Below are 233,719 nucleotides of genomic sequence, written 5' to 3' on the forward strand. Positions count from 1 at the left end.
CCAATCATGTCATGAGCTACTGTATATAAATATTGTATATAATTGTATGTAAATAATGACCTATATCCTCTCGAACTGTAAATTGTAAATATTATTTTGCTACGACTTTTTAAAATTCTTAATGTAATCATATGTATGTTTTTGTATTCCTTTATAGTTTTTGTTGTCCTGTACAGTATACACGTGAATGACGGTCACCTGATGAAGGCAGAATGCCGAAACGCGCGTAGTGCCAATACTCACCGCTTTTGCCCACTATAATAGACTACTGACCGATTTGTCTTTGTTGGTTTATGTGATATGTGTTTCTATATTTTTCAAGTTTTTTTGTAATTGTGTATACCTTGATCAAATATAATATTAATTTTTATACTGAAATTATCTATCCAAAGAGCCTATATAGGACACTAAAAATACTCAGACAACTATTGTTATAAAATAAAAATAAAATATTCTTAAAAAACAAAAAATATACATCTCTTTGTGATCATAGATATATAAGAATGTGTGAATGTCGTAGCTATACACACGAGTATGTGCATGAGAGGTCTTGGCATTTTTTCAAATATTGTTTGCTATAATTCCTTTTTCAAAACTGCTTTTGCCCTACCTATAGCAAATCTATTTTCGCGTAGGGGTCCCCTGCTTTTCAAAATAGATCTCTAGACCCGATACATGTCCCGGGTTTTTGGATGTCGTCCGAGACATGGCTCGGGTTTCGGGATAACTTCCCTCATCAGTAGAGAAAATAGTTAGGGGTGGAAGAGAAGGCCGCCAAGCAACCGTCAATGGCCTCGATGCCCGAACCGGCACGCAGGTGCGTCGTCCAGGAGCCCGTCGACTCAAAGCTCAAGGGAGCCCATTTGTAGAAACAATCGCAATGGACCGCACACCGCTAGCCCCTCCTCCGGATCGCCCCTAGGCACTTTGGTACATGGAGTTCTTGAGTGGTTCACCCCAGTGGGTGCAAGTAGGTACTTGTTGAACTGATGATCTCTAGACCCGATACATGTCCCAGGTTTTTGGATGTAGCCCGAGACATGGCTCGGGTTTTGGGATAATTTCCCTCATCAGTAGAGAAAATACTTAGGGGTGGAAGAGAAGGCCGCCAAGCAACCGTCAATGGCCTCGATGCCCGAACCGGCAAGCAGGTGCGTCGTCCAGGAGCTCGTCGACTCAAAGCTCCAGGGAGCCCATTTGTAAAAACAATCGCAATGGACCGCACACCGCTAGCCCCTCCTCCGGATCGCCCCTATGGACTCTGGTACATGGAGTTCTTGAGTGGTTCACCCCAGTGGGTGCAAGTAGGTACTTGTTGAACTGATGATCTCTAGACCCGATACATGTACCAGGTTTTTGGATGTCGCCCGAGACATGGCTCGGGTTTCGGGATAACTTCCCTCATCAATAGAGAAAATAGTTAGGGGTGGAAGAGAAGGCCGCCAAGCAACCGTCAATGGCCTCGATGCCTGAACCGGCACGCAGGTGCGTCGTCCAGGAGCCCGTCGACTCAAAGCTCAAGGGAGCCCATTTGTAGAAACAATCGCAATGGACCGCACACCGCTAGCCCCTCCTCCGGATCGCCCCTAGGGACTCTGGTACATGGAGTTCTTGAGTGGTTCACCCCAGTGGGTACAAGTAGGTACTTGTTGAACTGATGATCTCTAGACCCGATACATGTCCCGGATTTTTGGATGTCGCCCGAGACATGGCTCGGGTTTCGGGATAACTTCCCTCATCAGTAGAGAAAATAGTTAGGGGTGGAAGAGAAGGCCGCCAAGCAACCGTCAATGGCCTCGATGCCCGAACCGGCACGCAGGTGCATCGTCCAGGAGCCCATCGACTCAAAGCTCAACAGAGCCCATTTGTAGAACAATCGCAATGGACCGCACACCGCTAGCCCCTCCTCCGGATCGCCCCTATGGACTCTGGTACATGGAGTTCTTGAGTGGTTCACCCCAGTGGGTGCAAGTAGGTACTTGTTGAACTGATGATCTCTAGACCCGATACATGTACCGTGTTTTTGGATGTCGCCCGAGACATGGCTCGGGTTTCGGGAAAACTTCCCTCATCAATAGAGAAAATAGTTAGGGGTGGAAGAGAAGGCCGCCAAGCAACCGTCAATGGCCTCGATGCCCGAACCGGCACGGAGGTGCGTCGTCCAGGAGCCCGTCGACTCAAAGCTCAAGGGAGCCCATTTGTAGAAACAATCGCAATGGACCGCACACCGCTAGCCCCTCCTCCGGATCGCCCCTAGGGACTCTGGTACATGGAGTTCTTGAGTGGTTCACCCCAGTGGGTACAAGTAGGTACTTGTTGAACTGATGATCTCTAGACCCGATACATGTCCCGGATTTTTGGATGTCGCCCGAGACATGGCTCGGGTTTCGGGATAACTTCCCTCATCAGTAGAGAAAATAGTTAGGGGTGGAAGAGAAGGCCGCCAAGCAACCGTCAATGGCCTCGATGCCCGAACCGGCACGCAGGTGCATCGTCCAGGAGCCCATCGACTCAAAGCTCAACAGAGCCCATTTGTAGAACAATCGCAATGGACCGCACACCGCTAGCCCCTCCTCCGGATCGCCCCTAGGGACCCTTGTACATGGAGTTCTTGAGTGGTTCACCCCAGTGGGTGCAAGTAGGTACTTGTTGAACTGATGATCTCTAGACCCGATACATGTACCGTGTTTTTGGATGTCGCCCGAGACATGGCTCGGGTTTCGGGAAAACTTCCCTCATCAATAGAGAAAATAGTTAGGGGTGGAAGAGAAGGCCGCCAAGCAACCGTCAATGGCCTCGATGCCCGAACCGGCACGGAGGTGCGTCGTCCAGGAGCCCGTCGACTCAAAGCTCAAGGGAGCCCATTTGTAGAAACAATCGCAATGGACCGCACACCGCTAGCCCCTCCTCCGGATCGCCCCTAGGGACTCTGGTACATGGAGTTCTTGAGTGGTTCACCCCAGTGGGTACAAGTAGGTACTTGTTGAACTGATGATCTCTAGACCCGATACATGTCCCGGATTTTTGGATGTCGCCCGAGACATGGCTCGGGTTTCGGGATAACTTCCCTCATCAGTAGAGAAAATAGTTAGGGGTGGAAGAGAAGGCCGCCAAGCAACCGTCAATGGCCTCGATGCCCGAACCGGCACGCAGGTGCATCGTCCAGGAGCCCATCGACTCAAAGCTCAACAGAGCCCATTTGTAGAACAATCGCAATGGACCGCACACCGCTAGCCCCTCCTCCGGATCGCCCCTAGGGACCCTTGTACATGGAGTTCTTGAGTGGTTCACCCCAGTGGGTGCAAGTAGGTACTTGTTGAACTGATGATCTCTAGACCCGATACATGTCCCGGGTTTTTGGATGTCGCCCGAGACATGGCTCAGGTTTCAGGATAACTTCCCTCATCAGTAGAGAAAATAGTTAGGGGTGGAAGGGAAGGCCGCCAAGCAACCGTCAATGGCCTTGATGCCCGAACCGGCACGCAGGTGCGTCGTCCAGGAGCCCGTCGACTCAAAGCTCAAGGGAGCCCATTTGTAGAAACAATCGCAATGGACCGCACACCGCTAGCCCCTCCTCCGGATCGCCCCTAGGAACTCTGGTACATGGAGTTCTTGAGTGGTTCACCCCAGTGGGTGCAAGTAGGTACTTGTTGAACTGATGATCTCTAGACCCGATACATGTCCCGGGTTTTTGGATGTCGCCCGAGACATGGCTCGGGTTTCGGGATAACTTCCCTCATCAGTAGTGAAAATAGTTAGGGGTGGAAGAGAAGGCCGCCAAGCAACCGTCAATGGCCTCGATGCCCGAACCGGCACGCAGGTGCGTCTTCCAGGAGCCCGTCGACTCAAAGCTCAAGAGAGCCCATTTGTAGAAACAATCACAATGGACCGCACACCGCTAGCCCCTCCTCCGGATCACCCCTAGGGACTCTGGTACATGGAGTTCTTGAGTGGTTCACCCCAGTCGGTGAAAGTAGGTACTTGTTGAACTGATGATCTCTAGACCCGATACATGTCCCGGGTTTTTGGATGTCGCCCGAGACATGGCTTGGGTTTCGGGATAACTTCCCTCATCAGTAGAGAAAATAGTTAGGGGTGGAAGAGAAGGCCGCAAAGCAACCGTCAATGGCCTCGATGCCCGAACCGGCACGCAGGTGCGTCGTCCAGGAGCCCGTCCACTCAAAGCTCAAGGGAGCCCATTTGTAGAAACAATCGCAATGGACCGCACACCGCTAGCCCCTTCTCCGGATGGCCCCTAGGGACTCTGGTACATGGAGTTCTTGAGTGATTCACCCCAGTGGGTGCAAGTAGGTACTTGTTGAATCGATGATCTCTAGACCCGATACATGTCCCGGGTTTTTGGATGTCGCCCGAGACATGGCTCGGGTTTCGGGAGAACTTCTCTCATCAGTAGAGAAAATAGTTAGGGGTGGAAGAGAAGGCCGCCAAGCAACCGTCAATGGCCTCGATGCCCGAACCGGCACGCAGGTGCGTCGTCCAGGAGCCCATCGACTCAAAGCTCAACGGAGCCCATTTGTAGAACAATCGCAATGGACCGCACACCGCTAGCCCCTCCTCCGGATCGCCCCTAGGGACCCTGGTACATGGAGTTCTTGAGTGGTTCACCCCAGTGGGTGCAAGTAGGTACTTGTTGAACTGATGATCTCTAGACCCGATACATGTCCCGGGTTTTTGGATGTCGCCCGAGACATGGCTCAGGTTTCAGGATAACTTCCTCATCAGTAGAGAAAATAGTTAGGGGTGGAAGAGAAGGCCGCCAAGCAACCGTCAATGGCCTCAATGCCCGAACCGGCACGCAGGTGCGTCGTCCAGGAGCCCGTCGACTCAAAGCTCAAGGGAGTCCATTTGTAGAAACAATCGCAATGGACCGCACACCACTATCCCCTCCTCCCGATCGCCCCTAGGGACTCTGGTACATGGAGTTCTTGAGTGGTTCACCCCAGTGGGTGCAAGAAGGTACTTGTTGAACTGATGATCTCTAGACCCGATACATATTCCGGGTTTTTGGATGTCGCCCGAGACATGGCTCGGGTTTCGGGATAACTTCCCTCATCAGTAGAGAAAATAGAGAGGGGTGGAAGAGAAGGCCACCAAGCAACCGTCAATGGCCTCGATGCCCGAACCGGCACGCAGGTGCGTTGTCCAGGAGCCCGTCGACTCAAAGCTCAAGGGAGCCCATTTGTAGAAACAATCGCAATGGACCGCACACCGCTAGCCCCTCCCCAGGATCGCCCCTAGGGACTCTGGTACATGGAGTTTTTGAGTGGTTCACCCCAGTGGGTGCAAGTAGGTACTTGTTGAACTGATAATCTCTAGACCCGATACATGTCCCGGGTTTTTGGATGTCGCCCGAGACATGGCTCGGGTTTCGGGATAACTTCCCTCATCAGTAGAGAAAATAGTTAGGGGTGGAAGAGAAGGCCGCCAAGCAACCATCAATGGCCTCGATGCCCGAACCGGCACGCAGGTGCGTCGTCCAGGAGCCCGTCGACTCAAAGCTCAAGGGAGCCCATTTGTAGAAACAATCGCAATGGACCGCACACTGCTAGCCCCTCCTCCGGATCGCCCCTAGGGACTCTGGTATATGGAGTTCTTGAGTGGTTCACCCCAGTGGGTGCAAGTAGGTACTTGTTGTACTGATGATCTCTAGACCCGATACATGTCCCGGGTTTTTGGATGTCGCCCGAGACATGGCTCGGGTTTCGGGATCGCTTCCCTCATCAGTAGAGAAAATGGTTAGGGGTAGAAGAGAAGGCCGCCAAGCAACCGTCAATGGCCTCGATGCCCGAACCGGCACGCAGGTGCGTCGTCCAGGAGCCCGTCGACTCAAAGCTCAAGGGAGCCCATTTGTAGAAACAATCGCAATGGACCACACACCGCTAGCCCCTCCTCCGGATCGCCCCTAGTGACTCTGGTACATGGAGTTCTTGAGTGGTTCACCCCAGTGGGTGCAAGTAGGTACTTGTTGAACTGATGATCTCTAGACACGATACATGTCCCGGGTGTTTGGATGTCGCCCGAGACATGCCTCGGGTTTCGGGATAACTTCCCTCATAAGTAGAGAAAATAGTTAGTGGTGGAAGAGAAGGCCGCAAAGCAACCGTCAATGGCTTCGATGCCCGAACTGGCACGCAGGTGCGTCCTCCAGGAGCCCGTTGACTCAAAGCTCAAGGGAGCATATTTGTAGAAACAATCGCAATGGACAGCACACCGCTAGCCCCTCCTCCGAATCGCCCCTAGGGACTCTGGTACATGGTGTTCTTGAGTGGTTCATCCCAGTGGGTGCAAGTAGGTACTTGTTGAACTGATGATCTCTAGACCCGATACATGTCCCGGGTTTTTGGATGTCGCCCGAGACATGGCTCGGGTTTCGGGATAGCTTCCCTCATCAGTAGAGAAAATAGTTAGGGGTGGAAGAGAAGGCCGCCAAGCAACCGTCAATGGCCTCGATGCCTGAACCGGCATGCAGGTGCGTCGTCCAGGAGCCCGTCGACTCAAAGCTCAAGGGAGCCCATTTGTAGAAACAATCGCAATGGACCGCACACCGCTAGCCCCTCCTCCGGATCGCCCCTAGGGACTCTGGTACATGGAGTTCTTGAGTGGTTCACCCCAGTGGGTGCAAGTAGGTACTTGTTGAACTGATGATCTCTGGACCCGATACATGTCCCGGGTTTTTGGATGTCGCCCGAGACATGGCTCGGGTTTCGGGATAGCTTCCCTCATCAGTAGAGAAAATAGTTAGGGGTGGAAGAGAAGGCCGCCAAGCAACCGTCAATGGCCTCGATGCCTGAACCGGCATGCAGGTGCGTCGTCCAGGAGCCCGTCGACTCAAAGCTCAAGGGAGCCCATTTGTAGAAACAATCGCAATGGACCGCGCACCGCTAGCCCCTCCTCCGAATCGCCCCTAGGGACTCTGGTACATGGAGTTCTTGAGTGGTTCATCCCAGTGGGTGCAAGTAGGTACTTGTTGAACTGATGATCTCTAGACCCGATACATGTCCCGGGTTTTTGGATGTCGCCCGAGACATGGCTCGGGTTTCGGGATAACTTCCCTCATCAGTAGAGAAAATAGTTAGGGGTGGAAGAGAAGGCCGCCAAGCAACCGTCAATGGCCTCGATGCCCGAACCGGCACGCAGGTGCGTCGTCCAGGAGCCCGTCGACTCAAAGCTCAAGGGAGCCCATTTGTAGAAACAATCGCAATGGACCGCACACCGCTAGCCCCTCCTCCGTATCGCCCCGAGGTACTCTGGTACATGGAGTTCTTGAGTGGTTCTCCCCAGTGGGTGCAAGTAGGTACTTGTTGAACTGATGATCTCTAGACCCGATACATGTCCCGGGTTTTTGGATGTCGCCCGAGACATGGCTCGGGTTTCGGGATAACTTCCCTCATCAGTAGAGAAAATAGTTAGGGGTGGAAGAGAAGGCCGCCAAGCAACCGTCAATGGCCTCGATGCCCGAACCGGCACGCAGGTGCGTCGTCCAGGAGCCCGTCGACTCAAAGCTCAAGGGAGCCCATTTGTAGAAACAATCGCAATGGACCGCACACCGCTAGCCCCTCCTCCGGATCGCCCCTAGGGACTCTGGTACATGGAGTTCTTGAGTGGTTCACCCCAGTGGGTGCAAGTAGGTACTTGTTGACTGATTATCTCTAGACCCAATACATGTCCCGGGTTTTTGGATGTCGCCCGAGACATGGCTCGGGTTTCGGGATAACTTCCCTCATCAGTAGAGAAAAAAGTAGTGTGCGACCTCATTCGGACATACTATTTATACAGGCTCCCTTGAGCCGGTGGAGGTGACGACCTCGAGATAACGCACCTGCGCGCCTGCTGATGAGCGTTAATGAACGCGAAACACGTGTCCAGGGATAGCAAGCACACCAGTGAACACCCTCAAGATTCAACACTCGGGTAGAAGCGCACCCGCTGATACCGACTACATCGACCATCATGCTCCGGGGTCACACGCTGATGGGACGAGCAGTGTGCGACCTCATTCGGACATACTATTTATACAGGCTCCCTTGAGCCGGTGGGGGTGACGACCTCGAGATAACGCACCTGCGCGCCTTAAGAGGTATCTGGACCTACGAATATTTTTGGCAGCCCACACAGCAACCCCGTGCACACGCCTAATCCCTGCTGATGAGCGTTAATGAACGCAAAACACGTGTCCAGGGATGGCAAGCACACCAGTGAACACCCTCACGATTCAACACTCGGGTAGAAGCGCACCCGCAGATACCGACTACATCGACCATCATGCTCCGGGGTCACACGCTGATGGGCGAGCAGTGTGCGACCTCATTCGGACATACTAACTGTCCACTATTCGGTCGGTTCCTGGTCGGGGAGCATGTGATGTGCAGCCGAAGAGCACTGAGTTGATGTTGCGATGAGCGGAAGGTGTGGTTTTTTTCTTTTTCTTCTAGTAGTCGTCCCCATCCCTCTGCCTCACCAGCCTGTCCTGATACCGGCTGCCACTGCCACTATTAAAAAAAAAATACTTTATATTTGCTCTTCCTAAGATTTCTGCAAAAAATACACAATGTGGTCTAATAGTAATAGTAATTTGCTCCTGGATATCTTGTTCTGGCAACTAGGTCGTGAGGAACACGTCCCCGGTTCGATTTTAGCAGGCTTTCTCTTTTGGTTATTTTGAGGATTATAAAACCCACTAGTTACTTTTCATAACCTACTCTATTTTTACCTATATCTTGTCTTTTCAGTCTGTGAAAACCTTGTCCTTAAGCTGGATGTTCTCCTTACTTAGATCTTAACTCCAAGGCAAAAAGATTTTCTCTAGTAAATGTTTTACATTCTTGGGCTGCGTTTACTGCCATTATACTGACATTTTCTACACACAGAATAGTTATTACAAGATAATGTGTAAGGAGACACAACTACCTCCACTGTGTACAGAATCATTAAATATTGCTAGATTGTTTTATTTACACTCATTGTTTGATCCCGTATAGCAGCACCTTTGCTTAAATCAGAACTTTTCCCTTAAGAATCAAACATCCCAGAAGAATGTGCAAAATATTTACGTTCATTTAGTTGGGAAGCACCCACTGCATAACTTAATGACTTCAATGAGCTCTAAGTGAGAGAGAGAGAGAGGCTCAACAGACTGAGTTAATTGAAAAGTGCTCATGATAGGACTGAGTTATCAAGTGGGGTGAGAGCTCTGCAGAGCTTGTGGGGATATCAGGGTGAAGATAGTTACAAAGGAATGTGTGCTAACTTCCTGCCATCTCTCACAGAGTTTTCCTGATGTTTCGATTAATTTTAAAGACTCTCTAATGCTCAGCATTTATATAGAATAAAAAACGGCATGGTAGGCTACCGCTTTGCAGGTTGTCCCACTGCAAGAGAAGTGGGCATGTCAGAGGACAATCCTTTCTAAACCATTCTGCATTGTCACCCGAGACAATCACACCTGGGCACCCGACGCAAACGATGCAGCCAGAGAACTCCAAACCTGGATCTTCGATTGCGCAGACGAGCTTGCCCCGCTACGCAACCCCGACAGACCACGCCCCAGGAAAGCTACATGGTTCACCACTGCTCTCCAAGAAGCCAGACACACCTGCAGACGCCTGGAGGAAAACTGGAGAAACACCAAGACAACCGAAAACCACACCACCTACAAGGACGCCATGACAGACTACCACAACAAGATCAGAGCCACTAAGAGGAACTTCATCCACAACAAAATCCTGGCCATCTCCACCAACTCCAAGGAACTTTTCTGTGTCATTCAAGAATTCACCAACCCACGTAGCGAAGCCACAGACATCACCCCATCCCAAGACCTCTGTGACAAGCTTGGAACCTATTTCCACCTCAAGCTCAAAAACCTCTACAACAATTTCATCAACCATCCACTAGGTGCCACAAACGGCCCCCCAGAAACACCAGCCAGCCCACCATCTTCAACTGGGCACCGATCATGGCCGAAGACACCGCCTCAACCATGAAAAGCATCCACTCGGGCCCCACCGTCCCCTGCCCCCTCACATCTACCACAGAGCCGCGGCCGCCATTGCACCCGAACTACAATGCACAATCAACACCACCTTCAAAACAGGCACCTTCCCAGATGACAGGAAGTGTGCAGAAGTCAGACCTCTGCTCAAAAAGCCCACAGCTGAACTCACTGACCTCAAGAACCATCGTCCCATCTCGCTCCTCCCCTTCGCAGCCAAAGTTGCAGAGAAAATAGTCAACTGGATACTGACACAATTCATTGTAGAGAACGCCATCCTCAACCCGTCCCAATCATGATTCCGAAGCAACCACAGCACAGAGACCGCCCTACTCGCCCTCATTGACGACATCCGCACCCTCCTGGACCAAGGCCACTCCGCAGCCCTCATCCTACTCGACCTATCAGAGGCCTTCGACCCCGTCTCCCACTGCACACTAGTAGCCAGACTACACGATGTAGGCATACAAGGAACAGCCCTGGACTGAAGAAGCCAAAGGATCAGACTCCCACCCTTCCTCTCTGATCCCACAGAAATCACCTGCGGAGTCCAACAGGGTTCATCCCTGAGCCCCACCCTCTTCAACATCTACATGGCCCCCTTCACAGCCATCGTCCGACAACAAGGCCTCAACATTGTATCCTACGCCGATGACACCCAGCTCATCCTCTCCCTCACCAAAGACCCCACCATTGCCAAACTCAACTGCCAGAAAGGAATGCAAGACGTTGCAGTCTTGATGACCAACAGCTGCTTGAAGCTCAACACCAAGAAGACAGCAGTCTTCATCCTCAGTACCACCCCTTCTGCATGGGACAGCACCTGGTGGCCGACTGCCCTCGGAAGCCCACCTACCGCCTCAGACCACTCCAAGAACCTCGGCATTGTACTCGACCCATGAACTGACAGGTCAACGCCGTCACCTCCAGCTGCTTCAACACCCTACGCATCCTCCGCAAGACCTTCAAGTGGATCCCCCCTGAGTCAAGGAAGACAGACACCCATGCACTCATCACCAGCAGACTGGATTATGGAAACGCACTCTATGCCGGCATCAACAAGTCCCTACTCCGCAAACTCCAGACAATACAGAACACCGCGGCCAGACTCGTCCTCGGCATCCCCTGACATAAACACATCAGTCAACACCTACAAAGTCTCCACTGGCACCCCGTGGAGAAAAGAGTCACTTTCAAAATCCTCACTCACGCCTACAAATGCCTACACAACAACGGACCCAAATACCTCAACGACAGGATAAACTTCCATGTACCCAAAAGAAACCTCAGGTCTTCCAACCTCGCACTGGCCGAACCCCGTGCATCCGCAGAGCCAGAGCAGGCGGAAGATCCTTCTCTCACATTGAAGCCAAGACCTGGAACGAGCTACCGGCAGACATCAGAAGAGCCCCCTCCCTGAACACCTTCAGGAAGACCCTCAAGACCTGGCTTTTTGGCTAAACAGATCTGCGGACCACCCTCAGCGCCGTGAGACCTTCACGGGTGAGTAGCTCGCTTGCAATTCTCTGATTGATTGATAGAGGATTCGCAGGCAGCTGTTCGAGCACAAAGACCTAATGTCAATTATTTGTTGACTTTATGTTGTTTGTTATATTACATTGAAAACTCTCCTGTGTGCATATTGGAGTCACATTCGAGTGTATTTGGGATTAAAAGGTACCCTCAAGAAATGGAGTGACATTTGATAAGATCCTGTTTGAGTGAAGTTTTTGACGTAACAGACTTGGCTGCAATCCCTCTGCTGTTTCTCAGCCCTGCGATTGCTTGCCCTGAGTGCGCAGGTCAGATTGGGCGGCTCTATACAGCCAGCCAATCTGACATGCGCACTTACAGGGGCTGAAGTAATAATGGTGCAATTGCACTAATCATCCCCGCCCCCCCACCCTAACGCTGAAGCAGTGCCAGCCTGTGACATATTATAATATAATTGTATTTATTACCATGCTATTAATGTGTGTATCTGCTGCACTTTCAGCAGGTGAGGTGATGCTCCTCCGCCATAACGGTGCAGCTGCCACTTGAGATTCTTACAAATAGTGCCAGCTGAGTATGTGTTCTTTTGCCAAAGCAAACATACTTCTTCAATCGGCCGATATCCAATAAAATCTGTTTTGGAATGATTCTTGCAAGATTTTGGGATACTTTGTGACTGGTGGTGATGATCATGACCCCTTGTTAATGAAATCTAACTTGTACCTACCTTTTAGTAGGCAGAGAGGTAGCCTTGTCCGTTTTCACTTTTATTTATCCTGTGCTCACCTCCTCAGACAGTTACTCCTCTGATGCATTTCTAATCATCAAGCGGGATTGTCATAGACTTGAGATTTCCTTCGCAGCATGCTATCCCTGCAGTGGTCACTGGTGGGGCACAAATCTGATTAGGCCTTAGATTTACTTAGAATTCTCACACAATGTGGCTTTTGCACTGTAGTAAGAGAGGGCAGGTGTGGCCCTGTCACCTTAGAAAGAGAGTAGACAGGTTAATTAAGGGATTCAAATTACACAGATGGCAATAGTTTTTTTTAATGCTTTTTGTATCCCATCGCAAGATTTTCACTCTAGGTGGTTACTGCATTCTGTCCACACATTATTAAAGTTAAGACCTTCAACTCCCCATTGTACACTGCAATTGGAATTAGGTTTAACTTTGTTATTATCTGTACATAATCTGCAGCACTTAATTACTTTTGCAACTGTGTAAGAGCTGATCAATATACTTTAAAATCATTCAATTATACGGAAGATTGTTTAATCAAACTATGTTACTGTTTTGTCAATGTGAAACAGTATTAACTTGCTTATTAACATAAGTCAATTAAAAAAATACTCCCAATTCTACTCATCTCACATATGCCCCCGCACACGCCCTTTTTGGCTTCACGTCGGGAAACAGAGAAGACCTCCGGCAAAGAGCCCCCCTGCAGGCTCGTTGGGTATTGCAGCGCCGGCCCAAAGAGGAGCTGCCCTATGATGAAGCATGACACCTCTTGGGGTGTGTGAGGGCCCTTGCTCCTTATAAATTCTATCCCACTCCTGTCTCCCTTTCCACACCTGGAGCTTCCCCTCCCCAGCTCAATCCATCGCTCAGCCCTTCCCAGGAACTACATGCTACTTTTCTTATTTGTAACTATTGTCTTGAGAAGTTGATAACTCCTTAGCTGACTTAACTTATACCATAGGACTGCAATAGTCCTGACTGGAAATTAGTATAAAGGATGTCTTTCTCTTTTTTACAACTTAACACTATTGTGACTTTAATTATTGCACTTTCATCGCATTGGCGCTGAGAGTAGGGGGAGGGCGGGAGGTGCTGCACCACCCCCAAATAATCATGGTGTAATTCAGAAGATGAATGACCAATAAGGATGTCTTTAAAAAGTTGTGTTTATCTTGTCACGCCCGCTGTGCATACAAAAATATAGGTCTAATGTCAGGTTATGTCTTATTAAAAATTGCTGCTTGGTCTTTTAACATGACAATTTGTATTCACTTTTCTTTCTCTGGTCGCAATGTTATAGTGTTTTGCAAAATGAACTGTGTGACAATCTAGCCTGGTAAATGTAAATGTATCGTATTTTTCGTATCAAAACTTTTATTCGGTTATCACATAACAGAACCATAAAAAGTACATAAATACACTTGCAATAAATGTTTAAATCGCAATGTTATGAAACAGATAAAAACTGTTAAGCATTTAAAAACATTTAGTAAAAAAATGACTGTTAAAAATAGTGTACAAGGAAGCATGGCATCGTATAATCAGTAGCTCAGACTTTACAGCGAATTTTTAAACACGATTTTAAGAAGCAGGCTACACATTTGGCGGCGTTTTGAGAATCTAGTAACTGCAGGGCTAAGTAAGCAGGCCGACAGGTTCTCAAGCCCATTTCACGAAGAAGGGGAATAATCCAGCGCTTGCGGGGTTGCTCGTAATATCGGCAGAACAAGGTTACGTGCATTGTGGACTGGGATGATATTCCGTCGCAAGGACATTTAATCAAATCATGCGACCAGTTCAGTTCATTGGGGAAAGTAACAAGGCGAAAAAAAGAATTAAAACGAAACCTGGTCAAAACATATTTTTCATGGTTGGTTAAGAAAGAAGTTAAATATGGCTGAATACCACTAGAGGATTGAACCATTAGGATCTGCACATTAGATGGTTTAATTACTTCTTGGGAAAGACGCAAATCTCTGAGGTGGTTTAAACAGAGATTTTTCAGGGCCTTCCTGGTGATGTCTGATATTGTAATAGGCTCAGAGAAGTAAGATGTGCAGTTCAAATCCTTGAGGAGATTGGAAACGTAAAATAGCCAGGGAATTTTGCGCCAATTTGCCAGGGATAAGCAATCAGTTATTAGTGAACGGGTTAGATGGCATTGCGGTTTATTCCAAATACGGTGCCATAAAAGGATCGGCTGGCATCTGATTTTATCTGTCAGGTAGTCGATGCCCAGCTCGATGTGGCAACCGTATATTGGGGCACTTTGAGGAAGTGCCAAAATGTATTTTAAGAACCCGTTTTGAACCTATTGTAAGTTATCTAAAGGAGCGTAGCCCCAGACACCTGCGCCATAAGTTGCTACGCTATGGCATTTGGCGTGATAGATTTTAAGCAACTCGGCTTGGGCAGGTTTGCCCAATTTTCTCATGAAGGAAACAAGAGCTGAAGTTGCTCTCTGATAGAGCAGCTTTTTACTTATCATAGCTTGTTTCCAGGATAATTGGTCGTCCATTAAAATTCCTAAATAGGGATATTCCCTGGTACATTCCAATCTAGCTTGTTCTATAAAAACAGGTTTTGGGTTCTTTGCCTTGGGGCCGATGTGCATAACAAAGGTTTTATTTTTATTTACTTTCAACCCCAGGGAAAGCATAAACTGACAGTATTTATCCAACTGTCTTTGTAACTGCACTAGTGTTCTTGCTAGGATTACAGAGTCGTCCGCATAAAGTAGCGCGGGAATAGGGCGATGATTGATAGATGGAAGGTCCTGGCTCCCTGCTAACATGGCCGATTCTAGCCCGTTGGTGTAAAGATTAAATAAGAAGGGGCCAGGACACAGCCCTGTCTAACTCCTTTGTTTACTGGGAAGGATGGGGATAGTTCGCCGCCAATCCCATATCTCACGCAAGCAGTAGCATTGGAATAGAGTTCGCGGAGAAATTGGATAAGAGGAGGATCTACCCCCAATTCACTGAGAATAGACCACAGCCTAGAATGTATCACGCAGTCAAATGCTGCGCTAAGATCGACATAAACTAGATACAGATTACCCCCTTTTGCCCCTACGTATTTGCCTATAAGAAGGGTTAGATTCAATGCCTGCTCAACAGTACCAAGTCCCTCCTGGAATCCATACTGGAGGTCTGTGAGAATGTTATTCCCAGACGCCCAGTCCTGGAGACGTTCCAAGATCAGTCGGCCAGCGACTTTCCCCAGGGAGTCCAGGAGGGAGATGGGCCTGTAACAGGCTGGGTTATTGCGTTCATCCTTCTTAAAGATTGGGAGCAGGATAGAAGAAAACCAAGAATCTATTAGACCTATCTTAGTGACTGCTGCCATTACCTGGGTGACGAGGGGTGACCAGAGTTCCATATTGCTTACAAAGAAATCTAGTGGAACCTCGTCAGGGCCGGGTGCCTTACCAGTATTGGAAGATGATAATGCGTTCAGAGGTCAATCAGAAATATTTGGTCCCCAATACGTTCGCTTTCCATCTGAGCCACAGTTATAGTGTCAACGGAGGAACCTCCAAATATCCTTGAATAGTGAGCCACCCACTCATCGGCCGTCACTGCCACATCTAGGTGTTGAGAAGCTGTGGCATCTACCAAAAAGGGTGATTTGACTGTGCGCCAAAACAAGGAGCTGTCTTTGCATAGGCAGCTCTCATGCAATTGGGCCCAAAGATTTTTCTTTATTTCCTTTTTGCGATTATGTTGTGCCAATTTGTAAACGCTTCTAAGTTTGGCTATCTCATCAATGTCTCTGTCTTGACTGTGAAGGGCTCTTTTTAGGGCGGATAAGGCTTTACGACAGGTTGAGTTAAACCAACCTTTGGATTCCTGTTCCCGAGGTTTATGGTGACGAAATAATTCTGCCCGTATAATTTTTAAGATCTCCAGAAAACTGGATATGATCAGCTGGGGTGAGGAATCTTCTGCCAGACAGTTATTCATCCATGGAAGGGCTTTAGGAATAACTCTGCCAGTAATTACTTCTGGGTCAACTTTGGACCATTTTACGGAAAAGCCATTTACTTTGTCCATGGACAAAGATTGTTGGTTTAATAAGCTGACCCTAGTAAGATGAGGTAGAGCAGTATTAATTGACAGGATGACACTATTTGGAAAGTGGTCACTGGATATATCAGAACCTGTTTTAAATGAATGCAGTTGACCCTTAAGTATTTGGGAGCATAGAATAAAGTCAATGAGACTTGACAGACCCCTACCGTGAAATGTAGGTTTAAATTCAACGGGTGGATCCACAAGGTCATTTGCATAATCCAGCTCCAAAGAGAAAAGACACTCATTCAGGGTATTACCTAGATACGAATGTGTAAAGTGGGTCAGAGAGCAACCATTTTCATCTTGGAGACCACAGATGCCATTCTTATAATTATTGCACAGAGGAACGTTAAAATCCCCCCCCCCCAATCACATAGCAGGTAAGAGAGGGGTACTTGTTTCGTTGTTCTTTTATAAAAGATGTGATTTCAATTAAAGTTTTGACACATTCAACGGGCTGAAGGTTGTTATAAAAATTAATTAAAAAGTGCAACGTGCACTTATTAAATGAGACCATTATAATTTGAAAGTTCAGGCTGGTAAGGAGGACAGTTACGTTTGTTGATGGTAGATTATTTGAAAAGTAAACTACTAGGCCTCCCTTGGATCTACCATTAGTTGTAGTACTAGCTGGGACATAGTATGTTTTGTAACCCTGGATGTGTATGGGCTCAATGGCCCAGGTTTCCTGTAAGCATACTATTTGGTGTGCATTTACTGTGTCTAACCATGGTTTGTGGTTTATCTTGGAGCGGAGACCTGCTACGTTCCAAAATAGGACAGAAGGCATCCGATTAGGGTTTGCCGGATTACTTGTATTAGAGGGGGCATCAGAAGCTAGGATACCTGGCCGTGGGGGTGAGTGTGGTAATGAGACGATGGAGTGTGATTCAGAATGGTCGTCACAGTTGACAGAATTGTCAAACAATAGATCTGGGTCTGTTGGACTTGGGAGAACTGCTTGCCTGGAAATACCAGGGGGCTCGGTAGATGTTATTACAACTGAGGACATTAATGATTCATAGGCCATTTCTGCAGAAGAGGATGATGATATTGATCTGGATTCTGCCGTTGTAACTAAAATACCGTTTGTAGGATGTAATCCCAAAGAGCGGATGGCTGGTTGCAATAATTTGGGCTCGAGGAGGGAGAGATCTGTACTATCCTGGCTATTAAGGACTGGTGGTCAATCCACCATTTCCAGGCAGTCAAATCTATTTGCTAGTGGAACACCTCTCCATCCCAAAGATGGAGCAACTTCTCTACCTCCGTAGCCTAGCCAGTCAACCCAGTCTCTTCTTCTGTCCCAATTTCCTACTTGAGTCCAGTTCCATTCTGGTCCTTCATTATATCGGGGTATTGGCGGATAGAAGTAAGAAAGTCTTTTAGTATCTATCCCGTCGTTTGTTGCTTGCGTACCCCAGGAGCAAATATGCTCAACTGTGTGTGGGTCGTCAAAATTAACAATGACGCAGTCTCCCTGGATTCTTTTCAGCTCTTTGCCTATCCAAGGGACCCTGCGGACCATTGATACTCTATTGGCTGCGTACGGTGGAAGAGGTCTGTTGACAAATAGCCAGTGCAATACTTTGTTTCTTAGAGACCAGCCTGGTTCTTCCATGTTTGTACTCAGCTCAGGAACCCTGGTCATAATCACCACGTATGAACTTGCTTCTGGTGGTAAGTGAATAGGATGACCATCCCTCCCCCTGGCCCTAGAGATAGTATTTTGTACCCCTGGTGGCTTAGCATTAACAGGCGCCTGAGTTATTTGAGGAGCTGGGATTTTTGTTGTAACAGGACCCTTCTTCGCCACTGTGACAGGGGGCTTTTGTTGTAAGGCTGATATTACGGTGGCCGGTTTTGTGGCTACCGCCCCTTCCTTGTTAATTTTGGAATTAGATTTTTGCACCACAGTTTGACCAGAACCCATACCCTTTTGGGTTTTTGAAACTGTACTCAAGGCTGCTATCTGCTTTTCAATTTTTAGGAGGGTCTGTTCAATGGGTTGCACATAGGATTTGATTAATTCCCCTAATCTAGTCAGCAGTTGGTTATTTATACCACAGATTTTACATCCTCTTCCCATGTTACTGTTGACACTGAGGTTTGCAGCGTTTGTGGAAAGGTTAATTGTTTCAGGGGATGTGGGGTTTAACTCTTGCTGTATCGAAACAGCTTGACTTGGAGACTGAATAGTGGGTAAAACTTTATTGTTAGGTTGTTTCCTGAAATGGATCGGTTTGTGCGATTTTTTTGATTTCTTATGTTTGGGTATCGCTCCCTCCCTTAATCCCCTATTTTGTGCTATAATGGAGTCCTCCCTGTTCGGGCTCGCAAAAAGAACCGGGGTTTTCTCCAATAGCAAAGATGAATGTGAGTCTGAAAACTCTAAAGATGCAGACAGGTCAACAGTACATGGGACGGTGTGTGTTTCGACATGCACTTCCAATAGTGAGCCGGGTTCCAAGGGGCGTAAGGGTGTTTTCGCAACAGCAAGAGAGCCCAACGAGGATCGTTTGGCCTTGGCCAAATCCTGCAAAACCCTTCGTTCCAGCAGGATTATGCCCTGGTCAATTGCCTCGTTAGCCCTGGAAATAAATTGGTCAATTGGGCCAGTTATCTGAGCAGCACCTTGTGCTGTTTTACTTCTGGTACCTCTGGTTGTCATGGTCAGATTGCGAAACTATCAGGGATGGTACAATATAACAACAGATATAAGAATGGTATTAGTCCAATAGTGATAGACAAAATGTGTTCGCAAAGCAAATGTTAATGAGGTGGCCCAGTCCAGTCTTACCCGGTCTTTAACGGGCTTAAACGGGCCCGCCCTTGGCCCGGGCTTCGCCCGGCGTCCCGCTCGCGTCCCTCGAGGCGGGGCTTACACCCTTCTTATGCGAATGTAAATGTAAATCCAGTATTTGTAAAGTGCGAACAGCTACCCGAAGGCATCCCGGCGCTGGGGGTCGTTTTGAAGATTAAGCAAGGTATTGCCTAGAGTCACATGGTACTGGACTGACCTGCCGCCGGTGAAGCCCCAGATTCCAGCATCAGTCGCCCTGGCCGCAGCGCCACACCTCTTCCCAAGGTGGTGTGCAGGCAGTAGGAAAGGAAAGCAAAACACACAAGATGATGGACGGAATGTTGCACAATGGCAAAACATTCACCCCCAGTCACAGATCTGGGTTTAAGCCATCGTTATTTTGCTCACCAAGCCACCCCAGTTCAGACATGGCCATATGCAAATCAGTCTTGACCATGTGCCTCATGGGAACAGTCCAGACCGTACTGCCAAGTCATGTCTTTCCTGGACCGGAATCAAGCATCCTAGGACCGGTTTCTGACTATCAGCCGTCTTCAGCCAGGATAGCTTGACTCCAGTGGCTTAGTGAGCACGGGACCCACGTCTGGACATACCTTTCCCACATAGGGTGAACAGCAAAACACACAAGATGATGGACGGAATGTTGCACAATGGCAAAACATTCACCCCTAGTCACAGATCTGGGTTTAATCTATCGTTATTTTGCTCACCAAGCCATCCCAGTTCAGACATGGCCATATGCAAATCAGTCTTGACCCTGTGCCTCATGGGAACAGTCCAGACCGAATTGCCAAGCCATGTCTTTCCTGGACCGGAATCAGGCATCCTAGGACCGGTTTCTGGCTATCAGCCGTCTTCAGCCAGGATAGCTTGACTCCAGTGGCTTAGTGATGTCTTATTACAAATTGCTGCTTTGGTCTTTTAACATGACAATTTGTATTCACTTTTCTTTCTCTGGTCGCAATGTTATAGTGTTTTGCGAAATGAACTGTGTGACAATCTAGCCTGGTAAATGTAAATGTAAATCCAGTATTTGTAAAGTGTGAACAGCTACCCGAAGGCATCCCGGCGCTGGGGGCCATTTGGAAGATTAAGCAAGGTATTGCCTAGAGTCACATGGTACTGGACTGACCTGCCGCCGGTGAAGCCCAAGATTCCAGCATCAGTCGCCCTGGCCGCAGCGCCACACCTCTTCCCAAGGTGGTGTGCAGGCAGTATGAAAGGAAAGGCTGCAGATTGCCTTTTTTTCTTACACACAACAAAATGTAAATGACTGTAAATTAACTATACAAATATTTCAAAACATCCCACCAGAGGAGCACATTTTTGTAATTCTGACGTGTACTGGAAGCAAAGGCTTTTATATGATCAAACCCAATCAAGACACTGGCCAGTAATGGCCGAATGAAAAAAAATTTCCTCAACCCCACCCATTATTGTGTGTATATTGTATAGTTTTATCAGTAACACTGCAGGTCTGTGCGCATTTAGCGTCCATTTCAGAGGACAATTTGCTGCCGGTAAATAATTTGGCACTACCACATGATGCTGCAGTGATATATTTGTGACCGTGTGCTCCTAAATGCAGCATTATAACTACTGACCACTCTCTTACCAGCCTGCTGTTCATGGACGGGGCTCATTTGCTATACGTGTTCTTTGCCTGACGCTCGGATTGTTTTTGGATCCCTGTGACTTTAGTACTGGAGCATGGACGACAGAACCCCCACTCTGGAAATAGTTCCTTCGCCACTCTTTTCAACTTAGTATGTTTCCGGGCTAAGCCCCAGGAAACGTGCAGGTGAGCTGCGGCGGAATCATGGCTTCCAGTCCTGATCACAGTTTAGGGCCTACAAGATACACCACTTACAAGCTTTTCGGCGCTTCGTGTACCTCGTTTCCCCACTTCATCTCCTCGAGCCCAACCATGCAGTATTTCTGGAAAGGTTGTGGTCTGCCAATGCGGGGCAGTTTTATTTCCGGATGTCCTATTTATGGTTCTGAACCCACCCTGCCAGCCTCCCCGGTTACACGAAGCCGCCCTCGTGGTCTGCGCGAGGGATGAGCGCGGAAACAGCTGTTGCTTCCACGGTTAATTTTCAGATGGCCATGTTTATTTAATTTCCTGTTTGCTTCTGGACGGTAAGCCCAGCCGTGACAGAGCCCTGTACACAGAGCCACCCGCGGCGGCCTCGAGCGCTCCTGGCTGCGCCCAGACATGTCAGAGGTGGGCTGCAGGACCCCCCTTGCGCCCTGGGGCAGGGAGGGTGGCTGGCTGATGTGCCACGTCCAGTCACAGCCCACGTCTCCAGTGTTCACGGGCAGACGCTGGCACATTTAATTCCTTTTAGATGTTTTGGAAAGCGCCCACTCGTCGCACTACTGCCCCTTCGTAGCGCCAATAAGTAGGAAAGAACTCGTGGGAGACGTCGAAGGATGTATTTTGTAAGTGTGTGTCGTTGTGTAAGACCCCCCGCCAATTTTCCCAACTTCTGCCGTGCGTGCCCACTACACAGTGAACTGCAGAGACACGTGTACGCTCCAGGCAAGGACACCCGAGCTGTGTATGGGGGATCCCTGAAGCTATGCAGGCTGACCCAGGCGCTAGCCCCCACCCCTCCCTTTTCTGACATGGTGTATTGCAATTTTTCTATCTCTGCCGTTAATTTTCCTTTAAGGCTTCGTTGAGATTAAATCAGCAAAAGTCAACGAAGGAAAGCTGCCGAGGAGTTAATCCCAGGGCAGGCTGTCCGCGGGAGCGGTGAGCCGGGGAGGGCGTCTTCGTTCCTCGTGTCCGGCCTATGCGGGTCAGAGGCTGCGGTTTGCACGCCCCCACCGCCACCCCACTCTCCCCCATCATGCATACTTCTGCAGAAAGGCGAGAAGCTTTACGTATCAATTGATTTTCAACGAATATAGGAATATTTTTAGGAGGCACCAAGTCGTTTTGCAGTTTTGACGCGAGGAGGGGCTCTCTTGTCTCGTGCTCCGTGGGGCTGGGAGGTGTCGTCTGGCGCGTGGCTGCAGCCAGCCCCGCAGCAGCCGAGCCTGAGCCCCCAGTCTGCTGCTGCCTGTTTCTCTAAGGAGCTTACTCGCTGCGGGCAGATGTTGATGCCGGGCGCTGCGCCAGCTCTCCTCGCTGGAGGGGGCGGGGGCGGAGAACCCCTCCTGTTGCAGTTAGCCAGGGTGCTGATTGGGGAGGGCTGGTGTGTTGAGCAGCTGAGGGTGAAGCTGCTATAAAAGTGAGATGGTGTCTGGTTCCCGGTCGCAGAGCTGGAGCTGCTCAAAACTTTAGTTCCCGGCGCTCCCGCGGGGAAGGCTTCGCGGTGTGATCTTGTGCGCTGGGATGGCCAGGCTCAGGGTGACCTACGAGTACTCGGAGGCGGAGGACAAGAGCATCCGCCTGGGACTGTTCCTCATCCTCAGCGGGGTGGTGTCTCTCTTCATCCTGAGCTTCTGCTGGCTGAGCCCGGCGCTCCAGGACCTGCGGGGCACGGCGGCCAACTGCACGGTGCTGTCGGTGGAGGAGCTGGGCGAAGCCTTCGAGTGCACCTTCACCTGCGGGACGGGCTGCCGGGGCACCGCCCTCTACCCCTGCCTGCAGATCTACGTCAACAACTCGGCGTCCCGCTCCCGGGCTCTGCTGCACCAGGACGAGCAGCAGCTGCTCTCCAACCCCAAGGTAAGGGGATGGGGGTACTGGTGGGACTAACTGAGCGGCACTCCCTCACCCCGTGCCATAAGCTGAGAGAAGGGGAAGTGCAGCTTCCATTTGCACCAGCTTTGTGATCTTCAGCATCGAGACTGCCAACAAAGAAAGACCTGCTGCGCTCTTCACTTTAGGTGCCCCCGGCGTTGTCGGATGTGCTGCCCCTGTCTCACAGGCCTGTGTGAGTTTGTACCACCACCTCCTCCCTGCTACACAGCGCCCAAAAAGAGTGAGTGAGTTATCTGCAACCCCCTGCCTAAGTTCTCTTCCATTGTGCCAAATTCGTGCACTCTGCAACACCCACCCTGTGCCTCTGGCTGTCTGGTCGGCAGCACCCTGGATGGCAAACTGTGTGATCTTCAGCACCAGAGCCACACGCACGTCTCTTCAAGCCCTCAGCATCTACTGCCACGAGAACAAGTGCTTCTGCACTCCATCAGCTCTCGGCGCCACACATCCGGGGAGCGCACCCACTGCCCTTGTACCCCTCCGTGCCCGGGTTCTGCAACCTCTCAACAAATCACATCACCGAGCTCAATTGTCACTCTCCTCCGTATTGTATGGTACAAAGTCCACCCACTGACTCTAGCGGGAGTCAGCGTCCCTTCAACTTCTGACTTGCCCCCTTGAAACACTGTTAGCCCACTGCTTCGCTGCTGGACTGTCACCCACAGCCACCTCGGCCTCCTGCGCTCCAAGAAACTTCAGTTGGCACAAATGCTGACTCTTGCCAGCGCCCAGGCCTCCCCCGCGGTGCGTGAGGGTCGGACTGTGTACCTGCAGGTGCCCGGCTTCTAAACACCGCCCGGTCCCTTTGTCAGGCGCACTCAGGAACCCCGGGCGCTGTCCGCTGCGGGAGTGCTGAAACCAGCGCGGGAAACGCAGCGTATCCGAAGAGCGGCCGGACTCCGCGCCCTGTCACTTTCTGTGGTCGGGGTGCAGCGCACACCCGCGGATCCAGGTACGGGCTGCAGCTCCCCTCGCCCGGTGCAGACCTGCTCTGACTCTTCAGGGTCAGTCGGGGGGCTGCAGTTTAACTGACGTGCGAGAGTAAGGGGAGCGGCACGGCGCAGCTTCCCCCGCTGTCCTGAGGTGAAAAAAAAGTTTAGTTTGACTTTGCGTTTTAGGGGTTAAAGCGTGGCTTCTCTGTAATCGTTCTTAGTTTTGCTGTAAGAGTGGGCCACAAGGAAAAACACGATGCACCCCAGGCCATCGGCTTTAAAGAAGTAGGGTCTGTATCTGCGCGGGGCGGGGTGATTATTCAAACTAGCCCGCGTCCCCCCTTAGCTCAGAACTGTAGGCTGCTGCCACTGTCCCCAGAAAAGCCCCAGTGCTTTAGAGTGGATGCAACTGACAGACCCCCCCCCCCTGCTGCTGTGGGCAGAAAGACTGGGGAGGGGCGAACTTTAGGAGCGCTGGGAAGTAGTCCGGAATGCATGCGTAATATCGGGAGGCTGCCCCCCTCGGGGAAGGCACTGAGGCAGCTGCATCCCCGAAGAGAGGTGTGCTGGCAGGTACAGGACTCCCAGGAGCTAAGCTAGTTTCCGTACCTCACCACAGCCCTCACTTGAACCAACTCCAACGAACTGAGGCTGGGCTGGGCACAGCCAGGGACGACCGCGCCAGCTATGAAGACCTCAGGCAGGGGCGGCTGGTGAGATTTGAAAGTGGTGAGCGTAAACTAATTTGCATATTGCACCGCAGCGCGCGAGCGAGCCCGAACCACCTTGCACCCAAACATACATCATTCATGCATCCACCCACCCACCCATCCTGCATCCATACATCATTCATTCATGCATCCACCCATCCATCCATCATGCATCCACCCATCATGCATGCATCCATCCATCCATACATCATTCATGCATCCACCCATCCATCCACCCACCCTGCATCCATACATCATTCATTCATGCATCCACCCATCCATCATGCATCCACCCATCATGCATGCATCCATGCATCCATCCATACATCGCAAAGGGGTTTTTAGAAAATTAGGACTAGAGGGGCGCGCTGCCTGGGTTAAAACGTTACAAAGTGTGTGAGGAGCAAGAGTGTCGTTGTGTAGTGCGTGAAGAGCAGACGGCAAAACACCCTTAACCGTCCAAACAAGTCAAGAGACAAGGCAAATTAACAAAGATAAGCTCTCGCAACTACATGTGTGTTCATCAAAACAAGGTAAATTGACCAAAAGTTAAAAAGAAGCGCAGAAGCAGGTTCTTTGGTGTAAGTCTTCTTGTCACAGCAAGATGTTTAATTTTCTCCAGACTTGAGAATAATATCAATCGCCGACACGTGTTTCGTCGTGTGCGGTTGAGTCACACGACTCTTCAGGGCTTCCACTCCAATTCCAATGTGAGGTTGGAGTAAGTCTGGGTCTTTAAAAGCTCAGTTTCAAGCAATGGGTATTCTGTATGTATCCATCCATCCATCCATCCCGGCGGTCGTACACGAGAGACGACCGCCGGGAACTAACAGAGGAGGGATTGCCTGCAGCGGCACACCACCGCAGAGGTCACGTACTCGTTTCCTCAATTTGGCGCTATAAAGAATCCCCTCCCGGCTCCCCGCCTTACAGCATAGCGAGACACAGCGCTATACTTTCAAATGGAAATTACCAGTGGGATACGATAATTCTATCCATATACTGCAACTGATTACTTTGTCAAACAGCATCGACTGTTTCATATACATACAGAATACCCATTGCTTGAAACTGAGCTTTTAAAGACCCAGACTTACTCCAACCACACATTGGAATTGGAGTGGAAGCCCTGAAGAGTCGTGTGACTCAACCGCACACGACGAAACACGTGTCGGCGATGGATATTATTCTCAAGTCTGGAGAAAATTAAACATCTTGCTGTGACAAGAAGACTTACACCAAAGAACCTGCTTCTGCGCTTCTTTTTAACCCATCCATCCATCATGCATCATCCATCCATCATGCATGCATGCATCCATCCATACATCATTCATGCATCCACCCATCCACCCACCCATCCTGCATCCATACGTCATTCATTCATGCATCCACCCATCCATCCACCCACCCATCCTGCATCCATACATCATTCATTCATGCATCCACCCATCCATCATGCATCCACCCATCCATCATGCATCCACCCATCATGCATGCATGCATCCATACATCATTCATGCATCCACCCACCTATCCTGCATCCATACATCATTCATGCATCCACCCATCCATCCACCCATCATGCATGCATCCATGCATCCATCCATACATCCTTCATGCATCCACCCATCCATCCACCCACCCATCCTGCATCCATACATCATTCATTCATGCATCCACCCATCCATCCACCCATCATGCATGCATCCATCCATACATCATTCATGCATCCACCCATCCCCCCACCCATCCTGCATCCATACATCATTCATTCATGCATCCACCCATCCATCCGGCATCCATACATCATTCATTCATGCATCCACCCATCCATCCTGCATCCATACATCATTCATTCATGCATCCACCCATCCATCATGCATCCATGCATCCATCCATACATCATTCATGCATCCACCCATCCATCCATCCACCCACCCATCCTGCATCCATACATCATTCATTCATGCATCCACCCATCCATCCACCCATCATGCATGCATCCATCCATACATCATTCATGCATCCACCCATCCACCCACCCATCCTGCATCCATACATCATTCATTCATGCATCCACCCATCCATCCACCCACCCATCCTGCATCCATACATCATTCATTCATGCATCCACCCATCCATCATGCATCCACCCATCATGCATGCATCCATGCATCCATCCATACATCATTCATGCATCCACCCACCCATCCTGCATCCATACATCATTCATTCATGCATCCACCCATCCATCCACCCACCCATCCAACCTGCATCCATCATTCATGCATCCATCCACCCATCATGCATGCATCCATCCATGCACCCACTCTCCCTGTTCAATTTCCTTTGCTGCGGATCTTAGAACCAGAGGTTTTGTTGAGTAACACCCCACCAACAAGTCACTGTCATATACGTAGGCCTAAGCTACTGAAAAAGCATCAGACCTGTACAAAATGTCAGAAACCGCTGTGTAGACCACGTCAAGAGGGTCGAGCACAGGCACGCTTTGTGATTGCTAAGAGGTCGCTTTATTGTCGAGGCAGAACAGTGCTAACTTTTGTGCTCCAAACTTGAGTCCTTACTTTTCCCGACCACTGTTCCATGAAATAAGCCCACACAAGAGGCAGGAGCACCATAGTGCACATTCATTATTTATGTGGCGGTGATGGGGTTCGGCGGGGCCGTATCCTAGCACTCTGATCATACCTGAGTGTGATCGCCGGGTCTCCCTGGCCGAGCGGTTCCTTCGGGACTTGTCGTATTCCTGGGTCCGGTCAGGTCAGAGGTCAAGTCTTCAATCAAACCCCATACAGAGGCCGCAGTACGAGGGAGGGAGAGAGAGCTCTGCCCCCCCAGACAGGGGTTTATGTACCCGGGCTATGTATTGACCAGCCAATCCTGGCGCTGTATGCAGCGCCAGGATTGGCTGGGGGGGCACCATGACTCCTCGCCCTGTCGCCCTGTTATTATTATTATTATTATTATTATTAAGGTTTTTGTAGAGCGCACAGTAACCCTGGGGCATCCCGGCGCTAGAACCTGGTAGTCATGAGGGAGAAGCAGCGGGAGAGAAGGGGGGATCAAGGGAACAGATGTGTTTTCAATGCTTTCCTGAATAGGAGGAGAATTGGTTCGGTTCTCAGTTTCCGGGGGAGACTGTTCCAGTGCTTTGCCGTGTTCACTGAAAAGCGGCGGCCTCCTGTTCGGGCTCTTTTGACTTTATGGACCGTGATGAGGTTCTCATGATTTGACCGGAGAGATCTGGTGGCTTTGTAGGGGATGATACAGTCTTTGAGAATGGGTGGTCCTTTGTTGTGGAGAGTCTTATGTGCCAGGCAGAGGGCCTTGAAGACCACCCTTTCTCTGACTGGAAGCCAGTGAAGCTGCTTCAGGGCTGGCTTGGCCGAAGATCTGGCCGGGGTGTTGGTCAGAAGTCGGGCGGCCACGTTCTGGATTCGCTGAAGGGTGTTAAGTGTGACTTCCGGTGCTCCCAGATAGACTGCGTTGCTGTAGTCCAGCCGAGATAAAATGAGGCCCTGGATCAGCAATTTTTGGGAGGTGAAGGGGAGTAAGGGAAGCACCTTCCTGCATGCCCTGAGGAGTCCAAAGCATATTCCGGCCACTTTTTTTGCCTGAACTCTAAAGGTGAGATCTTTTTCCATCCAAACCCCCAAGCTTTTGACTTCATCTTTGGGGGTAAGGGGATCACCTAAACAGGTAGGCCACATGTTGGGCGGCAGGGAGGGCCCTTTTTGTCCGAGCAGCAGGATTTCGGTCTTAGACCCATTAAGTTTTAGTGCCGAGGAGTTCATCCAGTCGTGGATTTTCGTGAGACACCCGCAAAGATTGGAGGGTTCTTGGTGTGGGTGTGAGAGGGTCACCACCAACTGGGTGTCATCGGCATACTTGATAATCGTCACACCAAACGGAGTGACCACCTCCTCCAAAGGGGACATGTAAACGTTAAATAACGTTGGGCTTAATGAGGAGCCCTGCGGTACTCCGCAGCGGAGGGGAACCGCCGGGGAGCGACTGTCATTCTCCCAGACCTGGAAGGAGCGTTTATTGAGAAATGCCCTGTGCAACCCTGGGGGCTGCGGCCCGCCCCCTGGTCCTCTCTCTAATGGGGAATTCACCGGAAAACGATCTGCGCATGCGCGGGCATGTTTGTGCCCAAAAATACACTTGCGCAGCTGCAGCAGGCCCATCCTCCCCCCCCCCCGCACTCCGGGAAAGTCGGGTGTCTCCCGGTTTCCCGGCCGGCAGATAGCGCGATTTTTTAAAATATTTATATTTGGCTTTTAGTGACGATGCGGTGAGTCCATGGGGCTTAGTGGGGCTACGCCCCTACGCCCCAATGGACGCACCGCGCAGAGTATGATAGACATTCCAACCCAACAGAAATACAACTTCTCATCCTCACAAAAAGTAACAGCATCAGGCAACACTTCAAGTTCACATCTAAAGAGAGGGATCTTGAACGGACACTTTCAAATGACCACAGTGCAAAGTCAAGAAGAAATCAGAAATTTGCACAGGCAGTACTAAAAACGGACATTAAAAACAATATCGGTTTCACCTTAAAATCATTAAAATTGAACCTTGCAAGCATTATGAAACTAAATTTAGATATTTAAAATGCATTGGCTTTTAGCTTGATCTCTAGCTTTATGTGCGAATTCACGTGAACTAGCCGAGCCCATATGTGCCGAGATGAACATTCTTGCGAGGGAAGCCGAGGCACGTTTACAAGCGCTATTATGGATGCCGTAGTTCTCGTTGTATAGCCGCACCCAACAGTTACGTGGATGACTCCACAGACTCCAGGGTCACGTGGCCAGACTGAGTTCACGTGTAACATGGAGTTGAATGGTCATTTAACCACAAGGCAGAAGAAGCTGCCCTGGCGGCCCGCTGCTGCTAGAATCGGCTTCATTATTTTCTGTTGAGTTTACCTTTATCTTCCAGGGTGGCACAGCCCACAGATTCCCAGGTTCTCTTGGCATGCCACTTGGTGGACCCTGAGATGTGCCTACCCAAGGGCGTAGGAGCGGTGGCAGGCCTTCCCTGCTGCCAAACATAAGCGAGCCCAGCCTTAAAGAAAAGATGTAGCATATCACTTTCAGAACTTGTGGGGCTGGTTTAGAGGTTGGTGGGTAGGATTCTCCACCACAGCCATGAAGTAAAATCCCGCCTGTCCAATTACAGGTACCACAGGATATAGTGCTGTTGTTATATAGTGGACAGGATGGCCGCCATGTTTGTGGTGGAGTTACTCTTCCAACTTTAAATCAGACCCTTGGATTGAAATCTGACTTTTTCTACGACTATCCGAATGTACCGAACTGCACTGGACTGCACTCCTGCCAAGCACAGGCACATCTTGGGCATCTTCAGTTACTACAGGGCATAAGAACAATCCTATAGGTTTGTGGTGTATGTCTTGACAAAGGCAAGACAGCTCCAGAGCTTTGTGAAATCAGAGATGACATTTAAGCAAACATTTTCTAAAATTATATACATGCAAAGTATGGAGGCAGCATTGTATGTGAACACTACTATTGCATATATATAACAAAAATCCATCAAAATCGTTTTTGAAAGCGTCCAAACTGAATGAATTTTAAGTACATCAAGACTAAAGATCTGCCTTATTATGTGCTTTATTCGATTGCATGTTCCGATAATGTCGCATGCACCATGATTTCTTTTGACCTTTGATGTAACATTTAGATTGCGTGCAGACACCCCTCACATGAGGTCAGGGGCAGGTCCCAGGCCATTCTCACCCAGAGCCTTTTTAAGTCTGTCTTTGCAGCACAACTGTCTGCATAGCTATTGTGAACACTCTTTTAAAATACACATACGGTGGCTTTGTCTCCAGCAAGGTGAACATCACTCTTTCACGTCATTTAGCTGGCTGTGTGGTGAGCGATTCCGCTTTCTAGGACGACGCAGAAGGGACTATTTTACACTGAAAATTACACTCAGTCATCGCATTGTAACAGTCAGTTATTTATCTCCCGCACGCGTTCTATACAGAAAGAACATCTTTTTTGCTACTTTTGTTTCTAGCACTGCAAAGCCCATAGTTCTAGCTTCAAAGCTGCAAGCAGTGTTTGTGGATCTAGCTCAAGTAAACAGCATTTATGCACGCCTCTGTTTGCATAGTTAAATGGTAAAGCCAGATCTACTAGCTTTGCCATTGCTTGTTATATGCGTATCAATTCGAACTATACATTACATGTTCAAGTGGATATGACCAGTGTAACCTCGCAGCAACCTTAACATTATCAATATCACGAAAAAGCAAAATACAATATTCAAAGTGTATACAAATTCCTTTCTAACGTGGACTAGACACCAGATATAGTTCACCTTTACATCTCGTTAAAACTTGTAGGAGGTTTCTGTCCATGCTGGAACCACACGTTTATATATATCATTTCAATATTCATATCAAAGCAAAGCTAACACTCTGGATCCGATGTTGAGCAGAGTATAGGCTGGATTGAAATAATGTAGAATGTGCGGGCTGAAGAGGTATTGTTTTGACCCAATGCGTAATCAAGAGAGAGAGGATATGCGAAGGAGGCACTACAGGTCCAGAGCAGGCTCTGCCCAGAAAAGCTGGTCAACCCCCTGCCACCTCTCAACCTTGAGGCCAGAACCTGCTAAAACTAGCGTGTTTCTGAGAAGGGAATCCCCCATCTCACACATAGATAAACACTTTAGGGTGTGTAGACACATAGTCTGAATCACACACCCACTAGTCTAATCACACTCACTTTTAATCTAGGTCCTGAAGAAAGCCAGCATAGACATAAGGCACTGGCTGAAACATGTTGACCCATCGGATGTGGGAGGTCGTAACTCGCCTCTAACATCCAACAGCCTTATTTTTAACCGCTGACGGAGGCCCAGGTATTAAAGTCTAATTTACCCTCGGGTACTGGGACCCCCGCCAAGCCGTTTTAACATCACTTTCATAACACTCTTCACTGCACACTCAGCAATATACCTGCTCCGCTGTAGTCAGGCGTCGAAGCACACCCGGTACACGCTAGGTGTTACTGGGTGGGCCCGATGATGAAGCATGCCACCAACTAGGTTGGTGGGTGAGGGCTTTATGAACACACCCACCAGGTGTTCCCACCCCATGACGAAACATACTCGAGTCTTTTAATTGTTGTAATTACTATAAATAATGAGCTAGTCTCTTTTTGATTAAATCATTGTTTTGACCCAACCTGTCTAGATAGGTCTCCGATTAATAGCAATAGGCATCTTATCTATCCCAGGAGATGCCATGATAGAAATGGTATTATTAGACACATGCCCGGTATTAATACTGCCCTGAAGAGGGCCGAGGGGCAAAGCTCATATGTGTTGTGCAGGAAGTTTCTTTACCTGGGTTGAATTAAAAAAAATTGTACAAAGGAGAGTTTTTTAGGAATCCGGCTGAGTGTACACATTTTTCTTCTGTAACGCGGTGAATTGTGGCAACAGAGCATCAGCACCATCAAGGGAGACATGCAGTGCAAACTGTTCAAACTTTTGTTCCTCTTAGCATCCTTTTGTTCTAGCTTTGCACCGCCGGGCCCTCAGCCTTGCCATGGTGTGGGAAAGGCCACACAAGTAGTGATTGTTTGACTGCCTTGAAGATGACGCAGTGTATCTTGAATGTAATGTGGACTTTGAGAGAGACCCTGGTGCACCGTGCTGCCGTCCAGCTGCTGCCTTTCCGCCTTGCCGTGACCCCTTTCTTCACGTTCCACATTTTTAGCTTCTTCTTCTTACCCACTCACCCTGTGACGTCATCTGTGGATTCTCTACATGTTGCACAGACAGCCGTCAATCAGTCAGGGGGCTGTGCTTCTATCTAAAGGCTACATGGGGGTATACAGCATCTCTACTGTGGATCCTTAGGTCGGGTATTCAGATGTGACACAGTCTTGGGTGTGCAGGACCCTGCGACGCAGCAAAAACAAGAGCATTATGGGTCACTGGGCGTGCATGACCCTGCATCCCTCGGCGCAGCAAAAACAAGAGCATTATGGGTCACTGGGCGTGCATGACCCTGCATCCCTCGGCGCAGCAAAAACAAGAGCATTATGGGTTACTGGGCGTGCATGACCCTGCATCCCTCGGTGCAGCAAAAACAAGAGCATTATGGGTCACTGGGCGTGCAGGACCCTGCATCCCTCAGTGCAGCAAAAACAAGAGCATTATGGGTCACTGGGCGTGCATGACCCTGCATCCCTCAGTGCAGCAAAAACAAGAGCATTATGGGTCACTGGGCGTGCATGACCCTGCATCCCTCAGTGCAGCAAAAACAAGAGCATTATGGGTTGCTGGGCGTGCAGGACCCTGCATCCCTCAGTGCAGCAAAAACAAGAGCATTATGAGTCACTGGGCGTGCATGACCCTGCAACGCAGCAAAAACAAGAGCATTATGGGTCACTGAGCGTGCATGACCCTGCATCCCTCGGCGCAGCAAAAACAAGAGCATTATGGGTTACTGGGCGTGCAGGACCCTGCATCCCTCAGTGCAGCAAAAACAAGAGCATTATAAGTCACTGGGCGTGCATGACCCTGCATCCCTCAGTGCAGCAAAAACAAGAGCATTATGGGTCACTGGGCGTGCATGACCCTGCATCCCTCAGTGCAGCAAAAACAAACAAGAGCATTATGGGTTACTGGGCGTGCATGACCCTGCATCACTCAGTGCAGCAAAAACAAGAGCATTATGGGTCACTGGGCGTGCATGACCCTGCATCCCTCAGTGCAGCAAAAACAAGAGCATTATGGGTCACTGGGAGTGCATGACCCTGCATCCCTCGGCGCAGCAAAAACACAAGCATTATGGGTCACTGGGAGTGCATGACCCTGCATCCCTCAGTGCAGCAAAAACAAGAGCATTATGGGTTACTGGGCGTGCATGACCCTGCATCCCTCGGTGCAGCAAAAACAAGAGCATTATGGGTCACTGGGCGTGCATGACCCTGCATCCCTCAGTGCAGCAAAAACAAGAGCATTATGGGTCACTGGGCGTGCATGACCCTGCATCCCTCAGTGCAGCAAAAACAAGAGCATTATGGGTTGCTGGGTGTGCAGGACCCTGCATCCCTCAGTGCAGCAAAAACAAGAGCATTATGAGTCACTGGGCGTGCATGACCCTGCAACGCAGCAAAAACAAGAGCATTATGGGTCACTGGGCGTGCATTACCCTGCATCCCTCGGCGCAGCAAAAACAAGAGCATTATGGGTTACTGGGCGTGCAGGACCCTGCATCCCTCAGTGCAGCAAAAACAAGAGCATTATGGGTCACTGGGCGTGCATGACCCTGCATCCCTCAGTGCAGCAAAAACAAGAGCATTATGGGTCACTGGGCGTGCATGACCCTGCATCCCTCAGTGCAGCAAAAACAAACAAGAGCATTATGGGTTACTGGGCGTGCATGACCCTGCATCCCTCAGTGCAGCAAAAACAAGAGCATTATGGGTCACTGGGCGTGCATGACCCTGCATCCCTCAGTGCAGCAAAAACAAGAGCATTATGGGTCACTGGGAGTGCATGACCCTGCATCCCTCGGCGCAGCAAAAACACAAGCATTATGGGTCACTGGGAGTGCATGACCCTGCATCCCTCAGTGCAGCAAAAACAAGAGCATTATGGGTCACTGGGAGTGCATGACCCTGCAACCCTCAGTGCAGCAAAAACAAGAGCATTATGGGTCACTGGGCGTGCATGACCCTGCACCCCTCAGTGCAGCAAAAACAAGAGCATTTTGGGTCACTGGGCATGCATGACCCTGCATCCCTCAGTGCAGCAAAAACAAGAGAATTATATGTCACTGGGCGTGCATGACCCTGCATCCCTCAGTGCAGCAAAAACAAGAGCATTATGGGTCACTGGGCGTGCATGACCCTACATCCCTCAGTGCAGCAAAAACAAGAGCATTATGGGTCACTGGGAGTGCATGACCCTGCATCCCTCAGTGCAGCAAAAAAAATAGCATTATGGGTCACTGGGCGTGCATGACCCTGCATCCCTCGGCGCAGCAAAAACACAAGCATTATGGGTCACTGGGAGTGCATGACCCTGCATCCCTCAGTGCAGCAAAAACAAGAGCATTATGGGTCACTGGGCGTGCATGACCCTGCATCCCTCAGTGCAGCAAAAACAAGAGCATTATGGGTCACTGGGAGTGCATGACCCTGCATCCCTCGGCGCAGCAAAAACACAAGCATTATGGGTCACTGGGAGTGCATGACCCTGAATCTCTCAGCGCAGCAAAAACAAGAGCATTATGGGTCACTGGGAGTGCATGACCCTGCCTCCCTCGGTGCATCAAAAACAGAAGCATTATGGGTCACTGGGAGTGTATGACCCTGCATCCCTTGGCGCAGTGAAAACAGTAGAATTAATGGTCACTGGGAGTGCATGACCCTGCATCCCTTGGCGCAGTGAAAACAGTAGAATTAATGGTCACTGGGAGTGAATGACCCTGCACCCCTTTGCGCAGTGATAACAAGAGCATTACAGGTCACTGGGCATGCATGACGCTGCATCCCTCAGTGCAGCAAAAACAAGAGCATTATGGGTCACTGGGCGTGTATGACCCTGCACCCCTCAGTGCAGCAAAAACAAGAGCATTATGGGTCACTGGGCGTGCATTACCCTGCATCCCTCGGTGCAGTGAGAACAAGAGCATTTTGGGTCACAGGGAGTGCATGACCCTGCATCTTTTAGCACAGTGCAATCAAGAGCATTATGGGTCACTGGGCGTGCATGACCCTGCATCCCTCGGCGCAGCAAAAACACAAGCATTATGGGTCACTGGGAGTGCATGACCCTGCATCCCTCAGTGCAGCAAAAACAAGAGCATTATGGGTCACTGGGAGTGCATGACCCTGCAACCCTCAGTGCAGCAAAAACAAGAGCATTATGGGTCACTGGGCGTGCATGACCCTGCACCCCTCAGTGCAGCAAAAACAAGAGCATTTTGGGTCACTGGGCATGCATGACCCTGCATCCCTCAGTGCAGCAAAAACAAGAGAATTATATGTCACTGGGCGTGCATGACCCTGCATCCCTCAGTGCAGCAAAAACAAGAGCATTATGGGTCACTGGGCGTGCATGACCCTACATCCCTCAGTGCAGCAAAAACAAGAGCATTATGGGTCACTGGGAGTGCATGACCCTGCATCCCTCAGTGCAGCAAAAAAAATAGCATTATGGGTCACTGGGCGTGCATGACCCTGCATCCCTCGGCGCAGCAAAAACACAAGCATTATGGGTCACTGGGAGTGCATGACCCTGCATCCCTCAGTGCAGCAAAAACAAGAGCATTATGGGTCACTGGGCGTGCATGACCCTGCATCCCTCAGTGCAGCAAAAACAAGAGCATTATGGGTCACTGGGAGTGCATGACCCTGCATCCCTCGGCGCAGCAAAAACACAAGCATTATGGGTCACTGGGAGTGCATGACCCTGAATCTCTCAGCGCAGCAAAAACAAGAGCATTATGGGTCACTGGGAGTGCATGACCCTGCCTCCCTCGGTGCATCAAAAACAGAAGCATTATGGGTCACTGGGAGTGTATGACCCTGCATCCCTTGGCGCAGTGAAAACAGTAGAATTAATGGTCACTGGGAGTGCATGACCCTGCATCCCTTGGCGCAGTGAAAACAGTAGAATTAATGGTCACTGGGAGTGAATGACCCTGCACCCCTTTGCGCAGTGATAACAAGAGCATTACAGGTCACTGGGCATGCATGACGCTGCATCCCTCAGTGCAGCAAAAACAAGAGCATTATGGGTCACTGGGCGTGTATGACCCTGCACCCCTCAGTGCAGCAAAAACAAGAGCATTATGGGTCACTGGGCGTGCATTACCCTGCATCCCTCGGTGCAGTGAGAACAAGAGCATTTTGGGTCACAGGGAGTGCATGACCCTGCATCTTTTAGCACAGTGCAATCAAGAGCATTATGGGTCACTGGGCGTGCATGACCCTGCATCCCTCAGTGCAGCAAAAACAAGAGCATTATGGGTTGCTGGGCGTGCAGGACCCTGCATCCCTCAGTGCAGCAAAAACAAGAGCATTATGAGTCACTGGGCGTGCATGACCCTGCAACGCAGCAAAAACAAGAGCATTATGGGTCACTGGGCGTGCATGACCCTGCATCCCTCGGCGCAGCAAAAACAAGAGCATTATGGGTTACTGGGCGTGCAGGACCCTGCATCCCTCAGTGCAGCAAAAACAAGAGCATTATAAGTCACTGGGCGTGCATGACCCTGCATCCCTCAGTGCAGCAAAAACAAGAGCATTATGGGTCACTGGGCGTGCATGACCCTGCATCCCTCAGTGCAGCAAAAACAAACAAGAGCATTATGGGTTACTGGGCGTGCATGACCCTGCATCACTCAGTGCAGCAAAAACAAGAGCATTATGGGTCACTGGGCGTGCATGACCCTGCATCCCTCAGTGCAGCAAAAACAAGAGCATTATGGGTCACTGGGAGTGCATGACCCTGCATCCCTCGGCGCAACAAAAACACAAGCATTATGGGTCACTGGGAGTGCATGACCCTGCATCCCTCAGTGCAGCAAAAACAAGAGCATTATGGGTTACTGGGCGTGCATGACCCTGCATCCCTCGGTGCAGCAAAAACAAGAGCATTATGGGTCACTGGGCGTGCATGACCCTGCATCCCTCAGTGCAGCAAAAACAAGAGCATTATGGGTCACTGGGCGTGCATGACCCTGCATCCCTCAGTGCAGCAAAAACAAGAGCATTATGGGTTGCTGGGTGTGCAGGACCCTGCATCCCTCAGTGCAGCAAAAACAAGAGCATTATGAGTCACTGGGCGTGCATGACCCTGCAACGCAGCAAAAACAAGAGCATTATGGGTCACTGGGCGTGCATTACCCTGCATCCCTCGGCGCAGCAAAAACAAGAGCATTATGGGTTACTGGGCGTGCAGGACCCTGCATCCCTCAGTGCAGCAAAAACAAGAGCATTATGGGTCACTGGGCGTGCATGACCCTGCATCCCTCAGTGCAGCAAAAACAAGAGCATTATGGGTCACTGGGCGTGCATGACCCTGCATCCCTCAGTGCAGCAAAAACAAACAAGAGCATTATGGGTTACTGGGCGTGCATGACCCTGCATCCCTCAGTGCAGCAAAAACAAGAGCATTATGGGTCACTGGGCGTGCATGACCCTGCATCCCTCAGTGCAGCAAAAACAAGAGCATTATGGGTCACTGGGAGTGCATGACCCTGCATCCCTCGGCGCAGCAAAAACACAAGCATTATGGGTCACTGGGAGTGCATGACCCTGCATCCCTCAGTGCAGCAAAAACAAGAGCATTATGGGTCACTGGGAGTGCATGACCCTGCAACCCTCAGTGCAGCAAAAACAAGAGCATTATGGGTCACTGGGCGTGCATGACCCTGCACCCCTCAGTGCAGCAAAAACAAGAGCATTTTGGGTCACTGGGCATGCATGACCCTGCATCCCTCAGTGCAGCAAAAACAAGAGAATTATATGTCACTGGGCGTGCATGACCCTGCATCCCTCAGTGCAGCAAAAACAAGAGCATTATGGGTCACTGGGCGTGCATGACCCTACATCCCTCAGTGCAGCAAAAACAAGAGCATTATGGGTCACTGGGAGTGCATGACCCTGCATCCCTCAGTGCAGCAAAAAAAATAGCATTATGGGTCACTGGGCGTGCATGACCCTGCATCCCTCGGCGCAGCAAAAACACAAGCATTATGGGTCACTGGGAGTGCATGACCCTGCATCCCTCAGTGCAGCAAAAACAAGAGCATTATGGGTCACTGGGCGTGCATGACCCTGCATCCCTCAGTGCAGCAAAAACAAGAGCATTATGGGTCACTGGGAGTGCATGACCCTGCATCCCTCGGCGCAGCAAAAACACAAGCATTATGGGTCACTGGGAGTGCATGACCCTGAATCTCTCAGCGCAGCAAAAACAAGAGCATTATGGGTCACTGGGAGTGCATGACCCTGCCTCCCTCGGTGCATCAAAAACAGAAGCATTATGGGTCACTGGGAGTGTATGACCCTGCATCCCTTGGCGCAGTGAAAACAGTAGAATTAATGGTCACTGGGAGTGCATGACCCTGCATCCCTTGGCGCAGTGAAAACAGTAGAATTAATGGTCACTGGGAGTGAATGACCCTGCACCCCTTTGCGCAGTGATAACAAGAGCATTACAGGTCACTGGGCATGCATGACGCTGCATCCCTCAGTGCAGCAAAAACAAGAGCATTATGGGTCACTGGGCGTGTATGACCCTGCACCCCTCAGTGCAGCAAAAACAAGAGCATTATGGGTCACTGGGCGTGCATTACCCTGCATCCCTCGGTGCAGTGAGAACAAGAGCATTTTGGGTCACAGGGAGTGCATGACCCTGCATCTTTTAGCACAGTGCAATCAAGAGCATTATGGGTCACTGGGTGTGCATGACTCTGCATTCCTCGATGCAGCAAAAACAAGAGCATTTTAGGTCACTGGGCATGCATGACGCTGCATCCCTCGGTGCAGTGAGAACAAGAGCATTATGGGTCACAGGGAGTGCATTACCCTGCATCCCTCAGTGCAGCAAAAACAAGAGCATTATGGGTCACTGGGCATGCATGACCCTGCATCCCTCAGTGCAGCAAAAACAAGAGCATTATGGGTCACTGGGAGTGCATGACCCTGCATCCCTCGGCGCAGCAAAAACACAAGCATTATGGGTCACTGGGAGTGCATGACCCTGCATCCCTCAGTGCAGCAAAAACAAGAGCATTATGGGTTACTGGGCGTGCATGACCCTGCATCCCTCGGTGCAGCAAAAACAAGAGCATTATGGGTCACTGGGCGTGCATGACCGTGCATCCCTCAGTGCAGCAAAAACAAGAGCATTATGGGTGACTGGGCGTGCATGACCCTGCATCCCTCAGTGCAGCAAAAACAAGAGCATTATGGGTTGCTGGGCGTGCAGGACCCTGCATCCCTCAGTGCAGCAAAAACAAGAGCATTATGAGTCACTGGGCGTGCATGACCCTGCAACGCAGAAAAAACAAGAGCATTATGGGTCACTGGGCGTGCATGACCCTGCATCCCTCGGCGCAGCAAAAACAAGAGCATTATGGGTTACTGGGCGTGCCTGACCCTGCATCCCTCAGTGCAGCAAAAACAAGAGCATTATGGGTCACTGGGCGTGCATGACCCTGCATCCCTCAGTGCAGCAAAAACAAGAGCATTATGGGTCACTGGGCGTGCATGACCCTGCATCCCTCAGTGCAGCAAAAACAAACAAGAGCATTATGGGTTACTGGGCGTGCATGACCCTGCATCCCTCAGTGCAGCAAAAACAAGAGCATTATGGGTCACTGGGCGTGCATGACCCTGCATCCCTCAGTGCAGCAAAAACAAGAGCATTATGGGTCACTGGGAGTGCATGACCCTGCATCCCTCGGCGCAGCAAAAACACAAGCATTATGGGTCACTGGGATTGCATGACCCTGCATCCCTCAGTGCAGCAAAAACAAGAGCATTATGGGTCACTGGGAGTGCATGACCCTGCATCCCTCAGTGCAGCAAAAACAAGAGCATTATGGGTCACTGGGCGTGCATGACCCTGCACCCCTCAGTGCAGCAAAAACAAGAGCATTATGGGTCACTGGGCATGCATGACCCTGCATCTCTCAGTGCAGCAAAAACAAGAGAATTATATGTCACTGGGCGTGCATGACCCTGCATCCCTCAGTGCAGCAAAAACAAGAGCATTATGGGTCACTGGGCGTGCATGACCCTACATCCCTCGGTGCAGCAAAAACACAAGCATTATGGGTCACTGGGAGTGTATGACCCTGCATCCCTCAGTGCAGCAAAAACAAGAGCATTATGGGTCACTGGGAGTGCATGACCCTGCATCCCTCAGTGCAGCAAAAAAAAGAGCATTATGGGTCACTGGACGTGCATGACCCTGCATCCCTCGGCGCAGCAAAAACACAAGCATTATGGGTCACTGGGAGTGCATGACCCTGCATCCCTCAGTGCAGCAAAAACAAGAGCATTATGGGTCACTGGGAGTGCATGACCCTGCATCCCTCAGTGCAGCAAAAACAAGAGCATTATGGGTCACTGGGAGTGCATGACCCTGCATCCCTCGGCGCAGCAAAAACACAAGCATTATGGGTCACTGGGAGTGCATGACCCTGAATCTCTCAGCGCAGCAAAAACAAGAGCATTATGGGTCACTGGGAGTGCATGACCCCGCATCCCTTGGCGCAGTGAAAACAGTAGAATTAATGGTCACTGGGAGTGCATGACCCTGCATCCCTTGGCGCAGTGAAAACAGTAGAATTAATGGTCACTGGGAGTGAATGACCCTGCACCCCTTTGCGCAGTGATAACAAGAGCATTACAGGTCACTGGGCATGCATGACGCTGCATCCCTCAGTGCAGCAAAAACAAGAGCATTATGGGTCACTGGGCGTGCATGACCCTGCACCCCTCAGTGCAGCAAAAACAAGAGCATTATGGGTCACTGGGCATGCATGACCCTGCATCCCTCAGTGCAGCAAAAACAAGAGCATTATGGGTCACTGGGAGTGCATGACCCTGCACCCCTCAGTGCAGCAAAAACAAGAGCATTATGGGTCACTGGGCGTGCATTACCCTGCATCCCTCGGTGCAGTGAGAACAAGAGCATTTTGGGTCACAGGGAGTGCATGACCCTGCATCTTTTAGCACAGTGCAATCAAGAGCATTATGGGTCACTGGGTGTGCATGACTCTGCATCCCTCGATGCAGCAAAAACAAGAGCATTACAGGTCACTGGGCATGCATGACCCTACATCCCTCAGTGCAGCAAAAACAAGAGCATTATGGGTCACTGGGCGTGCATGACCCTGCACCCCTCAGTGCAGCAAAAACAAGAGCATTATGGGTCACTGGGCATGCATGACCCTGCATCCCTCAGTGCAGCAAAAACAAGAGCATTATGGGTCACTGGGAGTGCATGACCCTGCACCCCTCAGTGCAGCAAAAACAAGAGCATTATGGGTCACTGGGCGTGCATTACCCTGCATCCCTCGGTGCAGTGAGAACAAGAGCATTTTGGGTCACAGGGAGTGCATGACCCTGCATCTTTTAGCACAGTGCAATCAAGAGCATTATGGGTCACTGGGTGTGCATGACTCTGCATCCCTCGATGCAGCAAAAACAAGAGCATTACAGGTCACTGGGCATGCATGACCCTGCATCCCTCAGTGCAGTGAGAACAAGAGCATTATGGGTCACAGGGAGTGCATTACCCTGCATCCCTCAGTGCAGCAAAAACAAGAGCATTATGAGTCACTGGGCGTGCATGACCCTGCATCCCTCAGTGCAGCAAAAACAAGAGCATTATGGGTCACTGGGAGTGCATGACGCTGCATCCCTCGGTGCAGTGAGAACAAGAGCATTATGGGTCACAGGGAGTGCATTACCCTGCATCCCTCAGTGCAGCAAAAACAAGAGCATTATGGGTCACTGGGCATGCATGACCCTGCATCCCTCAGTGCAGCAAAAACAAGAGCATTATAGGTCACTGGGCGTGCATGACGCTGCATCCCTCGGCGCAGCAAAAACAAGAGCATTATGGGTCACTGGGAGTGCATTACCCTGCATCCCTCAGTGCAGCAAAAACAAGAGCATTATGAGTCACTGGGCGTGCATGACCCTGCATCCCTAGGTGTAGTGAAAACAAGAGCATTATGGGTCACTGGGAGTGTATGACCCTGCATCCCTCAGTGCAGCGAAAACAAGAGCATTATGAGTCACTGGGCGTGCATGACCCTGCATCCCTAGGTGTAGTGATAACAAGAGCATTACAGGTCACTGGGCATGCATGACGCTGCATCCCTCAGTGCAGCAAAAACAAGAGCATTATGGGTCACTGGGCGTGCATGACCCTGCACCCCTCAGTGCAGCAAAAACAAGAGCATTATGGGTCACTGGGCATGCATGACCCTGCATCCCTCAGTGCAGCAAAAACAAGAGCATTATGGGTCACTGGGAGTGCATGACCCTGCACCCCTCAGTGCAGCAAAAACAAGAGCATTATGGGTCACTGGGCGTGCATTACCCTGCATCCCTCGGTGCAGTGAGAACAAGAGCATTTTGGGTCACAGGGAGTGCATGACCCTGCATCTTTTAGCACAGTGCAATCAAGAGCATTATGGGTCACTGGGTGTGCATGACTCTGCATCCCTCGATGCAGCAAAAACAAGAGCATTACAGGTCACTGGGCATGCATGACGCTGCATCCCTCGGTGCAGTGAGAACAAGAGCATTATGGGTCACAGGGAGTGCATTACCCTGCATCCCTCAGTGCAGCAAAAACAAGAGCATTATGAGTCACTGGGCGTGCATGACCCTGCATCCCTCAGTGCAGCAAAAACAAGAGCATTATGGGTCACTGGGAGTGCATGACGCTGCATCCCTCGGTGCAGTGAGAACAAGAGCATTATGGGTCACAGGGAGTGCATTACCCTGCATCCCTCAGTGCAGCAAAAACAAGAGCATTATGGGTCACTGGGCATGCATGACCCTGCATCCCTCAGTGCAGCAAAAACAAGAGCATTATAGGTCACTGGGCGTGCATGACGCTGCATCCCTCGGCGCAGCAAAAACAAGAGCATTATGGGTCACTGGGAGTGCATTACCCTGCATCCCTCAGTGCAGCAAAAACAAGAGCATTATGAGTCACTGGGCGTGCATGACCCTGCATCCCTAGGTGTAGTGAAAACAAGAGCATTATGGGTCACTGGGAGTGTATGACCCTGCATCCCTCAGTGCAGCGAAAACAAGAGCATTATGAGTCACTGGGCGTGCATGACCCTGCATCCCTAGGTGTAGTGAAAACAAGAGCATTATGGGTCACTCTGCGTGCATGACCCTGCATCCCTCAGTGCAGCGAAAACAAGAGCATTATGGGTCACTGGGCGTGCATGACCCTGCATTGCTCGGGCAGCGAAAACAAGAGCATTATGGGTGACTGTGCGTGCATGACCCTGCATTCCTTGGTGCATCAAAAACAAGAGCATTATGGCATGCATGACCCTGCATTGGTGGTTAGGAATGAGCTACACCCTTGTGAGGTTTTAAACCATTGCACTCTCGTTGTCTGCCCTGAGACCAAAGGGTTTCATCCTTTTTAGTTATGATCAACTAGCTGGAGGTTCACACGCACAATGCAAAAGTATCTTATGTAAATGGAAGGAAGAGGAAAGGGTGTAGTAAAATCCACTCTATTTCCCCCTGTCATTTTTGTAATTATTGGAAGGCGAGCAGGGGCTGTGTTTTAGTATTATATTGCATTCAACAGGTTAAATGCTTATCTCATAATTCAAAAAACGACTTTTATCATTCTAATACTCAGAGGCACTCTCTTTTTAGCCTTGAATGGATCACAGTCCTTGCTGGAGCATCAATGACTTGGACATGTGATTTGCAAGACACTTGGCCCACCGAGCTATCTCACTGTGCTTTTAACAAGTAACCTGCTGATTACACAGTTCTCATCTACAAGTCTTGACCTCAACTATTACCTGTTTATCATGTGCTCTCACTTCTTCGATACCAGGACATGATGCTGGTCAGATCTGAGCTGCATGGTGTGAGCTCTAGTGCAAATTGTAACAGAAGGGGGGAGAGAGAGAGTCAGTGGATTCAGTCTCCCTATACGTATAAATAAACAAAGTGGAATCCACTCAAGGTGATGGTGATCCCTAAAGTGATGGGGAGACACACAGTGTTGTTTAAATGCCCCTCACACACCAACAGGCCCCTTGGTGTCATGCTTCATCATCGGGGCCTTCGCACCCCTCTACGGGATGCGGCGTGCTACGACTCGCGGGTACGCAGGAGCACTTTGAAGTGAACTATGTGTGGGGGTGTGTGTGTATATAACCAAGGTGTGAGTGAGGTGAGGTGAAAAAAGTGGAGAGTTAAAAAATACCTGGCACGTGGGAGAAAACAGGATTTTATTAATCCCCGGCTGGTATTGTTAAAAAGAAGTGCAGAGCGTGGTTAAGTAGATACGAGTTAAGGTATCGAAAACCACTGTGAAAGTGTCAACATGTTTCGGAGGTCACAGCCTCCTTCTTCAGGACAAGGGTTATGCACTTACCCTCCCCTTACTCACATGCAGAATGTAAAAGTGTTTCATTAAAAAAATGCTAAATTACCACAATGTGTAATTACTGCACTGGCCATTCGCCTGCCTGCCTTCCCTCAACGCGGCTCATCGGAGCCGCGTTGAGGGAAGGCAGGCGAATGGCCAGTGCAGTAACCGTCTTTCTGAGCAGGAAGGAGGGATCCCCAATATACGCTTAGGCTCATGAGGTTTTACATTTTAGAACTCTAAGTTCTCTCGCCAACTGGGCGCAACGACATTCACTAACACTAAATAACATTGTTAGGAATATTACACATTGTGGTAATTTAGCATTTTTTTAATGAAACACTTTTACATTCTGCATGTGAGTAAGGGGAGGGTAAGTGCATAACCCTTGTCCTGAAGAAGGAGGCTGTGACCTCCGAAACATGTTGACACTTTCACAGTGGTTTTCGATACCTTAACTCGTATCTACTTAACCACGCTCTGCACTTCTTTTTAACAATACCAGCCGGGGATTAATAAAATCCTGTGTTCTCCCACGTGCCAGGTATTTTTTAACTCTCCACTTTTTTCACCTCACCTCACTCACACCTTGGTTATATACACACACACCCCCACACATAGTTCACTTCAAAGTGCTCCTGCGTACCCGCGAGTCGTAGCACGCCGCATCCCGTAGAGGGGTGCGAAGGCCCCGATGATGAAGCATGACACCAAGGGGCCTGTTGGTGTGTGAGGGGCATTTAAACAACACTGTGTGTCTCCCCATCACTTTAGGGATCACCATCACCTTGAGTGAGCTCTAGTGCTCCAGGATTGTGTCACAAAAGTGGGGCAAACCCGGCGCAAAGTGTCATTTACTTTCTAGTGCAAAGCTTGACTTGCATTGGAAAGTAGCTTTGCTCTACTGTTATAATTGACTTGTCTCTTTCGTTTCCCTGGCTGGGACTACCCTGTTGCTCAGTTACTGTGAGTGGTAGAATGCCTGGTGACATCATGGAATGTTTGGTGCCTGGCTTGTGTGTGAATTGGCAGTTGATGGCAGGCAGGCTGAGCGACAGGCAGGTCACTCCTGGTGGGGTTTACGTTTCCATCTATCTATCTTATCCTGAGGAACTTAACCTGGAACTAAGCTCAATAAACTTATCTTATTTTGTATACCTGGCTCAAGGATCTTCAGTTTACAACATCTACTTTGTGTGAAAGAGATGTTCCATGGTTGCACATAGGCATTTCAATTCAACTATCCATGGGCTTTGATGGAAATCCCTATCTACTAACATTGGTAGGGATTTGCGCCAACAATGTTTATCTTCTCGAAACAAATGAAAAGTTTGAGAAAAGTTTTCAATGTTTCCAACTTGCATGTGTGCTGCAGTGTACAGCACAGCAACAAAATGGAAATGTGCAAAACTGCCCAACTGCGGTATTTTGTGCTGAAAGAGTACCGTGCCTGCACAAGACCTATGCTTGACATCTCTCTCGCTCTCTCTTCAATCTCCCCCTCTCCCCCCCCAAAGTGCACCAAGGCTGGGAGAGAGATAAACATGGATTATCGTAAGAGATGTGGAGCTACTCTGCTGTCTTCCTTTTGCGTAAACCATTGCAACAACTTTAATGAGTTGCATCAAAATTTGGGCCAGGATGTCTCAAAAGTGGGATGGCAGAACATTTCTGGTCAGAAATTAAGCACACTATGAAAGGTGTAGGAGTGTGTCATTACAGAAAGGCCAAGGTAACACAATGGTGCACAGCAAAGCTTTGTAACTGATTGACAAAATCATAATTGTATAATGAGTCTATGGGACCAAGAGTTATGTTTCTTACCTGTTGCTCACGTAAAAAATGCTGAGGTAGCACGACGCTAAACATGTTTTCTATTTATGGTACAGCACAAAAATGATCCAGCGGTGTCGTGTGTGAATTTATACTCGAGGAACAAACTTAAGTTCAAAGTTCTACCTGCAGACATTCGCACAACTGTCAATGGGAAGACGTGTAATTTTGTAGAATTTACATGTCGTAAAATCACATGGCTTTCTCTTATCCCAGGGTTTGTACCTAATTTGTGTGACATTAGTTCATCAGACATGAATCCAGGGGGTGCGTGTACTGTTCCCGCCCCTTGCACCTACTTTGCATGAATTATATGTGATTGGGCTCCATTCGATGCAAAGCCTTTCGGTGCTGCATATTTGCACACAAAAGTTGGTCTACAGTGCTATGTGTACCACTTTGCATTGCACTGTGCCACTTACCATTGCACAATTGCGTAGTAAATCTGTGCAGTGATATACTGCAATGGTGAATCCCACTACCCAAAAACCACTACATAGAAATATTACATTGACATTACCACATCAGAGAATCCCACTGCTGTGAATGCCCTATCTTACATAAGGTAACTTCAACATTTAGTTCAAGGATGGATTGGTATTGTTGCTAGGTTAGTTTATTTATTTATTTTAGTGTATTTAATTTAATATAAATTAATTTAAATAAGTTTAGAGTTGCTGGGGTTATGATTAAAAAAATAGGCCTTGATTATGATGACGTTGCAGATGGGGAACCAATCGACCACAGGTCGGCAGTTCTGACACCGCAATTAGGATGCAACCGCACATGGTGCAGTCACAAACTCCATTTTTCAATGGGCGTTTGTGCGTCTGGCCGAAATCCCATTGAAAAAATGAAAGTTTTTTACACATTCCTGCACCATGTGGCAGGCACCTCATAGTGCCTGCCACATGGTACAGGGATTTGATGGGCGGCACCAGGTGGGAACGGGGCCCTGCTAGGGGCCCCCAAAGACACTTTCCAACAGCTGTTCCATGTCGGAAAGGCTGACATGGAACTGCTGTCAGAAAGTACCATCATAATTCCGATGATGGTAATGCAGTCCTTTAGGGATCGTGAGGCCTTTCCGACTGGTCGGCAGGCTCCTTGAGCCTGTTGGCACCGAATCAGATTCCCCTGCCAGTTTAAAATCTGACCGCCATCATTGTTATACAGCGGGCGGAGTTTAAACCTACAATTTCAGTCGGAAAGCCTCCGACAAGCAGTCGGAGGCTTTCTAACGGACATTGTAATTAGGCCCATAGTGTTTGGATTGGAGTTAGGTTTAGTATGAAGTAACTTATTAAATTAATTTTGATTTAATTTTAATTTGGTTAAAGCTTAAGGCTAACGTTTATTGTAATTAGATGAATACATTTTAATTTAATTATTAATACTTATTTCTATTTAATTTCATTAAGAGTTTGGTTAAGGTTTGCTCTGAGGATTGGTAAATGTCTCCCAAAAAGGTTAATTTAACATACTTTTTAAAATGTAATTTAATTGAATGTTATGATAAGTACTAGGGGTATGTTAAGAAGGCATATTTCATGTAATTACACTAATTTAAATTGAATGTCAATTCATTTAAAATAATTTAATTTCTATTAACCAGACGTTGATTTATTTAAGGGTAAGGTTAGCATTGGAATTTATTTTGCATTCATTATTTCATTACATTTGACTACATGTAGTTTTACGCAGTTGCATTAGCATTGGGGTTTATGCAATTATAAAGCTGTCATATTAGGGTTGAAGTAGTGATACATTACATTACATAGTTTACATGTTCAAACAGTAGGAGTCTTTATGGTGGCTCGAATGTAGCGAATGGTGTAGTAGGTAATAATATTCAACCATTGTCACGCTTTAAGTTCCCACATTCTTCTGTATGTAAGAACACTATACAAATAAAACTTTTAGTGCCACTCAAACTGAATGTTTCAAATAAGTATTAAACAAACGGAGACCTTAGTTCACTTATGTAGCTACTTATTGTTCTCTCCATTAATGGTATCCAGAATGTTGTTTACTTTTCAGCAAACTATCCTCACTTCTACAACTTCCTCGTACGACTCCCCCTTCCCCCCAACCCCCCGCCCAACCCATCTGTCACATCACCTTTTTATTAGAAGGGCTGCCCCAGCTGTTCTCGTTTGGGAGATGGCTAATGGCGGTGTAGAAAAACAAGTTGATTACGAATTTTGCACATAAAAACAAAAAAATACCGCATTCAATTAATTAACTAATTCATCTGAGTATGTGTCTTTGGTTGGTCGTTAGCTCTTGCGTGTGTTAAAAATCTGGGTTTGACTTTGATGGGTGGTACCGCATTCAACTAATTAACTAATTCATCTGAGTATGTGTCTTTGGTTGGTCTTTAGCTCTTGCGTGTGTTGAAAATCTAGGTTTGACTTTGATGGGTGGTACCGCATTCAACTAATTAACTAATTCATCTGAGTATGTGTCTTTGGTTGGTCTTTAGCTCTTGTGTGTGTTGAAAATCTGGGTTTGACTTTGATGGGTGGTGGGAGTGATGCCCATGTGATGGTGAAAGGACATAGAATGATGTCAGCATCTGCTGTTGAGGCAGATGAGCCTACTGAATGCTTTAATTCAGAAACGCTTCATGGCCCCCTATGGTGATTTGTGTTGGCTTGGAGTCATCTTCATTGGTAATGAGGGACTTTATGATATCTTCTGTTAAAATTGATGGAATTTTGGTCAAACTGTTCTAGAGGATAGAGTTCTGCCCTGATGATTGTGGATGAAATGATGCGAGCCAGCACCTTTCCCTTGAAGTGGGGGGTGGATGTTATGTAGGAAGTAAAGTTGTGGTCAGTGTGGAAGTTAATTCACTGATATACATTGGTAGTGGAAGTGAGATCGTGTGCTACTTGACCACTGATTACATCAGTGAACTAGTCCCTTGTTCCACCCTAAGCACTTCAACAGCCTATTTCAATCAATCAATCAAACAAACAAACATTAATAGAGCGCAGCAAATCACATGTGAGGGTCTCCAGGCACTTGAGCTGTTAGCTGCTGCGTGGAGGTTTAATCATTAAAGCCTATTTTCTTCTGAAGGTCTAGAGGGAGGACAGGAAGTGTAAACTGCAGCGGGGGGGGGGTGTTTACCTCCACGTCCCTCTAAGACCTCGGGTATCGAGGACCGTGCTAGAGATGCTGAAGGACAAGTTTTGTGTAGCGGCTGCAAACTGTTGGCTACCCATTTGATGTCTATAATGCTTCTTTCATAGGTTATTAGGTATCAAGGGGAAAGGGAGGAACAGCAGGGCTAGTTCACTTCCCCTGAAATATATGTATTATCAATGGGAACTAGCCTCAAAGGGCATAGGGATAATGTGTTTGTACGGAAGAAAGAAATATTATTTCTTTTGAAAGCCCTCACCCACCAACCTAGTTGGTGGCATGCTCCATCATCGGGCTCCACCCATTGGCACTGAATGTGTACCGGGTTTGCTTCAACGCCTGTTTACAGCGGAGCTGGTTTTGTGGTGAATGAGTGTGCAGTGATAGCGTGTGAGTGTGAATTAAAAACTGTCCTCGGGTCCCAATTCCTATACTAGGTAATTTTATAAGCGGGCCCTTGGCAGTGTTAAAAACAAGGCAATAGATGTGTTGTGGAGTTATCTATGGTTTCCCACATCCTGTGTGGTCAACCTGTTTCAGCTAGGCCTTGGTAATTAGCTGGCTTTCTTCATGACTTATGAATGTGTGAAGTGCTTGTGAAGTGATTTAAAAAAAGGCAGGGTCTGGAATTGAGTGTAAGTGACCCGCTATGTGTTGCACTCGCTACGGTGCAATATGGGTAAGAGGGTGCTTCCCTCTGTGTTTTGTACCTGTAAAAAGAAAGGACATAAAACAATACAAACAAATACATAATGAATGGAAATCAGCATTCCAGAATGCACATGTATCTTGTGTGCTTAAATGCTGTTGTGTCGTTGTAGTAACCATAATGCTAAAATAGTGGCGCGGTACGGACTGTGACGTGGTAGTTGCTCGGCGGTAAAAACTATATGTGAATATAATCAATAGTAGAATCACACCATGCTGCCGAATTGGTACCAATATTTACCTGAATAAAACAAGACCAAAATGACAAAAATCCAATGTGCACAAGTCAAGATATCACTGTAAAAAAGTTCAATGACCATAGCCGCTATGGCCAATAGCGTTGCTTATAAAACATTAGCCTATGCGGACGATGTTGCCATTTTTACAGTCGACATAAGATCTGCTCTTTCTGTAGTGTATGATCTGGCAAAACAGTTTGACTCTGTTTCCGGTTATAAGTTAAATGCCGATAAAACCCTGGTCACACACTCAGACATCTCAATGCCGGAAGATATTCCAACCGTATTGGCAGCAACTTAATTGGGTGTGAAGATCACGGCTGCGGTTGAGCAGATACCGGAGATGAATATATTGCCAATTATAAAAAATACGGATCAAATACTTGCAAGATTAGATCTTTTGTTGCACGGTCGGTGCATTGTTATTAAAATGCTGATTTTCCCCACATTTTTATATTTGTTTCAGACCATACCCCTAGAATTCCCGGCTCCATGTATTTCTAGAGCAGAAAGAGTATGTACAAGATTTTTATGGGGATATCATAAAGCTAGAAGGGCAGCTAAATGGTTAATTCTTCCAAGACTCAGGGGGGGCTGGGGACTACCTTCTTTAATGCTAGATCACTGGGCAGCACTACTACAACAAATAGGGATATTGCTGGTCGGGGCTAAGGCGGTAGTCCCTGAATCAACCAGACCTACTATTTATGAAGTCTTACTTGGGGAGGATGCTCGACATTGTTTAACTAAAGTTATCAAACCAAGATATTATAAGAAAACAAAATTTAAAATCATTCAATCTGGAAAAAAATGTGGCACCGGCTTGGTATGTTGAATATAAATTCTCATACCCCTCTGTTTTCACATGGTCTCCTACCGCCAATTTTTCAGATCCAGATAACTACTAGCTGGGGGGTTCTCGGAATTAATGTTTTGGGGGATTTTTTTGGTGATGGGTAAATTACCTCATTTCTTAAAAGTACAAGAAAAATGTGGGATCCCCACGAGACACTACTTTAAGTTTTCACAGATCAGAAGTTTCTTGGTTAAAACCTTGACACAGGGGAGGGACAAGTTTGGGGAAATACCCCTGGTGGGCATTATAGAGACTAGGTCCCGGATTGGGAAAATCTATCAAATGCTGCTATCCGGTCTTCCTGACAACTTGGCTATCCAGAACGATAGATGGGACAGGAAATTTGGACAGGAGGGCACTGATTTGGAAGTATCTCTCAAGTTGACTAATCAGATTTTAATGACTGGCAGCTTGAGGGCCCAACAATATATGTCGGCCTTTGATTTATATTACACCCCGGGAAAAATCTCTAAGTGTTCTGAGTCACGTGGGAACTCATGTAGCAGATGTGGGGTACTGGCTGCTGATACGATCCACATGTTCTTTGCCTGTCCTAAGGTTGTTAAATATCTACAAGACATTGAATTATTCTTGGGCCAGATTGTTGGCAAGGCGATCTCAATAACATCAGTCCTAGTGATCCTGGGAATAGATCGGACTCAGAACATGGCAGGGTGGACTAGATCGGAAATAGGCTTAGGCTTTATTGCAATGGCCATTTTGAGAGCAGGTATTACATCTCAATGGATTAGCCCAGATCCCCCCATGTATATAAACTGGAGGGCTGGGTTACTTGCTATACATAGCATGGAATCAGCGGTATACAGATTAAAAGGTCGCAGGAGACGCTAAATGGAGAAGAAAATATGGGCGCCAGTAACTAGCTGGATAGGGTGAACAATGTTTGCTTTCGACATATCTGCCAATATGTCTTTTTGATTTTGTTTAGTTAATAGGCAATGTCTGACATCTTCTACAGTTTCTGTTTTTTTTAGTACTGATTTGCCAATTAATACTCTGATGTATGGTTTGCCATAAATATTTCATTTAAAATAAATTAATAAAAAAATTATAAATAAAAAAAAAGTAAAAAATAGTTTAGTCTATAGGAACCTATGGATGCGTCACATTTAGCACAAAGTACCTGGACTGTGTCAAAATCAAAGATGAAAACAGGTGTAGGGTAGAAGCTGGACAAGCCAAGAAATGCGTCAGTTCCTTACTGCAGCGCAGGTGATGCGTCGGTTCCTTACTGTCAGGTGAGGTGATGCGACGGTTCCTTACTGTGAGGAGAGGTGATACATCAATCTCCGGACACACAGCCTCAGTTCCTTACTGCTGGGCAAGATCGAAGAAGAACTTGGCACACAGGGACGATGTGTTGAACATCCAGAAGCTCTGTGTCAATGCAGTGGCTGCGGTACAGGCACTGCTACGATTTCACAGCTGCGAAGCGATTTTTCAGCTGCATGCAGGGCCCGCGTCGGAGTCGGAGTGTGCACCATGGAACGTCGGTGACACGGTGCTTGGGACTCTGGTTGGGGTGATCTTTCAGCCAATCGGCAGGCACTGAGTCGGTTTTTTAGCTGCACAGTGGTGAATGTCCTCTTAGTCCAGAAGTGTTCTGAAGTTATGGTGTCACAGCTCCAATACTAATACCAGTTTCTGACTTTCAAGTAGGCAAACATAAAAGGAAAGTCTCTGTAGGGCACAAGGCCTTGCCTTCGCCTGACCTGGATCTGGACACACTACGGGGGGGGGGTTGGGGTAGAGACAGCTTTGTGTGAGGACAGGCAAGCCCTTTTCAGGCATCAGTAACAACTCCTCCCACCACTCTAGCTCAGGAAGACCCATCAGTCTGGTCATGGGTCATCAGGATATGCAGGCACACCTTAACTCCCTTTGTGTGACTGTATAGAGTGAATGCACAAATAGCCCAACTGTCAGCCTAAACCAGACATGGATTCTACAGCAGGCGCGGTGCGTCCATTGGGGCGTAGGGGCGAAGCCCCACTAAGCCCCATGGACCCACCACGTCGTCACTAGAAGCCAAACACAATTATTTTAAAAAATCGCGCTATCTGCCGGTCGGGAAACCGGGAGACACCCGACCTTCCCGGAGTGCGAAAGGGGGGGTGGGGGGGGAGGGGGAGGATCGGGCTGCTGCAACTGCGCAAGTGTATTTTTGGGCACAAACATGCCCGCGCATGCGCAGATCGTTTTCTTGTTAATTCCCCCTTAGAGAGAGGACCAGGGGGCGGGCCGCAGCCCCTGGGGTTACACAGGGCGACTGGGCGAGGAGTCATGGTGCCCCCCCAGCCAATCCTGGCGCAGGATTGGCTGGTCACTACATAGCCCGGTTACATAACCCCTGACGGATAGCACGGCCGACTTTGGTGCTGGGAAACCAGGTTCGAGCCTCTTATCGAACCATAAAAATGTATACATGACTTACTTTGGTGTTAAATAAATAGATATTTTAAAAAACAAATAAAAATTATGTTCCGACTAAGGTGTGAAATTGGTGTCGAATAAATACATGTTTTTAAAAACAATTAATATTAATCATGTATCATTGGTGCTGGAGTACAAGGTTCGAGACTGGTATTAAACACTGACAAGCTGTGTGCAAGTTATGGTCATAAAAATACATGAATGATGGATGCAGGATGGGTGGATGCATGAATGGATGCAGGATGAATGATAGGTGGATGAATGGATGGGTGGATGCATGAATGAATGATGGATGCAGGATGGGTGGATGGGTAGATGAATGAATGATGGATGCAGGATGGATGCAGGGTGGATGGATGGGTGCATGAATGAATGATGGATGCAGGATGGGTGGATGGATGGATGATGGATGAATGATGGGTGGATGAATGGATGGGTGGATGCATGAATGAATGATGGATGCAGGATGGGTGGATGAATGAATGATGGATGCAGGATGGATGGATGGGTGGATGGATGGATGGGTGCATGAATGAATTATGGATGCAGGATGGATGGGTGGATGGATGGATGGATGGACACATGAATGGATGCAGGATGAATGATGGGTGGATGAATGGATGGGTGGATGCATGAATGAATGATGGATGCAGGATGGGTGGATGAATGAATGATGGATGCAGGATGGGTGGATGGATGGGTGGATGGGTGGACACATGAATGGAAGCAGGATGAATGATGGGTGGATGAATGGATGGGTGGATGCATGAATGAATGATGGATGCAGGATGGGTGCAGGGTGGATGGATGAGTGCATGAATGAATGATGGATGCAGGATGGATGGATGGATGGATGGATGGATGGGTGGATGCATGAATGGATGCAGGAATGGATGATGGATGGCTGGATGGATGGGTGGGTGGGTGGATGGATGGATGCATGAATGATGGATGGATGCTGGATGGGTGGATGGGTGGATGGGTGGATGGATGGATGGGTGGATGAATGAATGATGGATGCAGGATGGATGGGTGGATGGATGGATGGATGGGTGCATGAATGAATGATGGATGCAGGATGGGTGGATGGATGGGTGGACACATGAATGGACGCAGGAATGGATGCAGGATGGATGATGGATGGGTGGATGGATGGGTGGATGGATGGGTGGATGGATGGATGCATGCATGAATGAATGATGGATGGATGGATGCAGGATGGATGGGTGGATGGATGGGTGGATGCATGAATGAATGATGGATGCAGGATGGATGGGTGGATGGATGGATGGGTGGATGCATGAATGAATGATGGATGCAGGATGGATGGATGGGTGAATGCATGAATGAATGATGGATGCTGGATGGATGGGTGGATGCATGAATGATGTATGGATGGATGCAAGGTGGTTCGGGCTCGCTCGCTGCGGTGCAATATGCAAATTAGTTTACGCCTTACCACTTTCAAATGTCACCAGCCGCCCCTGTTCTACAGGCAGGCAGAGGCACAGAACGATAAAACAAGAAAATGCCCACTTTCTAAAAGTGGTACAAAAGGGGGTGGTGATGGACGGAGCATCTGAACCAATCAAACACTCACACCCAGTCAACAGATCTGGGTTTAATCCATCGCCGTTCTTTAGCCCACTCTGCCACCCAAGTTCAGACATGGCCATATGCAAATCAGTCTGACCCTGTGCCTCATAGGAACAGTCCAGCCCGAACTGCCAAGTCATGCCTTCCCTGGACCGGAAACAAGCTTCCGAGGACCGGTTTCTGGCATTTCAGCCGTCTTCAGCCCGGCTTGCTTGAATACCAACCTCTTTTGTACCACTTTCTAAAAGTGGCTTTTTCAAACACACAATTTAAAAACTAAGGGGCATATGTAGGGAATTTTCATTTTGCGATTCTCAAATTGCGATTTTTAGGGAATCGCAATTCGAGAATGGCAAAACTAAATGTAGGTAGGATTAGCACATTTTATTGTGAATCCCACTTATTCCTTATTTGCGAATTGCAAATTGCGATTCGCAAATAAGGAATACCTTCTCATTCATTCCTATGGGTTAGAAGGCCCATACGAAGGAGTGGGAAGGCATTCTCAATTTGCGATTCTCAATTAGAGAATTGCAAATTGAGAATGCAATTTCAGGGTTGTAAGGGTGTCAATAGGACACCCTTTTGCACCCCTGAAATTAACATGTGTGCACATGTGGCCCACATACATGCCCTAAGGGCATGTATGTGACCCACATGACACTTTGAAAAATGCAAAAAGTGAATTTTTTTAAAGAAATCGCAAAATACCACAATGCTAAAGTTGGTGGTATTTTGTGATTCCTTAAGCCAAAAGTCGCACAACTTGGGTGCTTCCTACATTGCATTTAAGGAATCGCAATTTGCGATTCCTTAAATGGAATAGCAAAATAAGGAATCCCACATTTTGCGATTCCTTATTTTGCATGTGGGTTTTTGTGTGCTACAGCGCACACTGCCCTAATTGCGATCGCAAATGCTGAAATTCTGCGAATTTCAGCATTTGCGAGCGCAATTAGGCTTCCTACATATGGCCCTAAGTTCACTAAAAGATATTGTTAGACCCGTGATCCCTGGGTGGCTGAGGTAGGTACCTTAGGCCAAGTAGGGACCCGCATTCCAACATCAGGGAAAGGAAGGTCACCTTCTTAGATAGCCCCACTCACCCCCTCGGTAGCTTGGCACGAGCAGCCAGGCTTATCTTCAAGGGAAGTGTGTAAAGTATTCACAACCACGCTCACAATAATTCAATGATGACACCACAAATTGACTCCACACGAGTTTCATAAATTTAGTATAAACGTTACGTAAAAAGATATACGATAAGACCACACAATATAAAACCAACATATGAGGTTTTGTAATATTTCTCCGGGCTGGTTGTTAGGCCAGCCAGCCCTTGTAAGTTCTGGCGATGTCAATAAGCGCTTCTAAATATTCTCCTGTACTCCTAATACCATGTCATACTGTTTGTAATGCTAGAATCAAGAACATTTGCAATGTAAAAATATAGTAATGCTCAATGTTGCAATCAGATACTACACAATGAAAAGAATGTAATGCGTAACGCAACAATCAGGCACTTTGGAAGATTAAATAATGCAATGCGTTATGCGTTACCAGATATGTCGTTCTGCAAAAATAAGGCAATGCGTATACACTAATCAGGTAATTCATTATGCAGGAATAATGCAATGCGCAATACGCTAATCAGGTAGTTCATTATACAGAAACAAGGCAATGCGTTATACGACAATCAGGTAGTTTGTTATACAGAAATGATGCAATGTGTAATACGTCCGTCAGGTACTCAGTTCTGCAGAAATTGAATACTACGTAGTACACTCAGGCCCGATTGCCGGGCCTCAGGCGGTCTCTCTGCCTCTCCTCCTGACCTGCAGTCAGCCTATCACAGTTGCACCCAACACAGTATGATGTAATCCGAAAGTGCAGCTTCGCACTCCGCCCCTGTACCGCCACTCCCTTGGCAATACGGGTCGCAACAGGATTCGAAGCAGAGGCTTGCGCTGCCAACACAATAGAGAGGCAGAGAGTGTCTCCCTCTGAGCCCAAGCCCCGTCCCGCCCCAGAAGTCGACACTCGTTACCTGAGGGGCGCAAACCCACTCTCCTCTCCTCGTCCAGCGGCTGGGCCTCCAATGCAGCTTTGTGACATGCCTACGGCGACTCGGACCGGAAACTCAGCTCCTCCGGAACTGCCGGTCCAGGCTGCTTCAGTTTTACGAAGATCTCAAGCTGCCACAAAGCACACGCACACAGTGTCGCTGAGTCTTTCCTTTTTTTTTTTAACCACTTGGATGCTAAGGTGTTTTATGGCTTTGAATGTAATTTCCATTGAAGTCAATGGAAACTCCATGACGAGCTGGGCTCGTCATGAGCGTCGAAGGGGTTAAACACTTTATTTTTCAAATAAAGGAGAGTATTCACATTGCATGTAGCATAGCATCAGCAAACACAAAAAGAAAAAGCATAACGTTCCTGACAGTTAAAGCACAATCGTAGACATTATCCAAATCAGTGGAATGGCAATATTACAACCAACACAGGACCCCAGCCCCATCCCCCCACGCGACCCCATCCGCAGTGTCATGCTGAAAGCTCTCCATGTATGACCAACGTGCAGAGCACCGGTATGCTGTTGTGTTAACTGTGTACCCCCTCATGCAGTCATATGTCCATGCACTCTCCTCTCAGCCCACTCCCTCAGACACAATACCACTGTCCACCTGTGAGATGGTAATCTGCTTAGTCATTTCTAGATAGGCCCTGAACGGTCCCCAAATGTCCTTGGGGCGAGACGTCGATGGCATGAGGCTAGCATATTCTTCCGCATTTGTGTTGCAGTTGGTCAGGCTAGACAGCCAATCCTGCAACTTAGGGGCCGTCTTCCTGCCCCAGTGTATGGCCACTTCTTTCTTCGCCAGTAGTAGCTCCAGCTACGCCAAAGTCCTAACTTTCTTGGAAATCTGGATAGTATACCCCACAAGGGCGATTTCAGGGAGGGGGACAAGTGGGATCCCAAATATTTTCCCTAATGTCTCATGAACTGCAGACCAATATGGTCACTGAGTCTTCCTTCACACCTTGTGCACTAACACTGGGCATTCCACACACAGGTCTCAGGCTGCACGAAGATCACGCACACAGCGTCGCTAAAACTCACTTTACTCCGGTGCACACGATAACAGGGCAAATCCTCACGAAGGTCTCCCGGTGCACAACACACCCGCACACAGCGTCGATGAGACTTACTTGGATTCCGGTGCACGAAATAACAAGGCAAATTCTCACGAAGGTCTCACAGTGCACAACGCACCTACACACAGCAGCGATGAGACTCACTTGGATTCCGGTGAACACAATCACTGGACAATCCTCACAACGGGGTTCAGGCTGCACAAACCTCACGCACACAGCGTTGCTGATCCTTGCTTGGATTCCAGGTGACCCCGATCACAGGCCAATCCTCTTGAAGGTCTCACAGTGCACAACACACACGCTCACAGCGTCGATGAGACACACTTGGACTCCAGGCGCCTACGATCACAGGGCAGTTCTTACGAGAGTCTCAGACCACAACAGACATGTTCACACAGCGCCGCTGAGACTCTCCTGGAAACATTTGTGTTCCTGTGTTTCCGAACATGGAGCCAGCTCACCTCAGGCCCTTGGGGACAAGTTGCTTTAGGACACAGCACAAAGCAAAGTCCTTCAAGCGGGGGGACACAGCACAGAGCACAGCCCCTTTAGCCTTTCCTTGGTTAAAACAGCAAACTGCAGGCCAGCCCCAGAACACACAGCAAGGGTCAGTCCTATCCTTCAGAGTATTCAGTTGTTTCTTCCTTGGCAAAGGCCTTCTTGACCACGAAGTAGCTCCAGTCTTGTTCACACTTGATCAAGCCATTCTCCAAAGTTCAGGGGCTTCAGCTCACATAGTTATACCCCTAAATGATTTTGAAGTTTTTGTGTTTCAGGGGGCGCTGATCCTGTTCAAACCAGTTCTGGGTGCCTCCCTGCCAGTGACACCTTTCTTCCTTTGATTAGTGGGGTCTGGATTCTCAATCACTCAGCAGGAGATGAGCCAATTATTTTATAGCAGCAACCCAGGCCTCTTAAGCTCTAGGGGCTTCTCCCTCTCCCCCCTACACTCCAGATGCAGCTCAGCCTGTTGTTGTCTCACCTCCTCCCCTGGGTCAAGACATTCCCCAGATCCTATCGCTTTCAAATCCAGACAGTCAATCCACAGCCAGGCAGAGACACACAGAAATGTTAAGCACAAAAACTCAGCCATTTCTAAAAGAGTGGCTCCTGAACACACAATGCAAAAACCACCTCCATAAAAAGATGTGTCATTATATTGTGAGTTCAGGTATACTAAAACCTCACCTTTCCATCTTAAGCCTTTGGGAAGATAGGCTGGAAAACATATTACACAGCCTTCCCATTCTATCCTATGGGCAAGATGGCCTTTCCACAGTGAAAAACGAAATTGAGATTATTTCACTGTCAGGACATGTCCTACCTTTCACCTGGACTGCACCCTGTCCAGGGGGTACCCTGGACCTATCATAGGAGTACCTGATGTGCATAGAAAGGGATGGGTAGGGTCTGGCAAGTGAGTGCACTTGACAGAATAACATGGCAGTTTAACAACTGCGTGCAGGCTCTGCAATGGCAGACCTGAGTTCCCTTTTTAAGGCTACTTGTGTGAGTGGCAAAAATAGTGCTGCAGGCCCACTAGTAGCAGTTGCATTACCAGCACCAATCATGGACAACCAATTACCATTACACTTTATACAGGGAACACTTGCACTTTGACACTGTTTAGCAGTGGCAAAGTGCCCAAAGCATCTACGTTGGCAACACCATGTCAGAAAAAAGGTCTAGGGGGAAAGCAAAAAGTTTAGGGACTTTAGCCAAAAAGGGCCAAGTCCTTTGTGAGTTCAGGGACCCCAAACTTCAAATCTCTATCTCTTCCCAATTGCAAGTTACACTTGTAAGAGGTTGCAAGGTAGCTCCAATGATAACCCATGGGAGACTTTGTCCTTGCCATAGTAAAAAACGAAATTAGCAGACATGTAAAACACACCAGTACATATCCTACCTTGTAAATACACTGCCCCCTGCCCACGGAGCTACCTTGGGTCTAACTTAGGGGTACCTTGTATGTACTAAAAAGGAAGGTTTGAACCTGGCAAGTGGTTGCACTTGCCATGTCGACATTGCAATTCAAAACTGCACACCCAGACTCTGCCATGGCAGGTCTGAGGCACGTTTGCAGGGTTACTCATGTGGGTGGCATAATCAGTGCTGCAGACTGAAGACGAGCTTCCTCTGAAAAAACACTTAAATCTCTAAAGTTTTGTTCTTGGAACGTAAACGTTCTTAAAACACTTCTTGAGGATCCGAGTGTAACAAGTTTTTTGAACTCCTTTGATATCTTAATATTGCAGGAGACCTGGCAAATGTGTAGTGAACCTATTATTGGTTATTACGAATATCTGAATGTGGCAACTCGTGAGGCCTCTATAGGTCGTCCTAGTGGAGGTCTCTCCATATATGTTTCCTTAAATCTTGATGTAAAACACTTTGAGATAGACCTCCAAGTAAAATGGATTTTGTGTGTTAAATTCATTGCCAAACAATCAATTATCTTTCTAAATGTCTATTTGAGTTCAAAGAAAAAGATAAGGTCCTCACAACTCGATCTATTATGGGAAATGGTGAAATTGTTATATTACGACCATCTGGGCTCGATGATCATTATAACTGGGGATTTCAATATGCACCTTCTCTCATATAAAAAAAAATGGTACCATCATCCATCCTATTAGAATGGTCTAATTGTGAGTTCAGAAAATATAGCTTAAATATTCTCAAAGATGCTGATAATACTCCTACGTTTAGTAAAAGTGTTAGTCCTTCGATAATTGATTACAGCATCATTTCGGAAAAACTTGTGAAGGCAGTCCAAAGTTATCAAGTTGTACCAAGGATCGAGAGTGACCACAACCCTCAAGTTATTACCCTTGCTTTTGCGTTGGATTATCTGCCCGAGTCAAGAATAATCAAAACAGCATCTTCCGCTTTTAATCTAAAAAAGCTTATATGGAATGATAAAATTAAAAAGGATATCTTAGAATTTCTAGCTGGCCTAATTGTTGATTTGCAAGATGCGATATCCGAGGGCAAAAATCCGGTAGATCTTTGGCCTTGTTTATGTACTGGGCTTTTGTCAAATTTTTCTAATTTAAACTCTACAGGTGGTAAGACGTTAACTCAAAGGAACCCAGGATGGTTTTTCCCTCGCGTAAAATATCTTAAAAGAAAACTCAATAAAACCATAAGATTGCTATATAGGAAAGCGAATGGGTCCACTTGTGCTGTGGTAGCTCAATAAATTAGACAATTAAAAAAGATTAACAGGAATGAAATTTGGAACAAGCTCATTATGAAACAATTTGGTCCAAATTACATCATGCCTGCAAATCGAAAGACCCTAGGCTCATCTGGAGTTTAATTAATAATTTAGAAAATGGAAACAATAGAAGCAACAGCGCAAATATTGATGAATCAATTTGGGTGTCTTTTCTAAATAATTCTAAAATGGTTCAATTAGGCCCTCAGTTTGTTCATGACAAAACTATTCTTATGCGTAATAAATGTCCAGAGATAACCGAAATATCTGGGCAAGTTCCTACAAATACCTCGGCTATTGAGCCATGGACAGTTGACAAAGTAAAAAAAGTGGTACATAGGATTCGATTAAATGGTGCGCCTGAGCCCAACGGAATGCCAAATGCCATATTTAAAGCTACCTTGAATGATTGGCCATAGGTTCTTACCCTCCTGTTTAATGATGTACTTAGAACCAGTAAAATTCCAGATTCTTGGCAGGGTAGTATCGTTCAACCAATTTACAAAAGCGGCCCTCAAGATAATCCAGCAAACTATAGATTAATAGCCCTAACTGATGTTGATGCTAAAATATTCGCAACCTGCCTGTTAGAGGAATTGGAATTATGGGCCTTAAAAGAAAAACTGATACCAAATTTACAAACCGGCTTCAGAAAGGGAGAATCAACCTACTCAAATTTAGTTTTATTAACACTATTAGGCAAAAGAGCTAAAATTAGGAAACAAAATCTGTATATATGCTTTATTGATTTAAAAGCAGCCTTCGACTCTGTGCCCCGTGACATATTATGGTCAAAATTAGATGATTGGGGAATATCCGACGCACTTTTAAAAATGATTAAAACTGTTATATTCGGATACCTGGGTCCCGATTAAAGTAGGCGATGGTAGACATACAACCCGACGCCTGGAAACAAACATCGGCTAGAAACAAGGTTGTGTTTTGGCCCCTTGCCTTTTTAATCTTTTTATGTCTGATCTCCCTGCCCATTTTAAAGATATTAATGCTCATTCCCCTTTTGTGATGGGCCAAGAAATTAAATATTTACAATACGCTGATGACACTATTTGATTAAGTCAGACAGTTATTGGCCTTAAAAGATTAATAGACTCTTTTAACGTTTATGTTAAAAGCAATGGTCTAAAAATAAATATTAAAAAAACAAAAATAATGACCATGGGAAAAGGTAAACTAGGTGTTAAAGAATGGAATATTAATGGTATGGTTGTTGACTGTGTAAAAACGTATAAATATTTGGGTATTACATTTGATCACAATTTATCTTTCAGGAAACATTTTAAAAACCTAGAAGCTAAAGGCTCATCCCTTACATTTGCCTTTAGAAAATTGAGGGATAAGTTACTATGCCCAAATCATGACCATTTGATGAAGGCCATGAAAGTGAAGTTAATTCCTTCATTGGACTATGGTTCTGTTATTTTTCGGGGCAAAGATGCGAAACTTTTAGATGATATTGAAATAAGATCATATAAATCGGTCTTTAGAATCCCACAAAACATTAGTCGAGCGAATGTTAGACTGGAATTTGGATTGAAGAAACAGTGTCTCGTTGCCAGAACTTAGAAGATGAAACAAGGTGTAAAATGGTTTTCAAAAAAACAATCAATCAATCAGCAGCCCTTTTGTCTTGTATAACGGACAAAGACGATTTAAGGGGAAAAAAAATCTTTGGACAATAGCAAACTCTTTTACTAATCTGTATCCCCAGCCTTACCTGAAATTTTATTTAAAACCTTATATAAAAAATAAATTTATGCTGTTACGGTTTGGGAGATACCCAACCAAAGATGGAATCCCAAAATGGGAAAAAATTGGCCCTCTAATGTCTGTAGATTATGTGGTAAGAATGAAGAAACTCTACAGCATATTGTAAATTTGTGCCCAAATTGCTTGTTGAACGAAAGATGTTTTTAAAACCGCTTTTTACGGAAATGGGAGTAAGAACCGGCAGAACTGCAATCATTGAATGTCTAAGAGGTATTACAGCTAGATTAGTTCATCAGTTTGTCAAGTATATCCTTATAGCGGAAACAAAATTATGTAAGGAAGACACTGCAACCGATGAAATCCATGTAATGAATGCTATCTAAAATGTCAATGACTCTACAGTAGTAAATGCTTTTAGGGATCACGGGGAAATTTTATAGAAATTTTTAAATTTAATTGTTATAAATGTATCACCTCATTTTATAGATAATATTTGCTGCTAGCATATGATTTTTTAATTTGTTGCCACAAAGTACATCAAATTAGTTTGGGAGATAGTATATTAATTTTATTCTAAGTTTAAAATGGTTTTATCAGAATTCTTTGCTTCCCATCCAAAGTATTTGATATGAAACTAGAGCGCGCATGCACTTTGTTTAACTTTTGCTGCTAAATTGTTCATTGTCAACTCGTTGCACTTTACTTCACTTTTGCTGCTAAATTGTTCATTGTCAATTCGTCCTACTACAGTTGAATTAAGTATGTATATGAGCGTTGGCTAGTCTCTTTTCCACACTGGTTCTGTGTTTTTATCGTTTTTCTTAAATCAGGTTGTAAACAGAATTTGCTCTCTCCTGTTTGTAATGGTTTTAATTAATCAACAAATACACTTTACTTACTTAACTTACTTACAGTGCTGCAAGCCCACTAGTCACATTTGATTTACAGGCCCTGGGCACACATAGTGCACTTTACTAGGGACTTACCAGTAAATCAAATATGCCAATCATAGCCAATTTCAGATGCAATTTACACAGGGATCACTTTCCTTTAGCACTAGTCAGCAGTGGGAAAGTGCTCAGAGTCCTAAAACCAGCAAAACGAAATGCACCACTGTCAAAAACAGGAGATAAGAAGCAAAAAAGACCAGGCAAAAACCCACCAAAGATGCCAGGTCTAGCACACTCTGCCCAAGCAGGAACCACCAACTCTAGTCAGGGTAAGCTGGTTACACACTAAGTAAGTGCTCGCCCTCTGGTAGCTTAGCTCAGAGCACTCAGGCTTATCTAAAGAGGCAATGTGTAAAGTATTGTGCAAAATACATATGGTAACACATTGAAAACAGCACACAAATACCCCCACACAGTGTTAGAAAAATAGATTAGAATTTTATGAGTAATTCAAGACTGAATTGACAAAAATCCTATAACTTCAACCAGAGTAATGCATTTTTAAAGATTATTTAAAGATATAGTGCTTAGAGTTATAAAGCGCCATTCTTTTTTAGTGGTATTGCAAGGGAGTTACAAGCTGACCTGTGAAGAGTGTGCTTTAAAAGGACAGTTGTAAAACAAATTTCCACTACGTACAGTTTGGGTATACTAAAAACTATTTTGAACACATTTAAAAAAAAATCTTAATTCTTTTTGCACATTTTGTAGCAGTCTATCTTATATTGTGTGTAAAGCAATTTTAAAATAATGACATACATATTTAAAGTGCTTCACTAACCAGGACTCAATTCTATGACTCTCTGGTTACAGACACCTGCAGTGAGTGCATTAACTAATAGAGGTTTCATAATATATGATAGTGCGTTTCCCACTGCTTAACTTGACTTGCATTTATTTTTCATTTAAGCTGTGCGATATTTTATATTTAGTTCACTGAAGGTGAAAGACCAAAGAAAGTTACAGAATATGTTATATTTTAGCAATGCCTTCGACCCCGCCCCACCCCAACTCTCACACACCTCACCCCCATGCACACAGCAGCACTGTTCCCATACTTATTTTGATGCACTTCGACCGCTGCTCATAAGACTTAAAGTTTACAACCATCCAATTAAAGTCCAAAACACATTTTCACAATTGTTTGCTGCTCATATGGTAAGGAGCAGAAAGTTAGGAGTAAGCAGCTGCAACGATAGCAAATCAATTTTTATATTTTGTACCACGGCAAAAAGTGTGTGCAACATGGTGTGGTTATATACATGTAACATGTGAGGTAAAACCCATACATGTAACATGGGAGGTAAAACTTGTTCTGCATTAAGGATCAAAAGTGAAAGTTAGAAATAAGCAACAGAGGTTATACCAAATCGTTTTTTATATTTTGCACCACAACAAAAAGTGTATGTAACATGGTGTTGTAAAACTTGTCATGCATTAAGGAAACAGCATTTGTTCTCTCACCGCCCTCGTGCAAACCTGTATAATACGGTGGGAACCGCTTTCTTTGGTTTAACTCTCTGATGCAATAAAGTAACTAACCCAGTGAGGCGAAGAAATAAAAAGCCAGGCTTACACAGCTCTTGGGGTAACTCCCCGGAAGCCGTTTGACTGACCGCTTTAATAAGCCTGGATCTAATTGACGTCAGCTTGTTTTCATTAGGCAGAGTAATCTTTCTCGCAAAGGTTTCCTCGGTTCGTCTTCCTTCTGTCCCGCACCATGAACGTCCTGTCTGCTGCTGCCTGCGGCCTGCTCGTGCACAGGCAGGTTTATGAGGAATTAATACAATTTACAAGAGAAGGCACAACACTGCATGCAGCAGATGTTTGATGACGTTAGTAAATTCTCCAATGCCTGGCTAATTATTTAAATTAAGATTTCACAGAAGCATGCTTTCAGGGTCTCATCTATCTTCCTAAATACATCGACTCAAATGTTTACAGTAAATACCCTTAGTCATTTTACTCATTTCCAATGTATTTGCAATGCCTTAGCCATCAAAGTTATGAGATTTGTGAAAACATTATGATTTGTGGTGCAAACTGATTCATGACAGGAATTAGGCAGTTTGGAATAAAACAAATCCATTCAAGTCTATAATTCAAAGGACACAGCCCGCCCAGTTCTCAATGTGTTTACCTGTGTCCTGTGCAACAAGGCACCGAGTGGTAGTAAGAGGGGAAAAAGATTGAATAACTTGGGTGTTGCCTCTGCTGGGAGGACATAGTAATTGGTGACGCTCCCTTCTGCTGACCTCCCTCTGCCACCCACCCACTATAGCACCACTTCTGAAAAACCTCCAAATGCAAGCACTGGCAATGCCAATACGTCTGGCTTATGAAGAAAGTGCCTTTTGTGTCATTGATGGGTGAGGGACTCCGTAAGTCATCCGACCTGCCCTCCTTACTCTTCTTTGCACTCATGTATCCATTCATCCATGCACAGTCTGATTCTTGCACTCACCCTCTGACACAACCACAATAAATCACACACAAACTCAATAACATATGCAAGGTACATTAAAATAACACAAGTAGAAAAAAGAAAGCCTGCTGCTACAAAATGCTGCAATAACAAAACTAAACAGCCGGTGTTTGTCTTGCAAAGGCTTTGTGAATAGTCTATTCAAGTTCAAACATAGCAGCTACATCTAATATAATCTTTTAAAGTTTAAACATGGCAGCTGCATTTAGAACCAACGTGTTGGCCATCTTGGAATGGTAAAACAATGATACACTATGGGCAACAGCATTTCAAAGGGGCTTCTTGGTTTAGGGTAAGTAGCTTAATGGGATGCAGCAAATTGCATATTACAAAATACAGTTGCCAAAACAATATATAATCACTACTAATAGACCCTACAAAGGATTAAACTAGGGCAAATTGTCTGTCCCCATGGTTTATTCAGGAAGGTCATCAACACCAAATCCCTTGCCTACTACAGTAATCTGTGAGATTTCTTTTAACAAAATACGTTAGTGCAGTGTAATAACAAGTCACACTTAAAAGCCTATTGCCTTTAGCACATGCTTTTCTCAAAAGGTAAATAAGGCCTATTTGTTTGGCATAAGTTTCATTATACACAGATCACTCCCACAGAATCTGACATAATGTTTGTGAGTGAACACATTAAACCTCTAACCTTTACAAGTGGCTTGATGCTATACAGAACCAATGTCTACTGAACAGCGCATAAGCTAGCACCTATCAGGCATACATTTATAAAATTATAAATATGTACAAAATTACAAAACAATATACAATCAATAAGGCCAAACCAGAATCATCACAGTGAAATTCCACTCCCAGACCAGCATCACAACCTTTGCCTACTATGGTAATCTGTGAGATTACATATAACCAAATACCTTTTTATGGCCTGTAACATAAAGCGATAACAATCCACTGTTAGAGGCCTATAACCCTTACCATATGCTTTTCACAATAAATAAGCCTGACCTATGTCCTTCGTAATAACATTTCATAATAGATAATATACCAATAGACCTATTGTATAACATTTCCCGTCAGACCAATTAAACCTATAGTTGTACTGAGTGTGAGTTTTCCACAAAGCTCCAAGGAATATTGTAGTGCATACCTTCAATCCTCACAAATTGTTCTGGTAGATCAAAATTTATGGTAATCTGGGAATATCCATGTCACAAAATACCTGCCTACAGGCTTTAGCACAGTGTAAAAACAATGCATCCTTAAAAGCCTTTTGTCTTTAACGCATACTTTTCACAATAAGCAAGTCAGGCCTACTGGCTGTGTCATAAAGTTTCATAATACATCAAATTTATGAAATCTGGCATTACTTATCTGAATAAACCAATGAATCCATAATCATTTATTGTTAACTTTACATTTTACCCAACACCGACATAATAAGTGGCCTATTTAAGTTCACATAAACTGGCACTGATCATGCACACAGTTATGAAATTACAAACATGTAGAAAAACACAGTATGCAAAACAATATAAAGCCTCTCTCAAACCTCACAAAAATCATCACAGTGAGAACCCCCAGGTGTTCTCGGAGTGGGTGGCCAGTGCCAAACCCTTGCCGTCTACATAAATCTGTGAGATTCCATGTACCATGCCAAATAAATACCTGTATATTTTCGGTAACACCATGTGATAACAACAAACTGTTAAAGGCATTCTGGCATTAACATATGCTTTTCACAATTAATAGGGTAGACCAACTGTCTTTGTCATAATGTTTCATATAAGTGCACTAAAACCATTGCTGGGAACCTGTGAGATTCCATTTAACTAAATGCCTACCTAGAGGTTTGAAAATAGAGTGATAACAATCCACACTTTAATGCCCATCTTCTTGATCATATGCTTTTCACAATAAGTATGTAAGACCTAGTACCTTTATCATAACATTTCATATTAAACAAGCCAGACCGATAGCAATGATGATTGGCTTGTTGCCATAATCAACTCGGTCCTGCTGTATTGAGTATAAACTTTGCCACAAGCCAAAAAGTGAAATACAAGCAGTCTTTTTAGTGGAAGCACACATCTTTGGCCAACTCAGTACATGTGCTCAGGGGAACCAATATTTGGGTGGAGCCTAAGCCCGTCTCTATGTAAGATTCTGAAAACTCTTTTTTTGTTAATCACATACGGTCAGATGACACACTTCACACACCTTCGGTCCACATGGGTGCAGGAGTACAAGTTTTGATTAGACAGAATTTGTGTGTTTCCACAACGAAGTGCTTGCACTCCACACAACTGTGATCATGTTGTTAATTTATCCAGGTGCTTGAGCTTCATTTTTCAGGGGCACACACATAACATTACAATGATATTAGAGTATCATTGATAACTGATTAATTAATTTTGTTTTTCTCTGGCCACAGAGCAGATGGGAGGAAGGAAGTTATTAACCGAAATGCATTTTGGGGTCTATCTTGGCAGTGCACTGTCATTTGACTTTTTAATGTAAAACAATATTATTCTACAGTTCTTTGATTCCACCATGCAACATTCCTTTAAAACCAGTCCTATTGGCTTTGGCAATAATTGTTTAGGTTCCACTGGAGCAGGAGAGGGATGGTGAATCACGGCGAGGGCTTGTTTTGGAGTGAAGATACAATTAACTATGGATAACTAGAATTCACTGTATTCAATAATTAAAAATTGCCCACAAGTTTCACACTTGTGGACATATAAAAACCACTCTTACACTTGTGTTACTTGGCAGAAGATTAGGGTTTTATTTAGGTCTTGAAAAATTGATGTTGACCCTGTGAGATAAAGAAAGGCATGAAACCTGTTCATGTACTAACGGATCTCTTAAGTCCTAGGGTTTTTGTTGTTTTTGTAATTTTACCACGGATAAGGCTCAATAATTAAAATATTGTTTTTCCAGAGTGATAGTTCCAGAGTTTTATCTTCACACCAAAAAAACCTCTCTCCTTGATTCACCACCTCCTCCTACTTCCATGGTACCAGGGCGTAATGATTCATATTTGATTGTTCATTGATAACTGATTTATTAATTTTGTTTTTCTCTGGCCACAGAGCAGATGGGAGGAGGGCAGTCATTAGCCGAAATGCATTTTGGGGTCTATCTTGGCAGTGCACTGTCATTTGACTTTTTAATGTAAAACAATATTATTCTACAGTTCTTTGATTCCACCATGCAACATTCCTTTAAAACCAGTCCTATTGGCTTTGGCAATACTTGTTTAGGTTCCCTTGGAGCAGGAGAGGGATGGTGAATCACGGCAAGGGCTTGTTTTGGAGTGAAGATACAATTAACTAAGGATAACTAGAATTCACTGTATTCAATAATTTAAAATTGCCCACAAGTTTCACACTTGTGGACATATAAAAACCACTCTTACACTTGTGTTACTTGGCAGAAGATTAGGGTTTTATTTAGGTCTTGAAAAATTGATGCTGACCCTGTGAGATGAAGAAAGGCATGAAACCTGTTCATGGACTAACGGATCTCTTAAGTCCTAGGGTTTTTGTTGTTGTTGTAATTTTACCATGGATAAGGCTCATTAATTAAAAAATTGGTTTTCCAGAGTGATAGTTCCAGAGTTTTATCTTCACACCAAAAAAACCTCTCTCCTTGATTCACCACCTCCTCCTACTTCCATGGTACCAGGGCGTAATGATTCATATTTGATTGTTCACAGCACATAATATACTCAACGTCACATCTTTTGGACTGAAGTATTGATACGGGTGATATGTGACAGACCAACCAATTCCTCTTGTTCCCCGTAGTTTGAGTGTAGTGTGCAAGTACACCAGTTGAGTCATTATGGACACACTCTGCTGAGGATGCTATTCGAGTTGACTGTGATCTTCTTGTGGCTAGCCCCCGGGGCACGAACCCGGTAGGCCAACTTTGGCCACAAAGGTAGATGTTGCTCAAAATCCAGGTGAAGTCCACCCAAAAATCAGTTGTCACTGGTCTAATGACCTCCAGTGACAGCAAAACTAGCTGTACCATTTAGCTGTGGATAGTACCTGTCTTGGGCAACCAAACTGCACTTTGATGACTCTCCTGAGTCAACAAGACCTGGGTGCACATTTGGAGTGTTGGGGTTCGGTCTCCCGGATTGCGCTTTGGCAGTTAGAGGCAAACATGCAGTTATGGCTACCAGAATCTGCCAAGGCAGCTTCTTCAGCTTTTGTGGACCTGGAGTTGTACCAGGAATTCAGCCAACTGACTCTTGGAGTTCACCTGTTCTGTCTGGGGCCTGGAATAATTTTTCTCAAGTAGGGCACCACAGGCACAGTCCTCTTAGCTAGCCCAGAAGCAGCAGGCACAATCCAATTTTGGATGCAGCTTTTCTTTGCCAGTGCTACCAAACTGCAGGGCAGTCTTTCTTTGGTCTGAGGTCTGGGTGCCTTGGGTTCAACTTTTATACCCACAGTTTGCCCTCGGGGAATGCAGCCGCTACTATCCAATGGACAACCAGGTCCCCTCCGACCTGATGACAACTTCCTGCAGTATGTGGCATCTAGTTATGCCACAGTGTAAAATTCTGCCCACCCTCAAGATAGCAAAGCCCTTCTCTCAGTGTGTGGAATTTCAAAACCCACCCTACAGGGTGAAAGCTGGTTTGGCACTGTTTCTCCCCTCTCTGTCCCCAATGCCAACCTGTCTCCCAGAACAATAGACCAGTTCCTCCCGAGTGTGTCTACCATGTACCCTTTGAAGGCAGCTTCCTGTTTGAAGCTCACCTTTTGGGCTTGCACCCAGTGGGGTATATTCTCAAGAACGTGCGATAATCATCGCCAAAATAGGTTAACACAATTTCACATATTGCCGTCCATCATGGGAAAATAACTGTGTCATTGTCACATTCTCAACACGGTGGTAACATGCGATAGTTTTCCCCATAACGCATCAAATGTCCTCGATAACATTATCTGGACGACGATACAAATCCAAACCCGAACATGAAAAAAGTTGCGTTAGGCCCAACTGCGATAAAAAATTCAGCAACAAGCAGCGCCAGGCCTGCAAGTCCCACAAGTCAGGCTGCAAAAATCAGTATAAAAGTGGCAACAAAAGACACAAACAGATGACAAACAACTGCGAAGCACCATGGAGGTAGCCGGAGCAAGTACAGAGGAAAACCAGAACCCCACAAGCCCCAAGTAGGATCAGCCTGGTACCCCAGGGTCAGGGAAGAGCAAGGAGAAGAAGAAGAGGAAGACACGGTTCAGTCCGCAGGAAAACAGGACCCCGATAACGGAGGTGACACTGTCACCATCTAATTGCCATCGTAAAATTGTCAGCACTAAATGTGGCACTTACAATTGTCAGTGATGTGCTAATGCAGAGGAGTGACATGCACACAGGGAATGTGTCATGGAATGAATTTATTTGCACATGCTGTGTATGTGGTCATTTTGTCCTGTCCCATGATTGCTAAGGACAGTCCCAATGCGACCTGCTCATGTGAAGAAATTGTTAATGATAGTGTCCCTTCGGGCTATTCCTGCTGCTGCTGCACTGAGGTGTGGTCCACCTGCATCATCCTCATCATCTTAGTTCGGTGCATACGGCACACGGATCCATGGGACATTGGTGCATACACAAATGTTGTGTAACACACAACATGCAATGATCATCTTGCACACTATTTGCGGGCTATACAGGAGTCTTCCACCTGTGATGTTCAGGCACCTGAAACATGACTTCAACACGTCAGATGAGAGCTCCACAATGCCCCTAGTGTGTTTGTGGGCCGCACTGTACTGCCTCTGAGCCTGGGTGTTCAGGGCTCGGAGGGGTGTCATCATCCACGGGCAGGTGCATATCCTTGATCACCTGTGACAGGGGAGAGAGATGTGGCAATCGGTGTTTCTGCATTCTGTGTTGGCAGGCTTATTAGTATATTAGTGTGTGATATATGGGACTTTGGGATTCATGTTTGACTGGTCTTGCATGTGTCAAATGAGCGGCATCCATGTGTATTACGTTGCTCACAACTGCTCCTCACTCCCCCGAGCCTATTTACTGGTGTTCACTGTGAGGTTGCATCACTTGCACACCATTGTTATGACTGTCTGGACACGTCTACAAGCCTGACAACAACACTGTGATATTAGCAGTTGAAGGTGGCTGGTCACGTGTGTGTAGGCCTATAGTGAGGATATGGCGGCCACAGAGACACACACAACATTTGCTTTGGTGGCCATCCCTGGAGTGAACCACGCCCTGAGCCCCGGGCTAATAATTTCCACTCCTACGCTGGCCCAGCCCACTCCACTTATGCTTACAGGGGGGAGACATAGCTACATGTCCAAAGTCTACCCCACTGCCTGAGGTAACATGGTTCCATCCACTACCTACGACACTACATACATCAGCAGTATATGTCCACATGGACATGTCTGTGCTCTGCATACTTGAGTCTGTCCAGCACATCACTGCCTCACTTGGAATTGTGTTCATTCTGATTCATGGGCCACTTGCCTCCTTCGCACATGCTTGATTCCCACCTCTCACCACATCCTGCTATTGCGTGGCAGAGGTGCCATGATGTGGATGGTTTGCCTACATGGCTGGCCCCTGTTACCACAGTTCCTTGTTTTGTCTTGTCTGGTAGGTGGGCATGTTGTTTGGTATGTTGTATGTGATGTTGTAACGTGTGAATTCCCACAGTTGTGAGTTGCATGATTGTGGAGTTGAGGTGTGTGGTGTGTTCATTTGGTACTTACCAATGAGCAGTGCATTTCCGTAGGTGCCATCCTTGACGCACTGGTGGATGATGGACTGTCAGAAGATGTAGGAATCATGCACACTGCCTGGATAGTTGGCGACATCATTAGTAAAGAGTCCCCGGTGCTCCACTTTTGCCTGCACATTGATGGAATGCGTGTGCTTTCTGTTGCGGTAAATGTGTGCAGTGTCGGCAGGGGGCACAAGTGGGACATGTATGCAGTCAATTGCCCCCAACACGTGTGGGAAGCCAGCTATGGCGTAGAAGCCTTGCTTGGTCTCCAGCTGTTCCTGCGCAGTGTGGGGGAAGTGAATGTGCTGGGGTACCAAGCTGATGATGGCATCCAAGACAGTTGTAATGAACTTTGATAGGGCTGGCTGTGAGACTCGTCCAACTCTAACGGTTGTTGGTTGGAAGGTACCAGAGGCCAACAGGTGCAGCACAGCCAGCAGCCTTGTCTGTGGAGGGATGTTGGTTGTCCGCTATGTTGGTACCGTCAGCCTGTAGGCAATGTGGGTCAGGTATGGGCACTGGTACTATTCAAGTGCCTTAACCGACACACAGCTTTGACTCGTTTTCTAGACGTAGCCCTGCTGTTGCCATAAGTTGAATTACTAGTCGTTGGAAAGCCAGCACTCCAACTGTGGTGGCCGAATGGTTTTGCTTGGGTATCTCATGGGCTGAATCTGAAAGCAAAGCCCAGAGCTGCGAGGAAGGTAGAGGACTCCGCAGTGCTTGCTACTGAAGGAGTGGTATACGATTGTCGCCCAATTCATGGTCCTCTCCAAGAAGACACGTTACCTCCGTAGGATGCACTTACCTTTACCCCGGCCCTATTCCTCCCAACTTCTGCATAAAGATCCTCAATAATCTACTGCTTGCCTACTATCGCAGTCCCCTACCTCTGCCACCCACTGCACATAGTCTACTGCAGTGTGTCACATATATACATTACTGCAGTACACCCAAATCAACCCTGATGCACATCAGATCTCATCAACATCTCTATGCATCTCTCACGCAAACATTGTGTTTGCCATCACTCTCTGTTCCTCCATGTTTTTTGTACTGTTTTTTATTTGTATTTTGTTTTTTCTTTCATTATAGTGCTTAACTTTGCTATATGCGTAAATACTATTGCAATGTGTTTCATGCCTAACTACGAGCCCAAGTACTCTTACTGTACATGTCACATTGCCCACATGATTCAATGCAATTATTGTAAACGCAAACATACACAAAAACTAATAAAAAGTATCTAAGGAAATATAGATACCAACGTTGTCTATAGAAATGTAGATTTCCATCAAAACTACTACAATGGCATCGACAGAGTGCTCCTTCAGAAATATGTACATAAACTAAAAAGAGTTCAGAATCATATGACTTCACTGCTGTTTGGCCTGACATGACAAGGACACATCAGTCACTCGACTGGCTACCAATAAAATAAAGATCCCACTTTAAAACTTTCTGTTTTACCCATAAAGGTTTACATGGTCAACCTCAAAGCTACCTCACTAAGCCCTTTCCCCACTATCAACCAAATAGAAAAATAAGGCCTTTCTACCTCACTATCCAGTAAATCTGATACAAGAAATTTGGAGGATCACCATGTTCTAAGTTCCTCCTTGTGGGAACGCTCTCCAACTACACCTGGAACTCGAAGATAGTGTTCTCAAATCGAAGAAAAACTCATCTTTTCATACGTGCCTTTGGTTAACCCCTCTATAAAACCTAGTGGTTTAGCAGAAAGGTACATATTTTTGCCATTATCTTGAGACTATACTCTTGCTATCAGCCGATCAGACAACTAAGACTGGTTCTATGCCCCATCTAAGAACATCTGTATGACCCACTGTTATGCATGTTTAGGCCTTTCTCCTCATTCACCCACCTACAAAGGGGAAGAGCTCCTTTCATCTACTTCATTCTACCTGTTCACTTGTAATCAACTGGAGTTGTTCACTCTTTTCTTTCTCTGTCTCCCGTTCTCCTCGAATGCTCTGAGACTACCCTAGGAACTACACAATTTTAAAAAGGTTATAAAAATACTACAAATAAATAAATAATGTCATGACATTTGGTGTCTTTGATATTATTAAGTTAGAGATTAGTGTGTCTAGCAATAAGAGGCTGGACAAGTTTATGGTGTACATGTTTTTCCAGCTTTTTAAAAGAGCTTTAAGAAGGAGCTTAGAGATAGGAGCTTAGATTCCACCAACATGTATATGTTCTTCTCCATGCTCTTGATTTGAAAGGTTGTGAGTGTGTACACGGAAGAAAGGCTTAATTGTTTTATCTGTAAACGTGATGTCAGATGCCAGAGGTCTGATCTGTTTAATGTGCACAGTTATGACGAAGGCAGCAGGTCTGAATTTTGTGTAAAGCATATGTTAAAAACAAATATTCTCCTAAGGGTGGATTGTTCGTACACTGTGTTAAACTCTTTGGACAGGCATGAGGGTGCATGGAATCTTACAGATTTCCATAGTAGGCAAGGATTTTGGTGCTGCTTGCCCCCTTTGACAAACGCTAAGGGTAGAATATTTGCAATTCTTGCTAGACCCTCTTAGCAGTGGTTGTATATTGTTTCGCCAACTGAAATATTGTACATATTTGCAATTTTATGACTATATGCTTGACTGTTGCCCTGTGGGAAAGCTTATGCTTAATACAGAAGGATTGTGCTGGTTATGGCATAAAGCCAATAATAAACAGCATAGGCCTGATGGGCGGATTGAGAAAAGGTATACCAGAAGTCATAAGTCTGATCTGTTTATTATAAGAAGTTATAACAAAAGTCTTGAAGAGTGGATTGTTATTATATTGTCTTAAATCCGTTAGACAGCTATTTTGTTCCATAGTATGGAAGAGCTTTGTTCTTGGATACCTCCTCTGACAAACCTTTTGCTTAGAAGGTTGGCACTGTTATAATTGCTAAACCCTGTAGGGGGTTTAAAACTGTTTTGACAACTGTAATTTTGTATATAGTCATAATCATATGTGTTAGAAATGGGCTTTCTGACTGGCTAGTGTATGCACCCGAGCTAGGCAGAATCCACCACTCTAGTCAGGATAAGGGGATTACACGTCTAAAATAACCCCGGGTCACGCCCTTGGTAGATTGGCACAAGCAGTCAGGCTTATCTCAGAGGCAATGTGTAAAGCATTTGCACATAACAAACTGTAATACAGTGAAAACTCTATAAACGGACACCACACCAGTTTTAGAAAAATATCCAATATTTATCGGTGTAAAGCAAGACCAAAACGATAAAAATCCAACATACTGAAATCCAAAATACCAATAATGCAAAACTAGACATTAAAAACAGTTCCTTGAAGTCTATAGCTTGGTTCAAGGCTATCACGGCGTCATGGGCAAACAAATCCAACATTTCTGGCCAACAGTGGTGTTGCGGGCCAGAGACGGTGTCTGGGAGGATGTATGTCGTTACTACGCATGCATTTACAACGCGTGCCTTTACGACGCAACTTTTACAACACAAGTCATTACAACGACTTGCGTTGGGGGGCGCTGGATAGTGAATAGTTTAATTTACTATTCCACTCCAGTCCCCGTGGATAGTAGGGAAGGAGTTGGATAGTAAATTAATCTATTCCCTATCCTGGAGCGCCCTCAGCGCAAGTCGTTGTAACGACTTGCGTTGTAAAAGTTGCGTCGAAAAGGCACAGCGTTGTAAAAGTTGCGTAGTAAACGCTGTTCCCCATCTGGGAGACCCGTAAAACAGTACCTTTGGAGATACAGGGCGTTGGACCTTGTGGTGAGCTCCGGAGGAGCAGAGTTGGCAGGCAGTGGTTTGGGGAATTGGTGCAGGAGTTGTCGAGCCCTTGAGGTCACGTGTTGCAGGTTGAACTCCTTGAGTTTGAAGTCAGGAACGTCAGAAGGCATCTGGGCTGCAGTGTGAATCAGAGTGGTGCAAGCGGCAGCTCCATGACAGTCATCCAGTGGTGTCGGTGAGACCACGGCTGTGGTGCGAAGTGGGGTGGTGCTCATTGCGGTGCTGACAGGTCATGGTGCAGGCAGCAGCGTCGTCATTGCTGAAACGCGGTCGTCAGTAGACCCAAGGCTGTGGTGCGAGACGGGGCAATGCAGTGTGCGGGGCCTACAGGTCGCAGTGCAGGCAGTGGCATTGGTTGACGATCTGGAGTCGATGGTGCTGGCATCACTGCACCAAGGCTGCGGTGTGGGACATGGCAGTGCGTCAAATAACCTACGAGTAGTGACACCAAACCATGGTGCAGGCAGCGGAGTTAATGTCAGCTTGGAGCAGCGCCGTAGATGAGACCAGGGCTGTGTTGCAAAGCAGGACAGTGCTCCGCGTTCTCCACAAGCAGTGTCCACAGAACATGGTGCTGCCATTGGCATTGGTGACAGCATTGCGGTATCGTTGGGGATAGTAAGGCAGTGGTGTTAAGCGAGGCGGTGTGGAGTGCAGTGCCCACAGGTCATGGTGCAATCAGAAACTCATTGGTGGCGGCAGACGTCCTCGTCAGTGAGACCAGGGTTGTAGTGTGAAGTGCAGTGGTGCCCTCTGCTGTGCCTTCAGATCATGGATCTGGCAGTGGGGTCTTTGACAGCGTTGGATTACCTTTTTCCTCTGTGGCTGCTGAAACACTCAGTTCCAGAAGCTGGTACCCAAAAGATGTTGAAGTCTTTGGTTTCCTTGAGACTTCCAATTGGAGGCAAGCTCTACATCAAGCCCTTGGGGATGCTTAGAATGTAGAAAAAACAGTCCAGGTCTTTCTATGGCCAAGACAGAAGCAGCAATTGCAGGCCAACCCAGAAAAGCACACCGCAAAGTGGTAGTCTCTCCTCACAGCTCTTCCAGCCCATCTTCTTGGCAGGTTCCTTAGTCCAGCAGTAATCTAAAGTTCTGGAGTCAGGGCCCCCATAGTTATACCACATTTTCCTTTGAAGTTGGTACAAACAAACTTTCTCTGGCGAACATAAACCAGTTCAGCCTGGCTCAGGCCAGGCCAGGCTCGCAACACAAGAGGTGGAGTCAGCTTAGTGGAAGGCAGCTACAGTCCATTCAGGTGCAAGTGGTAACCCCTCCCACTACTCTAAATGAAGACAGGCCTATTTGGTCTGGTCATGAGTCACCCAGGAAAGGCAGGACCCACTGAACCCCCCACCTTGTGCCTGTCTAGTATGAATGCACATCCCCTGCTCCTGTCACTCTAAACCCAGACAGGGAATATCCAAAAAGCAGAGGCCCACAGAATGGTTAAGGAGGAAAATGCCCACTTTCTAAAAGTGCCATTTTCAAACACACAACATCAAGATCATCTTCACTAAAAGATGTATTTTTTTTTAATTCGGAGTTCAGGCATACTAAACTCCATTTCTCTATTTTATCCCAATGGAGAGTTATGCTTGTAAAATGTTACACAGCAACTCAAATGTTAAGCCTATGGGACAGACAGCCTTTCAGTGAAAAACGAATTACACAGTATTTCACTATCGGGACATGTCACACACACCACTACATGTCCTACCTTTCACAAACACTGCATCCTGCCCATGGGGCCTACCTCAAGGGTGCCTTACATGTAAGAGAAATAAAGGTTAGGGTCTGGCAAGTCGGTGCACTTGCCAGGTTGACATGGCAGTAAAAACTGCACGCAGACACTCTAGTGGCAGGTCTGAGGACCATTTGAAAGGCTACTTGTGTGGGAGGCACAATCAGTGCTGCAGGCCCACTAGCAGCATTTGATTCACAGGATCAAGGCACACGTGTGTACATTACTATGGACTTAGTAGTGAGCCAATCATGGAAACAACAATCCGTAAACAAAATGTAAATGTAGAGCATATGCACTTCAGCACTAATCAGTAGTGGTAAAGTGCCCAAAGTCTGGGGGTGAACACGCTGAAAAAGCCAAGTCGAACTGTGTGAGTATGTAAGTACTTTTTGGTCTTGTCTGACAGCTTTAGATGTTGCCCAGGCTTGTAAGCAAATACATTCATAAAACATGCTATGGCTTCTTAGACAAGAAGACCATCTGGGAATGGTATTGTTCATAGAGCATCATTTATTGACTGCTTCAAGAAGGCCAATATGTCTAGAAGGAGTATACCAACCATCTTGGGTTGGTATACAAAGATAAACTGCACACACTACCACTCGAAGATGGCTACTGTTGGAAAGTGGGTTATTGGTAGTGGTAAATATATGTCTAGCACTGGCAAAAAGGCCATTAACACAGTCTAGGGCTCAGAATAGTTCTCAGAAAATTATTCCCATGCTCAGCCCTTGGTAGTTTGGCTGCAAGCAGGCAGCCTTAACTTCAGAGACATGTATTTAACGCATTTAAAAACACCAATTCAGTTAATAATTAACACACAGCACACAATAATCAATCAATCAATCAATCATGGCATTTGTATCGCGCGCTACTCACCCGGAAGGGTCTCAAGGCGCTGGGGGGAGGGGGTTGCTACTGCTCGAACAGCCAGGTCTTGAGTTGTTTCCTGAAGGCGAGGTGGTCCTGTGTCAGCCGGAGGTGGATGGGGAGGGAGTTCCATGTCTTGGCTGCCAGGTAGGAGAAGGATCTTCCTCCGGCGGTGGCTCTACGGATGCGTGGTACGGCGGCGAGGGTGAGGTTTGTAGAGCGTAGCTGGCGGGTGGGTGTGTAGAAGGTCAGGCGGTCGTTGAGGTACTTGGGGCCCAGGTCGTGGAGAGACTTGTGTGCGTGGGTGAGAAGCCTGAACGTGATCCTTTTGCTGACGGGGAGCCAGTGCAGGTCCCTCAGGTGTCCGGAGATGTGGCTGCGTCGGGGGATGTCTAAGATGAGTCGGGCGGAGGCGTTCTGTATGCGCTGGAGTTTTTTCTGTAGTTTGGCTGTGGTTCCCGCGTAGAGGGTGTTCCCGTAGTCCAGTCGGCTGGTGACGAGTGCCTGGGTGACGGTCTTCCTGGTCTCGGTGGGGATCCATCGGAAGATCTTACGGAGCATACGCAGGCTGTTGAAGCACGATGAGGAGACGGCGTTGACTTGTCTGGTCATCGAGAGGGAAGAGTCCAGGATGAAGCCCAGGTTGCGTGCGTGGTCTGTTGGCTTGGGAGCGGTGCCCAGGGCGGGAGGCCACCAGAAGTAGTCCCAGGCGGAGGGTGATGGTCCCAGGATGAGGACTTCCGTCTTGTCTGACTTCAGTTTTAGGCGGCTGTTCTTCATCCATTCGGCGACGTCTTTCATCCCTTCGTGTAGGCTCGTTCTGGCGGTGTCGGGGTCTCGGGTGAGAGAGAGGATCAGCTGTGTGTCGTCGGCGTAGGAGATGATGTTGAGGTTGTGTTGCCGTGCGATGGTTGCAAGAGGTCTCATGTAGACGTTGAAGAGGGTTGGCCTGAGCGAAGATCCTTGGGGTACGCCGCAGATGATTTCGGTAGCCTCGGATCGGAACGGGGGGAGGCGGACTCTTTGTGTTCTTCCGGCGAGGAATGAGATGATCCACTCCAGTGCCTTTTCCTGGATCCCGATGTTGCTGAGGTGTTGCACTAGGGTGCGGTGGCAGACGGTGTTGAACGCTGCAGAGAGGTCCAGGAGGATGAGGGCCGCTGTTTCCCCGTTGTCGAGCAGGGCTCGGATGTCGTCGGTGGCTGCGATGAGGGCGGTCTCGGTGCTGTGGTTGGCTCGGAACCCGGACTGCGAGGGGTCGAGGGATCTGTTCGTCTCGAGGAAGGCTGCAAGCTGTCTGTTGACGGTCTTCTCGATGACTTTGGCAGGAAAGGGAGGAGCGAGATGGGGCGGAAGTTCTTGAGGTCGGTGGGGTCCGCTGTTGGTTTCTTCAGTAGGGCGCTGAGCTCGGCATGCTTCCAGCTCTCCGGGAAGGTGGCGGTGTTGAAGGATGAGTTGATGACGTCCCGGAGTTGGGGTGCGATGATGGAGTCGGCCTTGTTGAAGATGTGGTGGGGGCAGGGGTCGGTTGGGGATGCGGAGTGGATGGTGTTCATCGTGCGGGCTGTGTTTTCGGTGGTCACCGTGGTCCAGGTGCGGAGGGTGGCGGTGGGGGGCGTTGGTTCGATGATTGGGTGCGTGGAAGGTGCGCCAAAGCTGTTGTGGATGTCGGCGATCTTGCGGTGGAAGTACGAGGCGAGAAAGTCGCAGAGATCTTGTGAAGGAGTGATGTCATTGTTGCTGCTGCTGGGATTGGAGAACTCCTTGACGATGTTGAAGAGTTCCTTGCTGTCGTGGGCGTTGTTGTCCAGTCGTTCCTTCAGTGATTCCTTCTTGGTGGTGCGGATGAGTTGGTGGTGCTTGCGGGTGGTGTCTTTGAAGGCGGTCCTGTTGTCTGTGGCCCGGTCGCAGAGCCAGGCTTTCTCGAGGGTGCGGCAGTTCTTCTTGGAATTCTTGAGTTCGTCGGTGAACCAGGAGGCTTTCTTGCTTCTGGGTCTGCTGGGCGGGATCTTAAGTGGCGCGAGGTAGTCGGCGCAGGCGGTCAGCCATTGTGTGAGGTTGCCGGCTGCTTCGTTAGGGTCCGTTGTGCTGGCGGGTGGGTTCTGGCTGAGGGAGGTGGTGAGCTGCTCGGCGGTGATCTTGTTCCAGCTCCTGCGAGGGACCTGTTGCGGGTGGTGGTGGGTCGTGGTTCTTCTGAAGCTGAAGTGGACGCAGCTGTGGTCGGTCCAGTGAAGCCCGGTGGAGTGGCTGAAGGTGATGTGCTTGCTGGCTGAGAAGACGGGATCAAGCGTGTGGCCAGCGTAGTGGGTGGGGGTGTTGACAAGTTGCTTGAGTCCGAGGTTGGCGAGGTTGTCCAGCAGGGCGGTGGTGTTGCGGTCCTTGTTGTTCTCCAGGTGGAAGTTGAGGTCCCCTAGGAGGATGTAGTCAGCGGAGCGGAGGGCGTGCGGGCTGATGAAGTCCGTGATGTCTTCGCTGAATTGTGTACGTGGTCCCGGGGGTCTGTAGACGAGGGTGCCTCTAAGGGTCGTCTTTGGGTCGGTGTGTATCTGGAAGTGGAGATACTCGGCGGTGGTGAAGGTGTCGTTGGAGTCGGTCGTGATGCGGATGGTGTTCTTGTGTAGGATGGCGATGCCTCCTCCAGTCTGGTTGGCGCGGTCTCTCCGGATGATCTTGTATCCGTCTGGGATGGCGATGGCGATGTCGGGTGCTGAGGAGGCGTTCATCCAGGTTTCCGTGAGGAAGGCGACGTCTGGTGAGGTTGTGTCGAGCAGGTTCCAAAGTTCGATGGCGTGTCTGTGGACGGAGCGGGTGTTGAGCAGGATGCACTTGAGGTGGTTGCTGCTGGTGCTTGACTTGGCGGGTGCGGTGCAGGTCCGGAGGCAGGTGAACTTGCAGGCCTGACAGGTGAAGGGTGCGTCTCGGGGTGGCTCGGTGGCAGGCTCTCGGTCGGTTGGGTTTGAGTGCGATGAGGGTGGCGGCATCGTAGGTCAGTCGGGGGCCAGGGGTCCTGGCACTGGGCGCGGTCCAGGCACGGACGGGCGCAGACGGGCTTGCCTTTGGCGCGCCTTCGGCGCACAATCGGCGCGCCCGCTGCGCGTCAACGCTGCGCGTGCGTGGAGGCGACATAAGAAGGGAGCCGAGAGGGAGGGTCCGCTGGGTGGCGGGAGCGGGGGGGCCAATCGGCTGGTGGGGGGCAGGGCCGCAGGGAGGTAGCGGCGGGAAAAGGCGAGTGGCGAGTGGCGGCAAAAACGGCAACTGGAAACAGCAGCAGGAAACCAGCAAAAGCAGGAGCAGGAGGAACGTGGGGGCGACCTGGCCTGCAACACCAATTTAGAAAAATAGGAAATATTTGTATCTTTTATTTGACACCAAAATGAAAAAAAATCAATGTAGTGAACTGGAGTTATGTATTTTCAAAGATTTAGCACTATATAGCACATAGAAACCTATAGCGCCTATTGGGAAATCTGGTCACGCTAGAACGGGACAAAGTCAAATTTTCAGGCTAACCGCGATGAAGCCCTGAGCGGCTACCCCTCGCATTAGTCCTCGTCACAGTTTTTACCTTCTGACTCAGAAACGTTCCTGGAGCTTTTTCTGCTGGGGTCCCTCGATGGTCTCCACCAGTCTGGGTTCGTTGAGGGTTCGTCGGCTTGTCTTTTGGCAAGCTCCTAGTCAAACTATGGAAGTCAGACCTCCAGAGCTTTCCAGCGGGGCGAACCAGGGATCCAGACCGGCTCGCAGTTGAAGGTGGGCGGCTCGACTCTTGCGGTTGGAGCTGGTCAAGTCTTTTACCTTTGAACTTAGAAACATTTACAGAGCTTTTTCTACAGGTGCCCCTCGATGCTCTTCACTAGGCTGGGTTCAGTGCGGGTTCACTGACTTGGCTTTGGACAAACTCCTGGTCAAACTCTGGAAGTTGGACTTTTCCTCTGGAGCAAATTAGGTTCACTGGGCTGTAGTTCTAGATTGTGCAGCAGGCACAGTAAGTCAGAGTGCAGGGCCTGGGTGGTGCAAATTAAACTTCTAGCATGGACCCTTCTTCTTTTCTTGTTTCAAGCAGCAGATCTGAGAGGGGGAACATCCTTTACAACGCAACTTTTACCACGCAGTGCCTTTACGACGCAACTATTGCAACGCATAGCGCTGGGGGGCGCTCTAGGATAGGGATTAGATTTAATTTACTATCCAACACCTTCCCTACTATCCACGGGGACTGGAGTAGGAATAGTAAATTAAACTATTCACTATCCAGCACCCCTTAACGCTATGCATTGTAACAGCATGCGTTGTAAAAACTGCGATGTAAATGCATGCGTGGTAAAACCATGCATTGTAATGTCATACATCCATATGAGAGGCCCTCCCCCTCTTGGATACTTACTAAGTGTTCTCTGGGGTCAAGCAGGAGGGCACTGTCCAATGAGGTACAGGGCAATAACACCTCATAGCAGGACCATTTCCTCCAAAGTGTGGCACAGTGGTCTCCCAGAAAGCACTATTCTTCCAAAATTCAATATGGCTGAAGTCTTGGCAAAGAAGCAAGAGCTGGCTAAACCAAACTCCAGGATGGCTCATTTCCATAGCTCCCCTCCCACTGGCATCTGCAAATTCCTTCCTTAAGCCTGCCATCTGGCTGGGTTGAGAGTGGAAGGGTGTAGATGGACCTAGCTGTCTCTGTCTGTCCCCCTCTACCTTTGAAGCTGATGCTCTACGACCCTTTCGCCCCTGCTCTGGCATTCATGTGGAGCTGGGTCCTCTTACAAGCGATAGCCTTTCTCCCTGGGTGCCACTTATCACTTCATCAATGGAGCCTGGCTAATTCACTTAACTCTGACCAATCAGGACAGACCACTGAAAGGCTGAATTTTGGCTTACAGACAAGAAAGTCGTATAACTTATTTTCTATACATTTTAGGATAAATTTAACAACAGAATATTGTTGGATTCATCAATACCACTCTCCTAAGTCCTTTAATGATATTTGTTTGGGTTTTCCCTTGCAGTAGTTATGCATTAATACACTATTGCACTGTTAACATATGTGGCCGGGGATCTACAATGACGAAAATAAAAAATGTCCAATTTCTCCAACACCAGGGCCTATAAAACTGCTTTTATAAGGACACTGCTTATATTTACATAACCACCTCCCCTGGGCCACCTAGGTGAGACTTTAGGGGTCCTGAATATACAAAAGTAATGTAGATCTTCACTCCACAGGGCTCTGAGCAAAACAGTCGATTTTGAGAAGCACTTTACTACAATGAGGAAAGTGAAATGTGCAATTTCTCTATCCCAAGGCATATAAAACCTCTTTTATAAGGGTCCAACGTATAAGTACCTGACCCCCTACCCCTGGGACACCTAGGGGAGACCCTGTGGGTACCTGCGATGTCCAAATATTGTAATTTGCAACACCAATTTAGAAAAATAGGAAATATTTGTATCTTTTATTTGACACCAAAATGAAAAAAAATCAATGTAGTGAACTGGAGTTATGTATTTTCAAAGATTTAGCACTATATAGCACATAGAAACCTATAGCGCCTATTGGGAAATCTGGTCACGCTAGAACGGGACAAAGTCAAATTTTCAGGCTAACCGCGATGAAGCCCTGAGCGGCTACCCCTCGCATTAGTCCTCGTCACAGTTTTTACCTTCTGACTCAGAAACGTTCCTGGAGCTTTTTCTGCTGGGGTCCCCCGATGGTCTCCACCAGTCTGGGTTCGTTGAGGGTTCGTCGGCTTGTCTTTTGGCAAGCTCCTAGTCAAACTATGGAAGTCAGACCTCCAGAGCTTTCCAGCGGGGCGAACCAGGGATCCAGACCGGCTCGCAGTTGAAGGTGGGCGGCTCGACTCTTGCGGTTGGAGCTGGTCAAGTCTTTTACCTTTGAACTTAGAAACATTTACAGAGCTTTTTCTACAGGTGCCCCTCGATGCTCTTCACTAGGCTGGGTTCAGTGCGGGTTCACTGACTTGGCTTTGGACAAACTCCTGGTCAAACTCTGGAAGTTGGACCTTTCCTCTGGAGCAAATTAGGTTCACTGGGCTGTAGTTCTAGATTGTGCAGCAGGCACAGTAAGTCAGAGTGCAGGGCCTGGGTGGTGCAAATTAAACTTCTAGCATGGACCCTTCTTCTTTTCTTGTTTCAAGCAGCAGATCTGAGAGGGGGAACATCCTTTACAACGCAACTTTTACCACGCAGTGCCTTTACGACGCAACTATTGCAACGCATAGCGCTGGGGGGCGCTCTAGGATAGGGATTAGATTTAATTTACTATCCAACACCTTCCCTACTATCCACGGGGACTGGAGTAGGAATAGTAAATTAAACTATTCACTATCCAGCACCCCTTAACGCTATGCATTGTAACAGCATGCGTTGTAAAAACTGCGATGTAAATGCATGCGTGGTAAAACCATGCATTGTAATGTCATACATCCATCTGAGAGGCCCTCCCCCTCTTGGATACTTACTAAGTGTTCTCTGGGGTCAAGCAGGAGGGCACTGTCCAATGAGGTACAGGGCAATAACACCTCACAGCAGGACCATTTCCTCCAAAGTGTGGCACAGTGGTCTCCCAGAAAGCACTATTCTTCCAAAATTCAATATGGCTGAAGTCTTGGCAAAGAAGCAAGAGCTGGCTAAACCAAACTCCAGGATGGCTCATTTCCATAGCTCCCCTCCCACTGGCATCTGCAAATTCCTTCCTTAAGCCTGCCATCTGGCTGGGTTGAGAGTGGAAGGGTGTAGATGGACCTAGCTGTCTCTGTCTGTCCCCCTCTACCTTTGAAGCTGATGCTCTACGACCCTTTCGCCCCTGCTCTGGCATTCATGTGGAGCTGGGTCCTCTTACAAGCGATAGCCTTTCTCCCTGGGTGCCACTTATCACTTCATCAATGGAGCATGGCTAATTCACTTAACTCTGACCAATCAGGACAGACCACTGAAAGGCTGAATTTTGGCTTACAGACAAGAAAGTCGTATAACTTATTTTCTATACATTTTAGGATAAATTTAACAACAGAATATTGTTGGATTCATCAATACCACTCTCCTAAGTCCTTTAATGATATTTGTTTGGGTTTTCCCTTGCAGTAGTTATGCATTAATACACTATTGCACTGTTAACATATGTGGCCGGGGATCTACAATGACGAAAATAAAAAATGTCCAATTTCTCCAACACCAGGGCCTATAAAACTGCTTTTATAAGGACACTGCTTATATTTACATAACCACCTCCCCTGGGCCACCTAGGTGAGACTTTAGGGGTCCTGAATATACAAAACTAATGTAGATCTTCACTCCACAGGGCTCTGAGCAAAACAGTCGATTTTGAGAAGCACTTTACTACAATGAGGAAAGTGAAATGTGCAATTTCTCTATCCCAAGGCATATAAAACCTCTTTTATAAGGGTCCAACGTATAAGTACCTGACCCCCTACCCCTGGGACACCTAGGGGAGACCCTGTGGGTACCTGCGATGTCCAAATATTGTAATTTAGCAATTTGTAAGTTCCCCTAACACCAAAGTCGAATTTGGGCACAATTTACATTTCAAAGCATTTCTACAACACAGGGCTGCTTTAAAAACGACCTCAGGCTCTCAGCACTGCACTTACAGAAAAGGTTGCTGGGCTCTAAATTTCCATGCCCTGTTATAAACTAGGGACTTACGGGTAGTTTTAATCCCCCTGCCCCGTTATGTACTAAGGCTTATAGGGGAGGTCATACCAATCATAGGGATACCCAAAACCATAGTGTACCCTGGTGTGTAGGAGTTTTCAGTATATAACTGGCCCTGGGCCTGGTTAGGCACAGTCAGTTACCACCAGTCCCAGGCAGCAAAAATGGGGGTGCTCAGGCCACAGAATGACTTTGCAACAGTTACCCAGCACAATTCACTGTCAGGTTGTTTTCAAATGGCATTGTGCATAATGTACATTTGGAGCCATTTAGATTCTGGGGGGGCATTTGCAGATCTGCAGATCTTCTGGCTCATATCTGCAGTGTCACATATGGGCAGGGAATGTTCACCTAAAGTGCTCCTGTCAACACAGCAGGAGCACTTTCTGCAAAAATAAATGCTGAGCATGCTGCCATGTTATGGCGGACTGCCTGGCATGTTTTTTTTTTTTCAGAAACAAATTGCCAAAGCAGGAGTTTGTTATTGAAAGAAAACGTGTCCCAGGTGTGATGGGATATTTTTAAGTTTGTGCCTGCTGGCAGGCCTGGGTGGATGGTTCACTGGCTGAATGTCTCCAACAGCAAAGTTATCTAAGGCACTGAAGTCTGCAAACCAATCACGTAGGATCAACATAGCAGATTCCCCACCTCGGAAAAGCTCCCACATTCTGCATCTTGGCATATACGTTTGGGTAGGTTTTCTAATGCACAGTAAACCTCCCATAATTCACAGAGCATTATGGAGCTCATCCTGAACTTCCATTTTGGATTTTTTTGGGTCTTATTGTTTTTCCATACATTGGTTGGTTGAGGAGTGACTTTAATCCCTTTGCCGCGGCCGCGATTTCGCGGCAGTGCGGAAATTCCCCAAAACAGGCGGGGCCGCGTCGGCCGTTGGACGTGCGCAGCACTACGAAGGTAGTGCTTGCGACTTCCAGCGGCCGACGGCAGCACTTAAGGGGTTAATTAGCTCACCTTGATGGAGTACATAAAATATACTCCAGTACAAAATGGGAAAGCTAACCAGCCCAAACATTATTTAAATAACAATCAGTTGATGAGTGGTAAGGATGGCCCTGTGTGATTTTGCATTTCGCTGCTCAAGAAAGGCACCAGTTATGTTACTGTTATTTTTTATTTGAGCGATCTGCCTTTGTATGCAACATGTAATTGATCATGACTGCTAATCCTTTGTAAACACGGGTGGGTGTTCATATGTATATCAAGTGTGTGGCAATCCTTCCTGGTGCTTTTTGTCTCAGCATTCAGGGATGTGACTGACAGTACCCACAATCAGTGGCATAGGCGGTGTACGCAAGGATATGCCTCACCTAGCCGCTGTTTGAACTGTGAAATACAGCAATGATCATTGTTGGGTGGGGCCCTCAGGTCTGTGGGCCCTGGTGCCACTGCACCGCCTGCACAATTGAAAGCTATACCCCTGCCCACAATGAACATTAGTAATGGTCAGTTTTCATGTTATTATTCTTCATGTCACCTTCTATTTCAGCTCCCAATGTCAACTTTCACTTTTTTCCTTATCCGTTTTTGTTGAAAATCGCTCTTGCTTTCCAGGAGACAAATCACTGTAATGTCTTTGCCCTCCATCTAAATTAATTACTGATTAATTGGCTATGCTCTGTAAGCTAAATTTTTGCTGCGTTGCTCTCATTGATTTCTGTTTAGCTTTCGCATTACTCTCTCTGTCAGTACTGTGATGTCTGACGCAATTTGACTTATGGTTTTAACCAGGATTTTGCTTAGAGGCCTCTTTGTGGTTTGTCTGTTTTTAAATTATCTTAAGTTACTAAAGAGAGACACTGCTCCTGAGATAGGAGAAGAAAGGGTCAGTCGTTTGAAATGTGGAGAAAAGTCAGAGAGACTCTTACTTGATGCCCTCACACACCCCGAAGGATGTTATGCTTCATCATTGGGAGATGCTCCTCATTGGGCCGGCACTGCAATGCCCTACGGTTCCCTCAGAAGGTCACTTTCCGGGAGATCTTCTACAGAGCTAGCCATAAGGTGTGTGTGGGTCTGTGTGCAGTGTTAAGTGAAGGGTACAACTTAAAAATGACTAGAGGTAGAGGTAGACTAATTTAATCAGGAGGATCCCTCCATCATAGTTAAAGGGTTATGTGCTGCGTGAGAGTAGTTATGTCCCTCAGTAGCTAGACAAGTGTGGTGCTTTATTAAAAAGGGGATAAGATCGACATGTTTTGCGCTATAGAATGGTCTCAGGAGGAGATCCTATGCGCTTCTTAAGGACCGTAGGGAAGTGATAAGTAAGAGGGATTGTGCGGTGGCCTTATTGAAAGTTAAGTGCCACTGCAATGAACCCAAACAGTGGTCCTTATCTAAAATGGCAAAAAAAAACAAAGAAAGATAAACAGATAATTCAAAATTTAATGAAGTAGTGCAATTTCAATGCAAACTCGATGTCCCTAGTTGGTAGACCACAGAATCATAATATGAGAGAGAGCCACAAATTAAGGTTGTCACATGTGGATTGGTTAGGTGAATAGTTAAATAAACATATTAATGAGTTTCTCCAAGCAAAATAAAATTAAAATAAAACATGAGTGATGACCACCTAAACTCTCCCCAGCAGCTCCGCGTGAAAGCGCCGCATCCTGAGCCCTCCTTCTGCTTCCAGGGTTTGCACCAGCAGCCCCAGCTCTTGCTGCTCAGGTATTTCTTTTGTTGTGCCCACGTGACCTCCTCAGCGGTTCCGAGGCGCAATAATTACTGTTTTCTGCTTTTAGATTACTGTGTTGTGTTTTGCTGTTTTTTTCCCGTTAGCATTTTGTTTCTGCATTTGTTTCCCACCGCTGCAGCCCACGGCCCCTCCCACCATCACAGCCCCGCTCCCTCCTTGCTACCTACAGTCCAGCTCCTCCCCTACTTAATGGCGGCTGCTGCGGGGAGCACGTGTGACCACCTAGACCTCGGTCCAGGCCAGCACTCTCCCCAGCAGCTCCGTGTGAAAGCGCCACATCCTGAGCCCTCCTTCTGCCTCCCGGGTTCGTGCCCGCAGCCCCTGCTCTTGCTGCTCCGGTATTTCTCTCGTTGTGCCCACGTGACCTCCTGACTCCAGACCATCTAGAACGCAGCCGCCGGGCTTGTCCTCAGGACTCCGCATCACGAACACATGACCCAACACCTGCAATACCTCCACTGGCTCCCCGTTGAGAAAAGGGTCACCTTCTAACTCCTCAGCCACGCCTACAAATCCCTCAACGTCATCGGACGCAAATACCTCAACAAGAGAGTATCCTTCCACGTACCCAAGAGGAACCTCCGCCCCACTGACCTCGCCATGGCAGAGGTCCCCCCCGCATCCGCAGGGCAGGCGGGAGAGCCTTCTCCTACATCGCAGCCAAGACCTGGAACGAGCTCCCAGTGAACATTAGATGCTCCCCAACCCTACACACTTTCAGGAAGGACCTCAAGACCTGGCTATTCGACTGATCTGGAGCTGCCCCCCCCCAGCCCCTTGTGACCCACACAGGTGAGTAGTGTGCTTTATAAACCCTTGATTGATTAAAGTAAAGGATCTTTGTGAGTCCATGTATACTATTAATTATAGCTACCAAAGTCCTTGGTGAAGTGAAACAATGTGCAGCCCTCGTGTGTGAGCGGTGGTCAGAGTGGTAATAGACCACAGACTTTGTAGGAGGGCGAATCCGTGTATTGCCCTAAAAGACCAGGTATGATCAAGTGTAGATAAAGGGAATGTCAATACACTAGGGACTATTAATAGTAGGTATTGTAGTATATCACTCATGTATAAATGCTGCGTGGGGAGAGTCACCAACAATAGTGTGGTAAAAGATACTGGCCAGCGTTAGTCAGTGATAATCCACAGGGAAAAGAGACAGACTAGATTCAACGTTGTAATTCTATCCACGGTATCCCATTGTTTAAGCCGGTGGTGTTTGAACACAACCGGAACACCCACCATTGTTCTTTCTGGAATAGCATGGTAGCATTCCAAGACGCAATGGCTTCCAGAATAGTCCATGTTAGTTGGTCTTCAGTATCGCGCGTCTCAATATAATGGTTGCACATTTTGATTGTGCTGCGGCCGCAGCGAATGTTACTTTTATGTTCTCCTATTCTGATATTCTCAGGTCTGGTGGTCATGCCCACGTAATGTAAGTCACACAGGCATGTCATTAAGTAGTCAAAGTTTTTGTGTTAAAATTGGTGTGTTGTTGTTTGGTCCATCTGATATCGCCTGGCTGGAGATCTTTTGTGTGATGTGTAGAGGCAAATGCACTGCAGTTACCACAAGGGTAGTGGCATTTGACTGTAGGGAGGTCCCACAGCTTGGTTTGTTGTGTCATCCTTTTGGTCTGCGGTCGGCTGTGGACCAGAAGGTCTTTTAGGTTTGAGTTCTCTTAAAGGCAAATCTGGGACGTTCTAACTAGAGTTCTCCTTTGTTGACAATGTCCCAGTGTTTTAGAATGATGTTTTTTACTTTATTGGATGTAGGGGTGTACGTCATGACACAGTTCATGGTATCATCTTGCATTTTCCAGGTGGCTTCCAGAAGGGCTTCGCTGTGGTTGTTGCGGGCCCTCTTTTTGCGGTTCAGATGACTTTCCTTGGGTAGCTCTTGTTGTATAGATTTTGGCTGAGTGCGTCTGCTTGTAGATCATAGTAACTTGTATGGCTGCAGTTCCTCCTCAGCCTCAAGAATTGTCCATATGGAAGATTCTGGCAGATAACTTTTGGGTGGTGGCTCTAAAAAGTGAGGATACAGTGAAATTCCTAGGGCAACTTTAAAACATATTTAAATAAACATGTTATAAAAAATGTATTTAAGGGAGAAACAAGTTGACACTCTAGATTAGAAAAATAAATATTTTTTTTTATTTAGTCTTTTTATTAAATTTAGTTCAATATATACATTTCATAACAGAGAAGTAAGCACAATGAATCACATACGTACTGCATTCATCCCTCTATTCATACATACATCTCCTACATAGGTTTGAATGATTCACATTAATCACTTATTTGTGTATGTTTGATACATAGTGATTTCAACTATGGGAGAACATTCCACATTATGGACTACTGATAGAAACAATAGGTAAAACAAACAGGCTGAAATATGTGGCAACTGTTCTATGGAATAATATGATTGTCAGGTGGTTTTGTTATCATTTCTTCTACGTGCGTTTCTGCCTTCTTCAAGAAAGCCACCTTAAAATCACTTCTCTGTGAAATAAATTATACAATAATTAAAGAGTGTCACTACTCTCAAAAAGGGGCTGTAAACCCCTCAACCATGTGATTAAAAACGAGATTCTCCACATTTAGAGAGTCTTTTAAAGGGAATGTAAATTTTTTAGAAAGGATAGAACCCAATATCCAACACCATAAGGGAGAAGTGATGTAGAAAAGCATGTGAAGACACTTTCAGACTCTATATATGCATGTTTCAGCTGTAGAGACCTTAAACCCATAGTCTAGATTGATGTAATTGAAATAACTTGCTCAGCAACTGCTTACCAATATATATTAATCACAATAGTGTTCATTGAACAGGGATGATAACATGGACTTGCCAAAATTCTTTCTTGTTTGGACTTACAAGTCCTACAGCGACAAAAGAATAACCAAATTAGTGGATCATGGAAAGATGAAAACTATACTCTGTCTGTCTTATACAGGGATCATGAGTTCTTTACCATGTGGAAAACTGATGCTCCTTACTCAAAGGGAAAATGCCTCCAAAAACAGTTTGGTGAGGTTATCTTTCTAGTTGGGGATTATCCTATAACAGAAGGTGACCAAAGTATTAGATCAGGCAAAAACGAAGTCTACAGCTAGTGGAATTGTAAAACAGAGGTTACAAGGCCTTTACCATATAAACACTTGATACTCCGTGCTGTGTGGGCTGCCCCTCCTGATGACTTTTAAACTTGTATGAATCACAAGGTAGAAAGATTGTGAAGATTGATGAATCTGTACAAATATCGCTATATGTTTGATCCATATATTAAAGTCATGGGGTAGAATGTTACTCATGCTCTAAACTTTTTTTCCCTTTTTATAGAGGTGAGCCGATGTATAAACTTTACTAACATATAATGACCTATAGCCTAACAGGTTAATTGGTAAGGATTTACTTAGAGATTGTCTCTTTGGTAAGCAAAGATGCGCAAAAGACTAAACTCGTGCTATGGAGTCTGTAGCTTGATGGCCTCATATGCTCCACTTGTTTGATAAGTGGCCAGACAGCAGAATGGGTGAAGATATACTTCATAAACGTGAAGAAAGTCTCTATTGTAAGCACAAATAAAGGGATGACTAGACCCATGCTGCTTGATCTATCAAATTGGTGGCAAAATGTGGCACAAACCCCCATGCGGGTCGGTATGCTAGTGCACCCGGGGTCTACGTGAGTAGCGCTATCAACTAACAAAAAGTTATTAAAGAGACAATATTCCACCGTCAATGATCCTAAAACTCATTATTGCTAGTGGTGAGGTGAAAAGCCTCGGTTCCGCGTGGGAATCACATAATCATAACGAAAACAAAGGAGACGGAGAGTGTAAATCCACACCGAACTATAAACTAAAGAGTGGGTGGTGGAAAAAACCATTTACCTGTAATTAGAGTCTTGTAAGTAGGAATCGGGTACTGATGCCGGAAGACGCCACAAAGAATCTTTGCTTCAGTATAATCCTTCGTGCTATGGCGGCCATCTGTTAATGTGCGGAATACTAACTAGTTACTGGATAAATTGCGAGAAAAGACTAGTTGATAATGGAAATCCCTTGCAAAACGAAAATGGAAAATAGAAACAATAAATTATAGATATTTACAATGACATGAAGGATATGCGATTTGGCTTCATTCTTTTCTGAAGATGAGGTCTTCCAGAAATTGGCCATGGCCACTGTCACAAGGAGTCCATTGGGGGCTGTGTTAGCCCTTAATTATTTAGTCATAATAGCTCCCTGCATGGCTATTTTAGCTTGCTGTTTTTGGAGTGTGGAAATAGAATTCCAATTTCCCCGGGGGATGTTAGTGGGGGCAGTGCCATCTGCCCCTAGAAGAAAGGGTGTTCTTTAGGATTACAGAAACTATGTCCTAGCCATAGCTGAATCCTAGATGTTGAAAAGTAAGGGAGTAAAGAGAAAGGCACTACTTCATTAAATTTTGAATTATCTGTTTTTCTGTCTTTCCCTTTGTTGTCGTTTTAGATAAGGACAACTGTTTGGGTCTATTGCAGTGGCAATTTCCTTTAAAAAAGGCCACTGCACAATCCCTCTTACTTATCACTTCCCTACGGTCCTGAAGAAACGTGCAGGATCTCCTCTTGAGACCATTCTATAGCGCAAAACATCCCGACCTTACCCCCTTTTTAATAAAACACTGCACTTGTCTTGCTACTGAGGGTCATATCTACTCTCCCGCAGCACATAACCTTTTAATTATGACAGAGGGATCACCCTGATTAAATTAGTCTACCACAGACACCCTCTAGTCATTTTTAAGTTGTACGCTTCACTTAACACTGCACAGAGACCCACACACACCTTATGGCTAGCTCCATAAAAGATCTCCAATAAAGTGACCCTTCGCGGGACACATAGGGCATTGCAGCGCTGGCCCAATGAGGAGCATCACCCGATGATGAAGCATAACATCCTTCGGGGTGTGTGAGGGCAACAACGAAGATTCTTTCAGACTCTTCTACAACTTGACTGACCCTTTCTTCTAATTCCAATCTCAGGAACAGCGTCTCTCTTTAGTAAGTTATCTACGACTCGGAAACACTTGCCACTGGACCTACAACCAGCTCCTTGTCCCCCCCCCTGCCCCTTCTCAGGTTTAAAATATCTTACACCGGCACCTACTGTAAGGTTTCCAATGAAAATTACATTTGCATGGAGGAGGTGTTTTTCCCCATATATTATAAGTCGGCTTCTCTGGAAAGCTCGCTACTGGAGTAAACACTATTGCCCTGATTATTAGTGGGTCAATGTTTTCCGACCTCTGCATAAACCCAAGTGCATTTAATATATCACCCATAGGTCAAACCTGCCTGAATTTAACAAGAGAAAAGTGTATGGTATTTACAGCCTGTACAGATCTTACTGCTTACCGTACCCAGGTCTGTATGTTATTACCCAGAAACTCGTATTAGCTTTTAAAAACAAAATGTAGGTATGCTGATTGGTCTGCACGGTTGTATGACATTACAACGCAGACTTTTACCCCACGTGCCATTACGATGCTGTTTTTACAACGCAAGTCGTTACAACGACTTGCGCTGTAAGCGCTGGATAGTGGAATAGTTTAAATTTCTATTCCAACTCCAGCCCACCTTACAGTAGGGAAGGTGTTGGAATAGAAAATTAAACTATTCCTTTTCCAACAGCGCCCTCCAGCGCAAGTCGACTTGCTTTGTAAAAGCAGCGTCGTAATGGCAGCGCGTGGTAATGCCCACATTGTGATGGCTGCTCACCGTCTGCACAGCTCTTGACATACTAAGTCTAGGTATTTATTTTCAGATGAATTTGTGCAGGGTGCTCAAATGGCGTTGTAATACCCACCCACCAGGGTATTTATATCTCTAGACATATAAGACCCACAACTATAATTTATCGCAGTACACCAGAGCACACCCTATCACTATATCTATAATCCAACAAATGTTATGGCAAACAATGGAGGAATTTTCTCCTCATGATATGTGTACTATGAATCCTTATTCCAATGTCTTTTCAAAAATTACTTCAACCACATATCCGAATCAGGTCTTTTGTCTTTTATTTCGAAAATAGTGAAGATTGCAGCAGCAGCCGACACGCTTTTCGCCCGCAGGACTTTTTCAAGGCTGCAGAAAACAACATACATGACAACTGTTGTAAATTGAAAAATTGTATTAACAAAATCTTCAATGTACATCAAAAGATAGCATGCCCTCAAGCGGCATGTTGTTACCTAGGATCTTGTTGCATCCTAAGAAGATCCCACCCAATACGAGATGTTATTCTCTTTGAGTGATCGCAGCATGTTGTCAATTAAAAACAAATAAGTGAATTCATATTCACTAAGGTACAAAAAGTGCAATAAAAATTGTGAGCCGGATGTAGGACCGGGAAAGATGAAAAGAGGAAGGTAAGTGCCTTGTGGGAAACGCGCGTCGGCTGCTGCTACAATCTTCACTATTTTCGAAATAAAAGACAAAAGACCTAATTCGGATATGTGGTTGAAGTAACTTTTGAAAGGACATTGCAATAAGGACTCATTGGACACATATCATGAGGAGAAAATTCCTCCATTGTTTGCCATAACATTTGTTGGATTATAGATATAGTGATAGGGTGTGCTCTGGTGTACTGCGATAAATCGTATTAGTTTGTATTCATTGCACTTGATAAATAACGCACCCCAGGGTATCATTATATATCTGGACAATCAAAAGCACTTGGATTCCTATGTGAAGTTTGACGCTTAGCTCACTTTATGTACTTTGAGTACATGTTGAGGTCCCTTTCACATTTCTATCATGCACGGATACACAGCAGAGCTACAGTGGTCTTGGAAGTTGGGGAATGACAGGTGCTGCAACCTGGGGTCATTTCACAGGGAAAATAACTAATACAGTGCTATAAACTGTTTTTTTTTCTGTGTTCAAAGGTATCAACGGATAGGTGCAGTTAAGCCACTGACGCTTTTCGTGGATAACGTTTTCCCATTACAGAAAGCAGGCTAAAAATATATATATTTTTTTAATCTGTACATTTCTCATCCGATGCTTTCTGATTAAAACATTTAAGATTTTCCGTGAAAAATCTTTACTTTCCAAATGCAATCATATACCCACTTGAAAACTGGATATTTTAGTGCACTTCTCAAACTTACTATAACATTGTGACTGGTTCATTCAGATGGAAGTTAGAATTTTCCGAAAAACACCAAAATATTTCACCGAGATATGGTGAAGAGATCGCCATGTGAAGAACAAAAAAAAAAAGAAAATACAGCTACCATAGTCCTTCAGCCGAAAAATTGACTCACAGTCATAGGGTTAAGTAAACAGAGACACAGGTCAGTAAAGTTAACAAAATTGTAACTATAAATGGCGTAGTCCCGAGTCTTTTGTTCATCAGGTTTGTGGTTTGGTGTAAACCATAGTAAAATAACAAGAAACCTTCACACACTGAGATCTATGTTTCTCTGGTGTCTGCCAATTATCCATAGGTTAATTCTTACATTCTCAGAAACCTACTATTGCTGGGGGCAGTTTGGGAAAGATGTGCTTGGTTAGTAGAGGTTATTCTGAGCGCTCAGACTGGTAGTGGTTTTGTGCACATTTAAGATTGTTATTGCAATGGTGCAGAAAATGTATGCTCATGTGGCACTTGCTTATTTCTGTCAATAGGACAATGCAGGCAATAGCCTCAGGCCCTGGTGTTAGTGTCTTTGTGTATTATCAAGACAAAATGTATGAGTGACTCTATATTATCTAAAGAAGATCCCCCGTGGAACTATAGCTATTCCTAAGAATGCGTTTTGATGCCAGTCTTTGTTATTGAAACGAAAACTTGGAATGACTCTGGGTGTAACCAAAAGCAGAGCTTTGAGTGAGAATGTTAATAAGAAAACAGCACTTTGACTGACTGTGATCTTCATCAAGAATTGGTTGACATAAACATGAGTAATACCAAAAACAAGCTCTGAACTGTTTTGGGGTATTATTACTACCACATTATGTGTGGTTCTAGGTACAATCAGAGCAGTGCTTTCAATAAATGTGGCTGTTTTAAAGAACAAATGTCTCAAACAATAAACCTGGACAGTATCATGAGCTCAGTGGACTCCATTATGGCAATTCTGTTATCCCACCTGGAATTACTAATATCATTGGTAAATATTGAATGCTAAATTTCATTGGGATTATGAGTTATATAGAATAGAGGCACTAAAGGATAAAGACTAACACCAGCAGTATTTTCTGCACTGATTTCCACGTCTTTACCAAAAATGTCAGGCAATGTTCTGGGAACTAATTCAACCGGATCTGAGCTAGAAAATTAATCTGAGGTAATATGTGCTATACGGTCACCTGTAGTACAACATGTGCAAAATTACTGCATTATATGTAATACGGATTTGGGTGGAATGCCTGTTTCCATTCAAATCAATATTAAGTGGTCACTCAGAGTGGAGATGTGAGAGTTTTGTTTATTATCATAAGATGAGTCTAGCCGGGTTCAAGCTAGCCTTGCTGATAAAGGGTGATGCCCTGAAACTGGTCCCAGGATGCTTATTTCCGGTCCAGGGAGGACCTGGCTTGGCATTTCGGGCTGGACTGTTCCCATAAGGATCAGGGTCAAGACTGATTTGCGTATGGCTGGGTCCAAACCGGAGGGGGGAAGGGGGGATGGTGAGCAAAAGAATGAAGGATTAAACCCAGATCCTTGTGACTGGGGTGAATGTTTGCATTATCCAGCATTCCATCTATCGATTGTTTCTTTTGCAAATGATAGTACCAACACAATTACTAATCATCACACCCTACAAGTGTGACAATTCAGACTATTTGAGGCCCCCAAGATTTAAGAATGGATTTGGCGGCAAGTAATAGTCATTCTTAATGTATATTGTACTAATAAAGAACTATTGTTGAGGTCATCTGTGAATTAGCCAGACAGCGCCACCTTGAGGTAGACTGTCACAAACTCCGGTGTTGAAAATTAAATGCTGGTGCAAAGCACTGAAAATCACTTGTTCAAATTAAGCACTGATGTGTATCCAGGGCCTGCAAATTAAATTCTACTAGTGGGCCTGTAGCACACTGATTGTGCCACCCCCTTTATCAGCCCTTTAAATATGTCTCAAGACTGCCATTGTAGCCTGTGTGTGCAGTTTTCAACTGCCACCTGGATCTTACATAAACCTTTTTCCAGGTTCAAACCTTGCTTCTCACATAATGTTACTTCTAGGGTAAGCCCTGGACAGCCCAGAGGGCAGGTTGTAATGTACACTTATAACTTCAATATACTGTAACCTGCCTCCACACTAAGGTCTGCATACCCCGTATGGTTAGTCTGGGCCAAGCGCAGGGAAGGCAGGAAGCCTGGGGATTTCAAGGGACACCTCTAGAAGCGTCACCCAGCTCAAAGAGAGAACCATGTATAAATATTGAACATCAGACACCAACTCTTCAGTTCATTTCTGGACATGTGGAGACTCTGCCAGGAAGAAGGACTGCTGTGCTGCAGAAAGGACTGCCACCCTCCAGGACTGCTGCCCTTCTGGACTACTGCCTTGCTCAGTCAGTCAGAATATCTTTATTCGACTCAATTACAAGTCATACAAAGAGTTTAAAAAACAGTTCATACAAGGGATTAAAACATTTCATACATATTAACATATGGCGATAAAAACCATTTACGTTTCAATAAATCCAGGCATACAAAAGTTTAAAAGAGAAGTAACAATGGATCTAATGGGAATGTTTTTTCATCCTGGCTGCTGCTACCAAGAAGTTAGCTATACAAAAAGTAGTATGTATGTTGGTCAAAGATTGTAAAAAAAGCAGAGCCGGTCTCACTTGTGTAATACCAGCCTCCTTCAAAACTGGTACCAGATATTTTTTCCTTGGCTCTACATAAAACCGACAAAACATAACAAAATGCATAGTATCTTGGAGTGAAAAATGATCACAGCTGCATGGCAAGGCTAATTCCGGGTTTTCCCATGTTTTAAAAGTGCCTAAATAAAAGTGTAACAAATTAAACCTAAATTTAATTAAAGAAACCTATGGAACGGGATTGTGACAAAACCAAGGTAAGGTGCTAAAGAAAATGAATTGACAAGTAAGTAATGACCCCTCACTGATGGTTTCATTAATTCCCTCTCCTCGCGGAATGCTCTTGCCCTCCCCATAAAATTCTTTTTTACAAGATCGATGTCTTTGACCTTGATGTCTTGAGGGGAAGTAAAGAGCTCAGGTCGTCCCAATTCTGAGAATACCTTCAACAGATAAGCCAGCCAAGGGATCTTTTTAAAATGGTCAAGGGACAGAACGTCGGACATGATCTTATGGTTTAGTGGGAGGTCTTCATTGAGCCACGTCTTTCACCAAAAGATCAGGGGAGCCATGTTCAACCCGTCAGTAAGGAAATCTAAGCCCACCTCCATGTGTATGGAGTAAGTTGGTGTGGACTGCGGCACAGAGAGGAGTGTCCTTATGAATCTGTTCTCCGCTCTCTGGATAGGTTCCAGATTTACATAACCCCAGAGTGGAGAACCATATGACGCGAGAGCAACAGATTTACTCCTATAAATTTTTAACAATGCTTTCATGGGCCTAGCACCTAACCTACCCGCAAAGCCCATGAGGGCAGACGATGATCTAGTAACCGCCAGCTTCTTCGCCCTCACCTGAGGACCCCAGGTTCTTCTTTGATCAAATAGGACCCCCAGGTAGGGGAAAGTGGAGACCCTAGATACCGTATCCCCTCTACACATAAAGGTTTTTGTTCTCCTTTTGCTGCTTTCTCGACCCACTACCATGGTATGCGACTTGCTGGCATTTATTTTTAAATCAAGCTGTTCCATGAATATGCCAAAGGCATTTAAGAGGCGTTGAAGGCCGACACCCGTGCGCGCGATTAGCACAGCGTCATCCGCGTACAGGAGCGCTGGGATCTTAACTGCTCCTGCACGCGGGATGTCGACTTCCTTCTCCTCCAAATATGCACCCAAACCGTTAATATAAATGGTGAAGAGCAGTGGGGCCAATATACAGCCCTGCCTTACCCTCTTCAGGGATTTGAAGAGAGACGTACACCTACCCTCATTTGTGACCCGTACGGCCGCAAAAAGCTCCTGGTGTAGGGAGGCCATGAATCTCACTAGTACCTCATCAATCCCCATCTCCAACAAAATCGTCCATAACTTGGCCCTATTAACCAGATCGAAGGCCGAGGAGAGGTCCATGAATGCTAGAAACAGGGACCCCCCCTTGGCCACCGTGTATTTTGATATGAGCAGGTGTAGGTTAGAGCATTGCTCGATTGTGCCTTTCCTTTCTCTGAACCCATACTGAATCTCTGACAACCCTCCACAACTCTCAACATTATCCCTCAACCTGGACAAAAGGACTCTGCCTAAGATCTTCACCGACGAGTCCAGAAGGGATATAGGCCTGTAACACCCGGGGTCATCCCGTTGGCCCTTTTTAAAAATGGGGACGATGGTAGAGATGTCCCAGGAGGATGGTGTAGGGTTGCTGTTGACGGCGGTAAATACATTAGCCAATACCTTTGCCCACAGCTTTGGGGAGTGTATGAAAAAATCGGCTGGCACCCCATCGGGGCCCGGGGCCTTGTGCATAGTTGTGGTCACAATAGCTTTCTCCACTTCTGAACTATTGAACTGTATTGGAGTGGCGTCTAAGGTGGCCAACGACATGCCTTTGGTTGCCCCATCATTATCCCCGTACACATTTTTAAAGTGAGTCAACCACTTGTCATCTGGGATGACGCAGTCCATGGCCTCCTTATTTTGGTCGGAAAAGAATGGCTGTTTGATTATTTCCCAGAATTTGTGACTGTCCTTCAGGACAGCCACGGAAAGGAGATTTTCCCAAGCTTCCCGTTTAATACTTTCTTGTCTGGTTTTTATAGCTGACTTATAGATTTTTCTCAAACTAACAATCTCACCCCTTACCCTAGGTGTTTTTTTCAGAGCTACCATCAGAGACCTGTGTGCATTTGAACATGCGGTGTCAAACCAACGCTTCTTGTTTGGTGCCCCTTTCTTTGGTTTAACCAGGAGATCCTGCGATACCTGCCCACAGATTGACTCAAAGGCCCCTATAATTTCATACCCCGGGGCACTGGGGTTCTGACAAACCTCAACCTGTTCCATAATTTTCGGGAATACCTCTGCGTAAAAGTTTTCTGGGGCCACCTTAGCCCACTTGACTCTCCTACCCTGATCAGAGGTACGCAAGGTGTGGTACGGCCTCGCTTTCCCCGGATTTGGCCCCATATGATCTCCCCATGCCACTTCTAGTAAAACAGGGTTATGGTCACTGTAGTGAGATGGCACAGTGCAGTAGGAAATCACCCGGTTTAAAATGCCTTGTGTGATAAAAATGTCATCAATTATAGTTCCAGGATTAGTGCCAGTGAAGGTAGCTATTCTTAAGCTGCCCTCTGGTTCGTACAAGTTGAAATTTACCAATAGGTCTTCTAGCTCCTCTCCTTCTGTGGTATGTTCAAAATGTGGTACCTCGGGGCCTTCGCCCCAATCCTGGTTAGTTAAACTGCATACTAACGTGCAGGGATGGATATTAAAATCACCTAATAATATATACTCTATATCAAACTGGGTGTTCTGACTGCCTGACCTTAATATAGCATCTAAGGTAGCAATATTGCTGCCACTATCTTCCCTGTTCTGTGAGTTATAAAAATTGATATATAAGGACCTCCTAGTGGGGTTAATCACTCTCTCTATAATGAGAATGTTATGCGAGTCAGTACTAATCTGTTGTAGGGAGCCCTTCAGTACCAAGGAAAACAACATCAACAAACCTACCTTGGCTCTGCCAATGCGGCTAGGAATCGCCGCCGTGGCAAAGCTAGTAAACCCATCACACCAAAAACTAGCTGTTGTATCCCAAGTTTCCTGGAGGGCGATGATATTATGACCCATGACAAAGCTTAACCACTCCTTATCATCCAGTTTGGAGTTAAGTCCAGCTACATTCCAGCTTAGTATTTTGCAGGTTTCTATAGTTCTCTTCTCCGCAAAATCGGTCAAGGGGGCCCCATTTTCTGCTCGCAAATGGAGGGTTCCATTAACCGATGAGTTACCCACTAGCTCTGCTACGTTTGACTGATCATGAGAAATATCGTTTCCGTTTACATTCTCATTAAAGGAGCCGCCGACGTTCTCGGCCAAAGTTTGGTCAGGAGCAGTTTCCCTTTCTGTAACGACCTGCGTTTTGCGGTCTTCCAAACTGGTTGTCTCATGCCTATTTATACCATTTGTAATTCCTCTGCCCCTATCCTTGGGGTTGGTTATTATACATGAGAATCTTGATCCATTTTGTAACGTATTTGGGCCCCCGTACGTCAATCGCAATCATTTAAGTTGGCCAAAACCCCATACCTATTCGCTGTGCCAAACCCCCACTCCTGTGGTGTAGCCCCCAATCCCCATGCTCAACTGTTGCCTTGCTGGATTAATGCCCTGCTGCCCTCCTGCCTAAGTCAGAGAGAGTTTGACCTACTATTGAGGCCAGGACTCACAGGGTGACTCCAAGGACTAGTCTACTGTCATTCTGTTCATAGACACAGGTATATAACAGACTCTCAACCACCTAAACCAGCACCCAGATCTAGCTGGACAAAGCCCCTGACCCAAAAGTGGTGCTCCTAAGATTTTTGGTGTGGCCTCCGGGAGGCTGAATTGAAGTTTGTGGACTCTTCGTGACTGCAAATGGGCCCCATTGGCACCAACACCTTGTCACTCGCAAGGCCCGACCCTTTGCACCACAGCATCGACCACTCACAGGGAGCACCACCATGAAGCACCACCTCGACCATTTGCATCAAGAAAAATGCTGTTTGTGCTAATGTGATGCCTGCCCGCAAACGCTAGCTTACTTTTTGCACTACATTGATGACTGTCCACGAAGCTTCCCTGCTTCTCTTGGCCCCCTCCACCGCGAACTGGACTCTTTGTGCTGGACTGAGAATGTAGATTTTCAGCGCTACTAACCTGGTCACTGTATCCACCTGTACTCAATCACTGTTGGCTTGAACTTGTGACTTTCTCCTGGTCTCACATGACCAGAGAGCTGCGATTGGCACTTTTTACTTTTTGGCACAATTTTCTCTTAAAACTTTAAAATTGCATATCTGCGATTCTACTGATTGGATTTTTGTCATTTGGTCTTGCTTTCTTTTTTTAAATCTTCTTTCTTTTTCAAATTTGGTGTGGGTTTTTTCTTTTGTGGTGTTTTCAATTTAATATTGTTTGAAGATCTGCATAATGACTTTACACATTGCCTCTACGTTAAACCTGACTGCTCTATGCCAAGTTACCGGGGGCTGAGTACAGGTTAATTTGAGTTTAACTTGTGACTTCACCCTGACAAGAATTGTGGTTGCGCTTGAGAAGAGTTTCACCCACTTCAACCAGTAAGCCAATTTTTTACAGTGATAATGCATTTTAAAGTAATGAAAGATGAGAGACGAGAACATAAATATATATGCACATGTATATATTCTCATAGACACACACACAAATGCACACATATATATTATGCAGCAGCAGTGCACTGTATAGTTATAATTAGGTCTGAGGAAGAGAAAATGTTGTTTTACCAATAACTTTGTCGCCGTTTGCCAAAAAATAGTTCAGACACCCCAGCACCATTATATTAATACAAGCCCTAACTATAACGTCACTTTAAAATTTGTTTTTCCAGTGAACATATATGTAGAAGGGCATACCCTTGTCCACTTAGGGTGTTACATCAAACACACAAGAGGTGATGGGAAGAATGAGGTATGCCCAGATGTGGGTCTCTTAATCACTGTGCCTCTGGAACCAAGCTTCACCCAACTAAAGAGGCCCATTCATGCCGAAAATGGTCTTGGGTAGTTTGTGTTCTGGACCTAGCTTGGCAGTGCAGGCTGGACTGTTCCTATTGGAGCAGGACCAACACTGATTTTCATGTTGTTCAAATTGAGGTTGTATGGTGGGCAAAAGAACGGTGGATTGGAATGTTACCCCGAGGTATTTCAAGCGGTTACACTTATTGAACGCACTCCTCCCTTTCCCTTTTGTGTGGAGGATATTTTGAATGCATACAAGATGATTCTGATTTCTGACCAGAGGAACAACAGGCATGAGTTTTATGGGATGCTTAAAAAACACAGATGAGCGAGTTGCAATCTTATAGAAAAAGTAAATGAATAGGTGCAAAACGTTAAAGGCTACGAAAGGGAAAGAGATGTTTGTGTTATCAACCGTTGAAGACTTCTGAAAGCCTCAATCCTAGCTGGCGATAAAGTGTTAGCAGCTGTCTTACTTCATTCAGGGAATTGAAATGTAAGCAATACTGTGGCACACAGTGGACTATGAAGAACTAGACCCACTGTCCAATACACACAGTGAATCAACTACAAACAGAAGTTTGGAAAACATAAAAAACAACCCTACAGATGATAAACCAACTGTTGAGGAGAAATCCCAACACAGTGGAGTTTCACAATAAGAAACGAGACACAATAAACCTGAATCCCAAAATGAATTAGCTGAGAATTCTTCCGCACTGTGTAGCATTTCAAAATTACAAGCACATAGCAGAGCGTGTCAACAATCCCAAGTGTATCAACAGGACCTCAACGTTCAGGAAAAGCCTTTAGGATACTGCCTGGTTGCCCTCATGCGGTAAACACAAGGATATTTGTATGGACATTGAAAAGGGACTAAAAGTATTTAAGGGTTGTCAATATGGGTGCACTGTATGTAGTTTGTGGAAACCATGTCTCTTTTTATTTTGAAGTGTACATCTTTCAGGGATAGGCTACCTGTTGGCGCTGAACCGCGAATAACATGCCTCAAATGAAAAGAACAATTTCACTGGTCATTTGAAATTTGCTGAATGCCTTCTCAGTGAATGAGAATGTATATAGGATCATGAAGTCACATGCAAGACTTGGTTGACTGTTTTGAGTTAAGTGTTGTTTTTGTAGACGTTTACACTGTTATCTTTTTCTTACTACAGTATGTGTTGTTATTTGACCGCAACATAAATTTCAGTGCCATTCCGTCATCATGATTACAGCATTTAACAAAGAGAAACCTCTGTGTAGCTCCCTGTGGGGTGAGCAGTTGAGGGTTTTTAATTGGTGTACCTACTACAGGACGTGAGCAACGAACACAAAAACAAATCAAAGGAGCAATACTGAAAAAAATGGGTTTCTACTATAAATCTAACATAAACACATAAAGAAAACAAAATAGTTCATTTTAAGTATAATTTAAAGGAGTAAACACTAAATTACTTGTCAGGTGTTATTTTTTAATTCAGTCATTTTTCGTGGCTTGTTCATTTAGCAGAAACTGTAGTACACCAAATTGATGCAGAAGGATAAGCGTGGCTCTGTCCGTAGACACTCAAAGTAGCATAGAGCAGTAGATGTAGTCCTGTTCCATAGCACAAAAGGTTTGGTGACATGCAGTCTCAGGAATAATCCAGACACTACAATGTCCTGTTGAAGTGCTTAGCAGTGTTTCTTGGGGTGGGTGTGCTATTGTTTGATGCCTCAGCAATGACAAGGAAGCATGTCCAAACGCCCTGCTTGCTTCTAGAAAGATTCCAAAAATAATCTAATAGTCATATAGACACCTCAGTCTGGTAAGTGGAAGAGTCTGACGTCATGGTTACGCAATAGCGAACTCACAGGTTGTCAAACAAACTCTAGTAACTAAATAGACTGTTTAAAGATAAGTTGTGCTATTGGGAAGTGAGTAGTACACTCAGGACTAAACCATGCTTATTGCTTTTCTGTGTCTAGTGGTTGGGTCCATTTTGTTTTATGTTCATGTTATATGCCCGTGTTCTAGATTCATTCTCTCAAGAGGCTCAGATATAGTGGTGTCTTGTCACCTGAATGTTTCGAGTTGAACTTTACAGGGCAGTTTAGCTGGCATCAACCATTTCGCATTACTAATCACCCTTTCAGGTTGCATCAATTGTTTACATAATTTGAAAAGATCTGAATTACCGCTAGTTGTTGTCAATCTGATTGTCTTCATGACTAAACATGTCTTGATAAAAAATACCACATTAGTGATCATCAAATCCCATTAGTTATATCATGTCAGAGGTGGGTTCTGACAGCTTAAATCACTCATGATGTTTTGACTTTGAGTCTACCGGGTTTTGGATGTCTGCTGAACAGTTAGGGTAAGAGGCTCTATATTGGTTACACATGAACCCATGTGTGCGCTGAGTGAGGAAGAATAATGTCTAACTCAGCCTATTTTCTACACACAGGTAGGCAGTCATAGATGTGACCTTGAATAAAATGGTTATGGCTTGTAGGGGCCTTAAATTAATAGGACATCCAAAAGAGATATCCCAATTCATTTTGATTAGAGAGTGAGTCAGCAGTGATTTACAATAAGTCTGATGTACATTACTATATTTACACTGCAGATGAGAGCTGTACCAACATATTCATTTTGAGTTGTTTTCAACATAGAAGAAAAAATCACTTTCTCTATGTTAAAAAAAAGAGTGTCATTGTGATATAAATTTGACAATTTCTGCTCTCCTTTCCATACTTTGGGGTGTGCAATATTCTCATGAGTCAGTCCCTTGAACTGCCTTGTTGGGTCAAGTTAATTTCTTTGCTGACCAGCAGGTAGATCAAACCCTGAATATGAAAATAGGCCAATTTGGATGGGATTAGCCTTCTAGTAACAGCAGAAGATGGTGCAAAGGCTGATTAACTTGAAACTGCACTGACAGGGGTAGGCATGCCTTCCCCAGGAATAATACAAAGCAGGCAGGCCTTTGATGCCCATGGAGAGAAAGAAACAGCATTTCATTGGGGGCAAGCCATTGGGGAGAGCTCTTGCAAACCAAAACGTAATTTCCCCACCTTGAAAATCCCAGGATACTTTGCAGTGGGTGCACCCGTCAGTGGGCTCTTATCATGAGATATTGAGTGGATGGGTGATACAGTATCTCTGGACTGACCAGAGACTTCCACCTTTTAGAACTCCTCACCTCCACTTTTAAATTGATGCACAAGGGAGAAATTCTGGGAATAAGAGTGAGCTAAGATAAAAATATAGATCTTTCTGAGATTATCTCACCCATTTTGTGGCCAGATGAGAAGTGTGGCTCAGGGGTTAGAGGCGGCAGACCCGGAAGCTGAGATCGGCCCTGGACCAGGGTTCAATTCCCTGCCTCGACGGGTCTTGGGCTCATAAAAATTCCACGGACTCGATAATTCTCGCTCCGGTGCCTTCTCGACTCACGGGTTCACACTCTGCGACTCTGGGCAATAGCTTGCTTAATCTCCACAACGGCCCCTCGCGGCGGGATGCCTGGCTTTCACCTTGTGGATACCCTGCCGGGGTTATCTCACAGGGGAATACCAGGACGGGTTCCCTAAGCAAGCGCTTAGATACCGACCTCGGTCAGTGATTTGCGCTATATAAATACATGTACATTTACATGATGCTGTTGTTTTTACTCTGTGTACTGAGACTCTGCTAACCAGGTGATTTTATCCCTAAAAAATTTCGAAATTGGCTATATGCCTAATTGGCAAATGTATCTGTAAAGAAAAAATACCACTGGTTAAATTCAGTCATGGTCTTGTAGTGTCAACTTAACAAAGGTTGTGAGAAAGTATATTATTATTTGAGGTGAGCCCTAACCTATCAGGGTTGCACCGTAAAAGTTACTAAATTAACATGAGCTCAACCCATTGGAAGTTATGGCACAGAACAGATAGCTTAACTTACGGTAATGTGTGAAGTATTTATGCAGTACAAAACAGTAATAAAGTAAAAACACCAAATATTAAAAATCATCCATTTTGAATTAGAAAATAGAGTAAAGGATAATGAAAAAAAATACACAGAAATGCCAAAGATCCAATAAGTGGAGCCAAGGATATGGGTTTTTAAAGCTTTAAGTGAAAATAGTGGCAATCTCTCTAAGCGCCAATGATACTCTTTGGTCATGGTAGACCAGGACCTAGGTGAGTTTTGAGGCTGACCTCAATGGATCCCGAGATTCAATACATCAAGCAGAATGGGCTGTCATGGAGTTTACCTTTGAGGTTAGCTTGCAAAAAAGGAAATCATAATCTTTAAGAGGGGGAAGGCACATAGCTATATTCTGGGAAGGTTCAACAAAGTCAGATGGGTATCCAGCAAGGTTCTTCAAAAGCCGTTGATTTTGTCTCTGAGTAGGAAAAGTCAGATTTCATGCCCTGAGCTGTTGTTGCCTCACTCTGATATTTTCGGCACCTTTGCCCAGTTAAGATTTCTACCTTTGTACTCTGAAATTAAGTCTGGATTTCTCCAGTTGGACAATGTGGGAGCTGTATGTGAAGAGTACTTCGTGGTGTCGGAAATCTTCTTGACGAGGGCCTGCTGAAATAGATTTGCTGCTGTGGAGACGCTTAAAGAGGGACAAACCTGTTTCTTCAGCCTCGCGGGATCACATCTGTGCCAGATAAGCTTTTTGGATTGGTCTCTGTCCTCTGGCAGCTGAAAGTCAGCATTTTTCCAAGTCCCACAACTTTGCAGTAGTAACCCCTTTTTCCTCCGCTCTTCACCTCAGGCTCCCAGGCTTCAGGGCGGCTCTTAGAACTTCTAGGCATGGTTCATCAGAGGCCTTGTGCAGGGTCCAGTGGGGGTTCAGTTGTGACTGGGCAACTGGTCATCAAGGTTAAAGTTGATCTTCAGGTTGTTGTGTCCCCATAGCCACCCAGGATATTAGCCCACTAATCCTTGAAGCCTACTTCGCTGTCCTTGGTACAGGAGGAAGCATGTCCAGTCTTTCAGAGCTCCTCCTAAGTTACAGCAAGCAGGGTTGAGTCCTCTTCTGATCTTCCTTGGGTCCAGAAAGTGCCTTCTGGTGCAACATTTCTGGTTGGCAATAACTACTGGGTATGGCTGACTCCTGGCTCTTCCTTAACCAATGGGTTAGAGGTTCCTGTTTGTCCATTGCAAACAAATCCACAGTGTACCTTTCGCCTAAGATCCAAGATGGGGAAGCCCTATCTCCCTTGTGCATAGTCTGTGCACCCTCCTAGAGGTGTCCCCAGGGGAATGATTATCTCCCTACTTTGTCGTCACTCAAAACAGGTTCTGGGGAAAGTTACCCTCCCACTGGGTTTGAAGCCAGTCTGGCTGGAAAACAAAGGATTTTCTTCTCCAGGTCTAACCTTACATTTACTTATCAAAGGGTAGGCCTTTTACAAGTTAATGAAGTTAGGGTCCACCCTAACTGTTCTTCCTGCAAGGGGAAGAAAACACATATTCACACCAAGGCCATTGTGTCTTGTTTCGAAGCAGTTTGCAGCCCTCAATAAGGCCAAACACTGGCACACCAGCTGTTTGTAGCCTAATGCTGATTAGCCAACTGGAGGTTCAGACACGTAAAAGGTAACTTTCTAAAAGTTAGTTTTCCTAAATATCAATTAAATCTCCAAATTTACCATTAAATTGGATTTTAATGAATAGTAAAAGTAGCCTTTGAATGACTTTTGTAGACATTTCCTATCAAACGTTATAAGTTAAGGTTTATAATCTGTTCTTTTACATTTTCTAGTATTCAGCTGCAGCCCTGTCATTACAAATAGCTTTTGCAGGCTAGTCACTGGAGGAATGTGGCAACTATATTTTCGTACATGTTCCACTTTTACATACCAGGCACCCTTGTTGTGGGCAAAAAAGTGGTATTGAGGATAACTTATTCATATTTAAAATCAGGGCTTCCCGCATCTTAAAAAGGGGTATTTTGACTGGTTTGACAGCAGGAACTTATGCTGCTTCTGTCAAAGCTACACATGGTAAACTGGAAGCCATGTTTTACAGGCCCATTTAGTGGATGGCACTGTAGGTGCTGCGTACCATAGTTGGCATATAACTTCCAAGCCCAGGGTACATTTTACACAATTTATACTTGTGGTCATGTGTAAATCATGTAAATCAGAGATATGCCAAGTTAATCATGCTTAAAGGTATGGAACAGAATTCTAAGTCCAGCAAAAAAAGGGTCCAGAAAAAGATTAAAAATTTGTGGTGACTATGCAAAAAAGGCATATTTGTAAATTCTCCATTCCTCTTCCACATTGGAATTATGGAGTGGTCCTCTTCAGCAGTGATGAAATGAAAACTGTATGTTCTATTTTGAAGACCTCAAGACACTCAACTGGGGCATGAAGTCCACTCACTAGGGGAACTTCAGCTTCTTTCTTGCATTCTTATGTTAGTCATAAATTAAAAGTCACTCTTGACCTTAGTTTCAGGACCACCAAGATACACAACTTAGCTTCCAACTAAATAATTAAAAAAACATAAAATCACTATGGAAAGCCATCCACTAACTCTAAGTTGTAGCATCATGCAGAAAGCATGCTGGTGAAAGCGCCCGGGTCAGGTCAGCCGGCAGCAACTATCCAAATGAAACACGAGGACCAGGCACAGGGAAACATAACCATTAGAACTAAAAATGCCAATAGTAGTCTTTTGCGCACACTGAAATAACTGTAGACCAGTGGTTCATAACATTTTGACTTCTGTGGACACCCACTGAATCATACTGAAATCTGGAGACCACCGTTAAGTCATTATTGGAAGCTGGGAACACCAGCTCTAAGCAATTTCTATGATTTAAACTTTAAAACAATACATAGAACTCCAAAAACAAGTATACACTAAACAAATGCTCAAATATTTAAATATTTTGTTTAATTCATAATCAAATATAGATTTATTTTACCTCTTTCTGTATAAAGTTTACTCATTTGAATATCTTAATCTTATTATTATTTAATTTGGTAACACAGTCGTGGACTTCCTCAGCAGGTCTCACAGACACCAGGGATCCTCGGACCACTGGTTAAGAACCATTGCTGTAGACCACTAGCAGAACCATTTAATCTTTGAACTATGACTTAATACTGGATATGGATATGCCTCTTAAATATACATTTTATGCTCAGATGTATGATATACTGATTTGGTGTTTCTAAGGGCAACTGGAGTTCTATACAATTGAAGTCAAAAGAGACAAATTATAAAGGCCATATTTGCAGGGAGTGCAGGTTTGATGCTGATATTTGACATTCTCAAGTAATGGTCTGGCATGGCACAGGTGTAGCCAGGACTGACAGGGTGGTAAGCAGGCTTGAGAAGAATCTGCACAGGAAAGGGCAAGACCAGGATAAGACTGTTGTCAAAACTGTAAAAAAAATGTTATCAACATGTTGATGTGAATGCTTTATGCTTCCCCCTCACCACCTTCCTCCTTGAGAGACGAACAAACAGTGGAATCTCTAAGATTACACTTCTGTTAAACTCAGAGCAAATAGCAATGCAATAATGTAAGATTTTTAAAAACATTTTAAATATTAAATCAACCGTGTAAATCGTCAGTATTTAAGTTAAAGGGGCATGTATAACAAAATTGCGAACCCTCACCTGAAAATACCTTATTTGATGCCCTAAACAATCTGATTATGTCATTTGTATCAAAGGCAATTTTAAGAATGTGCATTTGGTTTTACACCTTATTTAATTCTTTGAAACTTCTAGCATACTCAGTTTATTGCAGTAACATTAATACTTCCACATCCCCGGTCCTCATTCCAGTTATTACTTATGAAGTGAATCCCACTTTGAGACAAGAAATAGCAGAAGAGTGCTCAATATTGTAGCCAACGTTATAACTATATAGCCATTGCCAGTAGCCCCTATTTCTTTCTGTGTCTTACTGAGAGGAAGCGCTTCAAAGCCAATGTTCCTCTTTCATGGTGCAGAGAGGAACTCGGTCACGCTTTAATGGGAGCAGATGTTGCAAGGGAGCTTGGCTGGTCCCTATTTTATTATGGGGGGCTGGGATAAAGTTGCCTGGAGTGTGGCTGGTGTTGGGTCGCCACATGCTATGGGTTACTGGATACTTTGGTGCCAGGTCAACACCTCTTCCTGCATGGTGGTGAAATATGTGGCTGCCTAAGGCTACCTCTTGAACAACCCCCTGAGTAGGCTTCTGACTGATCTCACTAGCTCTAAAGATAGAGGTGAGATGGTAGTTCTTGAGGATCTTACAGTACATATTTAGGCAGGCATTTTCAGGGTGCTGGCCCTGATTTATGGCAATAAAGATTTTCCTCTTCCTCACACTCACAGCACTTCCACTGCCAAGTGCATAGTCACTTTCAATGTACTTCTCAGGTTGGGAGTTCTTTCTATCCGCATGTCCGTTGTGCGTGTCTGTGAGTGGAAAGAGCCTGAGAGCATTAATCTTATCCGTTTTATGGCAAATCCCTACCCACTGGTGGGTACGGATGAGTCACTACCAGACTCTTCCTATTGTGTGTGTATACTCCAAAGCCCTTGACCTCAGATCGTAATGAGCTTTTCAAACTAGTTGAGGAGACAGACATGACTTAAAACCTTCTGGAAGGGGTAGAGTGACAGATTGAAATCAATTTTCATGTCTCCTCTGATGTGATCCATGTAAATGTATTGCGACTTATATAGCGCACGTATCACCCGAAGGTATCAAGGCGCTTGCTTAGGGAACCCGTCCTGGTATTCCCCTGTGAGATACCCCGGCAGGGTATCCACAAGGTGAAAGCCAGGCATCCCGCCGCGAGGGGCCGTAGTGGAGATTAAGGAAGCTATTGCCCAGAGTCGCAGAGTGTGACCCCGTGAGTCGAGTAGGCACCAGAGCGAGAATTGTCGAGTCCGTGGAATTTTTGAGCCCGAGACCCGCCAAGGCGGGGAATCGAACCCTGGTCCACGGCCGATCTCAGCTTCCGGGTCTGCCGCCTCTAACCACTGAGCCACGCTTCTCCATGCCTTCGCTGGTGGATGTCCGTGGCTTTTTGGCTTAATATGCTCTTGAAGAACTGGCAGGTGCATGCCTTCCAGGTGTTCTGCTACCCTCCATATACCATTTCGGGGTACTTGCTCTTTGTCTTTTTATTTATTTATTTTATTAGAAATATAGCATGAACCTTCCTATAAGATGTGGTTGAAATGAATTACAATCTGCATTGCCTGTGCAAAGAGAGAAACCTTTTTTCTGGCACCCATATCAGTTTTCATCTGCTCCTGCTGATACCTCTTAATTTAATCAGTCCTCCAGGAGAATGCCATCTCCATCTTGTAGGCACCAGTGGAAAGGTTTTCTAGGTCGCTACCAAGAGGAGCTTAAGCAGATGCCTAAGCAGGGTTTTCCTAGGAAGCTAAAGCATTTCTGACTTTGATGGCCTTGGAACTCAACTGGCTGACTGGAGGACACTTTCAAATACTTTTCCACAACTTTGGAGCATACACCTCTAAAATCTGAGTGTGCCAAGTGATCAGGGATGGCCATCCCGGGGTGTTGTCTATCTTCCTTTGGACTCAGATATCCTTTCCATGTAATTGATCTGGGGTCCAAGCAAAAAACAGGCACTATCTTAAGCCATTCAGGCATTGTTAGACAAGGTGGCTTGATTGCAGTTCTCTTGGAAAAGTGATAATCTTTTGATATCCAAGGCTATGGGGAGTCTCTGGATTGCCATCAACCCGAAATGGATCTGTCATTGGGTTAGTGTTATCCCCCTCCAGATTGCAACAATGCAATGCATTATTCCTTTTTTTGATGACTGGTGACTTCACAATGACCATTGACCTTCTGAATGCATATCGTTACATTCTAATGGAGGGCCCAATTTAAAAGTCACAATACTTTCTATGCATCTGGATCCAAGGGGTGCATTGCCACCACAAGTCTGCATCCCTATAGTTTCTGAGCTTCCACTGAATCTTCTCCATAATAATAACTCCAATGTTGCCCCTGTTCCACTTGCAGGTGTGGCCGTTGTTACCATACGGGTCTGGTTTTTTACCTTACCTTTCCTTTACAAAGGAGGATGTTTTTAATTCCTTTGATGTTAGATGGATGCTCTATTTCTTTTGACAGCGAGAAAGAATATTTTGGGTGGAACTGAGCTTTTACTGTTGGTGTTCCTGTCCACAGCTACACTGTTTTATTCTTAGCAAATGTGGCATTTTTGTGAAACATTTTTCATTATATACTGAACACTGCTCTGGGCTGTTCAGTTCAGTTGCCTCCTAAATATGCGATTTTGTGCATAGTGATTATTCTGTGTATTACAACGTCATATATTTGTTCAGTTTTATTGGGCATTTTTTCTAACAAAAGAAACAACCAGAGCAGCTCACGAATTTCTCAATGTCTTCTGTGTTTTATCCATTGGCTTTGTCATGAAATCAGTTGTATCACAACTTACACACACAGTGGATAATAAAGGCATCAGGTATTTGATTCTTTTAGAATTGTGACCTTCATCATTTTTTACACCCCTTCTTTACTGTTCCTCTTCTCCTCCTAAGGCATTCAGAATTTGTTTTTATAATGGTTCTAGTTTCCTTTCTCTATGAAAATCAAAACAGAAAAAGAGCTTTAAGAAGCCCTATTGTCAAAGGGATTTTGGCTCCATCCAAATGTTTATCCCCTTGAGTACAGATTTTGAATGGGCAAAAGTTGTGTGCTTCTGCTGAGAAGGAGCGCCTTGAGGGAAAGCTTATGGTCAACACAACATGACAGAGCTGGTTATGGTGACAAGCCATTGAGCAAGACTTCAGGCCTGACCTGGCTGAAGGTCTGACATATTTGTTGCTAAAACCATACGTTAAAGCTAATATGCCTTGAAGGTTGAATCGTCATTACACTCTGGTACAGCTTGTAGACAGGTATGTTGTTATAGGGAATATCATAGATTAGTGTAGTGTCGTACGGTTTCCACTTTCCAGTAGGAACTGTGCATTTGTTGGGAAAAATAAATGTTGGAATTGGTGCAAGGCTGAATCTATGCACCCCCTCAGGATATGTTGTCCTATTGGCCAGCTTGCTTAGTGTGCCATCATAAATCCCCCTAACCTGGACGGGTAACAAATGGTTTCAGCAACCTCAGAACATGACAACCCTGATCCCTCGCAGGAATCGTGGAAACAGATCTGGCACCTTTTTGCTCGGTCACTGGTGCACTCTTGGAGAGATACACAAGACATATACAAAGGGGCGTTTTCAATATTTATTGACCCATTGTGATTCTTGCATAAAATATATGTGCTGCAATGATCAATAGACATAAGCTGTTAAAAGTGATTAGAAGTATAAGGATCGTAAAGAGAATGAACAATTCCACCATTGTGCTTAAACAGTGTATATATGCTGGAATATAGATACTGGGCGTTTCCTAACCTAGTTGTCTAGGGTGTGTGTGAGTCCCTTTTAGGATAATCGAACTCCCTTTTACCTGGAAGCAAGGTATGTAGGTCCCGGTCTTGGTCACAGGTTGAACATCCCTCCTCGCAAAGGGATCAACAGGATCCACCTAAGCTGAAATGCCAGTACAGCAATGACCACGTATGTGACAGCTAAGTGCCCCATCTATGCTTCTGTGGCGATGCTTCAGCTGATCTAACAGTGTTTATTGTCTCTTTGATAGCAATGTCACATCATAAACAAAACAACAAATAACATTTGTACAATGTTCAAGGTGTCGTGATAGTGAACTTGCAAATTGGTTTCGTAAACAATGTGGTTTCGGAGAAACTAACCCTGCACTGTCACACAAGAAATAGTATGTCAAAAGTCATTGTATAAAAGAGAAGGCAACTTAAGAAAGTGTATATACTAAATTGCAGAGTTTCTTCATGTGCCTAACTGAGCCATGTGGCAGTAGTAGACAAGGGTGCTGGTTACCCCCATGACAGACAAACCCTTAGTGTACACAATTTTCACATTGAGAAACCTTGTTATGCCAGTTTAGGAAGGGTTGTATATTGTTTTGCTAATCGTAGTTAAGAACATATGTGTAATTTTATGACTGTGTACTGATTGTTTTGTTGTGGCAAACATTGTTCTCAAAATACTACATCTGGTTTTTCATGATGACAAGAGAATGAAAGAGGTATAGGCCTAATTGATTAATTGGATACAGTTATATCAAATGACATAGGTCTGATCTGTTTAGAAGGAGCAGAAGGCGTGGCTTATTAACTGTAAAAAGCATGTGTTAAAGGCAATTCCTCTTTAAAGATGGATTGGTAGAACACTGTGTTAAACCCTGTAGCCAGGTTTTGCATTGGATCAATTCTCAAAGATTTCCATAATCTGAGTGAAGAGTCTGGTGTTGGTTACTTCTTTGTCAAAGCCCTAGATGTAGAAGATTTGCAATGTGACAATTCTTGTTAGGCCTTCTGAGAAGGGTGTGTATATTGCTTTCCCAAATTTAATGTTGTACATATTTCTACTTTTATAATGGTATACTTAATGTTACACTGTAGGAAAGCATATGCTCACTATACAGCAGGCATAAGGTAGTTATGGTTGTAAGTCAAACATAAAGGGTATGGGCCTGATTGATGTATTACTAAAATGTATGTCAGATGCCCTAGGTTTAGTCTGTTTTTAGTCACAAAAAATGCAGTAGGGATGACATTTATTTTGAAAATCTGATGTTAAAATTAAAAGGACTTTAAGTACAGATTGATATTATACTTTGTAATGCCTGTAAACCCTGGGGCTAGATGGTCTACACTGTAATAATCTCTGCTAGACTCTCTTAGGGGGGACAGGCATGTGGAGCCATCTACAGAACCATTGTAATAACTGTTGTAATGAGAAAAACAAAAAACTCTACATAGATATACAGATATACACTGTTTTTGGGTGAGCTGTCTTTTATCTGTTTGTTGTCACGTTCCATTCACATTCTGCCTCTCCGTTTGACAGCACACTGAATGGGGGAATTGTTCAGCCAATTCCTGCCATTGGCTCTATTACCCTCTGAGTAACACCATTTTGCCTGAACACTTGGCCTAGGTTGTGAGCCCTTCTCAACTAACAGCCACACTCCTTTGCAGGTCAAACTAAAAACAGTCAATGAATTATCCTGTGCTTAACCCTCTGTAGCTTGGCGAAAAAGCAGTCAGGTTTAACTTAGAGGCTTTGTGAAAAGTATTTATTCAGCACACAAACAGCAATAAAGTGAAAACACAACACAAGAAAAATCACACACCAATGTAGGCAATAGAATACATTGTAATAAATTAGTAGACACAGAAAAAAACAAAAATCCATTCAGTAGAAACGGAAATATACAATTCTAAAGATTTAAGGTAATTGTAGCCTCTAAAAGCACAAAACGCCACTTGTGGTTATCTGGCCATGCGAGACTGGCTGAAAGTTACAAGTTCAAACTGATTGCAACAGAGCGTGGACTCGATACAGGGAGCAGGTTGCTCTAGCCGAAATAAGGGTATACAACGGTAACCACGCATTTTTTACAACGCGGTACCGTTACCACGCTACTTTTACCACGCAAGTCGTTACCACGACTTGCGCTGGGGGGCGCTCCAGGATAGTAAATAGTTTAATTTACTATCCAACTCCTTTCCCTAGAGTCCACGGGGACTGGAGTTGGAATAGTAAATTAAAAAATGTACTATCCAGCGCCCCTCCACGCAAGTCGTTGTAACGACTTGCGTGGTAAAAGTAGCGTTGTAACGGTACGCGTTGTAAAAGTACGCGTGGTACCGTCATACATCCGAAATAAGCTACCTTCTAAAATCCAGCATGAAGGGTTCCATTTGCGGTGGAGAAGAATGCGAGGAGCAGGGAGAATGTCATTGATTGTAGTCACTGTAGCGCATTGATCCTATCAGGTGTCGTGGATGGTCGTTGCTGGAGCTTCACATTTGTGGTCACTGCTGTTGATGCTGTAGTATGAAGTGCAGATCTCGCTTTTGGCGAAGTACCGGGTCCACCGGAGTAATACTTTGAAGATAACGGAACACGTTTTTTGATTGTCGATCCACAACTGGCGCTTCCCGTGTGTGACGTTATTTATATATAATTTCTAACCACTATTTTGACGGTGCCCAGAGAGGAGGAAGAACCTAAAACCTCCAATTAGGACCAAGATCCAAACATAATTGATATAACAGGTATCTGTGCACATGTCGCCTTTTACAGAGTAAATGCTGTAGGTAATCAAACAACACAAGCAATAGACAAACAATGTGGAAGTAGTCTTGATGGTAGTTTTTCTTCAATTCAGATTTTATTCACCATGCCCAGCCAACACGTGTTTCGTCAGGGCAAATAGCCCACGACTTTATCAGGGCTCCCGCGGGCAGCGGTTCCAAAGCTATTGCCACAATGGCTATGTGCTCTCAGCCGGTTCTAATTCCGACCCGGCTACCGGGTAATGTGGAGGTTCTCGCATGGAGCCGTTCTGCTTTCCAGCATCTCCGCGTGTAAATGGGTTTAGATGCGGAGACGCTGGAAAGCAGAACGGCTTAACCTGCCGCGCACACGGATACTCCTATGGTGTGTCGCATCTTCGGTATTAACCATCACACGGACGGCTGAGACGAATCAGCGAGAACCTCCACATTACCCGGTAGCCGGGTCGGAATTAGAACCGGTTGTGGTTTGCCCTGGAGAGGACCGATAAATTAGCCAAAATACAGCTACATTTTGTTTTTGTTTTTTAAAAATAGGGGCATAGTGCTCCAGAAGAAAGCATCCGTTTTTCCCCCTGAAAATGTTATCAACAAAGGGTTTGTGGTGCTGAAATCACCATCATCCCAGCTTTCAGGGACAGGCAGACATTTGTCAGTAAACCAAAATGTTCTACATAGTTTTGGCATTTTACTGGGACATAGCCTATTGTTGCTACTTTTTATGCCTGCATCCTCCTTCCAGTTATTGGTAGAAATAGGTGTAAAAGCAATAATGGATCCCGGAAAGCTATACATTTCTGAATAGTAGACAGAATTCTAAATTTAACAAGGGTTCATTTGTGTAGATCCTTCAAGGTTTTTTTAATAGAAACTAACAGTTAAAAATAAGAAATATTAAAAATGAGTTAAAAAACAGCCATTTGTGCCAATGTTTTTACCTATAACTTCTTCTAAGTATGACAGATTCTTTAAAGCAATATACTGTTACATCTGCTGGACCATTCTGGCTGTGGGGATATATAGGACTTGTAGGTTCACCAAGAACCCGATGAACCCAGAGCCAATACCTGAGCTGCATCTTGCAATGGTTGTTCATTGTCTACCGGGTAAATAACAATTCATTTGGTAAAATATAGAGTGAAAAATAGGTATCAAGGACACCTATTTACTTCCAAAATAGGAACAAAATATAGAGTTTAGAAGCAGTAGTTATTTGCACATCTCAGAAATTGTGGGTACCCATACTAGCATGTGAATTATAGGACATTTTTCAAAGTGACTTCTTTTTTACACATGAATTGCTTGTCAGCCCGATGATCCCGCAACTTTCCCAAACAGAAATTTGAGGAGAATGTGATTTTGTTCTGCTAAATTTGAGGTTTGCTGTGGATTCTGGGTAGGAAAACGTTGGGACATCCACGCAACCCATACCTCTCTAGACTCCGCAGGGTGTCTAGATTTTAGAAATGTGTGGGTTTGGGAGGTTTTCCTAGATGCCCGCCGAGCCCAGGGCCAAAAACCTAGGTGCCCCCCCTGCAAAATCAAGTTGTTTTGTGATAGGTAATTTTGATGTCTCCACAATACGATTTGGGCCCTTTCCTGTTGCGACCACTATGCCTGCCCACACAAGTGAGGTACCATTTTTATCGGGAAACCTGAGGGAATGATGGGTGGTAGGAAATTTGTGGGGCCCCAGTGATGCCGCAACATTTTTACTCAGAAAAGTGTGGAAAATGTGATTTTTGTTTAGCTAAATGTAAGGTTTACAGGGGATTTTGGGTAGGAACCTTTTGGGAGATCCACACAAGACACACCTCCCTGGACTTCCCTGGGTGTCTAATTTTCAGAAATGTATGGGTTTGGTAGGTTTCCCAACATGGCCGCTGAGCACGGTACCAAAAACGCAGGTGACCCCCATGAATAACCAGGTCGGTTTGTGATAGATAGGTGGGCACCTGGGTTTTTCGTCCTGGGTTTGCAGACATCTTGGGAAACCTACAAAACCTAGACATTTCTGAAAACTAGACATCCGTGGGATTCCAGGGAGGTGTGGCTTACATTGATTCCCCCAACATTTTCCTATCAAAAATCCACTGTAAACCTCATATTTAGCTAAAAAGTCAAATTTTCCTCTCATATCTGTGTGGGAAAGTTGTGGGATCACTGCCTGGCACAAATTACCTACCACTCAGCATTCCCCTCGTCACCCGATAAAAATCATACCTTATTTGTGCAGATGGGCCAAGTGCCTTTGACATGGAAAGGCCAAAAAAGTGTAGAGTTTGAGGGGGGCCCAAAGCAGGTCCAAAAGGGCAGTTTGTTTATACGTTTTTAGGCTGACACTACTTTGGGCACCCACACAAGTAAGGTGTAATCGTTTGACACCTTTTCCTTAAGGGAGCTCTATCGCAAGCATCAGACAGTCAGTCAATGGCAGTATCACACTAGGCGTTTTATTCACGCTTCAAAAGAGTTAAACAGTTGCGAACTACTTGGCAACAAATAACAAAGGATGAAGGGTGCGGTCTTCAGGGTTGGAAAGATGTCTTCGGTCTCTCTCTACTGGTCACTCTTTCCGTGGGATAACACGTACCGACATTTCCCAAAAAGCAAACAGAGGAACACTACCGTCCAGAACTGTATAAATTCTTAAAGCTCTAATACGTGCTCCCGTCACCAATAACCTGGGATTCACCGAGACTAGTGGTAAAGTTTAAAGTAGGAGGAAAAGTAAGGGAAGTGAGGGATAGGGGGGAACACATTTGCGTTATTCTGCATGCAGCGTGTACAACTCTATTTGTGCCAAAAACCCCACAGTCCTCCTCCACCGTTCTCCCCACATCACTTGCCTGGAGCTACGGTCCCCGGTGACCGTAGCAATGGGTATCGCGGTGTCCTGATGCTTGGAGGGACAGTCGGATACGAGCGCGGTGTTTGTTGGGGAAACCTCCCGTGGACCAGCTCCGTCGCTTCCTCGGTTCTCCTCCACGTGGGTTTTGGCAACTGGAATCTCCTCTTCTCCTCCACGTACTCCGTCTCCCGTCGTGCAGCCTCCCGTCGTCGCTTCGCCTCCTTCGCGCCTCCAATTATCTGACGACCCCCTGCTGAACCAACGGCTCCCTTTTAACTCCTGTCCGTGCCTCTGCTCCTCCTCTCCAGAGACTAGACCGCTCGATCTCCCTTGCTGGAGTGGACCACTGGACACCCTCTTGGAAATTTCGGCCGCCTTGGTGATAGGATGCTCTCTATCACATTGCCTCTCTTCTGGAGATGGATGATCGGACCATTCAGATGTAGGAAATCTGGATAAATAATCTACATTCCCTTGGAACTTTCCTGGCATATGTAGAGTCTGAAATGAAAAAGGCTGTAAGGCTAAGAGCCATCTTAGTACTTAAGCATTGGTTTCCTTATTGGTGGCTAACCAGGTTAAGGGAGCATGATCTGTAACTAGAAAGAAAGTCCTTCCCAACAGATAGTACTGTAGTGACTCCATAGCCCACTTGATGGCCAGACATTCTTTCTCCATAGTGGCATACCGTGTCTCTCTTGGGAACAGTTTGCGGCTTAGAAACAACACTGGTTTAAGCAGTCCTTGATTATCTGGTTGAGATAATACGTCTCCCAGTCCTTTATCTGAGGCGTCTGTTTGCAAAACAAATGTCTTTTTGTAGTCAGGACAAGTCAGAATTGGGGCCTTACATAGTACAGTTTTTAGGGTTTCAAAACTCCTCTCTTGGGTTGAACCCCACCCAATTTTGGCTCTCGAGGGTTTTCCTCTCAACAAGTCAGTGAGAGGGCTGGCCACGTCCGACAGTTGAGGAATGAATCTCCTATAATATCCAACTAACCCTAGGAAAGCTCTCACTTCCTTTCTAGTGGTAGGTCTAGGAATATTTTGAATGGCTTCTAGTTTGTCGACTTGGGGTTTTAAGGTTCCTTCGCTTATGGTGTAGCCCAAATAGTTTATCTGATGAGTACCCAGGGTGGTCTTCTTTGGGTTCATGGTCAATCATGCCTGTGTCAAAGTTTCAAATAAGTTCTTGAGGTGCTCTAGATGTGTCTTCCAATCCAGACTATATACAACAATGTCATCTAAATAAGCAACTGCATAATTTTGATGAGCCCTTAGTAAGATGTCCATAAGCCTCCGGAAGGTGGCTGGTGCTCCATGGAGACCAAATGGCATCACCTTGAACTGGTATAACCCTGAGGGTGTAGAGAAGGCTGTCTTCTCTTGAGCTGCATCCATCAGAGGTATTTGCCAATAGCCTTTGTTTAAGTCAATGGTGGACATCACTCTAGCTTCTCCTAGTCTCTCTATTAGCTCGTCTACTCGGGGCATGGGATAGTTGTCAAATTTTGAATGAGCATTTACTTGGCGAAAATCAATGCAGAAATGGATACTGCCATCCGGTTTCGGCACTAAAACTATGGGAGAGCGCCAGTTACTTTTGGAAGGTTCAATTATACTTGCCTTGAACATCTTTTCTATTTCTTGTTCTACTGCCTCTCTTCTAGCCTCGGGTATACGGTAGGGAGTCACATTTACCACCTTTCCTGGTGGTGTAACAATGTAATGAGCGACCAAGGATGTTCTCCCAGGTTTTTCCGATCTAAGTTCGGAGTACTGTTCAAGTAGCTGTCCTAACTGCCGTTTTTGCTCTAAAGACAATTGGGGTCCCATAGATGGTTGTTCCTCTTGCTCACCCCTCCCAATCTCCTTGGGTAACTCTAGCGGTGTGTGGATAGTTACATGATTGATGGGTTGGACTACCTCTGTCTCTTGAGGCCCTGGGCTTGGCTCCTCCCATTTCTTTAGTAGATTAATGTGATATGTTTGCCGCACCTTGTTGGTATGTGGTACTGCTACTCTATAGGAGACGGGTATAACTTTCTGGGTAATGGTATATAGTCCTTGCCATGTAGCCAATAACTTCTTGTCAGAAGAGGGGAGCAAAATCAGTACCTTGTCTCCCACCCTCAACTCCCTTAACTGACTTTTTCTGTGATATTGTTCTTTTTGTCTGCCCTGTGCTTTGTCCATGTTTTGATGTACGGTATCCCAGAGAGTAGCTAAGGTTTCTTTAAGGGTCTGCATATATCCTAACAGCGGTTTCCCCTCATCCTCTTCCTCAGTCCACTGCTGGGCAGCCATATCCAGCAGGGTACGGGGTTTTCTCCCAAATAGTAACTCAAATTGTGAGAATCCCGTGGATTTCTGTTCATGAGTTCTAATGGCAAAGAGTACTAAAGGTAGCTTCCTGTCCCAATCCTTCCCTGTCTCGCTTATCAGCTTCTTAAGGATAGTCTTAATCGTTCTGTTATACCTTTACACCAGACCGTCGGTCTGGGGGTGATAGACTGCCGTTCAAATCTGTTGAACCCCTAAAAGGGAACATACTTCCTTCATGAGTTTCGCCATAAAAGGAGTTCCTTGGTCCATCAACAATTCCAACGGAAATCCTACTCGGGAGAAGAAAGATATCATAGCCTGAGCCACAGTTAGCGTAGTCATGCTGGTCAGAGGTATAGCCTCCGGATATCTTGTAGTGTAGTCCACTAGTACTAATTGTAGGAGAGTAGGGTCTGCTATCCTATGGTCACCCCAATTTTTGCTTTTTGCTTCACTGGTTTTCGACTTAATGTGGCTGTGGGCCTGCTAATCAGACCCACAGCCTGCTGTTCTCTCTCTAAATTCACAGACATGTACTATAGGTACATAACCAATTTGGTACTGGACACCTTGTCAACCCCTATAAAGTGCACTATAGGTGCCATGGGCATAGGTGCATCCAAGGCCTACCAGGGGCTGCAGCATATCTTTTGCCACCCCTGGCTGGTACTTAAATCGACACAACTGGCTGTTCACACAGCTGGGGCAAGGTGGTGTACTCACCCCTTGCTTAGATGTAGTATACCTATATCTGGACACATATATGCCTATAAGTCACTCCTATGGCAGGCCTTAACAATCCTGGAGGCAGAGTGCTTGGTTTTATGTGAGATGGTGCTCTAGCATAAGCTGAGCCTGTCTGCAGTGTTCGGAAATATTTCCTTACTGCTGTTCCAGTGATACTGCCATACCATATACTCTTAAGTGCATTATAATCCTCGCGGTTATTGCTAACTTTGGTTTGGCTTTATCAAAACATGTCGTGTTTGGTGTCATACATTTTGGAATACTACCCCTTGCCAGTTCTGGCGACGGGGGTAGCATTCCACCCTTCGCGAGGGAGAAGACATGTTACTTTACTGAAAACGCGGTTAATCCTAACCAGAGCCCCAGCATCACAAAATGGATGCTGCTGCCACAGACACATGTCTGACCTCCTGCTGCTGGCCAAAACCTGGCAGAGGACGCCTGGACAAAGAGTTTCCTGTCACAGGGAGGTGTTACACCACCCCAGACAGGAGATAGTGGATTGTAGCAGGGAGGGTTGAAAGAAACTAGACACTGCCTGGGGCACACAAGGTGTCACTGGGCAGATTCCAGTCAAACCGGTTCTGGGGCACACCAGCCCCAGTCTTGGCGGCAAACTGGACAAAGGAAAGGGGTGTAACCACCCCCTTCCTGGGTCCCACCCATAGGAGGGACCTAGCAGGTAATCCAGCCCCCAGATTTGGAATATAGGTGGGAGCAGTGCCAATGCACATCAGATTATCCTGACTGAAACTTTGAAACAAAACTCTGGACCCTTCGACATCCCACTCAATGTGGAAGACCGAAGAATCTCCCTTGTGGTCAAGTAGTGACCACCCTGTGCAAACAGGCACCATCCAGCACCTCGACGTTTGCTTTGTTGCAGTTCCCGCCAGAACTCGAGCAACAGAGCTCAACAAGAGCCAACTTTCCTGCCTTCCAACAGCCCGATCCACAGTCTGTGCAGAGCTGAGACCCGTGGAGGCGACCTGAAGCGTGGGAGCCGCCATCTTGGAGGAACAACGAAGCGCTGACCGTGCAGCACCCAAGACTCCCTTGAAGCTGTGCATTGGAGTCTGAGAAGCTCCAGCCCCGGGCAGTTTGTGCTCCGAAGCTCACCCCTCCACACTCGACGAGTGCTGCGTGGGGCCCTTTTGCGTTTTCCTGCTTGACACATTGGTCCGGTCGCTTGCCCCTTGGCTAGTGGCCCCATAACCGATGAACCTACAAATTTGCACAGCTGATCTGGTTGCTCCAGATTGGCACCAGCTCCCCTAAAAAGGAGCACCCGCTCTGACCTTGCTGGTCTGAGTGTTAAGCCTTCTTCGAATCCTGCGTGGGTTGCCTTTGCCAAGGCTTGTTGACTCCGACCCGGAAGCTGACACCGCCAACAGCAAGAGCCTTTGTGGGACAGCTCGTGATCCACTCCATGACATCCTCGGTACCCCAGAGTCCACGTGGCAGCAGAGACAAGACACCCAACATCGACCTGATTGCGCCCGACATCACCTGGTTCCTTCCTGGTTCCTTCCTGGTCACTGGCTAGTGACCCAGACTCTGTCCCCTCTGCTTTCAGGTACCCTTCAACTTCGATCCACCCTTGGATTACACCGGACACTTCTCTTCTGGACGCCTGCAGCATCTTCATCCTCAGGCACCATCGAACTGTGTGACGAAACCCGACACAGGTTGGCACCTGTGCACCCGCGTCCTGTGGGTGAGGTAACTTACTAGCGCCAGTGTTCCCACACTGGTACACACCTCAAGTGCCTAATTCTAAAGTTTGGTTGTCCTAGTCCAGTCGGAAGACTCCTTTTGCAATAACATTGTAACTTTTACGCACCATTGACTTTACATTGGTGAAAGCCGTGCTTCCCGCACTGCACCCGAATCCCGCGGGCTACTCCCGCCCTAACTGCTGTTAGTGCATCATAGTCCCAGCGATTCCCAAGGCCCTAGGCCTTACCGCAGAACGATTAGTGATTGTTATACCACTTTTTTGATATATGATTTGAGTGGCCACCGGCCTCATCCAAAAACGTGCAACTTGTCTATGTTTAACTGTGCTTTTATTTAAACGCTTGTGCTTCATTGCTCATAAAGAGAAGTGGGGATTATTCTAAGAATAAATACATATATTTTGATAATATATAACTTGTGTGGTGTCCTTTCATTTGGTATTACAGGATTGCATATGGTAAAACAGCTGGCTTCACATGTCCTTTGGAGTTAAGCCTTTAAGGCTGCTTAGTCCATGCTACCCCTAGGATAGCTTGTCTATAAGGTTGACTTACAACCACCACCATAAGGGATTGTTTGGACTGATACAAGGTGCCCACAGAACTGTGAACATCATATACCAGGCCAACTTCTCACACTAATATATATTGATGCCCTCTAGCGGAAGGAATTAACGGACCTACCAAGTCCATTCCTACACGCTGAAACGGAACATCAATAATGGGTAAGGGACATAGGGGCACTTTCTTATCTTTAGAGGGATTTATCAACTGGCATTTCGGGCATGTGGCACAGAACCTGGCAGTTTCTCTATACACTCCCGGCCAGTAAAATCGTTCCAATAAATATTTCAGAGTCAATTCCTGTCCGTAGTGACCCCCACCCGTCTGATTGTGTGCTAGTTGTAAAGCTTGCTCTCGAAATGCTACGGGGACCAACAACTGTTCTACCCTTTCACTCGCTCCTTCACTTGCTCGATACAGTAATCCCTGTTTTATGTAAAAATAGGGTCCTACCTTCTCTGAGTCAGTCTCCTGCACTTGATTCCAGGCATTCGTAAGTGTGCTGTCATCTTTCTGGGCTGCACGGAAACTTCATGCAGGAGTATCTCCATGCTCTGGGGAAGAAAGTAAACATGAAGTAATAGACTGGCATGCACTGGCATACTTCTCTTTGCCCCTTCTTTTCTCATTCTTAGACTTATGTTCTCTGTCTCTCGGTTGAGTTATGTTTTGGCTAGAAAACGGAACTTCTTGTAGCCACTCTGCTCTGGCTTCTTGCTCCGATGCTTCCATCAAATAGTGATGAAATTGGGGTAGATCTGTTCCCAACAAAATATTTTCTGTGTGTCTGGGAACTACCCCCACCCTCCGGACCTGTGGATAGCCGTCTATTTCGAGTAAGACTTCTGCTAAAGGATACTCCTTAACGTCTCCGTGAACACAGGAAACTAGAACGTTTTTTCCCTCACATAGAGAGTTCAGAGGTACTAAATCTTGCACTACTACTGTATGGTGACATCCTGTGTCTAGTAAAGCCTCAATAGGTTTCCCATTTAATCTAATGGCTTTCTTGTATGTCTTTCTACATAAACCAGTGACCAAGACTCGCCCTCGGAACCAACCCACTTCCATTGGTTCGGAGACATCATTGTTTAGGGGAAAGTTTCATGATATGTGTCCCCACTCTGCACATCTGAAGCATTGGGGTCCCATCTGAACAGGTGAGTTAGTTTTTGGGAAGGGTTTAGGTGTGGGCTTAATGTTAGGAAAAGAGCGTTTCTCTACACTATCATTGGGAATTCGAGGTGCAGTTTTAGGGAACACAATAGGGGCTCTCCCAGTAGGGGCCTTGAAATCTGGAGACCTATGGTAAGCACAAGCTAGTTCAATAGCAGATTGGGACGTTAATCCAGGGTGTTGTTTTAACCAGGCTCTTGTATTTGCAGGTAGAGCCTCCAGATATTGTTCCAGAAAAACCTGTTCCGTGACTTCCTCCATTGTGGCAGTATGAGGTTGAAGCCACCTATTTCCCAAGTCTTGGACCCTGTAAAACAGCGCTCGGGGATTATCACCTGTAACCCATTTCTCTTTACGGAAGCGTGCCCTATAATACTCTTGGTCACACCCTAATCTCTCTAGGATTGCCTTCTTCATCTCTCGGTAAGGAGTTACTCCCGCTGGGTTAGTGGCTTGGTATGCCGCCTGCAGTTCCCCAGACGATAACGGTGCTACATATTGTCCTCATCTTTCTCCAGGCCACGTAGCGGTAGTAGCGACCCTTTCAAAATTAGTAAAGAAGAAATCGGGATCTTCTCCTTCTTGAAATTTCTGTAACACACTGCCTGGTATATTAGGGCGGACACGGGCATTAGAAATTGCATCTGTAAGATGTAGAATAGCTGTATCTTGTATTTTCTGGTTACTTGTTAAAAGAATTGCTTGCTCTTTCATGGCCTCTTGAAATGACTCTCTTTCTTTTTGTGCATTCTGATTTTGTTGCTCAAACACTAATTGTAAGTGTCTCTGACCTTCTGCCAGTTGCGTTATCATGTCTTGCACTGTCACTGGTTGTGTCATTTTGTATCAAATGACGAAATCCCACTTCTGACACCACTGTAATCGTTTGACGCCTTTTCCTTATGGGAGCTCTATCGCAAGCATCAGACAGTCAATGGCAGTATCACACTAGGCGTTTTATTCACGCTTCAAAAGAGTTAAACAGTTGCAAAATACTTGGCAACAAATAACAAAGGATGAAGGGCGCGGTCTTCAGGGTTGGAAAGATGTCTTCGGTCTCTCTCTTCCAGTCACTCTTTCCGTAGGATAACCCGTACCGACGTTTCCCAACAAGCAAACAGAGGAACACTACCATCAAGAACTGTATAAATTCTTAAAGCTCTAATACGTGCTCCCGTCACCAATAACCTGGGATTCACCGAGACTAGTGGTAAAGTTTAAAGTAGGAGGAAAAGTAGGGTAGTGAGGGATAGGGGGGGAACAAATTTGCGTTATTCTGCATGCAGCATGTACAACTCTATTTGTGCCATAAACCCCACAGTCCTTTGCCCTCCAACCTCCTCCTCCACAGTTCTCCCCACGTCACTTGCCTGGAGCTCCGGTCCCCGGTGACCGTAGCAATGGGTATTGCGGTGTCCTGATGCTTGGAGGGACAGCCGGATACGAGCGCGGTGTTTGTTGGGGAAACCTCCCGTGGACCACCTCCGTCGCTTCCTCGGTTCTCCTCCGTGTGGGTTTTGGCAACTGGAATCTCCTCTTCTCCTCCACGTACTCCGTCTCCCGTCGTGCAGCCTCCCGTCGTCGATTCGCCTCCTTCGCGCCTCCAATTATCCGACGACCCCCAGCTGAACCAACGGCTCCCTTTTAGCTCCTGTCTGTGCCTCCGCTCCTCCTCTCCAGAGACTAGACCGCTCAATCTCCCTTGCTGGAGTGGACCACTGGACACCATCTTGGAAATTTCAGCCGTCTTGGTGATAGGATGCTCTCTATCACATGAGGTATTCTTTTTCTCGGGAGACCCAGGGGAGTGCTGGGTAGTAGGAAATTTGCACATGTGCGGTGAACCTACCACTTACCCACACAGAAATTTGAGGAAAAAGTGACTTTGTAAGTAAATTTGAGGTTTGCGGGCTATTCTGGGTAAGAAAATGCTGGGGGATGCATGCAAGCACAAAGCCAGCCAAGAGTCAGTACACACACACACCATCATACAGCACACCACTAGGCCTGGGGGTGATCTTCGCATGGTTCGCGTGTTGCTCGAAGAGTGCAGAAAACTCTGCTTTGCGATGTGCAACGGTAAGTTCGCGATCACAAAAGGTAAGTTCGCGAGCGCAGCTGCCGCTCGAGTAGAATTTCTACCCACCTGGCAGGAATACCAGCACAAACTGCAGTTCGCACTGCACTCCACCACTCGTGGAATTTCGCAGAGTATTTTTGTAACTTAGTGGGGTTCCGCATAGCAAAACTCCATGAACTATGCTCAGGCCTACACGCCGCCTACAAGCGCCATCCACACACACCGCCAGCCAAGCACCATCCATGCACACCACCAACCAAGCACCATTCACGTACACCGCCAGCCAAATGCTATCAATGCACACAGTCAGCCAAGCAATATCCATACACACCACCAGCTAAGCGCCACCCATGCAATCCGCCAGCAAAGCACCATCCCGAACACCACCAGACCAGCAGGGCCGGACTGGGAACAGCAACCAGGCCTGGCAGATTGCTGCTCGACGGGATCCCGCTTTTGTTACTGGTGCCCGATATTTTAGCACTGCTGCAAAACCGCTCTCAGTGACAAAGCTGCCCCCCATTGCTAGAAAACCTGCCCCCACCCCTCCGGCCCACCAGAGAAATGCACAGTGCCTGTTATGGCCAGTCCGGCCTTGAGGCCAAGGAACATCTAAGCACACAGCCAGCCAAGCACCAGTCCACGTACACTGCCAGCCAAGCGCCACTCCACATACACCGCCATCAAGCGCGAGTCCACCCACACCATTAGCCAAGTGCAAGTCCACAGACACCGCCAACAAAATGCCACCCAAAGGTCAGTACACGCAGACCATCAGCCAAACTCCAGTTAACACACACACAGACTCTCACTGGTTTCTAGTGGTTTTCTGCTCCCGCTTTGGTGGTGATGAAAATAAAAATATTACAGAAACAGCCAAAATGTGTGCCTAAAAATGGGAGCGACCCTTGCCTATGGGGCTTCTCACGGGCATGCCCTTAAACATATCCCTGGTGCCTAGTGGGCTTTCTGCCCCCGCGGGGGGCAGATAAAGGGCTATTGCCCCGATCTGCCTTTCCGGGGGGAGGGGCAGAAAGCCTTTTTGGGTGGGGGGGGCTTAGCATAGCATGCCCATTCTCTGCAGCCCCCACCCCTATGTATTAAAAAAAGACCAAAATCCCTGGTGCCAGTGGGCTTTTTGCCCCCCTGGGCAGATTAGAGACTATTGCCCCCACCTGCCTCCTGTGGGAGGCAGAAAGTCTCTGTCAATTCTCTTTGGGGGGTGGAGACATTGACATGCCCATTTTGGGCAGCCCACACCTCAATGTATAAAAAACAATCCCTGGTGCCCTGTGAGCTTTCTTAGTACCTAGTGTGCTTTCTGCTACTGCCCCCTTCTGCCTCCTGGGGGGGGGGGCAGAAAAGCTGTGGAGTTTTTTTGGATGGGTGGGTGCATTGACATGCCCATTTTGGGCAGCTTCCTTAGTACCTAGTGTGCTTTGTGCCCTTTCTGCATTCTGCCCCCCAGGCAGATTGGGGGCTATTGCCCCATCTGACTCCCATGGGAGGCAGAAAGGCTGTGGATTTTGTTTGGGGGTGGGGGTATTTGCATTCCCATTTTGGGCAGCCCCCATTCCTATATACACAAATAATCCCTGGTACCTAGTGTGCTTTCTGCCCCGCCAGGGGCAGATCAGGGGCTACTGCCACATCTGTCTCTTAGGGGGGGCAGAAAGGCTGTAAAAAATTGCGGGATAGGGCATTGGTATGCCCATCTCTGGCAGCCCCCACCCTTGAATAAAATATAAAAAAGAATCCCTGGCATCTAGTGTCCTTCCTGGCCCCCAGGGGAACAGATTGGGGGCTACAGGTCCCATCTGCCCCCCAAGGCAGAAAGTCTGTAAAATGTTGCAGGGGTGGGGGCACCCCTAAAGAAAAAAATAATCCCTGGCATGTAGTGGGCTTTCTGCCCCCTGTTGGAAATGGGGGTCTCTAGTTGGCAGAGGTTAGTACCTTTGTCCAAGTAGGGACCCTTCTTCCTAGTAAGGGTAAGGGGATGCACTTCTAAAATAACCCCTGCTCATCCCCTTGGTAGCTTGACACTCGCAGGCAGGCTTATCTTAGAGGCAGTGTAAAGCATTTGTGCACACATACAGTAATACAGTGAAAACGCTACAAATGGACAACCACACCAGTTAAAAAAAATAAGTAATGTTTATCTAAACCAAACAAGATCAAAATGATACAAATCCACAATACATCCACAATACATTAATGAAAATATGACTTTCAAAAGGTAGAAACTGGTAGAAAGGTAGAAACTGTTCTGTGCAAAGCAAATTGCAAATTGCGGATGCAACACTTTCAACCCAAAGTACCTTGGATGCGTCAAAAGCAAGAACATCTGCGGGGATGGTGATGCATCAGTTCCTTCCGCACAGGGAAGGTGATGCATTGGTTCCTTACTCCAGGAGGGGTGATGCATCGGTTCCTTCCCTGCCCACTACATCGCGTCTTGCCTTGCCAATTTTCGCCGCGCAGATTCCCCGTGCCAGCAAGAACCCCCATTGTGGACTTGCACGCTGTATTACCAGACCCGGATACCGAGAGCAACTCATTTCGGATCTTTTTTTGAGGGCATTCTCAAAGATCTATTACGTTTTTTTGCTCTCAAGCAAAATAAAAGTAACAAGTACAAGAAGTTTTCTCTAATTGAGTGCTACACAATTGTGATATATTTACAAATGTGTAATTTCAAGGCAATTACCCTCTGTCCTGAGGATGAACCTTTATTAATTGTGGGGTCGAAACGTCGTCGACACATTACACTAAATGCATAAATTGTTTTATACTTTTTCCTTGCATATGTGTATGCTACCGATTGTCTGGTTTATGATTTATCCTAATCAGATGTCCTGTTATTGCCTGCTATTTTTTATGTTGTATGTCTTCTTAGTGTGTTAGTCGGACACCGGCCGGTGTCCCGCTTTTATCACACTCAGTGTTCTATTGTTTTAGAATCATCTCTGTATCAGGGAAATAAATTGTCCGGCTGGACATTCCCCCTAATAATATATTTCCATTTGGTCTATATTTATTTCTTTTCATAGTTTCTTGCTCTAAGGACCCTTGTTCTTTATAATGCATCGGTTCCTTAGGGCCACGTGGGGGGGTGATGCGTCAGTTTCTTATTGAGCGGGGAGGTGATTCGTCGGTTTCTTACTGCGGCCCCAGCGTCCTTCTAGGCTTGGCACCCCGGTGCGATGCATGAGGATGGAGGCTGTGTTGGTTATCGATGCAGCGACAATGGCGCTGCCTTGATTTCTTCAGCCATGGTCCCACGATGCGTTGGTTTTTGCAGCCGTACAGCCGGGCCTGCGTCGGACTCGATGCAGTGATCTCGGCCTTCGTAAATCGGTGCACTTGATGTGGCACGTAGCATCTGAAACATGTACGAATTCATTGCGCTTCTCCTCGTTGTGTTACTTTTCCAGCTCCCAACTTCAGGAACAACCTCCAGAGGCCCAGAACAGCAAGAGGCACCTCTTGGCAGGTCAGAACTCCCAGCATAGAAGTTCAGGGGAGCTGGAGGTGAAGTCTTTGTATCCCTGAGGCTTTAAAAATGGGAGGCAGTTTCTCCAGCTCTTCTCCTTGGCAAAGGTTCCTCTTGAACCCCAGAAGTGATCTTTGATTTTAAACAAAGCAGAGTTAAGATTGGTGGGTACATTAAACAAGCATTGGCGAACCCAATAGCTTTCTCGTATGCAAAATCTATTGGCTCTGTCAATTTTCTTTACATGGCGCACTGTAGTTGACCTGCTGTGGAACATCACTTAAAGTTAAAAAAAAAAGCAGTATGACTTGGCCATATTTGACTGCATTGCAGTGTTCTTTCTTTAAGCTATGCCTTGTTCCACATCAGCAGAACTGCTGTGCAACTAATAATAAAACATTGATAAAGCTAATACATTTCACATAGGCAACCCCTATTGGCTTTTCCAATGTGTGTTATACCTGGTGACTAATTTGAAGTGGAAGAAACTTGTGGAGTTTTCCCCCTGTAGACGTGTTTAGTATTTTCTGCCTCCCTGCCCTTGTCCCAATCTGTCTGTGTCATGCACTCACCTGGTTCCAACCAGAGAGATGATATTGGAACTAATGGTAGACCTCCTATATCCACGTTCAAGAAATAGGTTCTCCATAAACAAAGCACGGCCCGGGTCTGGGACAAAATAAGAAAAGAATGACTTGTGATACTGGTTCCGGTCAGCAACTGTGTGGCACAGCATTAGCTGGAAGCTCTCTGAGTGTGCTAGGTAGATGTGAGCAGGACCGGGACCTCTGATTGTAATAGAAGAAGCAATGCACTGGAAACAACAAGAAGAGGCAATTACCATGAGTACACCACAGGCCTCTCAAACAATGGTTTTGCAGTAACTTCAGTAACATACACTTACAGTCTCTATCAGAAATACTGCTAGGAAACAGAATAAGTGGAACTACAGATTGGAGCTAGACACTCCCAAGGAAGAGCTTGAAATGCAGATTGGAGTTACTAACATTCGTAAGGAAACATTTGGCACATAGATTGTTATTCATGATACTCCCAAGGATAAAGTCAGAGCATAGATCTCCGTGCAGGTTCATACATGAATCAAGCGCTCTGAGGAGAATTCTCTTGGTACTTCTGAAACACAATTCAAAGGCCAAGGTTGCAGGAAGGGTCCGGAGCAATAAAGTTGAACTGGAGGGAAGTCACTGAGAGGAAATTTGAAGAAAGGTTTGTAGTTTTTAAGACACTGATACTGCTTACTACTATAAAAGGATAGCGTTCACTAATCTGATATCAAATACTTAGCCTAGCTCTTCAACTTGTCCTAAATTCGAAGAAGGTCTTGAGGTCTTGACTGAGGAAGTCGCTGGGGAACTGGAGTAACTGAGCAGGTGGCGGACAAAGAATGCGTCGAGGGAGCTGGAGCCAAGGGAATCACCAAAGGAGCTTAGAGCTGCAGCAGAGAAGAGCGCTGCCCAGATCCAGTCGATTCTTTAGGTGAGTGAGTAGGAAGGAAGCTTGTTCCGCATGGAGTGTGGGCCATACAAGGGGCTCGGGTTTGGCATGGTTTATAGAACATGTTCAGAGTCCAATGGATACAGTGGGATCATGAGTGGCATGTGGCAGTCTGGAAGGTTCTCCGAGACTCCTGAAGGAAACATGTGCAAGTACACTGGCTTTGATCTTACAGGTGCAAACTAATGGATGGAGTCAATTAACAGGAAACAAATGTTTTGAATTGTCTAAATGTGCATTAGGGAAAATACTCCAAGACCCTACAACGGGAGCAAGGCAAGCCTTTGGTTCTCATGTTCAGGGAATGTTTGCAAGCTCGGGCATAATGGAATCCGGGGGATTGGGGAAATTCGGGAATGGAATAATAGGATGCCACAAGGCGCCACAATGGGTAGCGAAACATGAGCCCTGTACGCAAGCTCGCTACACAGAGGCTGCATGAAGGGGTCATGACAGTCTACATGCACAAAAGGCTAGTGTGAAGTCCTTTCTCTGTGAGATGCGACAGTGTCTTTAAAGTGCAAGTGTGACAGGTGACAACTTCACCCCCTCATCAAGTGAGGATTGCCCATCGTACCAACACCCAGACCTTCAATTGTGTGGCTGTCAGGGAGAAATACACAAATGCCTGCTGCCAACTACAACATGACATGTGACCCAGCGACAGACTGCAGGCACTTAGGGGGAAATCTATGAAAAAGTTGCACAATGCAGTGCAGCCCCCGTGAGTCTGCGTTGCGTTGCACAACAGGGAGTGAGCAGGAGAGCGTCATATCTTCAAAGGTATGGCTATTTCCTCCCCTTTGCCTTGCGTTGGCCCTGATTACAGCTGCCGTGCACCATGCACACACATTAGCGCCCAGCGCTAGGGTCTGTGCATGAGTCCAGCATAGGTTTTGTACAGGAAGGGTACCCTTCCTTTACAAAATACTATGCTCGACACAAGGGAAAGCTTTTCCTACTTTGTATGTGTTGTGCACAGTGCAACATGCATGCAAAGTCGGAAAAGGAAGGAGAAATTAAAGCATTTCTCCTTCCTTGCGCTTAGTTGAAAAGGGTGCAGTTTCCTCACGCTAAACCCAATCTACTGTTTTTAGTAAATTGGATTTACCGTGAGAATCCTTGGGTGGTTGCATGGGAACGCCCATGCACCACCCTTGGTATGCACCCATGGCGCAAAGCAACACGACGCAGCGCAATGTGCTGCTTCACATTACTTTTACGTTATTTCCAGTGCTAAACAAGTTTAGTGCTGGAAAGTAAATTACAAAAAAAAGATTTTGCGTTGTTTTGCATCACTTTTGTGATGCAAACACGGTGCAAAAGCTTAGTAAATCTCCCCCTAAGTGGTAAGGACAAGTAACTGGCAAAGTTCTAAAAGTGACATTTCCAGAATTGTTGCTTAAAATTCGACTTTACCATTAAATATGCTTTCAAAAAAATACAATTCCTCAGACACTAAACATGACATTCCTATCTACCCATGACCACAAAACGTTACCATTTGTTATCACTTGTTAAATGTAATAAAGTAGCCCAATGTCATTCTATGGAAGAGGTAAGCCTCACAATGGTGAAAAACTAATTTGAGAGCTTTTCACTACCAGGACATGTAAAACTGGTAAAACTTAAAAGTATATGTCCAACTTCTTAAATACAACGCACTAATGAGCTGTTTAGGGCCTACCCTAGGGGGTGATTAATATGTAATAAAAAGGAAGAATTAGGTCTAGCAACAGGTCTATCTTGCCAGGTGGAAATGGCAATTTAAAACTATACACCAAGGCTGCAATGTCAGGCCTGAGACAGGGCTACTAATGTGAGTGACAAAATAAGTGGCGCAGGCCCACTACTAGCATTTCATTTGTAGGCCCTGGGTACATGTAGTACAACTTTACTGCAAACGTCTTAGTTCATTAAATGTGCCAATTGGGTGTAAGTCAAGAGAATTCTCCTCAGAGCGCTTAGTTCATGTATGAACCTGCACGGAGATCTATGCTCTGACTTTATCCTTGGGAGTGTCATGAATTACAATCTATGTGCCGAATGTTTCCTTTAGAGGAGAAAGCACAAGCACTTTAGCAGTAGTAAAGTGCACAGAGTCCTTAGGGCCAACAAAAATGAACTCAGCAAAACAGGATGATGAAGGAAAAATGTTTGGGGGACTACCACCCAAGGATGTGAGGTCTAACAGCCTCCATTTTGCATTTAAGGATGGCATCACAGGGCAATGTTTGTTTACTTATTGGCCTTCTTGGAATGGAATTGACCAAGAGTATCATTTGCTTTGTTTGCTCCAAAATGTTAACACGATACTTCTAAATGTGGCAGTTACATTGAAACATTAAAACAACAATAGATTATGTAAAATACCATTATAAGACACCGTACAAATGATATGAAGTCAAATCAGACTTCTTAAACTTACTTTACATATATTTTGCAGACACTATTAATATTCATGAGCTATACCTATGAAAAATGAATGCCTCAAGGCACAAATATGTAATAAATATATCAGTAAGCCTATCTAATGTTAGGGAATAGAACATGGATACAATAGTATATTGTTGTTTTTTCTCCTAGTGTTAGACAGAGCAATACCAATTGCTACATTTGAAATGTAATGCAGGAGTGGTCATTCTGAAAATGTTGTAGTTCTACTGGTCTTTGGGGACTGACAAGGATAATAGTGAAAGGGATAATTCAAGAGGAAGGTGTGGAGATGTCAAGGTACCTACCAGATATGAAATGTAGCACGATAAATAGAACATCTAACACTGTAGGTTATGTTATGCAGATTTGTAGAGCGCACTATTACCCGGGAAGGTATCCTGGCACTGAGAAGGTGTGAGTCTACGTACACCTAGTAGATGGAATACTCGAAAAGCCAGGCCTTCCTCTTCTTGCAGAGTTCAAGAAGTGAGGAGAAGGCTCTTATGTGTAGCAGCAGGTCAGTCCATGCTTTAGAAGTGATGTAGAAGAAGCATTGAACGCCAGATTTGGTTTTCCATCTGCGTGTGATGTATGCAAGAGTCCAGAAGTGGAGGTGTCTGGAAGGTTTGTGAAAGACGATGTGATTATTGAGGTATGCTGGGCCAGTGTTATGTATTGCCTTGAAAGTCTGACAAGGACTTTAAATGGTGCTCATTTGTGAACTGTATGTTAGTGATCCAGATGATTTTTTAGTCTATGTGGGTTTGCTTTGATGCTTTAATATCTCTCTTTTGTTGTGTGCACCACTCCTATGCTATCCATCATTTTACGGTACTGTTTAGTATGTTTGCCTCTAAGGGCAGTTACCCCTATCTCCTAACTTCATCCTACTACTGATCACCAAATGGACTCTAATTCAAGTAAATTACCAGCAAACTACATATCAATATATAAGGAACAGGCTAATAGATGCATGAACCTCATTCCGGCACCACCATAGGAGAAAACACACAAAGAAATCCTATCACATGTTCTGGAGCTGTGATAGCCAAAGGGATCCAACACTGAGGGCCCATGGCCCTTTCTTACATCTGTTGGACCATGAGACAGTGGTGATGGAACCCATGTGCCAGTTGAATTCCTAGGATTCTTTCACTCAGTCAAGGCTGCTACTAATGTACAGTTGTGGGATGGCAGGGCAGCAGCGGCACGGGGTGGAAGAAGGGGTATGTGAATAACTTGTTTTTGTGCAGGAAGGTATCCATTCCCCACAAAAACAATCCTGTGATTAACGCAGTCCCCCTTGCACCATGTTGCAAGGGTGCCTGAATTAGCGCTAGGCAGCCTCCCAGCGCAGGGAGAGAATTGAAGGGCACCATGTCTTTGTATATATAGCACTGTTCATCTTTTTCCTGTTCATTCTTGCTCCCCTTTGTTTCGTGAACTTTTAATAAATATGCCCTTCTTTTGTTTACAACAACCTTTGCATTTATTTAACTGGTAATCTGCTCTTTCTATTTTTTGTGGTTTGTTTCTACGTGCAGTTTGTTGTGTAAATAGATGTTTAACCCATGGATGAACCCAGAAAGATATCTTTAGACTTCTAGAAAGTAGACAAAATAAAAAATTCTGCAAGGGATCATTTGTGTAAATCAACTATGCTTTTCTCAAACAAACTAATTGTTGAAATAAAAAAATATTGGAAACATGTAGGTAAAAAGAAAAAAAGAAATAGGTTACAACATGTTTAATCTGTACTTGTTTGCCTTGATGGCCAACTTTTTAAAGTGTTACACTGTTACATCCAGCAGACCCTTCTGCTTGTAAGGGTATATAGGGCATGGTTGTCAAACTACACTTTTTAGTACATGTTATACATCTGCAATACATACCACAAAATGTTCTACAAAAAAGTCTTGACTATATTTATGTGTGAGTTCCCCACACTGACTTTGGAGTCTTCGCACATGTAAGTATATATATTTAGATAGTGAATGTGGGAGTAAGAAGGGTTTAGGGAGGGTACAGCGGGAGTTTTGAGGGGGGCATCACCCACCCACACAAAAGTAAGCCAATTGCTTTACTCTGGGGATGGAGACATGTAACTTACATTTTTGCAGTAAATTTACACTGGGAGATTGTGAATATCGAAAGTAGTAAGCCTACTACAAAGTACAAACCTAATCAAAAATGTAACTTACCTTTATGAATCAGGCCCTAGTATTTCTTGGTACACAAACATGCAATACTCAGAACCAATAATGGGGATGCAGCTTACAATGATTTTCCATTGTGTATCAACTATGCTTCAATTGATACAGTAACATTTTATGAATGACAACAGGGTAGTAAGAAACCGAAACCTTTTTGAAAGGCGCTCAACATTCTTAAGGAATAGAGATTATTTTACACAACTCTGAATGTGGGGTTACTCGGACCACCATGTGATTCCCAAGACATTTTACAAAAATACTGACTTGCATTTGGAAAATGGCAAAAGATCCAATTTTTAATAACAAATGATCTACTATTGTGCGTTCCCACAAAACTCCCAATTAAAATGAACCCCATGTTTGTGGGTGGGCCTATCTAGAATGTCTCCTTAACGCAACTTGCCAACATAAGGCTTTCACATTAAAATTGACCCATTTTGGCAATGCTGCAGCACCCCTCTTTGGGGCCCTAGACACTGGCCATATTCCTTAGTGCCTATACCCACCCCGTCTTCTGAGGTTAAAATAGGGATTTCATTATTGATGACTAACTTTCATTGAAACTACGGGTGACTAAGGTCACTGCCACCCGCTGCCCAGTCCTCTGTAAATGGCTGAAAAAGATTATTTTATTAATTCCCTTACCGGCTCAAAGGACTGTTATTTAGGTGCTGGTCATATGCTTACTGGATTATGGCAATGTGCTGTACCTGGGTGCTGATAGGACCTCGATTCAAACTTGCAGATTGTTCACAATGCTGCTGCTCGGCTGCTTTTTCGAGTACCTAGGCATGCTTTAGTCTCCCATCTCCTCCAGGAACTGCACTGGCTCAGGGTCTCTAAATGCATTGAATTTAAAGCCTTGTCTTATATGTTCAAGGCCAAACATTGCTTAGCACTCCATTACATTCAGGAACTGATAACGCCTTATTTGCCTGTTCGACCCATGCGATCTTCCAGCCGTGCGTTGTTTTCTATACCTCGGTTCTATCTAACATGCAAGAAGGGCCGCTTCTTTGCCTACCTGGGTCCTAAACTGTGGAATTCTCTGCCTGCTGTTCTTAGAATCTGCAATTCATTACTGGCCTTTCACAGGAATTTGAAGACTTGGTTATTATAGTTGATTGTTCAGGGACACCATATCTGCTTCTATCCTGTGCCAGGAACCCCCCCCGGGGTAGCTGCGCGCACCACAAATCTCTCAAATAAATAAATGTTAGAAGGTGCTGTATTTAAGCCAGGGTTCAGTGGTCAGACAGTAAAACTTTCTAAGGCATGACATTTCTGAAAACCAGACACCCATGGGAGTACCAACTATGCTTCATGGATACTGGATTTCTACCCAGAATACCCTGTAAATGCCAAACTGTGGCCACAATCACACATTTACCTCATGTTTTTGTTAGGTAAAGTTGTGGATTCTGAAGGGACCAACAGAATCCTTACTACCCAGTGTTAGAACTGATTCTTTCTGCCGGATCATTCCCCAAATGTTTTGCCTTTGCCTTCCACTTTTTGATGAATTTGGTTTTATTGGCCTAAGGACTCTCTGTACCTTACCACTGCTTACCAGTGCTAACGTGCTTGTGCTGTATGCTCAAAACATGATAACATTGCCTTATAAGCAATTGACATATTTAATTTTTATACAAGTCCCCAGTAAATGTGCTTCATGTGTCCAGGACCTCTAAATTAAAGGCTACTAGTGGGCCTCCAGCACTGAATGTGCCACCCATGTCAGTAGCCCTTTAAATGTTTCTTGCCCGGTATTGCAGAGCCTGTGTGGGCAGTTTTGAACTGCTATTTTGACCTGGAAAAGTAAATGATTTGCCAGGTCCAAACATTACCTTTTGATACATATAAGTCTATCCTAGGGTGGGCACTGGACAGCCCAGAGGGCAGGATATAATGTATTTAAAAAGTAGGACATGTACCTTTACATGCCCTGGTAGTGAAAAACTCTTAAATTTGTTCTTTGCGCTACTGCAAGGCCTACCTCTCCCACAGGATAACACTGAAGTTGCCTTATTATACTTTATAAGTGTCATTTCCAAAAGGGAAGAGATACCTGGTTTATCTTTGGTGACTCTGGAATCCTAATTTAAAATCCTAACTTATGGTGAAGTTGGATTTTAAATAACAATTCTGAAAATACCACTTTTAGTTGGTTGGCTTTTCCTTGGCTTAGCCATCTGGTGCCTGCAGCCTGTCTCTGGTATAATGACTGGGTATTGCTGGCAGTTGTGCTTAGTGTAGTCTTCCTAGACAGCCACATACAATGAGAGCTTAGCTGTGACTGGGTGAGCCATCACTGCCAGGATGGGAGAGTTTTGCTGAGCTCAGCCTCAGTCACACCTGATAAGGCATTGTCATGTCTTCACACAAAGGGTTACCTACCTCCTGTAGTTATTATGTAGCCAGGATTTCAAAGGCACTACTGTGTATAAAAGAAGAATTCCAGACATCACCACTTCAGTAAATGTTTGTACCTGTAGATACTCTGCCAGGAAGAAGGACTGCTGTGCTGCTCCTCTGAAAGAGATGCTTCCCTGTTATGCTGACCTTCTGTCTGCTAGCCTCTTGCCTCTGGAAGAAGAACTGAATTTGCAACCCAGTTTGAACCCTGGACCTCAGAGTAGCTTAAAGGGCTAGTCTGCTTTTTGCCTCATGATCTGATCCTCTGTGACATAAAAGGTTACCCAACTGCTCCTGGAACCATCTTCAGCAACTGTATGACCCCCCAAGTGGAGTGCTCCATATCCTGGAACTTTGGTGTGGCTCAGCCAGCTCTTAGTTCAAGGTTTTGGGCTGTTTGCAGTCCATTCATACCAGAACCGTTCCAATCGCATGGAAATTCAGCATGAGTCTTTGCCAGCCCGTATCCTCGCACAGCAAGCATCGACGCCATGGAGCACCGCCACCACAATGCTCCAGCCTACCCGTCTGTGATGCCTGGCCTGCTCTTCGCGCCACTACGACTGCTATCTGCGATGCACTTCTTGCTCCCACTGACTCTCTCCAATGTGAACAGTACTCTTGGCACAAAACTTGAGGAGGTCAAAGTGCAGCAGAATTAATCTGGTACTATAGCGACCTGAGCTCCATAGCGGTTGCCCTGAACTTTTGACTTTGACATGGTTCAGCATGACCAGATAGGGGCAGTTGGCGCTACATGCTTTTAGGTGCTATATTACAGTTTATTCTCCTGGTTTTGTTGATTGGATTTTTGCTGTTTTGGCCTTGTGTTATTGATTAAATTAAGCTCTGTTTTTCTAACCTAATGTGGGATTTTATGCATTACATTTTAACTTATTTACTGTTTGAAGTGTTGCACAAATACAATACACATTTCCTCTATTTTAAGCCTGACTGCTCTGTGCCTAGCTGCTGGGGGGTGCGGACAGGTTAATTAGGGGTTAGCTTGTTTGTCGCCCTGACTAGGATCGTGGTTGCTGCTTAACCAGGGCTCACATCCCAGTCAACCAGTAACCCAATTTCTAACACCCAGCATTTCAACACTTTTCCCAATAAAATTGACTCCCCACTTGTGTGGCTAGGTCTATTGCCTATGACAGGAAAGGAACCAAAATGCAACTTACAGACATTAAGTTTTCTCCTTGAAAATTGAAATTTTGGCAAAAAGTTAGACTCAGCTGCCAATGAAGGGAACCTACCAAAGCCAGTTATTTCTGAAAACTAGACACTCGGGGTGATGTGACTTGCATTGATCCCACTATGTTTTATTAATTAGAATATGCTTCAAATGGCAAACATTGACCAAACCAATCAGTTTCCTCACATTTCTGTTAGGTAAATTTCTAGAGTTTGTGGGGATCCATAAAGTTCCTGCCACCCAGCACTCACACACTTCTCCTGACAAAATCGGTGCCTTGTGCAACTGGGCCTATCACCTCCAAGAGGGAAAACACCAGAATGCTACGTGGAGCTAGCCAGAGGTAATCACAAATGTATGTTATGCTTTTAAGTAACTTTACTACATTTGGCTATTCACGAAATGAGAGTGTATATTTACTCAAACTACATGTCTCCACTCCCTGAAAAATGGTGTGGAGCCAAATTTAAGAGTGTAGGTTAAAACTAAAAAACAGTAGTAAGTCTAGCACCACATATGACCAACCCCTGTGCAACACCATCCCATAGAAAATAACAAAGACAGGGATTTAAATGTGAACCCCATAGACAAGAATGCTAATTAGACAAGAATGCCAATTTAAATTAAATTGCTCAAAATAGTTCAAAATATAAATTATTATACTTCAATGTTTAAAAAATATTTAAAAATAGTGCTAATTTTTACAAACATTTTCTATGTTTAGTAAACTTTTTTACTTTTCCCCTTACTATACCATACAGAGATCTTCGCCACTAGGGTGAAAATCTCCTCATGGTACAATATAAATAACTTTTCACTATAGATTTCCGTGCAGGAATCTGAGCCTCAAATGCAAAAGTCTCCCTATGGTAAAGTGTAGAGAACTTTTCCCTATACTTTACCTTATGTAGATCTCCTCTCCGACTAACAGTCTCTTTATAGTAAAGTATAGGTAAAAGTTAAAAAGTTCATTTACATGTGAAAACTTCTTTATTGTAAAGTTAGAACTGATAATCACATTTTGAGATATATCTTTAATTAACGTAAAGTTACATTAACATAGTTTTACTCAATTTTAAACAAAAAAATAAACTTCAAACTATTAATAATTAATACAGGTGATATATAGAATTAAAGGTAATGGGAGTATATTAATAAAAATATATTGTTACATTAAATAAAAAAAAAAATTAAAATATATTTTAAATAAATATGCATTAATTTTATATATGTTTAAACCTTTTTTAAACAATTAGGGGCCGATAACGCCACTCAAGACCTAGCTCTTCAACTGTTGGCATCTGCACAGCATGGGCTCTTGGTGATTAGCCTATTTGATTTGATTTGATCATCAGACAAATGAAAAAAAGGAAAAGTTCAAGATGTGCCAGAAGCTTGTCCCTTGTGTCCCTTGCGTCCTGCAGTTTCATGGGATGCAAGCATCCCAAGGATTTGCAGCCACTGTGCTCTGGATGAACTATTCACATTATCTACACTGCAGAAGTAGTGCAGTATTGGTAAATAGTTCACCCACCACCATTAAGCATTGTTTAATGGGTATGTTTATGTAAGAGTGTATGTTCGCCAGGCAGATTCATGGCTCCAGGAAGTTTGCCTGCACTTAGTAAGCAGGTTATTAAGCACTTCTCCTTTAGTCTCTGTTGATCGGTAAGGAGAACTTCCTTGGCTCCTATCAGCTTCTCTGGAATCCTTGGTAAGATTGAGGGCACTGGCACAAGTAAGGCAGCAATAGGAGGTCAGCCAGGAGATCATTGCAGGGTTTTTAGATCATGTTCTAGACTTGAGTAGACTGGCAACTCAGGGGCATATTTACAGGGAAATGGCAGTTGCCAATTTCGCAGTGCCACACTACGCCATTTCCAAAATGCAGGGATGCGCCATATTTATTTACAGTAACACAGCACCCCCTTGTATTTTTCTATGCGCTGGCACTAAAAATAGCTGCCTAACGCCAACACAGACACCCGTGTGCCATAGTGCAGGGAATGATTGTTTGTGCGCAGGAAGATGTCCTCCTTCCTGCACATAAACAATCAATAATGGTGATTTGTAGACTGCAAAATGCAGCACACATAGAATTAACAAATTGGCATTATTTAATGAATGTTTATGTGCAGGAAGTGACATCTTCTGTTCATTATCCTGTTCAGTCTGGAAGTACCCTACTACCAATACTTGTCACTACATTCTATAACTTCAGAATACCAGTCAGTCAGACTATGGGCTAGTCTGCCATTTCTGTGATGACAACGGTACTGTTGGACAGAGGAAGGTATTGCACATAAAGAAATTGAACTGCTACTCAAAATGCGGGTCTTCATGGTTGACTGTGTCTTTCCATGTGACCACCAGCTTCAGGAAATAAACACTGCTTCGCGGCCGGGTAGGTAAACTTCTTTGAGGCAGGCAAAGTGTCCTTGGACTGACTTCAACAGCCAAGCATAAAACTTAACTCTCTATTTCTACGGAAGGCCCTCCAAACGGGTAGTTTGTGTTTCATAAAGGAGGAAAATATGTGCAAGGCATGCTAAAAGAGCCTGTAAATACATTTTCGTTAGATCTTATTTTTCTCTTCCACGGCTTTGAAGAGCTCACTTATTGCACAGGGAACAGAAAATAACATTTAGTTGTGGGTTGCCTATTTGTGTGCTTACATTTATTGTGGAAGTAAGAATACCCCACATTTCTATCGATTAAACTACATTAAGATGCAAACTGGCCGTCTGATTAGATTTCATATAGCAAGGCGCTTCTCCCGCAGCAAAAATCTATGTTCCTATTTTGTATCCCAATTTTATTTCTAAATTTATTTTAAATTAGGTTTTCATTCACTATCAACAGCAGTCAGGTGTGCCACATCTGTATACTGCAGACATCTGCAAGCAGGCAGGTGTGAAAGACGAAAACCTACAGGAAGAAAGAAACAAATTAACGCTGCATTATGTATTAGATGACATTTATGGAGCTCGAGTAAACAAACACCGGTGAAGCGTTACTTACTGTGCCTTGACTGTGAATTAGTTGGTAAATTAGACTCGGTGCTTTTTCATTAAAGGACAAATTGAAACTTGGAAGCACCTGGAGGTGTTTAATAATTTGCGTGGCAGAGGCAATCTGGGGTGATAGAGAACATGATTTAACATCCCCTCCACCACTCCACTGTTAGTTCCCATTGTTTTATTCTTACGTTTGTAAATAAGAGCAAAAAACCCTACAAATACACATCAGTAGACAGTCCCTCTGAAGGGTGTGTTTATTAACTTACACGGATGAATAAACAAGCCCATTTCTGTCAAAGTCTATCAAACTTAGTGTAGAAATGACGCATCTTCAACTGTAAGCTTAATGCAAACTATGTATTTGTGTATTGTTGTCCACAGTGGGGGGTTTCTACTCTGGTCATCCTAATGTGAAATTGCCGTGGCCCTCTGTATGAGTAGTGTAGAGGTGTCCCTGGGATGGACTGCCATTATAAGCCATTCACAGTAGTCCTGTATTTCCAGGGCCAGAATTACCAGGTCTGCAAATACCATGGACCCTGTAACACAGGGCCCGGGAAACACCAAACCTGGACATGGCTGTGGAACTGTTGGCGCTGGGGCACCTGCTCAGCCCGACCTCCATGTGCCCTCCATCTTCTCAAGGGAGGCAGTTGCAAATCCTGCCCAACCTTTGGCCGCCTCCCCAGGCCTTGGATAGACCCCCAACATGCGTGCGCGCACTCCCACCATTGTAGTTTAGCGCATGCTCCAAGCAGGCAGAACTTTACACATAATAAGCCTCCTTGTAGAGAATGATGAAGACTTGGTCAGTTTTATGTTGTACAAACACTACTCCTCATGTGCCTGTCCTTGAGCTACACTACAATATGGCAGCCCTTCATGGGAGAGGAGCAGCTTTTCAGCGGGCCTATCTTAGGGGATCATGTTAAATATGAGGGTAATACTCCAGGAAAATAAAAGGTATCCACTGGTTTCCAGCAAGGCTTTCCACTCTGGACAGGGGAGTAACGCTGACCCCTGCAGGGCCTGTGGCACAGGGGGGGGGGGGGCGCCAACTGTTCTGGGGCCCCCAAATCCTTCAGCGGGCCCTGCCATATGATATTTTATGAAAAGTTTAGCATCACAGACTGTGGGGTCTATTCACAAAGGCATTTAGGACTACATAAAGAAGTCCTCCTGTAGTAACCATTTACATGCCATTACCTGCCCTTGTAAATTGCCCCCCACACATCTAACATGGGAATCAAATATGCATACTATTAGGATATTGATACATAATTAGTGGAAACGGAAAGGACTGTATCCTTGTTGAACTTTTTCTAATAGGAAGGTGAATGTTTCTGGGATGATTCACAAAGTCATGTAAGAATTTTGACTCCTGTAGTACTGCTTCCCGTGCTCATAAATACTTCTGTGAATCAGTCTCTCACATATCAAATGTACCTGCTAAACATATGCTCATTTAAATAGCTTAATGTGAAAACATTATAATAGCCCATATACTGCACAAAATGCAAGTATTTAAATCATAGCATCAATATTTAAGACAGTAGGAAGTGTTCTCTCAAGTCATTAATGCTGTAGTGTGGCATTAATATGGAAATTGACCTTTGCACTGTGGGGAAAAAATGTGTGCTTATTAATACACTAGATCTTGATATCTTGCTATTAAGCCACAGTTATTTTCACTGGCACGGCAAAAGTCAGTTATTTGAGATGTCATTAGCATTTTGACCCTAATTCTCCTGAGGCGGAAGCCGGGAGCGTCGCTAAGAATACATTCTGTTTACTCCTGTTTTAAAAATTGTAGAAATTTGTGTGTTTTTAAGATCACTTGGTACTTCTGCCCCTCCACTCACCTGTCCCTGGGAAACAGCCGATCTTAGCGCTGTGGAACCCAGGACTCACGCACACCCCGCCATTACCGGCAGCGCGGAAACGAGGACACGCCCCCTTGGGGTGGCCACGCCCACTTCCGAGCAAATCTAATAAAAGAGCGCCCTGACTACGAGAGTCGCACTTTTGACCCTAATTCTCCTGAGGCGGAAGCCGGGAGCGTCGCTAAGAATACATTCTGTTTACTCCTGTTTTAAAAATTGTAGAAATTTGTGTGTTTTTAAGATCACTTGGTACTTCTGCCCCTCCACTCACCTGTCCCTGGGAAACAGCCGATCTTAGCGCTGTGGAACCCAGGACTCACGCACACCCCGCCATTACCGGCAGCGCGGAAACGAGGACACGCCCCCTTGGGGTGGCCACGCCCACCTCCGAGCAATTTTGTTTCTCTTTTTCGTCCTTAAATTATGTGTCAGTTCAGGGAGCGCAGCGGACGGGCGCAGCGGGCGCGCCGTCAGCGCGCCGAAGGCGCGCCAAAGGCAAGCCCGTCTGGGCCCGTCCGGGCCCAGCCGGCCCCAGGCCTAGGGACTCTGCCTGGTGGCCTTCAGGATCGAGTGATGTATACTGGAGATGCTTTGCGCGCCCTACAACCTAAGGAAATTCTGGCCTGCCATCACACGCATACTGAAGGTAACACCTTTACGAACTGTTTACGCTGCAATCCGACCCCCCTGAACTCGACAAAACCCGCACTGAAGATGGGACTTCTTAATTGCCGCTCCCTCCCTAAACATGCAACCGAAATTAATCTATTAATACTAGATCAGGAGCTCGACATACTGTTTTTAACGGAAACATGGCTATCAGATATCACCGACTCGGACATCGTTATGGCCCTTCCCATAGGGTATCTCTGTCAAGCTCTACACAGATCCAAAGGGAGAGGAGGAGGGATAGCCATAATTTTCAGGGAACAATTCACCTGCAGAATTTCAAACGCCTTTATTGAGGATTGTGAGAGCTGTCAATTCTCCATCCAAACCTCCTCGGCTCACTCTCTGGCAGGGCTACTGATTTATCACCCCCCAGGTGTTCCTGGGAATTTTATTAATGCCGTCATTGAATCAGTGTCACAACTAGCTTCGTCCACCTCCAACTTTCTTATGCTGGGTGACATAAACCTCCATTTCACAGACCCTACGGATCGGCTAGCTTCCGACCTCCAGCAAGACCTAACAACACTTAATATCCATCTGGTGAACAACGAGCCCACCCATGAGAAGGGACACCTATTGGACCCCATCTTCACCAATATAGTAACCATGACCACCAGACCACCTGTGACCCTCCCATGGACGGACCATTTTTTGGTCCCAATCTCCTGGGAAACTCCCAATACCACTCCCCTAACCTCTAAAATTCAGGTAATGGACCGACGATGGCGCAAACTGGTACCTGAAGATTGGGCCGCCGCCCTTACAGACTCCATCCCCGAGCTCTCTTCCGACCCTACTAGGGCGGACAAGCAGTTTAATGAGTGGATCACCTCATCCCTAGACACACTGCTCCCAAAAACGGCGACCTTCAAACATCCTAAAAGACTATCTTCTGCTTTATGGTACACCCCAGAGCTAAAAGCTATGCGCCAGGAGTGCAAGAAAACGGAATGCTTCTGGAGAAGAGACAAATCGGAAATTAACAAAAACATCTACTCTAGGTCTCTTCTAGTCTATAAAATTGCCATTCGAAAAACCAAAAGCGTGTTCTTCCAGGAGAGAATAGAGAAAGCGAGATGTTCCAGCAAGGAATCATATGTCATCCTTAAAGAGCTTTTAAAAACCCCAGAACAGGGACAGGGACACCCTTCCGATCCCATAGTCGATCAGGAAAAATGTCAACTTTTGGCCAACTTCTTTCATGACAAAATTAAAACAATCCTGGACTCAATTCCCCCTTCGAGTCCGTGTGAAGAATCCATTCTCTCGTGCCCTACTTCACCCACCTGTCTCTCTTCGTGGGGTCAAGTTTCAACAGAAGAAGTAGGAAACACGCTTAAATCCATGAAGAGCGGATCTCCCAGAGACCCCGTCCCACTCCGGATTCTCAAGGAGGTAGCCCCCACGATCATCCCCTCCCTTACTCACCTGATCAATGCCTCACTCCAACAAGGAGCTGTACCCCCGAGTTGGAAGATGGCCGTTGTAAAAGCTTTATTGAAGAAACCTTCCCTTGACCCTGATAATTTAGCTAATTACAGGCCCATCTCCCTACTCCCAGGAGTCAGCAAAATTGCTGAAAAATTGGTCAACAGGAAGCTCTCGCAGTTTCTGGAGGTCAACAACAAACTAAAAAGTTCCCAGACGGGCTTCCGACCAGGACAGGGCACAGACATCGCCCTCCTGGCAGCGGTAGAGGAGGCCAGAACACTATTGGATGGGGGAGGATCAGTGGCAGTGATCCTCCTCGACCTAAGTGCGGCATTCGATACCGTTAACCACCAACTCCTCATTGAAAGACTCAAAAGAGTTGGTGTGGAAGGCCCAGCCCTATCCTGGCTTTCATCCTTTTTAGCCCAACGGACCTACCAGATCTGGGAAAAGAACGCCCGCTCCTCCGAAATGCCCCTCCAATGTGGTGTGCCTCAGGGCTCCTCCCTGAGCCCCACATTATTCAATATCTATATGTCCACATTGGAGGAGGTCATCACCCCATTCGGAGTGAGCGTCGTCAGCTACGCCGACGACACACAACTAGTGGTGTCCTTGTCCCACCCCAAACAACATACAGCTGACCTATATAACTGTCTCACGCAGGTTCATTGCTGGATGAATAGGTCAGCCCTAAAGCTAAATGGGACGAAAACTGAGGTCCTTCTTCTTGGCCCGAAAGGAATTTCACTCTCCCCGAACATCTGGCCAGCCTGTCTAGGTCCTCCCCCTGACCCAAAAGCAGAGGTAAAAAGTCTGGGGGTGTGGATCGACACGGATCTCTCATTCATCATACAGGCAAAGAAGGTAGCCGGGACTTGCTTTGGACTCCTGAAATCCCTTAGAAAAGTCCTCCCCCTCCTACCCTTCAACTCACAAAAACTGTTAATCCAAGGCCTAATAATATCGAGGCTTGATTACAGTAATGTGATTTATCTAGGCGCTCCTGAAGCGACTTTTAACAAGCTTCAGAGAATTCAGAACACCGCGGCCCGGATTATCACAAATACCCCTGCCAGAACCTCTGCTAAACCTGCTCTCAAACTTCTCCATTGGCTCCCCATAAAGGAGAGAGTCAAATTTAAGGCCTTATGCCTAGTCCATAAATCATTGCAAAATCAAAGCCCCCCAATCCTTAGCAAATTCATCATCCCCTATAAAGCTACAAGATCCCTCCGTTCAGACACAGAAAACTTTATTAACACCCCCAGATTCAAGAAAGCTCGATCAGGAGGAAGACGTTTTTCGGTCCAAGCCGCACGCCTGTGGAACTCGCTTCCCCGCGACCTACGACGTGAATCACAATATCTGCGCTTCAGGAAGCAGCTAAAGACGCATCTCTTTCCCTAGCACTCTCGCCCTCCCACTTTTCCGAGTTTCTTTCCCCACCCCCCTCCCCCCACCCTTCCCCCCCTTTTTCACTTTCTGTCTCTTCCGTGGCCCGTTGAAATGCAGAGTTAGGGTTCCTAGCGCTGGGATACCTCTGGGTGACTATGCGCTCTACAAAATAAATAATAATAATAATAATAATAATAATAATAATAATAATAATAATAATAATAATAACAATGTAATCAATTATGTAATTTACCATCTCATGAGTGATGTAATGTGTCAGGTAATAATCAGTGCATAATGAGGGCGCCAGTTATAGTTTGCACATTAAACAATATCATGAATTACAAAGGTTTTGTTTTTAAACAATAGTTTTACCTTATTATCTGATTATAACATCACTTTAACCTTTAGTTTTTTCAATATATAAATATATATAATCCAACAACTTCCAACGGGTGCCTCCGGTGTGCATGTAGCTTGCATGCTTTACCATCATCACCAAACTGCCTCCACCAGGAAAAATGTAGCACTCATACAGGTATGACAATCCATTTATTCAGCTCAATGCTTCCTTTTCTTTAAATGAATATTTCTTTCGCACGCATGACGCGTTTCGACGACAGCCTTTTTCAAATGCTTACAGTGAAAGTCCATTCTGTGCCGGTGGCTATGTAGTTTACAATGCTCCTCCTATAATAAAGACAAAAGAAGACTACAATTTAGTTGTAGTTCTTTCGATTTCTATCGCTGCCATCTTCAAATGTTTTAAATGCCATTTGGTATTATCAGTTGCAAAAAACAACAAGTGATTTGGTATTATCAGTGGCGGCTGGTGACATTTGAAAGTGGTGCGGCGTAAAATTCTGGTGAAGCATTGTTGTGCACATGCCCAGCCTCTGTGCAGCTTTGTGCACAAGGCCAACCTCGATACAGTATCCTACACACAGAAGGATGTTTGACAATGCTGGTGTAGGGCCTGCTAGGGCAGAGTAGACTGGCACTCCTTACACAGTACCGTGCACAGTCACCAGGGATACCACTGTAAGCATCAATCCCGAAACATCATTGCATGCACGACAGTGCAACACTGTGCACTTTTAATCTTCTCACAACACATGTGCATGCTATCAGACCCCTCACACCACCGGGCATACAGCACACCCCCACAGCGCTGTTCACTCCCCTCACAGCACTATGCTCAAAAGCAGCCCGGGACACCCTAGCATCTTTGGAACAACTGTGTATGCATTTTGTCACTGAACATACAAGTTCACACTCAACACTGCACACTTTCAACGCTGATGCAGCACTGGCACTGTACACAATGTCTCCTCTCCTACTGCACACCTGGACAGTCAGTACAGCACTGCCTTGTACAGTCCGTGTACATTTTTATTGGCACACCATTGTAGAGATCATTTACAAAACTGTGCATAGCGAGCCCACAGAATCTGCTACAAAATATATCGACCAGTAGCCAGAATACATACTACTAGTACTACCAAACCACAATAGGACTACTAATAAAACAATCTTAAAATATGTATGGATATGCACAGTAGACGAGGACCTCCAGAGTAATCAGCTGCTCATTTTTATATTTCACTTTTCCCTTTCTAGCTAGTTTAATAATTTGCTAACACGGGTAACAGGAAGCTTTAATAAAATACAATGCAGCAACTATAACATGAAGGTAGCTAGATCCATGCTGTCAGATTATTAATCCGACATCGCATTAATTTAAAACAATTTTACTATTTCAGCTGGTTTACTGGTAACATCTTTCATTTTGAGTCAACCTGTATTAAATGAAAATAGCTTTATTTTGGCATGTATGGCAGCATCATTTTTCAAACATATTTTTCATGTATAATAATTAAGCCAGACTAGACGTCCCCGGCCCTATGATACAAGCACGCAGCAAGTATTCAGCTAACGGTTGTCCTCTGTTAAACAAACACAAGGATAAACCTGCATAAGAAATCTGCAGTGAAGCCCTTTGACCTTGATTATTTCTTCCCTTTCAGATTCTAACCGTGGGTCTTGATTTGCTTTTGCTGAAAGATGACTCAAATAGGGATGCGGGAGCAGCTACAACACCCTCTAGTAACACTGAAAGAGTTCAGACTTCAGAGGCAGAGTAAACACACACCAAACAAACAAGAGGCCCAGGAGAATTTTGTTTTTTCCAAAGACTGGAAAATATCACGCAAACTCTTTTGGCAAACTGCTGGCCTTATTTAAACACAGAACTCTGCATTTTATTTACCTTTCTCTGACTGCAAAGTGCACCTTGAACACAGCCGTGCTCTAGAGCAGTGTGCGGAAGGGGAATGCCAGAGCATACCGCAGATTTCCAAACAAGTAATAAAGCCATAAATTAGATTTTCATTTGCAAACTAGACTGTATTATTAATCTTAGTGATCGCATTTCATTTTGAGTAACTTTTCATAATATTGTTTCTGATGATGTCGTTTTTCACTTTACGCTATGACTCAGGGGTAACTGCATGGCATTTTGTCCCGTTCGTCAGCCGTATATCTCCCATACAGGATTGCAATGCCTGAAGGTGTTGGTCATAGTGACCGCCTCCTTGCCATGTGAGTCATGCCTAACTCTGTCAGCAGGCGAAGTTCAATCCTTGGGCTGTGGCGGTTCTGGCAGAGCCTTATTCACAATCCAACAACTGCCACACAACTGCCTGGCAACCTTCCTGGTGGAGGTAGTTTAGTGATGATATATATATAAATAAATATATATATATATATATATGTATATGTACACACAAACACATATATATATATATATCTGTTTGGCTACTAACTTTGATGCCATTGCCGAATCTTCACATACATTTCCATTGGGGTTATCCGTGAAGCGGGGGCTGAGAAAAAGGGGGGCTCCAAATTTCATTTTTCCCATGTTATTATCCTTAGGAAATTTTGAGAAGTGATACTGAAAAAACAGCTGAACGAATTTGCACTAAATTTGGCAGAACGTTAGAACTGTAATCAGAAAAAGTGCTTTGTGTTATTTGGTGTAAATCCACTCAGCCGTTTATGAGAAGTTTGCATTTAAAGAGGTGTTTGTGGTAGTCATGAAGGGGTTGAAAAAGAGGTACATCTGGACGTCAGTCCTATGGAAGTCTAGCGGGAGTCGCCCTATCCCGTAAATAAAAAAACAATTATAATCTGATTGCCCACTTGAGCTTCTCTTACCCTCGGTTGATTCCGTTGCGGGGATGGTTACCTGTCCCCCAGAACTGAGTGATCTATTTGCCAGTCCACTACCTCAAGGAAAATGTTGCCGCACCCATTACAGGCATCTCGGGGACTCGGTCCCCGTGTCCTGAGTTTAGTTTCAAAATAAAGTATAAGTGTAAACTGCCTGTACCGCAGTACTCCATGGGTCCCAGAGCAGCCCTCCCTTGAGATACTGTGGTACACCTGTGTCACCCAGTGATGCCCTCTTATGAAGTGCCACGGTACTCGCACAAGAGTCGAACTGATGGACTGTGGAATGTTCACTGGGTACCAAGGAGATGACTGTTGGTCACTATTCCACAGTGCAGCAAAAAATAATAAAAATAAATCAATTACAAAAATGTGGGGTAGGGGTCTATGAGAGGTTGTACCTGTGGGTGGGGGGGTTGTTGGATGCCCATGGTGGGATGAAGGCAGGGCCTGGCCTGTACCAAAGCTTCTATCGCACATTGCCAAAGGTAGGGTTAGTCATAGGGCCTGGCTGCCGGTGCTCACTGAAAAATACAAAGTTTAAAGTGATAATATAGTTAGGGATGATAATAATATCTTACTAAACTAAAATACACTGAAATTCATCTGTTATCGTTTACTGAGCCAACTGTTACTTACGCCACTGGCATCTACTGGTTATCACATTGCATATTACATCACTCATGACTTAACAATCGAAATCAGTGATGACATCACAAATTACATTTTTGATGAGATCACTGATGACATGACTGATAACACAATCTTCCTGTTGCCACTGGGTAGTTATAGTGAGGATTGTGTTTCCATAGGAAATGCATTTGCTAATAACTTTGGCGCCATTTGACAAATCTCAGTCAAACATTCCAAAAAAGTGCTACTTTTTGACTGGTTTGCACATCAAGTTTCATGGTAAACCGTCAAGCTGAGGCAAAAAAAAAGAGAGGTGGCCAAAACGCAAAATTTGCATTCATTTTCCACAGAATCGTATCAGAAGTGTTTTTACAAAAACTGCTGAATGAAATAACACCAAATTTGTCAGGAAGCTAGATCTTGGTCCAGAAAGCGTGCTTGTAGTGATTGTGCACAAATCCATTTAGTAGTTTTTGAGAAATTAAGGTACAAAAATATTTGTTTAGCTGGACTGTTGGGTACATGGGTCTCTTGCAAGAGTCCCTTGATCCTCAGTTGTGAAAATAGAGCCTTCTAATTGGGCTTTTCTACCCTTGGACCAACTTGCTCCCATGGAAGCAAGGCTCCTATGTGAGCAAGGCTATTATTGGCTGGCAGCAACAAGAAGAAAAAGTTTGCTGGCAGCCACTGCAGGACTCAGGACTTAGTCTCATGTCCTGCAATTTTAAAAACCAAATCATATAAGGAGGCAGAGTAAGTATACCCTGCACCCATAGCTCTTGTGGTGGGTCCCACAGTGTCTCTCTCTGGCCCTCAAAAAAAAGAGGATATTGGGAATTGTTTCATGATCCTCCAGGACTCCCATGGAATTGTGAAAATAAATAAGTGAAAATGGCCACCCACCACTTTTTAATTATTATTTGGAGAGAGGGGCGTGAGTGAGCACATTCATGTGCTTGATTAGTTAAGGAAGATGGGCAGTCTATAAAGTTTTCTCCAGAGTATGGAGGCTACAGGTAGTATGACCTTTAGCACCTTCAGGTCTTGAGTATTTTTAGTGAATAGTCTCTCTTTGGACACATTTTGCATAGAGTAAACACTGTTCTTAGTAGATAGTTTTTAATACTTTATGGTGTATTCCACATCATAGTTTCACTGTCTGCAAACAGTGTGGTATAGAGTAAACTCTTTCCATAGAGTAAACATTGTTTAGAGTACCCGCTTTTCTATCCATTTCTCACTGTAGGTTCAGTGAGTGTGAAGAGTTTGATAGAGGTAAATGTTGTCCATAGTAGGACTTTAATTATGACCAGAAGTTGATTATCTGGGAGAACTTGGCTTCCTCTCAGTAGTTGTATGCCGATTGAACACCGTGTGAAGTAGCGGCCACAAATCTATTTGTGGTTGATTGTTAATATGAACTTGGTTATCCATGAAGTGTGTGGTATAGGGTCAATGCTGCACATAACACAAGGTTGCTTCATCTGAGGAATATGTATATGTGATGTTATTAATGATGCTTGAAATTATTCTAATCTATTTTGGACTTCTTTTCATACCTCTAAAGCTATACCCCTTTATTGAGGAATGAGTAAAAACATAGTGTGGATTATGTCATTGGTGATTTCATGAGTGATTTTATCAATGATGTCATTTGAGGTGTCATCAGTGATGTCCTAAATAAGATGATAGAACATGACAGGAGTGCTGTCATTTGTGAGGTCATAAGCAGTAGATGGCGGGGACGCAAAGTACAGCTAGTGCTGCTAACTATAACTGCTGATTTTGGTTTTTTTTTTGTTCATAACGTTAATGTTGTCACTGTGCGCCTATCCGTACTGTTTTTTTACTGATTGCCACGACAAGAGGGTTAACTTGGATTTTCCATCGGGCTTTTAAAAAATAACCACGCCATTGTAGATATTTGAAAAAATCAGCCCGAGGCAGATTATATTGATCTCTTAACTGATCAAAAGACTTCATAGCATCATCTAAAAATAAATCACCCACTATGCTTACCCATTTGTCCCTCCATCTACTCACCACCCGATCCCGAAATACAACTGGAAAAATAGTTATTGCTGTTAATGGGGTATGCCAGGATACTTTATCTATGCCATATCTTTTTTTAACGACAGCCCATACTTTGTAAGCAGCTATTAGGACCTTAAATCGGGTGCGCTTGTAATAGCTCCACTCCACATTAATAAACAGGCAATTTTTTGCCTCACTGCCCAAGAGCATTTGATAGATAGCAGGGGATTCAGCCCTGGTGGAGGGTTCAGTGCCTGTCAAAAGTATATTCATATGCTGTATCACACATGCAAAATAATATAGCGTAAAATCCTGAACAGCCCAACCCCCTTGTGACCTAGGTAACACCATATATCTCATTGCTCTTCGCGCTTTACCCTGAGACCATATAAATCTGGCACAGATTGATTGCAATAAAGCGAGGTTGGTACGTGAAACCTCTAGGGGAACAGCTCTAAAAAAATATAGTATCTTCGGTAAAATTAACATTTTAAGAACATTACATCTTCCCACCATAGTCAAATGCAAGCTCTCCAAACACTCCAGTTGTTTACGAGTCTCCGACATCAACCGGGCCCAATTAGACTCGACCATAGCCCTCAAACAAACTCGTATCCTAATCCCCAGATAGGTCACATCCTGTACTACCCTTTGATCATCAAAGGTATGTATATGGGCACACAAAATTTGAGCCTTCACAGCATTCAACTTATAACCAGATGCTACCCCATATTGTGTTGCCAACAGTTCTATTTCACAAATAGCCATTGCTGGGTTAGGTGTCACAACTGCGACGTCATCGGCATATGCCAAAACACGGAATTGATCTTGCTGGAGTTTCACTGAGACTATTCTAGGACTGTCTTCCAGCATTCTTAAAAATTTATCAATATGTAAAGAAAACAATACAGGGGAACAGGGGCATCCCTGCCCTGTACCACGTGTAATTTAGAGTGGTGCAGACTCAAGCCCCATTATACACACTTTAGCAACTGGCTTACGATATAATGTTTGTAGCGCCGTTAAAAATTGATGTTTAAACCCTCGTCGTCGCATCACCGCCCACAGGAATTCCCATGAGACGCGATCAAAAGCCTTCTCGGCGTCTAATAAAATGAGGCTAAATGGTTCACCTTTACAGTTAGCGTTATCTAGAAGTGTTATCACTCTATTGACGTGATTCGTGGTCCCTATTTTGGGTATGAAGCCATGCTGTCGAATTGATACAAGGGGCGGTATAACCTCCACCAGCCGTGTAGCCAAAATCTTTGAAAAGATTTTGCTATCTGCATTTAGCAGAGAAATGGGATATGAAGCCGGAAATTCCGGAGGCTTGTCTTTCTTCCCAAATACAATAATGCTGGCCTCATCCCAAGTTGCTGGGGATGCCCCTACCTGAGCCAGTTTAAAGTTGCCAGCATATCGTGCTGTAGGACACTAAAAAAAGTTTTATAAACTTCTAGCGGTAATTTATCTGGCCCCACTGCTTTTCCATTAGCTAACTCGTTTATTGCCCTTTCTAGTTCCCCTCTAGTTATAGGGATCTCCAATTTCTCTGCCTCTGCTTCCTCCAAGCTCTGATCACAAAAATGCTGTAGCAAAGACTCAGAATTTTGCTGATTATATTCTTCGCCCGTATATAATGCCTCATAGTATTCTTTAAATACTGTTAGTATCCCGGCCTCAGTTTCCACCCGATTCCCCCTTGAATCACAGATTGAGTTGATTCTCTGTGCCGCTTCCTTAGCTCTCACCTTTTGTGCCAGCCAGCGACCTCTTGACTCACCATCTTCATAATTCAATTGTCGTTTTACTAGAAATTTCTTTGCTGCTTCTTGACTCCAATGGAGGTTTATTTTGGCCTTACACCTAGAGACCTCAGCTGTGGCTTCTCCTACACTTAATCCGCTACATATATCTTTCATGAGTTTTTCTTCTGCACGTCTCAGTGCATCGTACAAGACCTGTAAGGTGTTCTTAAGTTGTTTCTGCCTGTATAAACCATAACTAAGGACTTCCCCCCTAAATGCAGGTTTAAAAGCGTCCCACACACAACCAGCACTTGTACTATTACGATTGATCCGGAAAAAAACTGCAATCCAGTCATTCATATGGACAATGAAATTCTCATCTAGTAACAGTTTCCTGTCGAAAGAAAAAACCTGTGGCCTAATTGTTGTTCGAATACCAGCTAGCGTCAAAACAAATGGGCCATGGTCTGATGTAGCTCTTGGATATACTTGAATTTGGGCATCCTTCAGCAGTATAGCGGGACAAAAAAAATAATCCAACCTAACCAATTTTTGGTGTGGATACGAATAAAAAGTGTAGCCAGGCTCCTTTTCCTCCCTCAAAGTAGCCCATACATTAACCAAACCATGTGCCTCAATAAAGGATTGGAGAGCCCTATATACTTTTGGTTTTCTACCCAAATATCGATAATTCAAATTTACTATTGAGTTAGGCATAAGGTGAATATTTAGGTCTCCACAGACTATAAGCGGAGTTGGCCATCGCGCCAGTTCAACATTAAGTAATTCTAGGACTGATGTCTCATCAAAGTTCGAACCATATATAGAACACATTGTAAAATTTGATGCCCCGCTGACACACTCGGCTATGGCCCATCTTCCATATTTATCAGTCAGTGTTCTGCCTGTAGTGACAATATGCTTTTTTGCCATAATTGCAACCCCCCTTGATGTAATTGACTGCTCTGAGCATGTTAGAACAAAACAGTACGGATAGGCGCACTTTACACCTTATTATTGGCTACATTAGATAACGATTTGGAAACTCAAAACCATAAATGGGAAAAATTCACGTAACTATAACATTACTTTAATCTTTGGTTTTTGTCAGTGAATTTCTAGGTTTTATTATAAAGTAAATTAATTATTTTTGGAGTGTATAGATGGTAGAATAACTGAATATTATATTCTGTGTGCTGACATTATTTTGAAAAGGGAATATCTTTTGTTTTGTAACATGAGAGAAATGTTTCTAAAAAAGACCTCTTCTCAGCAAGTTCAGTAATATTCTCATACCATACTTTTCATAGCCTTTGTATGTGTTTTTACATTAACAGTGGAGTAGTGTGGCTCACTGGTTAGAGGCGGCAGGCCTGAGAGCAGAAGTCAGCCTGGGACCAGGGTTCAATTCCCGACGCGGCAGGGTCGTGGACCTTGGTCAGCGGACTCGATAATTCTCGCTTCGGTGCTTACTCTAATCAGGGGTTCCACTCAGCAACTCTGGGCATTAGCTTGCCTAATCTCCACAACGGCCCCACCAATTCCGGGGATGCCTGGCTCCACCTTGGGGACTCCCAGCAAGGGACCATCCCACAGGGAAAGCCAGGACGGGTTCCCCAGAGTTATACAGCGCCGGGACGCCCCGTTGCTGGGGCAGCTGTGCGCTTTACAAGTATATTACATTTACATTTAAAGTCATAATTCTAATTCAGAATGTATATTATTAAGAGTGTGGATCGCCTGGATGCTCCTTTGAGACCTCTCTCTCACAAGACAGGTTTGCATAGTAAGGTGTCTGGATAGAATAGACTGGCCTCTCTTTTGAGACCTCTCTCTCAGATGATGGGAGTGCATAGTAGGGTGTATGGGGAACTACTGGCCTCTCCTTTGAGACCTCTCTCTCAGATGATGGGTGTGTGTAGTAGGGCATAGGGAGTGCCAGGTCTCTCCTTTGAGACCTCTTTCTCAGATGACAGGTGTGCGTATTTGGGTGTGTGGATTGACTGCCCTCTCCTTTCAAAGCTCTTTCTCAGATGATGAGTGTGTGTAGTAGTGTTTGGGGAGGGACTGCCCTTTTCTGTCAGACCTCTCTCACATAACGGGTGTGCTTAGTAGTGTGTGGGGAGGTATTGCCCTCCCCTGGCAGACCTCTCTCTCAGATGACGGGTGTGCATCGTAGAGTCTGTGGAAGAACTTGCCTCCCCTTTCAGATTTCTCCCTCTCAAATGATGGGTGTGTGTAGTAGGGTGTTTGATTGAACAGGCCTCTCCTTTCAGGCTTCTCTCTCTCAGATGACAGGTGTGCATAGTAGGGTTTGTGGATGGAATGGCCTCTCCTTTCAGACCTCTCTTTCAGATGACTGGTGTGTATATTAGGATGTGTGGATAGACTGGTCCGTCCTTTCACACCTCTCTCAGATGATGAGTTTGCCAGTAGTGTGTGGGGAGGGATTGATCTCTCCTGTTAGACCTCTCACTCGGATGACAGCTGCTTTTAGTAGTGTGTGGGGAGGGACAGACCTCTCCTTTCAGACCTCTCTCTCAAATGATGAGTGTATATAGTTCTGTGTGGGGAGGGACTGCCCTCTTCTGTCATACCTCTCTCTCAGATGACCAGTGTGCATAGTAGAGTGTGTGGAAGGACTGGCATCTATTTTCAGATCTCTCTCTCAAATAACCAGTGTGCATAGTAGGGTGTGTGGATGGACTGACCTCTCCTTTCAGACCTCTCCCAGATGACAGGTGTACATAGTAGGGTGTGGAAAGAACCTTAATTCTACTCACAACTCTTCCCAAACCAATGGGCATAAATAGTAGACTCAGATAAACAACAATCCCTAGTAAAACTCCGTTCTACAGTAGCACGTGTTCATACTGAAGTGTATTTAAAGATCACCTACTCCTTCCTACTTTTTACAAGAGCATAACTTTAAAGTATGAACCTTTTACTCAGTCATCACAGCACTCATCTCTTACACACTTCTCAAAAACAAGGACCCCAAAATGCATTCTGTGGAGCCGCGAGCCAACAGCGATGCCGTGATTGGCTGTCACCACTTGAACCAGGGAGTGGTCACAGCCATCTTCAGACTCAGACTTGGCCGAGTCTGAAGAAAAAATGCATACAAAACCAAAAGGGGGGGGGTATGAATGAATTAATCTTTATTGTTCAATTAATTAAACTTATTACAATATTCTATCAATGAACAAAAGCTTGTTTAAAATCTCACACAGTTAGATAGGAATGAAAAGACGTTAAAAATGATTGAAATAGTAAAAAGGACTATCACTGGAACTATTGTCCTATCTAGCTGTAAGGTGCTGTACATGGGACTTGAGGATAAGTTTTAATACAGTCAAAGGGGGCAGGGTAGGAATAGTCTGACTCCCTAGGCCTGGTGGTGGAGTCCCACAGGGACCCAGTCTAGGTCCGAAAAGATTTGTTTAAAATTTTGCCATGAATACACAGAGGATCTGTGGCAAAATAGAAAGACAGAAAAAGTGTGGATTCCAGCACTTGATCTTCTGTGCCCCCCAGAAGAGCCAGGCCAGGGGATGGGGGGATGTAGGTATGTGGGGAAGAGGGGCGGTTGTGGGCAACCCTCTGCAGGCAGAATTAAGTCCTGGGGACCCCATCCCTCGCGGCCCAGCCTTTAAAATATATTGAGAGGGGTGCATGCCCCCCTCTTGACTGATTTCAGCCCCAAAGACCACATCCCCGGTGGTCCAGCCATAGCTCCAAAGGAGAGGGGCCACGCAGCCCCCCTCCCTGAGCCAATTTTGGCCTTGGAGACCCCACTCCCATGCCAAAATTGGAAAAAGGAGGGGTCCGCGTTACCCTCATCCCAGTGTGATTAAGGCCCCTCGGGATCCCAACCCCTAGGGCCGGTTCCAGCTATCTCCTGAGGTGCTCACCTCCGGGTCATCGTGGTTTCCCTACCCGCACTAGCATGAGAAGGGAGCCCTGCATTTGCTCTTGCTTGGCGGGAGCAATTTTAAAGCTCTCACCAAGCAAGAGTAAACACGAAGTCCGCTCCCAGCTGGCCGTTGTTTTGAAAATGCTCCTGTCAGCAGGGAGTGGACTTCAGATCTGTCATCTGAATATTTCTCCTGCCCGCAGGGAGCAGCAATTTTATCTGCTTCCTGCGGGCAGGAGCAATGCTGGATCCAGCTGGATGTGGGGGACTTTGGGGCTCCCCCCTGTGATCCCGAACAAGGACATGGTGGGTGCCCTGGGTGGGCACCAGTGTTTATTGTTATGGGGACTGATCCTGTTGCACCCCATGCAATGCGAGAAGCCCTTGTGTAACAAAAGGTCAACACTTCCATGGTTGTCATATGTGTCAGTCCCTGCAATGATTATATTTTTTCCAGTGTACCAAAAATGGGGATTACCCGAAAGGTCTAGTGAAGTGGTGACAATTGGGGTGCACCTTGTGTATGGTGGTATATGTTCTGCGTAGTTACCATGCAGATACGTTTCCTCTCGCTAAAAGTTAATTGAGGCCATTCTCTGTGGTGTGCATACGCAGAATCATTTGCGCTTCCAATCTTAGTAATATTGGTTCTGAGTTATTAGCTTTCACGTGCCTGAGTTATGCTCATTTAATATCAGCTGCTGAATGATTTAGTTTGATACAATGTTGGACCATTGGTGCATTCAAGACTTTGCAGCGAATTTGCAATATATGTTGGACAATACCTTTGTGTATCTCTTGGTTGGTTTTTCCTATATAGGTTAGCTCACAAGGGCAATTAACAAACTAAACAACATTCTTTGTGTTACAGTTTGTACATTCTGTATGTTTGATCTTAATTTCTCTGTATGTAAGCTCTTTGCTATCAATTGTGCTCTCACAGCAGGAACAATTACCACACCTGTAGTGTCCTTTAACAGGCAATAGGTTCAGCTTGGTGCTCAATGTAAGTGTCTTTTATTTGTGGAGGCTGTCTCAGATATTCTTGTTTTTTTCAGTGCAAACATGGAAGATTCCTTAAACTGTTTGAGACCTGTGACGATGTTCTAGTTCTTCCTGATCGAATCCTTTACCATGTTAGTTATGCCAGAAAACGTTGTAACACGCACCCTCAAATCTGTTTTAGCTTTGTCTCCTGGTTCGAGTAGGGTCTTGTGTGGGATATACCACAAGCACATTATTGCCCATTTAAGCAACTTGTTAGGGTAATTACGTTCTAAAAATTTAATCAATAAATTGCCAGCATTTCTGCCCTTTTCGTGCAGTTCCTGCTTATCCTCAGGAACTGACTGAAGGGTAGATTATCACTAAGGTTCCTTTAATGGAAGCTTGAGTAGTGCAGGAAAGTGTTCCTGTCTATCTCATCTGTGTAGAGGATGATATACATGTGAATATTCTCATGCCTTAGAATTATATTAAGGAAATGTATCTCCGTTTTGTTAGTTGTTATGGAAAATTGAATGTCCGGGCCCCTTGTGTTTAACTAATTGGTGACGTCTTTGATCTTTTGATCTGGGGCCCTCCAAATCATCAACACATCATCAATATACTTTTCTATATATGTATATATTCTCTGAAATTATTATTGTTATAGATCCATTTTCTTCATATAGTGCCATAAACATTATGGCCATTTCTGGTGTGAAGGGACATCCCATCGCAGTCCCTTTGATTTATAAATAGAATTGCTCGTTAAATTGAAAAAAAGTAGATTGGAGGCAAATCGTTGTGAATTTCAGTATATATTCTGTCAGGACTTTAAAGGGATGCTGTCTTTTATTCAAGAAATATTTAATGGCTTCCAATGCGCACTCTTGGGGGATATTGGGGTAGAGGGTCTTGATGTCAAGGGTTACAAAGGTATCAGTTATTTCATTGAAGTCCAGGCCTTCCAGTGTGTTGATAGCAGGCATTGTGTCCCTTAGATAGCTTGGTATGTCTGCTATCAAAGGTTTGAAAAATGTATCCACAAACTTTGCTTGGGGTTCTAAAAAGTACTTCACCCCTGAGATGATTGTCTCCCTGGAGGATGTTGTGGGTCTTTATGAATCTTGGGAAGGATCTAAATGAGGGATATCCAGAGATTGGAAATCCGTCCTTCGCACCTTCCTTCATTTATGAGCTCAGCAATATTTCCATTAATCATGGGCCTGGGATTCTCCTGGGTCTTTTTGTAATGTTCTTCATTCTGCAATTTCCTTACGAGGTCTTGTTCATACCTGTGCCTGTCCATGATGACTATTGCGGTGCCCTTATCTGCTGGCATTATTATTATCTCCTGATTAAATTTGAGTCCTAATAGGGCTTCATGTTCTTCTTTGGACAGATTGTGTCTGGTGTTTTCTTTTTCCTTTAAACACATCTATGTCTTTTAGAACAGTTTTCTCAAACACATGTAGTTCAATTGGCATGTTGGAAGTCAGTGGACAGAAACTTGAGGGTTCTTTTAGTCCGGTGTAATTCCTCTCTTGTGCAGTTGTCTGATCAGTGAAAAAGACTTTTAGATGCATTTTTCGGAAGAACTGGAGAGCTTCTGATCTAATCAGCATAACGTCTGGTCTTGTAGTGGGGACAATCAACAGGCCTCTTCTGAGTAACCTCGCCTCATCTTGCTCCAGATCTCTCTTTGAGAGTTTGTAGATTGGGATTAGTTCTGATACCCCCATCTGTATGTTTGTCATCTGGTCATTATATCTCCTTCTAGTTGGTTCTGGTTGAACCATCTACTTCCTCTGCTCCGTCCCCATGTCCATCCTCGGTCTCTTTCTAAAAGAGGAGAAGGATCATGGTTGATTTGGGGCAGTGCTTGTTAATAGTTTTGAGTCACTCGAGCTGTCAGAGTATAATGAAGTAGCAGAGAAGGAGATGGGTGGGCACCGGGGGCCACACCCTTTCTTGGCCGGGTCCCGGGAATGGGGTCTAGGGCTGAAATCGGCCACGGGAAGGGGGGCCCCACTTCTCCTTTAATTATGGGCCGGTCCCCAGAGGATGGGGTCCCAGGGTCAGAAATATGCCTGGGAGCGGGGCTGCATACCCCCTTTAATTATTAGCTGGTCTCCCGGGGAGGGAAATCAGCAGAGAGAGTGGGTTGCTTGGCCCCCTACCCCATTTCAGTTACGGCTGTACCAAAGGGGATGGGGTGCCCAGAGCCAAAATTGTCCTGGGAGGGGGGCGGTATGCCCCTCCCATATTTTGATAAGGCCGTGCCCTGGGTTATGGGGTGCCTGGGGCCAAATACTGCATGGGGAAGGAGGCCATAAACCCCTCCCTTACAAAAATGCCCTGAGCCTTGGAGGATGGCGTCCTTGGGCCAAAACCGGCCCAGGGAGAGGGATACATACCCACCTACCCCCAAAAATGTGCCAGACCGGGGGAACGTGATCCACAGGGCTAAAAGGAACTCGAGGTTGGGGCCTGCGAGTTGGCTGCCCTTTGGGGAATTGCGCAATTGGATTAACCTATGTAATTACATTTTACTTTACATTAAATACAACTTCAAAATCCCCTAAAAAAAAACAAAGATTCCAAGGACATTAAAAGTAGGAAATAGAATTTAAAAAACCTTAGAAGTTCATCAAAAAAGCAAAGGTTACAGGGAGGTAATAGTTAGGTGTAGATTTTATACACAAAACCATGGAAATTCAGCAGCAAAGGAGACTAAGTGTGGACAGGATGGAACATACTGACAGGAGGGCTGGGGTGGTAGGGAGCTGTGCCCTGCCCCACTTACACTTCAAAGGGCTTGCTCCAATACACACCAAGAACCCTAACACCAGCCTATTGTCACTCCAGACAGTCTGGAGCCTTGAGAGGGGAAGGGAAGAACTTTCCAGTTCCAGATGTGAGGGTAGAACATGGAGTCACCCCACACACAAAGGCTGACACCAGGTATAAATATTGGACCTTCTGAGTCACTCATCAGAACACTCTTGGACCTTTGGACATTAAAGAAGGACTGCCCTGCCCCTGGAGGACTGCCCTGCTGCTTGGAGACTGGACCTGCTTACCTTCACCCGAGCTTACCTGAGTGACTCCAAGGGTTAGCTGGATGACCTCCTGTTTGAGCTACAGTGACACAACAAAGGTCAGAGACCTCCCAGCAAATGCCCAGTTGTCCTGCCACTGGACCTACCTAGACCTTCAATTGGACCTGCCTGAGCCCTGCTGGCCTCTGCTGGAGTGAGTTCCTGATCCCCAGGAGGTAACTCACAAGACCTGGACCTTTGACTGGCATCGGTCTCAGCTCCTCCAAATTAGAAAGGTGAAACCCTGAAGTTTGGTCCCTTCACGACTGCGAATGGGTCTGTTAGCTCCAGGACTCTGCCACTCTGGATGACTGCAAATGCGAAGCTCTGGTGAGGGCTGCTCTTCATGCTACAGTGATCGCTAGAGACGACCGGCAATGCGAGATCTGAGTTTTGCGCTACACCAATGACAGCCCTTGGTGACTGCCAATGCAAAGCTCCAGCAACGACTGTCCTTACGCCCAACAAGATCTTCACGCTACTGTAACAACCACCTGCGACACCTGCTCTCCATGCTACAGCAACGACCACCCATGACAACCACCGATGAAGCTCTGCCTGCTCCTCTCAACTGTCTCCACCGTGAATGGAACTCTTTGAACTGGACTTTGAGATGGTAACTTATTCAGTAGGATTAACCTCTCTCTGTATCTGACCCCCATTCCATCCTGGTCGGTCTCAACTTATGGTATCATTTTGTTATTAAACTGCACTCTATTTCTAAATTGATTTGGAATTTTTCTTGTGTTGTGTTTCCACTTTATTACTGTTTGTGTGCTGTTTAATTACTTCACACAGTGGCTCTAAGTTAAGCCTGACTGCTTTGTGCCAAGGTAACCAGGCTAAAGCACAGGTTTATTTAGTGACTTTTGTGTTCCACCCTATTCTCACAGATTATATTCTTGTCCCCATTGCAGGATTTGATTTGATTTGATTATAGGACTTGTAGAGCGCACGAATGCCCGCGGGCGTCTTGGCGCTAAAGAACGCTAAAGAACATAACTGCAGTAATCCATCCTCACAAGGCCAAATGTTTGCTTTAATTTAACCCCCTATGCTCCTGCTTAAATACATATGTTTATAACAGCCTGGTAGGAATTATAGGACCAGGTTTGTTGAAGGCAATATGCTATCACCATTATTGGGAGAAGGGAAGGAAATCATGACCCACTCAAACTTGACCTCTCATAAATCATGACCCCTTGCCACACTGATCAGTTGTAATAAGTACCATATTACACCCTATCCATCTCCATATATACAATACACACACAAACACACGCTTAAAGCACTGCTAAAGTGGTTATGGTTACTAAACAAAGCAAACAAAGAAGCTGGACATTTATGGTTAACTGAGCAAATCTTAACTGATATCCATAACATGTACCACAAATGCAATGCACATGACCTCACCTATCATGTTTCAGATAACATCGCAAAGGACATAGGTGACACCACTGGTGACAAATTGCTATTTGTTCTTGATGGCATCACTAGGGATACAGTATTTCTTTGGATATGTTTATAATTTAATGACGTTGTATGCCTAATCAGTAATGTATTTGTGGTGAGAGTTTTGGTTTGCATGACTAAAGGGACAAGTTCTGGTTTGCCCTGCTAGTAATAATTCTTTTTTGGGGGGGGGGGGGGGGGGGGGGGGGAGTTTGCAACCAAAATGTTAACTTATCGGAATTGTTTTTATATTTCTTTTTTGTCACAAAATACACTATTATCTTATGACCAGAAGAAACCATAACCTACTATTCGGAACTGATTAAGATTTTATGATGATATATTTCCAACTCTTTTGTTTTGTTCAAACCGTGCTGTGCACCGTTTGACACCATGTGCTGCAGGCGTTGGACTCTGGGCCTACCCCTTGGCCAGGTCCTACACTCAATCCCCGTGAGCGCAACCCTGCATTGGACAGGTTTGCCTCTACCCAGAGGGGTTTGGTCTCAGGTGCAATCTGTGACCAGGGTGTACACTCAGCCTCCCATGCACCCAGCTCTGATAGTTCACTGCCTTGAGCCGGGCCATAGGTCAAACCTCCCATTCGCCCATCTCTTGCTGTAATTGGCCATGGGCAGCAAGGGTTAGCTCAGGGCCTGGCCTACTGTTAGACCCTACTGTCAGCCTCCTGCATACCAAACCCCAGTCGTGCATGGCCTTTAGCCATGTGCAACCTGGACTGGGTACAAGACCTAGCCTTTTGCCAGGCCCTCTGCCCTACCTGTCTAACCTCCCTGTGCACAGCAGGGGCTAGCTGCAGACTTGACACACATCCCCCACTCTTTTGCATAACGGATATGCGTGCATTCAGCTGTTCCTATGGCGCTAAATCTTTAGAGATGTTGATGTTTCCAGAGACAGTGCTGGAATATGGTGCTTGCATTCAGGGCACATCATGCTTTGTTTCTTACTGACCAGTCTTTTTTCTATTTCTTTTCCCAGTGCTCGTACATTCCGCCCTGCGAGAGAGAAAACCAGAAAAACTCCAAAAACGTTAAGATCTGGCAGGAATACTGGAATGTGGAAATTGGCCTGCGACCTTTCACCTGCTACTTGAACCAGCATCGGAGGTACATTCCTGGGTGGGAATCAACACTTGCGTTGTTTTCGGAGCTTCAATCGTGGCTGCAGAGAATATGCCCACTAAATGCCCTCACAGACCTCAGCTCAGACAGTACTGCTCCGGACGCCTGTTGATCTCTGCTGAGTTACTGAGCCCAAAGCTGCCTCAAACATCTTTTACCTCATTGGGGGTGGGAGGCTGTGTGTAGGGTGTGGGGGTGGGGGTGGAGGGGGGGATGGGTGGAGGAGAGGGCACAGCACGACAGACGCAGCGTGTCGCAGACTGACACTCTCCGGAGCCCTTCTGGAGCGTGTTAAAACAAAAGTGTACCTTGAGGCTTTTCCAGCCCATTTACTTGCACCATCTTGCTTCATTATCAGGCCTTTTATATGGGTCATTGTTTATATAAAATGTCATATAAACGCATGGCGTGCGTAATATTTCCTATAGACTCACGCACAGTGGGTTTAGTAAACTGCCACTCTGCGCCATCAGTATGGATTGTGCTACAGATAGGCGTTTCCATGCAACCACCTATGGGTTTTGACACTAGCCCCTGTCTGCTGACCTCGGTAGACTGGGTTTACACAAACACTTCCACCTCTCTGATGCAGGTGTAACTGTGCAGTAGGTTTTAAAATGCTCCACATGTTTCCAACTTTGCATGTGTGCTGCACTGTACAGTTCACCTTCTAGAACAAAACCGATGCTTAATGGAACTCCCACCCTTGCAAACACACGCCTTTTCACTATGGTGCAAGGGCGTGTGCGCTGGTGCATGCACCCTAAGGTGCGCAGGAACAGAGATAAACAGAACCATATCTTGATAGATATGGTTCGGTTCTGCTCTCTCCCTTTGTACCAGCGCAGGAACTTTGGTGAAAAGTTAATAAATATGACCCAATGTGTTTGTAGATAATGCCAAATAGCTACTTTGGTCATCTGTTGATAGGCAATGTGTTTTCCAGTATTTCGAAATGCACTAGATTGTATGCTCCAAAAACGAATTCAACCTATAGAAAACAGGAAAACACACTTAAAGTAATTATTCTTATCACTCCCTCCACTGTATCTGAAATAAAAAAAATTGCATTAAAACCTCAAGATTTTCATCAAAACAGGATCTGCCTAAAATACTGATCTACTTTTCTGAAGAGGAATGCCTGTGCCAGGCGCCTTATCTTAATACCACTTTATATATATATATATATATATTACCTACTGGCGGTCGCCAGTAGGTATATATAGTTAGGATTTTTTCCCTATGGGATTTTTGAAAATTCTATGTCTAATAACTTTGGCGTTTGTGGACGGAATTGGCTGAAATTTTCAGCAAAATGGAACATTTTGTTTCTGAGCAGCCACTGGAAATTTGGGGGGAGTTGGTCCAGGGGGGGCCGAGAAAAAAGGGGGGTCCCAAAACGTGTTTTTAACATTGAGTTTTCCATAGGGCGGTTAGCCTCATTTTTAGCCCGAACGGCTGAATGGATTTGCACGAAACTTGGCAAATTTGTAGGGACTGGTAGCCCGATGTGCCTTTTGTAGGTCTCAATATATGTGCTCCAGTGGATTTTGAGAAATTAACGTTCAAAAAAAGATATATATCTAGAGCCGCGCCTGGAGCGCTCCCACGTACGCGTACAGGGGAGCGCTCCAGGCGCGCCACGCGATCTGCGCACGGCAAGCTGATTGGTTCTCGGGTGTCTATAAACATTCGAAACAGTCCGCAGCGGCCGCCATCTTGTGTCTCGGTAGGATTGAGACACAAGAGGTGGCAAAAATCAAAGGGGGAAATGAGCAAGAGGGGGCAGGGTACACACCCCCTGACCCCCTAGGTTACATGTGGGGGCCATAAAAGGCTCCCGCGGGTGAAAAAAAAAATAAAAAAAAATTCGATTTTCGCGGGGGTGAGCGCCCGGTACGCGCACCGGGGAGCGTACGGGGGAGCGTACCATGGAGATTAAAAATGACAGACTTTAAAAAAAATAAAGCTTCTTTTTAAAAATTGGAGGTAGTTCTGAAAAGAACTTTTTTTTTCATTTTGTTGTTTTATATATATTTTTTTTTTGTTTTTTTTGTTTTATATTTTTTTAGACTTTTTAAAACAATTTTATATTTTTTTTGTATTTTTTTCAAGGGAAAAACAAAAACAAGGATTCCAAAACTGCTCAACAGGAGCAAAAAAAATTGAAAATTTAGGGACTGGAAGAGCAGCGGTGTTGCTGTTTCTTTAGGGCAATCAGTTCAACACTCTGCTCCCCATAGCAGAGCAGTTCGTCACACTCTGCGCACAAAAATTTGATGCCCGCAAACACCGGCTGAATGTTAGGGATCATTCTTCCACGGGGTGGTCCCGAAGGTGTTGCTCCACCAGTGGAGGTGCTGCCGCCATCTGTTGGTACATTCCGTGCCAGCTCTCTGACACTCTCCCTGGCAAAGTTGTTAGGGTGTCTTCTTTTGACATGCCGGATCAAATTGGCATTGCCAAAACTATATTTTTTCAGAGGATTGCCTCTGGATAAACTACTCCCACATATTTTGCATGTTACTTTGGGAGCGTTCACTTTTTTCTGTCCTTCTGGGATGTCGTAAAATTTCCAAATGAAATGGGTTTTTTTCTTTTGCTGAGGAGGGTCCTCATCCAAAAATCCCTCTGAATCACTGCTGGATGACTCTCTTGCAGCCATTGCTGGAGATCAGAAAAGTAGGAGATAGAGTAGACACAACAGCTCTTGCTCTCTCCAAGTACAAAGCAATAGTGAGAGAAATGGGTGGGTTTCACACAATTTGGAAAAAAAAAAGTTCTGAACCAATGAAAAGTGTTATTTTAAAGTCACATGGTTTGACGCGCTTACGCTACGCGCCCGGGGCGCGTCCCGGGCGTGTATCGTAAGCGCATCGGGGCGCTTACGTTGCGCGATCGTATGCGCTTCCGGGTGCGCTTACGCGGTGCGTCATAAGACGCATCTCGCGGCTACGCGATACGTGTCTTATGACGCAAGGCGTGGCGGCTACGCGATACGTCACGATGTTGTTTTCGTTCTCGACAATAGCGCTTCCGGGACGCGCATTAGTACGCGCCTCGGGGCGCGCCGCCAGATTGCGCTTACCCGTGCGTTCACCTGTCCGCGCCCCGGGAGCGCACTAAAAATAATATTAAAAAAAAATAAAAAAATTATAAAATATAAAATTAGATTTAAAATGTATTATTTTTATAAAGATTTGCTATTAAAAAACCTATGAAATTCACTGAAAAAACCATAGGTTATAGACCATATATAGTTAGGAATTAGCATTTACAAAACCTTGAAAATTCACTGAAAAAACCATAGGTTATAGACCATATATAGTTAGGAATTAGCATTTAAAAAACCTTATTTTACTCACACAAAACCATTGAAATTCCATATATAGTTAGTTGCAGTAACTATATATCGCGCACCCGCAATCCACTGCTGATCATGTCACATATTACATCATTCATGACATGGTCAGTGACATCACTGATGACATCACTGATGACATCTCAAATGACATCACTGATGACATCACTGATGACATCTCAAATGACATCAGTGATGACATCATGACACACCAATACCAGTTACTACATACGCACTCACTGATTCCTACGTCTACACACACATTCACTCATTCACCCATACAATCACTCATAAATACAGTCACTCATTATTACAACACTATCATATGCACTCATACACCTAGTCAGTCCTGTGAAGAATCAATCACACTTCGATTTCCTCATCTATACAGTTAAACACAGAACACCATACTTTTCACACATAAACTAACACATACTTACTCTCTTATACAATCACTGATACAAGTACACATTGATATGCACAGTCACACACCTCCCAGCCAGCCACACACACACTCAGTCTTCCATACATCCACTCATTCTTCAATATGTAAAACATATTTAAACTTTACAAAAACACACAGACACTAGATGATGTCATCAGTGATGTCACTGACCATGTCATGAATGATGTAATATGTGACATGATCAGCAGTGGATTGCGGGTGCGCGATATATAGTTACTGCAACTAACTATATATGGAATTTCAATGGTTTTGTGTGAGTAAAATAAGGTTTTTTAAATGCTAATTCCTAACTATATATGGTCTATAACCTATGGTTTTTTCAGTGAATATATATATATATATATATATATATATATATATATATATATATATATATATATATATATATATATATATATATATATATTTTTTTTTGTACTTTTATATAGTGCCAACTTGCCCACGGCCATTGGAGCACTTTACATGAGCATCAAATTACGTTACACAAGGTTATGTTATTTTTTAAGACTAGAGGGGATTAGTTCGAGCAATGCTGGACTTGAACCTTGTTCTCCAGTTCCAAAGTGGCAGCTCTGGCCATTAGGCCACAGCTCCTTCTTTATCAGGAGTGTGTTACCAGTTGTATTATACCATCATCATGAAGAGGCAGTATATTACTCCAAACTCATAACAAATGGGTGAACGATAGTACACAGAACTAGTCAATCATCTTAAACTATATTCAATACAGTATTGGTAAAACAGCATGGATGTCATTTAGGGGTCGCCAAGGGCCGCAGCTCGACCCCTGGATTGTCCCTTACGACCACTGGCATAGAGGTGGCAAAATCAGTGCCAAGAACACACGAGTAGCTCACATTACCAGCATAAGACTCCAACCTCCTTTTCTGCTCATTTATTTTGTATGTAGATTGGGACCTTCCCTGGAGTCTTAGGTAAGTAAAAATGCTTTTCAATGTATTTTAAGTGTGTGCATCTGTGTAAGAAAGAGTTTGGGTGAGAGAACGTATGTGTGAGCATGTATGTTAGTATCTGGGATAGTGTATGTGTTAGATCTGGGGGTCTCTAGTTGGCAGAGGTAGGTACCAATATCCAAATAGGGACCCTTGCTTCTAGTCAGGGTAAGGGGGATACACTCTTTAGATAACCCCCGCTCACCTCCTTGGTAGCTTGGCACGAGCAGACAGGCTTATCAAAGGCAATTTGTAAAGTATTTGTACCAACACTCACAGTACCACGGTGAAAACACCACAAATGGACTCCACACCAGTTTAGAAAAATAAAGCATTTTTATCTAAACTACGCAAGAGCAAACTGACAAAAATACAACATACACAGTTCAAGAATATCATTTTAAAAGAGTTCTAGGGTTTGCGTCAAAATAATCCACAGTTGCGTCAGTTTTAGCCCAAAGTACCTGTATATGCGACACAAGTTCCTAGCGGCAACTGTAGCATCAAAAAACAAGCAATGCATCACACCTGAGACGGCGATGTGACAACCCCGCTGCACGTAGAAGGCGTTTTGCGATGAATCCGGTCTGTATGGGGAGCGATGCGATACCTTGTATGGATTCCGGGGTGCAGGTTCTCCGGTAGAAAGCTTGTCGCACAGGCACGATGCGACGATCTTTGGGACAGCGACGATCTTCGGTGCAGCAGCGTTGCGCAGCATGGATCCTCTTCTATCGTGGCACCTCGATGCAATGGCGTTGGACTCTGCAACGATGTTCGCAGCGACGGGATATGGTATGCAAGCAAGTGGTGCGATGGTTCTCACAGCGACGACTAACCCTGCGACGATATTCGCAGCAACAGGAATCTTCCCACCCCGGGGCGATGCGCTCCGCAAGTGAACGATGCATCGGTTCTGTGACGATTTTCGCGGCGACGGGAATTTTCTCGCACTGTCAACAATGCGCTCTGCAAGCGAGCGATGCAAGCAAATTGTATCTTCTTCTTTTCTTTTTGTTCAGCTCCCCAAACAACAGGAAACAACCTCCAGAGGACCCACAAATGGACCAAGTACTCTAGACAGGTCAGAACTCACACAGCAGAGTTCAGGGGGGAAGCTGGGGGTGAATTCCTTTTGTGCCTGGGACTTCTTAACAGGAGGCCAGCTCTTCTTAGGCCCTTGGAGAACTCTTCCAGCAAGGGGACACAGCAACAGCAAAGTCATAACCCTCTCCTTGACAGAATAGCAACTGCAGGTCAGCCCACAAACACACAGCAGGACAGTCCTTCCTCTTCAGTCTTCCAGCTTTTCTCCTTGGAAGAGGTTCCTTCTTGATTCCAGGATGATCTAAAGTTCTGGGGTCTGGGTATCCCTTTTTATTCCAATATTTTCTTTGTTCTCTGAAGGCAGAGAGGCCTTTGCCTAGTCCAAACCAGTTCTGGTCAGTCCTGGAGCACTCTGTTTACATGACTCCTTCTTTCCTTTGAGAGAGAAGGGCAGGTTCGTCAGCCACCCAACAGGAGGTGTAGCCAGCATTGTGAAAGGCAGGCACAGCCATATTCAGGCCCAAGTGCTATCCCCTCCCACCACTCAAGATGCAGAGGGAGAAAACAGCTACTTTCTAAAAGTGATGTTTTCAAACACAGGCTATAAAAACCACCCTTACTAAAAGATGGGTTATTAAATTCTGAGTTCAGGGATACCAGACATCAATTTTCTATCTTGCTCCTATGGGAAGATATGCAGGTAAACATTATACACAGCATTCCCCATTATAGCCTAGGGGCAAGATAGCCTTTCAATAGTGAAAAACAAAATTGGGTGCATTTCACTATCAGAGCATGTCACCCACAAACATACATGCTCTACTTTTCAATGGGGTGTCCAATATGTACAGAAAGGGAAGGGTTAGGCCTGGCCAGTGTGGACACTGGTCAGGTCAGCATGGCAGTTAGCAACTGCACACAGGCACTGCGGTGACAGGCCTGAGACATCATTTTAGGGCTACTCATGTGGGTGGCACAATCAGTGCTGCAGGCCCACTAGTAGCATTTGAATCAACAGCCCTGGCACACTCAGTGCACTTTACTAGGGACCTACTGATACAACAAATCTGCCAATCATGGATAACCAATCCTAATAACAATTTATACAGAGAGCATATGCACTTTAGCACTGATCAGAAGTGGTAAAGTGCCCAAAGTCCTATAGCCAATAACCACAGGTCAGGAAAAATAAAGGAGGAAGAAGCAAAAAGTTTGGGGATAACCCTGCAAAAAGGGCCATTTCCAACAGTATGCATCTGTGTGTTTGTGTGAGTGCAGGGGAGTGAGAAAGTATAGGTTAGTCAGAGTAAGAGTGAGCAAGAGACTACAGATGAGTTAGAGTAAGAGCGAGTGCAATTACTGGGATGTCATGAGGGTTAAGGTCACGTGACATCACTTCCTGTGATGTCATTAAGGTCAAAGAGTGCAGGATTTCATTTCTGCTGCTCCTGGTATTTTGGTAAATTGACCCCATGTAAAACAGTGTGTCCATTTTGCAGTAATCCTGGAGAAATTTAGATGACTACTTTAATAAGTATTGATGATGCATATAATTGACTGGAATTAATAATTTGTATAAAAATGTTAACATGTTTTCCCAAAATTAATTGCTAAATTGTTAGCCTTATGCCATTTCACACACTTTGATGAAGGCATTTGTCACACTGATAACACCTGACACACTTAAGACACCTATTTTATGGATATCCTTTTTTATACAGAGCCGTAATCCTTTTTGTGTAAATAATCTAACCCAAGAGCAGCCATAATTGCAGCAACCCCAGGATTTTTGTAAGGTAAAAACATAACTTAAGTGGCTGGATATGCATTTTAAACTTCCCTTATGTTTAGACATTGTCATTTATACTCAGAAGCATGTTTTGACTTACGGACTGTCGTCTCTACAGATATTTCGTAGAGGATATGTCTGAAGTAATCATTTTATGACAAAGTGATCCCCTGCTCCCAACACAGGAATACTGGGGCATATTATCAAGGGGGTTAATCTCCGCTTTTTTGGCTTTAAAAGCCAAGAAAGCAGAGATAAAATTATCTCCCTATTACCTAGCTGTCGCTAACACCAGTTAGCGACAGCTAGTAGGAGATAGCAACCATCTTGGGCCCCACTTTGCATGTCAGTTATATTTATCACTAATGACATGCAAAGTGGGCGTGCCAAGATGTTAGCGACTGGAAACAATCGCTAACATCGCTATCTCCTATTACCAACTTTTGGAGATATTCGCGCTAAGCGCGAATATCTCCAAAAGCTAACACCTGCCCTGAGCAGTTCTTAGCCATGTTATCCAATGGGAGGTGGATAACATGGCTAAGAGCATTAGCTCGGTAATGCATGAATATCGCTGACTTTTCAGCGATATTCATGCATTGCGGCCTTTTTTTATCGCATTTGCGATAAACCTTGGTAATACCAAGGTTTATCTGCGATAAAAATCGCCGCAGCTCAGCGGTAAGATTTTGTCTCTAACCAAGCAATAGCGATAATTATCGCTATTGCTTGGTAATTTGCCCCACTGTGTGCCTATAGGTATACTCCCCTTTTTCCCTGTACCCTGTTGTAGGTGCTAGTGGTGCAGCCATTGAATAGGCGAGGGGGTGCTACTTTCCTACCATGGTTGAGATCAGCAATCTGAATTCTTACAGAAGTGCACATGGCGGAAAGGTTTCAGTGCATCAAGTGTCCACTTTTCGGGTGCCACTACATCACTAACATTTAGCAATGTGGTGACTCAATGCACCTTTTTTCCTTTCGTTTGATTATTCTAAAGTGCCTCCACTTCTTTCTCAAATATATTTTGATTGAAATCAGATAAAGACAATCCCAGTTACATTCTACATGTCATCCTTTTGTTGAACAATGACCACTCTCAATATATCAGTGTAGAGTGTACTTTATTTGTTAGCATGACTTATTTACACCAATAAACCTTCACCCATTTAAAAACTTCTTCACAAGGCAGGCTCTGTAAATCAATCCACATTACTTTTATATTACTGGATTCTGCCTTGCAGCAGTGCTCTCATTCTCTTTTCTTCCAATCCTGGAGCAAAGGGGATAGTTTGTATCTTGTAATAATGTTGGGAGTTGTTTCTTGTTCCTGGGCAGACTTGTCCAATAGGAGCGGTCCTCCGTCCAGATGGTCTGCCCCTTACAGATCCTTTTCACCTCAATTTACCTGTGCTTGGCTACTATGTCATCATGCCCCGAGGGTCTGATATATGCATTTTCCTATGCTTCCTGTCAGTGTTTCCCCATGAAGCTGTATAGATCACAATCCAAGGACCTTGTGTGGATCCATTACTTCTAACCACTTGTACACCCTTTTAGGTAATCTCACCCGAATATTAAGTTTGCAGGATCGTCCAGTCAAAATATTGCACCCAAAGCATGAACTACCACAATATTATGAAGGTAAATATATATAGGTAAATATGGATTTTCTTTTTTTAAATCCACATTTCTAGACCTTGACAATATGTATATATTGCCAAGATCCATAGATGTGGTGTTGAGTAGTAAATGAAACCTTTTTTTCATAATATTGTGAAAAACAATATTTTGCAGCAATATTTTGGTAGAGTGATATTTTTCCCCATTATCCCTTTACCCTGATTTACTCAGATCTCGGTTTCTGACGCAGACACTTATTAGTCTAATTGACACTTTTCCTCGTTTGGTCTGAATTCTTTATTCTTTCTGTGAAAACCTATCTTCATGTGGCATTTCAAAGCCTCTACTCTTCCGTTTTATTACATGACCTATAAAGAAATTTAGAAGCAGTCTTAAACTGATATTGCTAATTAATTTTAGGAATTGAAACCCCTTTACTATATCCACCTTCTAATACTTTGTACATGCTATACACATATAATTCCAACCTGCCACTAAAAATCAGAACTAACCCGCTCAAAGAACTCCTAGACGCTGCTGCCTTTCTAGTAGTTGCCCTGACTATGCCGAACTACGGCCTCCTGTTTGTGGAAACACTCCCCTAACTGTTTTCCTTACCTCCTTGTCTGACCACCCCCAAGAACCAACCTCATTTAAGGCATGCCTTATTAATTCTAGATCCCCTTCTAAATATGCTTTAGACGTCTATAATTTACTCTTAGAAGATACCTAGGATTTTAAGTTGCTTAATGAAACATAGTTGAAGGAAACTTCCACACTCGATATTGCACTCTGACCCTTCCAGCTTTCTGATTCACTTTGTAAATCATAATGCCAAAACGGGCAATTGTATTGCTATAGTTTACCAGGTAAGATTTTCTCCACCAAATTGATGAAAGTGGGAAATATTGAAGTCTAATATTTACTATTAAGCTGCCTCCTTCATCTTCCTTCTCATGGTTATTGATATATAGACTTCCAGACTGTTAGAATCATCATCTTCTTCAGCTCCTTGATATAATTGCTCATTTAGCCCTTCAGTATGGCAATTTTACTATTTTAGGAAATTTTAGTCTATACATGGATGATCCCAAATGCCTCAGCTGGTTACGGCCCCAACTCATAAGGCGGCAAAAATTCTCGATTTCATTTTCTAGAAATTCCCTGATCTGCGAGTTTCTCGTGCAGTTATATTTACCTGGTCTGATCTCTTTCTGGTGCCTTTCTTTTTTAACCGTAGATTGAGGCAGAAAGACTTAGGAAAATCATTAATCTTATCTAGAGCATGGCATAACATTTCAGACTTTTCAATCTTCTGTTCCATCTTTAACAGGCTCTCTTGATATTGATGTGTGGAATTTTAACAAATGGGTTGCTGATGCTCTAGTTCTCATAGCTCTATTGAAGAATTATGTAACCAGAAGATCTCAGCTGACTGCCCCCTGCCTTAAAGCAGGAAAAGGGCTGCTGACAAATTCTGGAGGGAAAGTGTAGAAAATCCTACAGTACTGAGGTAAAAACTGAATACAAACTTGCGCTAAAAGAATTTAGCAAATCCATTTGTAAATCCCAGAGAGAATAGTTCTCCTTCCAAATTTCAACAGCCTCTAACTCCTCCTGAGAGATGTTTAAAATTGTTCACTCTTTCTTATTCCCTGAAGCTACAAAAGATAAAATCGTTCCCTCAGTAGAAATATGTAATGGCTTGTCTCAATTTTTCCATGAGAAAATTCAGAACATTTACTTGACGTTTCTAGTAGTGACCCCTTTAAATGGTTGCTCATAGCAAGTACTAATCTCAGGTTCTAATCTATTGAGGTTTGACCCTATCTTAGAAGACGATTCTGCTAAGGAACTTGTTAAATGTAAATATGATGCTCTGGTGATCTATGTCCACCTTTCATTTTAAACCTGACCTCTTCAACTATTAATCCTGTGCTGAACAAATTTGTAATAATTCCCTATAATTGTCTCTCTTTCTCACCTCTTGGAAACAGGCTTTTCTGCTTCCTCTATTAAAGAAGCCAAAGGCCGATCCGGAAATATTTAGTACTTTTGGGCAATCCCACTTTTACTTACTGCCGCAAAAAGTTTGGAGAAATTGGTCAACAGGCAATTAACTTAATTTTTGTAATCTACTAGCGTGCCTCATGATCCTCAATCTAGCCTCCGCCTCGGTTCAGCACTGAATCCGCTTTTTTGGAAGTTTCTGAATTAATTAACAAAACTTTGCTTAGGGATGGTCTGCCATGGTAGTCCTGTTCGATCTATCAGCCTCCTTTGATATTGTTTCGCATTTGGTCCTTTTCGATAGGATCAGAATGGGTGGTATTCAAGGCAAGGTGTTTGAGTGGCTAAACTCCTTTCTCATTGGCAGACCACAGGTGGTGTATCTTTCCCTATTTACAGCCGCGGCCCGTGGAGGGAGTTCCGTGGGGCAGGCAGGCGGGGCGGTGGAGGGGCAGGGTGGGGGTGGTAAACACCGGAATATGGATGATTGCAGGTAAGTAAACAATTCAATTTAAAAAAGAATTTCGTTGTGCGTCCTGCATCGGCGTGCTATGAAATTCGTTTTATTAATTTAATTGTTTACTTACCTGCAATCATCCATATTCCGGTGTTTACCACCCCTCACGTTGCCCCTCCCCTGCCCCGCCTGCCCCACGGAACTCCCTCCACGGGCCGCGGCTGCCTATTTATATCTACTCCAAAACCACATGAGTACAGAGTTCTGCAGGACTCAGCTCAGAGCCCTACCCTGCTTAATCTATATCTAGAAATCATGGCCAAGCTGATTGAATCTTGGTGCATTAAGAAAATTTTGGATGCAGGTGACACCCAGCTTCTCCTGTCTTATCAGGAACATAACAACGATGCCTTTTTAACCATTAAGCAATGCCTGCAAGGAATTAGCAGGGTGGATGAATGTCAATTTTCTTGAAATGAACTCTGATAAAACTGAAATTCTCTTTTTTTGGGGCGAAGTGAGTTCCTGACACAAATAAATGGTGGCCAGATGAACTTAATCCTCTTCCATTCCCAGCTCCCACAGCCAAAAATGCGGGAATAATATTCCAACCTCTCTTTTCAAACTCAAATTCAACACATTTCTGCTGTGTGTTTCACAAAGCTTAAATCACTTAAAAAATACTACAAGTGGCGCCGGAGAACACAGGTAAATCCAATATTCACATGATTGTAACGTCCAGACTGGACTATGCTAATAATCTATATCCGGACCATCCTGCCTATCTGACTGAGAGGCTTCGAACTATGCAGAATGCTGCACCAAGTTTGATTTTGAAAATTCCTCATTGCCAATCAATGATGCATCACTTGAAGTGCCTTTATTGGTCACCAGCAGCCAAACGTATTACATTTAAGACACTTACATTTGCATTTAGAGCCTTAGCTTGTCATGTTCCCCTTACCTAAGGAAAATACTTCAGCCTTACCAGCAACAAAGGTCTTTAATATCAAATCATTTTAGTTTTTTTTAAGTTCCAAACATTTTTAAAACCAGAAAAGGTGGGAGATCTTTTGTAATTCTTACAGCCATACTTTGAAACTCACTCACCGTCAGTTTAGGGCTGGCTTCTTCTGAACCTATCTTTAAAAAGAAGTTAAATACTTTCCTGTTTGATGAGGTTTAGTATCAATTTGTCCTTTCTGTTTTTTACAGTTCAGCTTCTATGCATGCACTGAGGCGCTTCTTCAGAAGCAGCTGTGCAATGTATAAATGTAATTGATTGATTGCTTAGTTTACCCATCTTGATTACCAATTTGTGGCTTCCCATTGAGTCCAGAAATCCATTGAAAATGTACTAGTTCAAACAGTTCTTTAAAAGACTTCACCACACAGCTTGAGGGTTCATCAAATCTCTGTGACACTGCCAGTTTATCATACTGAACCCGCAGTTCCTTGAACGTATTTACAGGTGTATAAAAAGCTGGGTTACCATTGGAAAAGTCTGAAATGGCTCCACCAATGGTAACTCTTGATCCAACGGGATGTCCATCCCTTTGAGGTTGGATGCCGTCACTGATTTTCCCATTTTACCCAGCCCTACCTATTTTTTGCAATGTGAAGCATAGCAAACATAGGGACGGAAAATGTAGAATAGCCTGATGTACATATGTGCAGTGAGGAAACTCTCTACATGTTGGGCCATTGTAAGTTTGTTTCCTCTAAACAAAAACGTCTGTGCTTTAGACATAGCATCCACTGGGCAAACCTGCAGTGCTCTTAGGGAAGCTGCCACTACTGTTGGTCCCATCACACCACAAAGATGTCTGCCATGCAGGTGAGGATCTCTAAGTAGGGTGGAGGTTCCACTTCAAAGTTGGTGGGGGGTATTATCTCTGCTCAGTTGGTGTACCAGCAGACCATATGCCTTAACCCTTCTTCATTTCTTCAGTAAGACCTAAAACTCATTCCGTTTGAGTTCTGCTGAATGGATTTATTTTCAAACTTCAAGAAAGATTTGAAACATTTCCTGATAGACAGCTACCAAACACCAACCTGAAAAACCTATAAATATTGGTACACCATGAATGAAAATGCCAAATCAGTAGTTTTAAAAAAATGTATTTACTATGAAGATTCCAATATAGTTTATCCTTACTGAAACATGTTGCTATTTGGAATTGTACTGAAATCTGTCTTAAAATTCTATTTATTTTTATTTTTTTATTTTTTGTATTAGACAACTTCGTTACAATTGAATATATACTGTTCTCCACAAAATTAATACACTTAAATAAAAAGCCAAAAAACACATAGATGAGGGGTATCCTCACAGAAACAAGAACGAAAAAAAAGACTTATACATATGACAGAGCATTCCTACTTTAAAACTTTCAATTTAAAGTTGCCGAGGCGCTCCAAGCCTTGATAGGAGCCCAGATTTTTTTCCCCTCGCTTCTTAGACTTTACCCCCCTTGTGGCATAAATTGCTATCTCTTGATTATAAACACCCAAGAATTGGGCTAGCCACATTTGGAAACTAGGAGAATTATCCTCCTTCCATCGTGCCGCAAGTATAATTCGGTATACCGCGGCTCCGATAAAGAGAATAGCTTCCTCTCTATGGTTCAAATTTAACGTGCCATCATACCCGAGCATACAAATAGCAGAAGATGTGGGCAATTCCCTCCCAAAAACCTCTTCTCAAAATTCCCATATCATTTTCTTTAATAATGTTAATTTGGTGCAATCATAAAACATATGTAACAGCGTTGCTGGGCCATGATTACATCTAGCACAGAGGTCATTGATTCTTTTTCCCCATACATAAAGTTTGGCGGGGGTATAGTAAAGGTTGTATAATGTTTTATACAGCTGCGCTTTTAAGTTGGTGGAAAGTAGTAATTGTGATGCAAGAGCCAGAACCTTATCAATATCTATATCTGGATTATCCAGTCTTGTTGCCCAGGATACTTCTGTGTGTTCCATATCATCGGGCGACTTTTCAAGGAGGGTAGAATAAAATGTGCTAATTCTGCTAGATGGTCTAAGAATATCTACAATTAGAGGTATTCTATCCCAACTTATGCAGGGGAGACGGGAGTATAAACTTGTTCTTATTTGGTAAAATTTAAAATAATCTGTCGCAGATATGTTAAATTGATTTTGCAGGGTGACAAAGCTACAATTCTTATCTACACCTAAAAAGTCGAAGAGGGAGACTATCCCCTGTCTTTCCCAGTTAGCTGAAATTCTATCATTTACACTTAATGGTAGTACCGATGAATGCCAAAGTGGAGAATATCGAGTTATCTTGGGAATTTGCATATGTTTAGTAGCTTTTGCCCACACTTTCCATGCTCCAATTATTATTTTAAACTTAACTTTCTTGAAGTAGCTGGGCTCAAGTTGTTTTAGAAGTAATCCCCTGGCTTTATGACCCAGGGCCAATTCATATATTGATGGGATGCCCACTTCTTCAACGCTACATGCTGCATTAATCATCGGGGCGAATTGTTTCAGGTGGGCTGTCCAAAGATAAAACAGTAGATGCGGTATTGCGAGCACCCCTCTATCAAATGGCAGGGATAAGAGTTTCAGCGATCTCCTGATCTTGCCGTATTGCCACACAAATTTAGAGATCTGGGAGTCAAGAGTTTTGATCAAGTTGTCTTCAACTAATAGGGGAATCGCTCGGAATAAGTACAATATTTTAGGAAAGATAGTAATTTCTATATAGTTCACTCGCCCTATAGTAGATAAGTGTAAACTATTTACTCTTGTTAAGTCTTGTTTAATTATATTGATAGGAGGTTCGTAGTTATTTTTAGTGATACTTTGAATTTCAGCAGATATGCAGACCCCTAGATATGTCGCCTTCTCTGACCGTCTAGAGTCGATGCAGTGTAAGTTTTCTGTACATAATATGACCGTTTTGTTTTTATTAAGAGAGTAGCCTGAAAAGGACCCAAATTGTTGCGTGGTTGCCTCGATCTCTATTAAAGCTACGTCAGGATCAGGTGTTAAAATGGCGACATCGTCGGCATAGGCTAATACTTTAGTTTCAAACACTCCTGTCACCATAGGCTTAATTCTGGTATTAGCTAAAATTTCCAAAATCAGAGGTTTAATATATAGGGCAAATAAGATCGGGGAACACGGGCATCCCTGTCGCATTCCCCTTGAGATGCAAATGCTGCCAGCTTCGCGCCCCATAATTTGTAGCCTAGCCTTAGGATCAACATACATTGCTTTTACAGATTTAATAAAGCCTTGCCCAAATTTGTAGTGTTCTAAAATAGCTCACATAAATTCCCACGACACTCGGTCGAATGCCTTCTCGGCATCAAGGAGAATCATTGACATCTGGCTGGCCGTTACTGACATGATATCAAATAAAGCTATTGCTCTGCAGGTGGGGTCGGTGGTACCCTTCCCGGGAATGAAGCCATGTTGCCACAGGCTGACCAGATGCACAATGACTCCCCTTAACCGATTGGCCAAAATTTTCTTAGAATCTTAGAATCAGAATTTATTGATGATATCGGGCGGTAGGATGCTGGGGAATCGGTTGGTTTTCCCTTTTTAGCGAAGATGATAATATTGGTATCTTTCCGAGAAGTGGGTGTATTTCCATTCCACTGTACCCCGAGAAAAAGACCTAGCAAAATTGGCAAAATAATTTTACCTAGAATTTGGTATATCTCCAGCGGAATTTTGTCTGGGCCCGCTGCCTTCCCCGGGGCAAGTTCTGCAAGTACAAGCTCGACTTCGGCCATTGAGATCTCTCTCTCCAGATCATTCTTTGTCGTTTCTTCTAAGCTATTGTTTGAACAAGTTAGATAACTACTAAGGAAATTCTTTATGTCTTCCCCACTGTGAGTAATATCACTTTGATATAGATTTTGATAATAGTTCTGGAATATCTCCAGTATATCCTCTACTTGCGTGTATTCTTGGTTATCTATTTTAATAGAAGAGATAGTATTAAGGGAGGCCTTTTGTCTTGTTCGTAAAGCAAATTGTCTGCCTACCTTTTCCCCATTCTCATAAAGATTTCTTTGATGCGTTCTAAAGGTTTCGGCTGACTTCTGGGTTAATCCCTTATTTAGTTCAGTTTTGAGGATTAAGATCTGACGGAGTAGGTTTGATCGGTCTGTTTTCTCTGCAATTGACATTGTGTGAGCAGTTTCCAATCTAACTAGTTCATCCAGTTTTTCGGAATACTCAGAGGACTGCACCTTCTTAAGTCTGGCTACATAACTTAGGGTTTCTCCCCTGAGTGCAGCTTTAAAGCTGTCCCATACTATGTTCCTGGGAGCACTATAACGATTAATATCAAAGTAGCCCTGAGCCCAGTTTCTAATGAAGTTAATGTACTCACTATTAACCAATAATTTTCTGTCAAATGTCCAGGTTGAGGGTTTCCGGGTGGAGTTGGTTAAGTTTATTGTAAGGGTCAGAGTATTTTGATCGGATATTAGCTTGGGGTGATTAATAATAGTTGCGAGACTTGAAATATCTCTGGTAGTGAATATATAGTCGATTCTGGTGTATTTGCTATGGGGATGAGAAAAAAATGTGTAACCTGGATCATCTGGATGCTTAAGGGGCCAGATATCAGCAAGATTATGGCTGGTTATAAGTGAGGAAATTGCTTTATACACTCTGGGTTTCCGTCCGGTATAATTGTGTTTGGTTGAGCTGCTACCCTGCTTTCCAAGTGCAATATTAAAATATCCAGCAAAGATTAAAGGGCCGGGCCACCCGGCCAGCTCTAGTTCTAAATTCTCAAAGACCGGTGGGTCGTCCAAATTAGGGCCATATACTGAGCACAGGGGTAATCCTAGCGCCAGCTCTACAATTACCCACCTTCCATATTGGTCTAGGACCTGGCGTTTAGGCATCCCAATATAATTTTTAACTAATGCGACTACCCCCGCGTATTTGTCATATGGTTTGTTGTGGCTAAAACATTATACCCCTGTGTTTTTAGTAAGCTCCGCTTAGCCCAGGGTATGTGCGTCTCTTGCAGACAAATAATGTCTGGCATATTGCGCTTAATTATCTCGAACAGCCGCCCCCGTTTATCTCTATCATGCAGCCCAGCCACATTCCAGCTACAAATAGTTAGCTTCCCCATGAAACTAGATAAATTGATCCCTTGCTCATATTGTTGCTCATATTGTTGTGTATGGTGTTATGTGTATTCGCCTTATAATCAATAGTTAGGTGGCTAAAAAATTCGGTTCGCTTTTTTCGGAATGAAGTTGTCTGTATTTTCTGTGTCCCCCCCATTCCCCCCCACCGCCCCCCTTCTCCGCCCTCCCACTCCCACTCCCACCCCCCTTGCTCCCAAATTAAGGCAAAAAGACTCCATTGGAGTATAAAAAGTGATGGAGGTGCCCACGCTGTCATGCCCCCGACCATGTGCAAAACTAGAGAGAAAAAAAGAAAACCCAAAAAATGGAAAAGACAAGAAAAAAAGAGCTCAATTACTGAAAAAACATCGATAGACAGATATCAGTCATTTTGGTGCAACGAGCGCCGACTATCAAGCTGCCAGATTAGTTTGCTATATATTACAAGAGAGAAATTAGTACTCCACGCCTTATGTGGATTCGTTAAGGACCCACACCGGTGCCAATGTTTACGTATTCCCCCCCCTCATGGAATACCAACAATGTTACATTGCTCAATAAGGCTCAACAGTCTCAGGGAGGCGGGGAGAAGTTTAACTCACTTCCCCCTAAAATCAAGCCCCCATTCTTTATAAGTTTAATTTAAACTATTTTAAGCTATTTTAAGCTATCAAGGTATTCCTGCGCAATAATCTCGGATACAAAAAATTTTGTCTGGCCCCCAAAAATAACCTTGAGTTTTGCAGAATTGTTCAAGTAGACAGTTGCGTTTTTGTCCTGAAAGGGTTTTATAAGCTGGCGCAGCCGCCACCTTCTTTCCACGGTGGTATGGCAGAAGTCTGGACGTGTAAAGTATGTAATGTCTCTGCATGAGCGCTTGGCTTCAGGTCTAGCCTTCTCGAACACCGCCTGTCGAAGTAAAAAATTTCCAAAATAGACTAGGATAGCCCTGGGATACGCACCAGGTTTAGGAGGAGCTCTTTGGGTTAGTGGCATTCGGTGGGCTCGCTGTATTTCAATGTCCCAGTTCCAGTTGGAAAGCTCAGGGAGGGAGTCACGAAGAAGGTTAATCACAAAGTTGCGTGTATCCTCTCCCTCGGATTTTTCAGGGACCCCCAAAATGCGCAGATTGTTTCTGCGCTGGCGGTTTTCGAAGTCCTCCAGCTTCCACCTGATGTCTCCTATCTGGGCCTCATTGGACTCAACTCGCTCCCTGATGGCAACGACTTCCACCTCATTTGTTAGGGTTCTAGACTCTACCTCAGTTAGCCGATCCCCAAAGGTGCTACACGTTTTAACGAGCTTTCGTACAACTCCTTGAACCTTGCGTAGCGCTGCTTGAGCCCTGCGTCCGTCCTGAGAAGTCTCTTCGCGGTGCGCTGCTATCGCCTGTAGAACAGCATCTATGTATGCAGGTGTTGGGGCAGTTGTAGAGCTGGATGCTGCGGGGGTCAGCTCTTCAGAATGGTATGGTCCCAGTCAAGGGCTGCCCCCTGAGATTTATGCCTTTGCTTACTGGTGGCTTTCCGCTTTGGTTTAACAGTATAGGTGATAGCCTCCTTGCCTGTATCGGTCAGGCAGTTTGACTCATCTGTTGCAAAAGATGTATCACCCCATTTATCTTCCACCTCATCAGAGAAGGAGAAGAATTCAGGGTCTTTTTCTATGATATTTTGCACAGGGCCTGATTTGTCGGGATCGCAAGAAGCCTGTAGTGGCGTGCCTTGCTCTGCTTCAGTCTCTTCAGTCTTTTCAGTCTCTTTTTGGCCATTGCGATCATTAATAAGGCAGGGACTTTGATTAATGATTGTGAGACTGCTTGTGAGGCTGTCTTGTGCCTGTGCCTGTACGACATTATCACCTTGTTCCAGTGGTCGATCCTTAATTGATCCCCCCGTTATACACATGCCTGTACCTGTATCAGCACCTGTGTCTGCACTGTCGTCCATAGTTGCCTCTAAACCAGGGTTTAGCTCCAATGTACCTGCATTATCATAGATGGCCACTATATTGCTATGCATACCAAGAATTGCAGCAGAGCTCACCTTTACAACTGTAGGTGTTTGTTGTGGATTCGGGTAGCCTGTTTCTATGCCTGCTTCACTGGAGCCATCAATCCCGGCGTTTCCAATATCGTTGCAGGTAAGCGCTGGTTGTACGGCATGATTGTTCAAGTTGTTCAAGTTGTTCAGCAGTGAGGGACTGTTCGTATCATTTACGCTGCTGCTACGCGTGGACTGATGCTGCTTCCCCTGGCCCAGAAGCACACTCGATCCCCTTCGCATCATCTCCACCACTGTAGGTCCTGCGGCGTCCTTGCATGCTTCTTTCTTTTTCCGCGTCACGGCCGCCGGCTTATTCGGCTCTGTTACTGCCTTGCTCCGAGGTGCCCGTGTGGGTGGGGGTGTCACTGCCTTCTCCTTCTCATGAGCGTCTGTCTGTCTTTCGCCCCCGCGCTCCGCCGCTTCCCGTTGTGCCTGTCTTGCAGCCCTCACACGAGCGGCCGCTGTTAGAGCTGTTGGGGCTGTCACCTTGGAGGCCATCACCGCTGGATCGGAAGCCGGATTCCGGCTCTGCTCGCCGCTGCTCCCAGAGGTACCTATGCGGTGAGTGCTGCAGGTGCTGCACAGTGTCTTAGGCTGTCTTCGCAGCAGATGTCTTATAGCTGCCCAGCCGATAAACAAGTAGCAGATCCAGATTGCGTGTCGTGTAGATGGGCTAAGATCCATTCAGGTTAGCGTTATAGGCAGTCGGTAAACTCTCATAAAACTTTAAATTCAGGGGACATCTCCAGTGTCAAAGTGTCAATAGCGTGATGGCGTGGTAGCATGACCGCTTTGTAAACCTTGTATTTTTAGCCCGTTATAACCAGGGTTTAGTCGTCATAGTAGCACTCTGTCTTTCGGGGCTCTTTCTGCACTTCTGATCGGGAGCCAGCAGTGTGAGCACTGCGATCCGTGTCAGATCGCCATCTTGCCTCTCTCTCAAAATTCTAATACTGAACTATTTCAACTGTTCAGTGCTCCAGTGGCCATTGTGAATAAATACAAATTAGGCAAATACAGGGCCGGCTTTAGTGCTGCGACAATAATTTTTGGTACCCCCAAACTCCACTATCTCCTCCTAGGATTCTATCACTGCCACCGGACATACGTGCCTGTCATCTCTCCAATCATAAGTTATTGCTAAACACAGCGTCCCCCCCCCCCGCCACCAAAAGATCCATGCCCCTCCACAGGTCAGCGGCCAGTGCAGCCGCACTTGTCGCACTGCCCTAAAGCAGGCCCTGAGCAAATATCATGGTTCTCCAAACTACCCGCAAAGTACTCAAATACTTAAACGGGTACATGGATAGTACTGCTTGTGTGTGTATTCCTGAGCAACATATTTTGATGCACTAAAACGATGGATTAGCTAGTGATCTCGAGGGCAGAAGTAGATCGCACTTAGTGTAGTGTGTGCACTGTGTCAGACACAAGAGGGTTAATTAACAAAGAAACTGTAGGCATTCATTGTAGATGGTACAATAGAAAAAGAAGCAAGCATCTAACTTGTCTGTGTTGCTCTAGTGCCCTCCAGCACTTGCACTATAAATGCTGTCAATTTTCACCAGCTGCAACAGTGCTGAAAATGATAACCTTTTTGTTTATAGATAGATCCATTGTGCCGTTTTAAAAAAATAGTTACAGTAAGTAGAAAGACTGTATTTTGTTATGAATTATAGAACAAACATAGATCATGATTGAAACAGCAGCTTTAACACGCCAAGTGTGCCTTGGGTTCATGGTTTTGAAAGCTCCTGTTAAAGAGTCTGGTTTATTTGCTAAGTAAGTGAACACTATAAAATGTAAAAATATGGGAGGAAATTAAATATATATATATATATATAAATATACATATGACAGTAAAATTAAAGCTACTCATCAGCTTTAGGGCCTCAATTATAATTTTGATTTTGATTCATGCTGACTTATGCTGTAAGTATGAGTGTATATACACACACTCTCCTTTGTGTTTTTGAAAATTACTCTTCGTCCAGGAGAGAAATATATGCAGTATTTTAACAGCAATAACACAAAGGCTTTTGGTTTACAGCCTTTACATACCTCCTTTTAACATAGCCAATCAGACAAGACATTTAAATATGGGTATCATAAAAGTGACTACAATTGTGAACACGTTTCCAAAAAATTGCTGGTTGTAGGCACAAATAACAATTAGGGCATGATTTAGATCTTGGCATATGGGTTACTCCAACAAAATGGTGACAAACATTCCGTTCGCCGAAATATAACTCCCATTATATCCTATGAGATTTATATTTTGGTGGAGAGGATATCCGTAATCGTTGTGACAGTGTAACTAGTTCGGCAAGATCTAAATCAGGCCCTTAGTCTTGCAACGTGCTGTCTCTTGCTTGGGGTGTTATACGTCTGTGTGTGTATGTGTGTTTACTTGAAATGCAATCTGTAGAATGTGGAAAATTGAATGTGTGAGAGTGCTGTTGCCTAAAAGATAGTGATGCCCCAGTTCCTCACCGTTATGGCCAAGATAACTAGTGAATACAAACTTGCCTTCGCAGATTTGTGAAAGTCATTACGTGTGCCAAGAATATTTGGGTGTATTTTAGCAGACAGAATATGTTGAGCTACATCAACAATACTTTTCCATAGTGTAATAACATTCTACAAAAAGAGTAATACAGCACAAAAGAGAGCATGACACTGCAACAATAACAAAACAGAAAATATATACAACAGTACAACACAGCAAAATACTAAAAACAACAGCACCACAATGGCAATACGACGATATAAAAACAAACCACTAAAATAACACATATCAACGCAACACATGAACATAACAGCACAACACAAAAGATAACAACACAAAATAACAGAGCAGCAAATAATTGCAAGTGTCTTGTGTTAAAATTGTACTGTTTTGTAATCTGATGTTGAATTGTGGTTGTGAATTTGTTTCCTTTTCCTTGAGTTGAATTTGATTTGCGGCACGTTGTTGTGCTGTTCTAAAAGTGGGCACAAAAATGTGTTGTCTGCTCGGCATTCATAAGTGCCTTCTGTGTAACTGTTTGCTTTGCTAGGCCTTTAGTTGGCATTGTATTTGTGCCTATAACTTTGCTTGGGGTGGTCTTAGGAGGATGGAACCACCACAATTGTTGAGCATGATATGCTATTTGTGTTCAAGGCATCTGCTTGGTTCTCCCCCTAGGTTAGAGGAGACCCCAAAATCATCACCTCTGTCATTGCCTGATATTTTTCAACGCTCACGTTTGTGAATTGGTTATATGCTTTGGGTATTAGTATTTTTATTCACTACTATTTCAAAGACACCAAAATGACCTGGTTACCTGCTAACAAAATGTGGAGATGACAGCTTATTAAGTGTCATAAGGTAACTCGAGTGTTATCCCAGTACATGGAAAACTAAAGAGTGCATCTACCACTCTGTAAGTGCATTGCACCCTGTCCTCTAGGCTGCCAAGGCCTACCCTAGGGGTGACTTACATGTATTAAAAAGCATGGTGTGGGACTGTCAAAAGGTTTATTTTGCCAAGTCGACATGACAGTTTAAGATTGCATACACAGGGTGCAATGGTAGACCTGAGAACATGTTTAAAGGGCTACTTAAGAGAGTGGCAGAATAGGTGCTGCAGGGCCACTTGTAGCATTGAATTACGGGCCCTGGATACATGTAGTACCACTTTACTAGGGACATATTTGCAAATTATATGTCAATCTGGGATTAGCCAATGTAACCAGGTTTTAAGGACTGAGCACAGGCACTATAGCACTGGTTGGCAGAAGTGTGCTGAGTCCTAAGGCCAGCAAAAACGAGATCAGTAAGAATGGAGGAGGAAGGCAAAAAGGTTGGGGTAAGACCGCTTTAAGGGTGACAGATCTAACAGTAGGGTAATGCCTTCTTACTTTAATGACTTATTCTGCAAGTACCCATAGCATATTACAAAGGTAATTAAGAGTATCTGCATAAGAGAATCTTATTTAATATACTCTTAATTACCTTCAGAGCATCTTTATATCTAGGCCCAACGTACTTCTCAGCTAGATTCACCCCGTACACCACGGCCAGGACTCTCAGATCCTCATCGACAAACCTCCTCAAACCCCCCTGTTTTAGATATAAAACCAAGGGAGGAAAAACTGTAGCCACTCTAGGAACCAAAGCCTGGAATCACATGCCAACACAGCTGAGGCTCTTGAAAACAGAAACACAGTTCAGGAAGGCACTGAAGACCTGCATTTTTAGATCCTCAGACAAATTCTGCCTATCCATCATATAGGGTCCCCCCCCCCTGCTCAGCCTTGACTTTTCTCCGCCCAATGCCAGGATGCTCCTTCCGGAGTGACAGCCTGCGCTTTATAAATATACAATTCAAATTGAATCATATGTGCTCCATACCTGCCAACGCTGTCATAATTGTAGCTGGTTTGGTTTCACAAATTATCATTGTCAAGAAAATGTTTATTATACACTGCGGGCCCTATTTGCAAAGGTAAATTTACATGTGTAAATCTACTGTTGCACCTAGGTACTACTCTGCACAATTTTGCTGTTTACTATTTCTGAGTGTAGATTTACATCTAAGTGTAAACATACATGTCTCCACTTTCTCAGTTCCGGTGGTGGAACCTTCTAAGCCCAAATTTCCAAGTGTAAAGATTCTACTAATAATAGTTCACAGGAACAAAGAACTCTCCACCACTGGAGCTCAATGGAACCTTTCTTATGGATGCATTAGTCAGTATAGTACCCTTGATGTGTTTGCTAGTTAGCAAAGAAAACGTGGTTACAAAACATAATAGCATCACCTGAGTGGTGACCTAAATGGTAAGGAACAGAAGACTGTACATAGACATCAGCATGGCCTCACAGTCTAGAGGAGATAAATGTGTATTGATCTTTGAGCTGCGAAGCAAGGATAGCTCAAATGCGTGAATGGATTTAGATGGGTTAAATATGTTAAGAGTTGTGAAGTCTTCTGATGTGGAATCTTGAGGTGGTGTTTCTCAAAATGCTGTCAATGAACAAAGGCCCCACTGATGGTCCACTTTTGTCTTCTTCTGCAGACCGGACGATGCTTTGCTGAGGCGAACCCATGATGAAAACGTCCTCATGCACTGCTTCCTCTGGCCCTTTGTCAGCTTTCTGGTCGGAGTCCTCATTGTGGCCCTGACCATCTGTGCGAAGAGCCTGGCTGTGAAAGCTGAAGCCATCCAGAAGAGGAAGCTTTCCTAGGAGAGAACAGAGGAAAGAGTAAAGTGAGAGAAAAATGACCAATGCTGAAGAAAACGTCCTGAGGCAGGCCACTGGAGAATTGTTATTACCACTCACTATAATCCTCACCATCGATCTGAGCTGGCTGCCTCTGTCCAGGACTTTTTGTCAAGGACGTTCTCTACAACCGAACTTGATTGCTGCTCTTTTCAAAATGTACATAATTGATTTTCACAAAATGACAAATCCGCACCAAAAATACCAAGCCCTTATGAGATTTCAAGAAAAAGACTAAACAAAATGCAATCTGAGAACTCCAATACTAATTAATATATTCTTTCCTTTTTAGTTCGTAATTTAGAAGATTAAGTAAGATGCTGTGGTTCATTCTTTTTTCATAAATGTATGAATTATTAAAGAGTACGTTTTTGCACATATCCCCTTGGGTGTTATTTGATTTGCTCTATGGTTTCTTTCTTGGCACACTTGCCCACAATGCTTCTAAGCATGACCTACAGAAGTGCTTGCATACTTAAATATCACGGTCAATGATAGCAACCTATTGACTCCATGACATTGGCTACCAACATATTCAGGAGGTAGGCAAACATGAACTAATGTAGATTTAGGGCGTGTATTAGAGTTCACAATCTTGACGGATATTTTGTCCACCTTATTCAAGTGCCTTATATCCAATGGCACTTGTAATATGTCGGACAGGTTAGTCTTCACGTTTGTGACAGGGATATCGGTCTGCTGAACTCTAAATCAGGCCCTGAGTATTGTAACTCCACATTTACTTACTTTGAGAATTTGTCAGTAGCCTATATTGTAGTGGTGAAATACATGTAGGTCACTAGTAAAACTTTGATGTTATGGTTGGACACCACAGGGGTTGGAGGCATATAATCAGCTGAATAGCAAATCATGGCTTGCATGATCAGATTTTTATTTTAAAAATGCTCTTTGATCTCAATCAATATCAATGAGACAAGAGCACCCAGAGAAGAAAGCTGGATTTTCTTACAGACACTTTCATCTGGATAACCAGAGCAACATGCTCAGATTGTGTGGTAGGATCATTCCTTAAAAGTGGTATTAGCTTTGTTGTTTCTTTTCTAATGTGCTACTATCTCTTAACACTTTGGAGGAAACAACTATATATGGGGACACAACTGATGCAGTAGCATTGTCCATGAGGTTTTATTTGTGGGTCTACCACTGGGTGATGGTGTTATAATTTTGGAATAGCCCAGGTAAGCGCCAAATATGGTCAGTGATCCGGGTGCCAAGCAGGGCTGATATTTCCCTGGATGGACCCCAGGCAACTTTTTCCATAAGATCAACTGTCAAATGTTATCAATGTGATAAAATCCCGGGAGAGAGGTGCATGTGTTTTAAAGCACAGTGCAACTTGTTACCATATGGTAAAAACACTGCCCTGTCTTAGCCATCTGACTGAAAATATGGCCAGGCTACTTAATGAAATGGTAGGTTGTGATATGTTGCAGGATGTTCAGGGAACTGAAATGGTATCAGTACATCAATTATTATTTTGAGTCTTTAGCATGATGTGATTATCTTTCTCCAGATGTTTGTGTATCTTCAGGGTTTGCAGTGGTTTATTTCCAGCTCACTGTAAAACTTTTTATGGACAACCTTGGAGAAAACCTACTTGAGAAGGAAAAGGCTCCGCCTTTAGCCACCAGGGGAGCAACTGTTAGACCCAATCAGAGCTGGGACTGTGGTGAAATGTGAAGGTTCTCAGTGCTGCAGTGAAAATGAGGTCCCAATATATTCCCAGTATTCTGACAGAGGGGCCTGCAAAAACTAACATTGCTCCTGTGACTGCCTCCTGGCAAAGAAAACTCAGTTTCACATTTCGATTAAGACCATAAAGTTTTTATAAGAAAATTAATTATCTGTGTATTTTAGAGATTACTGACAGGGGATGCAACATACATCAACAAAAGACGCACATGGCAATCTAAAAACCTTGGCAGCTATGCCCCCAGCAGCCCCCGTTTTCCAGTCTACAGGGGCCCCATCAGCGCTGTAGCGCACACAGGCAGCAGTACTCTCTCTCGCCAGCGTTGGTTGCAGCAATGAGTTGCCTCATAACAGTCTTACCTCATAAATTAGATGGTGCGTGCCATGTGCGGTGGGTGCAGGTGACCTGAGCTTCAAGGCCCAGAAGCAAGGGGGTTGAAGGCAACTCCCTCGAGGCAAGAGACCATTTGCATATTAACATACCTTTGTAAACTGGTTACAGAGACTTGGGGGCATATTACCAAGCAATAGCGATAATTATCGCTATTGCTTGGTTAGAGACAAAAATTTACCGCTGAGCTGCGGCGATTTTTATCGCAGATAAACCTTGGTATTACCAAGGTTTATCGCAAATGCAATAAAAATTGGCTGCAATGCATGAATATCGCTGAAAAGTCAGCGATATTCATGCATTACCGAGCTAATGCTCTTAGCCATGTTATCCACCTCCCATTGGATAACATGGCTAAGAACTGCTCAGGGCAGGTGTTAGCTTTAGGAGATATTCGCGCTTAGCGCGAATATCTCCAAAAGTTGGTAATAGGAGATAGCGATGTTAGCGACTGTTTCCAGTCGCTAACATCTTGGCACGCCCACTTTGCATGTCATTAGTGATAAATATCACTGACATGCAAAGTGGGGCCCAAGATGGTCGCTATCTCCTACTAGCTGTCGCTACTGGTGTTAGCGACAGCTAGGTAATAGGGAGATAATTTTATCTCCGCTTTCTTGGCTTTTAAAGCCAAAAAAGCGGAGATAAACCCCCTTGATAATATGCCCCTTAGTTTTTTTTTCTGGTTCCAGTAACCCCTGGTCCCCCACTCTGCCTACTCCTTACATTTGAAATCTATATTTACTGCTGTAGTGTGACAATGAACATGCATTTCATGAAAAGGAATATAAAGTAGTCTTGCCAAAAGAAAAATGCCAGTCTATTTCTCTTGACTTTTTCACAATACTGAGTTCTATCTTGTGTACTTCTCATGTATATTGTCCGTCGGGTTTTTATGGAACTGCAGGTTTGGGTTTGTCTTTCAAAGTTTCAAGTTATTGTCCATTAATGCCAATTTTATTTCAGACCCTTCATGGTTGTTCTTTGTTTTTCAGCCATGGTGTTCCTGAGACAAAAGGATCGCTCCTTGGCATTGTTCTGATTGCTGCCTCAGTTAAATAACCTGTTTTTGACAGTATTCCCACTTTCTCATTAGAACTTAGAGAGACAATATAGAGGCATTTCATTTAAATGCTGGAGGTTTCAAATCATAAAATACTAGATTTCTGGGTGGTAGGGCAAAGTGGTAGGTGGTGGGCCGGGCCGCCGGGGGTGGGGGGCCCCTCCATGTGCTTTGTAGGGGGGCCCCCTCAAGTTTCGTCACGCCACTGGATTTGCACCCTTGTCATAAAAAGTTGCACTGGAGAAAACGTAGACATGCGCAAACCTTTTTTTTTAGATGTTTTATGAAAATATTTCACAAATATATATCCACCTGTGTCCGTCTGCCAGTCAAATTATGGGGTATATTTACAATGCCCCTGCGCCACTGGAAAGTCACTTTTTTTTGCCATACTTACAAGGCCATGCAAAGCCACTCTGGGACACCTTCCTGCACAAACAACATGCACCATTTGTGCAAGGGTGCCTGTATTGGCGCTAGGCAGCCAACTGTACACCAGCACGGAGGAAAGCACAGGGACGCATTGTATTTTTGTAAATACAACGCATCCCTGCTCTTTTCTAATGATGCAGTTCGGGGCAGGAAAATGGCTTGCAGCACCACACTGTGACTTTTTCTGATACATATGTCCCTATGTTTATTAAGACCTTGGTCTTTAAAGCAGTCAAAATATATGTACCTAATAAATACTTACAGAGTTCAAATAAACATTTCCCTCTAAAATATATCCTAAGCATGTGTTGTATATTTAAGCAAAATAAATCACCTTAACATATTAAAACAACACCACAAAATTATGCTGAAACAGATTTTTTAATATTTTAATTGGATAATATGTCTATGAATTTTTCCTTTGCCGCTAATAAACACCTTCCATTTGCACAAGTCACGTCCAAAAACTCCATATTTCAAACAGATTGGTTTTAAAAACATTTTACGTACCACTAATGACCTTTGACAGTCCAATAAAACATGTAAACAATCACACTTTATGTTCAGCCCACAAGTACATTTATTGTCATCTATGGCTACATACCCAAGGGCTATATGATGTGAAATGAATTTGAATTTGAATTTGAATTTAAAAACATTTATACAGCGCGCTTTCACCCAGCGGTTTCATGGCGCTATTAAGTTGCAATGGACGGCAGCAGTAGGAGGGAGTTTAGACGGGGTAAGCTTGCGCAAATAAGAGGGTTTTGAGTTCCCTCCGAAACTGAGTGTAAGAGGGCATTGTGCGAAGGGCAACAGGGAGAGAATTCCAGAATGCTGGGACCAGGACAGCGAACTTCGCTCCACCTGCCCTCCGTTTTTTAAAACGGGGGGTGACTAGGAGGGCCGAGTGAGAGGAGCGTAGTTCTCTGCCTGGAAGGTAGGGCACAATGGCAGAGCATATAAATTCAGGGGCAGTGCCTGACCTAGCCTGAAAGGTGAGGCAGCCAAGTTTGAAGAGGGCACGCTCTCGCACCGGCAGCCAGTGTAGAGCTTTAAGTAGCGGACTGGCCCGATGATATTTAGGGAGGCCATGAATCAGGCGGGCAGCCTGATTCTGCACCAGCTGCAGACGATGGATCGCGTAAGCTGGGGCCCCATTGTATATAGCATTACCATAATCAATGCGGGACAGTACCATGGCCATGACAATGATTTTCAGAGCCGGGAGGGAAAAAAAGCGGGAGACTTTCCTAATTATTCTTAGGGAGAAGAAACAAGAAGAGACGACCGAACCAATGTGTGAATGGATAGAAAGTTGTGAATCCAAGAAAATCCCACGGGTTTTAACTTTAGAAACAGGGAGTGGAGGGACACCAAGTGAAGGGGGCCAAAAGGAAGGGGACCATGGACTGCAACCACCTCCGGTCAAGACCAACTCGGTCTTGTCTGGATTGAGTTTGAGGTGGTTGCAGTTCATCCAATCTTGGATGAATGTCATGACTGACTGGACGTTCTGGGCAGATGAAGGGGAGTGGGAAAGGTTAAAGATTAGCTGGAGGTCATCGGCATAATTAAACACCGTGACCTCCAGCTGCTGTAACATAAAAATGAGGGGATAAATGTATAGATTAAACAAAAGGGGGAAAGTGACGATCCCTGAGGAACCCCGCACTCCACCTTGGACCTTGCACTGTCTTCCTTACAATATCAGTTTTCATATGAATCTCAGAATATTTGGGGCAATGAAAGCAGGTTAGGCCAGCACCAAATCTTGTTGTAATTGAATCAGATTGGGTTTTGTGGTCTAAATATCAAGGCCCAGATTTACCAATAATTTTGCACTGGGTTTGTGCTACATTTGTATTGTGTTGGAGTTACTATCCAACGCAAATCAGAATTTGTGTTGGATAGTTTCCAAAAGTACACCCTCCTGTCCTTACTGGAACAAAGGATGGGCCTAACTGGCTCAGTGCTACAATGGTTCACCTCCTTCCTAAATAATAGAACACAAAGAATTAAGACGAAGAATTCACTCTCTAAACCCTCCATGGTCACCATATGGGGTTCAACAGCAAAACAAACAAGATGATGGACGGAATGTTGCACAATGGCAAAACATTAACCCCCAGTCACAGATCTGGGTTTAATCCATCGTTATTTTGCTCACCAAGCCACCCCAGTTCAGACATGGCCATATGCAAATCAGTCTTGACCCTGTGCCTCATGGGAACAGTCCAGCCCGAACTGCCAAGCCATGTCTTCCTTGGACTGGAATCAAGCATCCTAGGACCGGTTTCTGGCTATCAGCCGTCTTCAGCCAGGATAGCTTGACTCCAGTGGCTTAGTGTGCAAGGGATCCACATCTGGGCATACCCTTCCCACATAGGGTGAACAGCAAAACAAACAAGATGATGGACGGAATGTTACACAATGGCAAAACATTCACCCCAAGGCACAGATCTGGGTTTAATCCATCATTATTTTGCTCCCCAAGCCACCCCAGTTCAGACATGGCCATATGCAAATCAGTCTTGACCCTGTGCCTCATGGGAACAGTCCAGCACGAACTGCCAAGCCATGTCTTCCCTAGACCGGAATCAAGCATCCTAGGACCGGTTTCTGGCTATCAGCCGTCTTCAGCCAGAATAGCTTGACTCCAGTGACTTAGTGAGCAAGGGACCAACGTCTGGGCATACCCTTCCCACATAGGGTGAACAGCAAAACAAACAAGATGATGGACGGAATGTTGCACAATGGCAAAACATTCACCCCCAGTCACAGATCTGGGTTGGCTTGGTGAGCAAATAACGATGGATTAAACCCAGATCTGTGACTGGGGGTGAATGTTTTGCCATTGTGCAACATTCCGTCCATCATCTTGTGTGTTTTGCTGTTCACCATAGGGGTTCCCCAGGGCTCAGCACTCTTACCCATCCTTTTCAATTTACTCATGGAACCTCTGGCAAATGCACTGAACACTGCGAACATTCTATATCACCTATATGTGGACGACACTCAACTGTATATGAAAATCTCCCAACCGGAAGACTTCATCTCCCTCAACTCTATTCTAGAGAATACTCAAAGTTGGCTCACTGAAAACCGCCTGATGCTTAATACCAAATAAAAACGGAATTCCTTCTCATCTCCCCTCCCAATCACACACCCAAGATAGACTTATGGTTAAAGCATCTTACTTCCTTTGACTGTGCTCCTCACATCATTGACTCAGCGCCATCCTTGGGAGTCACCATAGACAAACACTTGAACATGCAGGTGCAAATCAATATTGCCACCAAGGGAGCTAATCATCAGATGAGCATACTAAGGAAACTCAAGCCCTTCCTCCCACATAACGACTTAAAAATGATGGTTCAAGCCTTAGTGATACTAAAATTGTACCATGGAAGCATCACCCTATGCGATCTTCCCAAATACAAGCTTGCCGCTCTTAGGGCTTCACTTAACGCGGCGGCCAGATTGGTCTCAGGAGCAAAAAGAAATAATCACATTTCTCCAACCTTGAAAGCTTTGAACTGGCTACCCTACGATGCTAGAATACACCTAAAGATCCCCTGCATGACCCACACAGCCCTGCATAGCAATACCCCCAGCTACTTAGCACGAAAGCTTGAGCATTTAGGAGGATGCAGACTATTGCTTAGTGCGAGTTCATTACGACTGAAACCCCAATCCTTCCACAAAAAGAGAACTGATCACAGAGCAATCTCATGGATCGCTCCAAAGATTTGGAACTTCCTACCGCCAGTGGTTCGCGGAATCACTTCCCTTACCTCCTTCAAAAAAGAAGTAAAATTGCTCCTAATGAACAAATTCACATCCTAAGACTGTAACTCTATGATATTTACCATTATCCTATGCTACCCTTATACCACGGTGTACCTCTTTTGTACCGAATGACTTATATCGAATGTATGCATTCTACCTCAACCACCTAATATGTAATAACTTGTGTATTGTAAAGCGCTCTGATTCCCTCTTGGATCATTCCTTAATAACTACTAGTCTCCTATGCTGGCCATTTACTCCTATATACCTCTTTTGTACTGTATGGTGCAACAACTGTATTTTGTGAAGCGCTCTGATACCCCCGTGAGTCATGTTCGCACTATATATAAAACTTTATAAATAAAAATGAAAGTTGTGCAATGCGCTGCTTTGCTATACACTGCATCACAGTGGGTTCTATGGCTTGCTCATGGGCATTCCCATGCACTCACTCATGGCTTTTGATGCAAATACCTATGTACAAACAATCTCGAGAAAGGATTTGCACCAAAATCCTATGCATCCTTGAGGCAGGCCCAGTGAGGAGAAATGTTTCATTTCGTCTAGTTTTTCCTACCTTGCGTGCATGCTGCATTGTACATCACACATACAAAACAGGAAAAGTGTTAAAAGAAGGTTTTTTCACTGGATGTAGTCCCTTCTAGTACAAAACTATCCCTTACAGAACGCACACACCCTTGCACTATGACGCAATGGTGGGGGCATTGGCACACGGCAGCCAAATGTGCACCAGCACAGGGATAAAGGAAAACAACGTCACATCTTAGTCAATGTGGTGCTGTTCTGCTCTCTCTCTTACATGCATACCAAAGCAGCAACTTGAATTACTGTGAAGCGATGCATTACTTTTAAGTAAATGTGGGCCTATACATCCCCTTTCCTTTGTATATGATAGTCTCATAGTTCTCCACCTTAGGCGAGAGGATAAAGCACAGTTCATGCTTGAGGATACCAAGCCCCTCCATCACGCAAACAGGATCCTCTTTACTCCCAGAAAGCAATGCTTTCATACTAATATTGATGTCATCAAAATGTTTATATATGAGGATTTGTGCTGCCACTGAAATTATACACAAGATAAGATAAGATTGCAAGCCTGCTTCACTCACACTTTGAGGTTCTTATTGCAATTCATTATACTACTTTCCAACAGATAATGCAACTTAATGCAATTAGTTTTTCAAAAATTGATCCAACATTTTCAGCTTATGGATCTGATGGGTTAACTTTATGGTAGGCATTGAGCTAAATGCTACCACTAGCTTGCTTATACTGAGACATACAGTAACTCTGTGTGTGTAAAATACATTTTTGCATAGAGCAAGCTCACCAATTACTTCCTCTCTTTGTTTAAGGCTTACACGAGGCTCTGGGTATGCCCAAGAAGGGTCTGGAGTGGAGTTTCAGGGGTAATGTGGAGTTAAGTATAGTAAATCTATACTTAATTATATGTACTTACCTGTTACTATTTTGGTCCACGGCAGTTTGTCAATGACATTGTGGTAAATTAATATCCCTCCACTTCAAGGTGCAATGAGTAAGTAAGCATGACATGACATGGGTTTAGGATTTTCCCTAGTAAATTATTTACTAAATGTGTTTATAAAGTTTTATTGTATATTTTTCTGATGGTGAAAGGAAAGTCCTTGGAATGGGCATGAGGAATTCTGCCCTGCAAAGATCTGGTAGTTCACAAAAAACATCATTGGCGGCTTTGAAATCCCTTACCTGAATACTACTCTGAAGGTGTGGAAGAAGAGGGTGACTTTACGAAACTGAGGGGCATATTATCAAGGGGGTTTATCTCCGCTTTTTTGCCTTTAAAAGCCAAGAAAGCAGAGATAAAATTATCTCCCTATTACCTAGCTGTCGCTAACACCAGTTAGCGACAGCTAGTAGGAGATAGCGACCATCTTGGGCCCCACTTTGCATGTCAGTGATATTTATCACTAATGACATGCAAAGTGGGCGTGCCAAGATGTTAGCGACTGGAAACAGTCGCTAACATCGCTATCTCCTATTACCAACTTTTGGAGATATTCGCGCTAAGCGCGAATATCTCCAAAAGCTAACACCTGCCCTGAGCAGTTCTTAGCCATGTTATCCAATGGGAGGTGGATAACATGGCTAAGAGCATTAGCTCGGTAATGCATGAATATCGCTGACTTTTCAGCGATATTCATGCATTGCAGCCGTTTTTTATCGCATTTGCGATAAACCTTGGTAATACCAAGGTTTATCTGCGGTAAAAATCGCCGCAGCTCAGCGGTAAAATTTTGTCTCTAACCAAGCAATAGCGATAATTATCGCTATTGCTTGGTAATATGCCCCTGAGAGTTTGAATATTCAAGAACCTCTACTGCACTGGATAATTCACTTGTCCATATCGGTGAAGTCCTAGGATGCCTTGGGCACCAAGGTGAGTGGAGCACCAACCTTGAGTACATTAATCAAATTAACAACAATGAACATGATAAAACAGGGGACACAAATTGCCTGTTCACCTATGGCACCAGGTCCTAGCAGGTATTCTGAAGCTACGGACGACAACAGGTATCCCCATGAAACCAATGCAATGTGAAATGCACTTGTTATTTTATAGACCCTGGGATAAACCCCTCGGTGTGCTATGCAGTATGAAGGTAAGTATGATAGCAGCATTGTATCTGAATATGCAAACAAAGAAGGGACCACAGTGCAGGGGAGACAACCCATTACATCAATGAACACATGCTGCAATTGGGCCTTGTTATTAACAGACGTTATTCAATGGAGACGTAATAATTAAGATACATTATGCATATATTGGGGTAAATTAAACAGTTCAAGAAGGAGTCCCCTTTTTTATCAGCCAGTTTCATATATTCATTAAAGTACATGTTTCTCCAAAATGCTCAGGAATATACACAATTCAGAAACAAAACTACGTGTTGCATGAACAGATTCTATGTGACACTTTTAGACAAGGTCACCTGAAGGAGAGCTCTATAACATGGATGTGCGAGGCCTGGCGTCAAGAGAACATAATGACCAATTTACAAGTGTTTCCCTCAAACCAAATCCCTTGCCCGAAGTGTGTATCAATTTACAAGGTAGAACAGCAAATTCAGACCTAGCTGCTAAGATTCCTATCCTTAGTTATTTAAATATAAACAAACAATAGAGTCTTAAATCCTATGGTACTGCCTGGCACTCAGTGTTATTTGTTTATTTATGGTCTTTGCTTCTAGTGCCACTGTATACAATATTCTTAGTGTATGCTTTTAGTTGAACTGTGCAAATAGTTCCTAAACGCATAAATGTTCCTTGTGATTACTTTGGTACTAACATGTTTGACCCGTGGGGATCGGATGTATGACGGTACAACGCGTGCTTTTATAACGCGTACCGTTACGACGCAGGTTTTACAACGCAAGTCGTTACAACGACTTGCGTTGGGGGGCGCTGGATAGTGAATAGTTTAATTTACTATTCCAACTCCAGTCCCCGTGGATAGTAGGGAAGGTGTTGGATAGTAAATTAAACTATTACCTATCCTAGAGCGCCCTCCAGCGAAAGTCGTTGTAATGACTTTCGTTGTTAAACCTGCGTCGTAACGGTACTGCGTTGTAAAAGTTCCGTTGTAAAGGACGTTCCCCGTGGGAATCTGTATTCTAGCAACAGTGTATGTAAGTAGTCATTATAATGTGTAACCTTTTAAAAGACATCAACATCCTACATCTTTTCTGGGGGAAACCCGGAGTGGACAGCATGAAACTTTGTTTGATAAGAGAGGGAGCAAATTAGCATCACCCATGTCTAGAACTTGAAAGATGCAATAATGATCTTCTGGTAAAAGTCATACTTAGGCTTGGAATTCGACCTTCCATAATTGAGTGTATGATTTTCTGCTATTATTTTGTCTGTATTACAGATTTTACCACAGTTTCTTATATAGAGAGTGTTCAGGGCCCTTTAAAGGTTGAGCTAACATGGTGGATTAGGACTAGCCAACCTTACTGAGAAAGAGCAGCATTTGGTACTGATGAAGCAAAGCTTCGCATTTGCGACTTGCTTTTGTCATGAACCTCGTCCATGTATAACCAAATAATAATTTGTACGTCTTACTAACGTTTATTTTATGTTTAAACAAAGTCCATGAAGCTTGCCTATGTGTATTCTTGATACAACTAATTTGAGTCCTAAAAATGGCCGCTACTTTGAAATAGTGTCTGCGCATGCGTCAGTCACACTCACGTGTCCTGACGTGTTTGCAGGTTTGGAGGGAAATAGTGGCGCATGCGTAATACATAGCTTTGCCAGTAACGTGGTACTGCTCGTGCCACTGCTCTTGTGCTCGTATATATGTAGCTAACATTTACACTGCATAAGTATATTTCTTAGTGATAGGTTGAAAGTACAAACCCTGTGATGTGTTTTCATAATGTTATTTCTATGTATTAATTTGTTCTCGCTTACTTTTCATGTACCGCGGGGAATGGGGGTCTGACTGAGCCGAAAGCCATCTTGGAGGGTACTTGTGCGCAGACTCGCCAGAAGCCATCTTGGCATTGAATTGCTGCCAATGAAGGTTGATACCAGAAGCCACCCTGGGAAGCAGCACCTTCGCCCCGCAGCATCACGATATTGTTCTATTATGTTGCTAAAATGTATTCTTTCCCTGTATTCTGCGCAATTTTCTCATGGGAACCCCGATCTTGCTAGGCGGTGCCCTGAGATGTAAATAAGGCCTCCAAATGGTGTGTTCTGATTGGTGTGTTACCCAAATCCTATCTTAGGACCAATCCAAATTGAGGGATTCTGACACTTTGCAACATTGGGGGGTGGTACACTGTCCCCAAACTGTATATCTACCCTGGGTACACCTAGGGAAATTGTCCGACTTGTCTGGTTTAGCTGACCTGTCACTGACCCATCGCACTCAATAGGTGACTAAAGATACAGACCACTGCGGAGTACTCTGTCCGAAATTGACCATAGACTAAGGTTCTACTGAACCTTAAAGTGCTGGTGAAGCACTTTGCTGGGAGTTCGCTGACCCAATCGGGGTCTTGATCGATAGCTGCAGAGAGGGTGGAGCGCAGGCGTTGCTTCCGAACTGCGGGTGCTGGTCCTGTCCTGAGGGTTTCCTGTCCTGTCCTGAGGTCCTGTCCTGATTCCTAACTTGAGGGTATCCTGTCCTGTCCTGGGTGTCCATTCTGCACCTGCTGTCCATTGAGGGGTATCCTTCCTTGAGGGTTTCCTGTCCTTAACTGACCCGGGGCCAGGGTTTGGTTTTCACACCCGTCTAGGTAAATATTGCTCTGAAATTCTTTGAACTTGCACCTTTCTATTCTTCTGTCTTTTGCTTCAATAAAGACACACCTTTGCACATGTTGATTTTTCCATGCTTTGCCGCAAACTATTGAATCATAAAGTCATTTGCATTTTTCATAACGTGTTCCCATGTTGCCCTATCTATTAGAAATCATATTTTGCATTGCAGTTTGTAATTTTCTGATATGGTCTAGAACGTCCTTACTTAAACTGTCTAAAGAACTTTTACCCTAAATGCATAGCGTTTCCTGTTGCATCCCATATTAGTATTTCCATGATTACCCTGACTTTATTTCTCTATAGTTATGTACTTTTCGTTATCTTGATTATTGATTGTCTTATTCTTGTAAATCTAATGCTTACTGAGAACGAACTTTAGATAAAGACTTTAAAACTTCCAGTTGTCCGTGGTCATTTTATAAAGGTATTGAATGTCATTTTGAGTTGTATCTTGCTGCCTTTCCTTTTACAGCTAGCTCCCTGATCCGTTGTGGTCATAGGTACCCGTATCGGTGGATGGTAAGTCGGGTACGCTGAGTAATAACAGTAGGGAATTCACACAAATTGGTGGCAGCCCGTGAAGTCACCCGGTCAATGTATATGGTGAATTGAAATATATGGGCCCGAAGCCGGAAGCGGCGAAATTATTGGTTGGGTGACCTCGCGCGCTCTATCAGTTTTTCTGGTAGCAGAGGATGGTTAGGGACTAGTTAAAGGTTAGGCAGGATTAGTTAGACTAGTTAAGTCGGTAGCTGCTAGTATATTAATGCTGCTATAAGAGCGGCCGTTCCGAGGGACCTGATCATTCTCTTGAGAATACGCTGCTTTGAAATTCATGAATTGTTTTATCATTGTTATTCTTGTTCTTATATTGTTATATGTATTAATCCATGCATTTGTAAACCGTCTCGTTCAGTGTTGTCCGAACTCCCCGGGGAATTGAAAAGGCAAGTGGTGAATAGAATCCATTGCCTTGAGGTCGCAGGCTTAAGGAAAGTTAGGTGCAGGTTAGGATAACTGGGAAGCACTAACTAGGGTTTTCTGAATACGTGTGTGAATAAATGTCAGTAACGAGGTTCATTGGCAAAATTCCCATAGTGGCGTAACCTAGTAAGGGTCACATCGGAAGAGTAGCAGGTTCCTCGGAGCTTGGGTGAAAGCAGAGGGGTCCGCTGGGAAACCTTAGACTCGGATATATCCCAGAGAAGTGGATGAGTTTAGGGGAATAACAGGTTCACCGATGCTAGAGTGAAGGGTAGGCGGAAGAGATTTACCCGCAGCTTGTGAAAAGTAAATGGAAGTAGTTTACTTGCAGTAAAAGAAATCTTTCCTGTCTAGACACTTGAGCACTGTGGTGAATGTGTATTCGTTGTAAAATAACCAAGCACTAGCACTTTAGAAAGAAAGAAAGTTTCTGTTACCTTGTGAAGGGAGGGAGTCAGCCGCAAAGCGTCTCTGACGTCACTCCGTGCCGCGCTGGGATTGGTAGAAGCAGCGGGCGTGTAGCGGGGCTGGAATTGTAAAGGAGGGGTGAAGCGCCGAAGAGTGAGAACTGTCTCACGAAGGGGCCGCGCACCCATTGGTCGAAACTAATTTGAACGCGTGCACCCATTGGTCGCGCGGAATTGTAAGACGCGTTCTGATTGAAGGTAACTTTGTAAACAAAGTTAAGCGTAGAAATCGTATGTGGCACTCGTATTGTCCAGAGACTAGACCCGATCCAAGAAGCCAAGGGTTTGAAAGGGATCAGTGGAAAGCCAATAGATACGATATTATGTACGGGACTAAGAGAAAAATGTCTCTTGTAAATTGGGTAAAGAATTATTTCAAAACGGACAAACCGATTAAATCCAGAGAGGGCGTGATTGTTCCACCACCCAACACTCCCGCCTCATTCATGATGTTTGATCGAGGGTATAATACCTGTGTGTGGTTGGAAAATTGGGTAAAGTACACAAAAGATGACGGAATATTGGCTTTTCCGTTAGACGGTACTTTCAATGGCAGGATTTTATTTAATTTGAGAACCCGAATGAATGAATTGCATCCCAGACCGAGACTAACGCAGTATGAGGCATTAGAGGAATGGGAGATTGAGGCTTTCGAAAGGGAGAAGCCCCGAATGGACAAAGGTCTGACCAAGTGGTACCCAAGGCTGAAACAAGAGACCAGGGATAAAAGGATGAAACAGTGGAGACAGAGCATGATTGTTGAGGGTCTGTTTCCCATGATGCCAGCAGGTACCCCTTCTGCGGGAGAGAAAAGGACAGAAAAGAGTAAGCATTGGGGAGCGCTTGGGGAGTCAGACGATGAATTATTAGATGACATCTTTACGAGAAGTCCGCCCCCTTATGATGAGGGAGCCCGACTTTCCGGTACAGGAGGGAATCCCCAGCGTCCATCTATTAAGGAGGAGGACAGATCCCTAAGTAGGGGGGGAGGTGGTCAAGTACTGCCCTATTTTGAGAATCCCGGACCCGCGGAGGTACGAGATATATATCCTAGAGTGCCCGTGAGCCCGGAGGAAAAATATTCCCGTGAAAGAGCCTTTTTCCCCGGACCTCTTTATGAAAACGAAGAGAAACCTTCAAGTTCAGGAATGCCCTTTTTACAGCCTCCATATGGGGAAGAGCGCAGGTCATTTGGCACAGGAACTTTGTTCCCTAAACCAAATTATGGTGGAGGACCAAGTGAAACGCATCCTACTGCCCCAAGTTTTACCCCTCACCTGACCCCACAGATAATACCTGACCGAACCTTAGGAAGAGTACTAGATGAGAGGGAGCAAGAGGCCCTAGCTAGACAGAGAACAGAAATAATTCAGAAGATCTCCCAGTTAAATGGCAGTCCTGAGGCTTTGACTATTCCGGTGACAATCGGACCGGTGGTTCCGTTGTATGGGAATAATCAAGGAAGTCCAAACCCTCCAGTCATGAACCCAATCATGGCCCCGCCGAGGCAGGAGCCCCTACTGATAGACGATCAGTCCAGTGAGTGCGAGTCAGAAGTTGTGTTTTTGGACCTGCCAAACAAACCGACCGGGAAGGGAGTGCAGAAGAGGCAAAATCCTTTTAATGCGAAAGAAATTAAACTAGAATCAACGTCAGGTACTAGGAATGTCTCTTTGGTAACTCCGGAGGAAATTGAAAATTGGAGTCGTGAATTAGAAAAACAGACTCCGCAAACGAAACCTTTAGACCTCTACAAACTGAGGGTAGAACTAGAGGAATTAATGGCAGGAAATGTGGGATTGGACAGATTAAATACCTACTCTGAAGAAGAGTTGTTGTTTATGTGTAAAAGCCTTACCAGAAGTACCAGGGTGCTCCACGAAAAGTTGACAGACACTGCAGCTAGTATGGGGGTAGATATTTCAAGATCCAAGCCCTTGCAAAAACCTTACAGAGCTGAATTCTCAGACAAAGATATAGAGAACTTGAATGTGTCAGGGAAAAAGTTGCAGATTAAGGAGTTGCTAGCAATTTTGCAAAAATGGGGAGATGTGGAAAAATGGAAAAGCAGGTGGGCACGAAAGAAAGATGAGGCTCGATCCAGACAAGCGACCCCTGAGTTCCCTTTGAGAGAAGTAGACAAGCCCGAAACGTTATGCCCCATGCGTGAAGTACCAGGTGGGAGGTATGTGCACGTTCCATGGTCCAGACAGGATATTGTGTCCTTTACTAACGATTTCCCGAAATTGCGCGAAAAGCCAGTTGACTGGTACCGGCAGGTGGAAAGGTTCGTAAAGGTGCAAAAATGCCTGTGGAAAGACCTGGATGGATTTTTCGACATTGTGGTCCCGGTAGATCTATGGACCGAGTGTAAAATAGCCATAGGCTGGCCTAGTGAGGAGTACCCGAGGGACTCTAACACAGGGGAGCCGTCGATTGAAGTGATGAAAAAATACGAACAAGTAATGCTGCATTTGAAAAATAAGGTGCCCGCAAAGGAAACTGATTGGACCAGGATAGATAGAACTAGGCAGGAAAGAGACAAGACAGTGCACTCCTATTATGAAAGGCTGTTGCAGGTGTTTAAAACATACAGTGGTATAGATAACATCGAGATGAAGGATATGACGCATTTCATTTACAGGTTTGTAAACGGTTTAAGGCCTGAAATTTGTCAGTGGATAAAAGATAACAAAATTTGTTGGCACTCCAAAAAGATAGACGAGGTCCTGCGGTACGCAAAGTACTGCGAGGACGAGATGGCAGAAAAGAAAAAGGCTCTCAAAGAAAAGGTCATGTGGGCTCAAGTGAAGCTCGCAGAACAACAGGAAAAGCAGTTGAATAATATGGTTAAAAGCACTCAGAACCAAGGTCCTGGGGGTGGGGGAGGAGGTAAGCCCCGGCCCAAGATGAGCAGAGAAGAGGCTATGAAGAAATTTCCATGTCACCAGTGCGGAGAAATTGGACACTGGCGTAACGAGTGTCCTTATTTGCCTGACGATAACGCCAAAACACCTGATTTAACTCCACAGACGCAGAAAGAAAGACCAAGAAAGACTCAGCCACAGGTAAAAACGGTTCAGGTGCCCCGCGCTCCAAAGCAAGTACATAGGGGAAAAGCGACAGAGGGTGATGAGATAGAAGTCTGGGAAAGCAATGAGAACAGAAATGCAGCAACTTCGCAGTATTTGTTAAACGATACCTTCCTTTGTGATGACCAGTACTGACGGGGCCTGAGAGGGGAGGACGAGGAGTGCGTACTTGGCGCCTCCTTGCCGGTAGACCAGTCCGGACCATACATTGAAGGAAAGGTTGACGGAAATGATGTCACTTTTCTGTTGGACACTGGTGCTACCCGTTCTACTGTGAGAACAATGGACGTTCCAAACCTACCCCTCTCGGGAGAAGCCATCCAAGTAGTAGGTGTATCTAATCAATTGATTAGTACTCCTGTTACCAAGCCCATGGAGATCTCAATTGGAAACTTTAAGGAAATGCATAGATTTGTCGTCTGTGACACCAGTCCAGTGAACTTACTGGGACGTGATTTGCTGTGCAAAATGAACTGTACCATCTTTTGCACACCAAAGGGTGTTGAAATTCAGACCCCAGATGAAGATGGCATCTATAAATTAATGTTAATCAGACCTGACTCAGAAATTAAACGAATGACCATGCAGGATTTGCCCAAAGAACTCCAAGAAGCAGTGAAGCCAGACGTATGGGACTTTACTGGGAAGGATGTAGGGTTAATGAAAAACGTGGACCCCATACAGATAGCCATCAAGGACAATGCTGTATACCCCAATACTAAACCCTACAGAATGAATGCAGAAGTGAGAGCAGGTGTCACTCTGGAAATACAGAAATTGCTAGAAGGAAACATCATACAGGAAGTAATGAGTAGCCCGTGTAACTCACCGATTATGGGTATCAAGAAGCCTAGTGGCAAGTACAGAGGACCTACGAAAAGTCAACAAGATAGTAGTCCCCTGCTGCCCTATTGTCCCGAACCCAGCAGTGATTCTGTATCAGATTCCCTGGGATGCTGAGTGGTTCACTGTGATAGACCTATGTCATGCATTCTTTTCCATTCCCTTGCATCCAGATAGCAAATTTCTTTTCTCATTTGCCTTCAATGGTCACGTGTATGTCTGGAACAGGGTCCCTCAAGGGTACACAGAGAGCCCCTCTATCTTTAATCAGATCTTGAAAAAATGTTTGGAAACTTTGGTCTTACCTGGGAACTCTGTCCTAGTGCAATACATAGACGACCTCTTAGTGGCGTCTAAAAGTCATAGGGACTGTGTGATTGACACCATTGCCCTACTGAATCACCTGAGTGAGAAGGGACATAAAGTGGCCCCTGACAAATTACAGTTCTGTGCAAAATCAGTGAAATATCTGGGGCACCAGATAGAGAAAGGTGTCAGGAAAGTGACATCAGAAAGAGTGAGAATAATTCAAAAGATGCAGTTACCCCGTACTCAGAAAGAGATCAGAATGTTCCTTGGAGTGATAGGATACTGCAGGCAGTGGATTCTGGGATTTGCAGTCCTGGCTAGGCCTTTGATAAAAATGACCAAGAGAGGAACACCAGACATTGTAGAATGGGATGATGAAAGCTTAACAGCCTTCACAAAATTGCGAGATTGTCTGTGTACAGCCCCTGCGTTGGGAATGCCAGACTATTCCAAAGAATTTGCCCTATTCTGTGATACTGGCGATAATTGCGCGTTGTCAGTCCTGACACAAGATCATGGCACGACCAGAAGGCCTGTGGCATATTTCTCTGCCACCCTGGATCCAGTGGCTGCTGGATTACCAGGTTGTCTGAAAGCAGTAGCTGCTACCTGCGCAAGTTTAGAGCAGAGTGAGTCCATTGTCATGGGACATCCTGTAACTGTGTATGTTCCACATGGAGTGGTAATTTTACTGACCAGAACGAAGACTCAGTATCTCACCCCTAGTCGGCTGACTAAATACGAGAGGATTCTTGTGGGTGCTGCAAATGTAAACATTGTTAGGTGCAGTATTCTGAACCCTGCTACTTTGCTCCCAGACCCAATGGATATGGAAGGTGGGGTGGATGATGAGCATGATTGCATTGATTTAACAGAATTCAACACCAAGCCACGCCCAGACATTAAAGAAACACCATTGCCTGTGCATGACAAGGAATTATTTGTGGATGGTTCATGTCTAAGACATGAACAAGGAGGCCTGAGTGCTGCCTATGCGGTAGTCTCCTTAACAAAAATTGAAGAAGCAGGTTATCTATTCGACGTAAAGTCTGCACAAGTAGCCGAATTGATAGCTATGATAAAAGCTTGCAAAATTGGGAAAAACCTACGCATAACGGTGTATACTGACAGTCAGTACTGTTATGGGGTTGTGCATGACTTTGGCCAGTTGTGGCTACAGAGGGAGTTCCTGACTTCATCAGGTACCCCCATACGAAATGGAAAAGTGGTTCAAGACCTTTTAGAGGCAATCCAGTTACCAAAGGAACTGGCAGTGGTAAAGTGTGTCGCTCATAAAAAAGACATGGACACTGTATCACTGGGAAATGATTTTGCTGATCGAGTGGCCCAATGGTGCGCCAGAGATCGGTATATCATAAATCCAAAACGAGGGGGGCCAGGAACCAGCTGCCAACTTCAAGTGTTTGAAGAAGTGCCTACATGGGATGAAGTGAAAGAGTGGCAGCAGGCGGCACCTTGGCAAGAGAGAGAGAAGTGGAAGGAAGATGGGTGTAGACCAAGACGTGTGGATGGTGTCATCTTGGGCCCAACTGGTATGCCTGTGTTACCTAGACACTTACTTAGCACAATGGCGAGATTGATACATGAAGGATCACACATTGGTAGGGACGCCATGATTCTAGTGTTCCAACAGACTGGGTACAGTAAAAAATTCAGGAAAGTAGCAGAGTCCCTCTGCCAGAGGTGCCTGCCATGTCAAAGGATGAACGCTGGCAAGAAAACTGCGGTGGAACTGGGGAAAATTGGGAGGTCAGGGGGTCCCTTTGTGAGAATACAGGTTGATTTCATCACCATGCCCCGTTGTGAAGGGAAACGATATGTCCTTGTCATGGTCTGTTTATTTTCAAAATGGGTGGAAGCTTTCCCTACTCCCCAAAATGACGCAATGACAGTAGCTAAGTGTTTACTAAAAGAACTGATACCTAGGTTCGGGGTTCCAGTCACTATTGAATCAGATAGAGGCCGACATTTTCAGAATGAGGTGATCGACGAACTCTGTAAGGCCTTTGGAATCTCACAAAAACTTCACTGTGCCTACCGTCCAGAGGCTTCTGGAATAGTGGAACAAGTAAATGGAACTATCAAAAACAGACTAGCAAAACTGTGTGATGCATCTGGTATGACCTGGGTGAAGGCCCTGCCCTTGGTCCTGATGGGACTCCGAAGTGTTCCTGACCGCAAGACAGGCCTAAGTCCCCATGAAATCTTGATGGGAAGAGTGATGAGACAAGCATGGGTACCAGGAAGCAAACTGTTGAGTATTACTGATGATTTGGTGCTTGAATACTGCAAGAGATTAGGTGACCAAGTGCGTTCTATCTCTCGCCAGATCGGAGAAGACGCCATCCTCAATCCAACAACTCCTCTCCACAAACTGGTTCCCGGAGACTGGGTAAAAATAAAGAAGCATACTCGGAAGAGCTGCCTGGAGCCAAGGTGGGGAGAGAAGCGTCAGGTGATCCTGGTAACAACCACAGCAGTAAAGTGTGCAGGGGTTCCACATTGGATACACGCCAGCCACACCCAGAAGGTATTACCAGACGGAGAGCCTGAAGAAGAAGGGCGTCCAGCAGAGGACTCTGCAGGAGCCAGACCAGAAGTAGCTGATTACGTACAGCCCAGTACCAGTCGAGCCGTGGGATCAGCAGACGTTGGCCCAGGAATAGTTGATAACAAACTACCAAGAGCCCAGCCTGCTGAAGGGGTCCGAGAAGCTGAGCCAGAAGTAGCTGAAGACGAGCTGCCAAGCATATGGCCAGAGGAGTGGATACCATTGATTGATCTCACCGAAGACCCCATCAGAACAAGCAAACGACTTTGGGAAGGTAGAGAGTGGACTAGAGAGGAAAAGCAAGGCACAGGCGAAGAACCTCAGGATCTTGAGATTCACATCAAAACTGAGGAAGGAGAAGGTCAGACAGGGACAGAACAAGTGATTGATACTCCTCCATTGACTCCTGATGTCGAGAAGGGACAGACTAGACACAGTGTAATAGTTCGAGCAGAAGAAAATCAAGAGATCAAAGTGCTTGAACAGGATCAGATAGGATTAGGAGAAAGTGTTCAGGAAACAGAAACAGAGACATTTGAAAAGCAAAAACAAAATTCTCCTGAACAAGGCCAGATTAGTAACCAGGCAGAAGAAATAGATGCTAGCCCTGGAAATAGTCAGATAGAAGAGGAAGAAACTGAAACAGAATTGCCACAAACTAATGAAAACAAGAGGGCAAGAGAAGAGAACGAGGTCTCAGTACCAACAAAAAGACTTAAGAAAAGAAAGCATATTGAGCCTGGATACATAAAGAAATTGAGACTGAGAATAAAAACAGTAGAAGAAAAACGTGCAGAAGAAAGGAGAAGTGTTCGCATAGCAGAACAACCCGAAGATACTTCCAAGAGAAGGAGTGATCGAATAAAAAGACAAAATAAAAAGTACAAGTCTCCTGAATGGACGCTCGTTTTAGAAGAATTTGAAGATCTTGATCTAACTGACGAAAGCGACAGAGAACCCGTCCCTGAGTACTCTGCCGAAGAAGAAGACGAGCCACCGTGAATTTGCACAAAGTAAGCTACTGGTGTAAAGACACAAGGAGGGGTCGAAAAACTTCTTCTGAGCCAAAATGTCTGATTCAAACGTGAATGGTAGACCTAGTTGCAGTCGTTGCAAAACATGCTGCAAGGTATGTGTATGTAGTATAGTTATACTGATATTACTCTGGGTAGGACTAACAGTTTTCATTCCTTTTGCGGTGAGCAAAAATACTAATATTGTCCCAACTGAAATTGTAAATACTGACAGTGAGGAGCTGACAACACAGAGTGTAGCAAGACATGAGAGAGCACTTAGACAAACAAATCGAGACTTAGAAGCATCAGATGAGGGAGAACTACATTATCATGGAATAAAGAATAGAACGCATTTAAATGTTTTCGCAAACTTGTTAATACACTATGTAGAGACTATGGAAATTGAAGATTGCTATGTCTGCATGAAGCTACCTACCTCTGTAGCTGAAGGCGTGACATACCATCACTTGCCTCTGACGTATGGAATTTCCTGTAGCATTTTAGCTAGTTTATTTTACAAAAGAGGACCGTTACAGTACTATTACTCAAACAGTGACGTGATCTTTTCTGAACTTCCTATACGTGGGAACTTGAATCCTGTACATACCAAAAGTGACGTTACTCGCTATATGGGTGAATACTTTCTGACTATAGGTAATATAGACCTAGGTGACGCACACAGAGATAACTTGACCTGTTCTTTGCGTGAGCAGGAAAAGATGTTCCTGAACATGGCAGAGAAAAGGAGAATAAAAATAAAAAGAAAGGCAGATGACGAAACACAGAAAAGGCCAAAATGGGCTGAGAACATGGAAGGCACCTCAAATGGTGGAGCGGGTCCTGCTCTGTTGCTGGATTTTGAAAAGAAAGGCAAGCTATGTCTTCACCGCGAGAAGACTAGCTATTATAATAACATTTTCATTGGTTCCAGTGAATGTGAACATAATTACAAGGTAATTGGAGGTTGGGGTTTCAAAAATGGGTCAGAGCCTGTGTTTCCCGGAATTTATTATATATGTGGGGACAAGGCTTATTTCAAATTGCCGGATCACTGGTATGGAAGCTGCTACTTTGGCATTGTCTTCCCGAAAATATACCATGTGAACAAAGTTGCTGGAAGCAGTGAAAATACTAATGGCTTAGTGCGTAGTAAAAGAGAAAGCATAGGTGAAATAATGGGTAGTATTTTCAGTGCACTGATACCTGGAGTGGGAGTGGTTCTGAACACTCACAGAATTTGCAAATTGTCCACTATAGTGGATGCGTTGTCTACTGACACAGCTCATGGATTTTTGCTGGTCAATACCGAAATGGTTGCGATCAGATCAATGGTTTTGCAGAACAGACTTGCTCTTGATACCTTATTAGCAAAGGAGGGCGGAGTCTGCCGGATGTTGAAGGCGCAACATTGTTGCACTTATATTCCGGACAAAAGTGTGCAGCTCAAAAGATATGTGAAAAACATTACTAATTTGGAAAGGGAACTCAAACCACTCGAGGTTGACAGTGCCTGGAAGAGACTGGTAGATGGTCTCTCAAATGTAGGTCATTGGTTTGCTAGCTTAGGTAAAAGCTTACTGTTTAAGATACTGATGCCAATTGGAATTATAGGTCTTATCCTATTTTTCATATTTGCCTGTTGCAAATGTCGCAAGCACACCAGAAAGCATCAAGTGAATGCGAGAGGAGTGAAACGAAGTGTGGATGAACTTGAATTAGAGGAAATGAATAATCAGATATACAAAAGGGTGAAGAATTCTCACCCTACCAAAAATGAGAGAGAAAAGCTGGATAGCTTGCTGGAAGAGATAGAGATGTATAAGGTGTGAAAAGTTGGCATCTGGTTCCATTTATTTTGTGATGATAGTAAATATCATGAAAGAGGGGATTGATGAAGCAAAGCTTCGCATTTGCGACTTGCTTTTGTCATGAACCACGTCCATGTATAACCAAATAATAATTTGTACGTCTTACTAACGTTTATTTTATGTTTAAACAAAGTCCATGAAGCTTGCCTATGTGTATTCTTAATACAACTAATTTGAGTCCTAAAAATGGCCGCTGCTTTGAAATAGTGTCTGCGCATGCGTCAGTCACACTCACGTGTCCTGACGTGTTTGCAGGTTTGGAGGGAAATAGTGGCGCATGCGTAATACATAGCTTTGCCAGTAACGTGGTACTGCTCGTGCCACTGCTCTTGTGCTCGTATATATGTAGCTAACATTTACACTGCATAAGTATATTTCTTAGTGATAGGTTGAAAGTACAAACCCTGTGATGTGTTTTCATAATGTTATTTCTATGTATTAATTTGTTCTCGCTTACTTTTCATGTAACGCGGGGAATGGGGGTCTGACTGAGCCGAAAGCCATCTTGGAGGGTACTTGTGCGCAGACTCGCCAGAAGCCATCTTGGCATTGAATTGCTGCCAATGAAGGTTGATACCAGAAGCCACCCTGGGAAGCAGCACCTTCGCCCCGCAGCATCACGATATTGTTCTATTATGTTGCTAAAATGTATTCTTTCCCTGTATTCTGCGCAATTTTCTCATGGGAACCCCGATCTTGCTAGGCGGTGCCCTGAGATGTAAATAAGGCCTCCAAATGGTGTGTTCTGATTGGTGTGTTACCCAAATCCTATCTTAGGACCAATCCAAATTGAGGGATTCTGACACTTTGCAACATTGGGGGGTGGTACACTGTCCCCAAACTGTATATCTACCCTGGGTACACCTAGGGAAATTGTCCGACTTGTCTGGTTTAGCTGACCTGTCACTGACCCATCGCACTCAATAGGTGACTAAAGATACAGACCACTGCGGAGTACTCTGTCCGAAATTGACCATAGACTAAGGTTCTACTGAACCTTAAAGTGCTGGCGAAGCACTTTGCTGGGAGTTCGCTGACCCAATCGGGGTCTTGATCGATAGCTGCAGAGAGGGTGGAGCGCAGGCGTTGCTTCCGAACTGCGGGTGCTGGTCCTGTCCTGAGGGTTTCCTGTCCTGTCCTGAGGTCCTGTCCTGATTCCTAACTTGAGGGTATCCTGTCCTGTCCTGGGTGTCCATTCTGCACCTGCTGTCCATTGAGGGGTATCCTTCCTTGAGGGTTTCCTGTCCTTAACTGACCCGGGGCCAGGGTTTGGTTTTCACACCCGTCTAGGTAAATATTGCTCTGAAATTCTTTGAACTTGCACCTTTCTATTCTTCTGTCTTTTGCTTCAATAAAGACACACCTTTGCACATGTTGAGTTTTCCATGCTTTGCCGCAAACTATTGAATCATAAAGTCATTTGCATTTTTCATAACGTGTTCCCATGTTGCCCTATCTATTAGAAATCATATTTTGCATTGCAGTTTGTCATTTTCTGATATGGTCTAGAACGTCCTTACTTAAACTGTCTAAAGAACTTTTACCCTAAATGCATAGCGTTTCCTGTTGCATCCCATATTAGTATTTCCATGATTACCCTGACTTTATTTCTCTATAGTTATGTACTTTTCGTTATCTTGATTATTGATTGTCTTATTCTTGTAAATCTAATGCTTACTGAGAACGAACTTTAGATAAAGACTTTAAAACTTCCAGTTGTCCGTGGTCATTTTATAAAGGTATTGAATGTCATTTTGAGTTGTATCTTGCTGCCTTTCCTTTTACAGCTAGCTCCCTGATCCGTTGTGGTCATAGGTACCCGTATCGGTGGATGGTAAGTCGGGTACGCTGAGTAATAACAGTAGGGAATTCACACAAATTGGTAGCAGCCCGTGAAGTCACCCGGTCAATGTATATGGTGAATTGAAATATATGGGCCCGAAGCCGGAAGCGGCGAAATTATTGGTTGGGTGACCTCGCGCGCTCTATCAGTACCATGATACAAACTTGATAGGGACCTCTTAGATCAGCTTTTCCAGGTGCCAAGCATCACAGAGTTTTGTGGTTCTATTGCTAGGAAAGCTTTTGAGGAAATGTATTCGGTTATGAGGAGCTGGTCAAAGGCTTTTTATTGAGGTAACCTTCAGACCAGTTGGAGTAAACAATGGAGTGACTTTTTTGTCTTCACAAATGTGAAAACGTTGAGTCATCACCACATTATGTAACAAATCAGGACATTCTTCTTGTGGTGCAAAAAATTAGTAGGAAAACAGAACGTAAGCAAATCTTTACTATAGAAAATGCTACTGTCTGCCCTGTATTCAGTAAATCACTTCTCTACATACACGGATTCTCACCAGAGGTGAAAGATGTAATGGAGTTGTGGGTGATTCTTCAGTTGCATCTATAGAATAGGTTAGTCACTAGGATATTAAATGCCAAAACGACTGTATGGTAAAACACCCAGCAAGAGGGCCACAATACCATGCTATTTGTTCATGGTGTGCTGACCGGCTGGAAAAGTGTGAAGCATAGCAATGAGGTAATATAAGTTAGCATTGGACATCATCGTAAATGAGGTAGTAATGTGGGTACAAATGTTGTTGCTAGCTCTTAACCAACTTGTGATCTGAATCTTGTCCTAAATCATAGAAAACGTGTGTGGGCTGTTTCAATTTTGAAAAAATGGGTGACTGATGATGTGTTACCACAAACGTTCGCTGTTGGACATTGCATGAAAGATTTAGATAAACCAGATCTATGAATGTCTGTGGAAATGAAGACAGTAACATCTTTTCAGACTATTTGGACAGTTCCCACCAGAGCTATGGCCTTAATAGAATATGCAAATATACAAGATGAGACCAACAGATCTAAGCTTTCCCATTGGGAATGGAATGCTGCTATGCGAATAGGCTGTGCACTAGCTGAGCTCCTGCACTCTGATCCAGAATATTAACAATAGGGCTATAGGGGAAATATTCGGAATCTGGATCGACCCAATGATTCTGAATTGTGACTGATGGAGCCCTTAATGGAAAATGTATTCACAGTTAATGCCTGATGGTGTCCATCCAGGTGTTTCTCTGTTGGAGAGGGCGCATAGCTCCCTGGGATCTTTGGCCTTAGGAACATTTTCAGACCAATAATGGCTAAAAATCAGTACTGCTGTGACCAGGATAGCATCCTGCATGCTGCAAGGATAAACTGACAGATTTCATCAGGATGAATGTAAATAGCGTCTATAATTAATTTGTGGCTTGTTAAAATACAGAGATCCTAGATGATTCTTATAGTTCACCACCTGTGGGAACTTATGAAATTCTTGGTGAAACAGATGTCCCAAGTGGTCTGCTTAATCTTTCTTCTCTAACAGAAGATAAAGTAATAAGACTGTTAGAAACCACCAATTCCGGTTCCCCTTTGGACTCCTGTCCGCTGTATGCTCTGCACATGGAAAGGAATAGATATTTAGGTCTGCGATTAGGCATACATAGCTGGTATCAGGTACTATTGCAGTTCACCTGGTGAAACATCTGAACCATATATTGATTTCAGATCAATTTCCAATAGTCTCGGAAAAGGCGTCAGTCCCCCTATCTTAAAAATACTTTCTCAGGACCCTGCTGCCATCAAAGATTACTGACCTATCTCCTGTTTGCTGCTTCCCGCAAAAATATTGGAAAAGGACTTAAATGAATATCTAATGGCCTATTTGGACACCAACAATATTTTAAATCCTTTCCAATATGGTTACTGGGCAACGCATTGCACCGAATCAGCCTTAGTTGTTGCAACTGAGGATATCCTACTGTTGGTTGATGAGGGAAAAGGGCTGCGCTGATCCTATTGGATCTCTCTGCTGCCTTTAATGCAGTAAACCATTCTGTGCTTATCAACTGGCTTGGGAGGGCCGGGATTATAATAAATAATAATAAATAGGTGCAGCTCTTGCTATCCTCAGTTCCTTCTTATCCAACAGAGAACAAATTGTAGAGATTGAGGTTTATAAACCTAATCCATGTACTCTTCCATGTGGGGTGCCCAAAGGATCTCCATTATTCCCTATGCTTTTTAATATCTACGTTACCCCTCGGGTGAAAATGATTCAATCATACGGTTTTTCCACTCTATCCTACACCGCTGACACGCAAATAGTCGTAATCCCTCCGATGTCTGTGCTGTTGCCTGAATTGTAATAACTGTTTGGACCATATTAAAATTTGGATGCAGGAAAACTGTCTAAAATTAAATACAGGGAAAAGGGAGGTGATTTCTTTCGGAAACGATACATTGTTCTGGAATGATTCATGGTGGCCTATTAATCTTGACCTTTTTCCATCCCCAGTCCGGAAGGTGAAAAATTTGGGGGTTTTATTTGATGAGCAGATAAACTCATAACGTGTTTCTGTGTCTACTAAATCAAGATGTTAAAAAAGGACTTTCCTTTCATCCCCCTTGACATGCACAAAATAGTGGTAGTGGCACTTGTCCTATCTAAGTTAGATTAATGAAATGCACTCTACCTGGGTATTAACAAGTGTCTTCACTCTAAGCTTCAAACCCTTCAAAATATGGCTGCCAGTTGCTTTTGAAAGTCCCCAAGTTTACCTCTATCACTAAGAAGATCCATGACCTTCATTCACTGGCCGTCTCTGAAAGGGTCAAATTCAAGGCATAAAGCCTTACATGGCCTTTATTTTCAAAAGAACTATAAGTGGCATGTCCCACCTCGTGAGTTGAGATCTTCCTTGACCAAACCGGTGGCTATTTCCAAAATAAAAAAGACCAGATAGGGAGGCAGAAGTTTCTCATTTTTAGCCTGTAAATTCTGGAATTCTTTGACCTGTCTGTGAGATCTAAAAGAAATCTTGTTCCAACATCTAGAAAGGCGCACCAAAGTACCACAATTGATAATCAATCAATTATTGTAATCATGAAAAACCAAGTCCAAAGGCAAGCTCGTATTGTAGAAATGTTATGTATTTATTCTTATTATGCTTCTTCTTGTAGATGTTTTTTCCAAAATAACTTTTCATCCAATAATTAACCCCTTCGCTGCGGGGGTAATTCCCCCGCTGTGCTGGGGGGCGCGCACAGCGCTCGCATGCTCATGACGAGGTCAGCTCGTCATGAGGCACGGCGCTCCTGTGCTCATGACGAGCTGAGCTCTTCACAGGTGCACCGGCTCCAGTGGAACGCTCTGCACAGCAGGGGAATTCTCCCTGCACCTGAACGTTCCACGGTTAATGACGAGCTCAGCTCGTCATGAGCACCAGAGCACCGTGCCTCATGACGAGCTCAGCTCGTCATGAGCATGGAAAAGGTTAATACAGAATCGAATCTTCAGCCTCAGCCTACATGTTTCGTCCCCACTTGGACGACATCAGGGCTGAAAAAAGGAAAAAAAATATATACATGTGTCTGATATCAGTATCATTGGCATTCCAGTTTTTAAACCTCACATACAAATCCATCTCTTGAAATATACAATGCCTGCCTATATACAATCTAGCCTTATTCATTATCAAGGATGAACTTGATTTCACAATACTTCTCCAAAATTCTGTCTATTACCAAAACAAACCTCAATATACTTCCCAATATACTTTCCATTTATCACAAACACTCTCTAGTTTTTCCTATGTGATCTCTTTTACAATCATCAACTTTGTGTATTACAAACTTATTCCCAGCAGAATCCATACGACAATCCTTAAGTATTTCAAAAACTTGGGGACGCTAGAGGGCGCACAAGCGGAATGGCTGCCTAGGCACGTAGCTCCCGCTCCTTGGTAGATTATCCTTCATATATTCTCTGCCACAGGGTACTAAATTGCTTGAATCTTCCCTAATCTGTCGCAGAACACTGTTGCCTACACTCGACCCAAGTCTGGTGGTGCTACGAGACTCAGGACCGGAGTTAGGAGCGCTTGAAATTTGACCGGCGATCGCTCTGGAGCTGGCGTGTGGGAGCGGCCGGCTGCAGCTGTCTACGAGACTCCGGGGATGACCACGTGGGCGTGGGCCGCTGCTCGCCGCGGCCGTCAAGATCCTAAGCGGCCATCGACTGGGGGATCGGAGCGGAGGTAGGTGGCTACCGCTATCACTTGTGCGGGCCCCCCACTCCCCCTGCTGCTACTGGCCCTCGTCGTCGGGACTCCGGGCGAGCTGCTTGCTGGACCTCCGTGGCGTCGTGAGGCGGGTCAGCCCCTGGGCGGGCGGAGGGCCCCCTCATCCACCTGGCGCTCTCGACGGGGCAGCGCGATCCTGCAGGCTGCCCAGAGACGAATCGGAGGCTGTGCCTGGACCCACGCGGCTGGCGGAGCCGCCACAACTGCCGTCTCCTTGCTGTTACGCTCCTGTGGCCTGCTGGCATCGAGCGGGGAGGTTCTAGTGCTGCTCCAAACTGGACATTGTCACCCCCTCGCCATCACCGCGCCTGAGGGGCGCGCGGCTCTGCCAAGACCTGTGTCCCCTATGGTGGAGCTCCTGCTGCCCTTTTGATGCTTTGCCCTGCTGAACGATAGATGTGACACTATTTTCCTGCAGTGTCTACAGAATTGCCTCCCCCTGTGATAGCCCGCAGTGCTGATACGTTTTACAACTATAGGGTGCTGAGATCACTCGGAACTTGCTCCTCCACCTGTGGCAGAGTTGTGGGACTGGGCATTGGGCTGACCCCGATTTCGGAGAGACCCCTGCTAGTATCCTGCCCATATCGGACCCTGCTCTCTTTCTGACGTATGCCAGCGGCCATAGTCTGCCAGTCCCGCGAGGGACCGCTACAACGCCACTGATGCCTGTACACTCTTGGCCCCCTACCTCAGACCACCTGGGATGCGCAGGAGGGCCTGAGCCCACCCACGGTGCTTTTCCGGTGATTGCTGTGTGGCGCCCTAGCTGCAAGGATTGCACGAGCCTCCTGCCTTGACGTACTTCTGCATCATCCCTGTCATTCCAGCGCTGATACGCCGCGGTGCCCCAGAGTTGCGATCTGTTGAGCCGTCATGAGTCCTGACAACCGCCAGTCCAAGCTTAGCTTTGATGGAGCTAAAAAAGGCGCAAAATCGGTGCCAACGGACCCTGGGCCTAGCGCGGTCGCTTCGAAGGCCATCTCATCCCCCACCAAAGACATTGACTTGCACAGCTTGTTTCAAGAGATGAGACAGGGGTTCGCTACCGTCGTTGAGAAGGTCGATGGGGTCACTGCCCGGCTGGATGCCTTGGTGCATAAGGTGGATCGCCACGAGGAGAGGCTCACGGCTGCGGAACAACGCATCTCCGACAACTCGGATGCCACCTCGACTCACACGACACAATTGGCCAGAATGGACAATCTGCTCAGGGTAATAGCGGCAAAAAACGAAGATTTGGAAGCCCGAAGCCGCCGGAACAACATACATGTCACCAATGTGCCGGAATCTACAGACACGGGTAGGATGGAGCTCTTTATTGAAAAGTTGCTGAAGGGCTCGATCGGGGAGGACGCATTCTCGCCTCAATTTATCGTGGAAAGGGCACACAGATCCCTGGCGCCTATGCCGCAGCCCGGACTCCCGCCGCGGCCAATAATTGCTAGGCTGCTGAACTACCGTGACCGCGATACAGCCTTGCGGGCAGCCCGGTCTAAAAAATCATTGCAGTTTAATGGCATCTCCTTCTCCTTATACCCGGAGTTCACGCCAATGGTTCAGGAGGAACGGCGCAAATTCCTTCCAGTAAAGAAGAAGCTGCGAGAAGCCCAAGTGGATTATGCGCTGTTATACCCGGCGAAACTGCGGGTAACACACCAGGGAAAGCAACGTTTTTTCACGAACCCGCAGAAAGTGGAGGATTTTCTAAAAACACTTCGGAAAGCACGCAGGGACAATCGCGATGCTGCGGAGGACCAGGAGGACGGGGGCCCTCCTCCGGCACTACAGGAGTGATGACTACCTGTTCCACCTACACTGGACACATTATATGTGCTGTTCGAACTTCCTCTACTGCTACGAGCGAGGGCAGAGCGGAGACTCCGCATGTTGGCTTTGCACGGACTTCGTACACCTGTGGTAATGTACACCAAGGACCACTCTCTCGGACCTAGCCTCTACCTAGGGCGGTATAGTTCTGGGGCTATGGACTGGGAAGTGGCTGTGCGTGCTCTATGCTATTCCCCTATTGGGTATTCCCCTTAAGATTGCTAATGTTTTTGCTGTTGTTGTTGGGGTTGGGAGGGTGGGGGGAGGGGTGGCGGGAGGGGCTCACAGGCTGCTGGCATGATTGGGATGCTGGGGTGGGTGGGGGGGTGGGATGTTCTAATAAGAGGCTTTCATCGAACGGACTAATTGTTCCTTGACCTGAAGTGAATTGCCTCTTAGTTTTCTTACAGTTGGGGGTTACTGTTCTAATGTTACGGGTATGACCAACTTTATCAAAGGAACAAAAGCAACCAAAAAACCTGTTCTGCTGCTGTTTATCCTTTATTGCCCTACTACACCGGCAGTGTCTTTCGTCCTCAAGCTTGGATACGCTATGCCGCCGGGCCTCAGGGATGCCGGCCACGAGGCTGTGTTCTGATTACCTTCCTATGCTGCCGGCCTTCGGGTTGTAGGCGTGAAAAGCTGTGTCTTGTGATTCTTATTATACAATAAAGCTGTGTTTGAACCCCAAAAAAAAAAAGTATTTCAAAAACTTGATGTAGTTCTTCCATTAATGTGGATGTTTATTCCTGAGCATGGAAAGAATATAAAATGTTCATTTAATCCTCATTGTATTCCCATTTATGTTAAAAAACGTTATTATAATGCATTACAAATTTCCTGTTTAGCACTTAATACATTCTTTTATTGCAACTTTTCCCAAGCGAACAATTAATATTACATGAAAGTTACACATACCTCCAATTTTATTTCATATGATAATACTTAGGTATTTAAAAACACTTTGTATTGTCCTCCCCTTGATATGGATATTTATTCCTGAACATAAAAAGAAAATATGCAATGTTTTTTAATCCTCATTATATTCCCCATAAAATGTGAAAACTTCATTGTAACGCATTAGTATAATGCTAACTGCTCCCTATCCATCACCTCCTTGCCCTGAATGTTAAAGTCCCAAGAACAATAATCTATAATCAATTATAATTACAACAAAAATTCCACTCTTGTATCCTTCTCCCTCCATCATTCTAAAACACCTCCATCCCTTGTGTAGGTCACCCGCCTGGACACACCCACAGGACCCTTGACCTGCTGGTAGGTCGCTCCCCCACCACACAGTTCCGCCTGTGTGCCCTGCCACTGCCGCTGCTGAAAGTTGAGGCTCTCCACCACCTGCGCCTCATCCCAGGTGGCCAGTGGTAGGCCCTAGGTCTGTATCTTGTGCCCGCTTTTGCCTCTGTCTCCCCCTCACTGCCATTGTTGTGGCCACTGTTTTTTCCTTCTGCTCGATTTGGTATCTTGTGTCCGTTTTGCCTTCTGTCTCCCCCTCACTGCCATTGTTTTGCCTGTTTTTCTTCTATTTGATTTTGCATCTTGTGCCCGTTTTTCCCTCTGTCTCCCCCTCACTGCCATTGTTTTGCCCATTTTTCTTCTGTTGATTTTTTGTATCTTGTGCCCATTTTTCTCCTCTGTCTTCCCCTCACTGCCATTGTTTTGCCCGTTTTTCTTCTGTTTAATTTTTGTATCTTGCGCTCTTTTTTCTCCTGTCTCCCCCTCGCTGCCCCGTTCCCGCTGCTGCGTCCTCTGCGGCTCTGCCCCCCTCTCTGCCATTCGCTGCCCCTGCCTCCCACCTCCCGCCTGCTCCTCCGTCCCACATCCCCATACATGGCGGCCGTGTCGCTGGCGCGCCGAAGGCGTTCCTAAGGCACGCCCGTCTGCGCCGGGACCGTGCCCAGCGCCAGAACTCTTGGTCCCCCCACCCACGACGACGACCACCACCGCTAAGATGCCAGCACACTCCACGCTCTCAACCCCGGAAGGACCCACACCTGCTTCAAGGCCGCCCCAAAATGCACACATGGTTCCTTCACCTGCCGGAACTGCAGCTACACCAGCATCAGAGCCACCGAAAAACCCGCCAAGAAAGACCTCAACCCCCTGCTCCGCACGCAAACAAGCCGTCGAGCTCTGGATCCTGCTCGACACAACATCCCCGGACGCCACCTTCCTCACAGAGACCTGGATGAATGACTCTTCCGCACCTGACATAGCCATAGCCATCCCTGCCGGCTACAAGATCACCCAGAGACCGCACCAATGGAGTCCACAAGAACAGCATCAGGGTCTCGACCAGCACCGATGACACTCTCAGCTCTGCCGAACACCTGCCTTTCCAGATCCACACAGACCCCAACTCCACCCTCGTCTACAGACCCCCCCGGCCCCAGACCCCAGTTCAGCGACTCCATAGCCGACTTCATCAGCATGCACGTCCTGACCTCCACCGACTACATCCTCCTCGGAATCCTGAAATTTCACCTGGAGAACAACGACAGCAACTCGACATCCCTGATGGATAACCTCACCAACCTCGGACGGAGACAACTTATCACAACGCCCACCCACTCCGCAGGCCACACACTTGACCCCATCTTCTCCGCAAGCTCCCACGTCACCTTCAGCCACACCACAGAACTCCTTTGGACCGACCACCGCTGCATCCACTTCTCCTTCCAGAAACCCACCATGCACCACCTCACCTAACAGATCCCCCGCCGTTGCTGGAGAAAAATCACCAAAGACCAACTTCAGGCAAACCTCATTCTCAGCCCACCCACCAAACCCTCCAACACAGACGACACTGCCCGCAACCTCAGACGCTGGATCGACAACTGCACCAACACCCTCGCCCCGCTGAAGAAACCCACCCACAGAGATACCAGCAAGAAGGCCAGCTGGTTCACCCCAGAACTCCTGGCCTCCAAGCGAGCCTGCTGAAAGCTAGAGAAGAAATGGCACAGTGAACAGACCCTGGACAGCCACGCAACCCACAAGTACGCCAACCGCAAACACCACCACCTCAACTGTACGGCCAAGAAGACCTCCTTCAAGGACCGCCTCGACAACAACTCACACAATAGCAAGGAGCTCTTTAACATCGTGAAGGAACTCTCCAAACCCAGCTCCAACACCAACAACATCCCGCCGTCGCAAGCCCTGTGCGACTCCCTCGCCACTTTCTTCCACTGCAAGATAGCAGACATCCACAACAGCTTTAACACCTAGACAGCCCCAACAGACAGCAACACACCAATCTCTCCGCACACCATCGACCACGACCCCCTGCTAGCCTGGATCAGCGTGAGCATCGATGACACCTTCAAGACCAAGAGCACAATCTACTCCGGCTCCCCATCAGACCCATTTCCGCACCACATCTTCAACAAAGTCAGCAGCTCCATCGCACCCCACCTGTGCAACGTCATCAATCTCTCCCTCGAGACCTCAAGCTTCCCAGAAAGCTGGAAACACGCCGAGATCAACACCCTGCTCAAAAAACCCAAGGCTGACCCTAAAGACCTCAAGAACTTCCAGCCCATCTCTCTGCTCCCGTTCCCGGCCAAGGTCATTGAGAAGGTCGTCAACAGACAGCTAACCCAATACCTCGAAGAAAACAGAATCCTGGACCCTTCCCAGTCAGGATTCTGCAGCAACCAGAGCACCGAGACTGCCCTCATAGCTGCCACAGGCGACATCAGGAAACTGCTGGACAACAGTGAGACCGCAGCCCTCATCCTCCTAGACCTCTCCACCGCCTTTGACACCGTCTGCCAAAGCACACTACGCACACGCCTCCACGACTTAGGGATCCAAGACAGAGCCCTGGAATGGACCACCTCCTTCCTATCTGGCGAGACCCAGAGCGTCCGCCTCCCCCATTCCAATCCAAAGTCTCAGAGATCATATGCAGCATACCCCAGGGCTCCTCCCTCAGCCCGACACTGTTCAACATTTACATGGCCCCGCTCCCACACGTCGCCTGACAGCACGACCTCAACATAATCTCCTATGCCGACGACACTCAACTAATCCTCTCCCTCACCAAGGACCCCATCACAGCCAAAGCCAACCTCCACAAAGGAATGAAGGCCGTCCCTGACTGGATGAACACCAGCCGACTGAAGCTGAACACGGACAAAACAGAAGTCCTCATCCTCGGCTCCAAGCCCTCAGCCTAGGACGACTCCTGGTGGCCAACGGCACTGGGGGCAGCTCCGACACCCACCGACCACGCACGCAACCTAGGTATCATCCTCGACTCAACGCTCTCCATGACCAAGCAAGTCAACGCCATCTCCTCCTCCTGTTTCAACACCCTCAGCATATTCTGCAAAATTCTACAGGTAGATCCTGACAGAAACAAGAAGAACAGTCACCCAGGCCCTCGTCAGTAGCAGACTCGACTACGAAAACGCCCTCTAGGCAGGAGCCCCGACCAAGCTCATCAAACGACTGCAACGCATCCAAAACGCCTCGGCACGACTGATCCTCGACGTACCCTGCCACAGCCACATCACCCCCACCTGAGAAACCTGCACTGGCTACCCGTCAACAAGAGGATATCCTTCAAGCTCCTCATCCACGCACACAAGGCACTTCACAAGACTGGCCCACCTACCTCAACAAACGACTTTCCTTCCACAACCCCAACCACCAGCTCCGCTCCGCCGACCTCGCACTTGCTACCATCCCGCACTTCTGAAGGAAAACCACCGGCCGGAGGTCATTCTTCCACCTCGCCGCCAAGACCTGGAACACCCTCCCACTGAACCTACGACAAACCCAAGACCTGCTGACCTTCAGGAGGCTACTCAATACCTGGCTCTTCGATCAGTAGCATCCCCCCGCCAGCGCCTTGAGATCCTCACGGGTATTTAGTGCGTGCTACAAATGTTGTTGATTGATTGATTGATTGACCTTGCCTCTTACCTGTCTCTCAGAAATTATTGTTCACCAAGTTCCGTCTCGCAGTCAGACCCAATAAAGCCCGCCGTAGAGACCGACCTCATCTATTTCCCTTTTAAATGTATTAGCACCCAATCGGATTCCATTATTTCAATCCCACACCTTGACGTCATTGCACGCAGTTCCCATTGCGGTCCTTACTTAATTAAACCAATCACCCGTCAGTGTTGGCTATAGTACACCTCAATAGTTCTCACTGAATTCCCCCAATAAGTAAAGAGTATCTGCTTTTCTAACCAATCATATCCGTTTGCTTGTTTGCCTGACATAGGGCGTGGCTATGTGCCATCCGCCTGACTCTATAAATCAATATTAAAGTCATTCCACACAGTTCCCACTGCTGTCCTCACTTCGTTCCAACCAATCACCCATCAGTGTTGGCTGTAATACACCTCTTTTGCTCTCACTGCATTCCCCCAGTCAGTAAAGAGTGTTCACCTTATCGACCTATCATCTCTGTTGCCTGTCTGCCTGGCGTTGGGCTTAGCCATACGCCGTCCACTTAACTCTATGGATAGATATTAACGATTTTTCTTGTCATACTCCCTTTGTTGGCAGACAA

The 233,719-nt window shown here is 45.1% G+C and overlaps 1 protein-coding gene across 1 annotated transcript; it reads left to right on the top strand.

The window, feature by feature from the left end:
• Window positions 1–22,435: 22,435 nt before the first annotated feature.
• On the top strand, window positions 22,436–196,705 carry KCNMB4 (potassium calcium-activated channel subfamily M regulatory beta subunit 4). Its single transcript, XM_078654071.1, has 3 exons — window positions 22,436–22,833; window positions 171,023–171,150; window positions 196,121–196,705. The coding sequence occupies exons 1-3, from the start codon at window positions 22,498–22,500 to the stop codon at window positions 196,287–196,289; spliced, it is 633 nt and encodes a 210-aa protein (XP_078510197.1). The 5' UTR covers window positions 22,436–22,497; the 3' UTR covers window positions 196,290–196,705.
• Window positions 196,706–233,719: the final 37,014 nt, after the last annotated feature.

The sequence above is a fragment of the Lissotriton helveticus genome, chromosome 1_1 (genome assembly GCF_964261635.1).
Source record: "Lissotriton helveticus chromosome 1_1, aLisHel1.1, whole genome shotgun sequence".
Classification (NCBI taxonomy): domain Eukaryota; kingdom Metazoa; phylum Chordata; class Amphibia; order Caudata; family Salamandridae; genus Lissotriton; species Lissotriton helveticus.

Coding starts and splice junctions, on each gene's coding strand:
- KCNMB4 (XM_078654071.1), top strand. CDS start 22,498: ATGGCCAGGCTCAGGGTGACCTACGAGTACTCGGAGGCGGAGGACAAG. Junction 22,834..171,022: donor AGCTGCTCTCCAACCCCAAG/GTAAGGGGATGG, acceptor TTCTTTTCCCAG/TGCTCGTACATTCCGCCCTG. Junction 171,151..196,120: donor TACTTGAACCAGCATCGGAG/GTACATTCCTGG, acceptor CTTCTTCTGCAG/ACCGGACGATGCTTTGCTGA.